General features: G+C 43.3%; 5 protein-coding genes, 1 long non-coding RNA gene and 5 other non-coding genes across 14 annotated transcripts; 5 read left to right on the forward strand and 6 right to left on the reverse strand.

Annotated features, from left to right (window-relative positions):
- Positions 1–36,068: 36,068 nt before the first annotated feature.
- Positions 36,069–60,530, reverse strand: Sptssa (serine palmitoyltransferase small subunit A). Its single transcript, XM_048362106.1, has 2 exons — positions 60,360–60,530; positions 36,069–37,198 (listed from the first exon to the last, which is right to left on the reverse strand). Exons 1-2 carry the CDS (start codon positions 60,469–60,471, stop codon positions 37,095–37,097), a joined length of 216 nt encoding a protein of 71 aa, XP_048218063.1. The 5' UTR covers positions 60,472–60,530; the 3' UTR covers positions 36,069–37,094.
- Positions 60,531–61,674: 1,144 nt separating this feature from the next.
- LOC125363102 (cytochrome c, somatic-like) lies at positions 61,675–62,583 on the forward strand. The gene has a single exon (XM_048362105.1). The coding sequence runs from the start codon at positions 61,744–61,746 to the stop codon at positions 62,050–62,052; it is 309 nt and encodes a 102-aa protein (XP_048218062.1). The 5' UTR covers positions 61,675–61,743; the 3' UTR covers positions 62,053–62,583.
- A 24,258-nt stretch (positions 62,584–86,841) lies between these two features.
- LOC125363257 (E2F associated phosphoprotein) lies at positions 86,842–109,125 on the reverse strand. 2 transcript variants are annotated; one of them, XM_048362352.1, is made up of 6 exons: positions 108,946–109,125; positions 101,683–101,864; positions 98,596–98,691; positions 95,760–95,877; positions 92,320–92,433; positions 86,842–87,216 (listed from the first exon to the last, which is right to left on the reverse strand). In XM_048362352.1, exons 1-6 carry the CDS (start codon positions 109,017–109,019, stop codon positions 86,940–86,942), a joined length of 861 nt encoding a protein of 286 aa, XP_048218309.1. In that variant the 5' UTR covers positions 109,020–109,125; the 3' UTR covers positions 86,842–86,939. The 2 variants fall into 2 exon arrangements, with proteins under 2 accessions (XP_048218309.1, XP_048218310.1); XM_048362353.1 differs by lacking the exons at positions 86,842–87,216; positions 95,760–95,877 and having other exon boundaries at positions 92,363–92,433.
- On the forward strand, positions 93,208–93,314 carry LOC125363746. Its single transcript, XR_007213327.1, has one exon. It is a non-coding gene; the product is annotated as a U6 spliceosomal RNA (small nuclear RNA).
- Positions 109,126–111,027: 1,902 nt separating the features above from the next.
- On the forward strand, positions 111,028–111,191 carry LOC125363715. The gene has a single exon (XR_007213307.1). It is a non-coding gene; the product is annotated as a U1 spliceosomal RNA (small nuclear RNA).
- Positions 111,192–113,435: 2,244 nt separating this feature from the next.
- LOC125363710 lies at positions 113,436–113,599 on the reverse strand. The gene has a single exon (XR_007213303.1). It is a non-coding gene; the product is annotated as a U1 spliceosomal RNA (small nuclear RNA).
- A 4,082-nt stretch (positions 113,600–117,681) lies between these two features.
- LOC125363713 lies at positions 117,682–117,845 on the forward strand. The gene has a single exon (XR_007213305.1). It is a non-coding gene; the product is annotated as a U1 spliceosomal RNA (small nuclear RNA).
- A 2,094-nt stretch (positions 117,846–119,939) lies between these two features.
- On the reverse strand, positions 119,940–120,103 carry LOC125363716. Its single transcript, XR_007213308.1, has one exon. It is a non-coding gene; the product is annotated as a U1 spliceosomal RNA (small nuclear RNA).
- Positions 120,104–126,363: 6,260 nt separating this feature from the next.
- Positions 126,364–182,280, reverse strand: Snx6 (sorting nexin 6). Of its 2 annotated transcripts, none has more exons than XM_048361971.1 (14): positions 182,220–182,280; positions 182,017–182,064; positions 166,803–166,907; positions 164,825–164,935; positions 163,124–163,245; positions 161,236–161,359; positions 143,276–143,371; positions 140,869–140,974; positions 137,478–137,553; positions 133,000–133,039; positions 131,742–131,828; positions 129,378–129,537; positions 129,215–129,300; positions 126,364–126,438 (listed from the first exon to the last, which is right to left on the reverse strand). In XM_048361971.1, exons 1-14 carry the CDS (start codon positions 182,223–182,225, stop codon positions 126,385–126,387), a joined length of 1,221 nt encoding a protein of 406 aa, XP_048217928.1. In that variant the 5' UTR covers positions 182,226–182,280; the 3' UTR covers positions 126,364–126,384. The 2 variants fall into 2 exon arrangements, with proteins under 2 accessions (XP_048217928.1, XP_048217927.1); XM_048361970.1 differs by having other exon boundaries at positions 182,017–182,067; positions 182,220–182,262.
- LOC125362978 lies at positions 177,352–203,714 on the forward strand. The gene is made up of 3 exons (XR_007213163.1): positions 177,352–177,723; positions 200,895–200,897; positions 203,667–203,714. It is a non-coding gene; the product is annotated as an uncharacterized LOC125362978 (long non-coding RNA).
- A 22,395-nt stretch (positions 203,715–226,109) lies between these two features.
- Cfl2 (cofilin 2) lies at positions 226,110–230,294 on the reverse strand. 2 transcript variants are annotated; one of them, XM_048361845.1, is made up of 5 exons: positions 230,149–230,187; positions 229,321–229,449; positions 228,801–229,108; positions 228,618–228,694; positions 226,110–228,530 (listed from the first exon to the last, which is right to left on the reverse strand). In XM_048361845.1, the coding sequence occupies exons 2-5, from the start codon at positions 229,357–229,359 to the stop codon at positions 228,418–228,420; spliced, it is 537 nt and encodes a 178-aa protein (XP_048217802.1). In that variant the 5' UTR covers positions 229,360–229,449; positions 230,149–230,187; the 3' UTR covers positions 226,110–228,417. The 2 variants fall into 2 exon arrangements, with proteins under 2 accessions (XP_048217802.1, XP_048217804.1); XM_048361847.1 differs by lacking the exon at positions 229,321–229,449 and having other exon boundaries at positions 230,149–230,294.
- Between the last annotated feature and the right edge of the window lie 11,714 nt (positions 230,295–242,008).

Below are 242,008 nucleotides of genomic sequence, written 5' to 3' on the forward strand. Positions count from 1 at the left end.
CATGTGTGTGCTTCCTTAAAAAAAAAAAAAGATTATTTACTACAATGTTTAATCTTGCACGGGAAGTTGGGCTGAGGGTCTCATTGAAACTAGATCTCTGAGTACTAAGCGTAAGATATTGCAGTCATTACATCTTAAGAACAGATGAGTTTATTGACTTAATTGTACTTAGTAACTTTACTAGCAATATTCACAAAATGGCTAAAAGCTGGTTATGCCAAATATCTTTGGACATCATACATGCACACATGATTATATTATGATTATCATTATTGTTGCCATTTTACAGATCAAAAAGCTGAGGCTCAGAGTTCACTAATTTCCTCTAGAGGAGCCTAGAATATAACTTTATCAGTTCAACTCCAAGCCTACAAAAGACATGTTTACATAATGGTTCCATTATGTTCTATTGTTAGGAATTACGTTTTAAAGCTTCTTAAGTTAGGCACCAGTGGCTCACGCCTATAATCCTTGCTACTCAGGAGGCTGAGATCTGAGGATCACAGAATAAAGTCCCTGAGAGTCTTCTTTCCAATTAACTACCAAAAAAAAAAAAAAAGCCATAAGTGGAGCTGTGGAGCAAAAAAGCTCTGGGAGAGCACCTGGGCCATGAGTTCAAGCCCCAGAACTGACACCAAAAAAAGGTTTATTTTGAGAGAGAAAAAGTAAAATATCTACAATGAGTTAGTTGACATGTCTATAATTCTAGGCATCTGTCTTTCTGTGCTCTTCCTCTCACACATACACACTAAACCTAAACTAAGCTAATAACCTAGAATCACTTTAATATCATAGGTGTTCCAAGTAAATCCTGAAGTCTACAGGAACTCATGTTAACAGCGAAGGAGCAATAGATGTTGACAGTAAAGAAAATGGAGCCATAAGCAGAGAAACCTAAGTCCTTGCAAGCTACGTAACCTAGGGCAAGTTATTTGCCTATCCAAATGAGTTTCCTTGCCATAAGTGGGTGACGAAACCATCACAAGGAGCTATTGTGAGGTCAACTACCATAGTGTGTACAAAGGTCTTTATAGAGGAGTGCAGTGAATGCTAAGCAACCAGCAACCGTGCTAGTTACTGTTGTTGCTAGTGTCTGTCACTGTGTCTTATTTATGTTTACACTCTCCCCTGTAGCAAATATTTAGACACACCATCAGGCCCAGAATATGCTCAGAGAAACTAACAGAGAGATCTCCCAATACTCACAGAGAAAACATCATCAGAGATACACAGCAATGCAGTTAGACCAAGAAAGAAAGGCAGACATGGGGCCAAAGAGAAGGCAGAAAAACAGATGCACAGACTGGCAGATACACCAACCAACCAACCAACCAATCCATTCTTCTTTCTCTAAGTTTTCTTGCACTGATACAAGTTCTGGATAACCTTTCCTTCCATAGTTCTTGTGAGTCAACATTAAAATGAACAAGGTTACCTCCTCCATGCTACAGAGAGGAATTAGAATGAGAAAGGCTGGCTTCGGAGAAGTGCCCTAGGCATGGCCTATTCTGACACTGTCTGAGGTTTTACTCAGGTGCAAGAGGACCATGCTTTCAGAATATACAGACCTCATGACCTTGAAAGCATTTGGTGGGGGGGGTGGGGAATGACTGTTTGTTAAAAAAAAGGATAAAAAAAAATGGTGGACAGGAGGGAAAAACTAGGAGAGTGAAGAAAGGACGGGGTAACATTGTCCAAAAAGAAATGTACTCTTTACCTGACTTATGAAACTGTAATCCTTCTTTGCATATTTATCATAACAAATTTTTAGGTGATGGACATAACACATGGCAGAGAACATGTGTCCCATCATGGTATTTCTTGTTCCCACAGTGCCTCAGGCTCCCACTCAAATGCTTCTTCCCATCATGCCCTGGGTGCCTTCTCAATCAATAGAAAGAGCTAGGGTGGCTTGTGCACAGCCACAAAGCAATCAGGGCAAAGCCAAGGGGAGGAGACATGGGAGGAACCTGCACTATATGATACCACTCTCTAAAAGGATTCCATTGGACCCTCTTTATTTCCCTCTCAGGATGGAGAGTTCCTTTCTTCCATAACTTTTAGTTTCACCTTCAAATAAACATACACTGTTAACCTTAAACACTTTCCTGCCTATGAGCTCTTTAGTAGGAGAAAAAAGTAAATCTGTTCCTCTAGATAGCATCACCATATCTGATAAGAAGGAAACTCATTTCCTCCTTTGGTAAAGCCAATGGAGGACCCCACAGGAACTTTCCTCTCCTAGTACCAACTTTTATCCCCATAGCTAAGGAACAACAACCCAGTTCTGTGAAGAAGGATTCCTGGACCTTGTCTGCGTTTGTGTCGGCCTCTAGTAAAATATATTCTATTGTCTCAGCTGTGTATTGGAAGATGCTTTTTTTGAACACCAATCATCAATATACTTTGGTAAAATCTGGCCAGTACAGAAGAGGTCAGATTTGAAACAAGGTCTTTACAGAACAAGTATTGAGCAATTGATTTTAAGGCCCCCAAAGACAACCATCAGAGTCCAGAGTCAAAGCCAAACTGCAAGGGTCATTTTATTGCGAGTTCGAACCTGGTCCCCCCTGCGCACTCATTGTCAGTGACGCAGTGAGGCCCCGAGCACAATTCCAGCACAGCTTTTATAGACAAGTACAGGGAAGATGAGAAAGACCCCTGGTTACAAGTACATGATTGGTTGACATTTGCCCTAGTTTACTGGTCGCCTCAGGATTGGCCTGGGTCTTCCCGCCAAAGCATGGGTCAGATGGCCTTAACCCTGGGGGTGGGCCTCCAGGAGTGGTCAGGTAGCCACATTCCTGGAGCCAGGCGGTTCCTATCTCCTTTGTCCAGGTCCGGACTGGGGTCTGAGAGCTGACACTTAGTTATGTCCAACCTTGAGTGGGCTCCGGGCGCAGACAATTAATCACGTCCCGGCACCAGATAATGCCCAGAGTCAGGTAGTACAGAGTTCACATAAGCGGGGGGGGGGGGGGGGGGGGGGGGGGGGGGGGGGGGGTTTACAGAGTCGCTATCCACATCCCCATGGGTTAGCAAGCAAAAGGTACAGAAGCAAAATAGCTGTTAGGGGCATAATGGTCACAATTTTATTCTCTATGCTCTTCAAATTCAGTGTACATGTATTTTTTTTTTCATTTATCAGACAAAGACTGAGTAGCAGGGAAAAAGAGTTGAAAAGGAAGAGAGTTGCGATGCTTAAACTTTCTAAACCACCTCCACCTCACAGCACTTCTTAGATTGCTTGGGAAGAAAGGAGACATTTCTTTTTTTTTTTTTTTTTTTTTTTTTTTTTGCCAGTCCTGGGGTTTGGACTCAGGGCCTGAGCACTGTCCCTGGCTTCTTTTTGCTCAAGGCTAGCACTCTGCCACTTGAGCCACAGCGCCACTTCTGGCCATTTTCTGTATATGTGGTGCTGGGGAATCGAACCCAGGGCCTCATGTATATGAGGCAGACACTCTTGCCACTAGGCCATATCCCCAGCCCAATCTAATAGACTATTAAGCTGATGTCAACTACTAGTGTGAGTGAGAGCCCTTTCCTCCAGTCAACTGTGGCCTTCTCCTCCCCTGGGGACAGATCCTCTTCCACCTCTTCCTCTCAGTCACAGTCCTGTCTCCTCCCACTGTTCATGTGGCTGAAGGTGACCAAGTTGGGCCATGAGATAGATGTGACTGTAGCTCCAGAAAGCTACAAAAGTCTGGGGACTCTGCCCAACCAAGACTTTCCTGCCCAGTCTGGTTTTGAACTGCAATCCTCAAATCTCAGCCTCCTGAATAGCTAGGATTATATAGGTAAGAGCCACCAGCACCCACTGGAAACCACAGTGTCTATGTTTGTTTGTTTATTTACCTTTGGAGCAGTTTTGCCTTTTGCCACAAGATAAGGAGGTGGTATTGCCTATCTGAGGGGAAGTTTGCCCATTGGCACAAGGTATTTGTTGGTGAATCCTGTCTTTTCTAAAGGTGACTGGTTGCAAAGTGACTGCAGGAATGAATGAATGGCTCAAAGTACAAAGATGCAAAGTGAGGATCAGGGGAAAGAGGTTTCCAGTGTTCATTCTGCTTTTAGTTAATTTCCGGACTCAGCAAAAGAGATTACATCTTACAGGAATCCGAAACTACTGTACACCCTGACAAGGTCAGTCTTTACTGGAGCCTCATGTATTCAAAACTTAGATGAGGCAATTCCCTCAGTTTCCCAGTTTCCATGGAAAATCACAAGATCTTGAAATCTATTCTTGGAAAGAATTTAAGAATGTCTCACAAACAGGAGAACCTCACAAAGTGAGAGCCTTAGCACAACCTCGAACCATTAGACAATAGTTACAGGTGGCCAAGACAGGTACTGCTGGTTATTCTAAAATATGGAGATGTGGGCCTGCCCACAGGAACAACAAATGAGTTGAAGGGCTTCCTTTGCCTAGATAAGCTTCTCATTTTTCTGTCTAACCATTCATGAGAAATTTGTAGCTTTGTGCCACTTCAAAGAAGAAGCAGGTATAGATACCTCTTTCTGTCTCCCAGATCTTATAATTAAACATCTGAGAGATGTTTAATGGCTAATGGTTCCTATTTTTGGAGGGAGAAGGAGGGGAATGAGGGTGTACTGGGGCTTGAACTCAGGGCCTCACTCTCTCTCTTGCCTTTTCCACTCAAGGCTGGCTACCACTGAGCCATACCTCCACTTCTGGCTTTCTGCTGGTTAATTGGAGATAAGAGTTTCACAGACCTCAGATCCTCACCTCCTGAGTAGTTAGGATCACAGGCATGACTCATTTTTTTAATTTATTTTCTGGATCTATTTTCTGAGTCTGGCTTTTGATATTTGTTTAAAATAATATAATGTCCCTGACTCTTTATCTGTCTCCTCTCTCACCACTCACTTCTCAAATAATAGGATTCCCAGGAACAAGCAGTTACCATCACTTGGTTAGTGACTCCTAGCAGAAGGAGCTGTTGAAACCAACAAACAGATCTTCACTTTCATTTCTAAAAAGGTGTAGCCAGCTCTGGAAAGTTGCCCCTGGGATTTGCATAAATATTTGAATGTGATTGATGCCATTGAACTGTACCCTCTAAAATAAAGTGCTAACTATATGTTATGCATATTTTAATCATAAATTATTTTAATTAAAAAAGAATAAATTGAATGCAATGTTTAAAAATAATATGCAGGCCCAGTGCCAATGGCTCTTGCCTATAATCCTAGCTACTCAGGAGGCTGAGATCCAAGGATCCCTGTTCCAAGCCAGCCTGAGCAGGAAAGTCCATGAGTGAGATTCTTATCTCCAATTAACCACCAAAAAGCTGGAAGTGAAGCTGTGGCTCATGTGGTAGAGCACCAGCCTTCAGCAAAAAAGCTCAGGGACAGTGATCAGACCCTGTGTTTAAGCCCTAGTATTGCCAAAAAGAAAAGAATAGAAAACCCAGTTAAATTCTAGGTACCTAAATAATGACCCCTGACCATTACTTTTAAAGAGAATCTCAAAAGTACAGAAAAATACCAGCTTCAAGAGTTTACAAAAAGAAAAAGGAAAAAATGCCCATATTGAATTTTTTTATTTTCAAACTGATGTACAGAGAGGTTACAGTTTCATATGTTAGGCATTGGATACATTTCTTTTACTGTTTGTTACCTCCTCCCTCATTCCTCCCTCCCCTTCCCCCTTTCCCTTCCCCTCCAAGAGTTGTTCAGTTCATGAATTTGTTTTTAAATCAAAGATACCTTATCCTATATGTTAGCAATGTCCATAAGTAAGCTTTCTTTTAAAAATATTTTGGTATATATTAATTGTAAAATGAGGGGTTCACTGTGACATTTCTGTGCATGCAAACAATGTACTCCACTAAAATCACCCCTCCAAGATGGATTATGCTTTTTTTTGTCATTTGTAGGGCTTGAACTCAAGGCCTGGGCACTATCCCTGAGCTCTTTTGCTCAAGGCTAGTGCTCTACCACTTTGAGCCACAGAACCACTTCAGGTTTTCTGGTGGTTAATTGGAGATAAGGGTATCACAGACTTTCCTGTCCCAGATGGCTTCAAACTGCGATCCTCAGATCTCAGCCTCCTGAGTAGCTAAGACCACAGGCGTGAGCCATCAGTGCCTGGCTATTGTTCTTATTTATAAACTGATTTATTTAATTGAAATGTGTACAGCTACTTAAAGATAATAAGCAAAAAAGGAATCACCCTATTCACCCTCATTCTTCCTCCTTCTTCTTAAAACAATTTCAACAGGTTTTGTTGTTCTACTTATATACATGCATAAGAAGTATTTCAAGCATATTCACCCTCACTTAACCTCTTCATTGACCCTCTCCTTTCTGGTGGTTACCTATTCTATCAAAGTAAAGTCTGTTTTCAGGAGTAAGCCTTTCTAAAGAATGTCACTAAGCTTCTCTTTCACAAACTGGTTCTTCTACAATTAGTGTGAAAATAATATTCAGAGCCCAGGTGTGTTTTATAAGGTTCTGGGGATTTCCTTAACAGTCTATTCTCATGGTACCCCTTGGAAATGCCAACAGACACTGTTCCCCACAATTTAAATGGAAAATATTATTGTAAGGTTCACCAGAAAGGAAACCTGCCACATGGCTCAGGCAGAAAGGAGTTTATTGGGAGGAAAGCAAACTGCCAACCCACACAAGATGGAGGTGTGGGGAGACAGAGGGGAAGGAAGAAGGGAAAAAGAAAGAAAAGAGCAAGAGAGACTAAGAGAGAAAAGGAAAAAGAGTGAGGGCTGTGGGTTATAGAGGAAAGGGTGGGAGGTATGGCCAGGTGGATTGGATGTGACCTCAGAGATGGGGGAGGTAACTGCCTCCAGGTGTGCCAGTTACCTAAGTAACTCAGGTACTGGGCGCAGACAAACAGGTGGGGGGCATCTGCATGGAGCCCTGCCGGGGGGTGGACCTTACAATTATTTGCTCTTGGAGCTGGTAAATATGTGGCATGAAAACCTAAGATTACACTAAGATCATTCCATGACAAGAAATGTCAGCTTCCATGCCTGGAGTCTCTGGTCACCTTTTTCCTGCCTTCTGGCCTAGAGGCCTTTTGGGTTTTCTCTAATAAAACCTGCCTTTCCTAAAGGTCACTTCTGTCTTGATTCTCATTGTCCCCACCAATCTTAAACACTTTCCTTACAGTATGTCTTTGTTCTCAACCACTCTCTTTACAGTCACTTGACAATCACCTGGGATTCCTAGAAGGTTAGAACTGCTGGATAACAACTTTATGAAAAGAGATGAAAATACCTTTAAGGTATAATAAAACTTCCTCAGGATAGCCGATAGCAGTGGCAACTGCTTGTTCCTTCTAACCAGTGATGACATCAATAATTTCACCAGAAAACACTCCTAAAACATGGACTAAAATAAGATAACAGTATGAACTTTGGCTAGGACTGTTTGGTAATGAGTCTATCTCTCGCTCCCCTTCTGCCACTACCTTGTCTATTATTGTCTCTTTATTTGGCATATGGGGGCAAGCGACTGGACCTGACATGTATGTAGAATTCTTGGAGTTTGGCCATGAGCTCTGAAAACTTTTCTTTCTTCTTTCCTTCCTTCCTTTTTTCAGATACAGGGGCTTGAACTAGGGCCTGGGCTTGGTCCCTTAGCTTTTTCACTTAAGGCTGGCACTCTACACCTTGAGCCACAGCTCTACTTCTGGCTTTTTGCTGGTTAATTGGAGGTTTAGTCTCATGGACTTTCATTCTTGAGCTGGCTTTGAAGCAGGATCCTCAGATCTCAGCCTCCTGAGTAGCCAGGATTATAGGCATGAGCCACCAGCACCCAGCTTAAAAACTTCAGTGTCAACATGTTAGAAAAAAATGAAAAAAGGAATAGGCCAGACTTGATTCTCAATAGGCTAGGACGGTTTACATAGGCACAACAACAAGGGACACAACCTTCCAGCAAGAATGGAGGTTGTGCCAGGAGGTGGGGTTGGAGTTAGGCTTTTATGGGGACTGAGCAAGGAGACAGAGGTTACTTTAGTTCAGAACAGGGGAGGTAACTGCAGGTGCAGTCAGAGAACCGGGCAAGTATAGAGGTAATTGACTCCTTGTCCAAGGTCTCAAGCTTTTAATGTCCCAGCAGCTTTACATCTATCTTGCCTTGAAGGTTTGACCAGTTCTCAGGCTTCCAACCTCGTAACCCTTTCCTGAATTCACAGCTCAGCCTCAGAGTTCCCTACAGGTTAGGCACACAATGAACAATGAACAATGTCAGGCTTAGGCCGGATTTCTCTGCCTGTGTCAAGCACTTATGTCCACACATACCTGGGTTTTTGCCTGATATCTGTTTGTGCCTAGGATAATGGGGGGAGGGGCTCAATCCTTCACAACATATGACAAAATACTCAACATCCCTGGCCATACAAATCAAAACAACTCTAAGATTCCATCTCACCTCAGTTAGACTGGCCAACATCATAAATTCGAACAACAAATGGTGTCTGTGATGTGGAGAAAAGGAGCCCTATTGTACTGTTGGTGGTAACACATACTAGTAGAACCATTCTGTACAGTAGTCTGGAGGTTCCTCAAAAAACTAAACATAGATGGTGGGACACTGGTGGCGCATGCTGGTAATCCTACTCAGGAGACTGAGATCTGAGGATCCCAGTTCAAATCCAGCCCAGGCAGTTAAGTCCATGAGAAAACCAGAAAACTAGAAGTGGACCTGTGTCTCAAAGTGGTAGAGCACTGGCCTTAAGCGAAAGAGCTCAGGGACAATGTGCAAGCCCTGAGTTCAAGCCCCACGACCAAAAAAAAAAAAAAAAATACCTAAACATAGATCTTCCCTAAGACCAGCCATCCCCCTCCTAGGCATTACCCAGAACACCACATGCCAGGATACCACAAAGGCACCTGCACATCCATGTTCATTACTGCACTATTCACAAAAGCCAAGATATGGAAACAGCCTGGATGCCCTACAATAAATGAATGGATCAAAAAAAAAAGTGGAATGGAATACACAATGGAATTTTACACAGCCATTCAAAAGAATAATATGTCATTTGCAGGGAAACGGATAGACCTAGAACAAATGGTATTGAGGTAAGACAAGGTCAGAGAAACAATGGGTGCATGTTTTCTCTCATATGTGGAGGCTAGATCTAAAATATACCAGGACATGACAAGTTATACAGGACTCTAAACACTCACACACACTGAGAGCAAAGGAGGATACTCTTAGGGGAAGCACAAAGGCACAATGCCTCAAAGCCTTTGACCATATATACTATTTATTGAAATGAACTCCAGGAAGTGGAAATGAGGGGTTTTCCTTTTTTGTCTTGTTTGTTCATTTATCTCTTTGGATAGGTAAAGAGGGCACAGAAATAGAGGAGCAAAGGGTAAACAAATGCAGCAGTGGTACTCACTAGACACTATGCTGAAAATGGGCTGGGAGGGGAGGGAAAAACTGAGAAAGAGCAAAGGAAAGGGTAATCATGTCCAAAAAGGTATGTACTCACTTGCCTGCCTTAGGAAACAGTAACCCCTCCACATCACTTTAATAGCAACAATTAAAATATTTAATAATTTTTAAAAACCTTCCATTTCAAAATGACAAAGTATAACTACAGGATGGATCATGGTGGCAGAAAACCCAATGGCAACTTCAAACAAGAAAAGAGATTATGATGCCATTTCTTGTCCTACTACTTATAGAAAGAGCATTTCTTTCTCTCTTGATGCCAGGATTAGCTGGACCAATAACAAAAGAGAAAGTGACAGAATCTATCAGGAATTAAACTCACATTTCCCTACTGATGGGAATCTGCTTTGTTCTCATAACTCACCGCTGTTCCCATGGCCCAGTGACTACCCAATCCCGGGGACCCCTGCTGGTTCTCAAGAAAACTTTACCCCTGACATTATCTGCAAGTGCAGGACTGTCAGCATCAGAAGGATACCCCTACCATAAAACCCCAAACAGGACAGTTTGCACATTAAATACCGGACAGGACAGGACAAAGAAATTCCAGAGAAGAGCTGAGAACTGGTGGCTCACACCTGTAATGGCAATGACTCAGGAGGCTGAAATATGAGGATCACAGTTCCAAGCTGACCAGGGAAGGAAAGCCCATGAGACTCATATCTCATTAATCACAGAAAAAGCCAGAAGTGGTGCTGTGGCTCAAAGTGGTAGGAGGCTAGCCTTGAGCATAAGGATCTCAGGGATAGCACTCAGGCCCAGAGTTCAAGCCCCAGGACTCGAAAAAAGAAAGAAAAAAAAAAAAAAGGAAAATGAAATTCCAAAGAAGATCTCACCCTTGAATGCATAAAAGCCTAAAACCTCCCACACTCCCACTTCTTATTTCTCTGCCCCTGCTCCGTTTTACATGGAGCCCCTCTGCAGCTGTGATTAAAGCTTGTTCTGGTCTGCTAAAGTTTCTCCCTCCTTTTTCTCCTTTCGTCCACTTGATCTTTCCTGCCGCCTACCACCTCAGCATAAACTCATGTGTGCAGCTGCCCTGAACTTCACATCCTTCCTCCTAGACTCAGAGGAAAATCATACAAGCCACCCCTTTCTACCAAGAGTAATGCTTCTCTGTGAGATCTGTCACCTACTCTGATTTCCCCCACAACAGGCATGCTCTGATTGCCCATCATCTCTCATTGGTCTCTTCCTATTGTCATCCTTTCCTTGGCGCAGTGGTTCTTAATATCTGTGGACCATAAATCTCTTTGAGAAGCAGGTACATGTCTTTTTTTTCCCCTTTGGCCAGTCCTGGGGCTTGAACTCAGGGCCTGAGCACTGTCCCTGGCTTCTTTTTGCTCAAAGTGAACACTACCACTTGAGCCACAGCGCCACTTCTGGCTCTTTCTATATATGTGGTGCTGAGGGATCAAACCTAGGGCTTCATGTATATGAGGCGAGCACTCTACCAATAGACTGTATTCCCCGGCCTTGCATGCCATTTCCTAGGAGCTAAGAGAATAACAAAAGGCATGGAACCCAGGTAAGGATTCCCTGCTTTAGCCAAATTCTCTTCCACCTTAAATCTTAGCAGACATCACTCTTTTCTTTCAAAGAAAGTTTCTAGAGTACAGATTGTTGTGCTCTTTGCCTCTACTCCCATCTCCACCCAATGCCAAGACCCTACTAAAATTAATCCTGTTAAGGCTACCACTGACATTCTAAGTGCCAAACCCCATTTGGACTTCCTGCTGTACTTTGCAGTGATTCATCTCTATATCCTGAAACTCCCTCAAAGGGGTGTGTGTGTGTGTGTGTGTGTGTGTGTGTGTGTGTGTGTGTGTGTGTGTGTGTGTGATGAGGTTGAACTCACGGCCTCGACACTGACCCTTAGCTTTTTTCACTCAAGGTTGATGCTCTACCATTTGAGCCAAAGTTTCACTTCCATTTTTTTTAATGGTTAATTGGAGATAAGAGTATCATGATCTTTCCTGCTTGGGCTGGCTTTGAACTGTGATCCACAAGATCTTAGCCTACTGAATAGCTAGGATTACAGACATTTCTTGATACTGATACTAGATAGTGGGATTTTATGGCATAAAACAATAGAAACATATTACAAACTAGAGTGGCAACCCTTCTTTACTGGTATTTCAGCTTGTGAGTAAAGGGAGCCAGTACTGATTAGAGTCACATGATAAGGCTACTGGTTCATCAAAAGAAATAGATTACTTTTTATTGATTTGTTGGGGTAAGCTAGTCTTGTAATTTCTTACTAGTCATGAGCATGGTTCCACAACATTTGTTCATTCTTATGCACAAACATTCTGGCCATGAGGCTCAGAGACTGACTTAATCCAGGACCTTCTGAGTTACATCAATTGTAGTTTGTGTCTTGGTCCTACATGAAGTGTCCTAACCTCATGAGTTTTGTTTGAGACTTACAGTAAGCCTGAGGTTCTGTGGGTACTTAAGCTGCTGAGCAGGTAAGCAGGGTAGGAAAAACACATACCAGCTCCAACAGGCAATAGGCCAAGTTAACTCTGTGCTATGTCCTGGATTTAAAGGATCAACATGTCTATGTGCACAGTTAGAGTTCAGACAGCAAAAATCATAGACATGAAGACAGAGATGCCAAACCTTTCATCCAGTGTTAGTCACCCAAAAGTACTGTAGGCTCCCATGAAAAGTCAAAGTTGGTTTTCTTTTTTTCTTCAGCAAAACTGACCTTTGAGTTTCTGTACAGAAACCTAGGCAACAGTTATCATAACCCACACATCACAGGTGTTATTAGCAATAAACCTAGTGGGAAGTTAGTAATGTATTGCTAAGCTTTACTATTAAGTTAGGAAGAAGAAGAGGAAGAAGAAGGAGGAAGAGGAGGGGAAAGGGGAGGGGGAAGGGGAAGGGAAAGGGGAAGGGGAAGGAGAGGAGGGAGGAGTGGGGGAAGGGAGGAGGAGGAAGAGGAGCCAGTCAAGGAATTGTGGCTTATACAACTTGCAGACAGCAGAAAAAAGCTAATAAACCAAGACCTGCCTGACAAGGAAATGAGGGCAGGTGGCTACAAAAGAATTAGAAAATAAAGAGGATAAAAGAATGAAAAAATAGAAGTGGAGCTGTGCTCTAGTGATAGAGTGCTGGCCTTGAGCAAAAAGCTAAGTTCTCTGGCCCTGAGTTCAAGCCCCAGCCAGTACCCCAAAAACAAAACAAAACAAAAAGCCTAAAAGAATGAAGAAATACCCAATGGGTAGTAGATGTTTAGCTCACAATCTTTATAGGAAACAGAAAGGAGACTCATCAATCGGAAAGCATCTTCAAGGACTCCAGTTCTCACTATTTTAACCTAAGGCCAACTTCTGCAACAGAGACTGTCAAAATGGAAGAGATGGGCTGAAGTGCTGTCTTCCCATGGCAAATCTGTAGCATGTGGTCTCTTTCTCTGCCATACTTCTTTTCTAATAAACTTTTCTCATGTTTGCATCCTGCCTGAATCCCTCTCTTGCCAAACACAACAAGCAAAGATTGTTTAGTTGCCCTAAACTTTCTGGTAATATATTTTGTATGTTGGCCAAGAAGTTAGGCCAAGTCTGACTTGGACTCATTGAAAAGTAACACTGTGACCTCATTGTTAAATCAACTGAGAGCTAGTGAAGCTAGAAACACTTCTCTCCCACCCTTGAAACACTGGTTTATCTATCAGAATTATAGGCGATAAGGAAAAATGAGAGAAAAGTAGCCATGTCAGTGAGTCACATTGACTAAAGCCTTTGGGTTTAACTGAGTCAGAGCAAGACTTTCACAGAATAAGCTATTTGTAGTACTGGTTTCTGTAAGAGCAGGAAGCCAAGAGAGGAGGGGAAAAACCCCAAGCTGACCAAATAGTTGCAGAGGTGACTTGCATTAAGATGCATTTCAAGGATGAAGGATTCAAAATATGAAAGATTCAAAATATGACGGCCATCAGCTATATGTATTATATACATAATTTATAAGCTCTAATAATTGGAAAGGTTTTTTTAATATACTAACCAAAAATATTACTATAAAAAGGGCTGTTCCAGGGGGAGGGGGAAATGAGGGAGGAGGTAACAAACAGTACAAGAAATGTATCCAATGCCTAGCATATGAAACTGTAACCTCTCTGTACATCAGTTTGACAATAAAAAAAAAAAAGCTGTGTTGGGCTGGGAATGTGGCTTAGTGGTAGAATGCTTGCCTAGCATGCATGAAGCCTAGGTTCAATTCCTCAGCACCACATAAACAGAAAAAGCTGAAAGTAACACTGTGGTTCAAGAGATAGAGTGTTATCCTTGAGCAAAAGGAAGCCAGGCCCCGAGTCCAAGTCCCAGGACTGGCAAAAATAAATAAAGCTGTAAGTAGGAAGTTATCTGGGTCTTTAAAAGGTGAAGCAATGCAACAGTGATACTTACAAAACAATGTGTTGTAAACTAACTGTACAACTCAGGCCAGGCAGCGGGGAGAGTAGGGGAGGAAGGAAGGTGGGAGAAAAATGAGGGAGGAGGTAACAAGTTTGACCAGAAATGCACTCACTGCCTTACGTATGTAACTGTAACCCCTCTGTACATCACCTTGCAAATAAAATTAAATTACAAAAAAGGGGGGGGCTGTTCCTTGACATTAGAATCTCAGTACTGGGACTGAACTCAAGGCCTCATGCTTTGCTTTTTTGCTTAAGGCTGGCACTCTACTACTTGAACCATACACCTCCACATCTGGCTTTTTGCTGGTTAATTCAAAATAAGAGTCTCCTGGCCTTTGCCCAAGCTGCCTCAAAGTCAGGATCCTGACATCTCAGTTGCTGAGATTTCAGGTGTGAATCATCAGTGCCCAGCTTCTCTAGCATAATAAATGTCAAGCCAGCCAAACCATGGGCCCTATATCTAATCAATCTCCAGATCATATAAATGATTTTCCTGGAGGAGATCTCCTAAATCTAGCTTCTCTTCCTTTCTTCCCCTTGTCCTATTCCAGCCTTCCTTGTCTCTCTCTATACTAACTAGATCTATGTATCTTCCCTGGCCTTTCTGGCCTTTAGTCCTGCTGCTCTCTTTACACCTCCCCCTCACCCCCATTCTCTTAGAAGGACATTTCATAGCATGAAAATTTGATCACATCTCTACCTTGCTGGAAATTCTCCTTCCCTGGGACCTCCAAGATCAAAGCCACTTCTTCACCACACTACACTACTGGGGAAGCTCAGTGTACCTGTCCCCTCCTTCCGTGCTTTGAGGCCTCTGTACATGCTGCCAATTCTCAGCTTACCCACCAGCCTTGCCACCTCTATTCCAACTCCTCATCCTGCATACCAGCACACCCACCAAAGAAACTATGTCTGCTGAAGAGCAGGCCTGCATTCCCCAGGGCTGTGTAAACCCCACATCCTATGACACACCAGTGCTGATATACAACCTCATTACAGCCATTTGCTTACTGAATTATTATCATCTATTTAAGCAACTGTCTCCCAACAGTCCATAGGATTCTTAATTACTGTAGACCTTGTTCTTGTTTCCTTTTTTTTTTAGGTGCTCAGTCTATTCTTAGTTGACAGTAGGCTCCCATTTGGCTGAGAAGGGAAGGCATGTTCTTCCTCAAACTGGAGCTACTTCTTACTGGCCCACTCACAACTTTGAAGAACAGCCTTTAAGGACTGACAGACCTAAGGAACCACACTACAGTGTGTCTTTTTAAGGTTCTCAAGGTCTAGTTCAAGGGTTTCTTTTCCCAGCACTCTGTCCTTACTTCAACAAGTTCCTGCTGGAAACATGGCTCAGTGATAGAGTACCTGCCTGGCATGAATGAGACTGGGGTCCTATCCCCAGCACTAAAGAGAAGCTCCTTAAGCCAGGCACAAGTGGCTCACACCTATAATCCTTGCTGCTCAGGAAACTGAGAGCTAAGGATCAAGATCCGAAGCCAGCCTGGGCAGAAAAGTCCTTGAGAATCTTTATCTCCAATTAGCCATCGAAAAACCAGAGCACTAGCCTTGAGCTAAAAATTCAGGGACAGCAGCCCCCAAGCCCTGAATTCAAGCCCTAGGACAGGCATGGGGGACGGGGGGGGGGGGGGAGGTACTCCTTTATTGATCTTTGAGAGACATAGGCAGAGGCCTACGATCCAGGAGAAGGAGCAGGAAACCCCAATCCCCTCAGAGAGAGAAACCAGCCAAAGAGGATTAAAAAACATCAAGTCATAGCTGGACACCAGTGGCTCACACCTGTAATTCTAGCTACTCAGGAGGCTGAGATCTGAGGATCTCAGTTCTAAGACAACCCAAGCAGGAAAGTCTCTAAGACTTTTATCTTCAATTAGTCAAAGCAAAAAGCTGAAAGTGGAGCTGTGACTGAAGTGGTAGAGCACTATCCTTGAGCAAAAGGAGCTCAGGGATAGCACCCAGGCCCAGAGTTCAAGCCCCTGGAATGGCACACACTCACAAAAATCAAGTCACCTTTGAAGAATAAAAGCAGTAGAGACACACAAACACATAGTAAGTATTCAGTATAAAATAAAGACAAGAGTGGACAGCTATACAACTATGTGCCATCTTTAAGAAGAATTCATCATGGGCTGGGAAAATGGCCTAGTGGTAAAGTGCTCACCTCCTATACATGAAGCCCTGGGTTTGATTCCTCAGCACCACATATACTGTTATACAGCCAGATTTCCAGTCCCCAAAGACCACCAAGGAGCCGAAACCAATGCAAACACACAAGAGTCTTTATTGCAAGCACCAGCCTGGACTCCCAACCGTCACTGACACAGTGGATCTGGATTGAGAGTCCCGACCCTCAGATAGGCAGGGTTTTTATTGTGATTACAACAGGGGCAGGGTACTTCCAACTTGACAGATACTTGATTGGGTGGCATTTAGCAAGCAAGTCTTGTCCTATTTCTATTGGCTATCTACCCTTTCAGTTATCTATTTTGGCCTTGATATCGGGAACTGGCCTCAATATCAGGAATTGACAACAGGTGGTCACATAGCACTGATGCAGGGGGTTAGTACAGAGGGTAGAGCAAGTCACAAATGGGTTAAGCAAGCCATTTACAGATGCAGAATATTGCGGTCAGGCTGACCTAGTAGCAACTTTATTTTAACAATTGCGACCATGTTTTCCCATTACAATTAAGCAAGCTTGAGCGGGCTAAAACAATCCAGTACTCAATCATAAGTAAACCAACCCAACAGTTACCATGGCATTTCTACTACTATTATGGTTATTTCTATAGTCTATGACTATGATCATTTTTTACTGTCCGTTGCCATGGTTGTTACCCAGGTATAGAGGTGAACAAGTGCTCCCTACATTTTTAAATGTCAAACTATAAGAAACTAGTCCCACGGGTGGGGGTACAGCCCTCTATCATGGAGTCATCACCGGGGTGTAGAAGCTGTTATAATTTTAACACTAAAACTTACATTTAGTTACTCCAATTTTCAGGTCAGCCCTAACAATACAGAAAAGGCCAGAGGTGGCACTGTGGCTCAAGTGGTAGAGTGCTAGCTTTGAGCAAAAAGAAGCCAGGGACAGTGCTCAGGCCCTGAGTTCAAGCCCCAGGACTGGCAAAAAAACAAAACAAAACAAAGAAAAATTCATCAAAAAGATATTTTAGATTAATTACAATAAAAGTAGCACTCTTTAGCAGGAGAATTTTAAGAGAAAAAAAAAAAAAGAAATCGCACCAGAAACTGTCCAAGCAGTAGAGATGACAGATAAGCCAGAAATAAAGTGAGAAATTTGCAAGTCCCTTAAACAGGCATCCTGCAGGATAATTATTTAAAGCATAAGTAATTTAGGCTTAAAATGTCACTACCATTAATTCTGTTTTATTGTAGTCTGTTAGGGATGGGCTCTCTAGAGAATCTGGACAACTGCTTCTTGAACTAGAAACTCTGCAAAAACAATTGACATTTCTGCCAGCCTTAAGGGGTAGAGTTTGGAGAAAAATGGCTTTGTAGGGGCGAGCTGCACATTGGTATCTGAAGAGCTAATATCCACCCTTGCTTCATATCATGCTCGTTAATCAGCCCCCGTTAAAGATAACACCATGTGTGTAATTATGTTAGACATTTACAACTATGATATTGTACCATACTTTTTGGCTGTGGTGATAGATTGCCCCAATTTGAGTAAACTTGTCAGTTTTTCATAGACTTTCATCTACAAGAGCCTGTAGCAGGGGCTGGGAATATGGCCTAGTGGCAAGAGTGCTTGCCTCCTATATATGAAGCCCTAGGTTCGATTCCTCAGCACCACATATATAGAAAATGGCCAGAAGTGGCGCTATGGCTCAAGTGGCAGAGTGCTAGCCTTGAGCAAAAAGAAGCCAGGGACAGTGCTCAGGCCCTAAGTCCAAGGCATTTAAAAATGTAAAACCCATTGTTCCTCCTCCGCCCATACAAAAAAATAAAATAAATAAATAAAATGTGTATTTTCCTAAAAAAAAAATAAAAAAGAGCCTGTAGCAAATTAATAACCAAAAGAAGATAGATTCTCTGTTTCTAAGTTCACACTTCTTATTATTCTAAATATTCTCCAAAAACAAACCCAACCTTCTAAATATATGTCTAACTGGTTTTCTAATTGCCCTAGTTTTATATTCAACTTGTAATCTAGTTACATATGATATTCAAATCAGATCACATTTGTACAATGAGTAGGTCATCTAAATAAACAACAAAGGAATGAAAACAGGAAAGGTTTGTTGTTATTATTATTGGTGGGGGTAGTATTTGCTTTTGCTTTGGGAATGTTTTCTTTTAGGGAGCAAAGGAGGGGGAGGAAGGAAGGGAGGGAGGGGAAAAATCAATATTTTTATATGTCTAAAAGACTTTCTTCAAGAAGTCCCAAACCAAATTTCCTTTGCCTTTATTTTAAAAGCACACAGAACTGAACATGTTCTTTTAATTTGGTGGCAATCTAGCTGTTTTCATTTAATGTGATAGAAAATATACAAAAACTGTTTTACAAAATTGGCAATATTGGGCTGGGAATATGGCTTAGTAGTAGAGTGCTTACCTAGCACGCATGAAGCCCTGGGTTCAATTCCTCAGCACCACATACACAGAAAAGGCTGGAAGTGGCGCTGTGGCTCAGTGAGTAGAGTGCTAGCCTTGAGCACAGAAAGACTCAGGGACAGAGCCTAGGCCCTGAGTTCAAGCCAAAAAAAAAATCCCAGCAACCTGGTAATACTGTCCTGGATTCCAGGACACTCTGTGGTAATCAATATCATATGATCTCATATAGGAAGAGCTCTCTTGGTATGTGATGCTGTTTAAATGGTTTAAGACTTGTTCTTCAATCTTGCAGAACAAGGTAATTATTAAAATGCAGATCCTTAGGTCCAACTCAGACCTACTGAGTCAGACTTGGAGCTAAAGATGCATTTAAACCAGTAGTACAAGCCAGTGTCACCTACTCTGACAAACTTCAAGCTAGGGCTGGGTGCATAGCTCAGAGCACTTACCCAGCATGCTCAAGGCTCTGAGTTCCAATCTCAGTATCACAAGACGAAGTGAGGCCTCTTAACAGCAGGTGCACACTTAGTGGCTCTTCCTCCTCATGGGGACCTTACAGAAGCAGGACACCTTTCTTCTCCTAAAGATGGAATCTTGCAGATTTTTCTGCCTGGGCTGGCTTTGAACCAAGATCCTCCAGATCACCTTCTGCATATCTAGGAATACAGGTGTGAACCACCATCACCTGCTGATCATTGCCCCCGGTCCATCCTTACCTGAGGCCCATGAGGGGCTAGTGCTGGCAGCACTGTTTGATAATCCCTTCGCATCGTTGTGTCAGCATCTTCTGGAGAAGTGCAGAGTTTGTCACCTGTCATAGGGTTCAACAATAAGAAAGTCACATCTTGGGGCTGGGAATATGGCCTAGTGGTAAAGTGTTCACCTCGTACACATGAAGCCCTGGGTTCGATTCCCCAGCACCACATATATAGAAAATGGCCAGAAGTGGCGCTGTGGCTCAAGTAGCAGAGTGCTAGCCTTGAGCAAAAAGAAGCCAGGGCCAGTGCTCAGGCCCTGAGTCCAAGGCCCAGGACTGGCAAAAAAAAAAAAAAAAAAAAAAAAAAGAAAAAGAAAAAGAAAAAGAAAAAAGAAAAAAGAAAGTCACATCTAGCTTGCTGTTACATTAGTCAGACTCACAAGGAACATTTCCTTCAGTTCATCTTAATTAATAATAAAGGGTGGAGATAAGAAAAATCTCCATAGGTATTCTGATACTGAAGATCCCCGTAGGCCAGGAGCAGCCAACCCAGTCTTGACGATGACTACTTTGCAGAGTGCAATGTAAAACAGATGTAATTAATTTTTTTAAAGAAATAAAAAAAATGTTAAAGCCGGACATTAGTGGCGCATGCCTATAGTCCTAGATACTAAGGAAGCTGAGCTCTGAGGACCATGGTTAGAAGTGAGCCAGGACAGGAAAGTCCATGACACTCCTATCTCCAATTAACCACCAAAAAAACAGAAGTGGAGCTATGGCCCAAAGTGGTAGAGTGCTAGCCTTGAGCAGAAAAGCTCAGGGACAGTGCCCAGGCCTTGAATTCAAATCCCATGGCTGATAAAAAAATAAAACAGATATAATTGCTACACTTTTTTTGCCAGTCCAGGGGACTGAGCACTGTCCCTGGCTTCTTTTTGCTCAAGGCTAGCACTCTGCTACTTGAGCCACAGCGCCACTTCTGGTCTTTTGTATACATGTGGTGCTGAGGAATCAAACCCAGGGCTTCATGTATACGAGGGAAGCACTCTTAGCACTAGGCCATATTCCCAGCCCCTGATTTTTTTCTTTTCTGTAGGCAAGTTCTCACTAAATTGCCCTGGCAGGCTCGAAATTTACAATCCCTCTGACTTAGTCTCAAAAACAGCTGGGATTATAGATATGTACTACCATGGTTAGCAGTTTTATTTATTTATTTTTGATCTTGTTGGAAACACTGAGCTAAAAATAAACTTAGGTTATAACACCTTAAAAATAACAGTTAAAATAACAGTTAGGCCGGGCACCTGTGGCTCACACCTGTAATCCGAGCTACTCAGGAGGTTGAGATCTGGGCTGGGAATATGGCCTAGTGGCAAGAGTGCTTGCCTCCTATACATGAAGCCCTGGGTTCAATTCCCCAGCACCACATATACAGAAAACGGCCACAGGTGGCGCTATGGCTCAAGTAGCAGAGTGCTAGCCTTGAGCAAAAAGAAGCCAGGGACAGTGCTCAGGCCTTGAGTCCAAGCCCCTGGACTGGCAAAAAACACACACACACACACACACACACACACACACACAAAAGGAGGTTGAGATCTAATGATCATGGTTCAAAGCCAGCCCAGGCAGGAAAACTGGAAGTGGCACAGTGGCTCAAGTGGTAGAGTACTAGCCTTGAGCTGGAGAGCTTGGAGACAGCTCCTAGGCCCAGAGTTCAAGCCCCACAACTGACCAAAAATAAATAAATAAATGTAATAAGGGCTGGGAATGTGGCTTAGTGGCAGAGTTTGCCTAGCATGCATAATGCCTTGGGTTCCATTCCTCAGAACCACATACACAGAAAAAGCCAGAAGTGGCACTGGGGCATAAGTGGTAGAGTGCTAGCCTTGAGCAAAAGAAGCTCAGAGACAGTGCCCAGGCCCTGAGGTCAAGCCCCAGGACTGGCAAAAAAGTAATAACAACAACAATTCAACTGGGAGCCAATGGCTCACATCCTTATAGTCCTAGCTATTCCGGGGGCTGAGATCTGAGAATTCGAAGTCAGCTCAGGCAGGAAAGTCTGTCAGGCTCTTATCTCCAATAAACTACTCAGAAAGTGGCAAGTGGCACTGTGTTTCAAGTAGTAGAGAGATAGCCTTGAACACAAAGTGGCTCAGGGACAGGGCCCAGGCCCTGAGTTCAAACCCCAGGACTAACAATAAAAAGAAAATATACTTAGGTAGGCCCTGTGCTGGTGACTCACGCCTGTAAACCTAGCTACTCAAGAGTCTGAGATCTACAGGACACTTTGAAGCTAGGCAGAATCTGAGACACGTTATCTCCAAAGAATCAGAAAAATGCCAGGCTGGAGACTTGGCTCAAACAAAAGCTGAGTAAAAGCTCAGAGTTCAAGTTCAGAACTGGCATACATATGAAAAAAACATTAAGAAGGAGAGCAGCATGATCTGGTTTATATGTTTAAAACATTTCTCAGACCCTAGACAGTGCCTAGATTGGAAGAAGGCAAGGTTTTGGAAGCAGGGAGACTACAAGGAATTTTTCACAGCACGTGAAAAATAAGTGAACTAAAGCAAGCCACTGGTGACAGAGAATAGGAAAATGTGTACTTAGCAGGTCAAGTCTATAAGATTTGGTGGTAGATTGTATGGTCTGAGATAGGTAATGGAGGCAGAACAGGAAAAAAAAAATCTAGGGATGTAAGATTTCCCCAACTGATGGGTGCAGGTGGCTCATACCTATAATCCTAGCTTCTTAGGAGGCTGAGATTTGCGGATCATGGTTTGAATCCAGTCCAAGCAGGAAAGATTGTGAGACTCACATCTCCAATTAACTAGCAAAAACCCAGAAGTATATAGCTGTGGCTCAAATGGTAGAGTACTAACTTTGACCAAAAATGGCTTAGGGACAGCACCCAGACTCTAAGTTCAAGTCCCAGGACTGGCACCAAAAATAAAAGATTTTCCCACCTGATTTCAAGGATCCAGAAAAAAGATCTGGAGATAGAGGTGGAGGGAAAAAAAGAAAAAAAACCAGGAGCACCTGCAAAAATGTGCTCTGTTGGAGAACCCATAGAGATATTCAGATAGAGATGTCCAATAAGAATTTAGCACATCAGGCCACTGGCTTTGTGATCATGAGCTTGTGACTCAACTTCATGGGGGGGAAGGGGTGGCGCACCAGCCTGCGCTACAGAAATGCGGTTTGAATTTACAGCATTGTGGTTGCTAGGCACGCAATCTACCACTCGAGCCATGTCTCCCTCCAATTTTGCTCTGAGTTTTGTTCTGTTTTGTGTTCCTGCCTGTTAGGGCCTCATGCTTTTATTTAGCTTTTTCTACTCACAGTTCATGCTCTACTACTCGAGCCATACCTTCAGTTTCAGCTTTTTGCTGGTTCACTGGACATAAGTCACAAGGATTACTCTTGCCCTTTCTACCTTCAAACCACAATCCTCAAATCTTACCCTCCTGAATAGCTAGGATTATTGGAGTGAGCCTGGCTAGCTCTGGTTAGTTTTGATTCTCACTTCTCACCTGGGCTGGATTGGACCATGCATAGCTAGGATTATGGGCAAAAACCACCATGCCCAGCTTTTTTTTGTTAAGGTGAGGTCTTGAGAACTTTATTGCCCAATATTGACTGGAACTGAAATCTTCCCACTCTCAACCTCCTGTCTGGTTAGGATGATAAACATTTTGCCTGGGTATGCGTCAAATCATGAAGTTCCCAGTCTCCACCTCCCTGGAAACTAGGATTGCAAATGTGAGCCAAAGTGCTTACACTAATTTTGATTAGACTGGCCTTGAGCCAAGACCCTCCTACCTTTCCCTCCTGAGAACCTGAGATTACACATATTAACCACCATGTTCAGTTCCAAGATTTAACTTCGTAGAGCCTCTGACTCTTTATCAAATGAGAGTAATATTCCCTTCTCAGAGATTTAATTACACTGTCCAGGTCTGCTCAGCATAAAATATTCTTCTTAAACAGAAAGAACAGATAGACAGAGGGCCCTAATTACTCTGGGGATGAGGTTACTGGTCCTAGGGAAGGCTTCTGCTTTCTCCAGATATTTATGCCCCAAGGCCTGCCCACTTTGGGGGTACCTAGTGTTCCAGCTGTTTAGAATGCTGTTCCTCCGCAGTTTCTCCTAAGGAATTCCTTTTCATTTGTTGCCAGCCCTGGGAGTTTTATTTGCTCCATCTCCCTGGAAAAATCCACGCATCTCTGGATATGAGGGCATAAGCCTGTAATTCCAGTAGCCAGAAGGCTGACATCAGCCTGGCATACATAGCAAGACACTTGTCTCAAAAAAAAAAAAAATTTAAAGAGCATCTTACAATAAAGATGTAATTCCTTTAATTACAAGATTGCCCCTTCAATTGTTAAGACATATAAGCCTTACCTAGAATGCTGACTGACAACTTAAAGCTGTCTGAGTTTAAATGGCATTCAAGTGTGCTGACTACTGAAGTATCTTCACTCAGCTTCATACTTGAAGCTGTTCTCGGGAGTGGAGCTGGGACTCTGCAAACTCAGTGTCTGCTTGGCTGACAGTCTCCCTGTTAGGCTCTGCTGAGACGTTTGTAATTTTCCAATACTTGAACTGTTTCTGCTTTTTTGCTAGAAGTCTGGAACTCAAGTCCCCAGGCTATGGGTAAAACACAAACTTGAGTGCCAGCCTCCTGTCTTCTTAGAACCTAATGAGGAAGGGAAGGGAAGGGGAGGGAAGGGGAGGGGAGGGGAGGAGAGGGGAGGATCTCCAGGCACATAGTGTGCAACGGCAGAAAAGGGAGGGAGTTGACATCTCAAGGGAACTCCCGTACATAAAGAAGCTCTGCTATTTCTTGTCCTGTCGGTGGTGATAGGAGCCTGTGTTAGCAGATAGAAGTGGGTAGAAAGCTAGATGCATATCCTGTGTCTTAGTTGTCCTACTGAGCTCTCCTTCAGGTGAGGCCTGCTGGTTTGGTCAGATTGGAAAGCATTCAGGCAGTTGCTCTAGGCAGCCTACTGGCATCAAGAGTAGGCAGAAAAATAGACAAGGTGGCACATACCTGTTATCTCAGCAGTCAGGAGGCAGAGGCAGGAAGATTGAGAGTTTGAGGCTAGTCAGAGCGATGTAAAGAGATCCTATCTTGAAAAGAAGAGGAGAAAGGAGAAAAAAAGTGGAGGGGAGAAAAATGGAAAGGGGAGAGGGGAGAAGGGAGAGAGGAAAGGGGAAAGGAATAGGGAAGGAGAAAAGGGAAGAGGGAAGAGGAGGGGGGAAGTTGGAAGGGGAAAGGGGAAGGAAAGGAAAGGAGGGGGGAAAGGAGATGAGAGGAAAAGAAAAGTATGTATAGGAGGAGGGAGGGAGGAGAAAGGGGGAGGGGAACGAGGTAGCTAGTGACAGAAACGAGTGACCTGTGTTACAGACATTGTAACCACTTAGTGCTGAGAGGCCTGGGAAAGCTTGAAGTATGAGGAAGCTCATGGCTCAGAGACTAAGATAGCTAAACTGAAGCCCTTGGGCATGGCAGGGCCCAGCTGTGGCCCTAGGGGAGGGGCTAGAGTAGTGAAGTAGTGAACTTTAGTTCACTGAGTTGACTTGGGATTCCTTAAACTAAGGTCCTGAGTGATGTCCTGTGACCTGGAGGCTTGCTGGCATGGTGCTGTACACTGTGGGAGAACAAGATTAGGAGGAAGGCTGGTGGCTGACCAGACAGACAGACCTCTTAGAATCTGAAAATAGGAATCCAGGCACTTTTCATCTTAGCTACTTAGGAGGATGAGATGTGAGGCTCACTATTTGAAGCCAGCCTGGGCAGTCCATGAGACTCTTATCTCCAAGGAACCACCAGAAAACTGGAGGTAGAGCTGTGGCTCAAAGTGGTAGAGCTCTAGCTTGGAACGAAAAAGCTCAGGGACAGCACCCAGGCCCTGAGTTCACCCAGGCCCCACAACCAACAACAACAAAAAAAAAACAAAACCCTGAAAGTAGAATAAACGTTCCACCCAGAGGGGCTGGGAATATGGCCTAGTGGTAAAGTGCTTGCCTCGTATACATGAAGCCCTGGGTTCGATTCCTCAGCACCACATATATAGAAAAAAGCCAGAAATGGCGCTGTGACTCAAGAGGTAGAGTGCTAGCCTTGAGCAAAAAGAAGCCAGGGACAGTGCTCAGGCCTTAAGTCCACGCCCCAGGACTGGCAACAAAAACAAAACAAATAAAATAAATAAAATAAAATAAATTTTAAAAAGTTCCACCCAGAAAAACAGTATGTTGAAATGTACATTTTGTGCATGTAATATACAGTGAAAGGGGAAAGACCTAAATAAGACTGTCCTGAGTATAGCTGGAAAAAAAAAATAAAGTTAACTCAGTCTAGCGACAAATAAGACCCTTTACAGATGATGCTAATCATAAAGCATTGTGATAAGGAGGACAGCAGCCAGTGACCCAGTTTAAACTAAGTTAGCAATGAGCGGAAATATACATGAGGATAAGGCAATTTCCACAAAAGACCAAAGTATCTGATTCAAGGGAAAATGGTGCTCTGGTAATTGCTGAATCTTCGTGAATTTGTATGTTGCCGATGACTCTGTGGAAGAATCTAACTGAAACTTATTTGCTAGGAAGTTGAAGATGTGCCTGCCTGAAGGCATCTCCGAAGGAAGCAGACCCGTGGACTAATGCTCTGCAGAAGCTTAAGTTCTTATTGACGGGGCTAATCGCCCACCACAGAATGAAGCCTACCATTTGCACGTAATAAGGAAAATCTGGCGAGCAGCGGCTATGAGCTGGGTCACAGAGAGCAAACTAACCTCTGGAGGCTATTGCTACCACTGTGAAGTAAATCTAATAATAGAATCCACCCTGTACAGAAGTAAAAGACCTGGGCACTGCTGACTTACACCTGAAATCCTAGTTACTCAGGGGGCTGATATCTGAGGATTGCTGTTCAAAATCCAGGAAGAAAAGTCCATGAAACTATCTCCAATTAACCACCAGAAATCCAGAAGTGGAGTTATGGCTCAAGTGGTAAAGTACAATCTTTGAGCAAAACAGCTGAAGGACAGCACCCAAGCCTTGAGTTTAAGGTTTAAGCCCCAATACACACACACACACACACACACACACACACACACACACTATAATAATAATAATAGAATTCTATTAAGTGGACTCTAGAATACACCTGAAAAAATGATTGGGAAGTGGTTTGCAAATGCTAAACTCCTAGTAATTGCTCAATAATAGTTAAGTAACTACTGTGTATGGTGTATTCACGTGTATTCACGGGGGGGCACAGAACTCAAGGGAAAAATGGTGAAAAAGTGCAGTAGTGGAGCTCACTAGATATTGCTGAAGTGAACTATACAACTTGTGGGTGGAGACAGGAGGGAGGGACTGCAAGAGAATGAGGGAACAGAAGATACTGTGCAAAGGAAATGTACTCATTACCTGACTCATGTAATTATAATCCCTCTGTATATCACTTCTGTAATAACAATAAAGCAAATTAATTTAAAAATAGTTAGGTAACTATAATAATGAGAACCATACTCTCTTTGTTTCCAATGGACCCACACCTGATTTCTTACAGAGAGCAGGTGCCATAAAAGGAAAAGGCTCTGGGAGAAAGCTTGGGTATGGAGCTGCTTCTGACCCCACTCTAGCTGAGCATAACACTCAGACAGATGGCATTGGGGCCCAGGAGGAAATAGCAAGACCCAAATATCACCCTGTGGAGGTGCCAAGCTGGTGAGTCTTCAAAATCATGAGGTGGTGGGACACACCACCCAGAGACCCAGAAATCCTTTACAAGGTATAAACCTGCTGAGGTAAGTGGAATAAGAGATACCCAGTTCATTATGATGAATACTATTCCATTCCTAATAATAATAAAATATGTTGGGTCACATGAGACAGGTTTCCTAAGAACCAGTTATCAATATGTCACAATAAATATCATCTTGACAATTAAAGGACCTACATTTATTTTGTTTTATTTTGTGCCAGTGCTGCAGCATGAACTCAGGGCCTGAATGTTATCCCTTTGCTTTCTCTTTTTTTAATGTTTTTCTTTGGTTTTTTGTTTGTTGGTTGGTTGGTTTTGTTTTGTTTTTGGTCAGTCACGGGGCTTGAACTCAGGGCCTGGGTCTTATCCCTGAGCTTTTGAACTCAAGGCTAGCATTCTACCACTTGGAGAAACCTGTACCATTTCTCAACTTTTCTGAATAGCTAAAAACATTCCAAAACTAAAAGACTGGAGAGAAATTAGCACATGGCTCATGCCTGTAATCCTAGCTACTTGGAAGGGAGAAATGGGAGCATGGCACTTCAAGGCCAACACTGAAAGTTAGTGAGCCCTATCTTAACCAATAACTAGCTGGGTGTAATGGTACATGACTATCCGACAGTCATGTTCCCAGTTTTGTGAGAAGCACAAATAGAAGGATTGAAGTCCAATCCTATGTCAAATATAACCAAGCCCAAAATGGACTAGAGTCATGTTTCAAGTGCTAGAGCCCTTGCCTAACAAACGTGAAGACCTGGGGCTGGGAATATGGCCTAGTGGTAAAGTGTTTGCCTCGTATACATGAAGCCCTGGGTTCAATTCCTCAGCACCACATATATAGAAAAAAGCCGGAAGTGGTGGTGTGGCTCAAGAGGTAGAGTGCTAGCCTTGAGCAAAAAGAAGCCAGGGACAGTACTCAGACCCTGAATCCACACCCCAGGACTGGCAACAATAACAAAACAAAAACAAATGTGAAGACCTGAGTTCAAACCACAGAACTGCCAAAAAAAAAAAAAAAGAAAGAAACATTCTCATGAATGATAATACAGTGAAAGTAGCAGTGGCTCAATCCATAAACAACTAGTATACTTTATATACAGCTTAAGTAACTCTTATTTTTCTTGTAAAATATTTATTTGCATTTTTACTGACTTTTGTGTATATTGAAACTTTCCTACCTAAAATTGTACCAGTCAGAAATACATATAAATCAGCATTTTTATATTGGTTACAATAAATATTCAACCAATGGTTCTCCTTGTCATTATTTATCACTTAAAAAAAACTTTGAAAAGTTAAACAAAAAAGACAAAACTCAAAATCATCTCTGATAATTGTCTTTAACATAGTCAAATCAGTGCCTATAAAGAAATCAGTTTTCTAAGTATAGTTTAAGTCCATGGACTATTTGATACTTTATAATATTTATAAAATGAATATTGTTTTGAAGTGCCAGAAGTTGAAGACAGTCTTCAAAGCTCAAAGCCGGATGCCAGTGGTTCACATCTAGAATCCTAGCTAGTCAAGAGGCTGAGATCTGAGAGTTCCTATTTAAAGCCAGAAAAGTCGATGAGAATCATCTCTAATTAACCACCATAAAACTGGAAGTGGAGGTATGGCTCAAGTGGTAAAACATTAGCCTTGAGCAAAAAGTTCAGGGATAGCACCTAGACCCTGAGTTCAAACCCAGGACTAGCACAAAATAAAAATAATCAACAGTCAAGCTGGGTACCGAGGCTCACACCTGTTATCCTAGCTACCTAAGAGGTTGAGAACAGGAGGGTCAGAGTTCAAGGCCAGCCAGAGCAGAAAAGTTCACAAGACTCCCTTCTCAGCACATAGTTAGGCACAGTGGTACACACTTATCATCCCAAACTCTACCCCTGCATTCCTTTGTAGAGCATGTGAGATTAGAGAGGTTGATGTTGAGCAACACATGTTAGCCAAATACTTGATGGAATTATGTTGGACTATGATACAGGACAATGCACATTCTCCTCGTATTGCAGCAGGAGCTTTTTGCTCACAACTAAAAAATCTTGAAGGGCTGGGAATATGGCCTCGTGGTAGAGTGCTTGCCTTGTATGAAGCCCTGGGTTCAATTCCTCAGCACCACATATATAGAAAAAGCCAGAAGTGGCGCTGTGGCTCAAGTGGCAGAGTGCTAGCCTTGAGCAAAAGGAAGCCAGGGACAGTGCTCAGGCCCTGAGTCCAAGCCCCAGGGCTGGCAAAAAAAAATCTTGATGATGGTAAATGGATGCCAACTCTACACTATTTTACCCACCAAATAGTGAGGCTGCCTTCTAACCACAATCCTCCCAATCTCCACCTCCCAAGTAGTTCGGTTACAGGCACGAGCCTATGGTGCCAGCCCCTTTAGGATATTTTTGACAGTTGTGTGTGTAAGACATTGGAAGAGTTAGGGTCACTCAATAACTTCTTCCAAAACTTATAAAATACTTCATTCCCCGCAAGTTTTCCTTTGGCATGTGTTGGCAGGAACAGTCAGGGAAGTGGCTGATCCATCTCCTGTGCAACATTGGTGGGACACCTGTATTTGTGCCTGCCAGTGCCCTGCTCTAGCAACTTCTCCCTGCAGGTATATGGTCTGAGCATAGTCTTCCCTTGAAAATGCCAAGACCAACTCTCTTGCAGTCAGAACAGGTCAGTCTATAATCTTTTACCTCAGGCTGTTCTCATGATCAGATTGTGACTTGAGTAGTGGCCAAGTGAATGATCTGGAAGCCAAAGAACACAGACTATAAATGTTGACTCTGGTCAACCTCCGAAATGTCACAATCCTATTTCCTTTAGTTGGGCTTTTGGAGGTGTTCAAAATTTATACTTGGGATTAACATAATAAAACTGCCTTCAGAGATTGATTGTCAATCTGAGCAGTGACTTGTGCCTGTAATTCTAGCTATTGGAGGATTACAGGAACTAATTCAGGAGGCTGAGATGGGGAAGACTGTGGTTCCAAGCAAACTGAGGGAAAATGTTTGAAAGATCCTATCCCAACAGAAAAGGTTAGCTATGGTGGCACATGCCTAGCATACCCACTATAGTGGGAAGCATAAACAGGAGATTCACAGTCAAGGCCAGAATGGGAAATAAAAAAGACCCTACCTCAAAATAAAGCTGAGCAAAAAGAGGTGAACACAGGACTCAAGCAGGCACGAAGTCGAGTTCAAATGCCAGTACTGCTATAAAGGAAAGGGTTTCAAATTGGAGTGTTTAGTGTATTGTTATTATTATTATTATTATTAGAAATAAGATCAAGGTTTTTTTTAATACATTCAAAGGTTGAAAATTGACAAAGCATGAAGACTCCCCAAAATTGTAATGCTTCAAGCCAAGTACTATAGTGCATGCCTATAATATCAGTTTATTCAAAAGGCTAAAATTGGAAGATCATTTGACACTAGTTTGACATCAGCTTAGACAACATAGTAATATCTTGGCCTGAAAAGAAAAGAGGGAGGGAGGGAGAGGGAGGGAGTGCGGGGGTTAGAGGAAGACAGAGAGAGAAAGAGACAGAGACACACACACACACACACACACACACACACACACACACACAGAGAGAGAGAGAGAGAGACAGAGAGAGAGAGAAGTACAATGCTTTAATTAAATCATGCTATGATTTTATTATTCAGGGCAAATGCTATAAAGAACTATGAGAGGTGTGAGGTTGTGTATATATGTATGCTAGTCCCAGGGCTTGAGCTCTGGGCCTGGGCTCTGTCCCTGAGCTTTTTTGCTCAAGGCTAGCACTCTACCACTTGAGCCACAACTTTACTTCTGGCTTTTTTGGTGGTTAATTGAAGATAAGAGTCTCACAGACTTTCCTGTCCAGGTTGACTTTGAATCACTATCCTCAGATCTCAGCCTCCTGAGTATGTAGGATTACAAGTATAAGCCACTAGTGCCTGGCAGGAGTATGAATTCTATCCTATTGGCAAACTAATAAGTTAGAATCCATGGATTCTAGCAGAAAATATATAACTTCATAGTCAGAGATGAAGGCCATGAATGCACACAAGAGTTATGGTAGAACCAACATTAGCATGTTTTTGTTCTGGAACTTCAAACTCTAATTCCTACCAGGTGACACAAAGACAGCCTAAATAATATGTACACATGAGTTTTATGATAAGGAAGGCCTCCAGCACTGGGCACCAGGGGCAAATGCCTGTAATCCTAAACTACTCAGGTGGCTGAGAACTGAGGATTACGGTTTGTACCCAGACCCCATACGAAAGTCCATGAGACTCTTACATCCAATTAACCACCAAAAAGCTACAAGTGGAGCTGGGGCTCATGTGGTAGAGTACTAGCTTTGAGCACAAAGGCTCAGGAACAGGGCTCAGGCACACACACACACACACACACACACACACACACACACACACACACACACACACACACCGTTGTTAAGCTGCAAGTGGCATAGAAAGCCAAAAAGCTAAAACCAGAATGTAGATTAATCTCAAGGACTGCAACAGAATGGCTGTAATCTGCTTCCCAGTCTAGAACTGAGAAATTGTAGGCTGAAAAAAATGTGTCAACAGCAGTAAGGCCCATAGGGATTCTATAGGTGACTCTGACACAGTCACTTTGTCAAGGGCAGGGAGGGGGAGTCACGGGGTAGTTCATGCTATAGCATGCAGATAGCTTCTGCAAGCCTGTGTTGTTATGTCCAGTGGGTGACACCTTCCAATATAATGACAAGCTGGGTGATGCTTTTTGGTTTTTTGTTTTGTTTTGGTGTTTTTGCAGTAGTGGGATTTGAAGTCTTATATTTACTAGGCAACAGTTCTACCATTTGACTCACCCCAGCCATTTTGCTTCAGGGTTTGTTTGTTTTTCCAATAAGGTCTCAAGCTTTAGCCCAAGTCTGACCTGGACCACAATCCTCCCACCTCAGCGTGCCTCATAGCTTGGATGACAGTATATGGCACCACGCCACGCCCGGCTTGTTTTGAGATATGATCTTGCTAACTTTTGCTGGAGCTGACTGCAAACTTTGATCCTCCCATTTCCACCTCCTCCATAGATGTGAGTGGTGTATCTTGTCAGCAATGACACTAGGAAACTGGTCTCTACTGTGGGCATAAAGTCATTCACACAGTTCAATCAGCTGTGATTTGTTATCACATTTGTGCCCATTCCCCCCAAAAAAGTGCCTTGAACCTACCAGTCTGTCATTTTCCAAGTGAAAAACCAAACTCCTAGGCCACTGGCTATCATGCAGAAGTAAGTAGCAAAGGTAATCTTGGCCAGGGCTGAGAAGAGCGTTGAGTTCTGCACAGTGGATGGAGCAACTTTGCCCAAGTTTGGTTCTGCAGAGCTGGTACTCGGGCTGAACAGTGCCCCACTCAGTGGATCCCATCAGTGTTAAGTTCCCACACCATCAGCAAACTAGGTCAAGTATTTACAGGGTCTCTGTGAAGTGAGGGCCACATGCTGCTGGAAGCCAAGCAATGACGCATGTCCAGAAGGACACAGTCACTTTCTCTTTCAAAACTGAGATGCTGGAGTTGGGAATATGGCCTAATGGCAAGAGTGCTTGCCTTGTACACATGAAGCCCTAGGTTCGATTCCCCAGCACCACATATACAAAAAATGGCCAGAAGTGGTGCTGTGGCTCAAGTGGCAGAGTGCTAGCCTTGAGCAAAAAGAAGCCAGGGACAGTGTTCAGGCCCTGAGTTCAAGGCCCAGGACTGGCAAAAAGAAAAAAAAAAAAACTGAGATGCTACTAGAGAGGTCAGCTGTCTTCTTAAATATGGCATTCCCATTTGATAATGACATTTATCCTCATTTCCTTGCCCTTGGATCCAGCTGATCCACCCAACAATGCTACTTTCATTGCCAGAGTCACAAGGCAAAGTGGTCAGTTTGGAAGAGTTGCTTTCCAAAACGGGATACTTGGTGCTAGATGCAGGTGGGTCACACCTGTCATCCTAGTTACTCAGGAGGGTAACATCTGAGGATCACAGTTCAAAGTCAGCCCAGGAAGACAAATCTAAGATACTTATCTCAAATTAGCCAGCAAAAAGCTGGAAGTGGAGATGTAGCTCAAGTGGTAGTCTCACCCTTGAGCAGAAAAAGCTAAGGATTAGCACTCAGTTCCTGAGTTCCAGTCCTAGTACCAGCACAAAAAGGAGGGGGAATTCCTTAACTTCAAAGTCATATTAAAAGGATGAGTCTATTTTTCTAGAGAGCACTTTCTGTGAGCCAAAATAAATCTCTCCTCCCTTAAGTAGATTCTATCATGACAGAAGTAATGACACATACATTGCCTCCTAATTATTAGAATCATATATCGTACTTTCAAATAACCAAAGCACAGGCATAAAAAACTCAGATACCAATTATCATTCATGTGAAAGCTACAATGCTAAGCTAAAAAGACCCAAAGCAGGGCTGGGGATGTGGCTTAGTGGTAGTGCTTGCCTAGCATGCATGAAGCCCTGGGTTCAATTCCTCAGTACCACATAACCAGAAAAAGCCAGAAGTGGTGCTGTGGCTCAAGTGGTAGAGTGCTAGCCTTGAGCACAGAGAGGGTCGGGGACAGTGCCCAGGCCCTGAGTTGAAGCCCAAGTATTGACCAAAAAAAAAAGACCCAAAGCACCCAATAGAGTAAGACCACATTCATTTCCCTTCTCTGCTGCATTTGCAGTTCACTCAGGGGCCCAGTCTTCCAAGGGGAAAGCTCATACCTTGTGCAGCTATAACTAATCAAGCCATAAAAAAATTTTAATCTCTCTTCTGCCCAAGTTCCCTAGTGTATTCAAGCACTTACAGATTTGAGCCACATCCTGAATCATTTTTCTCCTTAATTAAACTCAGAACAGTGTAGAAAGAGTTGCGGGAAAGCCAGGGAAAAGAATGGCTCTCCTTGAAGATTCAAGATTTGTATCCATTTCAGCTACAAGTGACCATGTACTTGTGGGTCACCTGTTCAAGCTTCCAAAGTTTTCAGAGCACCCAAAGATCCATACTGAACAGCATGTTCTTCACTGCTGACACTAATTCAACTTGGAGGATCCCTTGGCTAAGCCACATCCATAGTGCTCTTCTTCTGGGGCAATGAGGCCAGTTGTCACACTGTCATTAGATCTATCCTCCACCTACCTAGAAGAGCATGAGCAAAAACCAAGGTACCATTTAGGCAGTTTCCTTCTGGTTCCCACTACCTATCCCCCAATCACTAGCCAGTTGGATGGGGGGGGGGGGGCGGGGGCAGGGGAGGAATCATTACTCCTCTAACCCATCCAGTCCATGGACAAAAGCATTTACTTACCACTAAATCCTAGACTGTTGTCTCATTTCCAAATCTGAACTTTCTCCATATGACCACAACTGTCAACATCCCATTCCCATTTTTTATCACCCAAACTGACAAGAACTGTGAAGAGTCTGAGCTTTTACTTATATGAGCTTGCAAGCTATCAAGTTAAGACTAAGAGTTTTATCGATGTTGCCAGAAAACATGAGGTTCCCCGATCAGAGAAAAAAGGTCAAGGTGGTAAGAAAGCCTTTGTTCTGGTTGCACCATAGGGCAATGCAAAGGTGATGTCTGTGCATTCGATGAGTTTCATGCAACAGAGGAGTCTCAAGCATACAGCATACATGCATCTTCTACCTTCTTTATTCATTCATCTCTGGACAGCATTTTAGAATAAAGGCAGTCTGTGTTTTCCTTTGTGGTGTTGTGGTGCCAGTACTGGGGCTAAATTCACAGCCTCATGCTCACACTTAGCTTTTTCACTCAAGGCTGACACCCTACCACTTGAGTCATGCCTCCACTTCTGGAATTTTGCTGGTTAATTGGAGCTAAGAGTCTCTCAGACTTTTCTGTTTAGGACTGGCTTTTTTTTTTTTTTTTTTTTTTTGCCAGTCCTGGGGCTTGGACTCAGGGCTTGAACACTGTCCCTGGCTTCTTTTTGCTCAAGGCTAGCACTCTACCACTTAAGAATCGAACCCAGTGCTTCATGTGTACGAGGCAAGCACTCTTGCCACTAGGCCATATTCCCAGCCCTGGGACTGGCTTTTAACCAGGATCCTTAGATCTCAGCCTCCTGAGTAGCTAGAATTGTTGTAGGCATGAGCCCCAACACCAGGCTTATTACTTTCCTTTTAAGATATACAGAAAAACAAGTGGGCCATAGGGAATTGTCTAACAATTTATTATGCACAAAGAAAGTAGAAGTTCTCTTCCCATTATCAGTTACTAGCAAATAGGCCAGTGAGTGAAATTATAACTCACAGGCCAACCTTCATCATGATCATCAGCCACACATCAACAACTGGATGGATTTTAGCACAATGGGGTGAACTAAATATTCCTAGAAGGCCAATTAGGTGACCTGGATACCTACAGAAACTAGTGATTCTTACCTGAGCTGACTCAACTCACCAGAGGGATAATGAACATCCACTTGCTAGTAGTTCTTACTGAGGACAATGGAGAAATAGCAAAGCTAAACACTAAATGAATAAATCCTAAATCTTCATAGTCATTATTCTGCCTGAAAGTACGAACACAATACAGTTCACATATAACCATACCTAATTTCTAACTACTTCAAAATGTAAGTAATTACATACCATGATCACTACTCCATTCTAAACTATGATGATATTAGCAGATTTTAAAGGTTTATCACTTGAGACTTCTGGACTAGAAAGCACTTCAAAAAATCTAGGGCCCCAAAATATCTGACTTTTTAAAAATTAACAAGCTTTGGTTGAAAGGCATCTTAAAACATACAATATATATTTTGTTTTTAATTATCAGAACTTTTATGTTCAGAGACATGTTAAGATATACACTTACTGCCAGGCATTAGTGACACACACCTATAATCCTAGCTTGGGAGGCTGAGATGATTGAGAATTCGAGGCTACCTACGTGGCAAGTTCCAGACCAGCCTGAATTAGAAAGAAATAGCAATAGAGGCCATAAATTTTAACACACATATGTGTGTGTATGTATGTATAGATGTGTGTGTGCATGTGTGTAATACTACTCATCTGGTCCTTCAATCACCTGAACTAAACTATTGAAGCAATATTTAATCATGAAGAAAAAATACACTTCTACATTGACTCTTTTTCCCCCTTTTTGGATTTAATGAGTTTACATCAAAAATTAGGTAGTCATTTTACATCTAAGGAATAAAAATCTTAAAAAAAAATACAAAGAGTGCAAGGATTTGAACCAAGTTTACACTTTTTTTAAACAATTCATCTCATTACATCACAATGTGCAAATACATTCGCAGCACCTGTTACAATCATGGAACTAAATTTCAGGAAGAACATACACTGTCAATAGTATCTCCATGGAAATGAATCCCCTTCTAGTCAAAATTCTACTTTGTATCTAAGCATCCCTGAATCATTCTACTTAACCAACCTCTGTCACAGAACCAGCACTGAAGTCTCATGGAAGTAAGTTCACATAAGAATTAAATATTTAAAAGGTGAAATGTTCTTTATATTAATTTTAGCAAGATCTTTTTTCTTTTTCATTGCTAAGAAACACTTTAATAGTTTTAAAACAAAAGCTGTTAAGAATCTAGATAGCTAAAACAGAACTCCTGAGCTCAAGCTTACAGGTAAGTCTTTTGTGTAAAATATCCTCCCTCCCTGTCCCCCTGCCCCAAATCTTGTATTGTTTCTTACAAAACTTTGGTCAAGAGTAGAAATATACCCAGGCAGGTGTATATGCCTTTACAATTGCAAGAACAGTAGAGCCCAACTAATGACCTTGGATTTCAAAAATAGAAGGCAATTAAAATGTACTCAAGGTTACATTAAGAAAAGCTCTCACGGGGTCTTATTGAAATAGTCACAAAGGTTAAGAAAATACTGATATCAAAGTACAAATGACTACAATGTTAAAATAGACAAAAACTACTATACAAGAGCCTCTTTTAAAATTAAAAATAAAGAACACAACACATGAGTCAGGATGCTTTTTCCTGTTCTACTCATGGAAATTTAGTCATTGTTTTATGAAGGTTGGTGATGTTGACGTCCAGTAGTTTCTTGTGGCATCGGATCAAATCTCATTTCAACTTTGTAGAGTGCATCTTCCCCAAGGAGCCTCTAGATCCAGGTCTTGTCGTGGTCATTGTACAATTTCAAAGTAGTGCAGAATAGCCATGATGTGTTGGGGCATGAACACATACCCAGTGTACAGAGCCATCCCCACAACCGACACCAGCATAGAATCGGAGTTCTAGTTAAGGAAACTCACTTGTGACGTCCCACCAGTTTTTCAACAACCACTTTGTGTACAAGTATCCATTCACGTAGTGTTGTTCAGATCTATCAAGAACTTATAAAGAACTAATAGTGCCAGGCCCCGATGGCTCACACCTTTAATCCTAGCCACTCAAGATGCAGAGTAACCTGGAGGGTCACAGTTCACAGGCAGCCCAGGCAGATAAATCTGAGAGACGCTTATCTCCAATGAACCAGCAAAAAGCTGGAGTGAAGGCATGGCTCAAGTGTTAAGAGATGGTCAGAGGTGAGCAAGAAAGCTAAACCAGAGTTTCCCACTGAGTCCAAGTCTCAAAAAAGGATTCAAAGAATGATGATAGTCACTAACAACTGTGCCTAGAAACAATCTGGATTTGTTTGTTTGTTTGTTTGTTTGTTTAGTTCATTGTATCTTACTATCACAAGATAGTGTTTTTTTCTCTCTATTAGAGTCCAAAACTAGACTAGTTCAAACTAAAGCTCAGGGACAGTGCCCAGGCCCTGAGTTCAAGTACCACGAACAAAAAATTAAAAAAAAAAAAAAAGTCCATGAGACTCTTATCTCCAGGAAAGCTGTAAATAGAGCTACGGCTCAAGTGGTAGAGTGCTACCATTGAGCAGCGAAGTTCAGGGACAGCTCTCAGGTCCTAGGTCAAGCCCCAGTTTAGGCACACACAAAATAAAGAAAAACAAATGTGTGTAATAAAGGTAACTTGTAGGTAAGACCACAAAAGGCCTAGCAACTTATTTAAGCAGTAAGAAGAATGCATGATCTAAGAACTTTAGAACTAGACTATAACAAGGCTTAAAAGTTATGAAATTAGATAAAGCTAAAATCAATCACGCACTAGCTATCAGTTACAGTGACAGTGACTGTCAAACATTTATTATTACCACTACTACATATTGTTACTATTGCCACTATTTGTAACAGCTTCACATAAAATTCATCTTGTTCACTTAAGGTGACCTTAGTCCTTCCTTCTTTATAGAAGAAACTGAAGCAATAGATATGCAAGTCAACCATGGGGCTCCCTCTAAGGTCACAGGATTATCGGTAACAACACATAGGAAAAACTAGGATTGCCTTTGTGAAGTCATAAAGCATTGCTAAGAGGAATGCTAAGAGAAAAGCAATGCTTTCTGAACTGGAGCCCTCTTGGATTCATTTGTTCACTCATTCATTCACATTCCTTGTCTCTCTCAGACTTCTCCCTCCCTCCCTTCTTTCTTCCCTCTTCTTCTTCTTCCTTCCCTATCTCTCCTATACCTCTCTCCTTTTCAGCTCTACATAACAGTAGTCTTATAATAGTGAACATTTTTAGAAGATAGTTTAAGCAATGTACTTACTACTAACTAGTATTTGTCCAACAATTCAGTTGACAATCTCTTCCACCTCACATTATCTTGTTTGGCCATCACAGCTTTCCTATGAGGTGTGTGTTGTGATAATTACTCATCCATGCCACACAGGAAGCTGTTCGTAGACACAGATCAAAGCAAGGCTCATCCAGCAAACATGGGTGAAATTCTCCTATAACCAACATTTTAATCCTCCCTATTTCTATTCTCCTGAAACTGCCATCTTCTACTTATCACCTAATTTAAGACAAACATGAAAGTACACAGGGGCTGTTTCCCCATCAGGCCATGTTTGATGGCTGACCATCCCAACCATCTGACCCGGCCCCCCACCCTGCATCCCACCCCCATGAACACAGACAGATGCTAAGATCACCAGGGGCCTTCTGTCAAACCGAGTGGCTATCAAATTGATACTTAGTCCTTCCTCTTCAAAATGCTCCTCTAAGGGCTTTCTTCACATCTCTGAGTTTTCTGCCCCTCCCCACCCCCCACCTCCAACTGGCTCTTTCTCCTGTATGAACTTTGCACTGTTCTTTCAAATATTCCCTACGACGACAGTAGCCATGCTCCTTGGAACAGCCTACCTTTATAGGATCGCCAAGCATTAAGTCCTGACTAGTCTTAACCAGTTATTGTATCCCTTTCTCTTGCTGATAATGGCCTCCCTCAAAACTGATCAGCTTAGGCCTTCTGCCAGGAATTATGCTGCCTGTGAATGGAATCCTCAAAATATTGGGTTCCCTATTCTCCACAAGGATAGAAAGAGATGAAGGAAAGCGGACATAAGAAGGTCAGAGAAAAACACAGAACCTGGCCAAACAATCCTGAAGCCCAATCTACCACTGAATTTTCTGATACTAAGCCAATATGTTTGGTTCATTTTCATGCCAGTTAAGGTATTTTTGTTACTTGCAGCTGAAAGATCTAAATAATAAAATGGAGCTTCAGTGTTTTGTCTCAGGCCCTAAACTCCCTCACTGCATCTTTTTTGGTGCCAGTACTGAGATTTGAACTCCGGGCCCAGGCATTGTCCCTTAGCTTTTTTCCCTTAGCTTTTTTGCTCAAGGCTAACACTCTACCACTTGAGCCACAGCTCCATTTCTACCACTCATAACTTAAACCACTTAGTATTTTTTACCAGACCTACCTTCCATATTGCAGACAGATATTTCTCTTTACTTGCTGAACATTTCTACCTATGACATTCCACAAGGTAACTTCATTTCAACACAGCCAAAAGAATTTAGTAACTTTCTCCCAAACTATCATTTCCTAAGAGTTTGATCTTTCAACTGATAAAACTATTGCCTAATCACCCAATCAGAGGCCTTTTTGATTCCTTCCCCACAAATTCAAATTATCTAAGACCTCTTAGTTCTTCCCTAACCCCTACAAATGACTCCTATGCACTACCTCCCTTCCCCTGATCAAATGGGCATTTACCATCCTTGCTTAGAACACATCAAAGCTCACACCAGGGGCTTCTTGCCCCTCTTCCATGCCACACTTCACTACAGTGATCCTGATGAATGCAGTAGAATTCCTGTGCCCTACAGGGCAGCACCTAGAACTCGAAGGCCAGAACGCAAGGACCTTTCCAGTCTAAGCCCAAGTATCCATCTGATGTGGAGATCTACAGCAGTAGGCAGGGACTACCTGCCTAAGAGACTAAGACAAGGATTCTGTACAAGGTGACTTCCTGGAGTGTCATCAAAAGGAGAATGGGAAAAGAAGAAACAAAGTCTCCACTCCTACAGAACACTGAGGAACAGAAATTGTACTGCTTAGATGGTGCCATCTTGACATGATGAGCCTCTGCTTTGTACCCCTTACCTGGGAATCTGGCTGCAGGTTAGAGTAAGAAACCCTACCTAGGAAAAATAGCTGTCCTGGCTGAGGGGTAATACTCTGGTGAGGGAGGCAGGTAGAAGGCATTAGCAGACAACACTCATGGTATATCAGCTAGTAAGGGGTTAAAGGAGGAGACTAAGCACATACACTGTGCTACTTTGCCATGACACTTGCCAATACTCCAAACCATCCCCTAACACACACCCATATACAGCCATGGAACTATGCTATGTGGGTTCCTATGTCTGCCTTTGCTTAGTGCTTAATAATAACATGTGTAAGAATAACAGTGGTGGATGCAACTTTTGTTCTGTGAACGTCTAGTGTGTTCCAGTCACAAAGTTAAGCACTGCATCAAGTTTAAGTAACATCCCTGACATCAGAAGCAATAGAACCCATTCTAAACCACATAAACTGACTCCAAGTACCTGTGTTCTTTATCACTAAACTACAATGCCTTCCTAGATATACAAAGTCCTGTTCTTTCTAGTAAAGCCTAAGCATTCTTAGAGCTCATTGGTTATTGCCTGCGGAGGCCTTCGCCAGCACTAATGTTTTCCTAACTCTTACCCCATCCTCCCAGCAGAACCACCTACTCTCCAATGCTCAAAAAGATTTGTTCACTTAATTTTGTGTATTTATTTTACCTAGACTATCAACTCCTTGAACACTGAAAGACCTTTTTATTTTTTGTAACTCCGTGATGTAACAACACATGCTCAATAAGCATTCAATGAAAAGATTTCTCATACTAGTAGGTCATTCCTGTAATCCTAGCTACTCAAGAGGCTGAGACCTAAGGATCAAGGTTCAAACCCAGCCAGGGGAGACAAATCTAAGACCACCACCACCTCCAACTAAAAAAAAAAAAAGCCAAACCATGGTAGAGCACTAGCCCTGAGCAAAAAAAAAAAGCTTAGCACCCAGGCCCTGAGTTCATGCTCCAGGATCAGCACCAAAAAAACCCACTAAAACTGGACTTTTCTGTTTTGTGTCACTATGACCCATCACCACCATCAAATTTTAAGTGCTTAGGCAGAAGACAGAATCTGAGCTGAGCCTTTGCACCCAGCTATAAATATAAGTAGCTGATAAAACAGGTTCTTCATAAATCATTCTAGAACTGAGCAGATAATATACCAGGATATGTGCAGAAGGATTGAATGAACAATTCAAGGTTACTTATAATCTAGACATAACAAATATTTCATAAGTTTAATAGCTATAAAAGCAAACTCACATGAGACCATATAGCGGTAGGTTGTTTGTTGTTTCTTTGAGATCCCTAATCATAAGCTCAGTTTCTAGCTACATTAAAAAATATACTTTTTGCATATTAAAGGCCAACCTCTGATCCCAGCAACATAAAAAATACCTCATGAGGAAATGTTTTTCTTATGCAAGTACAGTACATCAGAAGAGACAGCTAGCTACAAACATTTCCTGTCCCAAACAGTAATTCCACAGTTAGCACTTGTGCCCTACTGACAAAACTTCAGAAAATGCAAAAGTAGATTTTTTTTCCTTTTTTTTTTTTTTGTTTTTTTGTTTTGCCAGTCCTGTGTTTTGGACTCAGGGCCTGAGCACTGTCCCTGGCTTCTTTTTGCTCAAGGCTAGCACTCTACCACTTGAGCCACAGCGCCACTTCTGGTTTTTTCTATATATGTGGTGCTGAGGAATCGAACCCAGGGCTTCATGTATACATGGCAAACATTCTATTTCCAGCCCCCCAAAAGTAGATTTTCACTAGGAAAATTTGGGGAAATCTTGGTTCCAGAGGGTATGTATTATACCTCTTCATTAATCTAAATAATGTTTCACACAATCAAAAATTGGATGCTTAGGACAATGAAACCCAATGAAATTATTTTAAATGAATGAGGGAACACAGCAGAGTGATACAGGGGCCAAGGTTGATGGAGTATATTTATATGCATGTATGGAGATAACAAAACACCCCCACTGCCATCCAACTAGTCTATTTTTTAATCTTTTTTAAAATGTACTGGTCATATCAAAAAGCAAAGGTAAAATGACTTTTAAAGCAATCCAATCTTGCCAGGCACCAGTGCTTCACACCTATAATCCTATCTACTCTGGAGGTTGAGATCTGAAGATTGCGGTTCCAGGCTAGGAATGTGGCTTAGCAGTAGAGTGCTCACCTTGCATACACAAAGCCCTGGGTTCAATTCCTCAGCACCCTATAAACAGAAAAAGCTGGTAGTGGCGCTGTGGCTCAAGTGGTAGAGTGCTAGCCTTGAGCAAAAAGAAGCCAGGGACAGTGCTCAAGCCCTGAGTCCAAGCTCCAGGACTGGCAAAACAAAAAACAAAAAAACTGAAGATTGTGGTTCAAAGCCAGCCTGAGCACGAAAGTCCATAAGACTCTTATCTCCAATTAACCACCAGAATACCTGAAGTGGCACTGTGGCTCAGCATGGTAGAGTGCTAGCCTTGTGTGAAAAAGCTCAGGGACAGTGCCCAATCCCTGAGCTCAAGCCCCACAACTCACAAAAACAAAAAAGGCGATCCAATCTTGTCTTCGTCAACTGCCTGTCAGTAAAACCAGTTTTAAAATGCTACTTATACTGGAAATACTCCACAGTTTTGATAAATACACTCCAAGGAACCATCTTAAAAGAGCAGCTGAGGACAGCATGTGACAACATACTTATCAGAAGCTGCTGACTGAAAAGCAATCTAAGCTCTAAGTCAAAGCATTTGCCAGCTTCAAACAAGCTCTCTTCCTTCCCCGCCCTCCACAATACTGGGGTTTGTACTCAGGTCTTCACACATGTTAAGCCACACTTCCAGCCCCTTTGCTTTGGTTATTTGTCAGATAGAAGCCCATTTGTTCTTCCTAGGCCAGCCTGGACTGCAATTCTACTTACAGCAGCCACCACAGCTAGGACCACAGTCACTCACTACCACACTCCGCTTTTTCTGTTGAAATGGGTTCTCGCAAACATTTCTGTTCAGGCTGGCCTGGAACCGCAATCTTCCCAACCTCAGTCTCCCGAGTAGCTGGGATGACAGGTGTGAAGCAACAGCACTTAGCCCAGAAAAAATCTCTAGTACTCTAATTTTTTCTCTATGACCTCAAAAAACTGGAGATTATCCCCAATAGAAATGTTTAAAATTGGGGGGATTTTTTCCCTAAAGTGTATCAAATATTCTTTGATGCGTCTCTAAATTAAAGCAGGTGGGAGGTATTTCTACTGCTAGAGTCTAGTGACTGGCAATCAATTTGCTCCCAGAAGTTAGTGTTTAAGAAGTAAAACCATTCTCTAGGCTTTCAGTGTGTTGACTATGCAACAATATAAGGAGCTCATTTCTACTACCTACGATTTTGAGAAACTCCTTAAAAGCCAAAACAATGAAGGCAGCTGCTCAAGAAGTGAAAATGTTCCATTCTGAACTAAACTCTTGAAAATGGTTTATAATTCTGATTCCAGAAACACCAAAGTTACAAATGGATGTGGTAAATGAGAGCTTTTCTTATCTTCTTGAAGATTGGAAGTCCTAGTGTAAGCCTGCTACTGGTGGCTCAAGTTTGTAATTCGAGCTACTCAGGAGGCTGCGATTTCAAGATGGCAGTTTGCAGAAAAATCTGTGAGATTGTCTACAATTAACCAACAAAAAGCCAGAGGTAGAGGTTTGGCTCAAGTGATAAGAGTTCTAGCCTTGAGCAGAAAAGCCAATTGAGAAAGGCCCTGAGTTCAAGTGCCAGTAAAAATTCCAGTGTGAAATATGTTAATGAGTATGGTGGCTCTTCCTTCTGATTTCTTTGAAATGCAGATAACTATATAAAGCAAAAATTATAGCATTATACAGCATAAAGAATTTGTTGGAGGAGGTAAATGGACTTTCATACAACTTCAAGGGGTTTTGAGAGGGCCGTGCGTGCGTGTGTACGTGAGTACTTGGGCTTTAAAAGGACCTGGATGCTGTGCTTTCATTTTTTACTCAAGGCTGGCACTTTATCACTTAAGATACACTTCCACTTCAGCTTCTTTTGCTGGCTGTACAAAGGTAAGTCTCATGAACTTTCCTGCCTAGACTGGCTTCAAAACACTTATCCTCAGATCTCAGCCTCCTGAGTAGCTAATATTACAGGTATAAGTCACCAGCATCCAGCTTTCAAGGCTCTTTATGTGAAGTTAATAAATACTGATGTATATATGCATACATATATACATGTATGTATATGTGTACACACACACACACACACACACACACACACACACACACTCCTGTAATCCTAGCTACTCAGGAGGTTGAGATCTGAGGACTGTGGTTCAAAGCCAGCCCAGACAGGAAAGTCTGTAAGATTCTTATCTCCAATTAACCACCAGAAAACAGGATGCGGTGCCATGGCTCAAAATAGTGGTGTACTAGCCTTAAGCAAAAAGCTCAGGGACAATGCCCAGGCCCTGAGTTCAACCCCACAACCAACAACAACAAAAAAAAAGTTCCCGTGTGAGGGAGAGGAGAAAATTCTCCCTCTGCTCCAAAATAGAATCTATTCTGCTACAGATCATGTTTCTGGAACGTTCATGAGCTCACAGTCTAGGACTTGGACAATATGGGAGCTGTATTGTTTCGCATGAGAGTTTTCATTGGTTAGGGGGATCAGATTAGTGGGGAAAAAATAACTTGCAGCAGGAAGGCTCTCTCAGCTCAGCTGCTGCATAGGCAGAAGTCCTTTGAACTCTATTTTAAGAAAATTAGAAATCAGCACCTGGGCTCCCTTTCCGGACAGCTCCAGGCTACCACAGTTTTCAGCGGAGGATGGGTGGCACAGTGTTCCATACTGCAAAGTCTGGTCCTGTGTAGCCTCAATGGCAGCTGCAGATTACAGATTAGCACCTACCACGTAGGTCCATGCCCTTAGCTACAGCCTGCTGCTATCCAAGTTGCTCTCCAACTGTCAATTATTGTTTTGGTTAGTGCTTATTAGTTTGCACAGATCTGGTTTGTGGTCTGCCTCCATATTATTTTCCAACAATTTCTATTATTTTGACATTTTTTCAAAACATATATAACACACACTAGTTTAAATTCCTGTATGAGTAAAACTACTTTTCATAAGTACACGTCATAAATATTATCTACCTCCCAATCCACAATTTGTATGTGTGTATGTTTGTGTGTGTGTGCATATGCACGTGTGCATGTGCACCAGTACTGGTACTTGAACTCAGGGCCTGAGCACTGTCCCTTAGCTTTTTTGCTCAAGGCTAGCACTCTACAACTTTAGCCACAGCTTCACTTCCAGCTTTTCATGATTAATTGAAGATAAGATTCCCACAGACTCTTCTGCTCAAGCTGCCTTCGAAACAGTGATCCTCAGATCTTAGCCTCCCAATCAGCTAGCATGAGCCACTGGCACCTTGTTCCATAACTATTTTTAATTCATAAAATACACATATACTAAATCAGAGAGATCTTCTGGAATTCAGCTTTTAACTATTAAATTTGAGCATATGATGTATGCTTTTAAAAAATAAAAAATCAAGAACCCAAAGCACTGAGTTCAGGCCTCAGTACTGGCACAAAAGAAAAAAAAAAAAAGAATTTATCTGAGCTTGTAATTGCTACAAATGCTACAACACTGGAGGCCTAGAGGGATTACAAGTCATTAAAAAAATGAAGCACCAAGCTGGGCATGGGTGGCTCATGCCTGTAATCCTAGCTAATCAGGAGGCTAAGATCTGAGGATAGAAGTTTGAAGCTAGGCCAGGCAAGACTCTTATCTCCAGTTAACCACCAAAAAGCCAAAAATGGAGCTGTTGCTCAAGTAGTAGAGCTCCAGCCCAGAGCACAAAAGCTCAGAAACAGCACCCATGCCCTGAGTTCAAGCCCCAGGACACACACACACACACACACACACACACACACACACACACACACACACACAAAACACAGCAGGGCTGGGAATGTGGCTTAGTGGTAGAGTGCTTACCTTGCATGCAGGAAGCCCTGGGTTTGATTCCTCCATACTACATAAACAGAAAAGGCTGGAAGTGGCACTGTGGCTCAAATGGTAGAGCAAAAGAAGCTCAGGGACAGCATCTAAGCTGAGTTCAATTCCCAGGACTGGGGGCAAAAAAAAAAGCAGCAGTGGTGATAAGATGTACAGGCACTGCCACTGACCGATTTGCTAAACCACTAAGAACACAAATACCACTACCCACCCAGGACCTTCCCTACCTGTCCGGACACAGCCCTCCTAGACTTTGTGCAGCCTGGTTTTCTTTTTTGATAGTACTAGGGTTTGAACTCGGGGCCTTGGGTTTGCTAGGTAGGTGCTCTACCACTTCAGCCAATGTTTTCATTTTCTTCTACCTTACCTGACAACTACTAAAGAAAATACCCTATGAAGTACAGACAAGAGATGTTCTAGCAATCTGACTTGGCCAGCCAAATATAAAAGCAGAGAGAAATAGGCTAGAGCAGCTTTCTTCAGACCCTGGAGGTGACAGGATACCATCCCAGGAAGTCAGGATGGAAGTCACACATCTGCTCCCCTGCCTTGTCCTAAGGCTGATCTGAGAATTGTCCCTCGCTGCTCTTCCCGTGCCCTCACTCAGGGCCACTTCCTCCTCTTTACTTCTGGAATGTCCTAAGTGTACATTTAAACAACTTCTGGGGCAGCAAACAAAAGGGTCATCACTAAACATGGTTTGTACTTCATTTTATTCAGCTTAACCTGTTTCTGATACAAGCTTCAACTAATCATCCAGAGCAGAGTCCCTGAGCAGTGATACCAGCCTGGCCTGGAATTCCAGCCCTCCCTGGAATCTGCATTTTCTGTAGCCATGGATGCTAGCCCCCAGGCACTGAAACCTCCCTACTGGACCTCACTTGGTTAATACACATGAAGGCATTGGCCATTCACGTTCCACTGCCTTCCTACCATCTCTGAAGAGGCAGAACAGAGATTGAGTCCTCGATCCCAAGATGAGGCAGGACCTGCTCTGCACCCACTCACAGCTCTCCCACAAAGCGGAGTGACCTGGGCAGCCCAAAGGAGTCTTCACTTGGAACCTGGCACTCAGTGGCCACCCAGGAACAATCTGTGTGCTGTGTCCTGTGTCCTTAGGAATTGCTTACTACTGGATGGAGATGACCACAGCCACGATTTTGGGAGATGCCATCTTCTCATGACCACATGAGCACCAGAGAAGGACTTCCTGTATTAGAGTTCAGGAGTAGCTGGGAATGTGGCTTAGTAGTAAAGTGTTTGCCTAGCATGCATGAAACCCTGGGTTCGATTCCTCAGTACCACATACACAGAAGAAGCCGGAAGTGGTGCTGTGGCTCAAGTGGTAGAATACTAGCCTTGAGCAAAAGAAGCTCAGGGACAGTGCCCAGGCCCTGAGTCCAAGCCCCAGGACTGGCAAAAATAAATAAAATTTGAGTTCAGGACCCATGATTGTTGCCATTGTGGTGGTCATCATCATCTTCACCACAGTTATGACCCTGTTCAAGATGGAGAATGAGGACCAGGCAGAAACTGAAGCCCAGCCCCAAGCCAGATCCACCTCCTGCCCTAGACCCCAAGAGCCAACAATAACCTGCAACTGTGACCTTCAGTCTTGCAGACATGCTCTAGGAGACTCAGGCCCCTACCCCAATACAATCCCTGACCCTACCTCTTTCTAAAGAGCTTTCTCCAGTCAGACCCTGAAAGCACACTTCTCTGCCTTGCAGCTTCAAACTAGTTCCTTCCAACTAGCTAGACCAAAGCATCCTTCATGCAATTGCTGCAACTCTTAATGTGGTTCTGCTCTGGCCTACCCAGATGCATCCACATCCCTGCTGCTGTGGAAAATTCTTTTGTCATCTGCTCAAGATTCAGCAAATGCTCCTGAGAGAGCATTTGAGGTCTGCCATTGGAATCAGCTTGATCACCCATTTGCACAGCTATATGCAGAGCAAGACAGTCAATACTATGCACAGAAGTAAGGGCTTGGGAAGTAGCCTGAACTAACTACTCAGAAAACAAACATGGTAATGTTTAATCTGCTCTAGTACTAGATGACTATAGCTAGCTTGGGATGACAGCTCACCGTGTTTCTTACCCTTTAGGAAAGATTACAAGAGAGTTAGAGTAGGACTCAAATGGTACATAGAGCCCCTAAGCCCCTGCCTAGCAAACGGTCTCAGTTCAAAATCTCAATACTGCCAAAAAAAGGAAAGAAGAAAAGTTGTTTCAAGAGCTGATAATGTAGCAACTGTCTATAACCTTAGCTCCTCCTTTTTTGGATTCTGAGAAGCCCTAACAGTTCTTTTACATCTAGCTACTAGACAATGACTAAGAAACTAACAATTCTGTGCACCTGTGTCTTTCCTGGTAACCTTATAGAGACTAGAAACAAAGCATCACAGTCACAAACAATTTCTCTATTGAGCTGACTTAAGACCCTTAAGCCAGAGGACAATCTGGATAAGGGTAAATATTTTGCCTCCAAGCCTGACTTCCTGGTTGTATGGTATTGTAAACAAGACTCAAACACTCCATGTTCAGATAATTTCCTGACCAGCAAGTAGAAATAGCAACATCTGCCCACTAAGAATTTAGAAAAGCAGCTTAAGTGCAGTGCCTTTGAGGCTGGGACCAGCCCTGCTATGGTATTTCTTCAGTTCAAGATATGCACTTGGTTACATTTTAATTATTCCGAAATCAGAATGTATATTACAACTAGTAAGTCCATTTATATAGTTGTTTTTTTCCCTCCTCTCAGTCTCAAAAAGCTGGGTAAGCTTTTTGTAAGCTGTGTTGGTGGCTCACGCCTATAATACTAGCTAATTTAGGAGGCTGAGGTCGTTCAAAACCAGCCTGGTCAGCAAAGTCTGTAAGACTCATGTCTAATTAACCAGCCAAAGACCAGAAGTAGAAGTATGGATATCAAGTGGTAGAGTTCCAGCCTTAAGTGAAAAAAAAAAAAAAAAAAAAGAAAGAGCTGAGGTACTGAGTTCCAGTCCCAGCAAAAAGATAAAACTTTTAAAAATGGTTTGGAGCTGGGAATGTGGCCTAGTGGTAGAGTGCTTGCCTTGCATACATGAAGCCCTGGGTTTGATTCCTCAGCACCACATATATAGAAAAAACCAGAAGTGGCACTGTGGCTCAAGAGGTAGAACACTAGCCTTGAGCAAAAAGAAGCCAGGGATGGTGCTCAGGTCCTGAGTTCAAGCCCCAGGACTGGCAAAAAAAAAAAAAAATGGTTTGGAATGTTCTAACTCTGAAGCTATTAGATCACTGTCCCAGTATAATTTTTTTGCCAAATGAACAAGGCTTGGACATAAAAGAGGGAGGAGGAACAGTGTGGGAGAGAATAAAAATATTTTAATATCTTGCTTTTCCAGTATAATGTGTTTTTGCCAAATGAACAAGGCTTGGACATAAAAGAGGGAGGAGGAACAGTGTGGGAGGGAATAAAAAGATTTTAATATCTTACTTTTCCCTGATAAACATAACTCAACAAATGTTCTAGGATGAGTCCTGTGTGCAAATTAGGGAGCTACTAAATACATAAAGATGGGGTCCCCTTCCCAGGGGCCCGCAGCAGCTGCCGCCGGTGTGTCTTTCCTAATAGGGCACATGCTCCCCACACAGCCACCAAATCAATAAAAGGTATAAATGCTTAAAGGCAAAAGCTTAAAAACAAAACTATTTAAATGTCTTTTGGTTGTTGTTGTTTTTAGCAATAGAGCAGTAAAGGTGTTACGTGACTGTGATTCTTTGGACAGGAAAAAAAATAGGCTGGTAGCAATTAAAGCTGATTTGAGGACTAGCTTTGCCAAAGGGTTACATGATCAACATTTTCTATGAGTTGTAAATATTCAGAAAATATACGTGATTTAAATATATGTACGAAAAGCAAAAATAAATAATCCTTCAAATTTACTAGAAGGAGTCCAATGTCAATGTAAGTGGGCGAGGAAATGCATGGTCCCTGCTTCTTTTTCTTTTTTTTTTTTGGCCAGTCCTGGGCCTTGGACTCAGGGCCTGAGCACTGTCCCTGGCTTCTTCCCGCTCAAGGCTAGCACTCTGCCACTTGAGCCACAGCGCCGCTTCTGGCCGTTTTTCTGTATATGTGGTGCTGGGGAATCGAACCTAGGGCCTTGTGTATCCGAGGCAGGCACTCTTGCCACTAGGCTATCTCCCCAGCCCCTGCTTCTTTTTCTTTGAAGAGATACTGAAACCAAAAATCTGAAGACCACTGGGCTAATGAATTGGAAGCATTATTTTATCCACTGTAATTCCTCCTGCCTCAGCTTCCCATAGGCAGATAGCTCTCCTCAGTAGAACAAAGTCTCATGCATTTCTACAAAGGGAAAGTCAAGGGCCAAAGTTGTGTTTTCCTCTCAGATTTCCAAACAAGAAAGGATCTGAGTTTGTGAGAAGCAAGTCCTATGCAAAGCTCTTGATTAAGTCCCCATCTTACCTGCCCAGTGCCCCTCCTATTAGAAGTAATAACTTTGGGGCTGGGAATGTGGCTTAGTGGTAGAGTGCTTGCCTAGTATGCATGAAGCCCTGGGTTCAATTCCTCAGCACCACATATATAGAAAAGGCCAGAAGTGGTGCTGTGGCTCAAGTGGTAGAGTGCTAGCCTTGAACAAAAAAAGAAGCCAGGTTGGGGCTGGGAATATGGCCTAGTGGCAAGAGTACTTGCCTCATATACATGAAGACCTGGGTTCGAATCCTCAGCACCACATATAGAGAAAAGGCTAGACGTGGCACTGTGGCTCTAGTTGGCAGAGTGCTAGCCTTGAGCAAAAAGAAGCCAGGGACAGTGCTCAGGCTCTGAGCCCCACTACTGGCAAAAACAAAGAACAACAACAAAAAAAAGGTAAGCCAAGAACAGTGCTCAGGCCCTGAGTTCAAGCCCAAGGACTGGCAAAAAAAAAAATGTCTTTTTGGATAACCAGTACTTAAATAAGCAAAATATGAAATCATCTGTTTGAAGTGAAAGGCCTCATTTTGCTTTGCTATCAGCCCATATTAAAAAATTAAATATATTAAATATTGAAAGAATACAGTATTAACATTTTTGTGCTGTTCCCCATTAGCTTAGAGATTGAGACACTGCCTTCCTGGGAGCAGTTTTCTTTAACTTCCAAAATAGTCATATTTATTTATTCATTCATTTATTCATTTAGCCAGTCTTGGGGCTTGAACTCAGGGCCTAGGTACTGTCCCTTAGCTTCTTTTTTGCTCAAGGCTAGCACTCTACCACTTGAGACATAGCCCCACTTCCAGCTTTTTCTGTGTATGTGGTGCTGAGGAATTGAACCCAGGGCTTCATGTATACTAAGCAAGCACTCGGCCACTAAGCCACATTCCCAGCCCAAAGTAGTTTTGTGGGGCTTTTTTGCATGTAAATTTATTTTTTACTGTAAAGGTGGATATACAGAGGACTCACAGTTACATAAGGGATGAGTACATTTTGTTTTGAACAGTCTTCCCCCGTCCCTCATTTTCTCCCACTTTCCTCCCCAACTGCCCTCCCTGGCAAGTTGTAAACTTCATTTCTAACAGAGTGTCTAGTGAGTAACATTGTTGCATTGGTTCACCCTTTGTCCTTCCCTTTCTGTTATTTTAAAACTTAAAAAACAAAGGTAAACTATCCTTACAAGTATAACTGATTGTATTTAACTTACCACCTAGGATAGAGATATATATGCTGCAAAATGAGGGCAAGGGACTTGGTAATCAACCAATGATTTTGGGGGGAGAGGGGGTGCCAATGTGGCAGTAGAAAGTGCAAAAGGAAGATCCTTGGGGGAAAATTCTTTCTCTATCGAAGTTTGAAGGCAGTTCAAACTGAGTTATTTCAAGGTTATCCTGAATTCCTCCTTTACTTTTTTTAAAAACTGTATTCTTTTGTTTTTTGTTTTGTTTTGTCTGCCAGTCTGGGGGCTTAAACTCAAGGCCTGGACAGTGTCCCTGAGCTTCTTTTGCTCAAGGCTAGCACTCTACCACTAGAGCCACAGTACCACTTCTGGCTTTTTCTGTTTATATGGTGCTGAGGAATCGAACCCAGGGCTTCATGCATGCTAGGCAAGCACTCTACCACTAAGCCACATTCCCAGCGTGTCTTTTATTTTTTGGTACTGCGAATCGAACTCAGGACATTGGTTGCACTTGCTAGGCAAGTGCCTTGCCACTGAGCTACATCCCAGCCCTCCTCCTTGACTTTTAAGTATCTTGATTTTTGCAAATCCTTTTTTGGGGGCCTGGCACTGGTGGCTCAGGTCTGTAATACTAGCTATTCAGGAGGAGGAGATCTGACAGTCACAGTTCTAAAGCAGCCTAGGAAAGGAAAGTCTCTAAGACTCTTATCTCCAATTAACCCCCCAAAAGCCAGAAATGGAGCTATGATTCAAGTGGTAGAGACAGTGCCTAGACCTAGAGTTCAATCTCTAGTAGTAGCACCAAAAAAAAAAAAAAAAAACACTTTTTCTAAAAGGCATTCAGCTTACTATATTTTTTCTAGAACTTAATTTTCTCTGATACTAAGAATTTTGCCTAATGATCCAATCACACTAATTTTATTGAACACACTGAAAATTTCAGTTAATATCTCAGATGATTCTATTTTTTCTTCAAAAAGGAGCTAGTCAGTAAAGAAGTCCTAGTAAAACCTGCTGAGTTGGGTTTGAATAGTTAACTGCGTTTTATTGACTAGCTAAGGAGAACTTTCCAAACAGGAACAAATGGTGACTAACATAGCGCTGAGTGCATACAGGCTTTTCTATACTAGTCTTGTTCATTGTGTCAATTGCCAAACATGCTACAGAAACATAATTGTTGGGAATTATGCCAACCATTGTTAATCTCCAAAAGTAACATAGTAAAATATATTCCTCAACCAATCCTCATCAAAGTATCTTAATTATTAAGAGTATATTTTCAGAATGTAGCCAGACAGCCTGGGTGGAGCAGGCTTTCTTTACTGAACACACTGAAAGTTTCAGTCAATATCGCAGATGATTCTGTTTTTCTTCAGATTGGAGCTAGTTAGTAAAGAAGTCCTAGTAAAGCACTGCTGAGTTGGGTTTGAATAGCTCACTGCATTTATTGACTAGCTCAGGAGAAACTCTCCAAACACAGGAACAAATGGTGACTAGCGCACTGCTGAGTGCATACAGGCTTTTCCATACTAGCCTTGTTTATTGTGTCCTAGAGGCCAGGGTGGGAACTTGGACAAGAGGTTACTGGACTTGCCAGTCCTGTGCTAAGAACTAGCGAAACTCTAGAGCTCTCTGTGACCCTGCCCCCCTGACCATGACACCAGAGCTGCCATTGTGCCTCTACCTCCGGACTCTCCTCGGGTCACCGTGGTGTCCCACTTGAGCTCTCCATTGGAAATGATCGGGTTTGTTGGGAAAGTTTTTCAGCTCTTTCTTTGCTTTACTCCCCTCTTGGCTCAGGTTTTCTAACTGTGTTTAATGGATTTATTCAAGGCTGCAAGTCTCTGAGACAGGAGAGCATTTGCAGTCATTGCCTTTCTAATAAAGACTCCCAGTGCAACCTCTCAAAAGGTGGCTTCTCTGTATCTGGTGACCAAATTACTGTATAACAAGTACTGGTATTCGAACTAGGGAAGGTAAAGGAAATATCAAAATCGAGAGACAAAGGATAAAAAGACAAACGACTCCAAAAGCAATATTTACAAAACCATTTGGTGTAGACCAACTTAACAACTCATAGGGGGAGAGGGGAAGGGGGAGGGGGGGAAATGAGGGAGGAGGTAAAAAATTGTACAACTAATGTACCCACTGCCTTACGTATGAAACTGTAACCCCTCTGTACATCACTTTGACAATAAATAAGTAATTATTCAGAAAAAAAAGAAGTGCTTCAGAAAGCAATAGAAGAGGAAAACAACTTCAGCAAAATGGCAGAGGAGAAACTGACCCACAAGATGGAAGCTAACAAAGAGAAAGGAGAGGCACAAATGGCTGCCAAATTGGAGCATTTGCAAGATAAGGATAAGCACATGGAAGAGGTGCAAAAGAACAGAGTCCAAAGAGCCCACTGATGAAACTGAAGCTGTCTAATTTTCTTCTGAGAACTGACTCCTTCCTATATGTGCAAGACTGTACTGACCAGTGTCATTTTGGTTTTTCCCTCCTAAAAAATATTCTAAAAGCTGATATAAAATTGTATAGATAGATCAGACTGCAAAATGTTGTTTTAGGATCTAAAGGGGAGAAACAAAGTGTTTTATTCTTTTTAAAGTGTTGGTCTAATGTAACTATTTTTCTTGTTGTATCTTTTCTACTTCAATACCTTTAGTATACTGGGTTAATGGCTAGTATTGTATTGGCTCTGCGAAAACATTTCTGAAAGGAGTATGTGGTGGCTTCTTTTAAAGTATTAGATGGGGGCTGGGAATATGGCCTAGTAGCAAGAGTGCTTGCTTCGTGTACATGAAGCCCTGGGTTCGATTCCCCGGCACCACATATATAGAAAACGGCCAGAAGTGGTGCTGTGGCTCAAATGGCAGAGTGCTAGCCTTGAGCAATAAGAAGCCAGGGACAGTGCTCAGGCCCTGAGTCCAAGGCCCAGGACTGGCAAAAAAAAAAAGAATCCTTCACCTAGTCAAGCAGAATGGAGTTCTCACCACTCCATACACACTACAACCCAATCTCTACCTTCTGAGAATCAAAACAATATTCAAATGCCTCCTTGAGAGTTCTCTGTGTACCGCTGCTCTGTGATCCATGTTCTTCCTGCTTTATAGGCCAGAGCCCTTGCTACCTAATGAGCCCATACAACACGAACAGGAAGGGCCCATCTAAGGAGACAAGCAAGTTCTGACCTTTCTTGAAACTTCCATTGAATGAAACAATAAAATACATCTTCTTGAAAACTTACTATAGGACTCAAGACATTATAGAAAACATGAGGGAATAAAAAGAGGCTAGAGACAGGCACCAGTGCTCACACCTGTAATCCTAGCTACACTCAGGAGGCGCAGATTTGAGGATCACAGGTCAAAGCCAACCTGGGCAGAAAACTCTGAGACTCCATTTAACACCAAAGAACCAGAAGTAGAGCCTTCTAGTGCTAGTCCTGAACAACAAAGCTCAAGGACAGTGCCCAGGCCCTGCATTCAAGCCCAATTACTGACACATATGTACAACAACAAAAATGGAATAAATAGGATCTGTTACTATTAAGATATGCTAAAAATTATTAAAAAATAATATTCTGGATCCCTGATTGAATCCATACCTGTGGAGCCCACAGCTACAGAGGCTGTTCACTATCCTGTCTTACTTTCCTACTTTACTAAGTATTTAAATATCACTGGGAAAATTGTTACCAGCTTTTAGCCGGTGAATCTATTCAAAAAGTATGCACATCTTCCTTTTCTTCCTCAAACCCTACTCCACTGGCCTAGGAGGTCCAATGTCAGCTCACTTCCTTCCCTGTGATTCATACCATACCCTCACTGGCTCCGGCCACTGCTTCTGCTGCTCCTGGGACACAGCAGACCTGCACCTGACATGCTCATGCTGGAGGCATCTGACATTGTGCCCCGGGCCTGGAATGCTCATTCCTCCCAAATCCTCTCCCTAATTACTTTCCAAACATTCCCTCCCTCTTCAAAATGTCCATTCTCTCCCATTTTTATTCCAGTGACAACAATCTAACAATCCATATACTTTGCTTACTTATCTAGTGGCATTAGAAGAAATGTTTTTCATTCCTAGCTATAGCTCGTGTTTAAACTAGCCTCTGACAAGTAAAGGGTATATATAATACAGGTAGACAGAATTGAGCAAACATTTTACTATAGTTAACAGCGCCAAGATACATCAGTTGTTCTAATCAATAGTGTTTTCTTTTCTAAATTGAATATTCTTTTTTTTTTTTTTTTTTGGAGATGGGTCTTGCTGACAGCCCAGGCTGGCCTCTAACTTGCCTCTAACAGTCCTGACACTTCAGCCTCCTGACTGCAAGGATTACAGAGTTGTAACACTATGCCACATTTGACTCTAAAATTTTGAGTTCTGTGAACTGAATTCTGTTAACTAGCCAAGCTCAAAGGTGGGGTACAAGTGTAGAGCAATTGCTAGCATACACAAGGTGCTGGGTTAGATCTTGTAGCACTGTAGGGGGCAAGAAAAATCAGACAAGTTTCTGGCTTCTTAGCGCTGGAGTATTTGCTAGTCAGAGCATGAACCTACGTTCAATTCTTAGCAATAAACAAGTAAGTCAAATACAGTCTTGATTACTTTAAAAAAGGAGTACTAGGGTTTGAACTTGGGGCTTTATGCTTGCTAGGCAGGCCCCCCAGCCCTTTTTGCTGTTTGCTTTTTTTTATTGAATTTTATTTTATTGTGAAGGTGATGTACAAAGGGGTTACAGTTACATAAGTAAGGTAATGAGTACATCAACCATTGTCACCCTGTTTTTCTCCCACTTTCCCTCACCCCCACCCCTTTATTTTGCTGGTCCTTGGACTTGAACTCAGGGCCTGAATGCTGTCCCTAGGCCTCTTTGTGCTCAAGGTTAGCATCCTACCACTTGAGCTACAGCACCACTTCTCCACTTCTTCCTTTTTCTGAATACTTTACTGGAGATAAGAGTCTCACAGCCTTTTCTGCCTGGACTGGCTTCAAACCACAATCCTCAGATTCAGCCTCCTAAGTAGCTAGGATTACAGGTGTGAGCCACCAGCACCCAGCTTGCTCTGGTTTTTTTGTTTTTTTGTTTGTTGGCTTGCTTGCTTTTTGTTTTTTATAGTCTCCTTGTTATTGTTGTTTTGTCCTGACAAGCCTGGACCTCAATCCTTCTATGTATATTTCTGTGTAACTGGATGACAGACACATACCACCACACCCAGCCTTTTCTTTTTTTAAGTAAGATAGGGGTGTCAAGAGTTTGTTGTTGGGGCTGGGGATATAGCCTAGTGGCAAGAGTGCCTGCCTCGGTATACCCGAGGCCCTAGGTTCGATTCCCCAGCACCACATATACAGAAAACGGCCAGAAGCGGCGCTGTGGCTCAAGTGGCAGAGTGCTAGCCTTGAGCGGGAAGAAGCCAGGGACAGTGCTTAGGCCCTGAGTCCAAGGCCCAGGACTGGCCAAAAAATAAAAAATAAATAAATAAATAAAAATAAAAAAAATAAATAAAAAGAGTTTGTTGTTGTTTTTTTTTACCAGGATTGGCTTGAAATTGCCATCCTCTGATCCCAGCCCCCCAAACTGCTAGGATTAAAGCCATGAGCACTAGCTTCCAGATTGATATGATTTATTTGAACTGTTCTTAATTGGCTCCCCTTTCTATAACATGCATGGTTACAATGTTATTACATGAGGCTCTACAGGAAATATGGGACTAGTTACAAAATCTTGTCTTCTTAGTTACAAAATTTTCTCTTTTCCTTGCTACCTTAGGCTTCTAGGAGGGAAAGAGGGACTTTGAAACTTATCTAAAAGTTAAAAATCTTCTTTCCTCAGATAAGGTCAGTGGTTCTTGCTCAGTATCCAACTCCTTTCATAGTAATAACTTTAATACTAGTTAGTATTTAAAAGATTCTCTATTGTTACTTCATCTTAACATAAGAGTCATAAAAACCATATCTACACATGAAAAATAGTTCAAATATTGGTTGCTAAATCAAAAGTTAATATGTAATTTCAAATGTCCTATGAGAAGACTGATGGAAAGGGAAGAATTTATAAAACTCACAAATGTTCTTTATAAAACTCAAAAATATTATTTTCAAATACTTAACAATGTGTCTAACTTACCAGCAGATATAGTTCCTTTAAAGTATAGGTTGGCCAGGCACCCGTGGCTCATGCCTAGAATGCTAGCTACTCAGGAGGCTGAATTATGAGGATTGAAATTCAAAGTCAGCCCAGGCAGGAAAGTCCATGAGACTCTTATGTCCAAGTAACCACCAAAAAGCTGGAAGTAGAGCTGTGGTTCAAGTGGTGGCGAACTTTTCTTGAGAGAAAGAAACAAAAAGCTCAGGGACAGTACCCAAGCCCTGAGGTTCAAGCACAGTACCTACACTAAAATAAATGAATAAATAAATATAATCTAGAAGTTAGATGAAATACTATAAATACAACAGCTGATATTAACTTAAGACTTATGTCAAAGGATTGCATTTCTATTGTGGTTAATCCAATAACGTGAACTTTGAAATGAGATTTAAAATCCTAAGAACCACAGTACAAGGTAACATTTCATTTGAGTTCTCACTAATCTACAAAAAAAAAAAAGAAAAAAGAAATCCCTTAATCATATAAACCAGTGAGAAGTCAAAAAAAAAATCAAAGCCAATAACCTAAGGCATTACATTTCACTTTATAATTTGTTTCTCCACTTTCAAAAAGGAGTATTTACTGGGCATTATTACTATTGCAACATAATGCAGAAAAGTCTTAACACCATTGACACTAGCATTTACCTATAAGTCAGTCAACCCAGGTGTGTGTAAACTTGAGACAACTACAGTACTGGATGCTATATTCAACCTCTAATTTAATGTTTCGATCTATCTCACATTGTTAGAACTGTACCAAGATGATTCTGAGTCAAGATTACTGGCTTTTAAATTAAACATGCATTTTACAAGGTATGACTTGAGATCTAATCTACAGAACCTAGAGACCAACTAAATAAATGATGTAGGAAATAAAGCATACTTCAACTAAACAGCTAAGTTCCACATTTGGGGGTGGGGGAAATGCCAACTATAAAATCACTTTGTAAGCAGCAAAAAATTCTTCAAAAGGGCTGAAACAAAAGCCAGCTTTGAGTACAATCTCATGCTATTTTAACACCAACACACTTGACAAAGCTTGGAATTCCGGTCATTTACTGGAATGCAACGATGCAGTTATAAATTATTCCCAAGAAAGCTACTTCCCACTGGCCCCGGATGGAAAGGGGAGAGCCTGGGTGAAGTGCATATCTAATGTGAAATATCTGATTCATATTGGACCCTGAACTGAAAACGAAAAGCCATGCGTCACTCAATCTCAGTACTTATTCTGTGAAGAAGAGTATCAAAGGATGTCAGCTTTGACAACAGGAAACAACATCACAGCCTGCGCATGGGGATCGCTGTGGAAGTTACACGGGGTTAAGACACCAGCAAACCGCTCTCGGCATAGTTAACTGGCTCGCTCCTAATCAATATGTTCTGAACAAAAATTTGCTAATTATGCACCAAAACAGTCTGAGACGCTAACGGGTATAAGTTAGGGTTCCTCTCCGGGCCCTACAGTGCAAAGAAGTAATGAATAAAACCCACTTTTAAAACTGCCATCTTGAAGATCAAAAAAGGTCCACTAACTTTTAAAGCTGCTTTCCAGAAGTGCACCGGGCACAAATCCGGGACGTCGTCGGAAAGCTGGGGTAACAGGATGGGAATCCTTAGGTCCTCAACCGGGTAAAGCTGGGGCTGTTAAAAGGTCAGAGGCGACTCGAGCCGGGAGCCAGGTCGCTCCACTCGCCGGGTGCCCCCCTCCCACAGGAGCCGGGGGGGGGGACCGATCCACAGGCAGGCACGACGCACCGGGCGCCACGATGCCCTCGGGGAGTTTCTCCAGAAATGAAAGTGCGTCTAACCCGGTGACTTCACCGTGACTTCGTCGGAAACCTGTGATCGCGGGTTCGAGCCCCTCCTAGATCGCACGATCACTGCCCTCGGGGGGCCCCCCCCACACCCCCCGCCCCGAGACCACCGCCACTCCCCTCCCCCCGCGCGCGCCGCCCAGAAGCCCAGATCCACCCGGCCGCCCCCTCCCCCAGACCCGGTCCAGCCCGGGGCCAGGGAGGCTGTGACACCCACCCCCACCCACCCCCGCTCCCGCCCCGCGTTCCCCGCCCCAGCCCCCTCTCTCCCCCCACCCCCCGCGTCCCCGGCAGGATACTGAACACAGTCCGTTCCCAGGGCTCCAGCATGTAAAGCGCCGTGACCAGCAGGTACTGGTAGTAGAACCAGGACATCTGTTTCCAGGCCCGCGCCAGCGCCATCCCAGCCATGCGCCTCCCGCGATGCAGCCACACGTCAATCTGTCCCGCCGCCCGCTCGCGTCCTCCAGCCCCAGGCCTCCAGGCCCGCCCGCCCGCCGGCCCCCCTGCGCCCATTGGCCCGCCGGGCTCGGTGCGTCACCCGTGCACGCCCCGCCCCGCCCGCGCCCGAGCCGCCGCCGGCCCCGCCCGGCCGGCGCTCATTGGCCGAGCCGCCACCGCCGCGTCGCTCCCGCCCCCCTCTCCAGGGACCCCCCTCCCCCACCCCAGCCCGAGAACGGTCCCCGCGAGAGCGCCCCACTGCGCCCCACCCCCTGATGGGCGGGGGGGGGGGGTGGGGAGGGGGAAGGGGGATAGGGGTGGTGGCTACTGGGGTTCGGAGGGCCCCCGGAGGCCTGCCCTTGGTGACTGTGGGTTCTCCCAGATCAGACCCCGAGGCTGAGCCAGGACATAATTTGTGAAATACCTAGTTCTGCCTCTGGCATCTTTCTGGGCAGAGGGCATTAAGAGGCTGAATGAAACCGTATCCGGTTGGTGGCCCGGTGCAATCAGCTGTGTAGAGATCACAGGAAGGCAAGTCAAGCTCAGAGCTGCTCTGCATAAGGGAGAACAATTCCACGGGGTCGTTCACCTTTCTCCTCCCTGGCCTGTGTGGACCCAGTAAAAGACAACAGAGTTTACCATTGAGATCTGACTGCCTCTGGGAACTATAAATACAGACCATGTAAATTGGGCTAAGGTGCACACAGATCTAGTGGGTTCGCAAATGACAGGCAGCTTGAGACCAATGGGGGGCGGCGGGGAGAACACTGGGGTGAGGAATGCCAGGCTAGTGAGCCATATATAAGGCCCTGGAAATCATCTGGTACATGATGGGACAGACCCTTAGGCTGCTTGTGGCTGCCCACGGTTGTCTGGCTTTCTTGATCCAAGGGATAATATAAATATCCAAATGGCCCTTGGCAGAAAAAATGGTTCCCCACGCCGTGAAATACATTCTAAAAGGTCCAGTTCCCAGCTAGTAAATGAACCGAGGAATATTTCCACTCTCTATCAGAAATTCCATGCACTGTTAGCATCTGAAATGACACATTTAGCTGGCCTGCAGTTTACGTTTGAGACTACTGCTCAAACTTTGTATTTTTTCATGATTGATACCTCTTCACTCATTTAGAAATATCAAGTGTTGTTTGGGAGCCAGACATTAAGAATAGTAAGAGAGAGCGGGACGTCTGGCTTTCGAGCTGCTGTCTGCTGTAGTAGCGACGGAGGAGCGAATTTAAAATGGGTGATGTTGAGAAAGGCAAGAAGATTTTTGTTCAGAAGTGTGCCCAGTGCCACACCGTTGAAAAGGGAGGCAAGCACAAGACTGGGCCTAATCTCCATGGTCTGTTTGGTCGGAAGACAGGTCAAGCAGCTGGATTCACTTACACAGATGCCAACAAGAACAAAGGAGTCACCTGGGAAGAGGATCCACTGATGGAGTACTTGGAGTACATCCCAGGAACAAAAATGATCTTCGCTGGCATTAAGAAGAAGGGAGAAAGGGCAGACTTGATAGCTTACCTCAAAAAATCTACAAATGAGGAATAGCCACTGCCTTATTTGTTTATTGCAAAACAAATGTCTCATGGCTTTTTTAATGTGTACCATAATTCAATTGATCTCTAATACCAGATTTCATATCATGAATGGCTGGCAGAATATTTTTGGGCAGTCCTGATTTAAGTAAAACTGGCTTATGGTTAAGTGAATGTGATCTTTAAAAAAAAAATACTGTCATTTGTTCCCCTTTCTGTGATATGATTGGACTTACTAATGTTCAATTTTTCAACAAGTTAGGGAATACCATCTCCAAATCTGTCAGATTGGTTTTATATTCAGATTTATATAGCTAACTATGAGAACATCTTTTAAACATGGGGGGAAATCCCTTCACTGATAATCAAGCAAAATTAACCTGTTTGAATTTGTGATCATTAACTTGTTAAAGGCAGTGGTTGAAGATGAGGAAGCAATGTCTATATTTTTGGTCTTCACTAAGCCAATTTAATTACAATTCCCTGTCTCTGAAATCTGCCTTTTACTTATTGAAAAGATATTTTAGTGTGGCTTATGTATAAATGTCAAATAAAGAATATTTAACACTTCTCACATTTTACAGTTGGTCTGTAAGTTCAGATGCTTAAAAGTGACTGTGATAGATACAATAGATACAATACCCACTTTATTTTTGAATACTAAGACAAAGTTATAATTCAGGATTTTCTTTATGCAGCTATTCACAAGTTTTTGTGGAACTATTATGTATGTGTGATTGATAGTGGTGCTTTTTGCCAACTTCTTGGAGAAAAGGATTGAGATTTATGTGGCCATAAGACTTAAGGTAATTAAAGACAATATTACGTGATAAAAAAGAATAGTAAGTCAGGGCTGGGAATGTGGCTAAGTGGTAGGGTGCTTGCCTAGCATACATGCAGCCCTGGGTTCGATTCCTCAGCACCACATAAACAGAAAAAGCTGGAAATGTCTGTGGCTCAAGAGGTAGAGTGCTAGACTTGAGCAAAAAGAAGCCAGGGGGCTGAGAATATGGCCTAGTGCTAGAGTGCTTGCCTCCCATACATGAAGCCCTGTGTTCAACTCCTCAGCACCACATATATGGAAAAAGCCAGAAGTGGCGCTGTGGCTCATGAGGTAGAGTGCTAGCCTTGAGCAAAAAGAAGCCAGGCACAGTGCTCAGGCCCTGAGTCCATGCCCCCAGACTGGCAAAAACAAAAAGAAAGAAAAAGAATATCAAGCCAATTGGATAGAGATGTGTCTTCAAGAAGTCAATTAAGAAAGAGAGAGACACGAACTGACTGCGGCTAAGTGTAGAAAAGGACATATTTATGTTATGCAATAGCTCAGAGAAATGTCAGATTGGGATTGTGAAAGGCTGATGGAAACTAGTGCTTGAGCTGAGTATTGATGGAAAAGTAGGAATAGAAAAACGAATGATGCTAGGGAGGAGAGGGAAAAAGAGAATCCGAGCACAGAAACATGGCATTCTTACACAAAAGCTTTCTACTTCATGGCTAGAACTAAGAGGCAACCACTGGTTGGGGTCCTGTGAACATATCAAGATTTTCATTCATTCTCAGCACATCTTTCAAATCTTTATGAATAAGCCCAGCCTTGGGATAGCCATTGATGCAAGTGTTGGAAGCAAGGGAAGGCCCATGAACACCACCCAACCTCAGAACCTTCTGCCCAGAAAGAAGGAGCATAGAAAAGCATGTCAGCTCAGGGTTTCTGGCCTCTGAAAAGTAGAGCCGTGTGCAAAAGCTAAGTGGCACAATTAGGTCTGAGTTGAATGTAGAAAAAAAACAGTGCAAACTATGACAAAAATAGTCACCTAGTTGTATTCACAAATAAGGTCAGTGCCTGACTGGCATCTAATTAATACAACAATGTAGCCAGCATTTATTATAGCTCTGGTTACCACCTGTTTTTGTATTTGTGACAAAGTAATAGTTCTTACATGAGTATGACAAATGAACATTTGCACTTGCCAATTTGTATATGCTTTTTATACCACAAGAAACATATACTAGCTAGCACTTTTTTCCAGGAGTGATATTCTTAAGCCCTCTGGTTCTTTTCTCCCTCCATTCTCCACAATGCTTTGAAATGCTCCAAAGATTCTTCCTCTCCCAACTATCACAGCCCTCTACTTGGCACTTCACGTTTCCTGCCAGCCTCAAGAGTCATTTTTAATCCATAAGGCTACTCCCTCCACTTGAACTTTGGATATTACCTTCTATCAAAGGTTCTCTAAAATATCCTCTCCACTTTACTTCCTGAACCTTAAAAACAATCTCAATCTTTATGGCCCTGTTGAACTATTCCCAACCTCCTTCTCCTATGACTCATTCACATCCTTGTTGGAATAAGAGTAGGAAAAGGAGTAGGAAAAGAAAAAAAAAAAAAAAGGCCAGCCTTGGTTTCTCCCATACTGCCCTGTCCAACCTCATCTCGGAGTTCCATCCCCTTGATTTCCTTAAGAAAACCTATTTTCTTCCTCATCCCTAAAATCCTACTGGCCTTTCTGCTTCTCAAAACTTACACCTGTTCTCAGTTTCTTCCTGCCACCCTCTCAATCCCAAATATCTCTTCATGCATTTAGTACTGTTGGTAGAATATATTTAAATATCATTAAAGAAATAAGCTATCTTTAACACAAGAAAATCATTTTTTCGAATACCCATCTTCACTGAGGAGAAGAGGAAAGAGAGAAAAGAGGCTATCCAGATGAAGACTGAGGAGACTGCTGCTTGGGAAGTCAGAAACAGGATGCAGAAGAGAGAGCCAGAAACCCCAAGGATGCTAAAGAGGTTGAGGAGGCAAGAAGGCTGAAGAAATAAAAATGGCTGAGGAAGCGGAAGAATTGAGGCTGCTGCAAGAAGAGGAAGATAGGGAACTACTGGCCAGAATGATAAGATCCTGCCGTTTTGCTTTGTTTTTGCGGGTTTTGCGGGTTTGAACCCAGGGCCTTGAGCTTGTTTGCATGGCTTGCTTGTTTCGTTGGTGCTCCACTGTTTGACTCATGCCTCCAACCCAGTTTTTTTTGGTTTTTGTTTCATTACTAGGGTTTGCCTTCAGGGGCCTTAGCTTCTTTACTCAGGGCTGACGTTCTACCACTTGATCCACAGCTCCACTTTCGGCTTTTTGATGTTTAGTTGGAGATAAGAGTCTCTAAGGTCTGTTAGGGCTGTCTGAACTTCAATCCTCACAACTCAGCCTCCTGAGTAGCCAGGATTACAAATGTGAGCCACTGGTGCCCAGCATCCAGTTTAACTTTTTGCGGGTAATTTTAGAGACAGGGTCTCGCAGACTTTTCTGCCCAGGCTGGCTTTCAACCTGTGATCCTGAAGATCTCAGCCTTTGGAAGTAGCTAGGATTACAGGTGTAAGCCAGCAAGCCCAGCCCTTGGCATTTACTAAAGCTTTTGACAACTCCCAGGGATGCAGATAGAATAATTTACCTCAAAGTCTTGCTAAGAAAAGGTAACCATTTTGACAGGTGATCATCAGTTTTAGGGTGCTTAATAAGACCCTAAACAGCAGATGTCGATTTGGCTGTTTTAGGAAGGTCCTTATATTGCCCAGCAATTCACCTCTGAAACAGAATTCTACAAAAGAATCATTTGAAAAGTGAAATAACTTCCCTTTGATGACTCTTAAAAAGTACATCCAGTAGGTTTGAGATTATGTTTTGTGATCTGGACATAATTTAATTGAAGGTTCTAGAAGTGTTTATTCCAAACCTAAGTTGGAGGTGGTTTACAGCTATCTGTTTAAACTGAACATCTGCTCATTAAAGCAAATTAGTGTTCGCTGTCATTGAGGCTACAATGCTGAGCTTCTACTAGGAAATCTCAACCCCATCTGGAATGCTCATTATGTAGGCCAGCTGCCTCATATCATTATATTACAACACGTATTATCTCATTATCACTTTATTAATTATGAGTACAATAAATCTGAATTATCTGACACTGCCCTAATGCACTATAATTTTATAAATTATACATAAATAAAATATATCATTGCCCTAACATGTCCTAAGAATCAGTCTTTCTGATATCCTCACAACATAAATCATTTAGCAAGCTAGACTAATATGACATTCAACTAGTTTCAGAACTACCTGTTGCTAGATGCCAGTGGCTCATACCTATAATCCTAGCTACTCTAAGGATCAAGATTTGAAGCCAGTCCAGTCAGGAAAGGCTATGAGACTCTTCTTTAAATTTTTTATTTTTATTGTGAAGGTGATGTACGTAGTACATTTCTTTTTGAACAGTGTCAACTTTTCCAACTTTTCCTTTTCTCTCAGTTTTTCCCTCCATCCCCCCTTCTCCACAAGTCGTATAGTTCATTTTCAACATAGAGTCTAGTGAGCGTCACTGCTGTATTTTTCGCCCTTTCTCCCACCATTTCTGTGCTCTCCCTTACCCTCCTCAAAACAGATAAACTTACATACAAGACAAAAGGTACAGAAATCAAAAACAGCAACAAAGGAGGGGAAAATAACCCAAAAAAAATCTTGTTTCTATTTCTTGGAGTTCATTTCAATAAACATAATTTTATGTGATCATGTGCACATAGCTAGACCTCAGTATAAGGCCATATACCATGAAAATATTACAGGAAGGGATAGGAAAAGCTCAGGGCTCCTTGGCATGGGTCAAAACTTCCTAACTAAAGATCCAGAATCACAATAATTTTTTTTAAAAACTAGATAAATAGGATTACATCAAACTGAAGAACTTCTGCATGGCAAAGAACATAGCTAGTAAGATAAATAGAAAGCCCACAGAATGAGAGAAGACTTTTACTAGCTTTGCATCAGACAAAGGCCTCATATCAAAAATATACTGAGAGCATAAAAAAAAATTAAACCCCCTAAAAACAAACCCTCAAAAAAACAACAACCCAATTAGTAAATGGGCTAAAGTCTTAAACAGAGATTTTTCAGAAGAAGTAAGAATGGCCAATAGACACATGAAGAAATATTCAACATCTCTGGCCATAAAAGAAATGAAAATCAGGGGCTGGGAATATGGCCTAGTGGCAAGAGTGCTTGCCTTGTATACACGAAGCCCCGGGTTTGAGTCCTCAGCACCACATATATAGAAAACGGCCAGAAGTGGTGCTGTTATTGAGAGAGAGAAAAAAAAAAAAAAAGCCAGGGACAGTGCTCAGGCCCTGAGTCCAAGGCCCAGGATTGGCCAAAAAAAAAAAAAGGGGGGGGGGCTGGGAATATGGCCTAGTGGCAAGAGTGCTCGCCTCCTATACATGAAGCCCTGGGTTCGATTCCTCAACATCACATATAGAAAACAGCCAGAAGTGGCGCTGTGGCTCAAGTGGCAGAGTGCTAGCCTTGAGCAAAAAGAAGCCAGGGACAGTGCTCAGGCCCTGAGTTCAAGGCCCAGGACTGGCCAGAAACAAAAAGAAAAGAAAAAGACTTACAGATCAATATATAAACTGTAACTACATTGTCAATCGGCAGCGGCGTCTGCATAGTCACTGCTTACTGGAGGAGTAAAGAGGGGACTGTGCATGTACCCACCAGTGAGCTCGACAGGACAAGCATTGGACCTTTCTGTCTTTATCTGAGAGAAAGTATATTCTCTTTTTCTTTTTTTTTGGCCAGTCCTGGGGCTTGGACTCAGGGCCTGAGCACTGTCCCTGGCTTCTTTTTGCTCAAGGCTAGCACTCTGCCACTTGAGCCACAGCGCCACTTCTGGCCATTTTCTGTATATGTGGTGCTGGGGAATTGAACCCAGGGCCTCATGTATATGAGACAAGCACTCTTGCCACTAGGCTATATCCCCAGCCCAGAAAGCATATTCTCAACAAATGCTAGCTACATGGGTAAATAAAAGGATGAAGAGCCACAAAAATAATACTTAGCATCAGAAAAATAAACATATGTGAACCAGACATTGTGATACATAGTCCCCAAACTCAAAACCCTCAGGAGGGAGATCACTTGAGCCTGTGAGTTCAAGACTAACCCGGGCAATATTGTGAGATGTAGACTCAACAAACAAACAAACAACCGTTTTTTGTTTTTTGTTTTGTTTTGTTTTGTTTTGTTTTGTTTTTTGCCAGTCCTAGGGCTTGGACTCAGGGCCTGAGCACTGTCCCTGGCTTCTTTTTGCTCAAGGCTAGCACTCTGCCACTTGAGCCACAGCGCCACTTCTGGCCGTTTTCTGTATATGTGGTGCTGGGGAATTGAACCCAGGGCCTCATGTATACGAGGCAATCACTCTTGCCACTAGGCCATATCCCCAGCCCCTAAACAACAGTTTTTTAAAGTTACTGTTATTAACAATGAAACTATACTGACAGTATCTATTTTGCCCCATAGTAAACATCTAATAATATTCAAAAACTGAAAAAAATACTATTAGATATGCACACTTTAAAAAATAGTATCAATCTCAGGCTGGAGGTATAGCTCAAATGGTAGACACCAGCCATGAGCACAAAAGCCCAGTAATCACAAGGCCCTTAGTTCAAACCCTAGTATAAGGAAAAATACTTTTATTATACTTAAATTAGATGTCAGGTGAAATTTTACATTTTAAAAGTATAAAGATCACAGTGTCATCATCCCTTGATTTTAAAACAGTTAAAAAGAAGTTATAGGGCTAGGAATGTGGTTTAGTGGTAGAATGCTTGTCTAGCATACGTGAAGCCCTGGGTTCGATTCCTCAGTATCATGTAAACAGAAAAAGCCAGAAGTGGCTCTGTGGCTCAAGTGGTAGAGTTCAAGGCTTGAGCACAGAGAGGCTCAGGGACAGAGCCTAGACTCTTGAGTTCAAGCACCAGGACTGGAAAAAAATAAAAAAGGAGCTCTATTTAAGCAATAATGGTTAACTAATTAAGCCAGAAATTATGGCTTAGCCTGGGATAAAGATAGAAATCAAAGGTATAAAAAAAAATCAGATAACTGGAAAGTTGTTTGAAAACAAAACAGCAAGTAGGTATCTAATTTGCTGGTACTCTAAGTACTTGATAGGTTGGTCAGCAAAACAACAAAAGAAAAGCTTCTTGCCTGCCTTTCTTTGTACCTTTTTTTTTTTTTTTTGGTCAGCCCTGGGGATTGAACTCAGGGTCTGAGCACTGTCCCTAGCTTTTTGCTCAAGGCCAGCACTACATCACTTGAGCCACAGCGCCACTTCTGGCCTTTTCTATACATGTGGTGCTAAGGAACAAACCCAGAGCTTCATGTATGCCAGGCAAGCACTCTACCACTAGGCCATAGTCCCAGCCCCCTGAGCTTCCTTTTGCTCAAAGCCAGCACTCTACCCCTTGAGCCACAGCGTCACTTCCAGCTTTCTCTGTTTATGTGGTGCTGAGGAATTGAACTCAGGGCTTCACGCATGCTAGGTAAGCGCTCTACCCCTAAGCCACATTCCCAACCCTGGGCCTTTTCTTTCATCTTTCTTAGGCCAGGCCTGCTCAGCTCAGAGTCACTTAATGAACTTTGTCAATGGATTGGCCACATGATGTGTGGAATCATCAAGCACAGATGGAAGGCACCAACCCAGAGAGCAGCTCCTGCCCCACAAGGAGATCTTCCCATCACTCCCTTCAGCAGCAGGCTGCCTTGATTTTCACGCTTCTTATTTCCACAGCACCTGCCCTTTCCCCGCATATACTGATGCCCTCAAATAAGTCCTTCTGATAGAATCCAGCTCTCTTCCCAACTTGCCCAACTAGATCTTTGTAATTTCCATTCCAGTATTAAATCCCACCATCTCCTAAGCATGACGTTGTTCGCTGCCAATTTAGTCTTTATATATTCCTCAGGCAATGCATGTGTGTTCTGCTTGAAACCAACAGTATATCCAGAAGCAGTTCTTCCCTTAGGGGTATCTAGAGGCATTTTAGATCGTCAGTCTGCTGTTTGCAAGAAGCACCTTAGTGAGGAGAAGCCAGGGATGCTACTAAACACTTTCCATGCACAGGATAGTCGTCCCCCCCCCCCCCCGCCACACACACACTCCATACCAACAAAGAAATGTCTAGCCCAGCAATGTCCATTGTATCCAAACTGAGAATACTGCTTTAAACTGAACTCAGGTTTTCTGTTTGGATTAGGAAATATTCCCAAAAGAACCATGCTCAACTCTGGGCATGCCTTTGTTTTTGTTACCTCAGAACATACCATATGTTTTAAATAAACTTGTGATTACAAGCTCAGAGAAGATCAGATAGGACTTCAAAAGTCTAACCATTTCCTTGCTAACATTGCTAATAAGCATCTGTTGCAAGTCAAAAGTTATCTTTCCTCAATTAGATGATGTTAATCTATTTGATCCTTTTATATCCATGAAGTCCATACACATTTATTAAACATGGACTATTCTAGGCACTGAAGACATAGTAATAAATAGACATTATATCTTCTCTGTAGTCCTTAATTAAGACTAGTAGGATAAAAAAAAATTATTCAGTCCTGGAGCTTGAACACAGGGTCTGGAGGCTGTCCCTTAGCTTTTTTCACTCAAAATTGGCGCTCTACAACCTGAGCCATAGCTTCACTTCTGGCTTTTTGGTGGTTAACTGGAGATAAGACTTTCTGGCCCAGGCTGGCTTCAAACCACAATCCTCAGATCTCTAGGATTACAAGTGTGAGCTACCAGTGCCCAACTATCTTGCTTATTTTAAAAGATCAATCCTAGTTAATTTTAGGCTCCTCTGAGGCCTTCAAGTCAGAATGTTTTTCCAGTTCAATGTGTTTAAAAAAAAAAAAAGTTTGGAACAAGCATCACATCCCAGTGGCTTGTCTTACCCCCGCAAGTCAAAACAGAGGAATCCCCTGCACTGAGAAATGTGAAGGTCCTTTATTAATGTCAGTGGTAGAAGAGGTGACTGTTGCCAACAACAAAGGAACTCTCCACCCTTAGGGGAAATTGGAGTTTTAAAAGGCAGAATCAGCAACATTTTTATATATCTTTAATTAGTATCAGGGGGAATTTGAAGACCAGATAAGGAGACAACTAGGGCTACAAGGAGATGGCAACATATATCCCTTAATTTAAACAAAAGTTACAGTGAAAGGGTTCATGACCAGGTAGGTTGTAAAACAGCACTTCACAGTTTGTCTGCTGGAGGGGCAAGGGATATACTCTTTAACTCCAGATTTTCCCTTTTCGTGAAAGTCTGCATGGCTCTTCATAAAAGAAAACTGGGGCCAGGGGGAGGTTAGGTATTTCACAATAAATAAAAGATGCCTCTGCTCAGTGGTCAATATCAGCCATAATTTTAAAAAGAAATCTGAGGGGGCTGGGGATATGGCCTAGTGGCAAGAGTGCCTGCCTCATATACATGAGGCCCTGGGTTCGATTCCCCAGCACCACATATACAGAAAACGGCCAGAAGTGGCGCTGTGGCTCAAGTGGCAGAGTGCTAGCCTTGAGCAAAAAGAAGCCAGGGACAGTGCTCAGGCCCTGAGTCCAAGCCCCAGGACTGGCCAAAAAAAAAAGAAATGTGAGCGACTTGGGCATCTACTCAGGCTATTACAAGCCAGGATATAGAAACGACACTTGCACATCCAGGTTCATTGCTGCACCATAGCCAAGCTATGGAAACAGTCCAGATGCCTTACAGTGGATGCGTGGGTCAAGGAAATGTAGTACATGCATACAGTGGAATTTTACTCATCTTAGAAAGAATAATATTATGTCACTTGCAAGGAAATGGATAGACCTCAAAAAATTGTGTTAAGTAAAGTCAGACTCAAGACAAATGATACACGTTTTCTCTCATGTGTAAAAAATATATCTAAAATACAAACATGCACACTAATATGTATAATTTTGTATGCATATACACAAACTAAAGGACTGAACTTAGGGGAGGAGTCTAAAGGTATAATTCCTCTGAACACCTAATGAATTGTTTTAACAAATAATACAAAGCAAAAATATGTTTTTGGAGGGAGGATAATGAGGGGTGCATGAAAAGAGGGGGGAAGGGTGAGCAGTCATTATATTCAATGTACACTATGTAAAGAATGAACTGTGTAACTTGAGGGTAGAGACGGGAGGAGGGAGAGTGAGGGAGAACGAGAGGATGGGTGGCATTGATCAAGACGTGTTGCACTCATAACCTGCCTTAGGAATTTTTACCTCTTTGGACAACTCCTTAATAATAAAATTTAGAAATAACAAAGAGGAGTGAAAGCTGGGAATTGGCCTAGTGGTAAAGTACTTGCCTAGCATGCATGAAGCCCTGGGTTCGATTCCTCAGCACCACATGTATATAGAAAAAGCCAGAAGTGGCCCTGTGGCTCAAGTGGCAGAGTGCTAGCCTTGAGCATAAAGAAGCCAGGGGACAGTGCTCAGGCCCTGAGTTCAAGCCCCAGGACTGGCCAAAAAAAAAAAAAAAAGTAATGAGAGTACAATGATTTGAGTTCAAGACCATTACTGTTGCCTCAGGCAGATAATCTTGTTTGTGTGTACAGTAATGGAGGTTTCACTCAGGGCCTAGGCTCTGTCCTTTAGCTTTGTTGCTCAAGGCTGGTGCTCCATCCCTTGAGCCACAGCTCCACTTCCAGCATTTTGGTAGTAATTGGAGATAAAAGTCTCGTGGACTATCTTGCCAGGCTGGCCTCACACCCAGATCCTCAAACCTCAGCCTCCTGAGTAGCTAGGATTGTAAGAATGAGCCACTGGCACCCAATTTAACATACAACTTAATCTTGACTATTGTATGCAAGTGAGATAAGAATGTCATGAATAGGGCTGGGAATATGGCCTAGTGGCACATGAAGCCCTGGGTTCAATTCCCCAGCACACATATATAGAAAACGGCCAGAAGGGGTGCTGTTGCTCAAGTGGCAGAGTGCTAGCCTTGAGCAAAAAGAAGCCAGGGACAGTGCTCAGGCCCTGAGTCCAAGTCCCAGGACTGGCCAAAATAAATAAATAAATAAAATTTAAAAAAAGAAAGAATGTCATGAATAGCACTGATGGCTCACACTTGTAATTTTAAGAAGGCTAAGATCTGAGGACAGAGAATTGAAGCCAGCCCAGGTAAGAAAATCGATGAGTCTCTTTCCTCCAATTAGTGAGCAAAAAGCTGGAAGTAGAGCTGTGGTTCAAGTGGTAATATACCAGCCTTCAGTGAAACAGCTAAGAGACAATGCCAAGGCCCTGAGTTCAAGCCCCAGTAATGACCACACCACTACCAAAATAAACATTTCTACTCACTGGTGACTCATGCCTATAATCCTAGCTACTCAGGAGGCTAAGAGCTGAGGATCATGATTCAAAGCCAGCACAGGCAGAAAAGTCCATGAGACTGGTACCTCCAGTTAAACACCAGAAAACTGGAAATAGAGCTATGAGTCAAAGTGGTAGAACGTTAACCTTGAGAGCTGAAGGACAGTGTCCAGGCCCTTAGTTCAAGTCCCACAACTGACAAAAAAAGAAAGTAAAATAAAAATATTTCTAGTTGACATGTGGCCGGGCTGATCATTATTTTGGTCCAAGTTTGGGGAAGAGTTCTAGAGATGCTCTGACATTCCTTTCCTTTGGATCAGTTTCCTCCATCCCTCCTCATAAACATGTTATTGAGGGCTGGGGATATGGCCTAGTGGCAAGAGTGCTTGCCTCGTATACATGAGGCCCTGGGTTCAATTCCCCAGCACCACATATACAGAAAATGGCCAGAAGGGGCGCTGTGGCTCAAGTGGCAGAGTGCTAGCCTTGAGCAAGAAGAAGCCAGGGACAGTGCTCAGGCCCTGAGTCCAAGCCCCAGGACTGGCCAAATAAATAAATAAATAAATAAATAAATAAATAAATAAAACATGTTATTGATAAATCCTATCCTTCCTGGATTCCAAGGTAATTGCAAAATGCCTTCAGAGAAGCAAACAAAATGGAGACAGGAATGTTAAGATTTTCTCTTGCTTTTAGTTAATTCGTGGACCCATGTAAGAAGTCAGTGTTTTTCAGCAAAAGCAGCTTCTGAACACCTGTCACAAGAGGAGGCAGAGTACAAGACAGCTCTAGGTTCCTGCTAACCATAACAAAAATGTACTATCTAAAATGGATAAATTAAGAGTCATATTGTGGCACATATGGTGGTACATGCCTAGAACCTCAGCCATTGGGAGGCTAAGACAGGGAGATCGTAAATTTGAGACCAGCCAGGGCTACACTGACAGAGCCTGTCTGAAAAAGAAATCCATACTGTACAAACATTAGATACCAAGAAAATTACTGAAAGAAAAAGCCTCTTAAACTGGAAATGGATACCTCTGAGCAGCAGGATGATAGTTAATAAAAGAAAATGCTGGGGCTATTAATATTATTACTGTATGTTTTTAGAACTATTTACATATTAGCTTGAAAAAATAAAATGGAAAAAATTAAAGACAGTTTTCTAATAAATGGCATGGCTTTTTGTACTACCTAACATTGAAGATGATACTATTCAAGGAAAACGGTGCAGGGCAGTTGGAACACCTGTCTCAATCACTTGTAACAGGCTCTCTGGAAATCTCCAATTTCAAGCCAACAAAGGCACATAGGATATTCTGGTAATTTATTACATATCACTGGGTAAAGTAAAGCTGTCCTACAACTCGCATGTTATGATTGCATTGTGGAAGCGCCCACTAGATTTGATCCAATAAAGCTGAACATTGAAAAGTTACAATTACCTTAGAAAGCAGCTCAATTAGGGTTGGTGCAATGACTCAGTCGTGGCACACCAGTCTAGAATACACATAGCTTGACTTCAATCCCTAGCACCATAGAAAGAAGAACGGAGGGAAGGAAGGAAGGGAGGGAGGGAGGGAGGGAGGAAAAGAGAGATAGGGAGGGAGAGAGGGAAGAAAAGAGGGAGGGAAGGAAGAAGTAAGGATGGCTCGCATTGGTATCTAAAGCCCTGTAAAAGCTGGCATTTCCTTCTTTGTGTGGCATTTCTGCAGGTGTGTGGGATCCTGAGGACTCATGCAGCCTGAAAACCCAGGAGCAAGTGGGAGGCTTAAGAAAAGTGACTCACGGGCTGGGGATATGGCCTAGTGGCAAGAGTGCTTGCCTCGCATACATGAAGCCCTGGGTTCAAGTCCCCAGTACCACATATACAGAAAACGGCCAGAAGTGGCGCTGTGGCTCAAGTGGCAGAGTGCTAGCCTTGAGCAAAAAACCAGGGACAGTGCTCAGGCCCTGAGTCCAAGCCCAGGACTGGCAAAAAAAAAAAAAAAAAAAAAAAAAAAAGTGACTCAGAGCTGGGAACGTGGCTTAGTGGTGGAGTGCTTGCCTAGCATGCATGAGACCCTGGGTTCGATTCCTCAGCACCACATAAATAGAAAAAAACAGAAGAAGCACTGTGGCTCAAGTGGCAGAGTGCTAGTCTTGAGCCAAAGGAGCTCACGAACAGTGCCCAGGCCTTGAGTTCAAGTCCCATAATAAGTTCAAGGCAATAGTAATAATAATAATAATAATTTTTTTTAAAGAAAAGTGACTCAGCTTCAGGGCCTTTGACTCCCACCGGCCTTCCCTCTATCAACAGTATACAGAAGTGATCACCTAAGAGGTCAAGAACTGGCCTAAATACCAGAAAGTGCAGAAACTGAGAAGCCGGTGACTGTTGCTTGCCAGTTCGTGTTCTAGGGGCTCCCCTTCTCAGCTGGTGCAGAGACGGTGCCTCGCCTCCACAGCTAAAGCACAGGCCAGCGGGTGTGCAAGCAGATTTCAGTGTGGCCTGAAGTTCTGCAAGATGGTTTAAACTGGCCTCTTTTTTACTGAGCTGTGGCTCAAGTGGTAGTCTTTTTACAAAATGTTTTATTATTATAGAGATGATGTACAAAGGGGTTACAGTTACATAAGTCAGGTAATTGTACATTTCTTGTTGGATAATGTCACCCCTTCCCTCACTCTTTTCCAGTTTTTCCCTTCTGCCCCCACCCACAAGTTGTATAATTCTTTTTCAACATACTGTCTAGTGATTACTACTGGTGCATTTGTTCACCCTCTGTCCCTCCATTTCTGCATCCTTCATACTCTCCCAAAGACAGATAAATGAACAAATATGACAAAGGAAAACAAAAACAGCAACAAAGAAAAAAAAACCTCTGTTTCCATTTCCTGGAGTTCATTTCGATAACTATTATTTTATATGATCAGAGGCATTGCACCTTCATGCTCCTCTCCCATAAGAATCCTCCTTTAGTTTCACTGTGTGTGACTGCCTTGTGTCCTGTATAATTTTTCACGTCCCAATATATTTTAGATCTAGCTCAAATTGGCCTCTTTTGACCTTACACTAATGAGCTCCCCTGCCATTTTTCCAAGCTCTGAAACAAACCCTAGTCAGATAGCACTTCTGTGCTCGGGCAGCAGGTGGCGCTGGTCATAACCTGGATTTGTTGAGAGACACAGATTTGTTTAAAAAAAGAAAAAGGAAGGGAGGAAGCAAGCAAGCTAGACAGATAGACCGGGTGGCTCACACTAACCCTAGCTATTCAGAAGGCTGTGATCTGAGGATCATGGCTCAAAGCCAGCCTGGGCAGGAAAGTCTGTGAGATTAATATCACCACTAAACTACCTAAGAAGCTGGAAGTCAAGCTGTGACTCAAGTGATAGAGTGGCAACCTTAAGCAAAAGCAGCTTAAGGACAGCACCCAGGCTCTGAGTTCAAATCAGTGTCAGCAAAGAGAAACAACTTAGGGGTGAGTAACTCTGATCATGCACTAGTGAGCTCAGTTGATATTATGTGCCAGGAAATAGTTTTTTGGGGGGAGGGGAAGGAGGGGAACATGTCCAGCTGTCAAGAAACTCACTCTATAGTATGGTTGCTGGAGAGCCACCCATCATACCTATATCTCAAAATTAAGATGTGCCTCCTCCCTGTTTCGGTTATCTCGACTTGTACTCAACACTTTCTTTTGCTTTTTATTGGCCAACGTTTATTCTTGGTGGCCAGTAAAACAGGAAATACCACCTTTCAGCTAGGTCCACCACTGAGCCCAACAGAAAAATAAGGATCCATTTATTTCAGAGAGAAGGGGAGAATCTGTATTTTGTAAAGCCAGGTCTCCAAAAAAAAAAAAAAAAACTCACTAAAATAGGTCATCAGGATATCATGTGAGGTTTTAAATTTGATAGTGGTGTATTTAAAGGTTATTTCTAATGCCTTCCATCTGTTTACTAAATTTAATTTAACTTTATCTTTTTTTGCCAGTCCTGGGCCTTGGACTCAGGGCCTGAGCACTGTCCCTGGCTTCTTTTCGCTCAAGGCTAGCACTCTGCCACTTGAGCCACAGTGCCGCTTCTGGCCATTTTCTGTATATGTGCTGCTGGGGAATCGAACCCAGGGCTTCATGTATACAAGGCAAGCACTCTTACCACTAGGCCATATTCCCAGCCCTAATTTGTTAACTTTAATTCCTACTACATTCTTGAACTTGCAACAAGTAATAATAATATCTTTTTTTGTTTTTGGCAGTAGTGAGGTTCTAACCCAGGGCCTTGCTCTTGCAAGGTGGGTCCTTTGCTACTTGAACCACACATCCAGCCCCTTCTTTCTTGGTTATTTTCAAGGTAGGGCCTTATGTGATGTGAATGAGTTCTGGACTTTGATTCTCCCACTTGGACTTCTTCATGGCTCACGTCCCTGGAGGTGACACACACACATCGTGGTGTCTGGCTGTTGTACTTCCCCCGCAGCTGGGAGGACAGACACGAGTCACCACCAGTTGAGATGAAGTCCCTTTTTACCCAGGCTGGTCATGGATGGCAACCTCCCAGATTGCCGGGATTATGAACTTGAGCCACCTCATCTAGCAGGCAGTTCTTTTTGTTCAGACTTTACACTATACCCTGACCCAACCAGAACACTGTCCTGTTTCAGAGAATTTTTACACCCTCCCGTCATAAAGTCAGTTCTGACTCAACACAAATAGGTCAACTGCTGCTGCCATCATGCTTTAAAAGAAAATAAGAGGAGGTCATTTCAAGGAATATTTTACTCTTGGCAGGGAGAGGGATAGGGAGAGGGGGAGGGAGGGGGAATGAGGGAGGAGGTAACAAGTTGAACAAGAAATATACTCACTGCCTTACATATGAAACTGTAACCCCTCTGTACTTCACTTTGACAATAAAGGGGAAAAAATGAAAAAAGAGAAGAAAAGAAACTCAGCCTAAATTAAGTGAGCAGATTGTTTCCTACAGACCCATTACCACCATAGGGGTAGTCTCTGACTCTACCAGACTGATCTGCCTTTAGTGAGCAGATTGGAAAAGTAAAAGACTAGTAAAACCAAGAAAGTTTTTTCTTTGTTTCTGTTTTGTTTTGGTTTGGTTTTTTTGCCAGTCCTGGGGTTTGGACTCAAGGCCTGAGCACTGTCCCTGGCTTCTTTTTGCTCAAGGCTGGCACTCTACTTCTTGAGCCACAGCGCCACTTCTGGCTTTTTCTATATATGTGGTGCTGAGGAGTTGAACCCAGGGCTACATATATGCAAGGCAAGCACCTTACCACTAGGCCATATTCCCAGACCTCAAGAAAGATTTTTTAAAAATCTGTCCAGTCACTGCACAGGCTAACAGACACAAATGAAGGCAGCTACTAAATTAGCAAGAAATTGTCTGTCCAGTAACACAGTATAGTTACAAAGTGCCAAAACAATCCCTGGGCTCTTTCAGTGTGCACAGCTTTCTTACTGAAAGCCTGTGTCCTCTAAAAAGATTACTAGAAACTTTGGATGCACTGGTAGCTTAGGCCTGTAATCTTAGACACTCAGGAGGCTGAGAGCTGAGGATCAAGGTCAAAGCCAGCCCAGGCAGGAAAAAGTCCCCATGAGACTCTTATCTCCAATTAACTACTCAAAAACTGCAAGTGGGGCTATGGCTGAAAGTGGTAGAGCACTAGCCTTGAGCAAAAGAGCTCAAGAACAGCACTCAGGCCCTGAGTTCAATTTCCACAACCCACCAAAAAAAAAAAAAAAAAAGAAAAGAAAAGAAACAAACAGTAGGAAATTATATCTGTAAGACTGAAACATTCTACTCCTGTTTGAAAAATCGAAATTACTTTTATCCATAAGTATCTTTACGTTACAACCGAAGAACAAGGCTTCAGGACAGGGCTTAGGGAACACAGCAATCCTAATGTAAACTTTGTAGTTTGGGGATCTAGAAGCATGGCTCAAGTGGTAGAAGCACAAGTACCAAGTCATGAAATCAACTACACACACTCCCTCTCAGTACACACACACACACACTCTCTCTCACACACACACACATACGCACACACAAAATAAACCTTTATGAAACTTGGTAGGGTTTTGGGTGGTTTTGTTGTTGTTTTAATGACAGTCCTGGGGCTTGGACTCAGAGCCTGGGCTCTGTCCCTGAGCTTCTTTTGCTCAAGGCTAGCAATCTACCACTAGAGCCACAGCGCCACTTCTGGCTTTTTCTGTTTATGTGGTACTGAGGAATGGAACCCAGGGCTTCATGCATGCCAGGTAAGCACTCTACCACTAAGCCACCTTCCCAGCCCTGGTAGGTTTTTCCTTATGTTTTCTTTTCTTTTTTTTTTTTGAAACTTGGTAGCTTTCAACCATACTCTGAGGCCAGTTTGCAGTTGAGATCTGAGGTATACATTTTTTTACAGGAGTCTCATTTTGCTTGGAACCTGTGAAAACACTGCTTCTTGAAATATTATCTCCATGAAACAATTAGCAAGATAGTGCATGTGTCCACTCATTTGCAAAATCTTGACCTCAAATTATAAGATGAATGTGCCATTACTAATATATATTATTGTAGCAATATATTGTAATTGTAGTATACTATTTTGTTTTTGTCAGTCATGAGGCTTGAACTCAAGGCCTCGACACTGTCCCTGAGCTCTTTTGCTCAAGGAAAGCACTCTACCACTTTGAGCCACAGTGCAACTTCCAGTTTTTGGATGGTTGAGGTAAGAGTCTCACAAGGACTTTTCCAAAAGCTCAGGCTGACTTCATACCACGATTCTCAGATCTCAGACCTCCTGAGTAGCTAGGATTATAGGTATGAGCCACCAGTGCCTTGTATTATTATTATTATTATTATTATTATTATTATTATTGCCAGACACTGGTGGCTCACAACTGTAATCCTAGTTACTCAGGTGGCTGAAATCTGAAGATTCCAGTTTGAAGCCAGCCCAGGCAGACAAATCTGAGAGACTCATCTCCAATTAGTTAAAATCCAGAAGCAGAGGTCTGGCTCAAATAGTAAAGGGCTAGCCTTGAGTGAAAAAAACACCAAGCCAAGCTGCATGCCAGTGGTACACAACTGTACTCCTAGCTACTCAGGAGGCTGAGATCTGAGGATCATGGTTTGAAGCCAGCCCAGGCAGGAAAGCCCATGAGACTCATACCTCCAGTTGACCATCAAAAAGCCAAAAGTGGAGGTGTGGTTCAAGTGGTAGGGGGCTAGCCTTGAACAAAAACACTATGGGGGGCTGGGGATATGGCCTAGTGGCAAGAGTGCTTGCCTCGTATACGTGAGGCCCTGGGTTCGATTCCTCAGCACCACAAATACAGAAAATGGCCAGAAGTGGCGCTGTGGCTCAAGTGGCAGAGTGCTAGCCTTGAGCAAAAAAGAAGCCAGGGACAGTGCTCAGGCCCTGAGTTCACGGCCTAGGCCTGGCCAAAAACAAAACAAAACAAAACAAAACAAAAACACTATGGGGGCTGGGAATATGGCCTAGTGGCAAGAGCGCTTGCCTCATATACATGAAGCCCTGGGTTCAATTCCTCAGCACCACATATATAGAAAAGGCCAGAAGTGGTGCTGTGGCTCAAGTGGTAGAGTGCTAGCCTTGAGCAAATAGGCCAGGGACAGTGCTCAGGCTACTATGGGGCCAGAACCCAAGCCCTGGTACAAGAAGGAAAGCTGGAAAGAAGGAAAGGAAGGTAGGAAGGAGGGAGAGAGGGAAGGAGGAAGAGAGAGAGGAAAGAGAAAAAGTCAAGCTTTGTTTTCTTTTTCTTTTGTCTTATTTGTTCATTTATCTATCTTTGTGAGGGCAAGGGAGTGACACAGAAATGGAGGAACAAACAGTGACAAAGATGCAGCAGTGGTACTCACTAGGCACTATGTTGAAAATGAACTACACACATTTGTGTGTGGGGATGGGAGGGAGAAACTGGGAGAGAGCAAGGGAAGGAGTGACAGTGTAAAAGAATTTAACAAGGCCAAAGAGTAGGAAAAGTAAAAGTTTATTAGTACATTGCTAAGGAGGCAGATAGCTGCTGCCACCCTGCTGCCCGGTTAAGTAAGGATTGGGAAGAGGTATCTGTGTCACTGACTGGCTGTTTCCTTTTTCATGGGCCTTGTTGATTGGTGGCTTCTGCTTCAGAACACTGTTTGAATTCTGCTCCTCTGGGAATTCCAGTATTTTTCAAGTTTAGCCCTTATTTTCTCATTCTGTCTAGCCCTGGACATTTTGTTATTGCTATGTCTCCTTAAAGGACTTCTTTTCTGCACAGTATGGTATACAGTCCATTTTACTGCAATGAATAATAAATTTAGTTTTCTAGGTAACTTATAGATCTGTCTCTGAATTGACTAGGACATTTGATAAATATCTATGGTGAAATATACACCAACAATCCTGATCTGATCATTACAACATTCAGTACACTTCACCCTGAACCTAAGCATATCACATTCCCACAGAAGAGGATAACTTACTCTGTCAGATAAGGTTTACAAGTGTCATTACAACTCTTCATTAAGATAAACCAGAAGGGGCCAGGTATTGGTGACTTGCCCTTGTAATCCTAGCTACTCATGAGGCTGAGACCTGAAGATTAACCGTTAAAACCAATCTAAGCAGAAAAGTCTTCAAAATAACTAGTCTCTAACAACAACTAGTAAACAGCAGGGCTAAAGGTTTTACTCAAGTGATAGCACACCAACTGAGCAAGCAAGCAAGCTGAACAAATTAGCAATTTTAAGACTCTTGAGTTCCACTCTAGTGCCATGAAAGAATTTAAAAACATTGTAAAACAAAAAAAGATAAACTGAAAGGTTAGTGTGGTAACCAGTCTCCAAGATGACTCCAGTAACCCTTGCTTCCTGATATGTATACTTAGGTAACACTTTCCCATTTTGAGTCATGGTTGGACTGCATGTCCAACAGAAGGGGGCAGAAGAAACAATGCCTTTCTTCCAAGTCATGAAAGGCACATTAGCTTATATGTAGTCTTTTTTTTTTTTTTTGGGGGGGGGGTCAGTCCTGGGCTTTGGACTCAGAGCCTGAGCACTGTCCCTGGCTTGTTTTTGCTCAAGGCTAGCACATTCAGCCACTTGAGCCACAGCACCACTTCTGGCCATTTTCTGTATATGTGGTGCTGGGAATTGAACCTAGGACCTCCTGTATACGAGGCGAGCACTCTTGCCACTAGGCCATATCCCCAGCCCATAGCTTACATGTAGTCTGTGTCATTTTGATCATTCCAAAGGAAATGAGTAAAGATGTCCAGCAGTAAAGATGCTCAAGCCAACCTATAGGTGGCCCACACAGCAAGAAAGGAAAACCTCCTGCCAACAGCCAACACTTACCTGCCATTTGAGACATCTTGATAGCAAATCCGCCAAGCCCAGTCAACCTTCATAAGACTCCAGCCTCACTCAGCCAGTATCTTAACTGCAACCACTTGGAAGGCTCGTTATATCATCCCAATTAAGCTACTCCCCAAACTCCCAACCTATAGACACAAGGTAATATGTGATGTTATTGTAGCCCTCTAATTTGGGGAGTAATTTGTTATGCAAAATGTGCAAAGGAGATCCATTCAAAGGGCAAGATAAAAACAAACAAAAACAAAGGACAAGGTAAGCACAGAAGCCTCCCCCCACCCCAAAAAAAGCATAAATTATTCACCAATATGATTCAGATTCCACATTCTCTATTCTTAAAAACCTACTACTGGGGCTGGGAATATGGCCTAGTGGCAAGAGTGCTTACCTCATATACATGAAGCCCTGGGTTCAATTCCCCAGCACCGCATATACAGAAAATGGCCAGGAGTGGCGCTGTGGCTCAAGTGGCAAGTGCTAGCCTTGAGCAAAAAGAAGCCAGGGACAGTGCTCAGGCCCTGAGTTCAAGGCCCAGGACTGGGGGAGGGGGGAAAAAGCCTACTACTTAGCTGGGGGATAGTAACACATTAATCTCAGAAATTCAGGAGGTGAAAGTAGAATTGAAAGTTCAAAGCCAACCTGGGCAAAGTTCATGAGACTCTCAAAAGCATCCCAAAAAGAAGGACTATGAATGTGGCTCAAGTGGTTAAGCATTGGCCTAGCATAAATGAGACCCTGCATTCAATCCCCAGAGCAAAAAAGAAAATCTATGAATATTTGACAAGTTTTCATATGCTTTTAAAATACTCCAGTGGGAAATGAGAATGGCCAATAGACACATGAAGAAGTGCTCTACATCACTGGCCATAAAAGAAATGCAAATCAAAACAACACTGAGATTCCACCTCACCCCAGTAAGAATGTCCATTATCAGGAAAACTAATAATAGAAAATGCTGGAGGGGATGTGGCCAAAAGGGAACCCTACTACATTGTTGGTGGTAGTGTAAACTTGTTCAACCACTCTGGAAAGTGGTATGGAGATTCCTCAGAAGGCTAAACACAGAGCTCCTCTACAACCCAGCAGCCCCACTTTTGGGCATCTACCCAAAAGATTACAAGCAAGAACACACTAAAGCCACCAGTACAATTTTGTTCATCACAGCACAATTTGTCATTGCTAAAATATGGAACCAACCCAGATGCCCCTCAGTAGACGAATGCATCAAGAAAATGTGGTACATATACACAATGGAATTCTATGCCTCTATCAGAAAGAATGACATTGCCCCATTCGTAAAGAAATGGGAGGACTTGGAAAAAATCTTACTAAGGGAAGTGAGCCAGACCCAAAGAAACATGGACTCTATGGTTTCCCTCACTGGGAATAATTAGTACTTGTCTAGGATAGTCCTAGCAGAAGATCTCAATAGCTATGCCCATATGAACACATAAGATGATGCTAAACAAAATGAACTCCAAGTTATGGAAACAAGTGGTATATCATTGTTGTTGTTATTTTCAACATGCCATGTGAAACCATGCCCCTTTTTTTTCGTATTTCTTTCCCATGGTTTTACCCCTGATATCACTGTAACTGATTTTAGTACTCTAGATATTGTATATACGTGTATTGGAACTAGGGAAGGGAAAGGGAATACCAAAATAAAGAGACAAAGGATAAAAAGACAAACCAATGCAACAGTAATACTTACAAAACTATATGGTGTAAACCAACTGTGCAACACATAGGGGGAGGGGGAAATAGGGAGGGGGAGATGGGGGAAAATGAGGGAGGAGGTAACAAGTCGGCTAAGAAATGTACTCACTGCCTTACATATGATACTGTAACCCTTCTGTACATCATTTTGACAATAAAGAAATTAAAAAACCCACAAATGTGATCATTACCTTACTTACGTAACTGTAACCCCCAAGCTCATCACTTTTTCAATAAAGACAAAAATTTTTTTAATACAAAAAAAGATTAAATTTAAAAATAATGTACATAAAAATAAATAAATAAAATACTCCTGTGGCACTGTGGCTCAAAGTAATAGTGTTAGCCTTCAGCAAAGGAGCTCCAGGACAGTGCCCAGGCCAAGTTCAAGCCCCACAACCAACAACAACAAATATATATATATGTATTACATAATATATATAATATAATAAAATGATATAGAAGGAATTAGGCATGAATATAAGTAGTGTGAGAAAATATTTTAATGGTAATGGAATATTTCTGTATCTTTTTTGTTTGTACTGGTATTGAGGCTTAAAGTCAGGGCCTCAGCACTGCCTCTTAGATTTTTTTCTTCAAATCTAGTGCTCTACCGCTTGAGCCATAGCTCCACTTCTAGGTATTTAGTGTTTAACTGGAAATAAGAGTCCCATAGATTTTCCTTCCCAGGCTGGCTTTGAACCATGGTCCTCAGATCTCAGCTTCCTGAATAGCCAGAATTACAGGTATGAGGCACCAGAGCCTGACTTTTGTTGTTGTTTGGGGTCTTTTTTTTTTGGTTTGAGACATGGTCTCACTATGTAGCCCAAGCTCCCAAATGCTAAGATTATAAGTATAAGCTACCATACCTAATTTAGTTCTATATCATGATTGCAGTGCTGGTTATATGAATCTACACAACTAAAACAACCTAAAAGTAAACACATGTATTATACTAACATCAATTTTCTAGTTTACCAATTTGTTTTCTAATTTTCCTACTATAGTTAGGTAAAACTTAATCACTGGGAAACTGAATTTAAAGAGTACACATAACTACTCTGTAGTATGCTTGCAAACTCCTGTTAATTTATAATTACTTAAAAACTTTTTTAAAAGACAAAAAATTATTTTCTATACAACATTTGAACTTTTTTTATTTTCTGTGCTAGAGTTAAATCCAGGGCCTTGCATGCCAGGCAAGTGATCTACCATCACTGACCTGCATCCCCAATCTAGAAAATAATTTTTTAGATATCATCTAAATGATTAAGAAAATGAACACCAAGACTGGGAATGTGGCTTAGTGGTAGAGTGCTTGCCTAGCATACATGAAGCCCTGGGTTCAATTTCTCAGTACCACAGACAGACAAAGCTGGAAGTGGCACTGTGGCTCAAGTGATAGAGTGCTAGCTAGCTAGCACAGAGAGGCTCAGGGACAATACCCAGGCCTTGAGTTCAAGCCTCAGAACTGGGGGAAAAAGGAAAAGAAAAGAAAATGAGCACCACTGGTATACAGTACTGGGATTTGAACTCAGAACCTCACACTTGTTAAACAGATAACTCTAAAACTTGAGCCACTTACCTAGTCTCTTTTTGTCTTAAAGATAACATTTCACGTTATTCTTAGGCTGGCCAAACTGCTATCCTATTTGTGCTTCCATTTGTCACTGGGATGACAGGCTGTGCCTGTACCTGGGCCAGCCATTGGTTGAAATATAGAATATAAAAAATTTTAAATATTTTTAGACAGTAGATGCATGGTGGGTGGGGAGGAGTGTGCTGGGGTTGGAACTTATAACCTGGGTACTGTCCCTGAACATTTTTTTTTTTGGCCAGTCCTGGGGCTTGGACTCAGGGCCTGAGCACTGTCCCTGGCTTCTTTTTGCTCAAGGCTAGCACTCTGCCACATGAGCCACAGCGCCACTTCTGGCCATTTTCTGTATATGTGCTGCTGGGGAATCGAACCCAGGGCCTCATGTATATGAGGCAGGCACTCTTGCCACTAAGCCATATCCCCAGCCCTCCCTGAACATTTTTGCTCAAGGCTAGCACTCTACAAACTGAGCCACAGCTCCACTTCCAGCTTTTTTGCTGGTTAACTGGAGATGAGAGTCTCAGACTTTCCTGCTCAGGCTGGCTTTGAACCACGATTTTGAGATCTCAGCCTTCTGAGTAGCTAGGATTACTAGCCAGCATGAACCACCAAGAGCTAGTATAGCCACCAGCACCTGGCTAAACCTCTTTTTACACAGTTCTTAACCTCAGGTATTTTGCTAAAGCAACAGAAAATGTTCTCAGGCATTCAGAAACAAAGATTATTTATAATTTGAGAACATTTTAATTCTAAAGAGCGTTCATAAATAAAAAGCCCCCCAATTTCCAAATGTCCATCAAAAAAGGGAATGAATTCTCAGCCTCATCAGAATTCATGGAAAAAAAAAAGCCGAAAAGAAAAAGGAAGGGGTAAAAGATAAAGACTGATAACCATTTTCTTTCATAAAGACAAAATACTGCTTCCACAAATAAGTCATAATCATTTAATGATATGAATAGGTAAAAGGAAAGTAACTGTCCATATTTGCCTTGTAAATCACACTGGGAAACTAAATGCCAGCTATGCTGTTTAGGAATGGCTTGCTAAAACATTGAAAAAGTGAAAGACTTCATCCTTGTCATAGACTGCCACTTCAGTGGAACATTCTGTGCACATGACTGGATGGTAGATTTCCTCCTCTTCTGTCTCTGCCTGCTCTGCAGGATCCTCACGGTTAGACTTCATCTTCTTATAGCCCCGCCTTTTCTTCCTGTTTTCTGGAGTTTTATACCTTAGAATCTCCTCTTTGTTGACAGAGCAATTCATCACAAACATGGCTCTATATTGAGTTTTGTAGGATTCATGCCTAAGAGGAAAATGAAAGACAGACTTTGGATTTATGTTTTAATTTATTTCTCAGATAAAACTTGACAACACCAACATCTCACTGAAATACAAACCAAAATGAAGACAAAACAGAAATAAAACAGAAAATTTAAAGTAATGCGAAAGAGTTATTTTAAAAGTGGGGAGACAGGGCTGGGAATGTGGCTTATTGTCAGAGTGCTTCACGCATGAAGCCCTGGGTTTGATTCCTCAGTAACACATATACAGAAAAAGCCAGAAGTGGAGCTGTGACTTAAGTGGTAGAGTGCTAGCCTTGAGCAAAAGAAGCTCAGAGACAGTGCCTAGGCCCTGAGTTCAAGCCGCAGGACTGGGGAAAAAAAGAAAGATAAGAAAAGTGGAGGGGGGGGAGGGAAGGAAAGGAGGGGGGGGAGGGAAGGAAGAGGGAACAAACAGTACAAGAAATGTACCCAAGGCCTAATGTATGAAACTGTAACCTCTCTGTACATCAGTTTGACAATAAAAATTTAAAAAAAAAAAAAAGTGGGAAGAAAGCCAAGCACCCACCAGTGGCTCACACCTGTAACCCTAGCTACTCAGGATGCTGAGATCTGAGGATCAGAGATTGAAGGCAGCCCAGGCAGGAAAAGCCGTGAGACTTTTTGTTTCATTTATTTATTGCTATTGTAAAGATGACATACAGAGGGATTACAGTTACACAATTCACATAAGAGTACACATATTGGAAGTGAAGCTATAGCTCAAAGTGGTAGAGCACTTGCCTTGAGCAAAACAGCTTAGGGACAGTGCCCAGGGCCTGAGTTCAAGCCTCATAAACAATTAAAAAAAAAAAAAGCAACAACAAAAAACAGTATTATCTTTTTGAACAGTGTCACCCCTTCCTTTGGTCTGTTTTTTTTATCCCTTCCCAACCACAAGGTGAATAGTTCATTTTTAACGTAGTATCCAGTATCACTGCCACATTTATTCACTCTTTGTCCCATTTCTGTGTCGCAGCTTATCATCACAAAGAAAGAAAAGTGAACAAACAAGACAAAAGGAAATGAAAACAAAACAGCAACAAAGAAAAAAGGCATTTTTACTTCCTGGAGCTCACTTTTTTTTTGTTTTACTTTAGTCATTTATTTAAGTTTATGTTTGCTCTGTTTCTATTGTCAAAGTGATGTACAGAGGGGTTACATTTTCATATGTAAGGGAAGTACATTTCTTTTTTGCCAATCCTGGGGCTTGGACTCAGAGCCTGAGCACTGTCCCTGGCTTCTCTTTGCTCAAGGCTAGCACTCTGCCACTTGAGCCACAGTGCCACTTTGGGCCATTTTCTATATATGTGGTACTGAGGAATCGAACCCAGGGCTTCATGTATACGAGGCAAGCACTCTTGCCACTAGGCCATATCCCCAGCCTCCTGGAGCTCACTTTGATAAATACTATTTTATATGGTCAGACGCGCACAGCTATTTCACCTATCCTCTTCTAAGAATACCCTCCTTTGATCTCACTCAGTGTGAATGCTTACAGACCTGTATAATTTATCATGTTCTGGTGTTATTTATTTTAGTCATTCAGTATGTTGAATTGTAGATTTATAGACACATTCTGGGTATCACATACGAGGAAAACCACACAATCCATGTTTCTTTAGGTCTGCCTTACTTTGCTTAATAATTTTTTCCAAGTCTTTCCATTTCATTACGAATTGTACAGTATCATTCTTTCTGATGGATGATGAGTAGAATTCTATTGTGTATATATACCACATTTTCTTGATCCATTAGTCCACCGAGGGGCATTTGTGTTAATTCCTTATATTGGCTATGGTAAACGATGCTGCAATAAGCACAGCTGTCCTGGTAGCTTTAGTGTGGCCTTGTTTGTGTTCTACTGGATAAATGCGCAGAAGTAGAATTTCTGGGTCATAGGGAAGTTCTACATTATCTTCTTCTATTAACCACCTAAAAAACATAAGTGAAGCTGTGACTCAAAGACAGTGCCTAGGCCCTGAGTTCAAGCTCCACAACGACAAAAAAAAGTTTTTCCTTAAAAAGATCATGTCCTTTCACAACACCTATTCAAAAATAAGTACAGGAAAAAGGGCTGGGGAATGGCTCAAGAGGTACTGTGCCTGCTTAGTAAGCACAAAGCACAAAGTTCAACTCCTAGTACTGGGGCTGGGGATGTGACTTAGTGATAGAGTGCTTGCCTGGCATGCATGAAGCCATGGGTTTGATTCCTCAGTACCAAATAAAAAGAAAAAGCCAGAAGTGGCATTGGGGCTCAAGTGGTAGAGTGCTAGCCTTGAGCAAAAAAAAAACTCAGGGAGATTAATCAGGCCCCGAATTCAAGCCCCGGGACTGGCAAAAATAAATAAATAAGTAAATCCTAGTACTACCAAAAGAAACATAAAAGCTACTTTTTATACAATACATACTGAAAATTATCTGTAGCAAAATAGAGCACCAAGGACAGAAGTATAGAAGTCTATAAAAAATTCTAGCATAATTCGCAGGGAAATTGACAGGACTAGAACAAATCACGTTGAGCAAGACAAGCCAAGAATAGAGAGACAAACAGTGCGTGGTCTCCCTGATATGCAGGTGTTACAAATTGCGAAGAGACAAGACAAAGCAAACAGGACCCAAGATACCAATACACAGTGAGACCAAAAAAAGGACAGTCTTGGGAAAAATGCACCAAAAAGTAAGACCCAAGCACTACTTCGTATGTACCTAAAACAACATACAAACTGAAAAGAACTCCAAAGATAAGGAAACAAAGTATGGACACCTTCTTAATTAGTCTTATAGTATTTAGAGGACCCTACATTGTTTACCTCACATATGGTGCACATCTGAAGGAAGCTGGGAGGGGGGGGTCATAGAATGAGTGGAAAGCTGGTTAAAAAGAATACAGTAGAGGGGGCCACACGCTGCAATAGATATTGATGAAAGTGAAAGCGAACTAAGCAATGCAAGGGCAGTGGGGGGGGGAAGGAGTGAGAGAAAAAAATAGGGAACAGATTATACTAAGCACAGGAAAGAAATGTACATATTACCTGACCTTGAAGAAATTGTTTTGTTGTTAATGTCCATAGAGTTCATAAGCTTTGTAGACCAGAATGAAAATGTCCGTCATTGGGAAGGTTAAAGAAAAATGATGAAAGCCGGGGGAGATTTAGGGGGAGGGAAGGTGAGAGAAAAATGAGGAAGGGGGTAACAAGTATAACAAGAAATGTACTCACTTACTGTAATGAAAATGAAATGTAAATGGTCCTTCAACTGAGGCCTTGCAAGGCAAGCCAGCTAGCTATGCCATGTTTGTAGGTGCTGAAGCTAGGTCAGTGAAAAACTAAGCTATTTATGTTAGGTTATAGCTTTTACAACTAAGGTAGTGGGCTGGGGATATAGCCTAGTGGCAAGAGTGCCTGCCTCGGATACACGAGGCCCTAGGTTCGATTCCCCAGCACCACATATACAGAAAACGGCCAGAAGCGGCGCTGTGGCTCAAGTGGCAGAGTGCTAGCCTTGAGCGGGAAGAAGCCAGAGACAGTGCTCAGGCCCTGAGTCCAAGGCCCAGGACTGGCCAAAAAAAAAAAAACTAAGGTAGTAATGAAGTTCTGAATGTTCCCAAGGCGTACTTTTCTAGCTATTCTCTTGGCCTGTGTCTGGCACCTACATCCTTGATGATTGTTCTTTTGATCCATTCTGGATTTTTTTTTAAATAAATAAATCTGAAAAGCAAAAAAGAAAAAGAAAGAAAGAAATGTACTTACTACCTTAAGTATGTAACTGTAATCCCTGTACATCATTTTAAGAATAAAAAAAAAATTCTAGCATAGTGGCAGACCCATGTAATCATCACATATGGGAGATAGTAGGCAAGAGGATGCTAGGTTTAAAGCTAGCCTAGCTCATACAACAAGACTCTGATTCCAAGAAAAAAAAAAGGAATTTCTACCTATCTTAAAACGTCTTTTTCTCGGAGCTGGGGATATGGCCTAGTGGCAAGAGTGCCTGCCTCGTATACATGAGGCTCTGGGTTCAATTCCCCAGCACCACATACACAGAAAACGGCCAGAAGTACCACTGTAGCTCAAGTGGCAGAGTGCTAGCCTTGAGCAAAAAAAAGAAGCCAGGGACAGTGCTCAGGCCCTGAGTCCAAGGCCCAGGACTGGGAAAAAAAAAAAGTCTTTTTCTCAAAATAAAACAAAAAACAAAACAACCAAAAAAGCCTTTTGCTAAGGATAGCGATCTAAGCCTGTAATCTCAGCACTCAGGAGGATGAGGCAGGAGAATCACAAACCTGAGGCCAGTCAGGGCTATATGTAATGAGAACTTGTCTCCAAAACTCAGTTTCTCTGATTTTGTGTGTGTGCATGTATGCCAGTCCTGGGACTTGAACCCAGGGCCTGTGCACTGTCCCTAAGCTTTTGTACTCAGAGCTAACACTCTATTACTTGAACCACAGCTCCACTTCTAGCTTCTTGGTGGTTAAATGGAGGTAAGAGTTTATTGGGTTTGTCTGCCCAGGCTGGCTTGGGTCTCAGCCTACTGATAGGTTTTTTTGTTTTGTTTTGCTTTGTTTTTGCATGGATCTATGTTGTAGTATTTTGTCTTTGGTGAATTGGTAATTACATTTATTAAGAGGTTTTACAGTACTGATTTTTTTTTTTTTTAGATTTGACTATTATCTAAGAATTCCAACTAGGAGTTCACAGGCTTAGGAGTCTACATTATAAGGTGCTGAATTAATAGAGATTATCTTAAAACTTAGGCTGATTATTTGGTTACTGTATATGTAATTGATTTGTTTCATTCATGCTTGTGTATATTCACACGCCATTTTGCTATTGCATCCCCTTTGCATTGCAGGCTTTCATGCTACTCTGTGATCTGTTGATGATTTTTAGCCACCAGTTAATGATGGGTGGTAGGGAAGGCCTGCAGCCCTTGGTGTTCAATCCAGATACTGGACTCAGCCTACTGATAGTTATGATAACAAGTGTGAGCCACTAGTGCCTGGCTTCTATTTCTGATTTAAAATATGGGCCATCAAGTTTTTTGTTGCATGTGCGTGCACGCGCATGTGCGCGTGTGCATGTGATTACCTTTGACAATCAAGGCACAGAGTGGTCATGCAAGCAGGACAATTCAAGACGGCATCACTGTTTGGAACTGGCTGTTGTTGCTGGTGTGCCCTCCGTAGTCCAAAACCATGGTAACTACAACAGAAAAGAAATTAAAAGGGAGAAACACATTAAAGGTAAATCTTGGTCTCTAACATAATTCTCCAACAAAAGGAGCTAGTATTCAGAGAAATGGCTGATTCTAGAAATACAGCATAAAAGCAACCCAAAGCAGGTAACACAAAGTGAAGAAGTAGTAAAACACAACAAAACAAGAGAAACTTTGTCAAAGGGGAGCAGGAGCCAAATAAAGGAGCTTGCAATGTCAAACTGAAACAACTTGAGCCCCAAAATAAAATAGCATGGATTATAACTCAGTTTAAAATAGTACATGCTAACTTAATGACTGGATAAATAAATGGCAGTGAGAAAATAAATCTATTCAGAAAAACTCCAAATAGCTTCTAGAGATACTCCCCAGGTATTTTGTTAAGTCTGGACTGCACCTAGTGACCTACTTTCAAAGAATACAGGTAGTGGTACATGTCTAGAGTTTGGTTGCTTTTTTTTTGGATTGTTTTTGTTTTTTGTGAGAACTAGGGCTTGAAATACAGGACCTGAATGCTATCTCAGCTCTTTTGCTCAACAGTAGCACATTTCCACATGAACTATAACCCCACTTCTGGTTGATTTGTGGTGTTTAATTACAGATAAGAGTCTCATGGACTTTCTTGACCGGGCTGGCTTTGAACCTCGATCTCAGATCTCAGCTTCCTTGGCACATGACTATAATCCCAGGTTGAGGCAGGAGAGTTGGGAGTTCAAGACCAGACTGGACTACAAACAATTATTTTTAAAAAACATAATCTCATGCTCACTTCAGCAGCATGTATACTAAAATTGGAATGATACAGAGAAGATGAGCATGACCCCTGCACAAGGATGACACACAAATTTATGAAGTGTTCCATTAAAACAAAAACATAATCTCAGTCTAATTATAAGAAAAACATCAGAAGGACCTTCTTCATACTCCATGATGCTCCTCAAAGCACTGAAAGTCCCCAAAAATATGGAAGTAGATCTAGAATGCTGTTTTTAGGCTAAAGGGGACATGACAAGTAAATACATAATGGTATTCTAGGCAGAATCCTGAGACAAGAATTGGACATCACCTAAAAACTAAGGAAATATAATAAAGTACAAACCTGAGTCAGGAATAATTTATGAATATTGGTTCCTAAATTGTGAGAGCTGTACCATATGGATGCAACAACAGTGTATGTAACAACTGTATATGCTGGGGTGAGGCAGTGGTATATGGAAACTCTTTGTATCATCTGCTCAATTTTTCTGTAAATATGTAACTCTTTTTTTTTTTTTCCCCCGTCCTGGGGCTTGGACTCAGGGCCTGAGCACTGTCCCTGGTTTCTTTTTTTTTTGCTCAAGGCTAGTAGCACTCTGCCACTTGAGCCACAGCGCCACTTCAGGCCATTTTCTATATATGTGGTGCTGAGGAATCGAACCCAGGGCTTCATGTATACGAGGCGAGCACTCTTGCCACTAGGCCATATTCCCAACCCTAAATATGTAACTCTTAAAAAAAAATAGCCTTCCATCCAAGCCCGGCGCCAGTGGCTCATGCCTGTAATCCTAGCTACTCAGGAAGCTAAGATCTGAGGATCACAATTTGAGGTCAGCCCATCTTATCTCCAATTAACCACTCAAAAATTGGAAGTAGAGCTGTGGCTCAAAGTGGTAGAGCACTAACCTTGAGCGACAGAGCTCAGGGACAGCATTCAGGCCCTGAGTTCAAGTCCCATAACCAACAAAAAAGAAAAAAATAGCCTTCCATCAATGCAGTAAAGTTACATTAATAAAACAGGAATGGAAACTCAAGTTCTTAAAGACTTCTGTTTGTCATTATCAACTGTATTTCAAGATGCTAGAACAGTGTATAGCATATATTAAATGCTCAAAAAAACTTGCTGGTTGAAAGGTTAAAGTATGAGTCCATTTATGAAGACATTAAAATACATCAGTATTTATTTACTTATATATATTTTATGTCAGTATTGGGGTTTTAACTCAGGGCTTGGGTACTATCTTTGAATCTACCACATGAGCCACACCTCTACTTTCAGTTATTTGGTGGCTGATCAGAGGTAAGAATCTCATGGAATTTCCTGCCCAGGCTGGTTTCATAGCACAATCCTTAAGAGCTCAGCCTCTTGAGTGGTTATAGTTATAGGTGTGAGCCACTGGCACCCAGCCAAGAGTACCTATTTTTCTAGAAGACTTACAGAAAACTGAGAGTACTGAAAAAAAGGAAAATAACTTGATAATGCTCGCAAACTCTTCAAACATTTATAAGGAAAATTCCAGAAAATACATGACACATATTTCATAATGTTAAACACCTCTAACACAGCACGTTTCAACACCAAAATCCCAAGAAAATAACTCAGTCTTTTATTCAGTAACTATTTACTGTCTTGAAATACTGTGCAAGATACAAGGATACAGAATTGAATAGCCAATCACGAAGCATGGTCAAAGGTCTGCATTTCAATTTCCCATGAGATTCTCTAGCACAGGCAATTTGGATAAGCACTGGGTAATGGGGTACGCAATATGCAAAGCTCAACTTCAGTTTTTGGGGGAAAAATACAGCCTTCATATCAAAGTTAAATTTGTTACTCATTGTATTTTGTTGATAGGAATGTAAAATGGTTCAGTCACGTGTCTCCTCAAAACGTTAAATATAGGGGTGGGGATGTAGCTCACTGGTAGAGTATTCACTTAGCATCTTTGACTCTGGGCTCAATCCCCAGCACTGGGAAAAAAAATACAAAAATTAAATGAGTAAAATATGGAATTTCCATATAATGTAAAGGTTCCACTCCGAGGTACGGAACCAAAGGAACTGAAAGTACAAGTCAGGTACCAGTGGTTCACATTTACAATCCTAAGTAGTCACTTAGAAAGCAGAGAGTGAGAAAAATCACAGTTTGAGCCTACTCTGAACAAAAAGTTAGTAACATCTCATGTCAACCAATAGCTGGGCATGGTGGCACATGCCTATTATCCCATCTATAAAGGAAAGCATACATAAGAGGATCAAGGGTCAGGCTGGCACAGTCCAAGACGACCCCCACCCCCGCCAAAAAAAGCTGAAAGGACAGATTAAGTGTTAGAGTATCTGCCTAGCAAACATAAAGCTCTGAGTTCAAATCTCCCTCCCAAAATAAATCATGTAACCGAAATTTGCTGGTATTTTCTAAATAAACTATTCAGGTTTTTTTTATACAAAAAAGGATGTGTATATATTAAAAACATACACATATATAGCAGAATATGTACTGGAAATGCTTTTTCAGTATTTGTTTCTAAAGATTTAAATATTAAATTTTATCTCTTACCCTCTTCTCTGTGCATCAACCCACGCTTGGTCTCTATTATCTTTTTCAGGATCATATAGTAATTCATCATTTGTTGGAATCCTGTGCCGTTTCTTCTTTTTTTTCTTGGTCACTTGTGCTAATTTTCAAAAGATTAAGGACATGGCTAAGTATCATGTCTAAAGTTCACACTTCTTAAACTTAAAAGAAGCAATCTACTTGTTTATATTACCCTAAGAATATTTAAAAACCATTCCTAAAAGAAATATATTGCACAACTAGCAAGAAAAAAAAAAGATGACAGAGGGGCTAGGAATGTGGCTTAGAGGTAGAGTGCTTGCCTAGCATACTTGAAGCCTTGGGTTTCATTCCTCAGTAGCACATAAACAGAGAAAGCTGGAAGTGGCGCTGTGACTCAACTGATAGAGTGCTAGCCTTAAGCAAAAGAAGCTCAAGAGCAGTGCCCAGGCCCTGAGTTCAAGCCCCAAGACTGGTTAAAAAACAAACAAACAAACTGGTTAAAAAAACAAACAAACAGGTTGGGAATATGGCCTAGTGGTAAAGTGCTCGCCTTGTATTCCTCAGCACCTCGGTTCCATACCTCAGCACCACATATGGTGAAAAAAGCCAGAAGTGGCGCTGTGGCTCAAGAGGTAGAGTGCTAGCCTAGAGCAAAAAGAAGCCAGGGACAGTGCTCAGGCCCTGAGTCCACGCCCCAGGACTGGCAACAAAAACAAAACAAATAAACAAACAAACAAACAAAAAACTAGTATATCAGCTGGGCACTAGTAGCTCACATTTGTAGTCCTAGCTACTTAGGGGACTGAAATTTGAGGATCTTGATTCAAAGCCAGCCAGGGCAAGAAAGTCCATGAGACTCTTATCTTTAATCACACACAATCACACACACACACACACACACAGTGTAGAGTTGTGGCTCAAAGTGCCCTGAGTTCAAGTCCTACAACCAATAAAAACAAACAAAAAACTAGTATCTCAAGAACTGAGTTTAAATGATAATTTACAGTTTCAAAAAGGCCACTCAGGGGGCTGGGAATGTGGCTCAGTGGTAGAGTGCTTGCCTAGCATGCATGAAGCCCTGGATTCAATTCCTCAGTACCACATACACAGAAAAAACCAGAAGTGACATTGTGGCTGAAGTTGTAGAGTGCTAGCCCTGAGCAAAAAGGAGCTCAGGTACAGTGCCCAGGCCCAGGCCCAGAGTTTAAGTCCCATGACTGACAAAAAAAAAAAAAAAAAAAAAAAAGGCCACTCATAACAAATCAAAAATGAGAGCTTTTTTTTTTGTCGGTCATGGGGCTTGAACTCTGGGCGTGGGTGCTGTCCTGAGTAGCTAGGATTAAAGGCGTAAGCCACAGCTGCCTGGCAAGAACTATTTTTGATATATAAATTCTCTGTAAGATCACATATATAAAGTACTACCAAAATCAGGGGAAACAACTCAAACACTAAAAAAAAAAAAAATCTAGCTGGGTACCTTGACAAGCACCTCCAGGTACTCAAAAGGCTGAAGTAGAAAAACTGCTTGAGCCAAGAGTGGCAGATTGCATGCCTAATAGTCACAAGGTGCTGATTTCAGTCCTCGGTACACACATACAGGCATGCACACACGCGCGCGCGCACACACACACACACACACACACACACAAAGTATGTGGTCATTGACATACATTGGACTTCTGTTGGTGGTGGTGGTGGTTGTAGGACTTGAACTCAAGGTCTGGGCATTATTCCTTGGTTCTTTTGCTCAAGGCTAGTGCTCTAGCACTTTGCCATACAGCACCACTTGGCACTTTTCTGGTGGTTAACTGCAAATAAAAGTCTCACAGACTTTCCTGCCTGGGCTGGCTTTGAACCATGATCCTCAGATCTCAGCTTCCTGAAGAGCTAGGATTACAGGCATGAGCCACCAGCAAACAAATCCATTGGACTTTTTAGTCCCTGGGGCTTGAAGTCAGGGCCTGGGCACTTTTTTTTTTTCCTAAAGGCTAGTATTTTACCACTTAAGCCACAGTTCCACTTCCACTTTTTGGTGGTTAAGTGGCAATGAGAGTCTCATGAAATTTCCTGCGCAGGCTGGCTTCAAACTACCATCCTCATCTCTGTTTCCTGAGTAGCTAGGATTACATGTGTGAGCCAGCAGTACCTAGCAGCAAGTCAATATTTAATTCATGATACATAAAACCAAAAACCTTCTTTTACCACATAAACACATTACTACATATTCCACTGCAATTCCTGTTACAATTAAATCAGTCATTTCCAACAAAGTAGGAAAAATCTCATAGGAAAATGTAAGTAGAGACAAGTTGTAGGCATAAAAAAAAAAATATGAGGAAGCTAAAAGACTGAATGGGGAGGGCTGGGAATATGGCCTAGTGGCAGGAGTGCTCGACTCATATACATGAAGCCCTGGGTTCGATTCCCCAGCATCACATATACAGAAAATGGCCAGAAGTGGCGCTGTGGCTCAAGTGGCAGAGTGCTAGCCTTGAGCAAAAAAGAAGCCAGGGACAGTGCTCAGGCCCTGAGTTCAAGGCCCAGGACTGGCCAAAACAAAAACAAAAACAACAACAACAACAAAAAAGACTGAATGGGGAAAGAGTGCTAAGCCAGGAGGTACTGCGCAGGACTGGCCTCGCCTCCCTCTACCCCCAGACTGCCCATACAGCACCACCCAGTGCCATGCATCATTCTGCACTCCAGATTTGCTGCTCACATCCACCGCCTGCCATTGTTCCTAAAAGATTAAACTGAGAGGGAAATCCTAACGCCAAATAGTTGTTAGGTAAGCCTTCCTCAGAATATATACTCGTAAACAAAATATGTTACTTACCTGCTTTGTCTTCATCCTCAGAATCAGAATCAAAATATATATCATCATAGTACTTTGTTGGTGCTGTTCCAATTTTCTCATTTCCTGAGGAAGACCCTATTCGAGCCAGAAGTATAGTTTACAACCATAGGATTAATACCAAAAGGAAAATCTTCCCATATCTCTCTAATCATCTCAAAATACATGATACATACTATCATGATACTATCAACCTTACTCATACTCTCATCTGGATGGTGGAATTTTCTCCCACTGGTGACTTGCTTGATTGCTGTGCCCCATGCTATTACAGGGAATTGCCCCTCCGTGATGGGAATGCTCCACACCATGAGAAAATTCTTTCTCTTTCTTTTTGCCAGTCCTGGGGCTTGAACTCAGGGCCTGAGGACTACTGTCCCTGGCTTCTTTTTGCTCAAGGCTAGCACTCTACCACTTGAGCCCTAGAGCCACTTCTGGCTTTTTCTGTATATGTGGCACTGAGGAATCAAACCCAGGGCTTCATGAATGCTAGGAAAGCACTTTACCAATAGGCCACATTCCCAGCCCCGAGAAAATTCTTCTTTCTCCCTTCCTACAAATCTACTTACAATAAAGAAGACATATGTTCAGGTTGCCAGCATCCATTCCATCTCTCTATCTTTTAGCCATGCAGTGGGTATCTTGGGGTAGTTGGTGTAGGTGTGTGTGTCAAGGCTGGCACTCTACCACTTGAGCCATAGCCCTACTCCCTGCTTTTTGTGATTAACTGGAGAGAAGAGTCCAAGAGACTTTCCTTCCTGTGCTGGCTTTAAACAATCTCTTCAGATCTCCTGTTCCTAATTCTGACTAGGATTACAGGCATGAGCCACCAGCCCCTGGTAATATCGTATTTTAAAGGACAGAATGGAAAAAAGAATAAAAACTACACAGGAATTGAGTACCAGTGGCTCATACCTGTAATCCTAACTACTCAGGAAGCTGAGCTCTGCATATCAAGTTCCAAGTCCTCCCAGGCAGACAAATCCAAGAGACTCAATCTCTACTTAATCAGAATAAAGCCCGGACTAGAGAGACATGTAGTTCAAGTGGTAGAGCACCAGCTGTCAGTAAAAAAGCCAATTAAAAGGAGTTCAAGCCCCAGTAGCAGCACAGCACACACACACACACACACACCACCACCACCACCACCACCACCAGCACCACCACCACCACCACCACCAACAACAACAACAACAAAACTCCACAGGAAGAAAGGGTGGATCAAGAACTACTCTTCCATAAACTGGGTGCCAGTGGGTCATGCCTATAATCCTAGCTCCTCAGGAGGCTATGATTTGAGGATGAGGCTCAAAACCAGCCTGGGCAGAAAAGTCTGTGAGACTCTGATCTCCAAGTAAACACCAAAACAAGCCCCAAGTGGAGCTGTGGCTCAAGTAGTAGAGCACTAGCTTTAAGCAGAAAAGATCAGGGACTGTGCCTAGGCCCTGAGTTCAAGCCCCAGGATGAAAACACCTACACACAAAACCTAGTCTTACTCTTTCCTGCTGTACCCAGTGGCCACACCACTATTTATATGTATTTCTTTGCATGCCTGTAATCCTGTCTTCCTCTAACACCTGCTTAACTTGTTGTTATTATTATTACATATTTCATTTCTAATAAACAGCATATCACCATGAATATCAGTGCTGAGGAGTCCTACTTTCACAAACTACTTTTCATTTTACATAAACACCTCAAAAATGAGTCAAGCTGTAATCCCAGTACTTTGGACGCTGAAATAATATGACCATTAATTTCAAGCCAGCCTTAACTCTACAGTAAGACTCTCTCAAACAAACAAAAACACAGCCAAGAACCAGTGGCTCATGCTTATAAATAAGCCTAGCTACTTCAAAGACTGAGATCTGAGGATAATGGTTCAAATACAACTCAGACAAATTCCAAAAAATCGTTTCTCCAATCAGTGATCAAAAAGCCAGAAGTGGGGCTGGGAATATGGCCTAGTGGTAAGTGCTCACCTCGTATACATGAAGCCCTGGATTCAATTCCTCAGCACCACATATATAGTAAAAGCTGGAAGTGGCGCTGTGGCTCAAGTGATAGAGTGCTAGCCTTGAGCAAAAAGAAGTCAGGGAGAGTGCTCAGGCCCTGAGTTCAAGCCCCAGGACTAGCAAAAAACAAAACAAACAAACAACAACAACAACAAAAAGCCAGAAGTGGAGGTATGGCTCAAGTAATAGACTGACCTTGAAAAAGGCTATGACAAAGTCAAGTAGAAGTTCAAAGCCCTGAGTTCAAGCCCCAGTACTGACACCAAAGGGGGAAAAAAAAACCTCAAAAGAATATATGTTTCATTATTTATTAAAATACAACAAGGAGCAGGTACTGGTGGCTTAGACCTGTATTCCTAGTTTCTCAGGAGGCTAAGATCTGAGGATCTGGAATCAGTGCAGGCAGGAAAGTCAGTCCTATGGCTTGTAGGCAATGTCCCTGAGCCACTTTCAGCTTTTTTGAGTAGTTTATTGGAGATAAAAGTCTAACTGACTTTCCTGCCCAGGCTGGCTTCAAACCAGGATCCTCAGATCTCAGCCGCCTAAGTAGCTTGGATTACAGGGGTAAGCCAATGGTTCTAGCTCTGTAAGACTCTTATCTCTGATAAACTACTCACAAAAAGCCAAAAGTGGTGCTGTGGCTCAAGTGGCAGAGTGCTAGCCTTGAGCACAAAGAGGCTCAAGTACTGCATCCAGACCCTGACTGGCAAAAATAAAAATAAAAATACAACAGGAATTTGTGATGATACATCATTAAATCTGACATCAGTGCCATGTAACCCTAAAAATACTTTTATGATTACATGTGTCTTTTTTTTAATCTTTTAGTAACAACTACAAAAGGAAATAATACAAATAAACAATACTAAATACATATGACACACCCCATAGTCAGCAAATAAAACTCTGACTCAGGCTACTGAATACACTATTCTTCCACTTAGTATTTACTGAGCACCTATAGAAAGTGCTAGAGACCCAGAAGCCCACAGACAACATTCTTGCCTTTATGGAGCTTACAAAAACATACATAAAAACAAAACCAAAAGTTTACCGGTTCCCAGAGAAGATAACTTGTCCTCCATTGTTTTTATGGTGGAATTTAATTCGGCTTCCATTTCTTTTTCAAACTCATCTTCACTAGATGATTCACTTTCTCCAGTAAGACATTCTCTGATGAGTTTGCGTTTTTGGTCAGGGGTTCCATGTAAAAGCACATCCACTTCATCTTCAGAGCTAGCATGTGAAACACAAAGCATATTAATATTAAAAATATATATATGGGCTGGGAATATGGCCTAGGTAGAGTGCTTACCTCGCATACATGAAGCCCTGAGTTTGATTCCTTAGCACTACATATATAGAAAAAGGCCAGAAGTGGCTCTGTGGCTCAAATGGCAGAGTACTAGCCTTGAGCAAAAAAAATAGCCAGGACAGTGCTCAGGCCCTGAGTTCAAGCCCCAGGACTGGCCAAAAAAGAGAAAAAGATAATATATATATATACATCTACATATATATATATATATACATATGAGTCAAGCACTGGTGGATCAAGCCTATAATCCTACTTACTTAGGAGGCTGAGCTCTAAAGATCATAGTTCAAGGCTAGCCCAGCAGGAAAGTCTGTGAAACTCTTATCTCCTATTAACCACCAGAAAACCAGAAGTGGAGCTGTGGCTCAAAGTGGTAGAGCTAGCCTTGAGCAGAAAAGTTTAGGAACCGTGCCCAGGCCCTAAGTTCAAGCCCCCATGACTTGTTAAAAAAAGAAAAATTAAAATCAGCACTTTGGATACAGCTCAATTGACAGAACATTTGTCTAGTATCTACAAAGACTTATGTTTGATCCACAGCACCACAAAATTAATTAACTGGCTTAAAACTCCCTACTACACTGAGAAATTGGCTTAGTGGTAGAGTGCTCGACTAGCATGCATGAAGCCCCCTGGGTTCAAGTCCTCAGTACCTTATAAACAGAAAAGGCCAGAAGGGGTGCTGTGGTTCAAATGGTAGAGTGCTAGCTTTGAGCAAAAAAATCTCAGGGACAGGGCCCAGGCCCTGAGTTCAAGCCCTGGGATTGGCAAAAACAAACAAACTAACTAAAAACAAACATACAAAAAAATCCTCCTTACTATTTCAAATAGCAATTATCAATTGTTCAACTAATTCTGCCTATTTCCAAATATATCTTAATATCTATATAACATTTCCTCTCCTGAATGCTTATTTCTAAACTCACTGCCATTAAATTCTACATGAACATCATTTCTACATGTCATCTTGTTTTTGTTCATTTCTTTAGGACAAATGCATACAATTAGACACAATATTTTATTATCATGCTGCTTTCCAAAAGCACTGCACCAATTCATATTTCCATGAACATTAAAATTTTTCTCACAGAACTGGAAGGTTAACAAACCAGTTGAAGTAAAACTTGAAATATGCAAATAATATATACATAATATATCAACAGGATATATGTTAACAATGGTAATTAAATGCTACTTAAAAGGCTGGGTTAAGGATGGCTCAAGTGGTACAGTATACTGCCCAACAAGTGCAAAGCCCTGAGTTCAAACACCAGTACCAAGGGGGAAGGGCACAGAAATACAACAGAGAACTGCAAAAAGAGAGAAATCTAAATAATATTCCATACTCTCCTAAGCAATTTCTACCCATTTACCTTGCTTTCTGTGATTGGGTTCCCCCATTAACACATTTATAACATAAATGTGTGCATGTGAGTGTGTATGAGCACACTTTGCCTGTCCTAGAGTTTTAACTCAGGGCCTGGGTGCTGTCTCTGAGCTTTTGTGCTCAAAGCTAGCACTCTACTACTTGGACCACACCCCCACTTTCAACATTTTTGATGTTTAACTGGAGAGATGAGTCTCCTGGACTTTCCTGCCCAGGCTGGCTTCAAATCGTGATCCTCAGATCTCAGCCTCCTAAGTAGGTAGGATTACAGGTGTGAGCCACTGGCACCTGGCAGATTATGGCATAATTAAACCAGACATTAGAAGTGTTAAGAAACGAAATTAAATGCCTAAAACATTACGAATAGAATCAGCAGTACATAAGTAACATTGATATTAATGAACTAGTAAACAGTGAAAGAATATTTCAATCTTGTGCCTATCTTCTTCACAGAACAAAGTTTTTGAGAGTCCAGCAGAAGGTAAATCAGGAAAACACAATTCTCTTCAGTTAATCCCACTGATATTGAGACCTTAACAAAAATCTACTTCCAGAAAATGCCCCATTTGACAAATAAATTACCCCTGTTTTTACTCAAGGCCTCTTAGCTAAGCACCTTCAAGCCTCTGAGCTCTCCAATTTCATAGTCTCAATATACTGCCAGAATGTTACTCCTAAGGACTCTCATCTGCTTACTTATCCAACTCAAGAATCTTCCATTAAAATCCTTTGAGTGCAGCACTCAAACTAGTTTTGTAAGCCAGACACTAGAGACTCATGGCTACAATTCTAGCTACTTGGAAGGCTGAGAATATGATTCCAGGCCAGCCCAGGCAGAAAACTTCACAAGATCCCATGGCAACAGAACTTGGGTGTCATGGTGCTCTAGCAAGAAGCCTAAAATACATGAATTCAAATCTAGGCAGACACCTGGGCAAGAAGCAAGATCCTATCTCAAAAATAACCGGTACATTGAGAGAAGTGATCAATCACAATCTCACACACAGTTAAATTTGTTTGTTTTAGGATGTCCCTGGATTTTAAGAACTATTTTCCATGGGCTGGGAATATGGCCTAGTGGTAAAGTGCTCGCCTCCTATACATGAAGCCCTAGGTTTGATTCCTCAGCACCACATATATAGAAAAGGCCAGAAGTGGCACTGTGGCTCAAGTTGGCAGAGTGCTAGCCTTGAGCAAAAAGAAGCCAGGGGCAGTGCTCAGTCCCTGAGTTCAAGCCCCAGGACTGGCAAAAAAATAAAGTAAAATAAATTATTTTCCTACATTAATGTAACTTTATTTTTGTGAATATAGAAACAATGTATAGAATCAAAAAAGCTAAAATGTTACAAGAAAAAAAAAGTAAATAACCCATACGGAAAAAAAAAAAGTAAATAACCCATACAAAAAAAGGGCTGGGGGCGCAGTAAAATACCTGCCTAGCAAGTTCAAGGCCCTGTGTTCAAGCTCCAGTACCAACAAAATAAATAAATAAAACTCTCCTTTTTGCTATTATTATTAAGGTAAGTCTGACTCCTACTTATCTTATATATCACAATTACCCTCTCCCCACCCTTTAGTACTCAACCAGGGGCAATTTTGCCCTCATGGTACAGTTAATATGGCTCAAAACACTAGTGGCAAAGACAGAGACAACTAACATCTAGGAGATAGTCAGGGATGCTGTTAAACATCCAACAATGCACGATATCCCCCAACCAAAAAAAAAAAAAAAAAAAAGTATCTGAACCAGATGCCAGTGGCTCACACCTGTAATCCTAGGTACTCAAGGGGCTGAGATTGAGTTTCAAAGGCAACGTGGGTAAGAAAGTATATGAGACTCTCATATCCAATTAACCACCAAAAAGCCAGAATTGGACCTGTGGCTCAAGTGGTAGAGTGTCTTGAGTATAAAAGCTCCAGGACATTGGGGCTGGGGATATGGTCTAGTGGCAAGAGTGCTTGCCTCCTATACATGAAGCCCTGTGTTCGATTCCCCAGCACCACATATACAGAAAACGGCCAGAAGTGGCGCTGTGGCTCAAGCAGCAAGAGTAAAAAGAAGCCAGGGACAGTGCTCAGGCCCTGAGTCCCAGCTCCAGGACTGGCAAAAAAAAAAAGCTCCAGCTCCCGCCCCTGAGCCTCAGGATTGGGAGTATGCCCTGTCTGCTCTGAATCCATCACGGTGATCAGATTATGTAAACTGCTTGACCACCTGAGTTGTGGAACGTTCAAGGTTAAACCTGTGCCCTCCCACGAGTAGGCGAATCCGTGGGCCAATTCTAACTAGAATGATAGGTTGGTTCAAACAGATACTATGAGACAGATTGTAAGCGTGGCCTGGGGCACGAGGTCCCAGCTCCCAAGTCTAGGCTGCTGCAGCCCTGGCCGGTCAGTTCACTTTTTACTTCCCCAAAAAATCTTTTTACTTGGGGAAAAAGAAAAGCTCCAGGACCATATCCAGGCCCTGAGTTCCCAAAGCCCCATACCAGTATAAAAACAAATAAAAAAAGAGCTGGAGGATCTCTGTAGCAACAGACACAGGACAGTCTGTATCATGGCTGTCTTAATATCCATACCCTAGCTGTGATATTATATATATTTTAATACATTAATATTGGAGAAAGTGGGAAAAGGATATATAGGATATCTGTATTATTTCAAAAACTGCATGTGATCTACAATAACTATGAAATAAAAAGGTGGTTTCTTTTTTTAGTTTTTTAAATTTTATCATCAAGGTGATATACAGAGGGATTAGTTACATAAGTTAGGTAGTGAGTACATTTCTTGTCAAACTTGTTACCTTCTCCCTCATTTTTCTCTCACCTCTCCTCCCCAACCCTCCTCCCAATAAAAAAGGTTTTAAAAATAGATATTAAGCTGGGCACCAATAGCTCATGCCATCCTTGCTACTCAGGATGCTGAGATCTGAAGATCCAGGTTCAAAGCCAGTCCAGGCAGACAAATTCCAGAGACTCTTTTTCTTTTTCAAATGTTTATTGTCAAGGTGATGTACAAAGAGAGGGGTTACAGCCAGAGACTCTTATCTCCAATTAACCAGCAAAAAGCCAGAAGTAGATGAATGGCTCAAGTGGCAGAATGCTACCCTTTAACAAAAACACCAAGCAAGAGCACAAGGTCCTGAGTTCAAGCCCCCCAGTGCCAGGACATATACACACAAAAATGGAATCATATGGCAAGACTACTCTTCTTTGCAAATTTCGAGTCCTTGTAAGTATTTCAAGAAAAGCTTGTCCTTAGCACAGGCAAAAGAAATAAAACAGTTGTGGACAGGGACGAGAGAGGAAGCAGGGGGAAAACAAGGAAGGGGTGACAGTGTCCAAAAAAGAAATGTACTCATTACTTGACTTATGAAATGGTAATCCCTGTGTACAATACTCACCTTAAGAATAACAATAAGGAGGTGAGAGTGTGGCTTGGTGGTAGAGTGCTTGCCTGGCATGCATGAGACCCTGGGTTCAATTCCTCAGCACCACATAAGCAGAAAGCCAGAGTGGAGCTGAGGCTCAAGAGGTAGAGTGCCATCCTGGAGCAAAAAGCCAGGGACAGCACTCAGGCCTTGAGTCCCAAGCCCCAGGACTGGCAAAAAAAAAAAAATAATAATAATAATAATAATAGAATTATATATTTTCTTAAATAGAGATAAAACATTATGGGCTGGGAATATGGCCTAGTGGTAGAGTGCTCGCCTCGTATACATGAAGCCCTGGGTTCAATTCCCCAGCACCACATATATAGGAAAAGGCAGTAGCGCTGGGGCTCAAGTGGTAAGAGTGCTAGCCTTGAGCAAAAAGAAGCCAGGGCATACGCCACGTGGTTACTGTATATGATTTTCATACACTGGGTATTGTATATATGCCTACCTGATCTAGGGAAGGGAAAGAAAAACAAAGGTGTAAGCTATCACAAGAAATGTACTCATCGCCCTATTATGTAACTGTACCCCTTTTGCACAACACCTTGTCAACAAAATTTAATTTAAAAAAAAAAAGCCAGGGGCAGCACTCAGGCCCTGAGTTCAAGGCCCAGGACTGGGAAAAAAATAAATTATGAGCCCTGCACATTTTTATCAGCTATGCCAAGAATGCAGTGTTATGACCACTCTTCATCTAGGCCATTTCCCAGTACTGTTTTGGCAGTGAGCAACCTTAAGAAATGAGATAGTGTCTCTTTTCAAGATGTATTTACTAATGCTACAAAAGAGGTAGATTCTCTAAGTTCAAGTGTTCCTTAGCCACAATGCCAACATACTGGATGTGTGGCATTTATTTGCCTCAGTGGTATGATCCAGACGACAACCAACATAACACTCTCTGTGCTATGTGCACTCTTTTCTCTCTGACCCAGAAGTCTCATGTGTGCAACTAGCTTCCATAAAACAGTAGTTCTAAATTAGAAAAACAAAGCAGTAGTAGGCTCTAAATTAATTATAAAATAAAATCATGTCCTGACAGATATATCTGTAAACACTCAGTTCTTTTTAAAATAAGAATAGGGATGGGAATATAGCCCTGGGTTCAATTCCTCAGCACCACATATATAGAAAAAAGCCAGAAGTGGCGCTGTGGCTCAAGAGGTAGAGTGCTAGCCTTGAGCAAAAAGAAACCAGGGACAGTGCTCAGACCCTGAGTCCAAGCCCTAGGACTGGCAAAAAGAAAATTTCAGGTCATCTGGAATTATAACAGACAGGAAAGGAGGGAGGGAAGGAGGGAGGGAGGGAAACAAGGGGAGGAGAGGGGACAGGGGATGGGAAGAAGGAGAAAGGGGAGAAAGGAGGGAAGGGACCGGGAGGGGAGTCAGGTGGGGAAGGGAGAAAAGGGGAGGGGAGGAGACGAGAGGGAGAGGGAAAGGGGGAGGGGACTAAGAGTGGAGAGGGGAGGGAAGAGGGGAATGGAGGGAGGAGAGGAAGAGAGGAGAGGACTTAACCATAACAAAAACGCACAAATCCCGAAAGTACTGCTATATTCCAATGAAAAGGAATTGCTAATTGATGCCTGAGTGCACCTCCTTTCACCGACAGGACCATTAACTGAGACTTGTTCGCAAGTCACAAGTCTGGTAAGCTTCCTGATGCATTACCACCAGCGAGAGTCGCCGGGACACCTCTGGACAGCAGGGGTGGGAGTCGAGGGCTCCGGAGCTGGCCCGGCGGGCGGCAGAGTGCCCGTCGCTTGCACTAGGCCACACACACACACACACACACACACATCTCGGCAGCCGGAACGAGCCGGTCATGGTCAGAAAGGGCCTGTCGGCGGTTCCTTCGTTGCTCGTTGACGGCTTCGGTGGCCTGAAGACCGGGGGGCTCGGGACACACGCGACCCGGCCCCCGACTCGGCCGCGCGCTGGCGGCGGGGGCGGCGAGGGTGAGGGACCCGTCTCCGGTCACGCCGCTGGTAAAGCCCGAAACAGAATCCGACCCCGGGGCCCCTGACGGCTGGCGAGGGGGCACCGGGGGGGCTCGGGAACGCCTTCCGCGCGCTGGCGTGCTCCCCGGGTCCCCCCCGAAGGCAGAGCCGCAGCCAGCGGCCGCGGGGCGCCGGGCGGTCCGCACGGCCGGGGGAGGCGGCCCGAGGCCGGGCGGCGCGGGGGCCCACCTGCTCAACGCGGGCTCCTCGTCGCTCGGCTCCTCCAGAGCGTAGGGATCGTAGTCATCCTGGAGCCGGCTCATGGCGGCCGTCAGCGGCCCGCACCGCCGCGGACCCTCGGGAAACAAGGGCTTTCACCGAAGCATCCCGACCAGCACTTCCGCCCAAACAGCCGGGTCCTCCACCGGCGCCTGCGCAGACAGCTCACGAACCGGAAGTGGGGCCTGGGGGCGGGGCCCGCGGCGGGGACGCGCTAGTGAGGGCTAGCTTCGCAGCCCGAGGGAGGAGGGGTGACTCCGGAGGTGGGGTGAGGGCCCCGCGGCCGAGCGTCGGCCCCAATGCCCGCCCCATAATTCGTAATAGATAAGTAATAACTGAGTGCACGGCATCCTGGTACTGGGTAGTCTCTGAGACAGTGGTGGCGACGGATTGGATGGATCTCCCGCGGGCAGTGTTTCCCGGGACCTGCTCGGCGGGACCCGAGGCCACCCGGGTCACGGAATCGCGCAGGTTCCCAGCACCCGCACCGAGCCTGGGGCCGCCCGGCCTCAAGCCCGCCGCCGCGCCTGCCCGCTCCGGCCTCAAACCCGCCGGGTTACCGAGTCTGCCCCCCCGTGCCGCGCCTGTCGGTCCGACCCCGGCGACGGCGGCGCTCCCTCGCCACCTAAGGCTCCGCTCCACGCTCTTCCCCGGCTAGCACAGCTGTTGTCCCGGGGGGCCGGACGACCCCGTTTGCTGGTGGGCACCATAAGGGGTGAATCTCCTTCCCACCTCTTTAACACCGTCCAGCGGATCCGTGTGATGAAAAGCATGGCTGTTCCCTAAGAGGGAAGAAGATCTGCACTCAGCGCCCGGGCCCCCCTGGCTGGCGGCCTAGGGTGCCGGCGGCCGTTTGAACCCCATCTGCCAGCCTCGTTGGGCCGGCGCCCCGGCGAGGGGGCCTCCTGCGCTTCTCCACCCGGGCTGCATGGAAGCAAGCACCCCGCGGATCTCAGCCCCGATCCGCCCCACCCGGTGGCTGGGATGAGGGGTGCGAGTCACCAGGTGGTTTCTGCGTTCTTGATTTATTGCTGCCGGTCCTGAGGACTCGAACTCGGGGCCTGGGACTCGGCGCGCGGGGCTCGCGCTGCAGCGCCTGCGCCCAGCGCCCCTTCCAGCCTTCCCCGCTTGGGCGGTGCCGAGGCCCCGAGCCCCACCCCACCCCACCCCCCGTCAGCCCCGTCCCAGCCCCTTTTCCTTTCACTTTTCCTGTGTGTGTATCTGTGTATCCTTCCATCCCTTTCCCCCGGACGAGGAGGCCGGGACTCCACGGTCCGCGGTCTCCACCCGGATGCCGACAAAGGACTAAGCCTGCGGGCGAGGCGGGCAGACGGACGGGCGAGCCCAGCGGACACGGAGGCCGAGGGTGCGCGAAGGCCCGGGGCTTCCGGCCCGGCCCGCGCCGCCCCGCCGCGGCTCCCGCTCCCGGGCCCCGTCCCGACGGGTCCCGCGCCCCCGTGGGCGGCGGCGTTCGGGGCGGGTCGCCGCGTCCGCGCGGTAGGGTAGGAGCGCGCGGCTGAGCCGCGAGAGCTCCTTCGTCCACAGCCCGCGTGCTCGGGGATCGTCCAGGGCCGCGGCCCGTCCCCGAAGCCCGTCCGCCCTCTTCCCCCGGCGAGGAGGCGGCAGAGGGCCGGGCCGGGCTGTGGGGAATGGGGGAAGCGGGAACGGAAAGGGCTGACACGCCTGCCTTCCTTCCTTCCTTCCAGCGGTGGGAAGGGCGGGAGGGCAGCGGAGTGGGTGCCCGCCCCACCGCGGACTCCTCGCTAACGCCTCCCGAGGTTCCACCCCCTAGCGGGCGGACAGGGCGTTAGGGGAGGGGCGTGACGGGGAGGCGGGCATATGTAGATGAGGGTGAGCGCAGAGGCCGCCGGTTCCTCCCCTCTCGGGCCTCTCGATCCCCCGTGGACCGTGGGCGGCTGGCACCGGGGCGCTTTCTGGGCAGCGAGGGTGTTGTGCGGGGGTGTGAGGGTGCGGGGGCCTGCAGGAGAGGGCGACCGTGAGTGAAGAGTGCGGCGGTCGCGAGGGTGAGTGTGCAGGGGCGTCGAGCAACTCATACTTACCTGGCAGGGGAGATACCATGATCACGAAGGTGGTTTTCCCAGGGCGAGGCTTATCCATTGCACTCCGGATGTGCTGACCCCTGCGATTTCCCCAAATGCGGGAAACTCGACTGCATAATTTGTGGTAGTGGGGGACTGCGTTCGCGCTCTCCCCTGGTCTTACTGTACAAAGATAGAATAACCTTGTTAAGATAAAGTTACTACATCTGCATTACTTTAGGTGAAGGCGTCGGGAGCTCTTGTTCGTTGTGAAACTGCTGTGGTTCCCGGGCCACGCGCGACTGTTTACTTCGCAGGATTAAATCAAACCAGCAGGTTTGAAGGCTTTGCAGAGCAAGAGAGTGTGTTGCGATGGCCACGCTATCACCCTGCCGCTGTCCCACGGCATAATGTCGGGGACCTACCCGTGCCTGGCTAGCGCTAGCGCTTTGTGATGGAGCCTGAAAAGCGGGCTAGCCCCGCCGCAAAATATCCCACACCACCAGCAAAATGGTAGGTTCCAGAGCGTGGGCACACAGGGTCTCGGTACCGACCGCCCCTTTTGTGCTGCTCACAGCCTCCTCGTCCTCTGGTGTTTTCCTGCTTGCCCAATACTCTCAGACTCCCAGTCCCAGCTCCGTTGTCCGCCCTAGCGGGTCCGCCTCAGCCCTCCTGCCCGAGGACACGGGCTCCAACCTCCCCCTGTCTCCTTCCTCGTAAAAGGCGCGACCGGCACCGCGCGTGACACATGCGCGGGCGGACGGACCGCCTCTGCTGTCTCACACGCAGCACGCGGCGACGCAAGCAGGGGGGGGGGGGCCGCCCCTTCCCAGTCACTCCGCCGCCCTCGCCCCAGAAGGCGTCTGGAAGGAGCCGGAAGGCAGCTTTATATAAATGAATCCACGCGGAGAAGCTTTTCTTTGGGCCTGTTTTAAATTGCCCGGGCTCGGGCGGGCAGCCGGGATGGAGTACCGCGCAGAGGGGCGCTCAACCCGGGGAGGGAGAGAGGTTCTCTAGTTTTCCGAAACACACACTCCCTCCCCCGCCCCCACCCCCCGGAGGGTACGGTCGGCGGGCTCGGCCCCCCTCCACTCCCGCTGACCGAACGGAGCCCGAGGGAAGAGCGGAGGAGAAACCCCGAGAATCGTTCCAGGAGAGGAGACGCAGTTGTCCGGGCGCGCGGCGATCTGAGCGGGAGCGACTCCCGGAGGCCGCGTCCGCCTGCCCGCCGCGGCTTATGGGTTCCGGGCCCAGCGCCACTCGCGGCCTGTCCTGCGCGGGCGGGCGGGGAGCGGCGGGGATGACGACAGGCGCGCGGCCTCATCATCTTATTATATCTATTTATTTGGTAATGTATTATCGTTGAGACGGCGGCTTGATCCAGAAACTCGGGATCTGGACTAACTTACAACTGCGTACACAGGGGCTGGGGATGTGGCCTAGTGGCAAGAGAGCTTGCCTCGTACACGTGAGGCCCTGGGTTCGGTTCCCCAGCACCACATATACAGAAAACAGCCAGAAGTGGCGCTGTGGCTCAGGTGCTAGCCTTGAGCAAAAAGAAGCCAGGGACAGTGCTCAGGCAGGCCCTGAGTCCAAGGCCCAGGACTGGCAAAAACACACACACACACACACACACAACTGCGTACACAGAAACGAACGAAGAGCACCAGCTCTGTACACGACGCGTGGCGGCAGGGGAGTCTAAATTCTCTTAAGGGTACTTGAACACACACCTTTTGTAACTGGCGGGTGCGAGGAGCTTGGCTGTTCCTCTCTCCCGAGAGTCCAACGCGTTCGAAATAAACGACCCTGCCATCACTGTGTGTGGGCTTGTACCGCTGCGGGTTGTGAAAAATGTCCCAATAACTGTATAAAGAAAATGGGGAAGAAGGCTCAAGAAAGGGAGAGAAGAGAAGAGAAAAGAATGACAAATTTTTTTAATAAAGGTAAAATAATTTAGTACCTTAGCAGTAAGGAAGGAGGATAATTTCCCACGTTCTCCTTCCTCCCTTGGACTTGTCACACACATCCCCAGGAATGTGAACAAAATACACTCACCACCCCCCTTGAAACCGCTTGCCGCAAGGCTGTATAACGTGCATGACTTATAAGAAAACGGACTTTATATGAAAAGAATAAGAACGCTATAAGAACCCTAAAACACTGATTCGTTGTAGACACCACGCCGAAGAACCACAAACCCAACGTCAGACGAGGTTGTCAACGGTCCCACAAAAGAGAAGAAATAACCGCGCGCCACTATAAGTTGCCACCAAAAAATAAAGACAAAAAACTCCCCTAACTCGTCGTACAAAACACAACTTAAACGACTAAATGCACACAAGGCAATAACCAAGCATATCTGTATACTTGACACCCTTTACCCCTCTTAAGAATCAGTCTTTCATTCAACAACAAAATCAGGGGAGAGCGCGAACGCAGTCCCCCACTACCACAAATTATGCAGTCGAGTTTCCCACATTTGGGGAAATCGCAGGGGTCAGCACATCCGGAGTGCAATGGATAAGCCTCGCCCTGGGAAAACCACCTTCGTGATCATGGTATCTCCCCTGCCAGGTAAGTATGAGTTGCTCGACGCCCCTGCACACACACCCTCGAGACAGACTCACTCTCAACTCACGGTCACACGCAGAAACACAGCCTCCTCGCACCAACACCCACGGAGTCTTCATCGCACACCGCAAAAATCCTACCCACTCCCTTCACTTACTGCCCACGCGGGACCTACACGCCCGAGATGAGTGGGACCGGCAGGCTCCGCGCGCCCTCTCATCTGCATACGACACGCCCCCGAGCTGGCCTCCCCTTGCCCCGCCTACTAACACCTCCCCCCGCAGCCGAGCGCCGGTCCCCGCCGGCTGGCCGAATTTTACACAGCCATTTCGAAAAGCCCTATATATCCATCCAGTACGGTGTTCCCGAAAGGAAGTCTAAATGTACTCCTAACGAAAACAAAGCTCACTTTCCCTTCTTTTGCCTTTTTCCTTTGCAAAACAAAAAGGCCTTATACATAGCTTGCCAAGAAAGATGTGCTTTTGGACCTTAAAGGACGGACTGAGCTGTGTCAGGGTTGTGCAGTGTGGGAAGCCCATGTCCCTGTGCAGCCCGCGCCTGTGGAGGGGACAGTAAAGACGCCTGTAAGCTGCCCTATCGAGCCTTTGTTTTCTTGCTGATTGGCATACAGCAATCCCCCCACACACTGTTGGTCGATATATATTTGAAAACACTGTGTATAAGTTCGAGACTACAGAATCATCAGGAAAAGAAACAAAAAGGCTTTTGTTTCCATATTTTAGGCGTGTTACGGGGGCCAATTGGACTAGCCCGCCACCCCAAGATGTTACAGGGTCAGAGCAAAAATATATCCAGCTCATGAACAAAGTTGGGAGAACTCGAGCTTTATTGTAGGCACAGAAGCTGAAGGGTCAGGGACACCGCGCAGACTCGGGAGCTAACACTGTGACTCTGAACAGTCCTCGAGCCGGGGTTTATAAAAAGGCAAAAATCACACGCAGGTCGCTTGGCAAAGTAGTTCACAGTTTCTAAGCAACATAGGATAAAGTCCGAATGCTAACAGTCTCAGCTTCTAATTACAAATAACATTTTGTTTATAACAGGATGCAGTTAATACAGAGACAGAATTTAGCCTGGAGCAGGGGCCTCCACTTTGGGCTAACAACTTTGTTGGCAAGACTTTCTGGCCAATACAGCAACACAGTACAGACAGTGATAAACTTCAAGGTTGTCAGTGACCCTCTGTCACTGTCAACCTGTCAAGTTGTCAGCTCGGTGAACTTGAGTGAGGGAGAGATGCTGCTTTCCTTATGCAAGGATGAGAAATTCTGCCTTTAAGTTGACCCTATTCCTGATTTTTCATTAGTCAACTTTATAATAAACTAAAATAAGCTGGATATGAAGCTAAAATGGCTGTTAGCACTTCCTTTAGAATGGGGATTGTTATTTGGGACATATAGTTTTAGGCTGCTTGGTCTCAGTTATTCCATCTTGGTTCAGAAATATGCATCTCCTTCTCAGGCATTCATTTCAGTTTGTGGACTGTTTCATATAAACATGAAGAGGCGCTCAGGCATTGATTATGTCTTTGTGATTCTTTCCTAACATTATCCTCTTTTGGTCTCGCTGGTTATAGGTATCTAGAATCCTGTGTAATTTATCATATCCCTGTGCATTTTAGATCTAACTTCCACGTATCAGAGTATCGCATATCCATGTAAATTCCATTCTGTGTAGGCACCACATATTTTTAGACCCACTCAACTGTTTTTGGGCACCTGGGTTGTTTCCATACCTTGGCCATTGAGAATAGTGCAGGAATGAACATGGATTTGCAGGTTGCCTTATATCCTGGTTTGGGATGTTCGGGTATCATATATTCTTTATCTATTCATCTATTGCAGGGTATCTGGGCTGTTTTCATGGCTTGGCTATGGAAGCCAGGCCCCATGTTGTCATTGCCACGCCCCACTGCAGAGCGTAAAAGGGGATCCCGCCCCACGTTGAGGGGACTGGAACCACCACCCCCAGACTGCAGGCGTCCAGGGGATTTAAGAGGGTGGGTTTGGGGGTGGGGTGGGGGGGCATGGAGAAAGGAAGGCGCCAGGAGGTGCCTCCTGGAGCTAAGCAGCGCGGGTTCCCCTCAGGCCTGAGGGGAGCCCTGGGCCTGGGCATGGAGGAGGCCCGAGCCCTGAGCAGCAGCAGAGAGAGGCCCGAGAGGCCTAGCCATGGCGGGAAGGGAGGACAGGCCTGTAGAGCTGAGGCCTGCTGAGAGCCAGAGGCGGAGAGCGGACAGAGCGGAGCAGAGCGAGCAGAGCAGAGCCGAGAAGAGCCGGAGGCCTGCGGAGGGGCCGGAGCCTGGTGCCTGCGGGAACCAGAGCTGCTGCAGAGATCGGAGCAGAGGCCCACGGAGAGCCGAGGCCCACGGAGAGCCGCGTGGAAAGTGCAGTTCCTCAGAGGGGGGAGAGGCCTATAGAGAACAAGAGGCCTGCAGAGGCCTGTGGACAGGAGAAGCCTGTGGAAAGGAAGGAAGGAAAGAAACTTGCCCCCACGGAGGCTGCAACTGCTCCTAGCTGTGGGGTAGCCCCGGGAAAGGCAGTTGCAAACTGAGTGATAAAACTCACTTGTCACCTTTGACGGTGCTCGGTGGATTTTCTCAATCCCCAGAACACAACAGGCTATGGTGAATAGTGCAGCAATGAACATGTGTCTTTACGTTATCCAGACTGTTAATGTTCTGGATAGATGCTGCTAGGGTAGTTCTCGTGTTTAATTTTTTTGAGGATTCTCCAAGCTGCTATGTAGAGTGCTTTCCTAGTACACATGAAGCGCTGGGTTCGATTCCTCACCACCACATACATAAAAAAAAGCCGGAAGTGGCGCTGTGGCTTCAGTGGCAGAGTGCTAGCCTTGAGCAAAAAGAAGCCAGGGACAGTGCTCAGGCCCTGAGTTCAAGCCCAGGACTGGCCAAAAAAAAAAATGAAAATACAGTGCTGTTTGAAGAAAACATACAGCACCAGCCAAAGACGATCTAACTTATAATGTACACAGTGTGATAAACCTGTTTCTACAATTACGATGCAGTACAGTGTTTTTTTTTTTTAAAATAAAAAGTCATAAGAAAATAGAGCATAGCTGATCACTACGTGGCTCTGGCCTGGGATCCTCGCTAGCCAGGAGTCCCAGATCTGAGGCTCGAGGCTGGAGGCCAGAGCCCGGTCACCCCAGGAAACTCAGCAGCCACAGCCAGGAGGAACCGCATGAAAAAAGTAATAATAACAATATGGAACTGCTTAATCTAACCCTACAACTCAAATGGCCACGGAGCAGGAGGAAGCGGAGCGCCGCGGTGCCCAGGTGAGGCTCCCCCGCGGGGTGCGGGGTGAGGAGGGAGTCAGCTCTCAGACCCCGGCACCGGGCGAGGCTGGCGGTCCGCAAGGACGGGAGGGCCGTCCCCACAGCTCCCGGTACCCAGGCCCGGCCACCAGAGGGCAGCGCTCCCAAGCTTTTTGCTGTATGTCAATCAGCAAGAAAACAAAGGCTCCATAGGGCAGCTTACAGGCGTCTTTACTGTCCCCTCCACAGGCGCGGGCTGCACAGGGACATGGGCTTCCCACACTGCACAACCCTGACACAGCTCAGTCCGTCCTTTAAGGTCCAAAAGCACATCTTTCTTGGCAAGCTATGTATAAGGCCTTTTTGTTTTGCAAAGGAAAAAGGCAAAAGGAGGGAAAGTGAGCTTTGTTTTCGTTAGGAGTACATTTAGACTTCCTTTCGGGAACACCGTACTGGATGGATATATAGGGCTTTTCGAAATGGCTGTGTAAAATTCGGCCAGCCGGCGGGGACCGGCGCTCGGCTGCGGGGGGAGGTGTTAGTAGGCGGGGCAAGGGGAGGCCAGCTCGGGGGCGTGTCGTATGCAGATGAGAGGGCGCGCGGAGCCTGCCGGTCCCACTCATCTCGGGCGTGTAGGTCCCGCGTGGGCAGTAAGTGAAGGGAGTGGGTAGGATTTTTGCGGTGTGCGATGAAGACTCCGTGGGTGTTGGTGCGAGGAGGCTGTGTTTCTGCGTGTGACCGTGAGTTGAGAGTGAGTCTGTCGCGAGGGTGTGTGTGCAGGGGCGTTGAGCAACTCATACTTACCTGGCAGGGGAGATACCATGATCACGAAGGTGGTTTTCCCAGGGCGAGGCTTATCCATTGCACTCCGGATGTGCTGACCCCTGCGATTTCCCCAAATGTGGGAAACTCGACTGCATAATTTGTGGTAGTGGGGGACTGCGTTCGCGCTCTCCCCTGATTTTGATGTTAAATAAAAGACCACTGCATTCTTAATTGTTGGGGAGAAGTAAGGTATCTTGTTATCAGCTTAGAGAGCGTTTTTTTTTTTTCTTGTTCTTTTCGTTTTCTATATTTCCCGGGGTTTTTGTCTTGTGTTTCTTTGCTGCCGGTGCCCAAGAGCGCGCGAAGTAGGTTTCTTGTCAAGTCAGTGAGCGATGAGATTTTTGTCCGACATTGGGTTTGTGGCGCCTGGGCGTTGTAATATGGGGTGGGTTCTGTTTTTTTAGCTCCTTCTCCAGATTATTCCCTTCATAACGAGATCGCTTATAGCTAGGTGAACTTTTTCCCCCGTCCCCTTTCCTAAGTAAAACAAGACAAGCGGCTTCAGCGGCGAGGTAAGTATGTATGTATTTCGGTAACATTGCTAAGTCGTGGGGTCCATGTGTGGCAAATTGGCGGAGTTTATGTGCTGTAGTGAACGCTTTTCTGGAGGCGGGGGAGTATCTTCCCCCTTATTCTAAATTCTCTCTCTTTTTCTGCCCGTTTTCTTTGTGCGGCTGCTAGGACATTTTCACAGCATACATGTAGGACACAAAACCGAAGCGTCATAGGAAGACACTAGAGTCTTAATTAAGCACACAGCGATTGGGCTGCAGGGCCGGTTAATTTCCCCATCCGATTCTCGAGAGGGACACAGTCCCGGCCTTCACCCACATCTATACAGTGTAGCTCGCTTGGGTCGCACCAACAGAGACACACGGGCTTGGTGTTGGTGCTCTTCGTTTCTCTGCGTACACAGTTGTCTAGACTAACTTATTGCCAAGGATCCCGAGTGGAAAGAAAGCTGTTCTGCATTAAACCAGCGTCTCAGTTTACATTACCGAAATGAATAATCTGATGATGAGGCCGCGCGCCTGTCGTCATCCCAGCCGCTAGAGAAGATCTGAGGTGCGCGGTTCAGAGCCCGCCCGGGCGTGCAGGACAGGCTCCGGGGCGGGCGCCTGGGCCCGGAACCCACAACGAAGCCGTGGCGGGCAGGCGGGACCGCGACCTCCGGGAGTCGCTCCCGCTCGGCTCGGGCCGCTGCGCGCCCGACGTCTTTCCTGGAACCATTCTCGGAGTTTCTGAACCTCGCGCTCCTTCTCTCGGGCTCCGAACGGCAGCCCTCTAGAGGTCCGGGGTCAGCAGCAGGAGTGGAGAAGGCCGAGCCCACCGAACAACCAACCCCTCCCGGGGGAGGGGGGATGTGGGAGAGGGGAGTTCGTGGGGGGAACCTCTCTCTCATCCCCGCCCCGGCCGTGTTGGAGAGAATATAAAAAACAGGCCCAATAAAAAGCCCCGCCGCCTCCCTCGGCGTGGTTTCCTTTATAGGCAGCTTGCCTTGCGGCTCCTTCCAGACGACTTCTCTGCCCCGGGAGAGGGGAACCGCCATCCCCGCGAGCCTCGAGCCTGGAGGGCGAGGTTGGCGGAGTGAAGGGGCGGCCCTCCCCCGCGTGCTGGCGTCGCCGCGTGCGCGTGTGGAGACGGGGGCAGGGGCGATCTGTCGGCGCGTAGACGCCTCGCGGTGCCATCAGTGCCGGGCTCGCCGCGTAGTGTACCCGCCCCGGGGGGCAGCTGTGAGCACGGGCGTGCCTGACCCCACACAGGGAAGGAGATAGGCGGCGGCTGCAGCCGAGGCGGGGATCGCGATCCTGAGGGGCGGCCCGCACGTGAGAGTAGACTGGGAAGGTACTTCCGCACGAGGAGCCGGCGAGGCTGTCCAACAGCGCAAAAAGCCCAGTCAATAACGAGCCAAGTGTGCCCACGACCTGGCCGGGGAACACCACCACTGTAACCAGCTGTGGAGGCCAGCATTTTGCGCAGGGCTCGGGTCGGCCCCTCTATCTCAACAGAAGTTTGAGGGATTACGCCGTGGGACAGAATCGTCGAGGGTCCGTCCGGGCTAAGCACAGCCAGCATCTGAGAGACAGCACAGTTGCTGCTAAGTGACGATCTCGACTCTGTAGCCAGGTTCCCAAAGTCTGCGGGTTTCAACCTCGTAGAATGAGTGACATAACGGACTCTCTCCTACGCTGATTCAAGGGACATTCTCTTACATTTGCACAGCAAAATCAGGGGAGAGCGCGAACGCAGTCCCCCACTACCACAAATTATGCAGTCGAGTTTCCCGCATTTGGGGAAATCGCAGGGGTCAGCACATCCGGAGTGCAATGGATAAGCCTCGCCCTGGGAAAACCACCTTCGTGATCATGGTATCTCCCCTGCCAGGTAAGTATGAGTTGCTCCGCTCACCTGCACACTCACCCTCGCGACCGCCGCACTCTTCACTCACGGTCGCCCTCTCCTGCAGGCCCCCGCACCCTCACACCCCCGCACAACACCCTCGCTGCCCAGAAAGCGCCCCGGTGCCAGCCGCCCACGGTCCACGGGGGATCGAGAGGCCCGAGAGGGGAGGAACCGGCGGCCTCTGCGCTCACCCTCATCTACATATGCCCGCCTCCCCGTCACGCCCCTCCCCTAACGTCCTGTCCGCCCGCTAAGGGGTGGAGTCCCGGCCTCCGCGTCCCGGGGAAAGGGATGGGCAGACACACAGATACACACACAGGAAAAATGAAAGGAAAAGGGGCTGGGACGGGGCTGACGGGTGGGGCTCGGGGCCTCGGCACCGCAGAAGCGGGGAAGGCTGGAAGGGGCGCTGGTCGCAAGCGCTGCAGCGCGAGTCCCGCGCGAGGAGAGGCTCAGGGACGGAGCCCAGGCCCGGATTTCGAGTCCTCAGGACCGGCAGCAATAAATCAAGAACGCAGAAACCACCTGGTGACTCGCACCCCTCATCCCAGCCACCGGGTGGGGCGGATCGGGGCTGAGATCCGCGGGGTGCTTGCTTCCATGCAGCCCGGGTGGAGAAGCGCAGGAGGCCCCCTCGCCGGGGCGCCGGCCCAACGAGGCTGGCAGGTGGGGTTCAAACGGCCGCCGGCACCCTAGGCCGCCAGCCAGGGGGGCCCCGGGCGCTGAGTGCAGATGTGACTACTGGCCGCCAGCCCCTCCCACTTCCCCCAGGTCACCTTGGTGGCTGTGACAGTGGATGGCGCTCTGGATCGCGGGTGGGCAGGACGGGCGGCCGCGCTCCTTCCCTGGGCATGGGCGAAGGCGGGTGGAGGCCTCGGCGGCCTTGCCCAGTGATGGGACCGGGCGCTTTCCTCACAGACCTTGTTTCCAGGGTGCCACTCGTGGATAGTGTCGGGGAGGGGGAGAGAGGCAGCGGCCTCCTCAGGAGAGCCGCAGCAGGTGCCACTAGCCCGGAGGTGGCCTTTTCCGTGGACCATGTAGAAGAGGACACGAAGGAGTAGTGGGATCTGATCTTCAGTGGTGATCGTACCACAGGCACCAGCCATGCTTTCTTGTGTTATTACTTTCCAAAGCATCTAACTTTATCAAGATGACCTCTGGTTTGCTTCCCCAATTCTGATTTTTTTTTTTTTTAAACTATCAAGAATACAAGGGGCTGGGGATATGGCCTAGTGGCAAGAGCGCTTGCCTCGTATACTTGAAGCCCTGGGTTCAATTCCCCAGCACCACATATATAGAAAATGGCCAGAAGTGGCGCTGTGACTCAAGTGGTAGAGTGCTAGCCTTGAGCGGGAAGAAGCCAGGGACAGTGCTCAGGCCCTGAGCCCAAGGCCCAGGACTGGCAAAAAAGAAAAAAAGAAAAAAAAAGAATACAAGCTGAGCGCTGGGAATATGGCCTAGTGGCAGAGTGCTTGCCTCGTATACATGAAGCCCTGGGTTTGATTCCTCAGCTCCACATATATAGAAAAAGGTAGAAGTGGCGCTGTGGCTCAAGTGGCAGAGTGCTAGCCTTGAGCAGAAGCCAGGGACAGTGCTCAGGCCCTGAGTCCAAGCCCAGGACTGGAAAAAAAAGAAAAAAAACCAACAACGCTGGAGATGCTTTGTACTCAAACTCACCCTTTGTCCAACTGCTTAGAGAACATTAAAGTCCATGAGACTTATTTTCAATTAACCAACAAAAGTTGTAAGTGGAGCTGTGGCTCAAATTGTGTAGTGCTCAGGCCCTGAGTTCAGACCCTAGCTGTATGTGTATGTGCCAGACCTAGGGTCTAAACTCAGGGCCTGAGCACTGCCCCTGGCTTCTTTTTGCTCATGGCTAGCACTCTGCCACTTGAGCCACAGCGCCACTTCTGGCCTTTTCTGTTTATGTGGTTTCTGAGGAATGGCACCCAGGGCTTCATGCATGCTAGGCAAGCACTCTACCCCTAAGCCACATTCCCAGCCCAGTGAATATAATTTTTAAAAACACAAGCTAGAGCCAAGCAACCGTGGCCTGCAATCCTGACTACTCAGGAGGCTGATTTCTGGGGACTGCAGTACAAGCCAGCTGGGTCCTACCAGTGTAAGTTCTATATTAGATACCAAATACTCCTGAGGTGAAGCTGGAGCTCAAGTGGTATAGTGCTAACCTTGAGCACAAAAATTCAGGGACTGTGCACACACACACACGCAGGCAAGCTATGTGCCAGTAGCTCACACTTGTGATCCTAGTTACTGAAGACATTTGCTGAGTTCCAAGGATTACAGTTTGAAGCTGGTCCAGGCAGGAAAGTCTGAGACTCTTACCTTCAACTAACCACACCAAAATTCAAGAACACACAAACAAACCCTCATGAAGCTACAGAGTACTAGCCTTGGGCAAAAAGCTGAGACAGTGCCCAGGTCCTGAACTCAAGCTCCAAGGCTGGCACACATGCGCACACACACAACACATAAAAGTGACACATATTTGATGATGTATTTTATTTGGGTGAGTGTAGCTGGTCACAGCTTGACTCTCAGGTCCTGCATGACTCATTTTACAGCATCTGCAGAGTATCTAGTGGCATCTTTCCTACTACTAAGACCCTGCTTTTTGTCCAGAGTAGCAACATGTCCAGAAAGAGTTCTTTTCCTGACCATACAACATAGTTTACTGACCAATTAGACGCCAAGTCTCCAGATTGGACATATCTAGGCAAACGAAAAGAGCCAGCCCAGTTGGAAGTCTTTTCTCCTTCTAGTAGGAAAACTGGTACCCTGTAGACAGCTGGGCCACTAGAGGTTTTACCTTAGATGGTAGTGCAAAGAAAAGTATTACCTGCCGATAAACCTACACTACCACTGTGACCTGCTGGGAGAGAATACATTAGTCCTGCCTGTTTCAGTCTAGTTATAGCCGACAGAATATAGTGCTTTAAGCTATACAGTGCTTGCTTGCAATTTCAATGTAGAGGATGGGGGAGAATTCTGAGCTCTACCCAGAAACAATGTAAGAGGTAAGGTTTTACTCATTTTAAATCCTTCTCCATTCTCCTTTCTTTTGTTTTTTGTTTTTTTTTCCAGTCCTGGGCCTTGGACTCAGGGCCTGAGCACCGTACCTGGCTTCCTTTTTGCTCAAGGCTAGCACTCTGCTACTTGAGCCACAGCGCCACTTCTGGCCATTTTCTGTATATGTGGTGCTGGGGAATCGAACCCAGGGCCTCATGTATATGAGGCAGGCACTCTTGCCACTAGGCCATATCCCCAGCCCTCCTTTCTTTTTTTTAAACCAACATGTTTTGTTTTTTACATTTAAGACTGGGATGCAAACTTAATATCTGATGCCTTTGGCTCATTGGCTAGCACTCTACCCACACCTTCAACCCCAAACCAACCCTCAGGCCTCCTCTTTAGTCATTGTATTTCTGCATCATGCCCTACTTCAGGCAAGTCAGTTTGAGCTCAACTTCTGTATTTTTATTCTAAGACATTAAGCCTCACCCAGCTTTTCTTCCTCACTAGTCCAAGTCAATCCATTCGCTTGCGATTTTACCTCCAGCTTCCTTCCTAGTCCTGCAGAAGCCCTCCTACACTCCAGGCCATTCCCACTGTCTTTTCTCCCCACCCGGCATCCACCAGCTCCAGCAGGAAGCCCCCCTCCCAAGCTCCCAGTGGACCGCTTTGCAATATTGAAATGGGCGCCTCAAGTGCCTTTCCTTCCCATCTTTTTGTCTCTCAGGTACCAGGTGTCATGAACGCATTTCAGTGGTAAACCCAGGACTAGCTAGTTTTCTCAGGACATAAATATTTGTTGTTCTGGAGAAACAAACAAAGACAAACCCTTTTCCTTTTTTTTGCCAGTCCTGGAGCTTGAACTCAGAAAGCTAGCACTCTTATCACTTGAGCCACTTCTGGCTTTTTCTGTTTATGTGGTGCTGAGGAATCAAACCCAGGGCTTCATGCATGCTAGGCAAGCACTCTACCGCTAAGCCACTTCCCAGCCCCCAGAAAACCTTTCTCTTGATGAATATGCTTTTGGCTGGTAGTAGTTTGGACTCAGGACCTCATGTTCAGCCAGCTTGCTTGCACTGCTGGGCCTCTACCACTTAAGGCACACTTCTAACCTTGCTAAGTTATTCTGGAGATGGTCTTACTTCTGCCCAGGATAGCAGAAAAACACAATCTTCAGGATCTCAGCCTTCCAAGTAGCTAGAGTTGGTTGTGAGTCACTAGTGCCTGCTGATATACATCTTTTACTTCATTTGCAGACTTTGTTAGTGGAAAGGCCTTGCCTACTGTGTGATCAACCCACCAACTCTGCACACAACACTAATATGTACTGCTACTGCTAATCTACCTCCATCTCCATAACAAACGCACTGAAGATATAAACCAGGAACAAAAAGAAACTTTAAAAAAAAAATCTTTTTTTTTTTGGCTGGTTGTAGGGCTTGAACTCAGGGCCTGGGCACTGTCCCTGAGCTTCTTTGGGCTCAAAGCTAGCACTTGAGCCACAGCACCATTTCTGGCTTTTTCTGTTTAGGTGGTGCTGAGGAATTGAACCTAGGCCTCATGCATGCTAGGCAAGCACTCTACCACTGAGCCACTTTCCCAGTCCCAAGAATCACTTTTTTTTAGTACAGAAGAACCAATGGACAAGTAAAATATGTAACTTTTGGGCATATACTTGCTACTGCTTAGCATTTACACATCACGTTGACATTTCCAAAGCATGGTACCAACATTTATTAATCCTCACAACACCCCTGTGAGGTAGGTCAACATGTCCTTTATAGTAGAGAACTGAGGCAGAAGTCAAGCGAATCTGCCCAAACCTGCTTGAGGCTACAAGGGCAGCTGCTGAAGGGCTGGACCTGAATCCAAAAGCTCAGGCTCTTGGTCCTGTTCACCCACTAGCGGACGTTGCATGGGTGGGTGTATTCTGACCAATGAAGGTTACATGAAAGACAAAACACACAAATCTCTCAGCCAACAACAAAAAAACCAACAGTTCCAATGGCATCGGGAACATGTGAGTTAGAGACACTAACCAGCACAAGAGTGAGGCAAGAGCACATGCTGAGAAAGGCTGGAATCGTCCTGACTATCACTCAGAGCAGGCCATCTTCAGAAGAGGGTGAGAAAATGTAAACAAACTAGAAACCCATCTAAGGGGTGGGTGATCAGTCCAAATCCCTGTGGTTTCTGAAAAGGAGGAAAGCTAGAAAAAGACAGTGGATAAGTCCATCTACTCAGTTTCACTATCAACAAGGAAGGACAGTTTTGTTCATCCACATTAAGAAAGGCCAATAATATTTGTAGTCTAGCTAATGGCAATTAGCATTCCATTTGCATACAAACTTTCATCCCAAATATTCTTTTTCTTCCTCACTGAAAAGAGCTGTTCCTTTTGGCAGACCCCTCGCTCTGCCCAATTCCACCTCCATAGAGTGCACGTGGAGAACCTCACTCTTCTGTAAAGGGTTGTTGGACTTGGTTCAATATTCCATTTTAAAAGAAATTAAGAAAAACTAAGACCTGCACTGTAAAGCATAATATTGGAGTAGATTTATTAAAGCTACTCCAAAATTTAGAGTGATACAATGACCACAGAGTTTAAACTATCGCTGTTGTCGCTGGTTATGTTACAATAATTGGTTTAGTCTACAAGTTTAAGGCAAACATACTAATGCATTTGCTTTTCTTTATGAATCATACTTAGAAAGATTACAGAAAGTTTGGCCCCAAACTTCTATGTTGATTAATTAAGAGTAAGTCTGATTAAGATGCTTTACAAGGATAAATAAAAGGAACTAATGGTATGTATGTTTTAAAAACAAAATTAAAAAAATTCAAGAAAGGCAATCTTTATCTTGTTTCAACAATGTATTCTGAAAAGGTTAAACTTCAAAGATTACTTAAAGGTAAATGAAATTGGCAGCCATCAGGATTACTATTTATGAAATAAACACAGTTAGAGGCTACTGGAAAGACGGAGCTTTGGGCTTCTGAGCAGGCCAAGTGCCCGATGGCCGGCCGCTGTCCGGGAGCACGGTGCAGCGTCACGTCCACAGCTGGCATTGCTTGTCACGTGTGGCTCCACGGTTCCCAGAAAAAGAAGAGTACATACACGGTGTCAACGGTTCTGTTGCTGCTGTTTCCAGGGAGCATAAACGCTTTATGTCAGTCAGAGAACAAAAGTAAGATTTGAAGGAAGGCAGCCCTTTTGAACGGGAGGGTGGAATATGGCTTAGGTGTCTCCATTCAACACTGCCAGGCAATTCTGGAGCAACTGAAGGTTACCCTAAAAAGATAGAAAAAAATATAACCAATTTTGCTTAGTTCAAATAGTTTAAGAGTCTCACTGAAGGGGCTGGGGATATAGCCTAGTGGCAAGAGTGCCTGCCTCAGATACACGAGGCCCTAGGTTCGATTCCCCAGCACCACATATACAGACAACGGCCAGAAGCGGCGCTGTGGCTCAAGTGGCAGAGTGCTAGCCTTGAGCGGGAAGAAGCCAGGGACAGTGCTCAGGCCCTGAGTCCAAGGCCCAGGACTGGCCAAAAAAAAAAAAAAGAGTCTAAGAGTCTCACTGAAAATATATGGTGCAAGCTTTCTCTCCTATGCAGAAGCTAGATGTCAAATACACTGGGACATGATAAATTATTCAAGACTCTAGGCATTCACACTAAGCTACATTCCCAGTCCCATACTTTGGACATTTTTGTTGTTTACTTGGAGATAAGAATCTCAGGGACTAGTTTCTAGCCTGAGCTGGTTTGAATCAGAGCTCAGCCTCTTGCAGAGCTAGGTTGAGCCACTGGTGCCCAGCGTCCTCTCCCATTTTTAAAACAATTTTAACAGATTTCACAGTTCTAGTTAAGATTTTTTTTTTTTTTTTTTTTTTTTGGTTTGGCCTGTTCTAGAGCTTGAACGCTAGGCCTCTGGGCACTGTCCCTAAGTCTCTTTGTGCTCAAGGATAGCACTTTATCACTTGAGCCACAGTGCCACTTCAGGCTTTTTCTGAGTAGTGAAGAGATAAGCGTCTCAGTGACTTTTCTGCCCTGGCTGGCTTTGAACCACAACCCTCAGACCTCATCTTCCTCAATAGATAGGATTAGACACTTTCAGCTTTAAGATGAAATTTTAAATTATTTTTTTTTCTCTTTAAAGACAAGGTCTCACTAAGTAGCTCAGGCATATATCAAACAATCAAAAGATTCTCCTGCCTGGGCTGGGTGCTAGTGGCTCATGCCTGTAAGAAGGCTGAGATCTGAGGATCCAAGGTTCAAAGCCAGCCAGGGTAGGAAAGTCCATGACACTTTTATTTCCAATCAACTAAAAATAAAACAAAAAGGCTAGAAGTAGATCCGTGACTCAAGTGGTAAAGCACTAGCCTTGAGCAAAAGAAGCTCAGGGACAGTGAGTATATGCCAAAGTTCTGAGTTTAGTCATCACAATCATCAGGGCCAGCACAAACAAGCAAAAAGATCCTCCTGCTTTTAGTCTCTAAGTGCTGAGATTATAGTTTAAAAACAAACAAAAAAAGCTAGTAAAAAAAATTGGTTTTGGGCTGGGAATATGGCCTAGTGGCAAGAGTGCTTGCCTTGTATACATGAAGCCCTGGGTTCGATTCCCCAGAGCCACATATATAGAAAATGGCCAGAAGTGGCGCTGTGGCTCAAGTGGTAGAGTGCTAGCCTTGAGCAAAAAGAAGCCAGAGACAGTGCTCAGGCCCTGAGTCCAAGGCCCAGGACTGGGGGGAAAAAATTGGTTTTGTTTTTGTGGTGATAGGAGTAACGATATTGGGTTTTCCATTTGACACTAAATTCTTTCAGGGCTTACCACTAGAGACATTAGGGGGGGGGGGTGGGTGGGGTGTGTGTGTGTGTGTGTGTGTGTCTGTGTGTGTGTCCCCGTCTATGCATGCCAACAGACAAAGGGGCTGACAAGCAAGCACACAGAGCCTCAAAATATACCTTTTCCCTTTGCTACTTCTTGAACAATCTAAGAGAGACACTATAAGTATTATTTTTGCTTAAAATAATCTGTAGGTGCTAGTGGCTCATGGCTACAATCCTAGCTATTCATGAGACTCAGATCTGAGGAATTTGGTTCAAAACTAGCACAGGCAGAAAAGTCCATGAGACTTTTACTTCCAAGTAACCACCAAAAAGCCAGGAAGTGGAGGTATGGCTGAAGTAGTAGAGAGCTATTCTTGAACAAAAAAGTCAAGTGAAAGCACAAGGTCATGTGAGTTCAAGCCCCCATACTGACGCAAAAAGATTGAGTAAATAAAATTTCTCAACTAGAATTACTCTAAGGCTTACTGTGAAGACCACAGAGGGAAGCCTCTGTTTACTAAAACCAACCTTTTTTTTTTTTTTGGCCAGTCCTGAGGCTTGAACTCAGGGCCTGAGCACTGTCCTTGGCTTCTTTTTGCTCAAGGCTAGGCCTCTATCACTTGAGCCACAGCGCCACTTCTGGCTTTTGTTGTTTATGTGGTGCTGAGGAATCGAACTCAGGGCTTCATGCATGCTAGGCAAGTACTCTTCTGCTAAGCCACATTCCCAACCCTAAAACCAACTATTTTGAAGCAGTGAAATACTGTAACTCCCAATTGAGAACAGTTCTGTTGGGTGGGGACTATGGCTGAGAGGTAGAGTAGCTGCCTAGCATGCATGAGGCCCTGAGTTCAATCTCTAGTACTTCAATAGTCCCGTTGAAGACTCACTGTCACTGATGGATTATCAATTTCATAAGATGACTTGGTTTTTTGTTTTGTTTGGTTTTGTTTTGTTTTGCCAGTCCTGGGGCTTGGACTCAGGGCCTGAGCACTGTCCCTGGCTTCTTTTTGCTCAAGGCTAGCACTCTGCCACTTGAGCCATAGCGCCACTTCTGACCGCTTTCTGTATATGTGGTGCTGGGGAATTGAACCCAGGGCCTCGTGTATACGAGGCAAGCACTCTTGCCACTAGGCCATATCCCCAGCCCCTGACTTGGGTTTTTGAAAATCTGTTCTTCTTCTAATTTATTTTTTGCAGTACATGACACAAACTATTAAGCTTTCAATACAGTACCTTTGCATGCTTCAGTTCTAATTCTGCAAGTTCCACTAAATTTTTTCTGAATGCCGCAACTCTTCTTGTCTTAAAATCTATAAGTTCTGTGAACAATAACAACGAAATTAGAACTGGTTTACATAATCACAAAACATGTTTAAAGCATAATATGTAATAGTACCTTGTTTTGCAGATTCAGATATCTTTTCAAACTTCTGACAACATAATTGTTGAGAAGTTTCAGCCTGCAGGACATCTTTATTCTTGGCTCTTGCCTTATCCAGTGCTTTATTAGCATTTTCATAATCCACTAATGACCTAGACCGTCTATATAGGAGATCCTGTAACACAGAAGGTTTCACAATACAAACTGCATGTTTCTACCCCAACAACCACCAGCAGCAGCAGAGGTAAGACAGTGAATACTACGTTCTACTTCCTTACCAGCTTGCTTGCTTGCTTTCTCGCTCTCCTCTCTCTTTCTTCTTGTTATGAAAATTGAACCTATAGCTATAAACTTTTTACGTTTTGGCAGTACTGAGGTTTGAACTCAGACACTTGTTACTTGAGCACATCACCAGTACTTTTTGCTTTCATTTTCAGCCCTTTTTGCCTAAGGCCAGCAACACTGTTCCTTTTATTTTGGCCTCCTGCCTAGGTAGGACTATAGACATGTGCCATCACATTTTGCTGGGGTTTTTTGGTTTTGTTTTGTTTTTCTTAAAGTAACAGCTTTTGTTAGTCAGGCATGATAGCTCATACTTGTAATCTCAGCTCTCAGTGAGTTTGAGGTCAGCCCGGGCTAGAGTTAGTAAAAGGCCTGCCTGAGCTAACAGCTACATTCCGTCTCAAAACACCAAAGCAAAACATTATCAACCAGGCCACACAATAATCAAACTGCCTACAGAAATCTCAATTGACTGTGTTAACCAAGTAAAACTAGAAAGGAACTTCCTTAACCTGGTAATGAATATCTTTAAAAAAATTAGATTTTTTTTACTACATGGGAGAAACTACAGTTTTTCGCTCAAATCAGATAAAAAACAAGATTGCCTATCCCATGTCTCCTATCATACTCCTTTTTTGTCAATATGGCACTAGGGGTTCTAGATATAATGCAGAAAGAAAAGAAAAGATGTAATCTTCTACACAAAAAATCTGAAGCAAATGACAAAAAAAAAAATTCCTGGAACCAATAAATGATTTTAATAAGATTGAAGGATACAACCATAATACAAGCTTTCTTATACATTAGACATGAAGAAGTAAAATCTTAAGGTTTATAATATCATTTCTATTACATGTCTCATGAAATAGTTAAGATATGAACTTACCAAAGATATACTAGATATAGACTAAATTTCTGGTAAAAGTATAAATTAATGAGTTAGTAAAGAGAGATCTTCCACATTCATGGATAGGAAGATATAATTCACTAAGCTACATTCCCAGCCCCCAAACAGACTTCTTTTTTTTTTTTTTTGGCCAGTCCTGGGCCTTTGACTCAGGGCCTGAGCACTGTCCCTGGCTTCTTCCCGCTCAGGGCTAGCACTCCGCCACTTGAGCCACAGCGCTGCTTCTGGCTGTTTTCTGTATATGTGGTGCTGGGGAATCGAACCTAGGGCCTCGTGTATCCGAGGCAGGCACTCTTGCCACTAGGCTATATCCCCAGCCCCCCAAACAGACTTCTTTATAACTAAACTCTTCCAGTCTAAGGACATAGCTCACTGATAGAATTTACACTTATTAGCACATATAAGCTTCTAAATTCAATGTCCAGCTCCCAAGACCAGATCTCAAAAAATAAAATAAAATGTAATGAAAAGTGTGAAGGTTTTTTTTTTTTGCTTTTAGAAATTGTAGATTAGGGAACCCCATACTAAAGTGCACTCTATAAACCTCCAATACAACATATCTAGAACTTAAAAAAAATGTTTTGTATATATTCAAGTATATTGTTCAAATAAGAGTTGTATTGCTACCAGATGCTGGTGGATCACGCCTGTAATCTTAGCTACTAAGGAGTCTGAGATCTGAGTATCATGGTTCAAAGCCAGCCCCAGCAAGAAAGGCTGGGAACCTGGAAGTGATGCTGTGGCTCAAGTGGTAGAGTGCTACCCTTTGAAGAGCTCAGGGATGGTGCCCAGGCCCTGAAGTTCAATATTCAAGATGTCAGTATGGTCTCCAGTCTTTTTTTTTTTTTTAAACCAGTTCTGGGGCTTGAACTCAGGGCCTGAGCACTGTCCCTGGATTTTTTGCTCAATGCTAGCACTCTGCCACTTGAGCCACAGTGCCGCTTCTGGCTTTTTCTGTTTTATGGTGCTGAGGAATTGAACCCAGGGCTTCATGCATGGTAGGCAAGCACTCTACCTCTAAGCCACCTTCCCAGCCCTCCAGTTGTTTTTTGCCCTGCCTCAGCCTCCTGACTTCTAGGATTACAGGCATGTTCCACCATGTATGGCTTGAAAATAAAATTTAATTCCTATGTAAGTCATCCCTTAAAAATTAGTCTAAGAATTTCTAAAGAAATGAATAGTGAAGTTACCTTTGCTGCTTGTGATTCTCTTAAGTAATATTTTAAGAGATCAGAAAGTTTGAGGTCCTCATCAGCAGATACTCGTGCTTCTATTTTCTAAAAAAAGGGAGAAAGCTGTGTATTAAATCAGCAGTTATATTCTACTTTGAACAGTTTTTCTTTTCTCTTTTTTATGCCACCCTTGGTGCTTGAACTCAGAGCCTGGCACTGTCCCTGAGCTTTTTGGTTCAAGGCTAGTGCTCTACCACTTGGGCCACAGCTTCACTTTTGACTTTCTGCTGGCTACTTAGAGATAAGAGTCTCAAAGGCTTTCCTGCCTCAGCTGGCTTTGAACCAAAATCCTCAGATCTCAAGCCTCCTGAGTAGCTAGGATTACGGGCATGAGCCACCAGCACCTAGCATAATGAATCTTTTTTGTTTGCTTTTGCTAATCCTGGGGCTTGAACTCAGGGTCAGGGCCTGGGCACCATCCCTGAGGTTTTTTTGCTTAAGGTTAGCACTCTACCACTTCAGCCACAGTGCCTCTTCCAGTTTTTTTTTGTTTATGTGGTATTGAGGAATCAAACTCAGGGCTTTATGCATGCTAGGCAAGTACTCTACCACTAAGCCACATTCCCAGCCTATGAGGAATGTTTTTCAATCAAGAATATAAATCTTTGGGGCTGAGAATATAGCCTAGTGGTAGAGTGCTTGCTTCGTATACATGAAGCCCTGGGCTCGATTCCTCAGCACCACATATATAGAAAAAGGCCAGAAGTGGTGCTGTTGCTCAAGTGGCAGAGTGCTAGCCTTGAGCAAAAAGAAGCCAGAGACAGTGCTCAGGCCCTGAGTCCAAGCCCCAGGACTAGGAAAAAAAAAAAAATCTAGACAGAGTGTTCAGAGTAAAAGCAGCCAGAATAGGATGTTTGCATGTTAAGATTATATTCTTGGACCTGGGAATGTGGCTTAGTGGTAGAGTGCTTGCCTAGCATGCATGAAGAAGCCCTAGGTCCGATTCTTCAGTACCACTTAAACAGAAAAAGTTAGAAGTGGTGCTGTGGCTCAAGTGGTAGGGTGCTAGCCTTGAGCAAAAAGAAGCCAGGGACAGTGCTCAGGCCCTGAGTCCAAGGCCCAGGACTGCCCCCCCCCAAAAAAAAAATTTAAATCTTTACACAGTCTACCACTTAAGCTACACATCCTAGCCCTCCTTTTAACATAAGTATAAAATACATTATTATTAACTATAAATACAATGTTATGCAGTATATTTCTAGATTTAAGTACTTACTCTTGTTTTATCGAACAATTCTGAAACTTTGAGGAAAAACCTGGAAGGTAAAAATATTTTTATTTGAAATTATAATTAAAGTTTTGATTTTAACTATTCAGTGAAATTTGCTCTTAAGCCACATTAATAATAAAAAATTCTTTTTTTTTTTTTTTGCCACTCCTGGTGCTTGAACTCGGCCTGAGCACTGTCCCTGGCTTCTTTTTGATCACTCTACCACTCGAGCCACAGTGCCACTTCCAGCTTTTTCTGTTTATGCTGAGGAATGGAACACAGGGCTTCAGGTATGCGAGGCAAGCACTCTACCACTAGGCCATATTCCCAGCCCAAAATTCTTGGTTTTGTTATATAAAAAACATTCAGTGGTTTTGTTAGCTGAAGACTTCATTTAGTTCAACAAAGATCTCTGTTATAACTAACTTATAACTACACAATAGATTACCTGAAATCTTTCATGGAATCTCTTGATTTATCGACTGACATTTTAAATTGTACATCAAACTTAAAAAGTCACTTTAATATTCTTCTTTATTAATATGACATATAGCCAGGTGCTGGTGGCTCATGCCTGTAATCTTTGCTACTCAGCAGACTGAGATCTGAGGACTACACAAGATAGCCCAGGCAGGAAAGTCTATGAGACTCTTAACTCCAATTAACCACCAGAAAACTGGAAGTGGTGCTGTGGCTCAAAGTGGTAAGAGCACTAGCCTTGAACAAAAAAGCTTCAGGCCCAGGCCCTGAGTTCAAGCCCCATGATCAACATAAAAACCATCTACACATAACTTATACTAAGTAAATCCTATGATTTTGAAAATTACTACAGGAACAGAGAGAACACAGTGAAAGAGACAAAAAGCCATACTAAAGAAAAAAATACTTGAAGTTCTTCCAGTTATTTGCTAGTTATTTTATGTTCTTGAAGTTCATGTGAATTTATCTTCTTGTGATGCTGGGGATTTAACCTAGGCCCACAGGCCCGCTAGGCAAGGCCCCTTCCACTGCACTACATCCTCAGCCCTCACAGTTACTGTTTCAAGCATTTCCAATTGTATGCTTTTGTTCTAGGAAACAACAATGAGGAACCATCTCAGTAGTTTCTCAAGATAATGCATCCTAGAACGCTATAATTTTTAAATGGGAGAGAATACTAAAATAAATGAAAGCCCTAAAATTTTAAAAATGAATAACCAATTCCTTTCTCAAAATTCATTGTGACCTTTTTTATGGGGCCATACTTTGAGTTCAAGTCATAGCATAAAAAAAAAAAAAAAAAAAAAAAAAAAAAAAAAAAAAAACCACACCAAAATCCCTGATACCAAATTGTTAAAAGGCATTGTGTAAAACATATAATTATAAATGACATTACAACTAGATAAAGGCAAATTATATTAAAAGTAAAACCAACTTAACTAATTCTGTTTTACTGAAAAATAAACTTGCTTTGATGGATTTTGTTTTGATAACTTGGTAAGGTTGATTTCCTCTTATCAAAGATAAGAATTATTGAGTGAGGTAAAATGTTAATTATTATAAGCTATGCTACCTTGCTTTGCTCTGGAGCTTGGCTCTCTAGTATGTTCTGTCTACTATAACAGAACATGAAATAGGCTGAAGAATGTGGTTTGACAAGTTTTCCCACTTAAAAATTGTTTAAGCCAGCACTGGTGGCTCATACCTATAATCATATCTAGCTGAGAGGAGGCTGATATCTGAGGATCACAGTTTGAAGCAAGCCCAGGCAGAAAAGTCTGTAAGACCATCTCCAACTAACCACCAAAAAGCTGGAAGTGGAGCTATGGCTGAAATGATAGACCATTAGCTGGCCTTGAGAAGAAAAACCAGATATAGCACTTAGGTCCTGGGTTCAAGTCCCAGGACTGGCACAAAAAAAGAAAAAAAAAGTTGTTCAAATATACTTTAATTTTCTTTTGGTTATGAATTATTTTTTTAAATATTATAAAAGTGAATGCTAACTACAGTTAGATTAGAACTAGCATTAAGGAGAGTTGCTTAAGCAATCCAGGATTTTTCTCTACTGTATGGTGACACTAAGATGCAGTGAGTTATAAAATCTAGGAGTAACTTCTTTCAAAAGTAAAAACAAAGCAGCAAGCCACTTGAAAGGCTAAAATCAGGAGAACTGGGGCTGGGAATATGGCCTAGCGGCAAGAGTGCTTGCCTCATATACATGAAGCCCTGGGTTCGATTCCTCAGCACCACATATTAGAAAATGGCCAGAAGTGGCGCTGTGGCTCAAGTGGCAAAGTGCTAGCCTTGATTAAAAAGAAGCCAGGGACAGTGCTCAGGCCCTGAGTTTAAGGCCCAGGACTGCTAACCCTCCCCCCACCCCCACCCCCAAAAACAAATCAGGAGAACTATGTGCACCATTTGAAGCCAGCTTGGGCAGAAAAGTCCCTAAGATCCCAGCTCAACGGAAAAAGCTGGGTGTGGTAGCTTGAGCCCAAAGTAAGAGGTGAAAAACAGGAGAATCGTGGTCTAGATGCAAGCCCAAGAAAGAGTATCTTCCCTCAAAAATAACAAGTGCAGGGGCTGGGAATATGGCCTAGGGGCAAGAGCGCTTGCCTCGTATACGTGAAGCCCTGGGTTCCATTCCTCAGCACCACATATATAGAAAAAGACCAGAAGTGGCGCTGTGGCTCAAGTGGCAGAGTGCTAGCCTTGAGCAGAAAGAAGCCAAGGACAGTGCTCAGACCCTGAGTCCAAACCCCAGGACTGGCAAAAAAAAAAAAAAAAAGAGTGCATTTTAAAAAAGGACACCTGCCTAGAATGCATATGGCCCTGAATTCAACCCCTATACCAACAAAAATAAAAATTAAAACCTTACATCAAATTTTGCTTTAAAAAAGTCAATTTGATCAAGCATGGTGGTATACTTATTATCCTAGCTCCTAGAAGTCTGAAGCAATGTGATTTTAAGTTCAAGACCAGCCTGAGCTACAAAGCAAGACCATGTATCAAAAAAAAAAAAAAAAAAAAAAAAAAGAATGTTGGAGGGCTAGGAATGTGGCTTAGCAGTAGAGTGCTTGCCTCATATATATGAAGCCCTGGGTTCAATTCCTTAGTACCACATAAACAGCAAAGGCCAGATATGGTGCTGTGGCTCAAGTGGTAGAGCACTCGCCTAGAGCAAAAGGAAGCCAGGGACAGTGCTCAGGCCCTGAATTCAAGCCCCAGGACTAGCAAAAAGAAAAAAAAAAAAGTTGGGCATTGGTGGCTTACACCTGCAATCCTAGCTACTCAGGAGGAGGCTGAGGTTTAAGGATCACAGCCCGAATAGGAAAGACCAAGAGACACTCTTATCTCCAGTTAACTACCCCTCTTCAAAACGAACAACAAAAAAAAACTAAGAAAGAAACAAGGAAAAAGAAAAGAAAACAAGCCAGAAGATAAGAGTGCTAGCCTTGAGATAAAAAGCTCAAGGGTAGCCAGGCCTTGAGTTCAAGCTTCAGGACTGGAACACATACACACACGCAAGAAAATAAAAAAAGAAAGTAAATTTGATTTCTAACGCATAAATGTACAAAGACAAAGGTCTTACTAAACAGCCTCATGACACTCCTGCCTTATCTTCCTGATATACTGCTGGGATTACAGACATGTGCCAACCCACTCTACCCTATCCCCAAAGAAGTTTTTATTTATGATAAACTAGACAACATTGACGCAAATTCTCTTATATATGTACATAAACTAGCCAGTTTCATCAAATGAAACACTGTAACTATTAAAAATACTAAAGGCTACCCCTCCCTTTTTTTGTCTGTCATGGAGCTTGAACTGTGGGCCTGGGCACTGTCCCTGAGCTCTTCAGCTCAAGGCTAGCACTCTACCACCTGAGCCACAGCGCCACTTCCAGTTTTCTGATGGTTAACTGGAGATAAGAGTCTCACTGACTTGCCTGCCTGGGCTGGCTTTGAACCTCAATTCTCAGATTTCAGCCTCCTGGGCAGCTAGGATTACAGGTGTGAGCCACCAGCACCCAGCTTACTAAAGCCCATTTTTATTTCTTGATTTAAGATCTGGAACAACATGAATAAATTAAAGTTTATTAAAAAAATTTACTATTAATGTTTTGACAAAAATATTTCAAAATGCTTGCCTAAACTGCAAGTATTGTGTGTGCCTGGACCGGCAATAGAATTATTTCTTTTTTATATTTAATGTTCTTATGTAGAATCCTTACTTGCATCCAGGTGCTGGTGGCTTAAGCTTTCTAATCCTGGCTACTCAGAAGGCTGAGATCTGAGCATCACAGGATCAGGGTTTGAAGCTAGCCCAGGTAGCAAAGTCCATGAGACTTTTATCTCCAATTAACCAGCAAAAAGCCAGAAGTAGGATATGGCTCAAATGGTAGAGCATTAGCCTTGAGCAGAAAAAGCCAAGCAAGAGCATAACAGGTCCTAAGTTTAAATCCCAGTATTGGTACAAAAAGTTAATTAAAGAAAAATCCTTACTTGCATATATCTGTAGAATCCTGAGTTCCTAAAGCATAGAGTGAAGAACCAATTCTATTGTAATCATCTGCAGCACCTAGGCAGAAAGTTTGAAGAATTCAATACGTTTATCCACTGATTTAAAAACTTAGCAAGCAACATGTTATATGAGATACCCAAAGAATAACACAAGGAAATGACACAAAGCACTGTAAAACAACATGTCTGTTAGACATGTAAAAACTGCTTTGGAAATCAGATTTCAGCTCACATCTATAATTTCATGAGGCTGAGCTCTAAGGTTCCTAGTTCAAAGCCAGTACAAGCAGGAAAGTCTATGACAAAGTCCATGGTTCATCTCTAATTAACCTCCAAACAAACCAGAAGTGGAACTGTGGTTCAAGTGGTAGAGTGCCAGCAGTAAGCAAAAAAGTTAATGGGCAAGCTAGGTGCTGGTGGTTCAGACTTGTAATCCTAGCTACTCAGGAGGCTGAGATCCGAGGATTACAGCTCAAAACCAGCCCAGGCAGGAAAGACCGTGTGACACTTATCTCCAATTAAAAACCAGAAAACCAGATTGGCACTGTGACTCCAAGTGGTAGAATGTTAGCCTTGAGCCAAAGCATTCAAAGACAGCACTCAGGCCCTGAGTTCAAGCCCCATAACTGACTAAAAAACTAAAAAGCGAATGGACAGCACACAGGTCTTAAGTTCAAACTTCAGTACCAGCACAAAACAAAAAAGAAACCTCGAAGAACTAATAAGTGAATGCAGTAAAGCTGCAGCCATTCTATTCTAGATATTACCCAGGAGAAATGATAATGTATATCCATATAAAGAGTCATAAACAGATAACTCACGTCAGCTTTATTTGTAATAGCCACATGCAAGAAAAAAAGCCAAAAGCCCAACAATATTTTACTAGACAAATAAACATGCATATCCACAGAGTGAAATTCTTCTACTCAGCAGTATTGCAGAATGAATTATTGATATACACAACTTGGATGAGTGTCAAAATAATTTTACATTTCAAAGTCTTATAATAAAAGAGTACATACAGCCAGGTACTAGTGGCTTAAACTTGTAATCCTAGCTACCAGGAGACTGAGTCCTGACAGACTGTGCTTCAACAAAGCAGTTCAGGGGGCTGGGGATATAGCCTAGCGGCAAGAGCGCTTGCCTCATATACATGAAGCCCTGGGTTCGATTCCCCAGCACCACATATACAGAAAATGGCCAGAAGTGGCGCTGTGACTCAAGTGGCAGAGTGTTAGCCTTGAGCAAAAAGAAGCCAGGGACAGTGCTCAGGCCCTGAGTCCAAGCCCCAGGACTGGCAAAAAAAAAAAAAGCAGTTCAGTCACTACTGACATCATCACTCAAATGCTTTTCTACAGAGGACCAGCAAACCTCAGTGTGTAGCCTAAATACTTTATGCATACATTCCATTTCATCACTCAAACTATTAAAAACTTGTGTACTTCTAGGGTAGAGATTTATTACAACCAAGTTTTACTGCTTCATCAATGAGAATCCTACAGTAAAGGTCTTTTTTTTTTTTTTTGCCAGTCCTGGCGCTTGAACTCTGGGCCTGAGCACTGTCCCTGGCTTTTCTTTTTGCTTAAGGCTAGCACTTCACCACTTGAGCCACAGTGCCTTTTTCTATATATGTGATGTTGGCCCGGTAATCTGGCTTTTTCTATACATGTGATGCTGAAGAATCCAACCCAGGGCTTCATATATGTGAAGCAAGCATTCTGCCACTAAGGCATATTCCCAGCTCCAAGGTCATATTTTTTTTAACTGACCTTGGGAGGAAAAAATAGTTGACTATTTAGTTTGGTGTTACTGCCCTGATTTGTATGTATTAAGGCACATTTTTTTCTTTTTGCATTGTAAGAGCAAATATCAACATGGTTAAAAAAAAAGGGGGGAGGGGATCTACAGTATTTTGGGAAGTTCTTTTTGCCAGAACTGAGGCTTGAACCCAAGACCTTGCACTTGCTTGCTTGCTCACTCACAGCTGGTGCTCTTCCACTTGATCTACATCTCCAGCCCAGCCTTTTCTGGGTTAATTAGAAATGGAGACTCACAGACATTTCTGGTATTTTTGTACTGGGCTTGAACTCAGGGCCTAGGTGATGTCCTTTAGCTTTTTTCACTTCAAGGTTAAGAGCTCTACCATTTAAGCCAGAGCTCTACTTCCAGCTTGTTGGATAACTGGAGATTAATCATGGACTTTCACATAATTTTCTGACCTGGATGGAATCAAAACAAAATTCTCAAATTTCAGCTTTTCCTGAGTTGTAAGATTACAGGTATGAGCTACCAAAATCTTGTGTGTGTGCTGTGCGTGTGTGTGTGTGCTGTGCTGTGTGTGTGTGTGTGCTGTGCGTGTGTGTGTGCTGATTCTAGGGCTTGAGTGCTGTCCTTGAGCCTTTTTGCTCAAGGCTGGCACTCTACCACTTGAGCTACATACAACTCCACTTCCAGCTTTTTTTCGGGAGTAGGGGGGGTGGGGGTGGCGGGGAGTTAAGTCTCATGGACTTTCCTGACCAGTAGGCTTTGAACTATGATCCTCATATCTCAGCCTCCTGATTAGCATTACAGACTCGAACTTCCAGGGACTGGCAATTTTCCTCCCCTTTTTTTGTTAGGCCCAAGACCAGAACTAGAATTCAGTACCTGACGTTCAATGGCTAGCACTCCACCATCTAAGCCACACCTCCACCCCCAAGAGCCTGGCTATATTTATTTATTTTTATTGATACTGGGTCTGGAACTTAGGACTTGGGCATTGTCCCTGAGCTTTTCTGCATGAGGCTTGCACTCTACCACTTTGGGCCACAGCTCCACTTCTAGTTTTCTGGTGGTTAATTGGAGATAAGAATTGTCATGGATTTTCCTGCCTGGACTGGCTTCAAATCACAATCCTTAGAACTCAGTCTCCTGAATAGCTACAGGCATAAGCCACCAGCACCTGGTGACCTGGATATTTTTAATAAAAAGTTTGATACCACAAATTCTCAATGAGTCTTTTTTTAAAAATTATTTGTATCTGAAAGTCTTAAATTGGGACAAGATCTTGCTGTATAACTCAGGCCAACCTCAAACCTATATAATCCTCTTGCTCAGCCCCCTAATTGCTGGAATGATAGGCCTATCACCAGACTTGGTGCAGACTCATTTTAAAAACGCCTTGTGGGAAAGCTAAGGCAGGAGGATCTTGAGTTTAAAACTATTCTTCAATATATAGTTCATTAAAAAAACAAGGCCCTCGGGGTTGAGGCTTCACAGATCACAATTTGAGAACCACTGATCTATATCAAGACTTTTACAAATTGTAAGTAACACATCAACCTCATAATTATTCCATTAAGAAATATAAGCTTTAGCCAAAGAAGAATCTTACTTTTGTGGGATCTTGTCATCCTATCAGACTTAGCAGATGCATCCTTAACGCGATTATGATACTCTAAAAGGAATGTTCGTTCATGCTCAAAGAAATCATCTACATCCTATGGGATCAAAAGAAAATATGAGCTTTTCTACTTATCTGCTTTAGTACAGTATGCAAATCACTTTGCCATAATTATAAATATAAAAAGATCATTAGCTATCTACAAAAAACTAGGGGCTATGTACTAAGTTCATCAACACATAAAAACTTTAATAGACATGCATGACTTCTATCAAATGGATGGTTTTGTAACTAAAAGCTTGAAGATCCTCATACAATTCATGTTCACACTCTATCCTGAAATACGCCCTTCTTGTGCTCTGCTTCTACAAACACATTAACAGAGGAATAATTAATTGCCTTTGAGAAAAGCAAAAAACAGAAAAGCATTCTGGTACCTAGAAGTGAAAAACAACTATTTTTCCTGGTCTAATATGCATTCTGTGGGCACTGCTGGGAGGCTGATAGGCAGGCTTTCATCATTAAGTTCCCTTCTGACTTCTGTGGGGAACTTGGCCAAATTAGCTACAAAGTAGCAATGATATGATTAATCACTGCCCTCAAACTTTTAAAAAATAAGCCTTTTTAAAACTAAGGCGGGGCTGGGCATATGGCCTAGTGGCAAGAATGCTGCTTGCCTCCTACACATGAAGCTCTCGGTTCAATTCCCCAGCACCACATATATGGAAAACGGCCAGAAGGGGCGCTGTGGCTCAGGTGGCAGAGTAGCTGCTAGCCTTGAGCGGGAAGAAGCCAGGGAAGGTGCTCAGGCCCTGAGTCCAAGGCCCAGGACTGGCCAAAAAAAAAAAACAAAAAACTAAGGCCATATTTATACATTAAAAATTATTCATAGTACTTTCCCCTCTTCTAAACTAGCAATGAATCTTTGTTCTCACTTATAACATTATCAAAACCATAGCCAACAGTAGTTTACATTTAGTCACTAAGGAAAATGTTTATATTAAATTATTAAATGCATAAAAGCATCAAAATGGAAGCAGGCTGAGTCTTTACTGGAGAGTACCCACAGCCCTTGCAGTGTCAATAGAATCAAGTGATTCTTTCTCTGGAAAGTCTGAGTAGAAATAAAAAAATAGTATTATATACTCAACTTTAATTGTGGACACATACACAGTCAATAACAAAGTGGCATCATTAATCTTCACATTAATCTTTCTTAATACTGCCTGATAATGTAATAGTAAACATTTTTCTATTTTATTGATGAGTCTTTAGATACCATTCTTTTACTACTTTTAAAACATTATTAAGAAAAATGTATGTGTTATTGTAGTAGGTAAATAACTGTCTCATGCAATAGCTCATTTAATGTTTCCAGCAATCCTGTGAGCTAGTTGTGAAGTGCCAGCCTTTGAAGTCAGGCGCCACTTTACCACATGAACCCCATTTTACCACGTGAGCCCCATTTTACCACGTGAACCCCATTTTAGAATTGAACCCTGAGCCAATCAGATTTGTATCTGTGTCCTAATATTGCTTGCTTGAACACCTGATTGTTGTAACCTTGTTCTTTGCCTTTATAAGCCCTGTGTAATCACAGCTCGGGGCTCCCTCCTAACCTCCGCTGTGTCGGTGGGTAGGACAAGGCCCGAGTTGCAGCTCGCTTAAATAAAGCCTTGCCTTGCTTTTGCATTTCGGAATGTCTGAGTCTCGGTGGTCTTCTTGGTGGTAGTCTCATGACTTGGCACAACAGGTGGTATTAATCCCAATTTGAAAATGGCAAAGTTGAGATTCAGAGAAACTTTTCCCAAGATTATAGAGCTAGAAGAGATCATCAAACCTTAACTGAGACCTTTCTAACTCCAGATATCAACCTACCCTTAACATTTGCAGGGCTAAGTTGAGAACTAATACAGAAATAGAGGTAGCTCCTCTTCTTGTCCCAATCTAAAGCTGTCTAAACAACACCTAGAAGGACCAAGTGCGCATGCAGTTGGACCTTCCGCTTTTCACATTGTCCCTATCCTGCTCTCTCATCTACCCAGTTCCTGACCATCTACAAGGAACACAGTAAGGGAAGGGGTCCATGCCAGATGTGGAAGGATGCTTGGAATCTGGGCAGGGAAATATGGGGGTCTAGGTATCTGGAACAGGTTTGGAAGGAAGAGGCATAAACTACAGATAGGCAAAATCCCCTGGACAGAAAACTACTCACTCTTGGAGACAGGACCTAGATAAAGAGAAGAGGGAGAGTTTTCCAGGTCTTAGAGTTCTACTGTTAAAATGTTTCTTTTACTTTAATTTTGTATACCTGATATCTCCATCTATTTCCTTCTTAAAGGTAAATAAATTCTCAACCAATGACATTGTTAATAAAGTTTTTTTTAAGAAATCCTACCTTTACACCTGAAACAATCACTCCATCTGCTGATTTAACCATGTTTTTAAAGAAATCTTCAAGTTTTTCTTTTTTGTTCTTTCCTCGCACACTCAGCTGAAAGAAAGGAAATTTAAGTTAGCTTTTCTTTTTCGGGGGGTGGGGGTGGGTGCAGGCAGTTCTGGGGCTTGAACTCAGGGACTACACACTGTACCTGAGCTTTTTGTTTTTCCTCTCACTCTCAATGCTAATGCTCTACTACTTGAACCACAGATCCACTTTTAGTTGTTTTGGTGGAGAACTGGGGATAGGAGTCTCGCAGATTATCCTACCCAGACTAGCTTCTAACTGAGATCCTCAGATCTCAGCCTCCTGAGTAGCTAGGATTATAGGTGGGAGTCACCAGTGCCCAGCTCTTTATTTTTTAGATAGAATTGTAGCTCAGGTTGGTTTTGAACTTATCATCCTCCTATCTCAGCCTCCAGAATGTTGGGATTACCAATCCTAAAGGTATGCATCAACTATACCCAGCTCTTTTATAATTTCATCTAAAACTTTCCATCATGCCAGAGCCAGTGCTGGTGGCTAACGCCTGTAATCCTAGCTACTCAGGAGGCTGAGATCTGAGGATCAAGGTTCAAAGCCAGCCTGGGAAGGAAAATCTGTGAGACTCTTAGCTCCAATTAACCACCAGAAAGCCAGAAGTGGTGCTGTGGCTGAAGTGGTAGAGTGCTAGCCCTGAGGTGAAGAGCTTAGGGACAACTGCCTAGGCCCAGAGTCCAAGCCCTGACTGAAAAAAATCAATAAAAATTTCAATCTTTTCCAACTGACTTTTCCATCTACCACTCTATCTCTACTGAACTTTAGGTTCCAAACAATTTTGACCAGTAGTGCTGAACTTTTAGTTTCTTTTATCACCTCCCACCCTACTCAGGGGGCTGGGGACATAGTTAAGTGTCAAGAGTACTTGTGTAGGGGAAGGGAATGTGGCTAAGCAGTAGAGTGCTTGCTTAGCATGCATGAAGCCCTTGGTTGATTCCTCAGCACCACATAAACAGAAAAATCCAGAAGTGGTGCTGTGGCTCAAGTGGTAGAGTGCTAGCCTTGAGCAAAAAGAAGTTCGGGACATTGCTCAGGCCGAGTCCAAGTCCCAGGACTGGGGGAAAAAAAAAAAAGAGTACTTGTCTAGCATAAGCAAGATGCTGAGTTTAAGCTTAACATAACACACACACACACACACACACACACACACACACACACACACACACACACACCCCAAATTAAAAGGCACAGAAAGGCCTATAATCCTAGAACTAGGGAGCTAGAGATAGGAGAATTTTGAGTTCAAGGCCAGACTGGACTACATAAGGACACCCTGTCTGAAAAAGAAAAATCAAAACAGATATGGTAAACTTATTTGTAATCTCATGCCTACTCTTAAAATAAGTTATGGCACAGAGGGGAATATGGAAATGAAAATGCTTGATTAAATACAGTACGATGACTATAACATTAGAAAGATTTATTTATTTAGACTAGCAGAACAAGGAATTAGTACTATTAGTACTATTGGGGGGAAAGACCAATAATAGGAATAAAATTAGGAAGCATCCTTCATATTCTTTAGGTCTTGCAATGAAGGAAGTAGATTCTTTCATTGGTTATAAAATAGATAGAACTTACTGACCATAGGAATAGTAAGGGAATAAAATATATAAAACTTAATGATGCCTTCTTGGGAAATACAGAATATTAAAGGAGACATAGTTTGAAGAATAATTCATTTGGGCATAGAGCATCTCAGGAGCAATTCAGACATACAAGTTAACAGCATGGTAAGAAAATGTGAAGCCACAGGAGTATATGGGATCATTGTGGCAAAGTGACAGAATTTGTAACCTAGGGGCTGGGGATATAGCCTAGTGGCAAGAGTGCTTACCTCGTATACATGAGGCCCTGGGTTCGATTCCCCAGCACCACATATACAGAGAACGGCCAGAAGTGGCACTGTGGCTCAAGTGGCAGAGTGCTAGCCTTGAGCAAAAAGGAAGCCAGGGACAGTGCTCAGGCCCTGAGTCCAAGCCCCAGGACTGGCCAAAAAAAAAAAGAATTTGTAACCTAAAGGAACTTCAAACTGGGGCTGGGGATATGGCCTAGTGGCGAGAGAGCTTGCCTCGTATACATGAGGCCCTGGGTTCGATTCCCCAGCACCACATATACAGAAAACGGCCAGAAGTGGCGCTGTGGCTCAAGTGGCAGAGTGCTAGCCTTGAGCAAAAAGGAAGCCAGGGACAGTGCTCAGGCCCTGAGTTCCCAGGACTGGCAAAAAAAAAAAAAAAAAAAAAAAAAAAAAGAGTTCAGTACCACCCGAGCTACACTTACAGTTCCAACTATTTACTAAAGATAAGAGTTGATCAGATGTCTGCCTAGGCTGGCTTTGAACCACAATCCTAAGATCTCACACTTCTAAATAGATAGGATTATGGGCATGAACCACCAACACTTAAGCTCCTTCTCTTCCCTTCCCTTCCCTTCCCTTCCCCTCCTTGCTAATAGGAGGTAGGACAGCAGGACTTGGTGCTCACTTGGCTTGCTTGTTCACAGCTGGTACTCTACCACCTGAGACACACCTCCATCTCCAGGAAATATTCTAAAGATCAGCAAGTACAGGGGATCTAGCATAGCTTGACAGGTACATTAGTCCTAAAACTGTAAACCATACTAACACAATAAAGAACAAAAACACATGATCATCTAAAACAATGTACTTTTTGTTGTTGTTATAGGTCCTGTGGCCTGCATTCAGCCTGGGGGCAGTCCTTGAGCTCTTTCACTCAAGGCTAGGGCTCTACCACTTTAAGCTGCAGCAACACTTCCAATTTTCTGGTGGTTAATTGGGAAAAAAAAAAATCTCACTGACGTTCCTGCTCAGGCTGGCTTTGAATCATAATCCTCATGTCTCAGCATCCTGAGTAGCTAGGATTACAGGAGTGAGCCACAGGCACCCAGCTGAACAATGCACTTTTGCATGGCAAATACACTCAATAAATTACAAAAAGAAACTTCATTCTTTTTACAAAAACCCTACAACTAATACCCCCCTCCCCCACCGCATTCCTTTGTGCTGGTCCTGGGGCTTGAACTCAGGACCTGGGCACTGACTCTGGGCCTCTTTGTGCTCAAGGCTAGCACTCTACCACTTGATACACAACATCACTTTTGGATTTTTCTGAGTAGTTTATTAGAGATAAGAGTCCCATGTACTTTCCTATCTGAACTGGCTTCAAACCACAATCCTCAAGATCTCAGCCTCCTGAGTAGCTAGGATTACAGGCGTGAGCCACCAGCACCCAGCTACTCTTAAGGGCGAATATTGAATGCTTTCTCCCTAGGATAAGGAATAAGACAAATATGTCTTCCCTTGCCACTTCTACAAACAAGAAAAAAGAAATAAAAAGTATCAGGACTGGGCTAGGAATATGGCTTAGTGGTAGAGTGCTTGCCTAGCATTCATGAAGCCCTGTGTTCAATTCCTCAGCACCGCACCACATAAACAGAAAAAGCCAGAAGTGGTGCTGTGCCTCAAGTGGCAGTGTTTGCCTTAAGCAAGAAGAAGCCAAGGACAGTGCTCAGGCTCTGAGTTCAAGCCCCAGGAATGGCAAAAAAAAAAAAAGTATCAGGACTAGAAAGGAGTAGAAATAAAAATATGAAGGCTAAGCTGGGCATCAATGGTTCACACCCATAATCCTAATTACCCAGAAGGCTACGATCTGAGGATTGCAGTTTGAAGCCAGCCCAGGCAGAAAAGTCTGTGAGACCCTTATCTCTACTAAAACTACCAAGAAAAAAACCAAACCCCTACAAGTGGAGCTGTGGCTCAAGTGATAGAACACCACTCTTGAGAACATAAGCTCAGAGACAGTACCCAGGCCCAGAGTTCAAGCCCCAGGACAGGCAAAAAAACAATTAAAAAAAAAAAGGCTAACAAACTAGTATCAAGGTAGTTGATAGTTATGAGGAACAGGAAAAGTTTAGGGATTTGATTTTGATTTGCTCTGATTCCCCTTCTTAGGAACAAGGTCACCTGTGATCAAGAAGAGCCACTAAAAGCTAAAATTAGCTTTTACAGAAGAGGGCTCATTAAAAACATTTAAGTTTATTATAAATGACACAGCAGGTCTCTGGACCTAATGAGAAAAAGGTAAAACAGGCCAGGCTATCAAAGATAAAATGTAAGCGGTCAAGAATCTTGATGTATTAACAAGAACAGGCACAGTGGAAATAGGACAGAAGACTACGGGATTATGTTTGGAGTCTAATACTAGGGTAATGACAAGGTCCTAGTCACGCCTACTCATGAGGTAACAAGACTTCAACAGAGTTTAATCTACTTTCAGACAAACTCAGACCATACTTACAGGAAACAGAGATGATGCACGGCTACCTAAGTAAAACAAGTTAAAAGCAATTACTTCCTATAGCAATGACCCATTGCTGTAAACACCAGGACAAGCTTTCCTAGACTTCATATGCCTGTGGCCCCTCTATACTTCAGGATACACCAGTCCTACTTCAGTAGCTCATATGTCCCATGACAATAGGAATATAATAAAATAATCACTTTGTTTTTGGCCAGCACCTTGAATTCAAAGAAAAAAAAGTATTAGAAATGGGGTAAAAAGGGGCTGGGAATATGGCCTAGTGGTAAAAGTGCTTGTCTGGTATACATGAAGCCCTGGGTTTGATTCCTCGGCACCACATATATAGAAAAAGCCGTAAGTGGCGCTATGGCTCAAGTGGTAAGAATGCTAGCCTTGAGCAAAACGAAGCCAGGCCCTGAGTTCAAGCCCCAGGACTGGCAAAAAACAAAACAAAACAAAACAGAAACGGGGGGGGGGGGGTAAATCTTCTATAATCTTTTTTGCTTCTTTTTGCAACAGTCCTAGGGCTGGATCTCAAGGCTTAGGCACTGTCCCTGAGCTTTTTTTGCTCAGGGCTAGCAATTTATCACTTGAGCCACAGCTCTACAGACTGGCTTTTTGGTGACCATTTGGAGATATGAATCTCTTGGCCTTTCCTGCTTGGGTTGGCTATGAACCAACATGCTATAATCTATCCTTAGATCTTAGCCTCTTGAGTAGCTAGCTTTACAGGTGTGAGCCGCTAGCACTTGGCTGATAAGTTAAAACCAGTGCCTGTGGTTCATGCCTGTACTCCTAGCTACTCAGGAGACTGATATCTGAGGATTTTGGTTCAAAGCCAGCCCTGGCAGGAAAGGCTATAATATTCTTATCTCCAACTAACCACTGGTAGTGGAACTGTGGCTCAAAGTGGTAGAGCACTATAAGCCATGAGCAAAAAGAGTGCAGGGACACTGACCAGGTCCTGAATTCAAGCCCCACAACCAACCAGCCTGCCAACCAAACAACCATCAAACAAACAAATGTATACTCTAAGTGTATACAAGTTAGATCTAAAAATCTCACCTAAACTGGCACTGGTGGCTCATGCCTGTAATCCTAGCCACTCAAGAGGCTTGCAGTTCAAAGCCAGCCCAAGCAGAAAAGTCCCTAGAATCTTATCTCCAATAAATGACTCAAAAACCAGAAGTGGGGGGAGAGGAAGATGGCGCCACCACAGTAGGGAGGCACCCCAAATCGCTCCAACTGAATAGCGAGCTGGGAACTCCAGCACCCAACACCCCATCAAGAACCCAGCAAAACCAGCAGCCAAAAGCAGTAGAGAAACACAGGAAACAAAAAGGAACAAAAAAAGAAGAGCCTATAACCTGCATGGAGCCGGAGAGTCTCTGGAGTACCCTCCCCCCACCAGCCGACCCTGGCCCAAACAGGGCCAGGCTGGGAAAGGGGACCGGGCAAACGGCAGACTGCCGAAAACTCACACCGGGAGCGCAGAGTCCAGACAGCAGTACTCCACGGACCCCAGGGAGAGCGCGGACCAAGACACATGGCGGCGACGGGAAGTTGGGGTCCACATGGCCGGATCAGATGTGAGCGGCAGGGGAACCGAGTGGTGCAGAAGGGGAGAGCCCGGGCCGCCACCACGACTGTTCGCCATACCCCAGCACTCCACCCCCGAAGGACCAACAGCGGCGCAGGACACACACACAATCCAGGACCAGTGAGTTCCCCATTGCCCCCTCCCCCCCCAACGGGAGACCAGCTATCAGAGACCCAAACCCTACAAAGAAGCTAGAACTCCCTCCCTCCCCCTCCCCACCCCAAGGGAACAAAGAACCTCCAAATCAGGCAGCAAGGTCCCATCAGGCTCTGGGAAGACACAGGAGCTAGCAGGGGAAGGGCGGAGCAGCGCCAAGGCAGCAGAGGAGCCAGAACTGGCCGCACCGGCCCCGCCCCCTTCCCAACAGGGGCCCGGGGACGGCAGGCAGTGCAAGCCCCACCCCAGGCGCCTGGGCCTACCAGCACAGCAGGGACACCTGGGCCAGATCACGTGCCCCCCCCTTGCAGCGGAAGCGCAGTCTGAGGGTGCTAACCTGCACCCGGACAGTTGATCCCACTGGGCCCCACACATACCACCCCCCACAGCGGACTCGCGGGAGGGCGCAAGCACACCCCAACAACCTGGGGCTCGCTCTGGTAGGCGTACCCCGCACAGGTAGGCAGGGCCCCAGCGGCAGCGCCTGCTGTAGTGGACACACGTCACACAGGTGGGCAGGGGCCCCCAGGTGACAGCGCCCGCTCTGGTAGGCGCGCCTGCACAGGAGGGCAGAGGTCTCCATCGGCCGTGCCTACTCAGTTTGGCGCATTTCGCACAAATGGGTGGGCCGCCTCTCAACAACACCGGCCCCGGGGCGGTCCACACAGGAGGGCGAACTGCCTGAGAGGTGAACTACTCTGACCAAGATACAGAGCGGGGAAAAAAAAACCAAAGAAGAGAAAAGCCTCCACGCCACACTGAATCAGCGACCAGCAAACCCCCACCAGGGGCACGCTAGAGTCAGCACAACACAGCGGCAGGACACTGTCCCACAGAGAAAGACACAGAACCTACCCGCCCCCAAGTGCAGGGAGGGTGAACACCCCAGCAACAACCGAGAAAGTCACGCTCACCCATTGGGCAGCAAGGTCCAAAGCCAAACCCAAACCCAGAGCCAGGACACCAGGACACAAGGCTCCCACTGACAGACCAGCGGGAACCAGCGCAAAGCCAAACCAGGGAAGCCACCCACAGATCTCCAGATGCACAAATCAGAAAGAAATATAACACAGTTCATCAAAGGGCAAGCCAACTCGCCAGCTCCAAAAAGCAGCACGACTGAAGAGGAGAGGGAGAATAAAAAATCAATTGAGGGGCTGGGTATAGGGCCTAGTGGCAAGAGTGCTTGCCTTGTATACTTGAAGCCCTGGGTTCGATTCCCCAGCACCACATATACAGAAAATGGCCAGAAGTGGCGCTGTGACTCAAGTGGCAGAGTGCTAGCCTTGAGCAAAAAGAAGCCAGGGACAGTGCTCAGGCCCTGAGTCCAAGGCCCAGGACTGGCAAAAAAAAAAAAAAAATCAATTGAGGCTATGTTAGCAGAAATGAAGGAAAGCTTCAGAAACAAAATTAGAAAACAATTCCAGGAGTTTAGAATGGAAATCTTGAAGGACATCCAGGAAGCCAAGAAAGAAATGGAAGCAAAAATGGATAGAGTGCAAACCTCCGTTAAAGAAGACCTTAACACCCTGAGAAGTGAAATCCATGAAAAAATAGATTTAAATACAACTCTTTTTTTTTTTTTTTTTTTGCCAGTCCTGGGCCTTGGACTCAGGGCCTGAGCACTGTCCCTGGCTTCTTTTTGCTCAAGGCTAATACTCTGCCACTTGAGTCACAGCGCCACTTCTGGCCATTTTCTGTATATGTGGTGCTGGGGAATCGAACCCAGGGCTTCAAGTATACGAAGCAAGCGCTCTTGCCACTAGGCCATATCCCCAGCCCTAAAATACAACTCTTTAAAGGAAGAAATTTCCACAATCAGAGCTGATCTGGCAACCATAAATAGCTCTCTGACATCCATAAACTATGCAATTGAATCCACAGCACAAAGAATTGACCATATGGAATCCAGAATCTCTCTCTCTTGGACGATGATGCAGCCGATAAGAACCAGAAAATTACCACACTCCAAGAAATGGTAAAGCTCCAGGGCAGACTAATCCAGGAGCTAGTGGACAGAGACAAGAGATATATTCTGTGCATAACTGGAATAGAAGCCGAATACCGAATACCGGAGCAGAGGGCTTCAACATATTTTCAATAAAGTTATTGCAGAAAACTTCCCCAGTCTCACAAGGGACCCCATCCAGGTAACCGAAACCTATAGAACACCTGGCAGACCAGAGCCCAGAAAAGCCACACTAAGGCACATAATATTCAAGACTTCAGATCTCAAGAATAAAGAGCAAATTTTGAATGCAGCCAAAGCGAAGAAAGAAATTTACTACAATGGGAAGAGGATCCAAATAACAGCAGACCTCTCCACACAAACCTACCACGAGTGAAGAGAGTGGAAGAACACCATCCAAGTTCTACAGGCCAACAACTGCCAACCTAGAATAAAATATCCAGCGAAGCTGGAGTTCATATTCGAGGGGAAAATCAGATCTTTCCATAGCAAAGAGGATCTAAAGGAGTATGTGAATAAAAAACCAGACCCACAGCGAATTCTAAGAGGGGAATCCCACCCAACAGAAACCGTACAGGACACACAGAAACAGAAAGAAACTACAATAGCCAGAGCCCAACAGAAAGAGCAGCTCACTAAAGACAAGGAAAAAAAAAAAAGAGGAAAAACAGCCCAACAAGAAAATGGAAGGGGGGCTGGGAATATGGCCTAGTGGCAAGAGTGCTTGCCTCGTATACATGAAGCCCTGGGTTCGATTCCCAGCACCACATATACAGAAAACGGCCAGAAGTGGTGCTGTGGCTCAAGTGGCAGAGTGCAAGCCTTGAGCAAAAAGAAGCCAGGGACAGTGCTCAGGCCCTGAGTTCAAGGCCCAGGACTGGCCAAAAAAAAAAAAAAAAAAAGAAAATGGAAGGAGAAAAAACACTCTTCGTATCTTTGATCTCTTTGAATATAAACGGTATAAACTCTCCGATAAAGAGGAGCAGACTGGAGAATGGATCCTCAAACAAAAAGTTGCCATCTGTTGTCTACAAGAGACCCACCTTACAGCAAGGGATAAAAACAGGCTCCAAAAGAAAGGATGGAGCAAGATCTTCCAAGCAAACCCACCTACCAAAACGGCAGGAGTAGCCATCCTGATCTCAGACAAGCTGGACTTCTCATTAAAATCAACTCAAAAAGACAAAGAAGGTCACTACATTTTAATACAAGGAAAAATCCAGAATCAAGACATCACGGTGATAAATGTATACTCACCGAACAAAAGAGGCCCTACCTATGTCAAGCAAATTCTCACAGAACTACAGAACAAGACAGACCCAAACACAATCATAGTGGGTGACTTTAATACCCCACTCTCTCCAAGAGACAGATCCAACACCCAGAGGATTAGCAAGGGAGCTGAGGACCTAAGTAACACCATATCCCAAATGGATCTGACAGATCTATACTGAATCTTCCACCCTACAGAGACCCAATACACCTTCTTCTCAGTAGCCCATGGATCATACTCCAAAATAGACTATGTCATAGCCCACACAAAGAACCTCAACAAATACAAAAGTATTGACGTCATCCCATGTATTATATCTGACCACAGTGGATTAAAGGTAACCCTCAATAACAACTGTTACCACAGAAGCTATACACATTCTTGGAAGCTAAACCCCACACTGTTATCCAACACTTGGGCCACAGACCAAATTAAAGATGAAATCAACAAATTCATAAGCCACTATGACAATGAAAATACATCACAAAGAAACCTATGGGACAAAGCTAAGGCAGTACTGAGGGGCAAGATCATTGCCCTCAGCACTCACATTAAAAGAATGGAAGCAGAGAAAGTGAATAACCTCACGATGAAACTAAAACAACTGGAGAAACAAGAAATGACCAAACCTAAAATGACTAGGAGGAGAGAGATCACAAAGATTAAAGAAGAGATAAATCTGATTGAAAATAGAAAGACCATTCAACAAATAAATAAGACTAAAAGTTGGTTCTTTGAGAAAATAAATAAAATTGACAGACCCCTCGCAAGACTTACAAAAAAAAAGAAGAGAAGAGACTCATACACGTAAAATCAGGGACTCCATCGGAAAAATTACAAGTACCCATGATATTCAAACAATCATAAGGAACTATTTTCCAAAACCTCTACTCACTAAAAAACAATAATTTTACAGAAATGGATCAATTCTTAGAGAAGTATAAACTGCCCAAACTGAACCAAGAAGAAATAAATCAACTAAATAAACCAATAACTTACAGTGAGATACAGGGGGTAATCAAGAACCTCCCAACAAAGAAAAGCCCAGGCCCAGATGGATTTACCAACGAATTCTATAAATCCTTTAGTGAGGAGCTAATACCAATACTCCTCAAACTATTCCGCGAAATAGAAACAGAGGGAGAAATCCCAAACTCATTCTATGAAGCTAATATCATACTCATTCCCAAACCAGGCAAAGACCCAACAAAAAAAGAGAACTACAGACCAACATCACTAATGAACACAGATGCAAAGCTCCTCAATAAAATATTAGCTAACAGGATCTAGAAACTGATCAAGAAAATCATACATCATGATCAAGTAGGCTTCATCCCACAGTCACAAGGATGGTTCAACATCCGTAAATCAATCAATGTAATTCACCACATAAACAGAACTAAAATCAAGAATCACATTGTTGGGCTGGGGATATAGCCTAGTGGCAAGAGTGCCTGCCTCGGATACACGAGGCCCTAGGTTCGATTCCCCAGCACCACATATACAGAAAACGGCCAGAAGCGGCGCTGTGGCTCAAGTGGCAGAGTACTAGCCTTGAGCGGGAAGAAGCCAGGGACAGTGCTCAGGCCCTGAGTCCAAGGCCCAGGACTGGCCAAAAAAAAAAAAAAAAAAAAGAATCACATTGTTATCTCAGTCGATTCCCAAAAAGCCTTTGACAAAATACAACATCCATACTTATTAAAAGCTCTGGAGAGAACAGGAATAGATGGAACATTCCTCAAAACAATAAAAGCCATATACAACAGACCAACTGCTAACATCATATTAAATGGAGAGAAACTTAAATCATTCCCCCTAAACTCAGGAACAAGACAAGGATGCCCACTCTCCCCACTTCTATTCAACATAGTGCTGGAATCCCTAGCCATAGCAATAAGGCAAGAGGAGGACATCAAAGGGATCCACATCGGCAAGGAAAAAAAATCAAGCTATCCCTATTTGCAGATGACATGATCTTATATTTGAAGGACCCAAAAAACTCAGTCCCCAAACTCCTACACCTAATAAACCATTTTGGCAAAGTAACAGGATACAAAATCAATCCACAAAAGTCAGCAGCTTTTCTGTACACCAGCAATGTACAAGCAGAAAAGGAAATTATGGAAACAATTCCATTTACAGTAGCCAAAAAAAGAATAAAGTACCTAGGGATCAACCTAAGCAAGGACGTGACAGACCTATTTAATAAGAACTATAAAAATCTAATAAGGGAAATCAAAGAAGACACAAGGAGATGGAAAGACCTCCCATGTTCATGGGTAGGCAGAATTAATATAATATAGTGAAAATGGCCATATTGCCCAAATTGTTATACAAATTCAATGCAATCCCTATCAAAATCCCTGTTACATTCTTCACTGAAATAGAGAAAGCAATCCATAAATTCATATGGAACAGCAAAAGACCTAGAATAGCCAAAGCAATTCTAGGCAAAAAAAGCAGTGCGGGAGGTATCACAATACCAGACTTCAAGCTCTACTATAGGGCCATCATAACAAAAACAGCCTGGTATTGGTATAAAAACAGACCAGAAGACCAATGGATTAGAATTGAAGATCCAGAAATAAAACGGCATTCTTACAGTCAGTCAGCTGATATTTGACAAAGGAGCTAAAGACATACAATGGAATAAACATAGCCTCTTCAACTACTGGTGCTGGGAGAACTGGGCAGCCATATGCAGAAAACTCAAAGTAGACCCAAGCCTATCACCATGCACCAAGTTCAACGCAAAATGGATCAAGGACCTCAATATCAGACCTGAATCCTTGAAACTACTGAAGGACTGAGTAGGAAAGACGCTAGATCTTATATGCACAGGAAGGAACTTCCTGAATATAGTCCCAGGGGCACAACAAATACAGGAGAGACTCGACAAATGGGACTACTACAAATTAAAAAGTTTCTGCACAGCTAAGGACATAGCCACCAAACTAGAAAGACAGCCAACCATATGGGAAAGGATCTTTACTAGCACAGCAACAAAGGCCTAATATCTGTCATCTACAGAGAACTCAAAAAACTAAGCCCCTCCAAGCCCAATAAACCAATTAGGAAATGGCAAAGGAGCTAAAGAGAGACTTCACAAGAGAAGAAATAAAAATGGCAAAGAAACATATGAGGAAATGTTCAACATCCCTGGTAGTAAAGGAAATGCAAATAAAAACAACCCTGAGATACCACCTCACCCCAGTTAGAATGGCCTATACTCTGAACTCAGGCAACAACAAATGCTGGAGGGGGTGCAGGGAAAGAGGAACCCTTCTCCATTGCTGGTGGGAGTGCAAATTAGTACAACCACTTTGGAGAACAGTATGGAGGTTTCTCAAAAAGCTCAAAATAGACCTACCCTATGACCCAGCCATACCACTCCTAGGCATCTATCCTGAACAGCAGGTCCCAAGATATCAAAAAGACATTTGTACTTCCATGTTTATCGTGGCACAATTCACAATAGCCAAAATATGGAAACAACCCAGATGCCCCTCCACAGATGAATGGATCCAAAAAATATGGTACCTATACACAATGGAATACTACATAGCGATTAGGAATGGTGAAATATTGCTATTCGCAGGGAAATGGTCAGAACTTGAACAAATAATGTTGAGCGAGACAAGCCTAGAACACAGAAAACAAAGGGGAATGATCTCCCTGATATATGACTGTTAAGAAGGGGTGACGGAGAGACGTAGAGACTAGGTCTGTGAAACCAAAAACTGCTTGTCAAATGGTATTTCCCACAGGATTGGGTCAGCGACCCAACATTATGTAACTAAAACCAAACAACTACTCAACATAAAAAGGTCAAAAATTGACCTCTCAGTGGAATACAAAAGCTCAAAAGCTATGTATGTACATTCATATAAGACTACTGTCAACATATTGTCTAATATCGACATTACATTTAAAGCCCTAGGCGAATTTTCTTGGGTGTAGGCCACGGGGCTACTGTATATGTTCTTGGTACATTATGTATCGTATATATGTCTACCTGACCTAGGGAAGGGAAAGAAAAACAGGGTGTAAGATACCACAAGAAGGGCTGGGGATATGGCCTAGTGGCAAGAGAGCTTGCCTCGTATACATGAGGCCCTGGGTTCAATTCCCCAGCACCACATATATAGAAAATGGCCAGAAGTGGCGCTGTGACTCAAGTGGCAGAGTGCTAGCCTTGAGCAAAAAGAAGCCAGGGACAGTGCTCAGGCCCTGAGTCCAAGCCCCAGGACTGGCCAAAAAACAAGCAAACAAACAAAAAAAACAAAAACCAGAAGTGGCACTGTGGCTCAAGTGGTAGAACACTAGCATTGAGCACAAAGAGGCCTAGGGACAACGCCCAGGCTGAGTTCAAGCCCCACAACTGACTAAAACAAAACACCTCATCTAGTCATGATGAGAACATCAGAACTAGGGGGAAAACAATAGCACAAAGGAATGGATCAGTTGATCAATGCAGTGGTCCCAGATAATATAGATATGGTTTATTTTGTCCTTTGTGTTCTTAGGATATGGTTATAGCATTTGCAGACTTGGAGGTAAACTGAAGACAACCAATGCTTGCAATCTTTATAACCTGGGTTGAACAGAAAGTACAGTAGTAACTGATCTCCCCTTCCTGTATGTGTGAACAGATGACTAAATATTTAATGCCAGCATTCCCAAACACATCCAAATGAGCAGTGTCTAGCTACTGATTCTGTTTGAAATGTTGTTGGAAGCTTTGAAGTACTACTTGGCAACTCCTCTGAAGTTCTCATTACTCAAATGACAGATTTGCTTCAACAGTTAGGTTGACTCTTGATTGCTTTAATCTGGTCATCTTTGTATGAATCTGGTGGTTGTGGAATGCAGTTTTTTGTTTTGTTTTGTTTTGTTTTGTCGTATGGCTTGAACTTTGGGCCTGGGCGATGTCCCTGAGCTCTTCAGCTCAAGGCTAGCATTTTACCACTTTGAGCCACAGTGCCACATTCAGTATTCTGGTGGTTAAATGGAGAGAAGAGTCTCACGGACTTTACTGCCTGGGCTGGCTTTTAACTGTGATCCTCAGATCTCAGCCTCCTGAGTAGCTAGGATTTACAGGCATGAGCCACCAGTGCCGGCTTTTTAAAAAAATGGCTTTTAGCTTAAGTTCCTGAAGGGAATATGGACTTACAACTGGGCCACTAATGAAAGAAAATCCTATCTAACTAAGTATGTTTTCTTTCCAGAGCTGTGTCATACCATCCTCTGGGCTCTTTGCTAGAAAAGTAAAATTAAGACTTAGGCTTTTAAAATTGTTTACTGTGCCATACCTCTGTGAATGTGCCTGCTTTGTAATACACAGTAGTTAGCCTTGCTTTATCAGAGCTGTTTTGTTTTTGTTTTTTTGCCTGTCCTGGGGCTTGGAGTCAGGGCCTGAGCATTGTCCCTGGCTTCTTTTTGCCCAAGGCTAGCACTTTGCCACTTGAGCCACAGCGCCACTTCTGGCCATTTTCTATATATGTGGTGCTGAGAAATCAAACCCAGGGCCTCATGTATACGAGGCAAGCACTCTTGCCACTAGGCCATATTCTCAGCCCCTGGAGCTGTTTTTAATGATGATACTTAATTCTTTTCTTGTGGGACACTGGGCAAGGGTGGCTCACGCCTGCAATCCTAGCTACTCAGCAGGTTGAGACTTCAGGATTATGGTTCAAAGGCAGCTTGAGCAAGAAAATCTGTGAGACTCCTATCTCTAACAAACTACTCAAAATAGGGCTAGGAATATGGCCTAGTAGTAGAGTGCTTGCCTTGTATACACGAAGCCCTGGGTTCAATTCCTTAGCACCACATATATAAAAAAAGGCCAGAAGTGGTGCTGAGGTTCAAGTGGTAGAGTGCTAACCTTGAGCAAAAAGAAGCCAGGGGCATGGGGCTGGGAATATGGCTTAGTGGCAAGAGTGCTTGCCTCGTATACATGAGGCCCTGGGTTCATTTCCTCAGCACCACATATACAGAAAATGGCCAGAAGTGGCGCTGTGGCTCAAGTGGCAGAGTGCTAGCCTTGAGCAAAAAGGAAGCCAGGGACAGTGCTCAGGCCCTGAGCCCAAACCCCAGGGCTGGCCAAAAAAAAAAAGAAGCCAGGGGCAGCCCCCAGGCCCAGAGTCCAAGGCCCAGGACTGCCCCCCCCCCCAAAAAAAAGGATGTTTTCTTTCAAGATGATAGAGAAGCTAATAAAAACAAAACAAAAAAAGATGTTGGGTATGACAACAGAATTTGGCTTTTTTCTGGGATTTTTAAAAACCTTTTTGGAGGAATGTGGCTTAGTGCTACAGTGCTTGCCTAGCAGGCATGAGGCCCTGGGTTTGATTCCTCAGTACCACATAAACAGAAAAAAACAGATGTGGCAGTGTAGCTCAAGTGGTAGAATGAGAGCCTTAAGCAAAAAAAGCTAAAGAGAGTATGAGGCCTTGAGTTCAAGTCTTAGTAACCAGCACTAAAAGAAAGATTACATTTTATTAGGGGGAACTAGATAATGAATATGTAAACAAAAACTTCAGATATATAATGTCAGGTAGTACTAACAGCTTTGGCATTGTAAAGGAGTCTTTGGATAGTACTTAGAAATGACCTCACTTCATACCTGTGCTCTACATCCAACAAAAAACCAATTTATAAAGATAAGAAAGTAATGATAATTTTCTACCATCTGCTATTTCCATGTATTTTTCAGTAACCCCAACACACACTGTTGTAGTTTCTTTGCTTATTTGTTTTGTTTTTGTTGCCAGTCCTGGGGCGTGGACTCAGGGCCTGAGCACTGTCCCTGGCTTCTTTTTGCTCAAGGGTAGCACTCTGCCACTTGAGCCACAGTACCACTTCTGGCTTTTATCTATATATGTGGTGCTGAGGAATTGAACCCAGGGCTTCATGTATATGAGGCGAGCACTTTACCACTAGACCATATTCCCAGCCCCTGTTGTAGTTTCTTATAATGTGTGACACAGCCTGTATTCTTTACAGTTCCGAGTCATAAACAATAATATGGCAGTGTGACACACTATGAGCTCCAGCTGAATTTGAACTGCTAGCTTCAAATCTCAGCCTACTGAGTACCTAGGATTACAGGCATGAGCCACTGGTACCCAGCTAGGATAATATGTACTCTCTTATCTACTAAAGCCAAACAGAAAAGTAAACATACATATGAACACAAACACACAAAAGTCTAAATATTATGCTACATTTGTTTTTCACTAAAATTATGCATTAGTTTTGTCATCCAAAAATATTGGTGGCAAAATCTGTAGAACCTATCCATTCGTTTTTTGTTTTTGTTTTTGCTAAGACTGTAAATGAAAAAAAATCTTTAAATCGTAGTCACTTTATTTTCTTTTTCAACTGTAGTTTTCAGAAATGGAAGGTTATAAGCGAAATTAACAGGGATAAGTACTAAAGAAAGTATGTTCAACAGATCAAGAATCAATGATTTGCTAAGTACTGATGGTTCATACCTGTAATCCTAGCTACTCAGGAGGCTGAGATTTGAGGATTGCAGTTTGAAGCCAGCCCAGGCAAAAAAGCCTCTGAGACCCTTTTTCTCCAATTAACTACCAAAACAAAAGCTGTAAGTGGAATTGTGACTCAAGAAGTAGAGTGCTAGCCTTGAACACAAAAGCTCAGGGACAGCACCCGGACCCTGAGCTCAAGACCCAGGACTGGCACTGGGGAAAAAGAGAGAGAGAAAAAAAAGAAAACTCTAAATTGAAATTTAAGAAACATTAATCAACTTATTTAATAACTTTACTTCTTTCTTTCCTTTGGTTTTCCCCTCTATTCCTTTTTTGGCCACACTGGGGGTTTGAACTTAGGGCCTCTCACTTGCTAGGCTGGCATGATTCCACTAAACCATGCCTCCAGCCCAATAACTCGTTTTCTTAAGTTCTCTAGGAGTACAAGTTGAGTATCCTTTATCTAAAATGCTTGGGAACAGAAGTGCATCATATTTTAGAGTTCCTTGGCTTATAGAATCTTAAAACTTCAGCAAATGAGCATCCCTAATTCTAAAATCTGAAATGCAAAATGCTCTAAAATCTTTTCAGTATTATGTTGGTGATGAAAAAGTTTTAGACTTGGGATTAGAGATGTTTGACCTATAACATGATTTATCATTACTACTTTAATCCACACAAGCTTTACTGAAATGTTGGTATTACTACTGAAAAGGTGATGACTTAAACTGCCTTAACAATTTAAAAAAATCATAAAAAAGGCCTAGTGTGCTGTTGCCTCATGCCTATAATCCTCAGGAGGCTGAGACCTGATGATTGAGGTTCAAAGCTAGCCCAGGCAAGAAAGTCTGTGAGATTCTTATCTCCAATTAACTACCAGGAGCCAGAAGTGGAGCTGTGGCTCAAGTGGTAGAGTGCTAACCTTGAGCAAAAGAGCTCAGGAACAGTGCCCAGGCCCTGAGTTCAAGCCTATACCAAAAAAAAAAAAGTCTAGTGCTTTTCTAACTACTTCCTGCCTTTCCCAATGACACTTAAAAAACTCCATCACTGCTTTGATTAATTTGATACTCACATCTTGATTATATTCCAAGAAGACATGGAAATTTAAATCTTTTCTCAAAATAGGATGTGCTGCCACACGACATAGGAACACTTCATGCATTGCAACTGTCTTCTTGAATATTGCCAAATATTCACTAGAAACAACACACAAAATTATTAACCAGTCATTTTCAAGAAAAATTTTTAGCAAATATTCTTTGGATTAATCTAAATACAAATTTAGGAATACAAAGATAATTCATGTAAACAAAGGTTTTAATTGAACTGTTAAATATATAAAACACAGCTTTAAAAATATTCATGCTAGTTAATAGTATTTATTATATCCAACTGTTAATATTTTTAAGTTTTATAAACTTTCCTTACTATGTAAGAGGATGTTAAAAATCAATATTGGAATATTCATTTTTACCTCTAGAGAAATTATCTATACAACCTTAGCAATTCAATTTGTATATAATTATTGCTTTTACATACCTTAGTAGGAAAAATATCAAATCCCAAATCTCAGTAAGCATATTTTCAGTGTTAATAATTACTTTTATTTAATGACCCAAATACACAAGAGACACTAGAGACTGTTTTTTGGAGTTACATCAAAGAAATATGTTTAAGGTATTTTAATATTAACAATGAATTCCAGCAACAATATTGTAACATGTCAGTTTGGGGAAGGGAAAAACACTCAAGGAAAAGGACCAACATTCTTGCTTCAACTACAGGCAAGAAGGTAAGTTTTACATACCAGCAAACCAGCAGATCAATGTTGGGAGAAGTTTGATCTCTGTGAGGGTAGTCATTCAGTGAAGACAAAAAAGAAGGATGCAGAGGATGGAGGTAGCAGTAGAATAAACCCAAGGTTTTCTGTTATCCAACCCCTAACCAGACCACAAAAGAATCATGATCAGGGCCACTGGAAAATCACAGACTCTTCAATATTAATGTGCCCTGCTAATTTCCAATTTTCAGTCTGAAATTTTCAAGTATACATCTGTCTGCTATCAGACTATTTGTACTTAGTACTGACAGAATTCTTAACATATCTGTCACTTTATGCTATAACAAAGACCTACTTTGCTAATTATCTTTTTAAGAGTTTGTTTCGAATTCTGAAGAAGAGTCAAGTGGTAGTGTGAATAATATGCTTGAAAACTGAAACTAAGTGTAAGAGAAAAGGAATGCATGAGAGGGAAAAAAATGACCAGAACGAGATGAAGGACAATAATTTAAGAAAATTTCCTTGTACAATTCTAAAAATACAGAAAATAATAAAATATAGGCAATTCACACATTTAATAAAAGTGGAGATTCTGTATTTTAAGCAAAGCTGTTAAATAAAAAAATGAATTATCAATTTTCTAAGGATTTAATACATTTTCAGTATATACAAAACTACCAGTCATTCAGTGAAAAACAATTCTTAACTATTCTCTCATTACTTTGCTCCTTTTCCTTTTGGTTATAGGCAGAAGAAGTTAATATATAGAAGAGGAGGGACCATCATATTTAAACAGACAATTGTTCAGTATGTATTCTATGGGAAGTATTAGTTGTACTAGAGTGCACATGTTGAAAAAAAGAGAACTAGTTGGTAATAACCTAGGTCTTACAAACAAACAAAAAGACAGTTTACATTTTGCTCTACTGCTTCTTTTTAAATAAGCTCTTGGATCCTTGTTTTTCAATTTTTAGTCACTTAAAACTTTAAAAAATTTACAATGGAGAAGATTATTCTGTAATTTTCCTGTAGGCTCTGATCATGATCATTAAGACTAGCTATATGACTTAAACTTGTGTCTTTCAAAAAGATATCATGGAGAAACACTAAAGAACGGGATATAAGAGAGCACAAAAACAAGCACAATTAACAAAGGCCAATAACAAAAACCATCACATACGCTTCCAGTTCCTGTTTCATCTTTGTGAATTCCTCCTTTGTCATTGACCCTTCTCCTTCTCCAAGTTTCTGTAGTTTTTCCCTTGAAGCATCAAAATCAGGTCTTGGTGGTGCTGGTGGGATCTATAACAAAACCAATCACTAGTTTTATGAAACTATTTCATTTCTTTCAGCACTGTAGTACTGCAACTATGAAAGACTATATTTGAGAAAGCTGAAGTTATCCTAAACTGAGCACCAGAAATAGCCAAATTCAGATTAAAGAATTTCACAAGATCAATTGATATCCTTGAGATTCTTTTTACCAAAGAGGAAATACAGCACAATACTATTTTCTAGGTATTGGAATAGTTCTCAAGTATCAACTTGCAGGCTTCTTCATGGTAACCTAGAATCTTCAAAATCCTATATGCACTAAGCTGTGACTGACTACCTACTGAATGAATATTAATAGCAAATATTCATATATTTTTCAGAAGTAGGCAAAGGTTATAATTAAATATCAACATACTTCTAAAATTAATGAATTAATAAGAGTTTCATGCTACTGTGATTTTTTTAAAGAAAATAAACGAATACTAACAATACTATCCAGCAAGAGATATTAGGGAGGAGAGCTGTTTAGCAAGAACAAAGTCCTGGGTTTAATCCCTTGCATTGCAACAGAAAGGAAGGGGGGAGGGGGGAGGAAGGACAGGAAGAGTAGGAATGAAGAAAAGTGTTACACCAAAGAAAGCAAAAAAAAAAAAAAAAACAAAAAACCCACAAAACAAAAAACACCAAAAAACCAAACGTATGGTTCAATACATTTTTGCTGAGTTCCTACTACATGGACAGGCACAATGCTGAGCTCAGCCCAGGTTTTTATTTTATTTTCTATGAGCACAAGTTTTATAATGATTGATAAGATATGCTCTTAGTCTATGTGGAACATTTCACCTATTAAAAGTAGTGAAAAAAATACTATCTTATAAGAAAGTAGAGAGGAAAGCTAAGAATAGAACGAGAAAAGAAAAACACAATTTTTCATTCACTATAATCTGAGCTGTAAATCAAGTGCCAGTGGTTCATGCCTGTAATCCTAGCTACTCAGAAGGCTGAGATCTGAGGATGGAGGTTCAAAGTCAGCATGAGCAGGAAAGCCCATGAGTGTCCTATGGCCAATAAAATACTCAGAAAAAGCCAGAAGTGGTGCTGTGGCTCAAGTGGTAGAGTGCTAGCCATGAACAAAAGCAGCTCAGGGACAGAGTCCAGGCCCAGAGTCTAGGCTCAGGACCAGCAAAAACTAAAAAATAAAGGGCTGGGAATGTGGCTTAGCAGTAGAGTGCTTACCTATCATACATGAAGCCCTAGGTTCAATTCCTTAGCCCCACATAGACAGAAAAGGCCAGAAGTGGCACTGTGGCTTAAGAGGTAGAGTGACAGTCTTGAGCAAAAAGACAGGGACAGTGCTGAGGCCCTGAGTCCAAGCCCCAAGACTGGCAACAACAGCAACAACAACAAGAATTCAAGGTTCAGGACTTTGAGTTCAAGCCCTAGTTCCAACACACACACACACACACACACACACACACCACACACACACACACACACACACACACACACACACAGAAAAAATAATTTTGTTAGTAAAATGCTAAACAAGATTGCAACACATAAGAATCTAAACAAGCTTCCAGGAAATGAAATCTTTGTAACTTACAATGTAACCTGCATAGTCTTCATTTTCAACAAAGGAATCATGAAGCCAGATAAATTCTTCATGTTGTCGGACAACAGAAAACTCACTTTGTTTAAAATTTGGCAATGAACTCTGCAAAGATACAAGATTCCTTTGAATAAAAGTCAAAATTACACTAAGATGTAGTTTAATAAACATTTTAGATCCTTGTTTTTAAATATAAAGACTATCAGAGACTTTAAACTGTATATGAAAAATCGTAAGATAAACAGAAAAACTACCTCTTTTTGGGGAAGTAAGCCAATGGGTAGTTATCATACTGTACTGTTTCCATCATTTAAAAATTACCCTGTTAAGGGGCTGGGAGTATGGCCTAGTGGCAAGAGTGCTTGCTTCTTATTCATGAAGCCCTGGGTTCGATTCCCCAGCACCACATACATAGAAAAACAGCCAGAAGTGGCGCTGTGGCTCAAGTGTCAGAGCACTAGCCTTGAGCAAAAAGAAGCCAGGGACAGTGTTCAGGCCAAGTCCAAGGCCCAGGACTGGCCAAAAAAAAAAAAAAATTACCCTGTTGAATCATGCACTGAAGGCTCACACCTATAACCCTAAGCTGATTAGGAGGCTGAGAGCTGAGAATCTCGCCTCAGAGCCAACCAAGGTAGATAAATCTTTGAGACTCTTAGCTCCAATTAGCCAGCAAAAAGAACTGACACAAAGGGTGACATCTTTTTGTTATCTTAACTTCTTGTTAAGATAGCAAGGGCTGGCTCACACCCCAAATCCTAGCTACTCAGGGGGTTGAGATCTGAGTACTGCAGTTCAAAGCCAGCCTCAAAGCCAGCCTCAGCAGTAAAGTCTGTGAGAGTTTTATCTCCAATCCATCACCAGAAAACCAGGAGTGGCACATTGGCTCAAAATGATACAGCTGTAACTTTGAGCAAAAAGAACTCAAGGACAGCACCCAGGCCCTGAGTTCAAGCCTCAAGGCCAAGAAAAAAAAAAAGAAATTACAAACTAAAAAACAGTTCTTTCCAATTACATTAAAAACACAAGTTCGGCAAGTAAAATACTGTTCATCAAAATGAATAAAGGACTATTTATCAAAATGAATACCAAGAAGTGGAAACATTATGTTTTGGGGAGGTAGGGAAAAGAGGGCCCAGGAATGGAGGAAGGGTGAGCAAATGTGGTCATTATATTATGTAAAAAATGAATTATATAACTTGAGGGTAGGGACAAGAGGGGGGAAATGGAGGGAGAACAAGGAAGGTGACATTAACCAAGAAGTATTGTACTCATAGCCTGACTTATGGAATTGTAACCTCTTTGTCCAACTATTTAATAATAACAATTTTTTTAAATGAAAGAAAGAAAAACACAAGTTCTTGCACTAGTGGCTCAAACCTGTAATCTGAGCTACTCAGGAGGCTGAGATCTGAGGATCACAGTGTGAAACCAGCCTGGGCCGGAAAGTCCAAGAGACTTTTTTTTTTTTTTTGGCCAGTCCTGGGCCTTGGACTCAGGGCCTGAGCACCGTCCCTGGCTTCTTCCTGCTCAAGGCTAGCACTCTGCCACCTGAGCCACAGTGCCCCTTCTGGCCGTTTTCCATATATGTGGTGCTGGGGAATCGAACTTCATGTGTAGGAGGCAAGCACTCTTGCCACTAAGCCATATTCCCAGCCCATCCGAGAGACTCTTATCTCCACTTAATCATCAAAAAAAAATCAGAAGTACACATGTGGATAAGTGGTAGAGCACTAGCCTTGAGCACAAAAGCTCAGGAACTGCACCCAGGCCATGAGTTCACTAAAAAGCTGGAAGTGGAACAGCAGTGGCTCAAGTGGTAGAGAAGTAGCATTAGGGGGAAAAAAAGCTCAAGAACAGCACCCAGACCCTGAGTTTAAGTCCCAGGACCAGCACAAAAAGAACATCTTTATTACAAACACAATGCTAGCACAAAATTAACACGATAGCTACAATAATACAAAATCTCATTTACCTTTGTGTGAACAGTGAATTTTACTTTATCTCTTTCACTAAGAGCATCAGAGATGTCCACCTGTAGAGCAGCATCACTTTGGAGATCTACACTTATTGCTTTAAGCTAGAAAAAGAAATTAACACTTTAATTAAAATTTTTTTCTTTAAATTTTTTTAAATTTTGTTAGGGTTTTGTTACATAGCCTCGGCAGGACTTGAACTTTCAATTCTCTTGCCTTCAATTCTCAAGGCCTTGGATTCAGGCATGAACCACACTGGCTCTGTGTGCTTTCATGTAACTTAATTCTTCTCTCAGACAATAAGATTACGCAAAAAAGAGAAGAATCTTAAATCTAAAAAAAAAAAAAAACAAAAACAACCCACTGAAACTCATTTTATCTACATATCTATATTAGGGACTATATTGGGGTAAGTTTGATTCTATACTGTTTAATTAAAGTCAGCTTTGCACACATCGCTAAGCTAATCACCATCTATTATCATTTTGTCTAAAAAGAAAACTATTTCCCAAGAAGATGGCACATTAAAGATCAAGTATTCTACTTGCAAAACTGTTTGGTGTAAACCAACTGAACAACTCATGGGAGGAGAGGGAAAGGGGGAGGGGGGAATGAGGGAGGAGGTAACAAACAGTACAAGAAATGTATCCAATGCCTAACGTATGAAACTGTAACCTCTCTGTACATCAGTTTGACAATAAAAAAGAAAAAAGAAAAAAAAGATCAAGTATTCTATTTTTTTTTTCTTGCCAGTCCTGGGCCTTGGACTCAGGGCCTGAGCACTGTCCCTGGCTTCTTTTTGCTCAAGGCTAGCACTCTGCCACTTGAGACACAGCGCCACTTCTCTGGCCATTTTCGATATCTGGCCATTTTCGATATATGTGGTGCTTGGGAATCGAACCCAGGGCTTCGTGTATAGGAGGCAAGCACTCTTGCCACTTGGCCATATTCCTAGCCCAAGATCAAGTATTCTAATTTAAGGGATGTGCCTACCTTTCAGAGTAAAAGAAAAGACATTACTTCTTTTAATTCAGGAATATACAATGCAACTAGCAAATATAAACCTATTAGAAATATATGATGTACTAAGAAAAACACTAACATAAAGCCATAAATAATACTATAAACTTCAATATGCTTTAAGAATTAGATAAGTTCCCCGCTTAAAAGCTTCCATTTGCTTGTCAATGAGATGATTTTCCCACCTATAATGCTGGAGATGAAACCTAGGGCTTTGTACCTGCTAGACAAGTGCTCTACACTGAATAATATCCCCTGATCCTACACTAAATTCTTAAAATTTCATCCATGCTTCCCTCAACTTCAGGAACAACAATCCTCCTAGCTATGTTTATGCTTCTGTGTGGCTGGAATTACAGCTGTGATCCATCGTGCTCAGGTTGTTTTTGGAAGTAGGGTCTTGCTAGCTGGGTTTTTTGTTGGGGTAGTTGCTTAGACTAACATGAACCATGATCCCCCTCTTTGCCTCCCAAGTAGCTGGGACTACAAACATGTGCCACTGTGCCCAGCTCATGAGACCTAAAAATGTCCTTTCTCTAATAACTAGGATGTATAATAGAAAAGCCAGTCCCTAAAAGGAAATCTCTCCATCAGGACATAATTTCACTGAAAGTTAATTGCTCCATTTCATCAATTCTAGATGTATATATTTATATTTTAGCACATTTGCAGTAGGGCTATCTCTCAACTGATGACAAATTAACTGGTAATAATTTTCTTCCTTCCAAATCTAAGAAAGCACTGAAGCTCACTTTACCTATATATCTAGATTAGAAGAAGGGCTTTCACTAGGCACTGGTGAAAGAATATAGAAAAAGATCTTTCACTGGCACTGGTGGCTCATGCCTATAATCCTAGCTACTCAAGAAACAGAAATGTGGAGGATTGCTGTTTGAGGCCAGCCCAGGCAAAACGTGTGCAAGATCTCATCCTTACCAATTATAGTTGGAAGTGTTGGCATACCACAAATCTGGGTTTTGTGCGGAAAGTGTCAATCAGAGGATCATAATCAAGGCCATCCCAAGCATAAACACTATTCAAAAAAAGGTGCCAATGGCTCATACCCATAATCCAATCCTAGCTACTTAAGGGCTGAGATCTGAGGGTGGTGATTTGAAGCCAGCCGGGGCAAGAAAACTCAGGAGACTATCTTACCTCCAATTAACTACCAAAAAATCTGGAAATGAAACTGCAGCTCAAGTGGTAGAGCAAAAAAGCTTAAAGGCAGCACTCACACCAAGTTCAAGCCCCAGAGCTGGCACAAAAAGAAAACAAAAAACACTTGATCAAGATGCACTATACTGGGCTGGGGATATAGCCTAGTGGCAAAGAGTGCCTGCCTCGGATACACGAGGCCCTAGGTTCGATTCCCCAGCACCACATATACAGAAAACGGCCAGAAGCGGCGCTGTGGCTCAAGTGGCAGAGTGCTAGCCTTGAGCGGGAAGAAGCCAGGGACAGTGCTCAGGCCCTGAGTCCAAGGCCCAGGACTGGCCAAAAAAAAAAAAAAAACAAAACAAAACAAAAAAAAAAAAGATGCACTATACTCATAACCTGACTTATGAAATTGAAACTCCTTATCCAACTACTTAAAAATAATTACTTGAAAAATGAAAAATGTACAACTATGAGGCCTCAAGTTGAATACCCAGAATCTCAAAAAACAAGATGTTTCATTTAACTGCATCTTAGAATTGATAAAACATTATATTACAAATTTAATGTTAATTACATAAAAGCTGTAAATTTTATTAAAGGAAAAAGCTATAATGCAAACAACTTATGAATCCCCAACATTTAATTAACTTTCCTCAACTAATGAGTTCAGTTTGAGGAAATTTTCCACTTGACCACATTCAGTAGTGTTTAATCTTTATCTGGACCAATAAACTTTGTACCTTGTCAGAGACTGACTTAAGTATTTGTTACTCTAGTCAAAAGACTAGCACAGTGAATATGAAGTAAATAAAAAAGTGTGATAAAAAGTAATTTGGAGGGGCTGGGAATATGGCCTAGTGGTAAAGTACTCGCCTCATATACATGAAGCCCTGGGTTTGTTCGGTTCCTCAGCACCACATATATAGAAAAGGCCAGAAGTGGCACTGTGGCTCAAGTTGGCAGAGTGCTAGCCTTGAGCAAAAAAAGAAGCCAGGGACAGTGCTCAAGCCCTGAGTTCAAGCCCCAGGACTGGAAAAATACAAAACAAAAGTAATTTGGAGAGCTGGGAATGTGGCTTAGTGGTACAATGCTTGCTTAGTATGCATGAAGCCCTGGGTTCTATTTCTCAGTACCACACAGACAGAAAAAGCTGGAAGTAGCATTGTGGCTCAAGTGGTAGAGTGCTAGCCTTGAGCAAAAAAAGCTCAGGGCCTGGGCACTGTCCCTGAGTTCAAGCCCAATAACCAGCAAAAACAAACAAACAAAAAAAAACCAAACTAATTTGGAGTTAGGCACCGGTGACTCATGCCTATCATCCTAGCTACTCAGGAGGCTGAGATCTGAAGATCAAGGTTCAAAGCCAGTCAGGGAAGGAAAGGCTTTGAGACTCGTACCTCTAACCACCAAAAAGCCAGGAAAGAAGGTGTGGTTCAAGTGGTAGAGTGCTAGCCTTGAGCACAAAAGCTCAGGGACAGCACCCAGGCCCCAAGTTCAAGTCCCAAGACTAACAAAAAAAAAAAAAGTAAATTTTAAGAAATCAGTTATATTTTGCTAAAAAAACAAAAGTAACTTTGATTATTCCAATAGTCTTCCACTGGTGTCTGGCTTCTGTCCACCATCTTATTAAACTAGAACTGATTCTTGTATTCAAAATACAAGGGCTGGGCTGGGGATATGGCCTAGTGGCAAGAGTGCTTGCCTTGTATACATGAAGCCCTGGGTTAGATTCCCCAGCACCACATATATAGAAAATGGCCAGAAGTGGCACCATGGCTCAAGTGGCAGAGTGCTAGCCTTGAGCAAAAAGAAGCCAGGGACAGTGCTCAGGCCGAGTCCAAGCCCCAGGACTGGCAAAAAACAAACAAACAAGGGCTTCAGGCTTAGTTGTAGAGTACTTACTTGCCTAGCATGCATGAGGCCCTAGGCTCAATTCCTTAGTTACATAATCAAAAAACTAAAATAAAATTAATTTAACTTAAACAGGAAAAAAAATACAAGGTGTTCACCCTGTGGAAAAGTCAAAACCCTCATGTTGGTCCAGGAGGCACTATAAAAACTCCACCTGACATGATCTCTAATTCACTATGGCCCTGGCTCACAGCACTCCTGCCATATGGTTTTGCCTTGTTATTCCTTGGACATACAGGAACATCTTTCTCCTCCCCAGAACAGTCTGCCTCCAAATATCTACGTGCATGGCACACTTTCTTTCCCTTCCTTCCCCTCCTCCTCCTTTCTTCTTCCCTTCTTCCTCTCCCAGGTCCTCTCTCCCACCCCACCCCTTTTTTCTTTTTGTGCCAATACTAGGAGTTGAACTGAGTCTTACTCAGTTTTTTCACTCACAGCTGGCATTCCACCATTTGAAGCATTTCCAGCTTCTTTCTGCTGGCCAGTTTATGAGTCTTACAGATTTGTCTGTCTGAGCTGGCCTCAAACCATAATCCTCAGATCTCAGCCTCCTGAGTTTCTAAGATCACAGTTGTGAGCCACTTGAAGCAAACCAGGTTTTCTTCAAGTCTTAAAGTCTTTCTCAGGAAGGCCTTTCCTTACCACCCAGTCTAAAACCACAGCTCAAATCACTGTACCCTCCCCACCTAACAATGCCGATTCCTCCATTTTTGTTTGCAGCATTTATTTACCACCTACTATACTTTTTAAACTTTGTAATGGCCCTCCCTGACTAGAATTCAACTCCATTAGGATAGATTATAATATACACAACTAACCCAAGAAAAATTAGTATTACTGGTAAAATGTAAACATTTGACACTAGTAAGATAGCAATATGCATTGAATCTCTTTTTTGTCGATCATGGGGCTTGAACTTAGGGGCTGGGGCTGTCCCTGAGCTTTTTTGCTTAAGGATAGCACTCTACCACTTTAAGCTACAGCACCACTTTCAGTTTTCTGGCAGTTAATTGGAGTTAAGAGTTTCATGGACTTCCTTGCCTGGCTGGCTTCTAACTGTGATCCTCTGATCTCAGCCTCCTGAATAGGGAGGCATGAGCCACTGGCACCTGGGTTAATCCTTTATTTATTTATTTTTTATTTTTTAAGCTGGACAAGGTGACACATACTATAATCCCAACACTAAGGAAGCTAAGGCAGGACTGAGAGTTCAAAGCCAGCTCAGGTACTCAGGAGGACTGAGGCTGTAAGCCAGCCTGGAGATTCTTATCTCCACGTAACCAGCAAAAGGCTAGAAGTGGAGCTGTGGCTCAAGTGGTGGAGCACCAGCTGTTAGTGAAAAAGCCAATGAACAGTGCAAGACCCTGAGTTTCAGGCCCAGTACCAGCACAGGAAAAAAAAAAGTTCTCACACTCAGGATCCTTAATCAGCAACTATCCTTGTTTTTACATTTAGCTGCTGAGTATGGCTAAATACACAACTATTTGTACTGGTTCGCTACCAGTTAAAAGTTCTTCAAACTCCACTAGATTTTTTTTTTTTTTTGGCCAGTCCTGGGGCTTGGACTCAAGGCCTGAGCACTGTCCCTGGCTTCTTCTTGCTCAAGGCTCGTACTCTGCCACTTGAGCCACAGCGCCACTTCTGGCCATTTTCTGTATATGTGGTGCTGGGGAATCGAACCTAGGGCCTCATGTATACGAGGCAAGCACTCTAGCCACTAGGCCATATCCCCAGCCCCCCCACTAGATTTTTTTTTTGTTTTTTTTTTGCCAGTCCTGGGCCTTGAACTCAGGGCCTGAGCACTGTCCCTGGCTTCTTTTTGCTCAAGGCTAGCACTCTGCCACTTGAGCCGCAGCGCCACTTCTGGCCATTTTCTGTATATGTGGTGCTAGGGAATTGAACCCAGGGCCTCCTGTATACGAGGCAAGCACTCTTGCCATATCCCCAGTCCCTCCCACTAGATTTTTTTAAACCACTCTATACTCCTAAATTGGTATGATCAACTCTCCTGATTCCCTGCAGCAACTATTCCAATCTTTTCCCATGTCAGCTTTCTACAATACCTCACTCTCAGCAAGTGATCTTGACTCTCATATAGCAGGAAGACAAATACCAGCAGCTATCTTTCCCTCAGATCTACCAACAAATCTTTCTATAAATATATAAATGCAGCCTCACTACCATCTTTGCCCTCTCGAAGCTTCATACATGGCTACGCTGTCCTGGATAAGGCTAAGCTGTCCACCTGATCATTTGATCTTCCTATTTGCAAAAAGATCTACTCACATACTGCTCTTCTATTCAAGTCTAGCCCCGATCTCACAAAATCTTCCCGAGTACCTAATTTTCAAACCCAATGATACTTTTCAGTCTTCTTGGCTTCTCTATAGTATTTTTCCTTAGCACAACTCACCATTTCCTCTTTAAAATGCTCTCAACTTCTAGAAGTTCCACTCACTCTCTTCTTAAGCCTCTCGCTGAATCAAGTAATCTCTTCTCTTTGGTCACTGCTTTTCCCTGAGGTGGGATCTAATGTTGGCAACATCAACCACTCTTGGTTAACAACTTCAAATTTACACTTCTAACTCAGACCTTTTCGTGTGTGTGCTGGTTTGGGGGCTTGAACTCAAGAGCCTGTGCACTGTCCCTCAGCATTTTGCTCAAGCACTCTATCACTCAAGCCTCGGCCCTACTTTCAGCTGTTTTGGGCACATCAAATTTCAATCCTCAGATCTCAGCCTCCTGAGTAAGCCATCCGCACCCAGCTTCTAACTCAGACCTTTTGCTCAAAGTTTCCAATAAGAACTTCAAATTCCCAACTAAACATATATACTTGGAGTTATCTATTAATTAAAATACCTTAAGGGGCTGGGAATGTGGCTTGGTGGTAGAGTGCTTGTTTAGCATGCATGAAGCCCTGAGTTCAATTCCGCAGTACCACATAAACAGAAAAAGCCCAAAGTGGTGCTGTGGCTCAAATGATAGAGTGCTAGCCTTTAGCTCAGACAGGCTCAGGGACAGAGCCCAGGCATGAGTTCAAGCCCCAGGACTAGCAAAAATAAATGTGTTGTGTGCCTCCAAAGTGCCAAGAACTGTTCTAGTAATAAAGAAATAGTAGAAGAAGGACAAAGTCCACACTGACAGATGTTACCTTCCAGCTTTGGAGGAAAGTGGTTAGATGCCTTAGGTAGTACTTTTTGAATTCAGGTTTGAATTCAGCCTAGCACTTGCTCAGCTTGCTGGCTCAACTAGCACTCTACCACGTGAGTCAAACATTTACCCTGTTTTTTTGGTGGTTATTTTGGAGATGGAGTCTAGTAGACTTGCTGTCAAGACTGGTTCTGAAACTCATTTCTCATATCTCAACCTCCTGAGTAGAGGATTATAAGAGTGGCAGGTGCCAGACTTCATAGGCAATTTTAAGGCAACTTACTGAAACCAAAGATACTTTTGATTCTCTATGCTCTCTCTCTCTCTCTCTCTCTCTTTTTTTTTTTTTTTTTTTTTTTTGCCAGTCCTGAGGCTGGAACTTGTGCCTGTGCACTGTCCCTGGCTTCTTTTTGCTTAAGGCCAGCGCTCTACCACTTGAGCCACAGCACCACTTCTGGCTTTTTCTATTTATGTGGTGCTGAGGAATCGAACCCAGGGCTTTATGTATGTGAGGCAAGCACTTTACCAATAGGCCATATTCCCAGCACCTGCTCTTATTCTGCATTTTCTTTTTCTCCCTTGCCCAGTCCTTGTACTTATGTCACTAGAATCTGTCAAGTCCATCTCCTAGGAAACTTTTTTTTTTACTATATCCTTGCTCATAGCTGGCACTTTTTTTTGCATTAAAATACCAGATTTTTAAATTTGTAAATTAAAGAATCCTTAGAAAAACCTTTTAACTGTAGTTGCTCTTTAAAACAATAATACAATAATCCTTTGAGAGTTTTGGTAATGCCCAAACTTGATGGCCTTTCTTGGAGCTTAAACCTAAACTCATCCATTTTTTACATAGTATGCTGATACATGTACACACTCTTGTGAATAATTTTTTGTAGCAAGAGATCTTTTTGCCAATTTTACTCTTGCAGATGACCAAAATTTAAGATAAAACATTTAACAAAGCACTTTAGCATCCTTCAGGACCATTACTCCAGGGCTTGCTCCACATTAACATATTAACATATCAAACACCTTTGCTGAAGGAAAGCTGGGTAGGGATGCTCTGGAGCTGAACTCAGCCCACACAGTGGCCTGACAGTTTTTAGCCCAATTTATGACTAGGGCATTAGCTGCCCCATCTCCCTTTCCACCTGCAATTGCAACCAGAAGGGAGGGGACATACCAGGCTTGTGACCCAGCCTAAGGCTGAAACATTTTATTCCCCAGAGATGTCCTAATGAATAACAAAGACTCATATAACAAGAAGCCACATTTAAAAACTGGTACCAATTCCAAAAACGGAACAAGACACTATTAATTGGGGGGAGGAGCCTGTATCTTGTCCCCAACTGTCTTGCTGACCAGGTTTCAATTAGAAAAACCAAAGCAAGGCAGGCAGCCACCCAAGTTCACCTCTCTACCAACTGTAATTGCAACTGGGTGGGAGGGGACATACCAGGCTTGCGACCTGGCTCAGCCAGAGGCCAGTCCACATCTAAAACTGGTACCAATTTTAAAACAGAACAAGGCAAAAACTGAAGGCTGGATTGGACCTAATGAGCCCCCAGCTCATCCCTACCAGAACTCTGAGTTTAAGCAGTAGGCCTGGCATTCCCACTCAGCAAACCGAACCCAATCGGCTGAGTGAGCCTGCCACTCCCATTCAGCTAACCAAACTCCCTACTACACAGTATGGGAGCACTACCAAGTACTGAGCTGGTGGCTTAAAAGACCACGGCCCCACCCCGGGTAGTCTCTTGCCCTACCACAGCTAGACGTGACGCTGTAGGGGTCCCCCCCAACCATGGCCCTACTAGGCACGAGGTGAGTAGTCTCCCCCAACTATGGATCTCTCACATAGCTGGCACTCTTATCACTCAAGTCATGACTCCAGTTCACCATGTCCTCTCCTTAATCTTTCACTGCTGAGTCTACCATTTCTCATCGAGTTGTTACAATTGTGTTCTGCCAGTCTTTGCTTGTCTAAAAGGAAGCATCAATCAACTCCACATAAGAGTAGTCTGCAATACTATTTTCATCTGAGAAGATGTTATTTCCTAGCTTAAAACCCTTTACCACTCCCCACTGCCTAGAGACTTTATCATTATGAACTTTACACACTCTTTACTAGCCACATCTACCTTGCAACCCACACACGCCAGAAGGACCCAAATCATCCATACAGGACAACCTTTCTACTGACAGGCCCTTCTCCCACTTTCCCAGAATCCACAACATCCCCCCAATCCTGAGGTGAACATTTCGGGGCAAGTTCATTTTGGCAATATGAAGACTAGGAGCTCAGACCCAGGGCCAAACTGCTTGTGTCTAACTACAACTCCTACTGGCTATATGACCTTGAGCAGATACTTCATCTTTTCTGAATCTACATTCCTTCCCAAAGCAGGAGTAACACCAGCAGGACTTCATATGGAGAACTGAGTTAATACTTGGCAAGTAAATGTTTTATGTGTCTAATGCTTTATATATCTATTTAACAGTAAACACTCAGGGCTTCATGCTTGGTAACTAGGCAGGTGCTCTAAACACTTAAGCATGCCTTGAATCCCACATCATTTTGTTTCTTTTTCTTTTTTAAGTCAGTCTCATTGGTTAGCCCTGGCGTGTATGTCTTTACTACTACTCGTACTCAGGTCATTTTATCAAAAGAGTTTATAATTCTATCTCCCTCACTACACTGTGATGATCGTAGGGCAAGAATCTTATCTCATTCACCTTTTTTATCCCTGGACAACATTAGGTCTTTTTTTATCTGAAATAATGACCAATAAACATGGAGTATATTTAAGCTTAATGCTATGAAGATACAAAGGAAAGTATAAAAATTTGGACAAGTCTTGAAAAACAAGAAAAGGTGGAAGGTAAAGCCAGGTGCTGGTGGCTCAGGCATGTAGTCCTAGCTATTCAGGAGACCCAGTTCTAAAAATCCCGTTTCAAAGCCAGCCAGGGCAGGAAAGCCATGAGATTCTTATCTCCAATTAACCACCAGAAAATCAGAAGTAGAGCTGTGGCACAAAGTGATAGAGCACTAGCAAAAGAACTCAGGGACAGTGCCTAGGCCCTGACTTTAAGTCCCACAACTGACAAAAATAAATAAATTAATTAAAAATAAACAGGAAAAAAAATACAGGGGCTGGGAATGTGGTCTAATGGTAGAGTGCTTGCCTACCATGCATGAAGCCCTGGGTTTGATTCCTCAGTACCACATTAAATGAAAAAGCTAGAAGTGGCACTGTGGCTCAAGTGGTAGAGTGCTAGTCATAAGCAAAAAAACAAAACAAAACTCAGTGCCCAGGCCCTGAGTTCAAGCCCCAGGGCTGGCAATAAAAATACAGAGTTGTTTGAGCAATGGTAAGTAGATTAAAGTACGTGTGGGTGGTAAGAGTGACATATTAAAGTCATCCAGAAAAGGTTATGAACAATGATGAATGCTAGCCTAAGGAGTTTTTCCCTATTACCCAAAAAAACAATGGAGTCCAGGCTAGGTGTGAAGGCTCAAGCCTGTAATTCACAAAGAGTCCAGAGGACTCCATTTCAACCAATGACTGAGCACAGTAACACATCTGTTATACCAACTATAGGGGAAGTACAGTGAGTAGAAGCATAATGGCATCGCAGAGACTCTGGGAATCTTAATTAGGAGGATTACAACCCTGGTCACCTGTGACATAAAAGGAAACCCTATCTTGAAAAATACCAAGGCAAAGGGGAGCTGAATCTACTCAAGGGGTATAGTGCCTGCCTGGTAAGCATAAGGCCCTAAACTCAATCCCTAGGACCACCACAAGGAAAGCAAAAAAAAAAAAAAAAAAAAAAAATCATAACAACCAGGTGTCAGTGACTCAGGCCTGTATCCTAGCTACTCAGGAGGCTTTGATGTGAGCCAGCCCAGGCAGAAAATTCATGAGACTCTTATCTCCAATTAACCACCAAAAAGCTGGAAGTGGAGCGGTGGCTTAAACATTTCCAAGGTGTGCTGATATAAGGATAAAGGATATGTCTGATACAGAAGTTTCTTGTACAAGTTGTTTATTTGCAAAACTATAATTAATTAAGGTAAGGAATGGAAAAGGAGGAGCAAGGATAGGAGTCCAGGAGATGTGGTTACTCCACCTACAGTAATTTCTACAAACAATTAACATATTACTTAGAATTGAAATCAAATGCTAAGAAGGAAATATGTCATCTCTCTGGTATGCAATGCTAATTCACAAGTACATCAGAACAAAATGTGACCAGTTCAATGGGCTCATTTGCTTATTAAATAATGTCACTGTACTTCATCTAGGGGGAAAATCTATTATTAAAGATATCAAAACAACAACAACAACAAAAAAAAGATATCAAAACAGTATGGAAATGATTGCTATAACAACTTTCAACGTGCCATATGTAATTGTATGTGGTTGTACCTACACTTTCTCTGTATCTTATCTGAGTATATTGGAAACCGGGTATACTGGTATTAGAACTAGGAAATTGGAAGGGAATACCAAAATCGAGAGACACAGGGTAAAAAAAGATAAACAACTACAAAAGCAGTACTTGCAAAACTGTTTGGTGTAAATGAACTGAACAACTCATGGGGGAGGGGGAGGGAAAGAGGGAGGGGGAATAAGGGATGAGGTAACAAACAGTACAAGAAATGTATCCAATGCCTAATGTATGAAACTGTAACCTCTCTGTAATTCAGTTTGATAAGAAAAAGATTCAAAACAGGGCTGGGAATGTGGCCTAGTAGTAGAGTGCTTGCCTAGCATGCACGAAGCCCTGGGTTCAATTCTTCAGCACCACATATATAGAAAAACGCAGAAGAGGTGTTGTGGCTCAAGTGGTAGAGTGCTAGCCTTGAGCAAAAAGCTCAGGGACAGTGCTCAGGCCTGAGTCCAAGCCCCAGGACTACAAAAAAAAACCAACAAAAAAAAAAAAACCAATAAAGGTATCAAAACATAGCTAAGAGAATGCTGGTGCTTCACACCTGTAATTCCAGCTACTCAAGAAGCTGAAATCCGAGGCTGGAGGTCTGAAGCCAGCCCAGGCAGGAAAATATGAAAGAGTATCTCCAATTAAGTACCAAAAAAACTGAAGTGGAACTGTGACTGGAGTGGTAGAGTGATAGCCTTGAGCAAAAAAGCTCAGAGACAGAACTCAGGCCGAGTTCAAGCACCCAAACTAACACACACACACACACACACACACACACACACACACACACACACACGTTATCAGCCAAGTGCTAGAGTGCTAGGACCTCAAATCTGTAATCCTAGCTGCCCAGAAGGCTGAGACCTAGAGGATCACACCTAGAGGGCAGACTGGGTGGTAAACACACACACACACACACACACACACACACACACACACGTGCGCGCCCACAAACATGCGCACACTTATCTCTCCTCCCCAACTCCAAGAGATTCTTAGTAAGGGCGAGAATCTACTAGTTTCTGTTTTGTGTTTCAAACACCTTAGGCAATTACGGTTTGAGTGGGTTTTGTTTTGAGACAAATTCCAGAAACTCCATCCTCTAGGAAGCACCGCCATTTACCTGAACAGACATTGCTCACTCCAGGTTTTGTGCATGAGTGCGTGAGTGATATTGAAGTTTGAATTCAAAGCCTTGGCTTGCTCTACATGGAGACAAACTTCCAACCCTATCCCAGAGGATTCGGATCCAAGTATTTCAGTCCACTTGAGAAACATAACTCTGGCTTCCATGTCAGAAACTGTTGTATGACCTCAAGACTACTTAGTTTCCCTGAGGTTTGGACTTCTCATCTAAGGGAGCATTAATGCTCAGATGAATGAGAGGACCTTAAACAATGTTTACACAAAGCTTAACACATCACCATGCTATAATTATTACTATGATCCACCCAGTTGCAATGAACAAAAATAAGAATTGGACATATTCACATACCCACAATAAAATTCTAAATGCTTTCTACCTCATACTGTTTTTGTTGTTCCTTGTTTTATTTTCAGGATTAAGCCCAAGACCTTACCCATACACTCTATCACTAACCTATATTCCTAGATTCTTTTTTCTACTTTTATACTAAAATTTTCACCTGTAAGATTCAGTAAGACTTTCCTGGTCAAGTATGCTCTTCCTATTCCTCCCTGCTTAACTTTGTAACATAAAAAAAGTGTTACTTAAGTTTTTTCATGTTACTTAAGTGTTTTCTTTCTTTTTTTTTTGCCAGTTCTGGGGCTTGAACTCAGGGCCTGAGCACTGTCCCTGGCTTCTTTTTGCTCAAGACTAGCACTCTGCCACTTGAGCCACAGCACCACTTCCGGCTCTTTCTGTGTATGTGGTACTGAGGAACCGAACCCAGGGCTTCATGCATTCTAGGCAAGCATTCTACCACTAAGCCACATTTCCAGCCCAATTCCTGTTTTTGAACTAACCAGAAAGTCTAAATGATGCTTCTTTGTAAACAGAAGAAAGCTAGTTTGTGGTTTTAAAAATAAAAATATGGGTGGGCTGGGAATATGGCCTAGTGGCAGAGTGCTTGCCTAGCATACATGAAGCCCTGGGTTCAATTCCTCAGCCCTACATATATAGAAAAAGCCAGAAGTGGAGCTGTGGCTCAAGTGGTAGAGTGCTAGCCTTGAGAAAAAGAAGCCAGGGACAGTGCTCATGCCCTGAGTTCAAGCACCAGGACTGGCAAAAATAAATAAATAAATAAATATAAAAGTATGTAACATCCTCTGCTTCTTTCTTACTACCTGAGAGCTTTAGTGGTAAAGGTCATCACTACCTCATCTCTTACTAGAAACAACAATATGCTATTATGTCTTACCACCTACCAAAAATCTATAAGCAGATGTATCTCTCACGCTATTTAGGACAAGTAAAAGCAAAATGGAAAAGTAAAGTGGAGGCTGTTAAACGGAAGGAAAATCATAGAAGTTTGCAGAGTAGCAATTATCACATATTATTTTTTAAGTGATCATTCGAACAAAGCACTATACACATTACCACCCTTCACCCAAGGCAAATAGGGAGAGGGAGCAATCAGAAATCTTAAAGGATTTCTGACTCCAAAGGTATTGCAGTGGTTACCAGGACAGGGTTACCAGGACAGGGTAGGAGGCAATGGGATAAGGAGAGATACTGGTCAAAGGGTAAAAACTGAGTTATAAGAAAGTTAAGTTCTGGACACCTAATGTATAACATGGTGATTATATTTAAAAATAATGTATACTTAAAACTTGCTGAGAGTAGATCTCAAGTGTTCTCATCCAAAAAGAAGTGCGGGGGGGGGGGGAATAAGAGGGCAACCAGGTAAGATGAGACACTCATTTCACGCTCTGTCAGAATATCACCCTGAAGAATATAATTTGTCAGCCAGATCTCAATAAAGGTAGAGAACCCTGCAAAGGATGGGGGGAGGGGGGAGGAGATATCAGAAAAAGTAGCGATGGCGTGGGCGATCATATCAAGCACTGGGTGAAATCTGGAAGGACAATTTAGTACAGCTGAGATCTGGCGACTGTAAGGATCCTTGCAACGGCTCTAGGAGCCGAAGAGTGTGGACAGGAGCGACTTCGCAGGGTCCATAAGGAGAAAATTACTGGCGCCGCTGGGAAGGTCTGAGATTGGGTTTTCTCGGCCCCAAGGGGCAAGATTGAGGGCGTTCTAGCTCCAGCCTCCAGGTCCCCACCTGCACCCTGCCGGAGGAGGGGAGGGGGTCGCGGGTGTTCATTCACCACGGGGTCGGATCCCGGGCCGACACGAGAAAAAAGCGGCCGTGGGTCCCCGGAAAATCAGGAACCCGGCGGCGCCCAGGGAGGAAGGGCTGCGGGAGGGCGGGGCGCGATGCGGCCGGGAAACCGAAAGGACGACCCGGACGGAGGCCCGCGCAGCCGGAGGCCCCTGCGCACACCGCACCGGGGAGCTGAGCAGGGGAGGGAGGCTTCGGCATGCCTAGAGAAAGAACCAGAACTTACTCCGCGGTCTTCCTCTGAGAGGAAGTCGGGGCCGTCGTCCAGGCCTTCCTGCTGGGTCGGCGGGCCCGACAAGTCGGGGAGAGGATAGAAAGGGGAAGATACAAAGGGAGACATTAATGTCAGGCCGGCGCAGTCCCCGCGCCCGCCCCGCGCCAGCCGCCCCCACCGCGCGCCCGGGGCTCGGCACCGCTGAGAACACCCACCATCATGGCTGCTCCGAGACGAGGACCAGCGCAGGCGCGCACGCACCGCCAGCTAGACGAAGCCGGCAGCGCGGGGCGGGGCCGGGCCAGGAGGCGGGGCACGGAGTGGCCCCGCCCCTTCCCTCGCGAGGGCGGGCTCTGTGAGGGAGAAAGGAGGGCTCTGGGCGTAGACTCCCAAATCGGGGAGAGCGCTCGGGTCCCTGATCGTAATGCTGGGAGCAGCTCGCGGCTTGGCCAGCTCAGACCGTGGAAGGCACCCCTGAGGGGAGCCGTCCAGTTCTCTTGTCCTGAGGGCTCCCGCAGGAAACCACAGTAAATCATCTCGTCTTTCTATTGAATCACACGATAATTAATCACAATTAATATTTTGCCCATGGAAGTTGCACGAACCAAGGGCCTTCAGTACGTAATCAGGGGCTGTAATCAAGTTTTTACTGCCGAAGAGGTAATAACTACTTCAGGGTTTGAGGTGCTAATGATTGAGCACCATAAAAAGGAGCGGTTCTTATTACAAGTGTATTCTTTTCCTTTATACGAGGAAATTTCCTCAGACCTACTCTAATTGTCCAGTAGGACAGCACCACACTGGTATCTATCCACAAACAAGGAGACTAATTCCTGATCCCTAATGCAATTCATTTCAGCTAATGACATCAGTCAGCGTCTTGTGTTTAGACCAGAAACCTCAGTTCTACCCAAACCCTTCCTTACTCCTCCTATCTAATCAATTACTCCTGCTCTACAGTTAATTCTCTCTTTACCTCGCCACATGGTCCCATCTCCCACCTTTCTGTAACAAAAACCTTCAGCATTTCCTACTGACATGTTCAGTAATCTCTTTGATCGTGTGTGCACGCGTGTGCAGGCAGCTTTAACTCAAGGCCTGGACATTGTCCCAGAGCCTTTTTGCTCAAAGGTGAAGCACTACTACTTGAGCCACATTTCCATTTCTGGGTTTTGGTGGTTAATTGGAGATAAGAGTCTCACATACTTTCCTGCCCCCAGCTGGCTTTGAACCACAATTCTCAAATCTCAGCTTCTGAGTAGCTAGGACAACACGAACAACAGGGTCTATCAATAATTACTTAACTTTTTTCTTTGTATAGGCCAGACAAGCCATTTAATATCTTCTTGTTTCAACCTCTTGAGTTCTGGGATTACAGCCACACATCACTACTATTTCTTCTTCTGTTTGGTTTTGCCAGTCCTGGGGTTCAAACTCTGGGCTTGAGTGCTGTCCTTAAGCTCCTATTTGCTTAAGGCCAGCACTCTACCACTTGAGTCACAGTGCCACTTCTGTTTTTTTCCATGATTAATTGGAGATAAGAGTCTCACAGACTTTGCTGCCAGAGCTGTCTTCGAAGCATGATCCTCAGATCTCAGCCTCCTGAGTAGCTAGGATTACAGGCTTGAGCCACTGGCACCCAGCTTGCTTGCTTGCTGCTTTCCTTCCCTCCTTGCTTGCTTTTTTTGTGCCAGTCCTTGGGCTTGAACTCGGCATGGGCACTGCCTCTGAGCTTTTGTGCTAAAGGCTAGTGCTCTAGCACAGCACCATTTCCAACTTTTTAGTAGTTCATTGGAGATAAAAGTCTCATGGACTTTTCCTGTCTGGGCTGTCTTTGAACCACGAGCCTCAAATCTTACCCTCCTGAGAAGCTAGAAATACAGGCATGAGCCACCCATGCCCAACTTCTATATGTCTCTTTTATCCTACACACTGCTGTCAATTTTCCTCCTATAACACAGATATTAATTATTATGCTACTTCTCAGCTCAGTAATCTTTTTTTTTTTTTTTTTTTTTTTTTTTTTTTTTTTTTTTTGCCAGTCCTGGGGCTTGGACTCAGGGCCTGGGCACTGTCCATGGCTTCTTTTTTTTTTTTTTTGCTCAAGGCTAACACTCTGCCACTTGAGCCACAGCACCACTTCTGGCCTTTTCTATATATATATATATTTTTTCTATATATATATATGGTGCTGAGGAACCAAACCCAGGGCTTCATGTATGTGAGGGAAGCACTGTTACCACTAGGCCATATTCCCAGCCCTCAGCTCAATAATCTTTACAAGCTTCCATTCCATAATGGTGAAATTCTTTAGCCTACAATTCTATACCTTATACAATTCTATACCTTATATCTTGGAATTCTTGCTTAATTTACCAGGCCCTTGATCCTAACTTACTGAGTTGAAGTTCTCGAAACAATAAGGGTAAACCTACTAATATTTCCATAAAAACTTCTTACAGGCAGCTGCTGGTGTCATACACCTGTGGTCCTAGCTGAGGATCTTGGTTTGAAGCCAGTCCAGTGGAAAATTAATCACAGAAAAAGCTGGAAGTGGAACTGTGGCTCAAGTGGTAGAGCACTACCCTTGAGCAAAAGAAGCTCAGGAACAGTGCATAGATCCTGAGTTCAAGACCCCAGACCAGCATAAAAACCCAAATACTTCTTGCAGCTTTTATTTTGTATGTATGGAGAACTAAGGCAGACAAGGCAAGTTGTTGTCCCCAACACAGGTTACTCTCCTTTTCTTTGTCTTTTGTTTCTGGCTTCCCAGGGCACTGTAGACTACTACAGTGGCCTTTTTTCATTGGGAGTCATGAGGCATCATGTAGTGTCAATGAGGTATAATGAAGATTCAGGAGAAATGTTATAGTGATTTGTTACTAATAAAAAGTACAGGGGCGGGCTGGGAATATGGCCTAATGGTAAAGTGCTCTCCTTGTATACATGAAGCCCTGGGTTCAATTCCTCAGCACCACATATATGGATGGCGCTGTGGCTCAAATGGTAGAGTGCTAGCCTTGAGCAAAAAGAAACCAGGGACAGTGCTCAGGCCTTGAGTCCAAGCCCCAGGAATGGCCAAAAAAAAAGTACAGGGGCTGGCATACCACTCCTAGGCATCTATCTTGAACAACAGGTCTCAGGATACCATAAAGACATCTAAACATCCATGTTTATCGCTGCACAATTCACAATAGCCAAAATATGGAAACAACCCAGATGCCCCACTACAGATGAATGGAACCAAAAGATGTGGTACCTGTACACAATGGAATACTACATAGCAATTAGAAATGATAAAATATTGGTATTCACAGGGTCACAGCTTGAACAAATAATGTTGAGCAAGACAAGCCTAGAACACAGAGAACAAAGGACATGGTCTCCTTGATATATGACTGTTGGCGGGGGCGGCGGGGGGGCGGGGGGGTGGGGGTTGGTGGGAAAGAGGGAAACAGTAGAAACCAGGTCTGCAAAATAACAAACTTCTTTTCAAAAGGTATTTCCACATTTTGAGTCAGCGACTTTACATTATGTATCTAAAACCAAACAACTACTAAACAAACATAAAAGGTCTAGAATAGGCCTATCAGAGGATCACAATAGCTCAACAGCTATGTACATGTGATTATATAAGATGAGGATAAGCAAAAAGAACTCCAAGAGGACACAGGAGGATTCTATTGTTGTCGTTATGTTTAATGTTCTAGGTGAATTTCGTTTGGCGTACCCTATGCGGTTACTGTATATGATTTTGGTACACTGGATATTGTATATATGCTTACCTGAACTAGGGAAGGGAAAGAAAAATGAGGAAGGGTGTAACAAATATGACAAGAAATGTACTCACTACCTTATTATGTAACTGTACCCCCTCTGCACATCACCTTGTCAATAAAATTTAATTTTAAAAAAAGTACAGGGGCTGGGAATGTGGCTTAGCAGTAGGGTGCTTGCCTGCCATGCATGAAGCCCTGGGTTCGATTCCTTAGCACCACATAAACAGAAAAAGCCACAAGTGGCACTGTGGATCAAGTGGCGCCATGCTAGCTTTGAGCAAAAAGAATCCAGGGACAGTGCTCAGGCCCTGAGTTCAAGCCCCAGGACTGGCAAAAAAAAAAAAAGTGTAGCCAGGTAGTTCATGCCTGTAACACTAACTCCTCAGAAAACTGAGATTGAGGATTGCTGTTTGAAGCCAGCCTAGGCATATTAGTCTATTATTTCCAATTAACCACCCAAAAAGTCTGAAGTGGAGCTGTGGCTTAGGTGATAGAGTGCCCAACCTTGAGTGAAAAAGCTAAGGGACAGAACCTAGGCCCTGAGTTTAACCCCAAGTACTGGCACAAAGAAAAGAAGAAAGAAACTGTCAATATTTCCTGCTGGTTTGTTGGTTATAGGGCCTGAACTCAGGGCCTGGGCACTGTCCCTGAACTTTATCTACTCAAGGCTAGCACGCTGCCACTTTGAGCCACAGCGCCAATTCCAGTTTTCTGGTGGTTAATTGGAAGGGATAAGAGTCTCATGGAGTTTCCTGCCCAGGCTGATTTTGAACTGCGATCCTCAGATCTCAGCCACCTGAGTAGCTAGGATTATAGGCGTGAGTTGCCAGTACCTGGCTTGGTTTTGGTTTTTAGGTTATTGTAAATTTAAGAAAGAAAGTGTACACAAGGATTGCAGTTCAAAACAAGCACTGATTTGTTTTTTGATTGAAGCAAATGTTTGAAGCTCCTTCTCAGCTTCAAAAGAAGTTAATCAACACTTAAATATCAGGGTTTGTGTATAACTCATAGGAGGGTCAATTTTGTCCTGGTGGACAAAGGTTGAAAAGTGCCATATAAAACTACCTCACAACTCTCTAATTATTGCCCAAGGGTTTTAAATGTTAACATCTTAACAAAGTCCAAAAACATTGTAAATCTCAGTCAAACTTTAAAGTCATCAGTTATAAAAAATAAAGATCAGGATTCAAAATGCAAGGACTACAACTAAAATTAGGAACAAAGACTTGCAGCAATAACCCATAGCAAAAAAAAAAATTACTTGAGTAGAAAACATTTTTTTAAATGTTATATTTATTTATTTATTTATTTATTTTGCCAGTCCTGGGGTTTGAACTCAGGGCCTGAGCACTGTCCCTGGCTTCGTTTTGCTCACAGCTAGCACTCTACCTCTTGAGCCACAGAGTCCACTTCAGGCTTTTTCTGTTCATATGGTGCTGAGGAATCCAACCCAGGGCTTTGTGCATGCTAGACAAGTACTCTACCACTAAGCCCCATTCCCAACCCCTTAGGGTTTTTTTAATTGTTATTATATTATAAAGGTTATGAATGAAGTGATCACAGTTACATATGTCAGATAAAGAGTACATTTCTTTTTGAACAATGTCACTCTTTCCCTTGCTCTCTCCCAGTTTTTCCCTTCTATCCCTACCCACAAGTTATATGATTCATTTCAACATAGTGTCTAGTGGCAAATTTTTGTGTATACCAATAGTGGGGCTTGAACTTAGGGCTTTACAATCTCACTTAGCTTCTGCATTCAAGGTGTGTTTTTGACATGAATCTGTTTCCAAGTTTAATCTAATTAATTAATTTTAATTTTTAGGCTTAATTTAATTAGATCTATGGATCCTCTGCTTTAGATTTCTTTTTTAAATTAATTTTATTTATTTATTTTGTTTATGAGGCACCAAGGAATTGAACCCAGGGCCTAGATAAGTGCTCTACTACTAAGCCACATTCCTAGCTCTAGGCTTCTTAGTATGGTGATAATGCTAAGAAAAACTTTGCCTGTTCCAAGATAACAAAGCCACTAATATATTTTAAATTAACATTTTTATTAATATGCATTGATTATACAAATGGGGGAGTTGTGTGGCATTCCCAAACACACATACAATGTACCTCATCAACTTCACCCCCTCTATCACTCTTCCTTTTTTTTTTTTTTTTGGCCAGTCCTGGGCCTTGGACTCAGGGCCCGAGCACCGTCCCTGGCTTCTTCCCGCTCAAGGCTAGCACTCTGCCACTTGAGCCACAGTACCGCTTCTGGCCGTTTTCTGTATATGTGGTGCTGGGGAATCGAACCTAGGGCCTCGTGTATCCGAGGCAGGCACTCTTGCCACTAGGCTATATCCCCAGCCCTCTATCACTCTTCTTTATCCCTCCTCCCTCTTCTAAGACAATTTCAACAAGATTCATTGTTCTATTTGAACAGATGCATACAAGTGCTTCTACCATATTCACCCTCATTCACCTTCTCCATCCACCTTCCTTTCCCCCACTGATACCAGCCCTCCAGAGAGCCTGTTCTACTCTCCTGTCATTCGTTTGTTTTAGTGTATATTACACCAAGGATTTCACAAGTTAAGTTAGAATCACCCCTTCTGTTGCTTTCTCTTTTCAGGCCCCTCCACCCTCTGAGATTCCTAGTATCATTTTGTTTCATTGTGTTTTTTGGTAGTGAGTATTGAACTCAGGGCTTTAAGGTTCTAGGCAGGTAGTCTACCACTTGAACCATGACAGAACCTCACCCTTTTCTCATCTTCTGAAGAGGTGAAAAATCCCTTTTCTCTTTTGACATCTCATTGAGTTCTCTCACACAACTTGGTCCTTGTGTTCTTTGGTTAACCAACAGAGAATCAACTTTATCAGCAACTGACATGTGCTAAAAACTGCAACTTTTTATTATTTTCAATACTATATGAGTTAGTGCTCTCAGGTGAAATTTCACTTTAAATTTTAAATTGAGCACTGTGTTTGCAATTGCTGAGTTAGACCCTGATACTTTCAAAACACAAAGTTCTTTTCAACTCTTAACAGCTTTTACAGCCATTTTTTTCTTTTTGGTCAATTATGGGGCTTGAACTGAGAGGGGCCATAGCACTGTCCCTGAGCTTTTTTGCTCAAAGCTAGTGCTCTACTGCTGTGAGCCACAGCGTCACTCTTTGTTTTGTTTTGTTTTTGTTGCCAGTCCTAGGGCGTGGACTCAGGGCCTGAGTACTGTCCCTGGCTTCTTTTTGCTCAAGGCTAGCATTCTACCTCTTGAGCCACAGCACTACTTCCGGCTTTTTTTCCTATATATGTGGTACTGAGGAATTGAACCCAGGGCTTCATGTATACAAAGCGAGCACTTTACCACTAGGCCATATTCCCAGCCCCCGCGTCACTCTTTTCTACTGGTTAATTGGAGATATGAGTTTCACAGATTTACCTGGCAGGCTGCCTTTGAACCACCCTCAGATCTCAGTCTCCTCAGTAGCTAGGATTCCAGGCATGAACCACCAGCACCCAGCAGGAGTAATGATTAATGTTTGTTGTTCTTATTATTGTTGTTGCTTCTGTTCTTTTGTGATAGGGCTTGAACTCTGGGCCTGGGTAATGTCCCTGAGCTCTTCTGCTCAAGGCTAACGCTCTATCACTTGAGCCACAGCACGACTTCCGGTTTTCTGGTGGTTAATTAGAGATAAGAGTCTCACTGACTTTCCTGCCTGGGCTGGCTTTGAACCGAGATCCTCAGATCTCAGCCTCCTGAGTAGCTAGGATTACAGGCGTGAGCCACTAGGGCCCACTTGTTTTGTTTTTAGGATGATGAAAATATTCTGTATTCTGATATTAGCTCCATGATAGAGCAAGTGTTTAGCATGAGAGGGCCTTGGGTTCTGTTCAGAATCACAAAAGTAAGGGAAGGAGGGAAGGTGAGTCTAAAAGAGTCTAATACTAATTTCTTTTTGTTTGTTTGCTGCCAGTACTGAGGCTTGAACTCTGGGCCTGAACTCTGTCCATGGCTTCTTTTTGCTCAAGGCTAGCACTCTGCCACTTGAGCCACAGCGCCACTTCTGGATTTTTCTATGTATGTGATACTGAAGAATCGAACCCAAGGTTTCTTTTGTTTTGTTTTGGTGTTGTTTTTTGTTTGTTTGTTTTGGCCAGTCCTGGAGCTTGGACTCAGGGCCTGAGCACTGTCCCTGGCTTCTTTCTGCTCAAGGCTAGCACTCTGCCACTTGAGCCATAGTGCCACTTCTGGCCGTTATATATATATAGATATATGTGGTACTGGGGAATCCAACCCAGGGCTTCACCTATAAGAGGCAAGCACTCTTGCCACTAGGCCATATTCCCAGCCCAAACCCAAGGTTTCATGTATACAAGGCAAGCCCTCTGCCACTAGGCTATATTTCCAGCCCCAAACCTCATATTCTTGTCTGGCTTTTTTTTTTTAATCTCAAAGCTAATACTCTACCACTTTGAGCCACAGTTCCACTTCCATCTTTTGGTAGTTAATTGGAGATAAGAGTATCACAATGTTTCTGCCTGGGCTGGTTTCCAACCATGATCCTCAGATCTCAGCCTCTTGGGTAGCTAGGGATTACAGACATGAGCCAGTAGCTCTCTCATTTCCAGCTTTTTGGGTGTTAATTGGAGATAAGAGCCCATAAACTTTTCTGCCTAGGCTGATTTCAAACTTAATCCTCAGATCTCAGCCTCCAGGGTAGCTAGGATTATAGGTGTAAGCCACTGGTGCCTGGCCTCATTTCTTTCTTTAACTAGGAAGACCTAGTTAATGTGATGAAAAGACTGAGACACAGTCATGGACCAGAGGAAGCTGGGAGAGAACTAATATAATGTAGTATCTTGGATTAGATCCTGAAATAGGAAAAGGATGTTCATGGAAAAGCTGATGGAACCCAAATAAAGTCTAAAGTTCTGTTAATAACAGTGGCCTTTTAGTTTTGGCAGATGTGCCACAGTAATTTATTAGCATTAAAGGAAATTAAAGCCGAAAGAGAAATATATGAAATCTCCATTTTATCTTTGTAACTTTTCTGTAACTCTAAATTTATTCCAAAATAAAATATTTCTTAAGAAATAATGTTTCTGGGCTGGGAATGTGGTTTAGTGGTAGAGTGCTTGCCTAGCATTGCATGAGACCCTGGGTTCAATTCCTCAGCACCACATTCACAGAAAAAGCCAGAAGTGGCACTGTGGCTCAAGTGGTAGAGTGCTAGCCTTGAGCAAAATGAAGCTCAGGGACAGTGCTCAGGCCCTGAGTTCAAGCCCCAGGACTGGAAAAAAAAAAAGAAAGAAAGAAAGAAAGAAAGTTTCTGCCAGGTGCTGGTGTCTCACACCTGTAATCCTAGCTACTCGGGAGGCTGAGATCTGAGGATCGAGGTTTGAAGCCAGGTTGGGCAGGAAAGTCTTGAGACTCTTATGTCCAATTAACCATCAAAAAGCCCAAAGAGGATCTGTGGCTCAAGTTGTACAATATTAGTCTTGAGCAAAATAGCTCAAGCACAGGTGCCTAAGCCCTAAATTCAAGCCCCAGAACCTGCACCAAAAAATAAAAAGTAAAAATTTGAAAAATCCTTTTTTTTTGAAAAAGATGAACTGCACAAAACAATTAAGCTTGCCTGACCTAGAGATTTACAAAACTGCCAAGAGAGCACAGCCCACAAACATCAAATTGGAAGCTTCATGGGCCAAACTTGACATCAGCGACATGGCTGCTGCCCATGTTGTCACATGGCCCATACTTGATGCAAAGGACTCTGGGAAATATAAACTCCAGGGCTGGGTGGCAGCAATAGCTACACCATGGGAGGGACTCATGGCTCAGCTGGCTATCAGCCATCTGGGCTCTAGTGGTGAAGTACAGATCCTGTATGTCACTCTGGTTCCAACAGGAAACAATATATAAATTCAGATGATTCTGAGTGTGGGTTTACAAAAGGAAAAAGTTCAGAGTAGATGGGATGATGCAGAAACCCAGGGCCAGCCAACGCCCCAAAGAACTTAAAAAGGTTCTTGAGGGCAGTAATGAGTTGTTGTAGCAGTAGCCTAGGAAGCAGCCCTTCACAAAGCTCTGCACAAATAGCTTTTATTGTATTGCAATACAATGTAGTTTGAAAGCTGGAAAATAAAAAGTAAGGTTAACCTTGAGCAGAAAAGCTAAAGAATGCTTTTCTAACACAGTGACTTGAATCACACAGAACCACATTTGAGCCTTGCATTGAAGAGTTAAAGTTAACCCCATTTTCAGGCAGCCCCTGTTTTGTTGTCTGTTTAAATTTTGAGTAACCCAGGCCACCAATTATCCCCGGCTAGCAGGACAAGCTTATTAGGGCCCAGCAGGTCAGGAAACTCCCTGCTTAACTCTAACCGCCTGGGAATGCTTAACTCTAACCTACCCGGAATGCCTCGAGCCCTGAGCCAATCAGATTTGTACCTGTATCCTAATCTTGTTTGAACACCTGATTGCTGTAACTTGGTTTTTTGTCTTTATAAGCTCTGTGAAATCTCAGCTCGGGGCTCCCTCCTAACCTCCGCTGTGTCGGTGGGTAGGACGAGGCCCGACCTGCAGCTCTCCTGAATAAAGCCTTGCTTTTGCATTTCGGAACGTCTGGCTCTCTTGGTCTTCTTGGTGGTCTTCTTGCAACTTGGGCATAACAACATTTGCTACTGAATTAGTGAAATGGGGATGGTTTGTTGAAACTCAGGGCCTGGGTTCTGTCCCTTAACCTCTTTCCTCAAGACATGTACCATTTGAGTCATTTCTCATGGACTTTCTTGCCCCTGCTATGCCAGCTTCCAACTGCAATCCTCAGTCCTGTCTCCTGAGTAACTAGAGGTGTAAGCCACCAAATGCCCAACATGGGACATGTTTTTGTAAGTGGTAAGACAGATTAAAATATGTGTCTAAATTTTGTTCCCAGCCTCCCATTTCTAGGCTGAGAGAAGAGGTTAGCAGCCCCAGGACAGAAGAAAGCAATCTCTTGCCCCGACCTGTGAGAAGATGGCTGGATGGAGAAGCAACAGACCTTTCCACCTAGGAGGAACTGGGGACAGAAAAGTGGAAGTGGGATAGAAGAAGCAGGGAGGGAACTGTCTCAGCAACAAGTTGTCTTAAGTGCTGATGTAAGGGGAGGCTGTGGTCCAGCTTCCCATTTCAGAATTCTGAGATGGGGGGGAAGGGGGCAGTTGACAGTCAGGCAAAGGAAGGTCTTAAGGCTTAGCTTTGCTTGCGTTAAGATGGAGGCCCTGAAGCTTCCCCAACCTGACCAGTCCTCGAAATCGGAAGAAACTTAATCAGTGCCAGCAGGTCCTTCCATGTGCACAGTTCCGAGTAAACCCTGTATTTTTTTTTTTTATTGTCAACTCTTTAGTTTATAAAAATTTACAGATACAAACAAGAATGGGGGTATAACCCAAAGGCAGAGCACCTGCACAGCATAAACAAAGCCTGGGTTTGATGCCTAGCACCATACATATACACACACACAAACACACACTCACAAACCAAAAAAAAAAAAAAAAAAAAAAAAGGCTCAAAATTGACAAGGATATACAAACATACCACTCATACATTAGTGGCAGAAAATAAATTGGTAAAAACCTTTCTAGAAAGCATTTTAACAAGATTTTTAATGTATACAACTTTTGAAATGGCAATCATAGTTCTTAATATTTACCTTCGATTCTGAATCAGATGATATAAAGATGTATATACTTAGAAAGATGTTTATTGCTCTGCTTATAAGAGAACCACGTAAAATCTCAATATTTATAAATTCTATAAATTTTAGAACATCTAAAAAAATTAGGAATTATATAACTGACTTAAAAGAATGACATTAAACATAACCTGACAAGAAATAACATTCCCAGCATAATGAATTTTAAAAAACAAGTTACATTCAACAACTTATAGGATAAACCCTGTATTGAGTAATTTCCATATCTAGAAATCTTTTAAGGACTCAGATGAAACTTTGAAAACTATTCAGTGATAGATGAGTTTGATTGGGGTACATTCTATGCATGTATGGAAATATTATAATGAAACCCTCTCTTGTATCACTAATACATACTAATAAAAACAAAATGAGGTGCCAGACTTTGAAGTCAGGCCCCACCACGTGAACCCCATTTTAGAATCGAACCCTGAGCCAATCAGATTTGTACCTGTGTTCTAATCTTGCTTGCACAGCTGATTGTTGTAACCTTGTTCTTTGCCTTTATAAGCCCTGTGTAATCACAGCTCGAGGCTCCCTCCTAACCTCCGCTGTGTCGGTGGGTAGGACGAGGCCCGAGTTGGCAGCTCGTTAAATAAAGCCTTGCCTTGCTTTTGCATTTCGGAAATGTCTGAATCTCGGTGGTCTTCTTGGGGGTGGTCTTGCGACTTGGCACAACAAAAATAAAGAGCCAGCCATAGGTGGCCCATGAATGTCATCCTCGCTATTCTGGAGGCTGAGATCTGAAGATTACCATTTGAAGCCAGTCCAGGCAGGAAAGTCCTTGAGACTCTTATCTCCAATTAACCACCAAAAAAGCCTGAAGTATAGTTGTAGCTCAGGTTGTAAAGTGATAGCTTTGAGTGAAAAAGCTAAAAGGACAATGCCCAAATGCTGAGTTCAAACCCTGTACTGGCATGTATAATAAATGAGTAAATAAATAAGTAAAGGAAGGAAGGAAAAAGAACATCTCTATACAACCATTTCTATGTCTAGTGATCTTAGAACAAATCATATGTCCTGACCTCTTTCTATCTCAATCTCTGACTAGCTCCTGTACTGCTATTTTGGTCTGGAGCTTTTCAGAAGCAGAGAACTAACCCAACCAGCCTACTGACATTTTTTTTCTGTTTCCTGCTTCCACTTACTCATATTTTACAACCATATTTGCAGTCACTTCCCTGAACTTGCTAGTAACACAATTTTCTTTGTCTTGCAGTTCCTAAAAAGGAAAATTAGGCAGAACATGTAGATTTTAAAAGCATATTGACAACACATCCTAAATTTTATTTTTTGTTGGTTGTGGGGCTTGAACGCAGGGCCTGGATGCTTAAATTATTCAAAATATTTTCCCCTTTCATTTAATCAAATGGAGGCTTTTATATACACGTGACATGGGAGGGTTTAAGAAATTCTAGTGAAAACCACCATCACCTGCCACAGAATTCACTGGAAAGCTGAGACTATAGTAATGATTAAAAGTCTGGTGGAAATTGAAAGTGTGGTATTTTGTTTCATTGTTTTGAGATAAGATCTTGTTACGTAGGTCAAACTGAATTTGAACTCAATTTTTGGCTCCACATCCCAAGTGCTGAGATTACAGTCTATTCTTTACAGCATGGAGATTACAAGTATGGTGTTCTTTTTTTTTTTTTTTTTTTTGCCAGTTCTGGGCCTTGGACTCAGGGCCTGAGCACTGTCCCTGACTTCTTTTTGCTCAAGGCTAGCACTCTACCACTTGAGCCACAGCGCCACATCTGGCCGTTTTCTATATATGTGGTGCTGGGGAATCGAACCCAGGGCTTCATGTATACAAGGCAAGCACTCTTGCCACTAAGCCATCTTCCCAGCCCAAGTATGGTGTTCTTTTTTTTTTTTTTTTTTGGCCAGTCCTGGGCCTTGGACTCAGGGCCTGAGCACTGTCCCTGGCTTCTTCCCGCTCAAGGCTAGCACTCTGCCACTTGAGCCACAGCACCGCTTCTGGCCATTTTCTGTATATGTGGTGCTGGGGAATCGAACCTAGGGCCTCGTGTATCCGAGGCAGGCACTCTTGCCACTAGGCCATATCCCCAGCCCAAGTATGGTGTTCTTGAGGAGCAAGATATTTAGAAACTTTGAGAGAGTGAGGGAAGAGATGACATTGTCCGAAAAGAAATGTACTCTTAAACAACAAAAAACAAAAAACAAAAAAAAAGAAAGGGCTGGGGATATGGCCTAGTGGCAAGAGTGCTTACCTTTTATACATGAAGCCCTGGGTTCGATTCCTCAGCACCACATATTTAGAAAATGGCCAGAAGTGGCGCTGTGGCTCAAGCGGCAGAGTGCTAGCCTTGAGCAAAAGGAAGCCAGGGACAGTGCTCAGGCCCTGAGTCCAAGCCTCAGGACTGGAAAAAATAGAAAGAAAGAAAAGAAATGTAGGTTGGGAATGTAGCTTAGTGGTAGAGTGCTTGCGTAGCATGTATGAAGCCCTAGGTTTAATTCCTCAGCACCACATAAACAGAAAAAGCCAGAAGTAATTTTGTGGGTCAAGTGGTAGAGCACTAGCCTTGAGAATACAGGCTCAGGGACAGAGCCCAGGCCCTGAGTTCAAGCCCCAGGACTGGCAAAAGAAAAAAAACGAATGTACTCTGTTCTTGATTTATGTAACTTTAATCCTTCTGTACATTGCCTTCATAATAGCAATTTAAATTTAAAAAATTTTAAAGGCATTTAGTCTGGCTGGTAAGAAGCAGGGTTTAAAAGCCACCATAAAATTCCAACGAGGAGGGCTAGGAATATGGCCTAGTGGCAAGAGAGCTTGGTTTGTGGCTCTGGGGATCAAGTCCAGAGTCTTGTCTTTCTTAGACAAGTAATCTACCTCTTAGCTACACATCCAACCTTTACTTCCCTTTATGTATTTACGTATGTGTTTATTGGTAGTCTGGGACTTGAATCCAGGATCTTCTGTTTGCTAGGCCACTGCTCTGACATCTGAGCTATACTTCCCCAACGTTTTTAGCTTTAGTTATTTTTTTATATAGTCTCCCATTTTGCCAGGGCCTACTTGGATCATGGTCTTTCTATCTACCACCTTCTGCATAACTAAGCCGCTATACTTAGCATATTGGTTGAGATGGGGTTTGCTAACTCTTTATTTGGTCTGTCCTCAAACCACAATTCTCCCCATCCTTGTCTCCTTCATATCTGGGATTATAGGCATGTATCACACCTCGCTATTTCTTGTTTTTGAGATGGGGCCTCACTATGTAATTAAGTCAGGCTGGCCTCAAATTCAGAATCCTCCTGCTTTCACTTCTTAAGTGCCGGGATTATAATCATGTACCACCATGCCTGGCTTTTTGCCTCTTTCTTATAAGGACACTAGTAGTAATCAAGGATCTCCCCATCCTAAGATCCTTAATTAATTGCACCACAAACTCCTTTTTGCAACCTAATGTCCACAGATTCCAGAGATTAGAATATGGACATTTTTGAGTGCCACTACTCAGCTGACCGCAGTGATGCTGCACACTACATCTCTCCTTGTCTGCCACATGAATTCAGAGAATAAGAGTCACACAGTGGACAGAACCTGGGTGAGGTAGAGCAGAGCTCCTCTGGTAACCACACCAGGCTGTTAAATACAAAAGAAAGAAAACTTTTCTTGTGTTAAGCTTCTGTAGTAGATTGAGTTACTATCGCCAAGATTTCAACCCTCCCTCTCTCCTTTGCCATGGCTGAATTGTGGCCAGACTGTATTTCCTGGAACTTTGACTTTGAGCTTGACTGTGTGCCTTGCTTTGGTTATCAATGCAACCGGGAAAAGGTCTGAATCTACTGTTACTTGGCTCAGCAATGGCAAAAAAAAAAAAGGGTGAGTGGTAGATAGAAAAGAACTTTACGGGGGGGGGGGGGGGGGCTGGGAATATGGCCTAGTAGTAGAGTGCTTGCCTTGCATTCATGAAATCCTGGTTCGATTCCCCAGTACCACATATATAGAAATAAGCCAGGAGTGGCACTGTGGCTCAAGTGGTAGAGTGCTAGCTTTGAGCAAAAAGAAGCCAGGAATCGAACCTAGGGCTTGCTGAGGAATCGAACCCAGGGCTTCCTGCATGCTAGGCAAGCACTCTACCACTAAGCCACATTCCCAGCCCCAAGAACTTTATTTTTGTGTTGATACTGGGACTTGCTTTTGCGTGTTGATTGGAGATAAGTCTCATGAATTTGCCTACCTGGGCTAACTTCAAACTGGGATCTTTAGATCTCAGCCTCCTAAGTAGCTAAGATTACAGGCATGAGCCACTGGCATCCAACTGAACTGTCTTTTCTTTGACATTTGAGAGACATGTTATAGTGCTGTTTACCACAGAATGGAGATGAGTGTCTTTAAATTACTTTAAGTTGTTAAAATGAAAAGTGCTTAACTCTGCAAACCCATTTTAGAAATGTAAACTTAGGGCAGCCAGCCAGCAAGTTCCTGAGAGGCAGCAGGATGTGGGCTCAGCTTTTTGAAGCTCACTTCTTGTCGGACTCATCACATTCCCTCAGCCCACCAGAGGAAGCGGAAGGCGTGAGCAGGGCTTACAGTCTTGGAGTTTGGCAATTCTAGGATGCATGAACAGCATTTGGGGAGATCAAAAGCACATTCCCATATTCACACACGCTATGCTACATTCTGATTTTAAAATGTGCAAGGGGATTGGAGGGGAGAGGAAAGTGGGAGAAAAATAAGGGAGGGGTAACAAGCTTGACAAGAAAAATAGACTCACTACCTTATGTATGTAACTGTAGCCCCTTTGTATATCACCTTGACAATAAAATTAAGTTAAAAAAAAGAAAATGTAGAAATGAAGCCAGGAGCCAGTGGCTTACCACTGTAATCCTAGCTACTCAGGAGGCTCAGATCTGAGGAATGCAGTTCAAAGCCAGCCCAGACAAGAAAGTCCACAAGACTCTTATCTCCAATTAACCACCAGAAAATGGGAAGTGTCAGCACAAAAGGTCAGGGACAGTGCCCAGGTCCTGAGTTCAAGCCCCCACAACCAACAGGAAGGAAGGAAAAAAAGAGAGAAGGGGAAGGGAGGGGAGGGGAGGGGAGGGGAGGGGAGGGAAGGGGAGGGGAGGGAAGGGAAGGGAAGGGAAGGGAAGGTGCTGGTGGCTCTTACTTGTAATCCGAGCTACTCAGAGGCTGAGATTTGAAGACTATGGTTTGAAGCCAGCCTGGGCAGGAAAGTCAACTAGATTCTTATCCCCAATTAACCTAAAAAAAACCAGGAGTAGATCTGAGGCACTAGTTGTAGAGCACTATTCTTGAGCACAAAAGATCAGGTACAGTGCCTGGGCCAAGCCACAGGACCAGCAAAAAATAAAATAAAACAAAACGAAAAAAACATGGGTTGGGAATGTGGTTTAGTGGTAGAATGCTTGCCCAGCATACCTAAAGCCCTGGGTTCAATTCCTCAGTACCACATAAGCAGAAAAAGCCAGAAGTGGCGCTGTGGCTCAAGTGGTAGAGTGCTAGCCTTGAGGAAAAAGAAGCCAGGGACAGTGCTCAGGCCCCACGACTGGCAAAAAAAAAAAAATAAAAGTAATAATAATAGTAGAAATGAAGTCAGGAGTGAGTGACTCACATCTGTAATCTTAACTACTCAGAAGGCTGACATTTGGAAGATTGTGGTTTGAAGCCAGCCTGGGCAGAAAATCTGTGGGACTCCACCTCCAAAATAACCAGTAAAAAGCTGGACTAAGCTGGGCAACAGTGGCTAATACCTGTAATCCTAGCTGGTAGGAGACTGAGATCTAAGACCACAGTTCAAAGCCAACCTCAGACAGAAAAGTCTGTGAGACTCTTATCTCTAATTAACCACCAAAGTCGAGCTGTGGCTCAAATGGTAGAGCACAAAAATCGAGCAAACAAGCTAAGAGACAACACCTGAGTTTAAGCCTTGCTACTGGCACACACACACACACACACACACACACACACAAATTTGGACTAGAGTCATGGCTCAAGTGGTAGAGTCCATCATTTGGTAATAATATCAGAAAAAAAATACTTGGTCCAACTTCAATCATCTGCCCTTCTAGAGATCTTGTTATCATAGTTAATTTTATCATCTTAAATAAGTTGAATATGTAGTTGTTTTTGAGAACTAGACTAATTTTTCCAGTTTCACTTCCAGTTTTACCTATGTTGAACTGTCCTTAGCTTCTTGGATACTTTCAGATACAAACATGTTATTAGCTGAGCAGGTCTGTTTTTTGTTTGTTTGTTTATTTTTGTTTTTGTAGGTCATAGGGCACTGTTCCTGAGTTTTTCTGCTCAAGGCTAGTGCTCTATCACTTTGAGCCATGCCTCCACTTCCAGTTTTTTGGTGGTTAATTGGAGGTAAGAGTCTCCTGACTTGGCTTTGAACCATGATCCTCAGATCTCAATGCTCTGAGTAGCTAGGATCTCAGGCCTGAGCCATCAGTGCTCAGTTCATTTTATTTTTTGCCAGCCCTGGGGCGTGGACTCAGGGCCTGAGCACTGTCCCTGGCTTCTTTTTGTTCAAGGCTAGCACTCCACCACTTGAGCCACAGCGCCACTTGCAGATTTTTCTGTATATGTGGTGCTGTGAATCAAACCCAGGGCTTTATGTGTGCTAAACAAGCACTCTACGACTAGGCCACATTCCCAGCCCCAGTTAAGTCATTTTAAATATACATTTTTTGTTTAATATGTACTGTTTTAGATAGAGGTCTGTGATAATTTTATATCTATCGCTACTGCCAGTCACAGAATGTTTTGCATTTTCAGTTGGCAAAAAACCCTTAAACTAATTAAAACTAAGCTGCCTTATGCCTGTCAACAAGCAAGTTGTACAAGTTTGAGGACCTGAGATAAAGCCTCATACCTCCAAAAGAAAGAGAAAAGAAAGAAGGGAGGGAGGGAGGGAACGGAAGAGAGGGACAGGAAGGAGGAAAAGAAGGAAGGATAAAACTAGGCATGGTAGTAGTACTTGCCTGTAATCCCATCAGGATATAGAAGGTGAGCCCTCAAAGTCAGTTCCTAACTGGATTCAACCATGAAAATGCACAGCAGTCAGAAAGAAGGCATTTAAGATGATGGTATTGGGACTGGGAATATGGCCTTGTGGCAAGTGTGCTTGGCTCGTATACATGAAGCCCTAGGTTCAATTCCTCAGCACCACATTTATAGAAAAGGCCAGAAGTGGCACTGTGGCTCAAATTGGCAGAGTGCTAGCCTTGAGCAAAAAAAAAAAAAAAAAAAAAAAAAAGCCAGGGACAGTGCTCAGGCCCTGAGTTCAAGCCCCAGAACTGGCAAAAATAAATAAATAAATAAAAAGAAAAGAGAAGAAAAGATGGTGGTATTATTGTTATAATATATCAGTTATTCGAGTTGGTTTCTTTGTGGCATTTCCACACATGTATACAATGTATTCCAGCCAATCCCTTCCCATCACTCTCCCCTTTACATTACCCCTTCTTTTTTTTTTTGGCCAGTCCTGGGCCTTGGACTCAGGGCCTGAGCACTGTCCCTGGCTTCTTCCCGCTCAAGGCTAGCACTCTGCCACTTGAGCCACAGCGCCGCTTCTGGCCGTTTTCTGTATATGTGGTGCTGGGGAATCGAACCTAGGGCCTCGTGTATCCGAGGCAGGCACTCTTGCCACTAGGCTATATCCCCAGCCCACATTACCCCTTCTTAATAAAATTGCAGCTAAACTACATCAGCATATTCCGCCTCATTTGTTCGCTCACCTTCTTCTCCTGCTAATGCCAATCCCTCCAGCCCAGTCCAATTTAATCTTGTGATATGCATTTTCAGTGTGTACTAATTGCAGAAAGGGGTTTCACATCCCATGTGTCACGCGTGCGCTTGCGTGTGCGCACACACGTGCACACCCACATGCGTGAACATATCCCCATACTAGGGTTTGAATTCATTACCTTGTGTGCTGGTTTGGCTTTTTCACTCTGAGTTAGTGTTGTAGCCACACCTCTACTTCTCCTAATCCCTATCTATCAACAGTTTTCCTTGAAGCTCCCTAGTCTGTCTTCATACACAGCTGCACTGTATTCTGAAAGTATTCATTCTTCATCTTTCTGAGGATGACGTTACTATTGCCCAACTTCATCCTTAAAAGGTGACCTTTGTCTGTCTGAGTCCTTCAAGTGAAGGTCACAGCTCTGGTGAAGGCTCCCTGGAGATGCTAATCTCAATCTTCACCGCTTTAGAACAAGGGTTGGGAAAGCCTAGGACTGCTGTCCCTTGCAGTTCCCCAACACTGTACACACTGTGATAGATAGTGATTTTATTAATCCTCCTTGAGTTACCCCTATTTGAAGGTGCTATCTGCTTCCTCCTGGGACTTGACAGCTATAGCCCAATGAAAGCAATTTAGCAAACTATCATTGGCCATAAACATCCAATTATAAATTAGTTTATGAAACTGCTTTTCAATGTATAATCTGAGCTATTTGGGAGGCAAAGACTAAAAGGATAAGGCTCAACTCCCTCACTCAGCAAAAAGTTCTCAAGACCACATCTCAACCAAAAAAAAAAAAAAATCTAGGCATGGTGGCACAAGCCTATCATCTCAATTATGTGAGAGGTGTAAATAGAAGGCCAGAGGTCCAGGATGGCTAGGGCATAATGCAAAAACGTACCTTCAAAATATCAAAAGCAGCCAGAGGCCAGTGGCTCACACCTAAAACCATAGGTGGTCAGGAGAGATCTGAGAATTGAGGCTCAAGCAAGCTCTGATGGACAAATCCAAGAGATTCTTTTTTTTTTTTTTTTGCTGTTTCATTATTTATTTATTTATTTATTTTTTATTAATTGAACATAAATTTTTTTTACAAGGTGTTGTGCAAAGAGGGTGCAGTTACATAGTAGGGCAGTGTGTACATTTCTTGTGATATCTTACAACCTGTTTTTCCATCCCTTGTCTAGGTCAGGTAGACACATATTCAACCAAGAGATTCTTAAATTCTAATTAACCAGCAAAAAGCCCATAAGTGGATGCATGGCTCAAATGGTAGAGTGCCAACTGTGAGTGAAAAAACTGAGTGAGAGTGTGAGGCCTGAAGTTCAAGCTCCAGTACTGGCAATACATTTTTTTAAAATAGAAAAATTTTAGATATTAAAAAATTGAAAATACATTTAAAAGAGAGCAAAATGGGCCATGTGGTAGAGGGCCTGTATGCCTAGGAAGCACATGGTCCTAAGTACTATCAAAATAAAAAACCATAAGCAATAAAGGAGCATATTGAGTATGGTGTTATATGCCTGTAATTACTGCATTCTGGAGGAGGTGGAGATAGGCAGATAATAAATTCAAGGCCAGCCTGAACAACCTAGCAAGATCAGAACTCATTATATATATACACATATACACATATATATACAATATATATAAATAAAATAATATGTTAGTGAGGAGTCCAAGGTCAATAATTCTAGCTACTTAAGTGGCTGAGATCTGGGGATAGAATTTTTTTTGCCAGTCCCGAAGCTTGAACTCAGGGCCTGAGCACTGTCCCTGGCTTCTTTTTCCTCGAGGCTAGCACTCTACCACTTGAACCACAGCGCCACTTCTGGCTTTTTCTATATATGTGGTGCTGAGGAATCGAACCAGGGCCTCATGTATGTGAGGCAAGAACTTTATCACTAGGCCATATTCCCAGTGCTGAGGATAGAGATTTGAAGCCGACCTGGGAAAAAAGTTGGTTAGACTCTATATCCAATTAACCAGAAAAAAAGCTGAGCTGGACGCATGACTCAAGTGGTAGAGCGTGAGGCCCTCAATTCAAGTCCCAGTTCTAGCACACATGAAAATAAAATAAATAAAATATATCTTGGACACACTTCTGATCCAGGAACCAAGTTGGTACTAAAATAATAATTTCTCTCCCACAAAGGTTATGCTTTCAGAACAGGGCAATTGCATGATAAAGGCTTATAATAGTGTTGAATACAAAAACCAGAAGCCTTCAAAGATGTTACGTACCACTCTAGAAGGTAGCCAGCAGAGGGCGCTCTAAGCCTTATAGACTGCAGGAAATTCACCCTTATGGATTTCTCCTCCAGAAGTCAGGGGTCCTCCCTTCTCTTGACCATCAGGATACTTTCATCTTATTAGAAGATTGCCTACAACAAAAATGATTGTAGGGGCTGGGGATATGGCCTAGTGGCAAGAGTGCTTGCCTTGTATACATGAGGCCCTGGGTTCTATTCCCCAGCACCACATATACAGAAAACGGCCAGAAGTGGCGCTGTGGCTCAAGTGGCAGAGTGCTAGCCTTGAGCAAGAAGAAGCCAGGGACAGTGTTCAGGCCCTGAGTCCAAGGCCTAGGACTGGCCAAAAAAAAAAAAAGATTGTAAAATGATTTATATGATTAAAATTGAAGCTTATGAACTCCCCAAAAGACATGTTAATTAATATTATACAAATAATTTAGAAATAATTCCATGTATTCCTAGCTACTCAGGAAACTGAGATCTGAGAGTCTTGGTTTGAAGCCAATCTGGAAAGAAAAGTCTGTGAGACTCTCATCTCCAAATAACCAAGAAAATACCAGAAGTGGAGATGTATCTCATGTAGTAGAACACCAGCCCAGAGCAAAAAATCTAAGCAAAGCCTAGCACTGCTGGCTCATGCCTACAACCCTAGCTACCCCAGGAGGCTGAGATCTGAGGGTCGCAGTTCAAAGCCAGCCCAGGCAGGAAAGTCTGTGAGACTCTTACCTCTAATTAATCACCAGAAAATCAGAAGTGACACTGTGGCTCAAAGTGGCAGAGCACTAGCAAAAAAGCTCAAGGACAGCACTCGGGCCCTGGTTCAAGCCTCAGGACAGGCACTAAAGAAAAAAAATTAATAACAAACATACACTATCTTTTAATGGAACCAAAATCCAGGATGCTAACAACATTAAATGCTGGCAACGATGTGAAGCAGGTGGGAATCGATAGTCACTTTGATGTGTGTATGTTTTTCTCAGAAAAACCCTCTCTATTGCTTTCTCTTCATACCTTCACTTAAAAACTAAATATCGTCTTACACACGATCAGCAGTTGTACTTGCAATTTACCCAGATGACTTGAAAACTGATGTCTTGACAAAAATGACCACCCAGGTATTTATAGCAGCTTTATCTCTCATTGCCAAAATGTGGACAAAAGCAAGATGTCCTTCATGGTCAAATAGATAAATAATAAGCTGTGGTACAGTTAGGCAAAAAAAAAAAATAAAAGCACTGAAAAGAAATAAGACAGCAAGCCATGAAAATATATAGAAGTGCCTCATGTACTCATTACAAAGTAAAAGAAGACTGTACAATATTATGGAAAAGACAAAGCTTCAAGACAATAGACAAGACTCGCGGTTGTCAGTGAAACCATTGTGTTCTATTACGTGGAATGGTGGCTATCTGTCATTATCTATTCCTTGAAACCTGCAGAGCAGGGGCGGAAGGTGTGGCAGCACGGGTACAGTTGAGCTGTGTCTCCAGCCTCCTCTTTTTTTGCATTGTTTGGGGGAGGGGGACAGTACTGGGTCTTGAACTCAGGGCCTTTCAATTTTACCTGGCTTTTTTGCTCAAGGCTGGTGCTCTACCATTTGAGCCAGTTTTTTGTGGTTAACTGGAGTTAAGAGTGTCATGAACTTTCCTGCCTGGGCTGGTTTGAACCGTGATCCTCAGATCTCAATTTCCTAAGTGGCTAGGATTATAGGCATGAGCCACTGGTGCCAGTTTTCAAGATTTTTTTTAAAAATCAGTGCCCAGGCCCTGAGTTCAAGCACCAGTGCCTCCCAAAAATATATTTTTAAACATTAATTGTACTGAAAACAATTTTAGAACATAGTTGCAATATTATTTTTTTCTCTCTCTCTTTCTTTCTTTTTTCCAGTCCTGGGGCTTGAACTCAGTCAGGGCTTGGGTACTGCCCCTAAGCTTCTTTTGCTCAAAGCTAGCACTCTACCACTTGAGCCACCGCTTGAGCCACAGTGCCACTTCTGGCTTTTTCTGTTTATGTAGTACTGAGGAATCGAACCCAGGGCTTCATGCATGCTAGGCAAGCACTCTACCACTAAGCCACATTCCCAGCCCAGTTGAAATATTCTTTATCCTCTTTTTTTTCTGGTCCTGAAACTTGAACTCAGGGCCCAGGCACTGTCTCTGGGCTTCTTTTGCTCAAGGCTAGCACTCTAGTACTGGAGCCATGGCCCCACTTCTGGCTTTTTCTGTTTATGTGGTGCTGAGGAATTGGATCCAGGGCTTCGTACATGCTAACAAGCACTCTACCACATCCATCCCCAGCCCTGCAATATTCTTAGATCAGTATTCCCCAATTACTTTGCTCATTTGTAGAATCAGTCATTTGACTATACAAGGTTCTCAGGAGGGAACTGCCCCCCTCAGTTATCTGCATTTCATAATATTCAGCACTAGCATTCTTTCCTGAATCCACATTTCTTGCTGGAACCCAAGTATGAGTGACCTTTAACAAAGTAAGTAATGACTCGTTGTGAGGCAGCCTGTCCTCAGAGTGCTGCTGCCTCTCTTCCACCTTTAAGAACAGCATGACATGCTCATTTTCCTTGCACACATCCATAAATAAGTAGAGGAAAAAAATCAATATGTGCTCCTCATGCAGCAAAGGCTGTTGGGCGCAGCCTCATTTCCTGTCCATTTCCCTGCCCACCTTCAGGCTGGGGAAAACTCAAGTGGCTGTGGCTTAAGAACGCGCAGCTGGCGAGTGGCGGAGGCAGGGGGAGCAGAGCCAGGCGCCTCTGCCAGCTGTGCCTTCTTTCCAGGGGAGCCACCGATTCACACATGCTCCTACGCTTTGCTTGGCCCTTTCTGGGACTGCGCTCCAGATCGCTGTGCTATTCCTTTTCAATGACTTCTGCACTGTTTCTATATTATGCAATGTGTCTGTTGCCTTCTGTTCCTAGGAGACTGTCTAAGATCACAGCACAAGAGGTTAACAAGGGCTGAGAATATGGCCTAATGGCAAGAGTGCTTGCCTCCTATACATAAAGCCCTGGGTTCAATTCCCCAGCACCACATATACAAAAAACAGCCACAAGTGGCGCTGTGGCTCAAGTGGCAGAGTGCTAGCCTTGAGCAAAAAGAAGCCAGGGGCCGTGCTCAGGCCCTGAGTCCAAGGCCCAGGACTGGCCAAAAAAAAAGGAGGTTAGCAAAGAACATTTAAAAAATAAAGAATGGGTGACAGAAGAGAGAGGTTATGGGAAATGAAGGCAGACTGGCTTCATTTTTTCATGTCCTGGGGCTTGAATTCTCTGCCTGGGCACTATCTCTGAGCTTTTGTGCTCAAGACTCCGTACTCTACCACTTGAGCCACAGCCTACTTAGGGCTTTCTGTGGGTAATTAAGAATCTGACAGGGCTGGGGATATGGCCTAGTGGCAAGAGAGCTTGCCTCGTATACATGAGGCCCTGGGTTCGATTCCCCAGCACCACATATACAGAAAATGGCCAGAAGTGGTGCTGTGGCTCAAGTGGCAGAGTGCTAGCCTTGAGCAAAAAGAAGCCAGGGACAGTGCTCAGGCCCTGAGTCCAAGGCCCAGGACTGGCCGGAAAAAAAAAAAAAAAGAATCTGACAGACTTGCCTGTCTGGGCTGACTTTAAACAGTGATACTTAGATCTCAGCCTCCTGAGTACCTAGGGCTACAGGTATGAGCCACAGGCACCCCGCTTCAGACTGGCTTTTTGCTCTGTGCACTTATGTAACGTGGGGGGGGTGCGCGCACGCACATGCGCACGTCAGTACTAGGACTTGAACCCAAGCTCTCACACTTTTGCTTCGTTATTTTGCTCAAAGCCAGTATTCCACCACTTGAGCCACACCTCTACTTTCACCTTTCTGCTGGTTATTGAAAACTGGAGTTTCTCAGATTCGTCTACTCAGGCTGCAATCCTTAGACTTCAGCCTCATCTCTCAGGCATGAGCCACCATCATCAGCTAACTGTTTAAATAGAGAAGCTTAAAAAAAGATGTATTCAATAGAAGGGGGAAAGCAACAAAGAGACATATTACCGTGTATATTCTATTTTTATGTTTATATATCTCTATAGATGTAGCAAATGCAGATTTACAGCAAATCTAGATGGATAGATGGTAGATAGATAGTAATTTAAAGGTCCCTTTAGAGAAAAATAAGGACCAAGCTTTCATTGTGTAGCTATTTGCTGCTTGCCCTCACCCCACACACAGAAGCACAAACAAAAGCCTCTCATTGTTTCCTCTGATGGAACAGTGATGACTAAGTGGCTGAATAAATCACCCAGAGTTACCACAACTCCATTCCCAGTCACTTGACACCATGTAGGGAATACTATGTTGGAAATGTACAGCTGTTTCAGTCTCCGCCACCCCCACTGAGCAAGAAATCAGAGGATTTGAGGCGTAGAAAAGTAGTCAGTTCTGCTCTAAATGAAATAAGATGTCTCAGCTTTCTCATTTCAGGCTGAAATGTGCTTCTCTCTCTTCCTTTTCCCTCACAAGACTGTTTTCATAGTAAATTGATGGCAGAAAGTTAAAAATGTTTTAGGGTTCCTTTTGTAAACAAGAGCCAGTTGAATCCATTCACGGTACCTTAAACGCCAGCAAGGTCAGAAAACGCAAGTGTTGTAGAGTTTCTGAGCCATGAATGCCAGTGTAATAATCTCAGCCTGATGATTCACTCTCTGCTGAGAAGAGTTCACGGCAGCGCGGCACAGAACAGCTCGCCCTTCCCCTCCCTCCACCGTTACTCCTGGTGCTGGGAAACAGACGGAAAGCCGGCAGATTGTGAAGGCTCTATTTATCCTGATTATTTTGGCAGAAATTCCCTTGTTAGGTGGCAAAAGCACCTCAACTCTCTTTCCAACTCTCAGCAATTGGCACCCTACTTTCTTTGCTTATACTGGCTGCCTGCAGATGGATTCATCAGTGCCTCCTGGGTGGGGCAAACTGTACACACACACACACACACACACACACACACACACACACACATAAGCAAGTGCACACATACATATGAACACACATGTAAACATACACACATAGATACAGAGAATTTATATGATGTGTATATACATAATATGTATGTATAGGAAGAGAGAAACACAGACAAAAGATGTATCAAGAAACTGAGAGTTGAATTGGGCACTGGTGGCTCATGTCTGTAACCTTAGCTACTCAGGAGGCTGAAATCTTGAGGATCATGGTTTGAAGCTACTCCAGGTAGAAAGTTTTCTAGACTTCATCTCCAAAATAACCAACAAGAAACAGGGGTGGAAATATGGCTCAAATGGTTGAGCACTAACTGAAAAAAATCTAGGCTCTGAGTTCAAACCCCAGTACTATCAAAACAACAATAGCAAAAACAAGCCCTAAGAGCCAATATAATAGCTTTTACTTTGCTCTTATTTGCCTTTCTGGCTTTCTCCCTGATACTTTTAGAAATAAAATTTCCAACTAATAGCTTTGCTTCTCAGCAACTTTTAAATCTAATGATATGTATAAAACCATTTTCTCTTTTTCTGGTGGTACTGGGATTTGAGCTCAGGGCCTCTTGATTGCTAGAAAGTTTCTCTATCATTTGAGCCATCCTTCCAACCTGGATTTGCATATCTTTTTAACAAGTTGAGTGGATTTATTTCAGTCATTTGTGACTTTATTATGCTCATTTATTTAATAGTCTTACTTAATTCTTTTGTCTCTTAAATTTTTGTAATCACACCTCTGAGGGGGGTTCTACATTCATTGGTAAGGCTATTTCTTGTTTTGCTGTTATTGCCTATTTATTTTTAATTGAACAGAAAAGAATTTTACATAAGGAGAAGTAAGCAGTGTGGCAGTTTTGGAGTTGGTTCAGCAGCTCAGTGTGGTCAAGGACACAGATTCTTTCCACTGTCCCCTGGCCATTCCAAGCAAATTGGCTTTTGTCCCTCAGCTCCTCCCTTCATGGTCTCCTCAGCAATTTCTCTTCCTGATGAGTATTCTTGAATTCCTACCCCCACTTACACCCCCAGTTCCAGGGTCTGCTCAGGGTCTCTGCGTCTTGGGGCTTTGCACCTCTCTCCTGGCGGGCAACCAGCTCCTGCGGAAGGTAATCTGATCTGACTCCACCTGGCATGGCTTCGCCCCCAGGGTCCCGCCCCTGCCTCCCGTTCATTAATTTGCATCTTAAATTAAAAGGTTTTTTTTTTGTTTTGTTTTGTTTTTTTGGTTCTCTTTACCTGGCCACTCCATTTGTTATCCCCTTCTAGGACTCTCCCCTTTCCTGGCTTTTCAGGTCACCAGCTGCTTCTCCTCTGGCCTACGGCTGGTCACTGTGCACATGCTGTTAACATTTACTATTCCATTCCAATGTTATCTAAAGCTAAGAACTGAAAATAAGCAGAATTATAGCCAGGACGAGCCTTTTACTTTTTTTTTTGCCAGTCCTGGGGCTTGGACTCAGGGCCTGAGCACTGTCCCTGGCTTATTTTTGCTCAAGGCTAGCACTCTGCCACTTGAGCCACAGCGCCACTTCTGGCCATTTTCTGTATATGTGGTGCTGGGGAACCGAACGCAGGGCCTCATGTATAAGACGCAAGCACTCTGGCCACTAGGCCATATCCCCAGCCCCTGCCTAATACTTTTTTAAAAAGAAAAGAAGCATAATGGAGAAAGAGAGCACATAGCCTAGACATTCCATGGCAAGACAAAACTTCAGTGCATCTCAACCATCCTGGCTGTCTTCTTCATTACAGAGATTGCCTTGGATTAAATAGGGAAAACTAACTTTTTCTTTCTTTTTGCCAGTCCTGGAGCTTGAACTCGGGACCTGGGCACTGTCCCTGAGCTTCTTTTTGCTCAAGGTTAGCACTACCACTTGAGCCACAGCACCATTTCCAGCTTTTTCTGCTTATGAGGTAGTGAGGAATGGAACCCAGGGCCTCATGCATGCTAGGCAAGCACTCTACCGCTAAGCCACATTCTTGTTTTTTATTGAGTTTAAGTTACTACACATATTTCACAGTACACATTTTAACTTTCACAATGATAAAAATTATTATTCTACTCTACATAGCTAATGAAACCTATGAACTTTAGTAATAAAATTATTTCCTCCATTTTGGGTGATATGCACATTACTTTTCTTTTGTTTAGTAACATCTGTTCCCTCGTTCACTCATTTCTTCCTTCCCATTCCCACCCATGAGTTGCTTAGGACACTTTCACCAGTGTCCGATGTAGCTGATGGTCCCCTCTGCTATATTATTATTATTATTATTTTCACACACTTTCCACTCATTCTGTGTCCTCTTTTCTTTTTACTGTATTTTGGTATCTTTATTCTATCTCTGCATTTTAATTCTAACACCCGCATATTGGGGAGACCATACGTTGTTTGTCTCTCTGTTCTTGGCTTGTCTCACTCAACATAATTTTTTTTTTTTTTTTTTTGCCAGTCCTGGGCCTTGGACTCAGGGCCTGAGCACTGTCCCTGGCTTCTTCCTGCTCAAGGCTAGCACTCTGCCACTTGAGCCACAGCGCCGCTTCTGGCCGTTTTCTGTATATGTGGTGCTGGGGAATCGAACCTAGGGCCTCGTGTATCCGAGGCAGGCACTCTTGCCACTAGGCTATATCCCCAGCCCCTCACTCAACATAATTTTGAACTAACATTCTTTTGTTTGGTTTTGTTTTTGCCAGTCCTGGGGCTTGAACTCAGGGCCTGAGCACTGCCCCTGGCTTCTTTTTGCTCAAGGCTAGCACTCTACCACTTGAGTCACAGTGCTACTTCTGGCTTTTTCTGTTTATGTGGTGCTGAGGAATTGAACCCAGTGCTTCATGCATACTAGGCAAGCACTTTACCATTAAGCCACAGTCCCAGCCCAATTTTTTTTTTTAATAGAAGAAACAAATGGGGCTGGGGATATGGCCTAGTGGCAAGAGTGCTTGCCTTGCACACATGAAGCCCTGGGTTCGATTCCCCAGCACCACATATACAGAAAACAGCCAGAGATGGCGCTGTGGCTCAGGTGGCAGAGTGCTAGCCTTGAGCAAAAAGAAGCCAGGGACAGTGGCTCAGGCCCTGAGTCCAAGCCCCAGGACTGACAAAAAAAAAAAAAAAAAAAAAAAAGAAAGAAACAAATGTAGTACAACTTAATTGACTAATTAAATAAGAAAGAGTGTTGTTACTGTGTATAGTTTTTAAAGTTTGAACTTTTTCAATACAAGTGTAAAGAGTCACTCTTGTGACTCAAGGGCTGTGTGTGTGTCTGGGTGTGTATATGTGCATGCATGCATCTGTGGGTGTGTGAGGAGGGTTTAAATTTATATTTAGAAACTTCAGAGGTATAATTATTCAGGAAAGCAGATGAGGTCATAGTCTATTTAAAACTTCCATTAACAGCCTAATGGGCGGATATGCTGGTGAATGATGTTGCTTCCTGAAGACCAAGGCTACTCAGTCTCCTCTCTGAACCATCCATCTCTTCCCACAGCGATGCTCACAGCACAGGGAACCCACAGAGGATATGGGTGAGGGCTGTCACTACAGTCTCTCACTCACACATATACATGGCTCTCTTGGCTCTGTCTGCTGGGCTGGGTTGTGGGGGGAGGTAGGAGGTAACACAGGGAGGTAGGAGAGAACACATCATCTTTTTGTGTGAGTGTGCCCGCACTGAGGCTTGAACTCAGGGCCTGGAAGCTGTCCCTTAAACTTGCTTGCTTAAGGAGATTGCTTGACCATTTGTGCCATAGTTCCAACGTTTTCATGTTTAATTAGAAATAAGACTCTCTCCGATTTGTCTACCTGTGGTGGCTTCAAGCTGTGAACCTCAGTTCTCAGCTTCTTGAGTAGTTGGGATTACAGGCATGAGCCACCAGCATGGAGCCTCACACATCATTTTAGTTATTTTATTTTATTTTTTGCCAGTCCTGGGGCTTGAACTCGAGGCCTGAGCGCTGTCCCTGGCTTCTTTCTGCTCAAGGCTAGCACTCTACCACTTGAGCCACAGCGCCACTTCTGGCCTTTTCTATATAAATGGTGCTGAGGAATCGAACCCAGGGCTTCATGTATATGAGGCAAGCGCTCTTGCCACTAGGCCATATTCCCAGCCCCCCACATCATTTTAATCCATCTGTACATCACCTGTCCCACTTACACAAGGAAGCTCACAAATGGTGTTTACTCAATCCCAAAGCAAGCCAATGGTAGATGGGAGGCCTTTCCACGAGAAAAATTCTGGCAGTATTTAAAGCACTGACCCACAGTTTACAACATTATCAACTGGTTGCAGAAGAAACTGACAATTTGCTGTGGGCAAGTTGAGCTCTACATCTTTGTCACTTGTGGGCAGGTGTTTTCTCTGAGCCTTAAGAGAGAGTCAGTAATTGTTTGGATCCTTGTTATGAGGAGCAAGTCCTCAAACAGTTGGGCTGTTATTTAGGGTTCTTCATCACTGATTAAAGTTGGGGGGGGGTGCTGCAGAAGCAGCTGTGACTTAGGGAAGCAGTTCATTGCTTTCGTTAAGCTAAAGTAATGTTAGGTTTTGTTTAAATGGTTTTTATTTTAGGATGTGACTCTGGAATTGTCTGCATTTCAATTATCTTGCTTCCTGTTCCTGTAGTCCTGCGTTATTTTTTTCAAAGTTGGGGCCTGATTTAATTTTTTCCCTAATATGCCATTACAGTTTTTACTAAAACAATGTAGAAAAATTTGCTTTTTTAAAAAACCTTTTTTTATTATTACTTAAAGGTGAAATGCAGAGAGGTTAGTTACCTAAATCAGGTAAAGAGTACATTTCTTGGGCTGGGAATATGGCCCAGTAGTAGAGTGTTTGCCTCGCATACATGAAGTCTGTATACATGGGTTTGATTCCTCAGCACCATATATACAGAAAAAGCCAGAAGTGGCGCTGTGGCTCAAGTGGCAGAGTGCCAGCCTTGAGCAAAAAGAAGCGAGGGACAGTGCTCAGGCCCTGAGTTCAAGAGTCCCAGGACTGGTTAAAAACAAAAAAGGCTTAGTACCCCTTAAAAATCTAATGTTGAGATTAATGCTTCTAAATAGATCAATAAATAGGGTCATGTGCCCTGCCCAGAAGGAAACCAACCCTTTCTGTTGGCATTTGGTTAGATTGCATGCTTGGTTGGTCATGTTCAGTGTTTCCTCATGGACAGGCAGGAAGCGTGGGAGATGAGAGCCTGTATGAGCACACGAGATCTCTCATTTGTTTGACCGTAGGCTGCTTTGTGCATTGTACAAGTGGAAGTTGCTGATACCTGAGGAAAAGAAAAGAGGTTGGATTGTTGGAGTTTTTTGCTTATCAAATTTATGACACGTTTTGCTCCTCCTAATTATTAGTAAATCAACCAGAAATTGGACCCTGTAGTACCATCCAAGTGGGAGACTGAGGAGGGTGGATTAAGTTAGCCCACAAGTTCAAAGACAGCCTGAGTAACAAAGCAAGAAAAAGCTGAAACTTAGTATAGAATGTGCTTTTAAGCTGCATAAATGCCACACACGGCGAAGTCGTCCAGCTGCCTCTGGGATAAAGGTCCTAGTGAATAGTTAGAATCTTAGCCTGCCACATCTAACTGGCCTTGAGTTTTATGTGTCCCCAGAGGAAAACTACATGCCTGGGACTCAGGGCTGTCTGGTTCATGTAAGAATTCAGTAAATGTCTACTGGACAAGTAACAGAAATTGTCTGCTTTTCTTGGCTTTTGCTCATATTGCCCATATTTTATTTGGATTTTCAGTTTTCCAAGGACAGATGTGAAGACGATTCTGTGGGTTGGAAGGATGCTTTAAGGGAGAAAAGAATGTGGCTAGGTACGGTTCAAAGCCCAGGCAAGAGTCTATGAGTCTTCTTTCCACACACGCGTGCACGTACACACACACAAGTGGAAGTATGGAGCTGTGGTTCAAGTGACAGAGTGCTAGCCTTGAGCATAAAAGCTCAAGGACACGGGCTGGGGATGTGGCTTAGTGGAAGAGCACTTGCCTAGCTTGCATGTACCTGTGGGTTCAATTCTTCTGTACCACATATATAGAAAAGGCCAGTGTGGTAGAAAAAAGGGGGAGGGGGAGGGGGAGGGGGAGGGGGGGGAGAGGAGGAGGAGGAGGAGGAGGAGGAGGAGGAGGAGGAGGAGGAGGAGGAGGAGAAGGAGGAGGAGTAGTTCCCTAAGAATTTCTTGATTAGAGAGGCAAGATAGCCAGGAAAACACAGGACCTCCTAGATTTTCCACAGATCAAATGAGCATTCACTAGTTTGTTTAATAATATTTAGATTTGAATGTTAATGTTCATGGAAGTATTAATAAGTGTTGGAGTTTGAAATTAGGGGCTGAAAAAGGTAGAGCATGAACAATATCAGAAGATATTTAGAAAAGGAAGTAATGGGAAATAATAGTTGGAAACTTCCTCTCAACCCATCCAGACCCCACAGAGTACCGGCTTCTCTCTCCCCTTTGATAAGCTTCTCAAGAGTATATCTGAAGCTGGGCACCCGTGGTTCATACCTGTAATCCAAGCAACTCAGGAGGCTGTGATCTGAGGATCCCTGTTGGAAGCCAGCAACAAAGCTCAGGGACAGTTCCCAGGCCCTGAGTTCAAGTCCCAGGACTGGTACCAAAAAAAAAAACAAAAAAAACCAAACTACTAGAAATGCAGAGTTCCACCACAATAATCCTCATGGTGGACAGAACCCCCCCACAAGAAGGGTTTGACTTTAATCCTAGACCTGCAAAATGATTTAGTACAAGTGATTTTTTTTTAAAAAGGTCCTTTTTGTTCTTAAAATTAAGGAGCTATTCTCAGTGAAGAACAAGTTTGTTGGAACCTCATTACAACAATTCTGCTTAGAGAGAAATGTCTATTTTTTCACGTTTTCTCTAAGTGAAACTCACTTCTAGAAATCTTTTCGTGGTTGGATTCTTTTCCCCACTTCCCTTTAATGCTTAGTTGCTTATCCTGGAGTGCTTACAAGATCACAGGTCTATTTTGTCTCTCCAACTGGGTTATAAAAGTGCCCTTGAGTAGTTGATTTCTCAGGAAGGCCAGAATGCTGTTCTACAAATAGACATTCAATAAATGCTTCCGGATGAGTATAAGGCTGCTTGAGAAGTGAACTTAGCATAAAAGCAAGATTAAAAATCAGTAAAGCGCAGGCTGTCAGTGGCTCACACCAGTAATCTTATCTACTTAGGAGGCTGAGATCTGATGTTCAGGGTTTGGAGTATGTCCTGGGCAGGAAAGTCTGATTAACCACCAAAAGGCTGGAATTGGAGCTGTGGTTCAAGAGATAGAATGTCAGCCTTTAGAGGAAAAGCTAAAGGGCAGTACCTAGGAACTGAGTTCAAGTCCCAATATTGGGGAAAAATATATGGCTATTTGCCCCCTTTTTTTTGAGGCTAAGTCTTACCATGTAGTCTTAAACTATTTAACAGAGGCTGGCTTTGACTTTGAAATCCTCCTGCATCAACCCCTCAAGTGTTTAACCAACAGACCTATAACTTGTGTGTAGAGTACCAGGGCTCCAGGCCAAGCTTTCCTTTAGCTTGCTTGCTTGCTCGCTTGGCTGGCACACCTCCAGCCTTTGGCTGGTTAGCTGGAAATGGGATCTCAAAAACTTTTCTGCCCAGGCTGGCTTCAAATCTTGATTCTCCAAGTGTGAGTCTCCTGAACTACTGGTGTCTAGTAACTGTCACCAGGCTCAGACCAGTAACTTTTTTTTTTCCAGTCCTAGGGCTTGAACTCAGGTCCTTGGCACTGTCCCTGAGATTAGCACTCTGTCACTTGAGCCAAAGTGCCACCTCTGGCCTTTTCTGTTTATGTGGAATGGAACCCAGGACTTCATGCATGCTAGACAGGCACTCTACCTCTAAGCCACATTCTCAGCCCCCAGAATGGTAACTTTTATGCCAATGATGTCATGCTATCAAAACATTTCTTTCGGGGCTGGGGATATAGCCTAGTGGCAAGAGTGCCTGCCTCGGATACATGAGGCCCTAGGTTCGATTCCCCAGCACCACATATACAGAAAACGGCCAGAAGCGGCACTGTGGCTCAAGTGGCAGAGTGCTAGCCTTGAGCGGGAAGAAGCCAGGGACAGTGCTCAGGCCCTGAGTTCAAGGCCCAGGACTGGCCAAAAAAAAAACAAACAAAACAAAACAACAAAAAAAAACATTTCTTTCATTGAAGATGTGTTTAAGATGGACAGTGGTGGCACTATAATCCCAGCGCTTGGGAGGCTGAGGTAGGAGGATTTAGAGTTTGAAGCCAACCTCAGCTACAGAACCTGTCTTAACAAAATCAATGTTGAGGGCTGGGGATATAGCCTAGTGGCAAGAGTGCCTGCCTCTGATACAGGAGGCCCTAGGTTCGATTCCCCAGCACCACATATACAGAAAACGGCCAGAAGTGGCGCTGTGGCTCAAGTGGCAGAGTGCTAGCCTTGAGCGGGAAGAAGCCAGGGACAGTGCTCAGGCCCTGAGTCCAAGGCCCAGGACTGGCCAAAAAAAAAAAAAAAAAACAAAATCAATGTTTTTCTTTCCAAACATTTATGAATTTCCTATTGTGTTTTCTAAACCAGTATGTTTAAATAATCTTAAATAGCCAGGCTCACTGGCACATACCTGCAATTCCAGCATTTAGGGGCCTAAGGCAGATTTCAGAGTTTGAGGCTAGTCTGGGCTACATAGCAAGACCCTGTCAAAACCCTTAAATGAGGGGTTGGTAAGGATGGGAGAGAATGATGAAAGGGGTGACATTGATCAACATGTATGGTATTCATAAACAATTTTGTTGAATGGCAGCTCCTTTGTACAAGGCCTTAAAGATAATGGAAAAAAATCTTAAATGTCCACAATACTAAAAGTCAAACTTTCTAAATAAATAACAGTCCTGGGGCTTGAACTCAGGGACTGAGCACTGTCCCTGGCTTCTTTCTGCTCAAGGCTAGCACTCTACCACTTGAGCCACAGCGCCACTTCTTGCTTTTTCTGTTTATGTGGTGCTGAGGAATGGATCCCAGGGCTTCATGCATGCTAGGCAAGCACTCTACCGCCCCAGCCCCAACAGTAACAAATTTTATCAGTAACAACTTGTTTGTATTTAATTGTAACATTAGCCAGGCACCCATGGCTTGCGCCTGTAATCCTAGCTACTCAGGATGCTAAGATTTGAGAATCACAGTTCATAGTCAGCCCAGACAGGAAAGTCTGTGAGACTCTTTTCCAATTAACCACCAGAAAACTAGAAGTGGCACTGTGTGCTCAAGTGGTAGAGCACTAGCCTTGAGAGATAAGAGCTCAGGGACATCGCCCAGGCCCAGAATTCAAGCCCCACCACCAGCCAAAAAAGTAACATTAACCACATTCACCAAGCCTTGTGAATTCTACCTATCTCTCAGAGATACCCACCCCAAATGGGCTCTACTGCCTCCACCGGCCTCCAGTTTCTTCCTTCCCTTTATACTCGCCATGGTCACAAAACCACCACATTCTGCATTTAATGACGGTCTTCAGCACTCATGGTTTCGTGTCTGCTTTATTAACACGGTCTCCATGGCCCTCAAAGATCTGGCTCACACCCACCTCTCCCGCATCTCCTCCTCACAATGCTTCCGCTTGACTCAGCAGCCGTGACAAACTCTTCCCCATGCCTGGCATAGCTTTTCTTCTTCCAGAACATTCTGGGGAACTCTCATCAGACCTCACAGCCCAGCTCAAATATTTCTCTAGAGCCAGCCCAATTTCAAAGTGATTCACTCTTCTCTCACAGTAACAAAGCATTGTACGCAGTGCATTATACCACAGTCTGTCTGCCCTTTTCTATGTGACAGTAAGGCTTCTGAGTGTCCAGCTGTTTGTTGAACTGACCTGAGTTTGATCTACTGATGTGAGGAACTGGGAAAGGGAGATGGGATGCTTCCCCAGTGATTCACAGTGGCCAGCATGATCATGTTTCTCCACAGTAAACATAAATCTTCCCTAGCTTTAATCATGGGGATTACCAGACCCTCTTGGAAAAGTACACAAAATGCAAGCTGGTTAAACAAAAACCAGAGACAATTAGTCAATATGTGGTAAATGATATGCACCGGATTAGCAAATATTACTTTAAGAATTATATAAAGAATGCCATGGCTTAAGTATAAAACATATACCTTTTGGTTTATTTTAAATCTCTTAGTAGGGACAAAGATCAAGATGGTTTATTTACACTGTATATCAGGAATTAGCATGTACTAAACGTTACTGTTCAAATAACAAGAGAAAAGTACAGCTTAGATATACTGGAAACTATTTTGCAAAATAATTATTTCAGGGAATAAAGCTCATGCAAGGGGTCCCTATTATTCAGTCCCAATGTAACCCAAGTAGGTTGAAAGCCAGGGACCTGTGTCTGAGATCTGAGGATCACAATTCTAAGCCAGCCTGGGCAGGAAAGCTTGTGGGACCCTTATCTTCAATTAGCCACCAAAAAGCTGGAAATGGAGCTGTGGGCTCAAGTGGTAGAGAAAAAAAAGCTCAGGCCCTGAGTTTAAGCCTCAGGACAGGAACCCCCCCCCTTCCCTTCCCCCAAAAGTATGTGGAACAAAAAATGTAAGAAGTTCAAGAATCTATGGCCGATGGCAGTCAGCATCCAAACAGGTACAACTAAGATCCAAATCTGTTCCTGTCCTTACAGCCACAAAAGCTTTCTGGAATCAAACGTAGAAAAGAATACAGGACTGAGAGAGTGGCTCAACTGCTACAGCGTCTGCCTTCAAGTGTTAGGCCCTGAGTTTAAACCCGAGTACCACCAGAAAAAAAAAAAGGTAAAGTTGTTCATCTTAAGCAGCATCTAGAAATAATTTAAAACTAGTTTGAACAGGAATTTCCCTATTAGTCATAGCAGTTTTAACACAAGTAATATAGCTGATTTGTTCTTTTCTATGTTTTACAGAGGTTCCATATTGAACATAGATTTTTCAAAATTTTATTTTTGTCAGTCATAGGGCTTGAACCAGGGTCTGGGTGCTGAGCTTTTCTCAAGGCTACCACTTTGAGCCACAGTGTCACTTTTTGGTGGTTAATTGGAGATGAGTCTCACTGGGCTGGGAATGTGGCTTAGCGGTAGAGTGCTTGCCTAGCATGCATGAAGCCCTGGGTTTGATTCCTCAGCACCACAAAAACAGAAAAAGTCAGAAGTGGCGCTGTGGCTCTCAAGAGTTAGAGTGTTAGCCTTGAGCATAAAGAAGCCAGGGATGGTGCTCAGGCCCTGAGTTCAAGCCCCAGGACTGGCAAAAAAAAAAAAAAAAAGTCATTCTCCAGAACATAAGCTATGGTATACTAGCCACCTTTTTAAAATTTGTTTTGTTTTTGTTGCCAATCCTGGGGCGTGGACTCAGGGCCTGAGCACTGTCCCTGGCTTCTTTTTGCTCAAGGCTAGCACTCTACCACGAGCCACAGCACCACTTCTGGCTTTTATCTATATATGTGGTGCTGAGGAATCAAACCCAGGGCTTCATGTATACAAGGCGAGCACTCTTACCACTAGGCCATATTCCCAGCCCCTACTAGCCCCATTTTTAAGTCCTTTTCTTTTCTTCCTCTTTCTTCCCTCCCTCTTCTCTCTCCTTTTGAGACAGAGTCTTGCTAATCAACTTGCAATCTTCTTGTCTCAGCAGTCAAAGTATTAGGATTGTAGAAGTGGGCCTCTGTGCCGAGCTAATCACTTTCTTTTCTAAGAACTGCCACACCATGATAAATCTATAAAGCCTATTTTCAGTCTAGCAAGCACAAGGCCTCAAATCCAAACCCTAGTGGCACAAAAAGAAACATAAATATGAAAACCCGCAGTTTTTCTTTTGCAGATAATTTTAAAAAACACCCACAATTCCTAGAATTAATTTCCTAAAAATAAACAATTTTTACACAGCCACTATTTAAAGCAGATTGTTTCAATGTTTTCACTTTCCTTTCATTTAAAACCCAGTTAAGGGGCAGGGTACCAGTGTCTCATGCTTCTAATCCTAGCTACACAGGAGGCTGAGATCTGAGGCTCACAGTCCAAAACCAGCTCAGACAGACAAATTGGAAAGACTCTTATCCTCAATTAAGCACTAAAAAGCTGCAAGTGGAGCTGTGGCTAGTGGTAGAGTGTTAGCCCTGAGCAAAGGAATCTCAGAGACATTTAGGTCCTAAATTCAAGCCCCAGGGCTGGCACAATAATACAGAAAGGAAAGAAGGAAGGAAGGAAGGAAGGAAGGAAGGAAGGAAGGAAGGAAGGAAGGAGTTAAGGGCTAGGGACATGGTTCAAGTGGTAAGAGTGAGCAACTGCCTAGTAAGTGCAAGGCCCTGAATTCAAACCCCAGTATTTACCAAAGGTGGAACCTCACCCCCCCAAAACCCAATTATGTCTAAAGAAAAAAGAGATACCTTCTATTTCAAATTGGGGAGATGATGTATACCAGTGTTGGTAGCTCATTCTTTTCCCTCTCCAACAAGACTTACTATACATTCTTTCATAGCACATTTGTCAATAAGCAGTCCTAAGTATCATATTTTTCATATCTTTACCCTATTTTAGTCACAAAAATTTAAACATTAATCTTCATCTATATACAATTCCTTTCTACTTATTTCATTTTCATGAAATACATCCCTCAGGCCTTCTTATTCATAACTTACATGGTATAGCAAGGTTTATCATTTCTGCCTTTTGTGATCAATGTGGGAGCTGTCTTTTTCGTATGAGGATCTAGTATGCTGTTAATCAAGATGGCCAGACCCCAGCAACTCAAAGCAACACACACAAAAAAGCAGGGCTGGGGATATGGCCTAGTGGCAAGAGTGCTTGCCTCGTATACTTGAAGCCCTGGGTTTGATTCCCCAGCACCACATATACAGAAAATGGCCAGAAGTGGCGCTGTGGCTCAAGTGGCAGAGTGCTAGCCTTGAGCAAAAAAGCAGCTAGGGACAGTGCTCAGGCCCTGAGTCCAAGGCCCAGGACTGGCAAAAAAACAAAACAACAACAACAAAAAAGCATTAGGCTATATGCCCAGGAATTCTGCAATTCACTAAGTCACTATCAACTTCCTAAGGGAAATACCTGAAATTCTATCTTTAAGAACACATAAAATATGAGAAAACATGCCATAATAGCATATTATTAGCATAATGTTCCTTCAGTAATGTTTGTTTCTGTTGAAAAATGACTAGGCAAAAATCTGTTACATATTTTTGTTTTGACTAATAAACTATTAATCTGTGATGTATGTGAAATCAAATGAGTTGTCAAAGACCAAGAGTTACATGCAAAATAAAGTACTTAGGTGGAGCATAAGCAATGCTGGGGGAGTGAATGAAGTAGTGGAGCACCCAAGTGTGAGGCCTTGAGTTCAAACCCCAGTACTGGAATAAAGAAAAAGTAAGCTGAATGTCAGTGGCCCATGCCTGTGGTCCTAGTTAATCAGGTTGAGATCTGAGGATCGTGGTGCAAAGTATGCGCCAGCAAGAGCCTGTAAGACTCTTTTCTCCAAATATCCCTGAGCAAAAAAATCTCAGGGATAGCACCCTAGCCCTGAATTCAAGCTCCAAGCATGTGCATGTGCACACACGCACACACACGCACACAACCCAAATAAGAAGAAAAAAACACTAAAGCTACTTCCTAGTGAGCAAGTCTACAGTACATGTAAGAACAATCAAATCAAATAGTTAACATTTTGTTTCTTGAGACAGGGTCTCATTATGTTGCCCAGGCTGCTTTAAATCCTGGGGCTCTAGCAATCCTCCTGCCTCACCCAGTTTTCAATATGCTGAGACTACAGGAAGATGGCATCATGACTGGAGGGTACTTTACCTTTTGAAAGATCTCTGTTATTAGTTTATCTTGTTTACGTGTTTCAATAATCTTAAAAATGCATTGAGAATATTCCTTCTCTCAGTAATGGAATAACCTCCTTTGTGCTCTTTTAACGATACAGGCATAATCAAAAGCAAGTTACAATTTCTTTAAATATTAATATTTTAGATGCCTCACTGGATGTAGTGAAGTCTGTTTTTATTTGAGACTCGGCTACTTTATATACCTTACTTATTAAAACATAAAACCAAACTCCAGAAGGTATAATAAAGTCCTTTAGTCAAAAGTAGTAAGGTTCATGTTCTCAGGTGTTATGCTTCAACCTTTCAAGTCTATTCATTTTCTTATACCAGTTGTGGTAAAATCTCTAAGTCCACATGAGGCAAAAAGCAACAACTGGAAGTAGATCGTGGTTCAAGTGGCAGAGTGCTAGCCTTGAACAAAAAAGCTCAGGAACAGTGCCCAACCTGAGGTCAAAGAAAAAAAAAAGCAACAACTGGAAGAAGCAATGTATATATTAGCCAATATTATATTTGCAAACGCTAGCAAAATGTATAATGTGAAGCTTAATCATGAAAGTCTAAGGAGAACTATAACAAGCTGATTCTTTTGAGGTAATTACTAAGAACTATCATTTCTGTAGTTGGAAGAGGCAGGAAGATCAAGGGTTCAAGGCCAGGCTACACAGCAAGACCCTGTGTCCAAAAACAAGCAAACAAGAAAAACATGTTTTGTTAGATTCTCCTAAGTTAACATACTATTATATAATCAAGATTAATAAATGATTCAAGTATTTCAATATTCTATTGAAGTATTACAGTTTAAAGTCTATCCTTGATAGAGTAAATGCATCTCCTGACTGGCTTGGGGTAGTCATAACTGAAGCTAGTTGTCCTGACATAATTATTACCTTTCCATCTCAAATATCATCCTGTGTTGGACCACACATTTGAGGGTCATCTAGTGAGCACTTACTATGTGCCAGGGATATTCCAAGTGTTTTCATTTATCCTTATCAACATATGAGGGGACAATTATTATGCTCATTTTATAGATGGATTAATTAAGGTACATCTCAGAAGTAAATTTGCCTAAGATCATTCAATTAGTGCTAAAGGCCTATATTAATAACTCAGGTGTTCTGATGCAAAGCCCTAGTAATTTAGCATAAATATGGTACTCTCTCTCCTTAGAAAGATGGGTAGGAGAAGCCCAGGAAGCTCTGTAGAGGCCAAGGCAAGAGGATGATGAGTTAAGAGGAAAGCCTAGGTTATAGAGCAGACAAAGAAATGAACAGAGAAAGGTAGGGGAACACAGGGAGATAACTAAGTTTCTGGAAAATACTTACATAATAGCTTTCTAAAAAGTGCTTCCAGTGCCAGGGCAGATTACCATCTAAAAAATGACATACAAAGCAGGTGTGCGGGTGGCTCATGACTGCCTGTAATCCTAGCTACTCAGGAGGCTGAGATCCGAGGACTGTGGTTCAAAGCCAGCCTGGGCAGGAAAGTACAGGGTGTGAGCCTGATTTCCAATTACCCACAAAAAGCTGGAAGAGGAGCTGTGGCTGAAGTGGTAGAGTGCTAGCCTTGAGCACAAAAGCTCAAGGACTGTGCCCATGCTCAGAGTTCATGACCCAAGAATGGCAACCGCCCCCCCCCCCCCGCCCAAATCCAGATCACTCATTTAGATCTGAAACCATGAAAAACTATATAACTTTAGGGTATTAATACTGAAACCACAGATTTTCAAAAATATGGATCTGAAAAATATCTGAAAGCATTAGCTATCTTATTTCACTTCAAAATATTTGAGGGAAAAAGACGATTCATGCATGAAAAGGACATTGCAAAGAATAAAAAGTTGTCATCAACAGTGACAGAAAACATACCCACTGTTCACTTTTGAGAATGATGTTATGTATCAACTAATCTTTAAGACATTAAGTGTAACAAAAATAGAGGCTCAGGGGCTGGGAATATGGCCTAGTAGAGTGCTTGCCTCGTATACATGAAGCCCTGGGTTCAATTCCTCAGCACCACATATATAAGCCAGGGACAGTGCTCAGGTCCTGAGTTCAAGCCCCAGGACTGGCAAAACAAAAACAAAAACAAAACCTCAGGGCCTGCACAATGTCTCTTAACATTTTTGGTCAAGGCTAGCTCTCTACCCCTTAAGCCACAGCTCTACTTTCAGTCTTTTGGTGGTAAACTGGAGATGAGTCTCCTGGACTTTCCTGTCTGGGCTGGCTTCCATCTTTGATCCTCAAATCTCAGCCCTGAATAACTAGGAATATAGGCTCGAGCCACTGAAGCTGGCTAACCTGTACTTATTTATGAGAAGCTGAGGACTGAACTTGGGACCTTGCACTTGTCACACAAGTGCTCTTCCACTGAGCTAAATCCCCAATCCCTAAATCTTATTTTTTTTATTTTTTTTTTATTTTTTTGTCAGTCCTGGGCTTGGACTCAGGGCCTGAGCACTGTCCCTGGCTTCTTTTTGCTCAAGGATAGCACTCTGCCACTTGAGCCACAGCAACATTTCTGGCCATTTTCTATATATGTGGTGCTGAGGAATTGAACCCAGGGCTTCATGTATATGAGGCAAGCACTCTTGCCACTAGGCCATATTCCCAGCTTAACACAGTTTACTTAACCAACTAGTAAGGGTTAATAAAAATTAGTGCATTTATATAGCCTTTTCCTGTTTTCAAAATGCATTTCCAGAGCTTATGCTTAGTAGTCACATACCATAGACTGATATTATCATTCCTATATTATAATAAAAATGTGAAACTCAGAGATTAACTTGTCCAACTGCATTGTGAAAGGACACTGAAGTAGAGGCAGCATCTACAATTCTATATAGAAAGAACACAATCATTTGGATGTTCTAAAACAAAGCCTCAAGTTTCTTTCTTGCTTAAGATGAGACAGAGAAACTATATAAACCAATGTCTGAAAAGCAATACTTGGCGGAGCCTGTCTACACATTTCTAGGAGCTTTTATATTTATAGAAAAATGAATATGGGCTGTGAATATGGCCTAGTGGTAAAGTGATTGCCTAACATGCATGAAGCCCTGGGTTCGATTCCTCAGTACCACATACACAGAAAAAGCCAGAAGTGGCACTATGGCTCAAGTGGTAGTGCTAGCCTTGAGCAAAAAGAAGCCAGGGACAGTGCTCAGGCCCCGAGTCCAAGATGCAGGACTTGCAAAAACAATTTTTTTTTCTCTAATGAATATTTATGTTATCGCTCATCTCCAACTACTAAAGTTGTAAGCAAAACTAGATCCAGGAAGAACAGAACAAGGTTTTTTTATAGAGGCATATTTAATCTAAGTGTTCTCTTTGGGCCCCCTCCATAGTTTATTACTGCTGAGATTATTCCTTAACAAGAAAATGCTTTTCAAAGAACATTCTCTCAAAGCCCATTTGCTAGATCTCAATTAGCTACTACAAAGATCTATATCAGACAATCTCAAACCTAGCAAAAGGCTTTTGGTCAAAGCACATTAAAAACAAAATGCTGGCCAAACTATTTTAGATAATGATGGAAAACGACAGCTGATAGCCAGTTTAGAACAAATGCCAACTGTTCTCATTTGTCTGAAAATGCTAAAACTCATTACTGTAGCACTGTTTTTTCAAAGAAAAATGAGTGAAGCAAGCATATCAACCAAAATACAGATACTGGTGCCTCACTGATATGTAATATTAAGTTTCAATGTTCCATAGTATAAGTAAACACACCTCAACAGTTTAAAATATTTTCACGTTTATTTTTTTAAACATTCGTGATTTTGTAAGCTAGCAGTAAAATATTACCCTCAATATTTTTCTAATTAGCACCATGTCTTTTAAAGCTAACTGGAACATTGTTTCACTGTAAATGATTGTAAAATATAGATGATCATTTCAAATGTCCAATCCTGTGATCAGTTATGAATTAAATCACCATCTCTGGCTCTATGTAAGATGTGTTTTTCAAAGATAATAGTATCAGTTTGTCAACTTAGCTAGTCAAAATATCAAAATAATATCCGATCTCTGAAATTACTGAGTAGAAGTTGAGAAACCACTGATAAAGACAAAAGATGTTATATAACTGATTTTTGAAGCAGACCTTTATATTTTTAGAAGAATGAGTAACTCAATGGACAATTCCCTTGGTGCAAGTATCAGTTACACATATGGTTCAGTGTATGCATTTACAAGCATTCTCATGCTTTGCTTATTAGAGTGGCCTTATCAAAACGCCCCAGACAACTCAGAGACAGCTGGAGGCCTGAAATAAAATTGCTCGATGCAAAAAAGATCCCAGGTCATACATATGCTTTTCAATAGAAGCCTAGACATTTAACTCTTCTTTTTAACATTCTTATCTGAATAATCTCCCTAAAGTATATAGGGAGGAAAAAAAAATCTACTTTCACATATTTAGAAAAAATAAAATAAAAGGACACTTCCCATTTTCTGATAAAAAAGAGTTCTTCAGCGATATGGGGTTAAAATTCTGAGCCACAATTGAGTGCTTACTAGCATGTCTGTTTTGCATACCAGTAGAATCAAGTCCAGTTTTGCCATTTGTGGATAACTATGACAAGATACAAAAGCATGTGTTTGCCATAAATAGCTCTGGCTAACAGCAAATGGCTCACACTGAGGAGATCAAAATCTCTATAAGGAGAGCAATCTGGACCACAGCCAAATCCCACAAGGAATGGTTAAGAATACAAGACCAATTCCTGTTTCCAATTCAATTTGAAAGTATATGAAGAGATAGTAGCTGAAATATACATTCCTCAACATCAGAATTATTAAACTTTGAAGGACATTTACAAATTATTTCCATTATGAACAAATAAGCAATAAAACATCCGGCTTTTACATATTTAGAAATGTAAATGTGAATTAAAAAGAAACACCTAATTTACCCAGAGAACAAATGAGATAATGAAGAGTATGTAAAAAAAAAAGTGTCAAAGTGAAAAAAAAACCTCCACCTCCAAAGTAACACATTAGGAAATAACCATGTTTATAAAAGTGTCACTCTAATAATGGTATTCCTCTAGTAAGTGAATTTAGGATAGAGTATTTTTAATCCAAAGAAATCCTATAACTCTAGAAAATATCATGCACGAATGTTGTACAAAAAAATTCCCAAGTGACTAGTTCACAGAGATTAATAGCTATTTACCCTAAAAGTTGTTTCACAAAAATTCCAAGGAAAACAAGGCAACTTTCTGTAATATGCCACCATTTTTATTGCCACGTGGCCATTTTTGTGAGCGTGGGGATCTGATCTCAAAACAGTGTTCCATTTAAGGCTCTTTAATACAGAAATTGCCATCACGACTGATATTCAAAATATCCATAGCGTTGCAAGGCTCACTTGGTAAACATAAAACCCTTACACTTAATTCAGTAGTGAACACTCAATGGAAAACAAAAGGCATTAATAACAGCTCTCTCTTAAGAAGCTATGCAGGTAACAGGAACAAACACTGAGGTACTGGGGTAAATTGATGACACAGTTAATGAACTTAATTGGCATTCCTTTTAGGGGACTCAACTCAATACAAAAAAAGTGCTTTTAACGCATAGTGTTATAGCTGTGCTGCCATGTCACAAAAATAGGCTGTCCAAGGGAGGCAAGGTGTATGAATGCTCCAGCGCCTTACAGACCTGCAATCAAGTGCAACTATAAATGATACGGAAAAAAGTTTACCATCTGACCAGTGGATAATACTTTCAAGGCATTTACTTTGCTTACCCTTTGCAGTATTCTAAGCTATTCACATTGACAATCACATTCACCATAGTGCTTGCTGCAAGGGAGGCATAGAACCAGTTGTTTTGGCTAAAATAAGTCAAAGGCATTCCTTGGGTTCTGCATAAAAGTGACTGTATTTAACAGTCTAATGGCAATCACTGACAGGCTGCTTAAATGAATGATCTCTCCTTCATTCATTGTGTTGCAAGGGCCCAGTGGAAAAGGGAAAAAACAAAACACAAAACCTAATACTATTCCAATGGACTGAGCTGGCACTTGACTATCATTTTATAATGGTTTTCCTTCAAGTGAAACTACTACATTGCCTCCCAATTTCTCTCCAAGTGTTGAACGGTCCTTAATATCATCCAAGCCATTTACTTGCCACTCATGTTTAATACCTAAAAAGAAAAAAAAAAAGAATTCCATTACCTGCAGATAATTAGGAAGGGGGTAATTTCTCTGCACAAAATACTCAATGGCTGTACCTGTAAATTTCTTTTTAATGGCATCTTTAGAGCTAGCATAAATCATCTTGCTTTTTAATGGTGCACTTTCAGGAGCCCTACAGGGAAAAAAAAGGTTGAATCTCATTTATATGATAAAACAAAGGTCAAACCGACTATGATAATAATAATCCTTGCATTATTTCTTCTTTTGTTTTTACACACCAGAATATAAATACTAGGTCTTCTTTCTTAGACTCTTTTGTTTCGTATGTGGCATCGTACAAAGCATATCGGCAATCATTCAGAGGTAGCAACTTCACAAAGGATGTGTAGGGGTCCTCTACAGTCTCACCAATGTCACCCACCAAGATCTGCTTCGCTTCCTCTACAATGATTTGTCTTTTGTCATCACTTAAACAGAAGAGAACTGCTTTCTTTCTTTTTTTGATCTCCTCTTGTGTGGAAGATTTCCTTACTTTCATATCATTAAAAACTTTGATGACTTCGTCATTCACTGTAACTCCAGATGCCTGGAAAATCAACAACGAACAGTAATTGAGAACAAGTCCTTTGATTTTTTTTAACCAAAATTCTTATCTGCTGAGGGGCAATTAAAAATTGCACCAGGCGATGCAAGGAGTCCAAACACATATGCCACACTTTCAGGTATTTGCCTACAGATGGATGCCAATTCATATTGCCCATTCATCCCTCTTAAAGGGGCACCGGGAGGGACACCGACGGAAGGGGGCGAGGAAGGGACGGACACAACTTGTCCCATCCCTGAGATGTTTTCCTATTTCACTGGGTGATGTCAGAGCTTCAGGAGCAGCAGCACAAATACCTTCTGTATTGTGTCAACTCTGCGGGCCTTAAGGAAAAAAAAATCTACTTTTGGAACTCAGCTAGTGCTTCCACTTCGCTGCTTCTTTCTTTCTTTCTAGCCATCCTATCCATAGCTGTTTCCTCATAAGGCAAGGGAACCAAGTGGCAACTCCAGCCGCCCACGTCCACAACCCGATCGCCCGTTCCAGCTCCAAGGCGAGCCAGTCACTCTCAAACTAACGGCCCGGGCGTAGAGACCAACGCCTTTTCGAAAGAGTTTGCAAAGCTCCCCTCTCCCCGGGAAGGGTCGGACGGCCGCCCGCCGAGCCCCTCGGCTCCCCCCGAAGCCGTCCAGGCGCGCCAGAGCGCCCGGGCGCGCGCGGCAGGAGGAGCTGGGAAGCCAAGGGCTGGGGCGGCGCGAGCCCCCGCCGACCCCCTCCCCACACACCCCCGCGCGCCCCCCTGCCGGCGCCCCGCGCGTCCCCTTCCTCACGGCCCCCCTCCCGTGGCGCCCCGGTCGCCGCGACCCCCACCACCGCGCGCCCGGCCTCCCCGCCCCCCAGGAATGCAGGGCCCGGCCCGCCGGCGGGGCAGCGTCGCGGGGCCGCGGCGCCCACCTCGGAGGCCCAAAGCAGGTTAAAATGGCGGCCTCGGCTCCCGGACCGTGCGGGGCCGTGCGGGACCACGCGGCGGGCCGGGGGTCACCTCGCCTGACAGTCTCCCGGCCTACACGCGGTCGCCTTACCATAGTGCCCGCGGCTGTGACTGCGGCGGCGGCTCGGGCTGGGCGGCACTGGGAGGAGGAGGAGGAAGAGGAGGAGGAGGAGGAGGAGGAGGAGGAGGAGCGGGAGGGCGCGCTGGCGGCCGGCGGCGAGTGCGGGGCACGCCGGGAGCTGCGGCCGGGGGAGGCGGAGGAGGCTCGGCGGGTGGCGGGCGGCGGGCGGGGCAGTCACGTGGACACGCCCCGGTCCCGGCCCTGGGGCTCTCGTCCTCGGCCTGACCCCGAGCGCCAGCCCGCGGGCCCCGGGGAATCCGGGGAGGAACGTGGGGGCGGGAGCCCCGGCCTTAGCCTCGCGGCCTCCAGCCCGCCCGCAGTGCCCGCCGGCCGGCCGCGTCCCCCCCCCCCCCCCCCACCGCTTAGGTTGGGGTTTGGGGTCCGCAGGCCCAGCATCCACCTGTGCCGCACATCAGCGCTCACCGAGCCTCCGAGCTTGGGGCGAATCCTTTGGATCCCTTTCTTCCCTCTGTGACAATGAACCTGGAGAGCCTTATTGATGGAAAGACGCGGCCAGACAACCCAGAGTGAGACACCCAAGTGGGGGAGGGAGGGGAGAACCTCCAAACCCTGTGCTTAAAATAACCATGGCGCGGGGACCCCTAGGAGCGACATTCCTTGGGAATATCCTTTCTATTTCAGACTTCCTAGGAAACAGGGTTGCCAGTTGTCACGGCTGACATCAAATAAGCGACCCAGGAGGAGAGATTCCTCTCTCAGCTTGGCAATCTCTTCTAGTAAAGCCGGTATTACCGAGCCAAAGTGGCTCATTTCCTTTTTCTTTATAAAGTATCTCATTTATCGTAGAAAAGTTCACTTTATACTTCTAGTAAATTCTTAATGAAGATTTAATGCTTTAGCCAGGCAGGCGCTGGTGGCTCACCCCTGTTAGCCTAGCTACTTAAGGAGCTGAGATTTCAGGATCGCAGTTTGAAGCCAGGCCAGGCATCTCCAATTAACCAAGAAAAGGCCAGAAATAGAGCTATGGCTCGGTAGAACCATAAGTCTTAAATGACAAGGCTAAGGGATGTCACCGAGGCCCTGAATTCAAGCCCCAATACTGGTACACATACACACACACACACACACACACACACACACACAAAACAAAAAAGATTTAACACTTTATAACTGGGCACATGTCTGTGACCCTAGGTACAGTACTCAGGAAGCTGAAATCCAGAAAATCACAGTCCAAAGCCAGGCCCGGATCAACAGAAGGCCAGGCATACTCTGACTTTGTAATGCATAATGCAAGTATTGCAGAAGAAACACAGTATGTGCCTGTCACTTACAGTGAAAGAAAGTGTAAGCTTATTGAATGCCCCCCCCCCCACACCCACACATAAGATCTGCCCTTTGGCAATGTGACTCTGCCCTTGGCTGATGTTACCTAAGGATGGGCAGGTGGAGCACCACCCACCTTAGTTGCAGGAAGGTATAAAGACCCCCAGAGAGAGTTCCCACACCATTTTCCTTTACTCCTCTGTGGGAACTTGGCCTTGCTGGCCCTGTTGGCAATAAACTCTTTTGCTCTACGTGACTTCCTCTATAGTCCGTGGTTTTCTGGGATAATTTTTCTTTCAGAAAGACTTTTTTTTGCCTCACTTTCATTTGAAAATGGTAGAGTTAATCTAAAGCTCTGATCCACAGTTACATATATTTTGTGAAGATGAGCTGCACTAAAAAGGTAGAATTGCTATTGTCTGAAACTGGGAACATAACAGATAAATTCAGGTAAATGCTGAAGCAAACTGAACCAGAAGTGTGTATGAACAAGAACTTCCCCAGGGTTGGGAAACTTGTGTGTTATTCCTGGTTTGCCCCATCTCAGCCTCTCTAGAACTCAGGTGCTTCCTCTTTACAACCAGCTGCCACTAAATTAAGATGCTTTCCAGCTTTAGATTTCAGTTTGGGTCTAGAAGCATTCAATAGGAAACACTATGTACATGTGGTCTCAGGATCAAGTTTAGTGATAGAAAGGCATAATGATGGCTGGGAATGTGGCTTAGTGGTAGAGTGCTTGCCTAGCATGCATGAAGTCCTGGGTTTGATTCTTCAGTACCACATAAGCAGAAAAGGCCAGTAGTGGCACTGTGGCTCAAGTGGTAGAGTGCTAGTCTTGAGCAAAAAGAAGCTCAGGGAAAATGTTCAAGCCCCAGGGCTGGAAAAAAAAGAGAGAGAGATGGGGCTGGGAATATGGCCTAGTGGCAAGAGCACTTACCTCATATACATGAAGCTCTGGGTTCGATTCCCCAGCACCACAAATACCGAAAATGGCCAGAAGTGGCGCTGTGACTCAAGTGGCAGAGTGCTAGCCTTGAGCAAAAAGAAGCCAGGGACAGTGCTCAGGCCCTGAGTCCAAGGCCCAGGACTGGCAAAAAAAAAAAAAAAAAGAGAGAGAGAGAGAGAAAAAAAAATAGAAAGGCATAATGAGGAGTTATGTCTTATTTTATGTGACAAATTCTTTGTTTTGTTTTGTTTTTTGCCAGTCCTGGGCCTTGGACTCAGGGCCTGAGCACTGTCCCTGGCTTCTTTTTGCTCAAGGCTAGCACTCTGCCACTTGAGTCACAGTGCCACTTCTGGCCGTTTTCAGTATATGTGGTGCTGGGGAATCGAACCCAGAGCTTCATGTATATGAGGTAAGTGCTCTTGCCACTAGGCCATATTCCCAGCCCCTGTGACAAATTCTTGAATCTCAAATTGTATACAGAACCAGGTGCTAGTGGCTCACACCTGTACTCCTAGCTACGCAGGAGGCTTGAGATCTAAGGATCCTGGTTCAAGGCCAGCCTGGGCAGGAAAGTATGTGAGACTCTAATCTCCAGTTAACCCCCAGAAAACTGGAAGTGATGCTGTGGCTCAAAGTGGTAGAGTGCTAGCCTTGATAAAGCAAAAGAGCTGAGGGACACTGAGGCCTTGAGTTCAAGCCCCTGAAGTGTGAGAGAACTTCTTTGTTACCTTACAAGGTCAGCTCTAAGATCCTCAGGATCAATAGCAGCTCCATCTTTTTACCCCTGTGAGTTGTAATCTGAATTTAGCACTGCTTGGTAGAGGCTAATCATTGCTGCATGGATTTTGGCCCTCATGTAACTAAGGGACCTATGTGCCAAGACACTACATCTAATGTCTTCGGCATATTACCACAAACTTAACGACTATAAACAGTTCAAATTGATTCTCTTGCAGTTCTGGAGATCAGAAGTCAGAAGTTGTTCCTCAGGCTTCATTGCTTTTGGAGCTGTAAGGGAAAATGATTCTTTGCTGTTTCCAGCTTCTAGAGGCTGCCCCCATTCCTTGGTTTATAGCCCTAGCCAACGTTTTCATCACTCCAATTTCTGCTTCTAACAACATATCCCTTCTGTCTCTTGCCCCCTCTTTCATTTATAAGGAGTGTCATGAATCATGATTGCTTGGGATCCTGCCTGGTAGTTTAGAATAATCTCCCTTCCCCAGAACCCAGATGTAATCACATCTGCCAAGTCCCTTTTACTATGGAAGGGAGCAGTTTCACAGATTCTCGGGGTACAGATTTGTCTACCACAGTATACCTATTCTTCTGAGCAATTTCAAGCCCAAGCAAACAATCAACAGGTAGGATAGAATGAACCTGAACAACCCAGTACTAGACCACAGGTCTCAGTTGAAATTATCCATTTACTAGGACTCACGTGAACAGCAGCAAAGATTGAACGAGAATTAAGTGATTAGTAATTTTTTTTTTTTTTGGCCAGTCCTGGGCCTTGGACTCAGGGCCTGAGCACTGTCCCTGGCTTCTTCCCTCTCAAGGCTAGCACTCTGCCACCTGAGCCACAGCGTCCCTTCTGGCCGTTTTCCATATATGTGGTGCTGGGGAATCGAACCGAGAACTTCATGTGTAGGAGGTAAGCACTCTTGCCACTAGGCCATATTCCCAGCCCATGATTAGCAATTAAAAGGTAACCTGGGAAATGAATGTCAGTTCTGTCACTGGTGGAAGTACAATCTCAGACTGCAGCTGAGGTGCCCTAAGGCTGTCTGGTCAGCTGTAAAATGCGTTTGATATTACTTCCTTTCTTTCTGATCAAGGGGAGGATTAAGTGAAGTAATGTATGAAAAGCTCCAGTACAGTACAGAAATAAGAATGCTGGGGCTATTTTTATCTTCCAGAGTGAAGGCAAAAGCACCGATAGATATATATCTATATAGATATAGCTACAGATATATGCATACATATATACCTATGTATATGTATAATAGCTCCCCAGTAAGAGTGCCTGCCTTGTAAGTGTGAAGTCTTGAATTCAAGCTCCAGAAACACCAAGGGGGAAAAAAAGCCATATGTGCTAAGTGTATACATACGTACACATACACTGTATATATTTATATATTTAAAATTGCATTGTTATTATTATTGCCAGTTCTGGGGCTTGAACTGAGGGCCTGTGCAGTATCCCTGAGCTTCTTTGACTCAAGGCTAGCACTCTATCACTTGAGCCACAGACTTCTTCTGGGTTTTTTTTGTTGTTGTTTGTTTTTTTGCCAGTCCTGGGGCTTGAACTCAGGGCCTGAGCACTGTCCCTGGCTGCTTTTTGCTCAAGGCACGTACTCTGCCACTTGAGCCACAGCGCCACATCTGGCTTTTTCTATATATGTGGTGCTGAGGAATCGAACCCAGGGCTTCATGTATATGATGCAGGCACTCTACCACTAGGCCATATTCCCAGCCCTTCCTCTGTTTTTTTATGCTTATATGATACTGAGGAATGGTACCCATGCATGCTAGACAAGCAATCTACCCAGTAAGCCACATTCCCAGCCCTAAAATTACTTTATTTTTGTGCCAGTCCTGTGGCTTGAACATAGGACCTGGGTACTATCCCTGAGCTTTTAAAAAATTTTGTCAGTTGTAGAGCTTGAACTCAGAGCTGGCCTCTGTTCCTGAGCTTTTTCACTCAAGGCTAGTGCTCTAGCACTTTGAGCCACAACTCAATTCCAGTTTTCTGCTGGTTAATTGGAGATGGAGTTTCATGGGCTTTCTTACCCAGGCTAGCTTCAAACCATGACCTTCAGGTCTCAGCCTTCTGAATAACTAGGATTACAGGCCTGAGCCACCAGTGTCTAACTGTCCTTGAGCTTTTTTGCTCAAAGCTAGTGCTCTATCACTTGAGCCACAGCTCTAAGTGCAGCATTTATTTATTTTTGGGGGGTGCTTAACTGGAGACGAGTCTCAAGCACTTTTCTGCCCAGGCTGCTTCTAACCCCAATCCTCAGATCTTAGCCTCCACAGTAGCTAGGATAATAGTCATGAACCACCAGTGCCCAGCTTATATTTAAATTTTAATCAACATGATAATTGTACTTAATGCTAAGTATATTGTGACATTTCAATGATGTATATAATGTATAATAATGAGATAAGGGTAACTGACATATCTACTACCTCTAAAATTTATATTTTTTTTGTGTTGAGAACATTCAGAGTTTCTCTACAAGCTATTTGAAATATACAGTGAATTGTTAAACCATAGTTTCCTTACTGTGCTATAGAATATTAGAAGTTATTCTTTCTCCCCAGATATACTCTTGTAGCCATTCACTTCTTCCATTCATCTCTCCACACCCTTCCCAGCCTCTAGTAACCACAATTGTACTCTAGTTTTATGTTTAGTTTTTGTGACTGGGCTTGAACTCGGGGCCTCACATTCTTACTTTGCTTTTTCTCTCAAGCCTGTTGTTCTACCACTTGAACCATATCTCTACCTCTGACTTTTTTCTGGTTAATTTGATCCAAGAATCTCTTGGATATATCTGCTTGGGCTGGCTTTGACCTTTGACCCTCAGATTGCAGCTTCCTGAGTAGCTAGGATTACAGCTGTTTGCCATTGGCACCCAGTTTACTCTAATATCATGGGATGAACTTTTTCAGATTTTACACAGAGGAAAGCATTCAGTATTTGTGCAAAGCACTTGCACAAATTAAAACTAATTTGAGCACCTCACACAATGCTAGACATGAGGCAGTCCCCACTAAAGTTTAGGCAAGATTGTATAGAAGATAGGAAAGGGAATACCCACTAATGTATATTCTCCCAAGCAACAAGCTAGGTATGGGTTGGAAAATCATTTCTAGGGTCTATCAACGTAATGAATGGGATAGGTTGTATGCGTAATGTTCTGTTTGCACTCCACTCTGTCAAGAGCCATCGTGCTCTCACCTCCCACAGCTACTTCTTAACAAAGCCAGGTGGAAGCGCTGGACGCCACTGCCTCTACACGCCCTTCCTCCCTACCTGCCCCCTTCACTCACACACGCTTCCTAACCCGTGCCTACGGGAAGACGGGAGGCGAGCCACTTGCTGTTCTGCATCCAAGTTTTAATTTAGACCTAGAAAATCAACACAGGGAGAGGCGAGGGCTGCAGTCTGATCTCCATGACTCACCCTGACCACAGAGCTCACTGCACTCACCCCTCTCATCACTGGCTTTTGCTAATTTAGGAGCATGACCTCACAATAGAGGAACTTAGCAGTCGGTCACAGCAAGGTGTAATAAAGTAGCAGCAGTGGTGACACGTGTAAGCAGTGAATGGGGTTCAAAATTGTCTGTGGTTATGGGCACCAGCTTAGGTGGTAAAACTACATCCCAACTCACTGACTTAGTAACTCATGAGCTTACCAGTGCCTGTGAATCTATACTGTTTGATTGACTTGTTAATAGTAGGTGCCAATTGGTTACCTATATAGATGATATAAAAACAGAATGTTGCTGAGCACTAGTGGTTCATGTCTGTAATCCTAGCTACTCAGGAGGCTGAGATTTGAGGATCATGGTTCTAAGCCAGCCCAGGCAGGAAAGTTTGCAAGACTTTATCTCCAACCAGCTACTTAAAAAGCCGGTGGTGAAGCTGTGGCTCAAGTGGCAGAGGATTTGCCTTGCGCAAAAAAAGCTCAGGGACAGTGCCCAGGCCCTCAGTTCAAGCCCCAGGACTGGAACAAAAAAAGTCTCAAAAACAAACAAAAAAACAACCCCAGGATCTTGGGCTAGAGGCATGGCTTAGGTGGTAGAATGCCAGCCAATGACTGAAAGCATCAGGTACGGAGTTCAAGTCCCGGGGAAGAAAAAATAGAGTGTAAAAGAAGAAACTTTGGAGTCATTTATTTTAGATGGTAAAGCTTTTTCCTATGAATGCCAGGTATTCAACCCTGAGCTACACCCTCTAGCCTAAAAGCTACAGTAGATGTGTCTGTGTGTGTGTGCATACGCGTGTGTGTCTGCACTGATCCTAGGGCTAGAACTCAGGGCCTAGGCACTGTCTCCGAGCTTCTTTTGCTCAAGGCTAGCACTCTACCACTTGAGCCACAGCACCACTTCCGGCTTTTTCTGTTTATGTGGTGCTGAGCAATCAAACCCAGGGCTTCATGTATGGTAGGCAAGCATTCTACTGCTAAGCCACATTCCCATGCCTTCCCTGGATGTTTAAGGCTGGCACTTTACCACTTGAGCCACAGTTCTAAGAGTCTCATGGACCTTCCTGCCTGGTTTCCACTTGTGATCTTCAGATCTCAGCCTCCTGAGTAGCTAGGATTACAGAATGAGCCACCATGGGCTAAAAGCTGTAGTTATTAAGCAGCTAAAACTCATAGACATAGGGCTGGGGATGTGGCCTAGTGGCAAGAGTGCTTGCCTCTTATACATGAGGCCCTGGGTTCAATTCCCCAGTACCACATATACAGAAAATGGCCAGAAGTGGTGCTGTGGCTCAAGTGGCAGAGTGCTAGCCTTGAGCAAAAAGAAGCCAGGGACAGTGCTCAGGCCCTGAGTCCAGGCCCCAGGACTGGCCCAAAAACAAAACAAAACAAAAAACTCATAGACATAAAACAATACAACACATGAAAAGTATATATTAACAGTTACAAATAAGGATATGAAAGAGATCAAGAAACTGATTCAGGAATGAAAAAGTGCTGGGTGTGCTGGGTGCTAGTGGCTCAAACCTATAATCTTAGCCACTCAGGAGGCTAAGACCTGAGGACTGCAGTTCAGTGTCAGCCTGGGCAGGAAAGTCTGTGAGACACTTACCTTGAATTAACCACCAAAAAAGCCAGAAATGGAGTTGTGGCTCAAGTGATAGAGCACCAGCCTTGAGCACAAAAGCTGAAGGACAGCATCCAAGCCCTGAGCTCAAGCCCCAGGACCAGCACACATACACAAAAAGGAATGAAAAGGACCTGGGCATTGGTGGCTCACAGCTGTAATCAGCTACTCAGGAGGCTGAGATCTGAGGATCACGGTTCGAAACCAGTCCAGGCAGAAAAGTCCCTGTGAGATTCTTATCTCCAATTAACCACTGAAAACTGAAAGTGACATTGTGGCTCAAAGTGGTAGGATGTTAGCCTTGAGCAGCTCAAGGACAGTGGCTAGGCCCTGAGTTCAAGCCCCACAACTGATAGGAAAAAAAAAAAAAAGAAAGAAAAAGTCATGTCCATTGTACTCATTCATTATTTGATTGCATTTATTGACTACCTCTTTTGGGTCTGGAAATGCAAAGTTCAAGTCCCTTCTTTGAAGAGAGGCAGCCCTGTGAGAACACAGCAAAGCAGCCCACAGTTACAGACTAATCCTAGGCATGCTGAAATGGCCTATGCACAAGAGCCGTTAGTTCAGTCTGGAGTGACTTTGATCTTAAGGGACAGCTAGGAGTTAATGAAGCAGAAAAGGAAAGTCACTCAAAGTACAGGAAAATAAGCGTGTGTGTGTGTTGGGGCTTCACCTCAGGGCCTGGGCACTATCTCTTAGCTTTTTCATTCTACCATTTGAGCCACCACACTACTCCACTTCTGATCGATTTGCTGGTTAATTATAATCTTATGGACCTCGAACTGCTATCCTCAGCTCTCAGCCTCCGGAGTAGCTAGGATTATTGGCATGAACCACTAGCACCCAGCACAAACAGTTGTACAAAGCCAATGTGTATGTGCAAAGCATAAGGAAATCCTAAATAGTGCTGTGTTGTGGTACATGTCTGTAATGCTAACACTTGACATACTGAAACAGGAGTACGGTGAGTTAGATGGACTACATACTGAAGTCAAGGCTACAGAGTGAGACTCTGTTTCCAAAATAACCAGCTAGGTACTGGTGCCTCATATCTTATAATAATCCTATACTCAAGAGGCTGAGATCTGGAGGACTGAGGTTTAAGGCCAATCAGGGAAGAAAAGTCTGTGAGCTAGCCCAGAGGTATGGCTCAGGTGGTACAGAGCCGTTGACCAAGAAAGCACGAACGAGGCCCTCAGTTTAAATCCTAGTATCCGTAAAAGACAGAAGTGAAAAAACAATTCCAGATAGTATGCTGGAGTCTCTAGGCTTGATAGAAAATAAATGAAGAGTGGAAGGTTTAGATCATCTGAGCCTCACAGGCAATCCCATACTCAGAACTTTATTCCGCAGGTGATGAGGGAGACAAGATGTGTGTGTGTGTGTGTGTGTGTGTGTGTGTGTGTGTGTGTATGCATGCACTTGCTTATGCGTGCTCATTTGCCAGTCTTGGGGCTTGAACGCAGCCTGAGCACTGTCCCTGAGCTTTGTTTGCTCAGGGCTACCACTACTACTTGAGCCACAGCGCCTCTTCTGTATATGTGGAACTGAGGAATCAAACCCAGGGCTTTGTGCATGTTAGGCAAGCACTCTACCACTAAGCCACATTCCAGGTTCCCAAAATTGTTATTTTTTGTTTTGTTTTGGTGCTACTGGGTTTTAGATTTTTTTGTTTTGTTTTTTTCTCTGTCAGTCATGGGGCTTGAACTTGGGACCTGGGTGCTGTCCTTGAGCTCTTTTTAAACGTTTGGTTTTTTTTTTGGCCAGTCCTAGGCCGTGAACTCAGGGCCTGAGCACTGTCCCTGGCTTCCTTTTTGCTCAAGGCTAGCACTCTGCCACTTGAGCCACAGCGCCACTTCTGGCCTTTTCTATATATGTGGTGCTGAGGAATCGAACCCAGGACTTCATGTATACGAGGCAAGCACTCTTGCCACTAGGCCATTTCCCCAGCCCTGGATTTTTTTTTTTTAATCTCAGCCACCAGCACCTGGCTAAATACCATACTTTTTGCAACAAAACAAAAACATAGGATTTATTTTGTCTCCAAAACATACATAGTAAGGATCTCAGAATGCAGCCCAGACTGGCCTTAAATATTGGGATCCCTCTTGCCTCAGTCTCCCAATTGTTGGAATTACAGGTATATGCCCCCATTCATACTTCTTTTGTTTTTTACAGACAACTTTAGTTTTTATTCATAATCATAAACTTAACTCTGCAATCTAGCTAGACTTGGAAGGGGGGTAAGGAAAACATGGAATCCAAAGAACTGCAGTGAAAGCACAAATGGATTACAGGGTATTTGCAAGCAGATGGGGTGGAAGGGTGCTCCCCAGAGCTACAGAAGGAATGGTCTGGTGGTGTTTCTACTAATATATTAAGAAGTTACTCTCGGTGCTGGGAATGTGGCTTAGTGGTAAAGTGCTTGCCTAGCATGCCTGAAGCCCTGGGTTTGATTTCTCAGTGCTACATAAACAGAAAAAGGCTCAAGTGGTAGAGTGTTAGCCTTGAGCAAAGGAAGCTCAGGGACGGGACCCAGGCCCTGAGTTCAAGACTCAGGACCAGCGAAAAGAAAAAAGTAAAGTTACTCTTCAGGCACACAGTAATCCATTCATAAAATACAAGAGAGATCCTTTCTTCCTTTGTGGGGGGGGGGAGTGAGTGGGTTTTTTAATTAGCATACATCTATACAAAGGGGATTTCATTGTGACATTTCCACCCATGCAAACAATGTATCCCAATCAACCTCATTCTTGCTATCACCCTTCCCCCCCACAGTCCCACTACACCCTCTTCACACTCAGCAAGTTTCATTGTTCTATTTTTATACATTTAAAAAACGTGGACTATTTAGATCTTCATTCATCCACTTCTTACCCCTTCTCCTAAAATTCCCATGGCTGCACTTGTTCACCCTTTTCCCCTTATTTTGGATTTTTTTTGTGTTATATTGTTTATTTATGTATAGCATATTAACTATACAAGGGAATTTCATATCTCCATATGTGCACATATTGTACCCTGATCAATTTACCTGCTCTATCATGCCCTCTTCCTGAAACAATTTCAAAAGTTTTCATTATTCTAGTTTCATACATGTATGTAAAGTGCTTTGACTATGTTCACCCTTCAAATACATTTATTAAAATGACTTTTCAGATATGTTAATCTAAATTCTAACATGCTATTGAGTTTTACTTGCTTCCTGATAGATTGAACTGCTAGCAAGAGTTACATAGTGACGCCTTGTCTCAGAACTCAAGAGGGTTTAGGGAGTGGTTCAAGCCGTAGAGTGCCTGCCTAGCAAATGTGAGACTCTGAATTCAAGTCTCCATACTGCAAATAAATGTAAACAAAACTTAAAAAAACACATTTGGGGAAGTAGCACTATGGTTCAAAGTGGTAGAGTGCTAGTGTGAGCAAAAAGAGCTCAGGGGGCTCTGGGAATATGGCCTAGTGGCAGGAGTGCTTCAGAAAAAGAATGGAGTTCCTGCTGTGTGCCACACACTGAGTGGGAGATGGTGAACTAAGCACATGGGGTCTTGCCTGTCAGAGGCTAACAGGGTCCCTGGCACACATGAACAGAGAAAAGGCCCCTCAAGGCTGCCCTCCAAAGGCAACCACATGGACACCTCCTCTTATTTGTGGGAGAATAAGGCCATGGAACTAGACTGTAGTGAACAATGAGTAGGACAGAGAGAGCTGGAGCTTAGTAAGAGGCCAATTAATAAAAAAGTCCCATGAACCATAT

The sequence above is a fragment of the Perognathus longimembris genome, chromosome 14 (genome assembly GCF_023159225.1).
Source record: "Perognathus longimembris pacificus isolate PPM17 chromosome 14, ASM2315922v1, whole genome shotgun sequence".
Classification (NCBI taxonomy): Eukaryota; Metazoa; Chordata; class Mammalia; order Rodentia; family Heteromyidae; genus Perognathus; species Perognathus longimembris.

Excerpts from the sequence above, each read along its gene's own strand:
- Snx6 (XM_048361970.1), bottom strand. Across the intron at positions 164,936-166,802 it reads AATTCACTGTTCACACAAAG|AGTTCATTGCCAAATTTTAA; the intron begins GTAAATGAGATT and ends GTATCTTTGCAG. Across the intron at positions 129,538-131,741 it reads GAGAATCACAAGCAGCAAAG|GATCTCCTATATAGACGGTC; the intron begins GTAACTTCACTA and ends TCTGTGTTACAG.
- LOC125363257 (XM_048362352.1), bottom strand. The coding sequence starts at position 109,019 with ATGAGCCGGCTCCAGGATGACTACGATCCCTACGCTCTGGAGGAGCCG. Across the intron at positions 95,878-98,595 it reads TGAGGATGAAGACAAAGCAG|CACAAGTGACCAAGAAAAAA; the intron begins GTAAGTAACATA and ends TTTGAAAATTAG. Across the intron at positions 87,217-92,319 it reads CTGTGCCTTGATTGTCAAAG|GCATGAATCCTACAAAACTC; the intron begins GTAATCACATGC and ends TTTTCCTCTTAG.
- Sptssa (XM_048362106.1), bottom strand. The coding sequence starts at position 60,471 with ATGGCTGGGATGGCGCTGGCGCGGGCCTGGAAACAGATGTCCTGGTTC. Across the intron at positions 37,199-60,359 it reads CTGGGAACGGACTGTGTTCA|ATTCTATGCTGGTGTCGGTT; the intron begins GTATCCTGCCGG and ends ACTAGAACTCCG.
- Cfl2 (XM_048361845.1), bottom strand. The coding sequence starts at position 229,359 with ATGGGACAAGTTGTGTCCGTCCCTTCCTCGCCCCCTTCC. Across the intron at positions 229,109-229,320 it reads TCCCTTCCTCGCCCCCTTCC|GCATCTGGAGTTACAGTGAA; the intron begins GTCGGTGTCCCT and ends TTGATTTTCCAG. Across the intron at positions 228,695-228,800 it reads GACCTAGTATTTATATTCTG|GGCTCCTGAAAGTGCACCAT; the intron begins GTGTGTAAAAAC and ends TTTTCCCTGTAG.
- LOC125363102 (XM_048362105.1), top strand. The coding sequence starts at position 61,744 with ATGGGTGATGTTGAGAAAGGCAAGAAGATTTTTGTTCAGAAGTGTGCC.